The following is a 288,358-nucleotide window of genomic DNA, read 5'->3' as shown; positions in this document are numbered from 1 at the left end:
TCGTGTCTTCCCTACAGTGTATCCATTTCTGCTACGACTGCTGCCCATTTAAAACACAATTTTGGAACGGCAGACTGATTATCCACAACACATGGCACTCATCATTACTCCCGACATGTCAGATTTCAACGAGCTCGTAAACAGTTCCCCGCATGTTCTCTTTTAATCGTTACATTACTTGTTATGCCAGCTTGGGCATTAAACCGAACAATTGCAACTATGGGCGAGTAAAAATGGCAACCACAGTTTGAAGTAAAACATTCCAACGGTACTTACGACCATGACGTTTAGGGCGTAATAACCCTTCCTCGACATGAAGCTCGCCGTGTCAGCCGGGCTGAGTCCCTCTGGCTTCATAATGGCGATCAATGTGCCATCGACGCACGCTAGCACGCCTGAAATGGCGCCGCGTCGCGCAAACGCCGCCTTTGCCTCATCCTTGGCAGCCGGTGTCAATGGAAAGTCCACCAACTTTCGCCGGGCAGACACGGAAATCATGGCCTCCGTCACCTCGTGAATGGTGCTGCTCACGGCCGACTGTGCCATGCCTACGTGTTCCTCGCGACCAACGCTCCTCTGGAAGCTTCCGGTGCCGAAGAATCGCAGCGCGCACAACACTTTCCTTTCTGTGGAAAGGCCACTGGCTCGCTGGCATCCAATGATAGGGTCAAGCTCGTCGCACAAGCTACGCACTGTTCGTTTGGACAGACGAAAATACTGCCGGAACTCTTCTTCCGTCAACTCTTCAAATGCATCATCTACCTCGGGTCGTCGTCTCTGCGCGACTGCACCAGCCGCACAGGCGACACGAAAAGGCACGGCAGAGAAAAACGCCATGTTCTCCAACTGTTGGGAGCGCGGAATCGGATTGAACCGGATACGAAAGATGCTAACTGTCCTAAGCACTTACGTTCTAATCCAATCCAAGCCGTCTGGTAGCCGTTCTAATCCGTTCTATCGCTCCGGACGGACTCTCCGTCCGTTCCGTGGCGTTCGTCCGTTAGCAGACGACACGGAATGATTATGCGCAGCAAGACGTCACGGCTCACGTGACAATTGACGTCATGGCATTCGTCGCGGTTCAAATTGACCAATCGTGTGCGGCTTGATGGAACGGACCGCCTCCGTTCTATTTTGGAACGCGTACAAGATCGCGCCCTTATTTTGTTTAGGCTCTTGACGCGTTCTCACACTTGCGTTTGTGCATGCATCTGCTGTACCTCGACGAAAATTTCTATAGTGCGCCGTTGCCTGACACCGTGTACATTAGTTTAGTGTTTTTCTTATTGTCGGTAATACACCTGAAGCTCTAGCAAATTTTCGAGAGGTACATGCTGTCTTTAATATTTTCGGGAACCTCTCGTCAGCAGTGAATGTCACATCACTGCTATTAGTCTGCATCTTAAGTTACGCAATACCTGTTATTCTGTGGATTTCTTGCAACAGACTTCCCGACAATATGATCGGTAAGAGCAACGTTTGTCCTTGCAGGACAGCTTGTTTATATGCCAAAATGCTCTCCCGGGGCCACCATCTTCCAGTAGTATTTTCGCTCGCATCCGCGTGCGCAAGCCTATGAAACGTCTGGGCACTGCCAAGAGAAACTTCGTTCGAAATGTAACCAAACCGGGAGGGTCGAGTACGCAACGTTTGTAAACTCGAGCACAAGTTGATATTCTCGACATATTTGCACAGCGCAAACGGCAAGGACTGAAGAAAGAACACAACAGAGGTGCTGGCTTCAACTGATTTTTGTTTGCGAAATCCCCAGAACTATACACATGACCAAAAGTAATAAAAAAACAACTTTTGCATTAGGTCACGCATGAACGCCTATTGAATCACAGCCAGATACTTCATTTCGTTTTTGTTGAGTGCAATGGATGGCATGCTGATGCAAAGGTCACCCAGCCGCTGTATCTTTTCAGCCTCTATGATTTCCCTTGTAAGCTGATCTCAGGGTTTGGAAATAATGACGCAGTTTTCAAATTCACCACCCGATTTTTCCCCACACTATTCATGGCTGATCCCCCAGAGTGGGTTGCGACGTTCCACTAAGAAACAAAAACAAGAATTTCAGGTGCTTGTCACGGTCGAGTGAGCTGGACTTTCTCCATGTAAGGAAAGACGAAATCGGCGACATGCTGCTTCTGGCTATCTTTGCCGTCACAATCTCATACCAAAGAAAAAAAGTTCTCACCGTAACTTGCCGTAACCTCCACTTCTAGTCGCCAATAACGGGCCGCTTTCCGAATCATTCAACAACGACAACTTGCTCGCGCATCATTCAAGAAACTTTCGAGATGCCGCCACGGTTTATATTCGATTCCCCCCCCCCCCGGCTTTGGATAACATTAAACACGTATAATATAGAATATGTGGCACATAACAACCGACAAAGACCTAAGACTCAGATAGGTGTTTATTAGCATCCACCTTAGATGGTTTTTGGTCTATTAGAGGGTGCGAAATAGCGTCGCAATAGTTTCTCACTCACTCCTCTTCGGCGTATCGGGGTCCATACCCGCACACGGTCGCCGGGCTGGTACTCGACGAACCGTCGTCGGAGGTTATAGTGTCGGCTGTCAGTACGTTGCTGGTTCTTGATCCGTTAGGCGGGCGAGCTGTCGGGCTTCTTCGGCGCGCTGGAGATAGGTAGCGAAGTCAAGATTCTCCTCGTCAGTGACATGCGGCAGCATGGCGTCGAGCATCGTCGTGAGGTTCCTGCCGTAAGCCAACTTGAACGGCGTGATCTGTGTTGTTTCTTGCACCGCCGTGTTGTAAGCGAAGGTTACGTGCGGCAGGACGGCATCCCACGTCTTGTGCTCGACGTCGGCGTACATTGCTAGCATGTCGGCGAGGGTCTTGTACAGGCGCTCCGTGAGACCATTCGTCTGCGGGTGGTAGGCAGTTGTCCTCCTGTGGCTTGTCTGGCTGTATTTCAGAATGGCTTGGGTGAGCTCTGCTGTAAAAGCTGTTCCTCTGTCGGTGATGAGGACTTGTGGAGCACCATGTCGCGGCAGGATGTTCTCGACGAAAGATTTCGTCACTTCGGCTACGCTGCCTTTCGGTAGAGCTTTAGTTTCAGCGAAGCGGGTGAGATAGTCCGTCGCCACGACGATCCACTTATTTCCGGAAGTTGATATCGGAAACGGTCCGAGCAAGTCCATAACGATCTGCTGAAAAGGTCGGTAACGAGGCTTGATCGGCTGTAGAATCCCGCTTGCCTTGTCGTTGGTGTCTTGCGTCGCTGACAGTCTCGACATGTCTTGACGTAACGGGCGACATCAGCGGTTAGGCCAGGCCAGTAAAACCTTTCTTGTATCCTCGATTGCGTCCGGGAGAATCCGAGGTGCCCAGCAGTCGGATCGTCATGTAGGACGTGCAGTACTTCTGGACGCAGCGCCGACGGAACAACAAGAAGGTAGTTGGCGCGGACTGGTGAGAAGTTCTTCTTCAAGAGTAGGTTGTTTTGCAGCGTGAACGAAGACAATCCGCGCTTAAATGCACTAGGGACAACGTCAGTGTGCCCTTCCAAATAATCGACGAGGCCATTTAGCTCCCGGTCTGCTCGTTGCTCTTCAGCGAAGTCTTGCGCGCTTATTATTCCAAGGAAGGCGTCGTGATCCTCGTCATCTTGCGGCGGCGGGTCACTGGGGGCGCATGATAGGCAATAGGCATCTGAGTGTTTTCGTCCGGACTTGTAGATTACAGTGATATGGTATTCTTGTAGTCTGAGGCTCCACCGCGCCAGCCGTCCTGAGTGGTCCTTTAAGTTGGCTAGCCAACACAACGCGTGGTGGTCGCTGACCACTTTGAATGGCCTGCCATATACGTAGGGGCGGAATTTTGTTGTAGCCCAAATGATGGCGAGGCATTGCTTTTCAGTCGTAGAGTAACTGCTTTCCGCTTTTGACAGCGACCGGCTAGCATAAGTTATCACCCGTTCAAGTCCGTCTTACCTCTGTACTAGGACGGCACCGACGCCTAGCCTACTGGCGTCAGTGTGGATTTCAGTATCGGCGTCCTCGTCGAAGTGTGTAAGTACCGGCGGCGACTCCATGCGTCGTTTAAGTTCTTGAAATGCATCGGCCTGCGCCGTTTGCCACTTGAACTCGACATCACATTTGGTTAGAAGTGTTAGCGGCTCCGCGATGCGCGAAAAGTCCTTGACAAAGCGCCTGTAGTAGGCACACATGCCAAGGAATCTACGCACTGACTTCTTGTCGATGGGCTGCGGGAAATTGGCGATGTCAGCTGTCTTCTGCGGGTTGGGGCGGACTCCAGACTTGCTGACGACGTGGCCTGGAAACAGAAACTCGTCGTAAGCGAAGAAGCAGTTTTCCGGTTTCAAAGTAAGCCCTGATGACCTGATGGCCTCTAGTACTGTTGCAAGCCGCCTAAGGTGATCATCGAAATTTCCGGCGAAGACGACGACGTCATCCAAGTATACGAGACCGGTCTGCAACTTCAATCCTGCTAAAACCGTGTCCATCACGCGCTGGAACGTTGCAGGCGCCGAGCACCGTCCGAATGGCATAACCTTAATCTCGTAGAGGCCGTCTGGGGTGATGAAGGCGGTCTTTTCGCGATCTCTTTCGTCGACTTCTATTTGCCAATAGCCAGACTTGAGGTCAATAGACGAGAAGTATTTCGCGTTGCAGAGCCGATCCAATGCGTCGTCTATGTGGGAGGGGATATACGTCCTTCTTCGTGATCTTGTTCAGACGACGATAATCGACACAGAATCGTAGGGTTGCGTCCTTTTTCTTCACCAAGACTACAGGAGATGCCCACGGGCTTTTTGACGGCTGGATGATGTCGTCGCGCAGCATTTCGTCGACTTGGTGCCTTATAGCCTCACGTTCGCGCGTAAAAACTCGATAAGGGCTTTGGCGGAGTGGTCGAGCACACTCTTCGGTTATTATGCGATTGTTTGCGACTGGCATTTGTCGAATCCTTGATGACGTCGAAAAGCACTCTTTGTATCGTTGAAGTAAACTCCTTAGCTGTTGTTGCTTAATCATGGGGAGACTTGGATTTATGTCGAATTCTGGTTCGGGAACTACGGTCGTCGGGGTAGATGCTGCGGAATCTGAGAAGACAAACGCATTTCTGTTTTCTAGAATTTCCTCGATTTATGCGATGGTCGTGGCCTTGTTGATGTGCTTGAACTCATGGCTGAAGTTTGTCAGAAACACTTTCGTGTTTCCTCCGTGCAGCCTAGCGTACCTCTTTCGACGCAAATTTCGCGATCGAGCAGTGGACGTTGGTCGCCTTCGATGACGCCTTCTACATCACCAGGTGTTTCGGTTCCGACCGAAATAACAATGCTGGAGCGAGGGAGGATGCTCACTTGATCTTCGAGCACACTCCAGGCGCGGTGACTAGGAAGACTCTCCGGCGGTATGGCTTGATCTTCCGCCTGCGTTATTGACTTCGACTCCAGGTCGGTGATTGTGCCGTGTTGTTTCAGGAAGTCCATGCCGAGAATGACGTCTCGTGAACACAGTTGGAGGATAACGAAAGTGGCAGGGTAAGTCCGGTCGTGAATGGTAATTCATGCCGTGCACATTCCAGTCGGCGTTATGAGGTGTCCTCCAATGGTCCAAATTTGAGGGCCTTCCCATGTAGTTTTAACTTTCTTCAACTGGGTGGCGATGTGTCCACTCACTACGCAGTAATCAGCGCCTGTGTCGACTAAGGCGGTGACTGCGTGGCCATCGAGAAGCACGTCGAGGTCGGAGGTTGTTTGTCTTGCATTACAGTTCAGTCTTGGCGTCGGATCACGGCTACATTGCGTTGACCTGTGGCTGATATGTGATGTCGTCAGGTCGTCTTTCCTCGTCGTATTCTTTGCCTCCACACTTTGTCGGGACGGCGGCGTGTAGTCATGTCGTCGTGGTAGTTTCTTCGGCGTCTTCGTCGGCGCGGGGGATCTTCGTCAGTTGGACGAACAGCAACCGTACATCCATCGGTTGCTGCTTTTAGTTTTCCGGATATAGGCTCGCAGAGCGGCTCCGGGCACGGCCGGTGTATGGTCGGTGCTGCGGCGACAGGTAGCGGCCTGGTGACGGTGAACGGGACGGTCGTCGAGGGCTCCACTGAGTGGCGGCGAGGTAGTCGGCAATATCGCGAGGTCGTTCGCCAATCTGTGGTCGCGGCGCGTTAACGGCGAACACTCGGAGTCCCAGCTCCCGGTATGGGCATCGACGGTAGATGTGCCCGGCTTGTCCGCAGTGATAGGAAAGCGGACGGTGGTCGGGGGCGCTCCAAACATCAGCCTTCCTTGGAATGCTGCGTGGGGTGATGGGTTCGCGTACTGGCGGCGGGGGTGGTGGTGGACGACGGAACTGTGTCGTCACTGGGCCCTGCCGTGGGCGCGGTGGGGTTACGGGACGGCGGGATACAGTGGCGTATGTCATCGCTTCCGGCTCAGGCTGCAGTGATTTAGGGGCTACTCCGGGTCGTTGTTGGAGCTCCTCACGGAAGGCGCCGGTAATTGAAGCCACTTGAGGCTGTGATGAAGGGAACAGATTTTGTAGCTCCTGTCGCAATACAGCACGGATAACCTCGCGCAGGTCTTCGGTGGCCAGTGACTGAACTCAGGCCTAGTTTGTCGAGTTAGTGCGGCGGTTGAATTGCCGGTTCCGCATTTCCTGTGTCTTCTCGATGCTGGAGGCCTCGCGAAGAAACTCGTCGACGGTCTTCGGTGGGCTCCGTACCATTCCGGCGTAAAGTTCCTCCTTTACACCACGCGTCAGTAGGCGGACTTTCTTTTCCTCGGAGATTTCCGGGTCGACGTGGCGGAATAGGCGGCTCATTTCTTCTGTAAAAATCGCGGTGGTCTCATTAGGCAGCTGCACTCGGGTTTCTAGTAGTGCTTGGGCTCGTTCTCGACATACCACGCTTATGAATGTCTGCAGGAAGCCGCTTCGGAAAAGGTCCCAGGTCGTTAAGGTTGCTTCTGGGTTCTTGAACAACGTCCTCGCAGAGTCTTCCAATGCGAAGAAGACATGTCGCAGTTTGTGTTCGCTGTTCTCGCTGTTAAATGCACCGACCCTCTCATACGTCTCAAGCCAGGTTTCCGGGTCCTCGAATGTTGAACCGCGGGACGTCGGAGGCTCCCTGGGCTGCTGCAGGACGATGGGGGATGCTGGGGCTGCCATTGGGGTTGCCTTGGCCACAATGTTCTTGGTCTTCTCAGGTAAACGTCCGTGCTCCGGGGGCAGCTGTTGAAGACGGCGCCTTGCTCTATGGTCCGGGATTACGTTGGTGTTCTATTTGCGGTCCGGGCTTGGATCACAGCTTGTCGGGGCCGTCCGGTACATTAATAAAGAGCACCTCCACCATATGTCGTCTGGTGGTGGCGTTGGTGAACGCAGTAGCAATACTGTGAAAGACAAAACTAACTTTAATTGGGCGAACCTGTGCCCACAAAAACAGGCTACACATATAGCACAACGATAGCGGCGAACACGGTCGGCGATCGTCGAAAATCTGATAAGTGGGTCAAGCGCGTCGGCTTTTATGCATCAGTCGACGAATGTTCCACAGTAATAGCTGGGACCCGCGTGCCTTCCACAAAGTTCTACATTATTCACGTCGCACACACATGCAATCAGATTACACAAGTTTCGGTCACAGACAGCGGATAGAACCATCGATAACATTCCAGAAGCTTCCGATACATACAGGTGCGTACTGCGCTGTGCGATAACATTTGTTAGGCGGTGAAACGTGTCACCCGATAAAGACAAGTACACGTGTCAATACCAACTCCAGGAAGGCGGCACGTTTGGAATTTCTGATGAAGTTTTGTCCCTAAATAATAAGTTTGTAATAGTAGGCAAAAATATCTCTCATTTCGAAATATGTGCTTGTGTATGCACCTTTTTTTTATCCTATGTGAAAGCATGACTCGCTGCGAAATGGGTTTTACAACTTTTTTCGAAGATATTTAATTCGCTATTCGTTTTAGTAATCACTGCAGTTTTTGTTTTGTATGAAATAAACATTAATCCGTACCATTCAAACTATAATATATTGTCTTTTTTTAACATGCTTGTTATAGAGTGACAGCATCCGACGACATGGTGTCCGCCCGTCTTGAAAGAAAGTTGTTTATCACTCAAGGAATTTAGCACTAGCACTCAGGAAAAACATGTAAATCTCGGTGAATTTGAAAATGTCAACTTAGTAGACACCCTTGGTTGCGTTCCTCCTTCAACTTTCCTATGCTGAAACCTGAAACAGATCGCTTCTGCGATGCCTAAGTGTCATCTGCTACAATGGACATCGCAGCCTTAAAGAAAGGCATCGATTCCGGGAAGCTGGCGCTCATCTCGAAAGACGGTGGAAAAAAGTTTTTCTACTAGTTGACTCCGGAACACTAACGCCTGTAGCACACTCGCAGTGTAAGAACTGCAAAAGCTTCCTCACCTACGATTGTGCGAAGAGGGGTACATCCAATCTGAGCCGCCAAAAGTGTAAGGTGGCTACGGACTGCGCTGCCATAACGTCGTTTTTTTTTTTTCAACCGAAAAAACTCAGTGTAACTGCTAGCGTGAAGGAAACTATTGCTGCAGCTTGCGTTCGTTAGTGTGCGAAGGATATGAGGCCTTTCGACATTGTATGCGACGCAGGCTTCTTCAGCCTAGCCGACAAACTGATTGGTTTGTCGACTGACTGACGGCATGCGACAGATGTCCTTCCACATCCTACAACAATTTCTCGCAAGGTGGCTCAAGTGGCTGGTGCCGGAGAGAACATTAGAAAAGAGATCGTGTGCAGTTGTGCAAAGCTAGGATACGAGGAGGCAGTGGCTGAGGTCGACGAGCTGGACACGTATCTTCAATCTGATGGCTCCTCTGACGGTGATGGAATGGATGTGCTACAATGGTGGAACTCTGAGCAAGAAGTTGCCACGTATTGCTTTCCTCGAAAAAAAAGTTTTGTGCATTCCCGCAACAAGTGCAAGCAGTGAACAAAACTTTAGCTTGCTGGCTACGTCATGAACGAACGAAGAACATGTTTAAAATCCGATTCACCGGATAATCTTGTTTCTCCACAAGATCATGTAGTCATTGTTCCGTAATCGCTTTGCATATCTTACGAAAAACGCGTATGCTGGATCCTCTATTGTTAAATGTCCAATGTTGCTCCCTTTTTAAACCATATCTATATGGCTTAAATGATCTTTATTTTTCTTGCCTTTATCTTCATATAATTGCTCAGTATCTTGGGTTTTGTTGTTTGATCTTGAATTCAATCCATCCATGTGTGTGCACGTGTGTGTAAATATTTGCCATGTAAATATTTGCCATCAACAAGGTCATCGTTGCGAAAGACTCCAACTGAATCTTAATCAATGATTAAAGATTTAGGTAACAACTTTTTGTATACTTCAAACATCCTACATGAGGAAATATTTACGGCTATATTTTTTTTCTGATTGGGGAAGAGCAATCGTACTCTTCTGCGTGGCAATCGAAATTCACTTGCAAGCGCCTTCATGTGTTATATAATCGACATCGTGAATAAAATGATGGGAATTAAATTCAAGGAAATCATGTATTCTCTATACAGGAACAGCAAAACTCCATGTAATAGTAAGGTGTCAGTAGCAAGGAAATTAAATAACGAATGGCTCTGGCAGGAGGGACGTGTGCTCTGGCAAAATGATTCTATCGTATTGAGCCTCGAACTCTGGACCATTGGAGGCAGCGTTTGTGTTTTTACCCATGACTTCTCTAACCGTTACAAAACCAGGAGGGGCTCGAAGCACCCTGCACCCCCCCTCCCCCGTTTCCGGAGGCCCGGGTCACCTCGTATATGCGAAATACATTAGTGTTCCCAGTAGAGCGCACTTCGTACATGACGTAGCAATGCATGACGCTCAATGCCCTTTTCGGTCTCGGACAGGGTTTGAGCAGGTATTGAGCTGCACTCGGGCCGGGCTCGGACCTAGGGTAAAGGGGTGTCAGGCCGGTCGGGTAACGTAGATTATTTCCTGGCCCGGACCGGGCCCGGGTCTCGCCATAAAACTTTTGGTCGGGCTCGGGCGAGCAGCCCAACGTCAAAACGGGCCCGGGCCGGGCCCGGGCTGAAAAAATTGGTCCGTGCAGTGCAGTAGTCTGTCTTGACGGCTGTCCGGACACCCAAGAGAATGAGTGGCAGTGCTTTCATCCAGTTGCGCTCGTCTGCGAAAAAAACGCTCCACCATACCATTGCTAACAGGGTGGCAGACAGTCGTGCCTACCACCCGATGCGTGAAGCATGAAGAAAACGCGTGATGCTGGCAAAAAGTGCACATTTAATCTGCCTTCCACGGGCCGTCCTTATTATTGAACGTGCACCGAAACTAGCAACCCAGTGGTGCGAATAGGCGTGGGCAACTGTGTCAGCGCTGATGACCACCATAGGTACAGCCTCCACCCAGCGCATGAATCTGTCGTTGCATGTCAGCAAATACATATTTTCTTAGCAAGGTGGTAGCGGTTAACATCAAGGTGCACGGGGTCGAAGTGTGTGTCGAGAGGCGCTAACTGCGGAAAGGGGTTGCAGCATGGCGATGGACCTTGGCGCGCTGGCGGTACGTGCATGCTCTTGCCCAGCAGCAAACGTCCCCATTGATACCTGGCGAAAGGAACCTTGCTCTGAGAAACTTTTGCGTGCCTTTTACTACTGAATGGAATAGCTTGTGAATCGAGAGAAAGACAAGGCGACGTAGAACGGCGAGCACGAAGGAAAATTGGTTGCCTGTGGAGGTGTCGCAACAAATCTGATCCGCCGATAATGGAATTAGCGTCCATTGCAGCTTGAAAGCGGTTTTTTCGTTAGAGGCTTTTTAGCTCTTTGTCTTCAGCTTCAGCCGCCACCAGCGAATCGATGGTAGTTCCCTCAGGAGCGTTGACAGCATTTATGACACTTCGCGCAAGGGCGTCGGCCACGATATTGTTGCTTCCATTTACGTGGCGGATGTCTGTCGTGAACTCGGCGAAATATGCGCAAGTTGGCGAAGTTCCGGCATCGTGTACTTGCCACCGTACGAGCGCACAGAGCCAAGAGCGTAGGTCACAGTCTTATGGGTGGTTAAAATGAAAAACTCTATGCATTCCAGACAATGACGGAAATCGCACATGCACTATAATGCTAGCGCCGCAAGGAGCGGTAGCGGCACTAAGTAGGTGTAAGCTTCCTTCAAAAAAATACATTTGGGTACTACGTATCATTTCTGAGTTACTGCAACACGGCGCCGACAGGTGCGCCCAAAGCGTCCACCATTAAACACTGGAACGCCTGGTCGTAAGTACGCCAGCAGAGCTGCATTTGCCAAGGCCTGCCTGCTTTGGTGGAAAGCGTTCTTCACTTCCATGCCTCAAGGCAGGTCACTTGAGGAGCGTCCCGCTGTCGTCGGCAGTCTATGGCATGGCTGTATGATTTGAGCGCAGTTTGGCGCAAAACGGTGGTAGAAGTTTATCAATCCTAAATAGTGGCGTAGCTCACGCTTAGCGGTTGGCTATGGGAAGTAATGTATCGCCTGCACTTTACGTGGGTGAGGCCATACTCCGGAGTAGGAGCTTACATGGCCAAAAAATTATATCCTGGGCACTCCGATATCCTGGGCACTCCTGGGCACGCCGATGAACCTTTGGAATGTCTGACCTGCGTTGTGAAGGCCGTCGATGAACCTTTCGAATGTCTGACCTGCGTTGCGAAGACCGTCGATGAACCTTTGTATTGTCTGACCTGCGTTGAGAAGGCCGTCAATTAACCTTTAGAATGTCTGACCTGCGCTGCGAAGGCCGCCGACGAACCTTTGAAATGTCTGACCTGCGTTGGGAAGGCCGTCGATGAACCTTTAGAATGTCTGACCTGCGTTGCAAAGGCCGTCGATGAACCTTTGGAATGTCTGACCTGCGTTGCGAAGGCTAATGGCGTGTGCAGGAATTCGAAAAGCCCAAAAGGCGTAGCAATGGACGTGTATGGGAGGTCTTCTGGTGCCACAGGTATGTGGTGGTAAGCCCGCACGGGATGAGGTTTCGTAAAAATTGTGGCGCCATTCAGACCTGCCGGTATGTCGTATATATGTGCTACGGCTACCTGTTGGGCGTCGTAACAATGTTCAGCACTCGATAATCCTCGCACGGATGCCAGTCCCCCGTTGACGGCTTAGGAACAATGTAAAGGGGACGTGTCAAAGGACTGCAAGAACCTTAAGCGACACCCAAACCCCAACATATGGCCACATTCCTGCCGGAACATTAGTAGTTTTTCAGGCGATAGCTGGCGGCGCTTGAGTGCACCGCCGGTCACGTGGCATCTTTCGTTATTTTAAACGAATGCTTTATTTTTCAACAGACCTAACACAGAGCCTGCTAGAGGGGCAGAGGCTAAAGGCTTAAAATGCCTGACAAAGGCCTCTGACGCTTTACAGTTCGGCAAGCAGTTTTAGGCAAAGATAACAATCACGCTCTCATCACAAACAAATAAACAAAAAACACGGAAGAACACCCAGAATATAACCATTTTACATTTTTATAAGAACAGTATCTATGTCTATGCATATCTATATTACATACATATTAAACATTTATATATTAAACATACAGTTCACGTGCGTGTTCTTTTTATTATGAAACTGTGTTCTTACAACATACGACGATGTTTGTATACACACATATATATCGCACATCTTTGAATATTTAAACACACCAAGAAGAGAATTCAAATAGTAAGGGGATAAACAACCACAGCAAACATTATTGCTGAGAGTATTTTAATTTTGAAATTATTATTACATTTTTCTGTATCAATCATAATGTTTAAACACATAATGTTTAAGCACATAATGTTTTACTGGGGATCTGTTTTGGCGCTGGTGGGAATAATCGTTCAGTATCGAAGTGAAGCGAGCAGTGACAGCGGGTCTGAAAGCGTATGGCTGAGCGGCGAATGTCTTGAAGGCTTGTCTCTTACCCCACTGCGTGACGCAGGGTCTTGCATTTACCGGTTACGCATGTCAACGAAGACACCGTAGTGGCGCAGACAATCCACCCTGAGGATAGCGAATATCAGGTCGGCCACTATGAAAATCAAGCGACGTGTTCTCTGCAGGTCTAAACTGTTGTTTACCACTTCCAGTTAGTGGGCGAGGTAGGGACTACGCTCGACGAGGAAGCGGGTGACGCTGTCACAGTCTGTTAGGAAGAACACGGACGAGTGACGTTGTGGTCTGACAGGGGCACTGGTGTTCAACTGGTGCCCGAGAGTTCCCCAAGAGCTCGCAAGGTGGTAAACATTTGTGCGCGCCATTGCCGAATTTGCGGTGGTACAAAATAGCTTTTTGTGCTTGTTAGGCGGCTGTAGAGCATTCTGTCACATTTACCGTGACGTAGTATGGAGGGCGGCCACGGCGTTCGATAGGCACGATATTTCGTCCTTCATTTCTTGAAGCTGCTCGAATCGAGACGGTTGGCTTGTGACGGCTGCGATAGATGTGAGAGCTGGCACCATGAGCTTGTCGGCCAGGTCGGGCAGCTTGGATTGGTCTTTTTAATTTGAAGCAGAAATAAGCATCGTAGCTTTCGGGGAAATTATCTGTAGAAATATTTCTCGGAGCAATATACTATCGAGACCATCCGCCGTGTTGCCCAGTAGTTGCTGCGAATGATGCGCCAGCTGGCTGGGCGTGCAGTCACCGAGGTGTGATTCCTGGAGCAGCTGTTGCAGCTGTTGGTTCTCAGGGGGCGTGATCATGCGAATGAGCTTTGCAGTCAGCGTGGCGTAAGCGTTGTCTGCTGGTGGAGAAAACAGCAGGTTTCGTACTTCGCTACCGGTTGATGGGGGCAGACTGCTCACCACGTAGCGGTACTTCGTGAGGCCTGCCGTGATGCTCCTTGCAGCGAACTGTGATTATACCTGGATAAACCACAATTCAGGATCAACCGTGCTAAAGGGGAGTAGTTTAACGTCGACGACGCGGAGTGTCGGAAAGTCGGTGCCTTCGGATGTCTCCATAGCACTTGCTGCTATTCCCCAGCACCAATGTCGTGAGGGGCGCGAGTGCAGCCGGATCAAGGCATATGTAAAGTGGTAGCGAAGACTCCATAGAAGCCTACATGCGAAGAGAATGGCGGCTAGTTGCAACCGTCGCCATTTACCCATCGGGGGGAAAACTAACAGCAAGCAAAATATAAAAGAGTGACGTCAACATCTTATGGTGCTTGGTGCGAACGTTTGTATTTCTTTAGCGTCCGACATTTCGATCGCTGGGCTAGCAGTTACGTTTTTTAGCTGAGGTGAGCCAGCGACTCGCCTCAGCTGAAGCGCCGGCCTGTCATTAAACTATAGGAGTGGGGTATGTCCTAACGTGAACATAATTAGGCTGTTACTGACGGTAACTCTTTCTATAGGTTGCTTAAGAAAGTGAGCAAGTTGGATAAAAATAAATGACAGTGCTACACAGGGTTCGAAAGCAACTTCTGTTTTATTCGTCTGGGGTAATGCAATCAATTCACAAAAAAAACATCTTTCAATGAATGAAAAATACTATTGCCTGCACACACTCGTATTGTATAGCAACATATTCGAAACCCTTACACAGAATCATTCCCAATTCCGTGCGACACCATGTATTCATATTCAGCAGTAATCACACAAGAAATAATTGTCTCAGAAAACATCCGACTTACTAATTTTGCTGCCCGTCGGACATTCAGAACCTCTGTTACGGAAAGTGAACGAACATAGTGCGACGTTTCCTCGCGGAGCGTTCAGCATTTGTCGTCACGACGAGACACAGCGTGTCCTATGACGCAGCGCGCACATGCACGATAACAAAACACCTGCACTAACACCTTTCGCCAATGACTGCCGTGCGCTAGGTAACGCAAAACTTGAAGGGAAGTGCTCGCTATGTGCTCTTTGAACCAACACGCAAGCAAATAAACAAAACATGCATGAAGCCTCCGCATTCAAGTGAGCAACGCCATTCCGCACGATGTAATGGCTGGTTTGCACAGCGTTGCCAAGCCTTTCGGTAGCATCAGTGGTTGGTAGGGGTCAACAAGAACGAACTAATAAATTGCTAAGTAGAAACAATTAACATTAGTTGTTTTACTAGAAGAAAAATATTTGAAACGGTATATATGCTCCTCTGACAGTATCTCATTCAACATTTTTTAACATTTATTTTTTACATAGGTTTCCTAGTTTCATTGTTTGTCCTCCCTCACGTAGTCGCGTTTCAAACGTGCACCGCTAACTGATGTCTCTTGCCAGATATTTTGGAACGCTTTTCATTACAAAGTTTGCAACCCGTTTAGATGGGCAGCGGCTGGATAGGCCATACACAAGCGAGTAATGCTTCTCTGAGGAACAAAACAACAACTGACTTCAACTGACTTCACCTCGAGAGCTTGGTTTCGCATACTCGCACCATCCTTCCTTCCCTGCAAGTAATGCAATATCATTCGAGTGATGGTGAAGGATCGGAGAGGGTGTCTAGGCTGCTGCGGTGCGGCCATGAGGCCCCCACAACTTTCGGTAAAATTTTCGATTTTAGTGGAAAAAAATTCTAGATAAACACTGCCAGTATGCTTATTTTGCATTTATTTTTCTATCCTGCTCGCCCGTGGCCTCTGAGAGCGAAGGCCGTGGTTCGCGGGATGAGCCGTATGCACGAAGGAGTACGAGCGGAAGGATCATTGTAAAAATGCATAGGTACCCTCGAGATCGCGACGTATTTCCTGGTGCCAGTTTTCGCCAAGTCTCTTCTCTTACATGTTATTATTTTTCTGTGTTTTCATTTAGTTACAATTAGGTACTTATGTGCCACGTGTGAGAAAACTTTAACGTGTATGGGCTAATTACCAGTTTCTCAAATAACTACAGAATCCTTGTTTTTTTTTTAATATTTCATATATATATATTTTTATATTGCGGGCGCCTTGTGCAACGCACGAGATGCTCGCGATATCCTTGGTGAATGAAACAAGCCATCTCGTTTATATTTCAAGAAAGGAAGGGGCACGTTCTGCATTGTATGTGGCAAAGTTGAAAGAACGGGCTTTGATATACGATTCTTCCCGCCGTCCCAGAAGAACTATACTAGCCATCGAGATTGAATTTGGTGAAAATTGGGATACGGTATGGCGGCCACGTTATTCCTGTCATGTTTTTGTCTGCACAGAATACGTGAGTCGAATAGATTACATGACACGGCTGTTCCGGCGTCCAGTGCTTCTCTCAAGCGACATTTGCAATATGCGCAGTCATAATACAGATCTGTCAAGTCACGACACTACACACAGTAGACCTCTTCGCTTTTCTACACTGATTTTACACGCGTGAATGTCATAAACACTAACGTAGTATTGTTGTTCTACTTGTATAGTTTGTTATATTTATAGTTTACATTTGAATGTGCATCCCTACAATAATGCATTCTGCGCTGATGTAGTGATTGTAGAAAAGAAAATAAACAGTGAAAAATAGCCTTGTTCAAAAGTTCCCGAGCCCCAGCTTACATGGAAACATTTAATTTCGAACGAGTGGCGGAGCTCCGGAAGTGTCCCTTAAAATTGAGACGTGTAGATGACGGCATTCAATATATCCCGTTTCCTCTGCAGAAACTTCTGAAGCTTGATTTGTTCATTGAATCTAACGCGAACACTGCTACAGGGCATGAAGTCAACGTGTTCGCGTAGGCTGTGAATAAAAGACTGTAAGCGCTAAAGTAAAAGTGTTTGGGTGAATTACATAGTTGGCAAAGTATTCCTAACTTAAAAAAAAACATTACCTTGAAGCAAAGTGTATCCGTACGCACTTAAAAAAAATAAAAAGGTGCATTAGGTTGTAAACCCAACTGCATAAATACATTAGCTGTTTGCGATGCTTTTTCGGCGTACATGTAATCTATGCACTACCACTCTGGCTTTTCTGGAGGGATAGTAGTACTAAACACTTTTAACGTACGCTGTGAAAAAGACTAACTGCAGTAGCTCTCGTTTTACCCTATCGCAGTTTGTTTGAGTAGCTTGTTTACTCTGACAGCTTATTACAGTATCTGACTTAGGAGCTATTCATCTATGGCTGAGTAGGAAACAGTGCTCATTTTATGTTCACCAGTGCATTGTGTCAAAGTTATGTCAAAAAAGGCCACCCTCATATACGGGAAACCTTTACATAACTGACAGTGTTCTTTTACGTGTTTAAGTATGGATATACATAGTACTCTCGGTACCTTGAATTATCTCTCCTGTATGTAGGCACAGGTCCAATACTTTTAAATTGGACGTATCTGCACTCTCAATTAGTAATACGAGATTTTAGTGGCAATTATTTGACAAGCAGGGGCGAAGCTGAATCACGCTTACAAATTCCTTGAAGCGAACTTGTGCTGCTCTGATGCGAAGCGCACACAACGTAAAAGCACGAAGGCACACAAGATGCTGCTTATGTGGCCGTGCCTCTTCGCTCATCATTCACATAAACAGCATAGTGCAACTTGGTTGCCATGTTATAAGCAGACTAGCCTACCCACAAGTGTTTATCACAATTTCTGCCAAAGGCACTTCAAGTGCTGAAATGACAGAAAGATAACAGCCCAATCTATTAAAATACTATGAATGAATATACAAGCATACCTATTGAAAGGCTTGCACTGTTTATTGAACTTGGACTAAGTTATAGACCACCGTTATAGTGAACGGCAGGAAAAGCCTACCCACCAATCCAGCCACGATTAACTCAAGACAGTTGCAGGCAACCTGAAACGAAGGGCAGATAAAATCTAAATTCAGTTTCATGAGACAGGAAATTCGGCAACATATCAGTAAAGTGTTGCACAAATATATTAATAGTAATAAAATTGTCTTTCACAATTCCAACTAAGGAAAACGGTAAATATTATAAAGCGCAGAAACTGTATATGATGTTCTTTTTCGCACGATGAATGAATGGATTGCAAAAGACGCATACAATGGTCGTGCTTTTTCGCCTATGTATACAACAGTAGTATGCAGTAGTGGCCTGTGCACTATGGAGACACCATTGAGATGGCAGCAGTTATTACTCCTAATAGGAAAGGCAATTATTTTCCTCGAGAAAGAGTGAAACCGCGTGAAAGAAAATTCGACAGCTGCACTCAACATACATTGAACAACTATGACCCGTTCTCGTCTTCAGGCAGAACAGATGTTTGTTCCCAGCGTAGCGTTTAGGGAGCGTTACGCGAATGGGCAACCAGCAGCGTTCATGTCGGTTGTAAACCAGACGAACGTGAGAGTCAGTGCACTTTCAAACGTTTGATGAACAAATAGATTTCGCTTGCATTACTCTATGAAAAGCCCGTCATGCTTTACTTTATGCTAAGCGGTAAGTCAAATCAAGCAATGAAATCTGTGGTCCGAATAAAACGCCTCTATTGCTGCTAATTTTCTTCAAAATGTAGCTCTTCGCTAACGTTTCCTTCAAATCTCCCATGTAGGGTTCACGAAAATGTCAGGAGTTTCCCTCCAGCTCCTGTAAGGACTCAGGAACGTCAGCTGGATATTGGTGCGTCAGCCAGGGTATTACTTAGCCCATTGCTGAGATGGATTTCGATATGTTTGTTTGACGGTATCTTCTAAAACCATGACTTTCTGCAGAGTGCACTGCGTAATGAACTGGTTTACCAGTTGTGTCCTGAAAACTGAAGTGGTCATTTATCTCAGCAGTTCATGCTGCATGTAGAAGCGTCTCTTGTGCTGCGTGTGTTTATTGCCGCACCTAGTGCTGCTAGGACATATGCACCAAGTATCTCAATACGTTATTCTTGTGAAGCAAAAAAAGAATGTTTTATGTGTTACATAAATCTTGTGTATTCGTCCTAGACTCTTTACGGATGTGATTGAATTCCTATTGGTGTATCAGACCGTTCGCTTTATACGTATAATTGTGATTGCTAATGGTATTGAGAGCAAAAACTGACTAAACAAGATAGTCGTGGTTACTAAAGGTTTCATCTATCTATTCCAAACGCACCTAGCAACACTAAATATACACTTTTATTGGTCTATAACACGTTTCTGGGTTCTTATATGGTATACTTCTTAGCGGGTTCGAAAAATACATTATTGGCTAGAAACTGTATCGAGGGGCGGCAACTATGTTGTAATTTTTGGCTACTACCAGTTAGTAGCAGTGACCACCTTGAGCAGCTCCGAATGTTTTTATGTCATCAACCACTGAAGCTGTACTAAGGTGGCGAATACTGTGACAATGAAATAATAACTACAAGGACGTTTGTTCTAAGAGTGTAAAGCCTCTTGAATAGGAAAACTACGGAGCGTAATCAAAATCGCTATGGACACGCATTCTCGTTTCGTCACCGTCTATGCAATTTACATTTGCGGCTGGCTGCGTAAACCTTCGAGATAATAATAAATTTGCTTCCCTGGGCGTTTTCACGGAGCATGTGCAAGTTTCTACTAGGCATACTGAGCAAATAGTGCCTACAACCAGACAACGAGAAAACGACAACACCGGTAGGCCTGTTGCGGCGTACTCGTAGTTATGTTGAGTATGTCGATGTTCAACTAACTAGCCAAATTATCATTATTTCTCAATATATTTCATATTTATACGAATACACCTACGTGTAAAGAAAACACGTGAATAGTCAATCTTAACAGTGTCTTTCCAGTCGTACGTCATTGACCATTATTTCCTGGAAAAAGAACGAATGTAGCCTTCGTCCCCGTGGTATTACTTCATCAACGCCTCACAGTGTGCGTTTGCATGGACTGCTGGTTTAGTTTCAGGATAACTTTGGAACGGGTACTGCAGACATTGAAATATACAGGAGTCATCGTGCGATGAGCGCAGCAGCTACCGCCCACAAAAAGTATTCACTGTTTGTGAACTCTTTCATGACGTTGTAGTAGATAGACATAACAGAGCATTTGTTGCAAAAACCCCAAGGCAGGAGCATCTCAAATGCAGGACCCCCATACATAATAAATTTGCTATGCAGTCAATCGCTCGAAAAAATGGTTGGTTAATGTCACGGCCCCGGTTTGTTAAAGAAAAATATTCCTGTATTTTAGGCCCATTGGGGAGAAGAAAATGCGTGAAAAAATGTTGTGAGGAACATTTTCAAGATAGATAGAAGATAAAAAACCCATGCTCTCGCTATCATTACACATCTGGTACTGTGGCACAAAACGCACACTAAAATACCACGCTTAGGGCATTACGATACATTATCTGGTTCATGAAGGGTGCGCATATTAATGACAGGAACTCATTCCAGTGGTCATTGCAAAAATATAATGTGCTGAAGTTTCCGATTGCTTGCTTACTTTATTCATTTAACAAAAAACTAAACCATGCCGGTCCTTGTTTTCTACAAGCACTGTGTTCGAATATGCTCTCGTGCATGTTTATATTACATTCGCCCAGACTGTTCCTCTGTGAAAACCGTCACCTACACATTTACAAAACGGAGCAGCACCGACAAATTAGCGATGTTGACACGTGTAACTATTTATTCTTTTCTTGGAGACTGCATTTCACCCGGGAGCAACATAGGGTTATCGTTCAGCGCAATACTCCCCTGCATGATTGGAATTTACTGGAATGTTATTCATCTTTCCATGCATTGTCTTCTGTCATCGAAACTTGCGTAATCTGGTTGTACGAGCGGCGCGAATTGTGTAGTACTTTCTGGAAGACACGCGGGCACCAGTGATTATTCTGGAAACTTCGATGACTTACGTACAAAAGCCGGCACGCTTGAACATCAAATCGGATTTTTCACGATCGCCGCTGTTTTCGACGCTATCGTTGCGATTTGAGTTTAACTTGCTTTTACGGTCATAGGTCCGCCCAATAAAAGGCTAGTTAAGCGATATACACTTTTGCTGCTGCGGTTTTTTCACCGTCAGTGCTACGTTACATTAGGTGGAGGTGCTAGTGCCTTCATGTACCGAACGCCCCCACAATGCCGCAATCGAAGCCCGATGCGCGACGACAACACCAACATCGCCAAAGACCAGCGAGCTAGCCGTAGGTGACAAGGACTGCTACCGGAGTACGGACTTCTATCTGAAAAGACTAGAAAATACGCGACCACGACATTAGCTGCAATGGCAGCACCAGTGTGGCAGCACCACTGGAGACGTTATATTTAACAACTGGAAAAGCAACGACGAGCTGCGCCATGTCTTTTTCGCATTTGACAACGCCACGAGGACGTGGTATGAGACTTGAGAAACCACTTTAACAACATAGAACCTGTTCCGCAGCGGCTTCCTCCAGACATTCAGAAGCGTCGTGCGCAAAGAAGAAGCACAAGCTGTATTAGAAACACTAGTGTGTGCTTCCATATGAGGCCATCACAATCTTCACGGAAGAGATGTCCCGTCTTTTCCTGCACGCAGGTCCGGAAATGTCCGAGGAGAAGAAAGTCCGCTTCTTGATAAGGAGCGTCACGCAAGAACTTTCAGCCAGACTGATACGCAACCCGCTGAAGACCATGGCTAAGTTCTTGACAGAGGCATCGACGATTGAGAAAACAGTGGAAATGTGCACCAAGCAATACAACCACCAAGTACTCATGCTGCGGTGCCCCATTTATGCACTGGGCTCCCACGACCTCCAAGAATCTACCAGGGCCATTGTGCGAGAACTGCACAATATCATGCATTCGCCACAACCTCAGGTCGCTTTACTTACAGACATGGTCAAGGAACAACCACAGAGGTTAGTTGGAGTTCCTCAAGTGCAGCCGCAATCACCACAACCCCAGCCACAAGCGATGATATACGCCGCCGTCACCAGGCCTCTACTTGTCGGCGCAGCGCCGACCATACACCGTCCCAACCCGAGGCCGTTCTGTCAGCCCATATTCTGAAAAGTGAAAGCAGCAACCGATGAAGGTGCGGTTGCTGTTCGTCGAACAAACGAAGATGCTCCACCTACAACGAAGACGCTGAAAAAAGTATCTCGGCGACAGATCAACGAGACGCCGCCGTGCCGCGAAGCCTAGAAGCAAAGAATACAGCGGCAAAAAAAGACCTGACGACGCGACGTTTCAGCTACAGGTCAAGAGGACGCAGGCATGATCTGACACCCAGACTTAATTGGAACGCAAGACAAAGAACCACCGGCCTCGACGTTCTTCTAGACTACCACGCACTCACCGCCTTATTGGACAACGGAGCCAACTACTCCGTCATGATTGGCCTCATCAGCGCCGAGTTGAAGTTAAGACTGCACAGGAAGGCCCTAAAATTCGAACCACTGGAGGACACCTAATCTGCCCTGCAACAATTACCGTTCATGACCGGACCTGCCCTTATACCTTCGTTATCCTTCAACAGTGTTCACGAGACGTCATTGTCGGCATGGACTTCCTGAACATACACGGTGCAACTATTGACCTGAAGCGCAGTCTATGGGTGCTATAACGTAAAACTATTCCAAACTTTTGTATTCCAATTATGCAATCAGCCCTCCGCAATTGGTCAAAAACTTTTTTGGACCACTCCCACTTCTCCTGGCTATCAAGCGACGTCACGAAAAGCGCGATAGGCCCCCATCTGATATGACGTGTGCACACTGATTATGGATGCTTCGACCGAACAAAAGAAAATAGTTATTTCTGATTCGACGTCTTTAAGCCATTAACCCTCGGCTATTGGTCCAGAATTTTCGGGCTCCAGCCTTTTCACCTGCCTGTCACGCGACGTCACAAAACCACGAAAACTCGCCGCGTCAAAGTGACGTGTACGCGTTAAAGATGTATTAATATGCAGAACAAAACTGAATGTTCTTTGAATTGCCGCAGGCTGCCCCGTTCCGAAAGGAATATAATATGGCTGCCGGCGATCGCTCAGGCACTGGCAGCTCGCACCTGCTGGAGAGCATGGGTTTATTTGCGTGTAATAAAACTTTTTGCGTGGCCGTGTAAGGTTTTCGAGCACTTTCGGCACTTTTACGACCTCGTTCTGCCAACTATTCTTTGCTGAGGATCCGTTTTAGCGTCATTCTTAAGCTTCCGTCGCATGCCGTCGCGATTGTCAACGAGCCACCGCAAGCTAAGTAAGGGAAAACGGACCAATCGCAGACTCCGGCACCACCCTCCTCATCGGGTTATCAATTTTCAGTGCAGTGGCTCGGCCCTATCGAATCGATCACCACTCGAGCGTGCTCCTCGCCTCTCGTGTGCCAATTATATAAGACAAGCGGCTCAGTGCGGCAATGTTATTCGTTTTTCAAGCAAAGAAAAGTGACCTCCTATGAACGAGGAGAGCGTTTGATTGGTCTGTTCAGACAACCCTGCGGGTGACCACCCGATGCTTGCGTCGGCGGTTACGCAAATTTGACGTCAGCACGTTGGAATAAAACATATTGGAATAGTTTTATGTTATATGACCCTATAACGCTGTCCGAAGATGAAGCGATGCCGTCGAAGAGCTCTCGTAGTCCCACGCCTTGAGTGTGCTCGATGAGTAAGTGAGCATCCTACCTCTCTCCAGGATTGTAATCTCCGTCGGCACCGAACCGCAGACGTAGAATGCGCTATCGAGTGTAATCAACGTCTAGTGGTCAATCATAAAATTTGCGTCTCGAGAGGTATAGGTGGACTGGACGGAGAAAAAGCGAAAGTGATGCTGATGAATTTGAGCCAGGAGTTCAAGCCCATCAACAAATTCTTTATTTCTGCCTTGTACAGATAAGACAATGGAGCCGCAGAAAAGCTGTCAGAAACAGCTTGACAGAGCCGCAGCTCCCTTTCGCTTGGCAGCGGCTTCACAGCAAGGCTTTTTAAAATAAACGCAATTGCACTACAATAACAGTTATACAATAGTTATACAAGGCTCGACGATTGCATACATCGAGGAAATTGTGGAAACCAGCAAACAAGCGGCGATTTTTCACCCTCGCTATTACGTGACAAAAGACAGTTTTAGTTGGGCCACGTATACAGCGCGCGAGGTTATGCGTACATAGCGAAACGCGCGCCCTATGCGTTAATAGTTGGCAGGACGCAAAAGTTGAGAACTGCATTGCTGATTTGCACGCGCAGCAGCCGGTAGTGTGCTACTGAGCGCCACCATTGCCGCCTTCGGATATTCTGTAGCCAATATTGCCGCAGAGAGTTCTCCACATGTCCGTTACGAGCACACTCGTGAGGTACCCTTCCAAATGCCTCATCGCTAAAGCCCCTAGGCATTGCTCATCGCATCGCCATTAGAAGATCGCCAGCAACGACTTGCGCATGGGGGTACAGCGCGTGTCTCCCGTGCACGCGCACACGGCAGCGCCCGAGCCAATGAGATGCCACGGCGTGGCGCCTGGCCTTCGAGGCACGTGAAAAGTGTGTTTGGCGTGGAGCCGCGGTTGACTGTTGAATAGGCTCCTGTTAACTGTTCTTTTAAATTGTCCGAATGCTTAGTATTGGGTTTCCGGGCTATTAGACTTCCGGGTTTCCCGGAAGTCTATCGTAACCGCACTAATTACGGTGAACAAATGTTACGACACACAGTACCAAGTGTATTAGATTATTTTTTTCGCAAGGAAATTGATATAATGAGCATTTCGAAAACAGAATTCATAGATTTATTCCTTTAGTTGTTTAGAAATAGCGCTGATAAAAAGTAATTCCTTCATTTCTCTTTTTTTTTTCTTTCTCAAATGCTACAAATGTACTACCTATCCAGTACCTTTTATGGAAAGTTCTCAGGTCTGATCTGTATGCCTTGTGTACCTTTTGATTCTTCTGTTTGATTTTATAACTGCTGTTCTTTCAAATCTTTGGAGTATTTTCAATCATGCATACTTACACTACGTTTCGTACTTGTATATATTTTACGAAGATTGTCGTTCACCATTTTTTAGTGATGTATAAGATACCCAACAAACTTGTGTGTGTGTGTGTGCGTGTACGCTGATAATATCTGTATAATATCTGTACGTATCCGTATCTGTAATATCTGGATATAATGTGTAATATCTGTATAATATCTGTATATGTATATAATTATGTAAGCTGCTGTTGCCTATGTAAACAAGGGGGGTGTGAGCTTGTCAAGCTGCTGTTCAGCAGCTTTTCTTCCATCTCCCCATGTTTCGAACAAACATGAAATAAATCGTATTCGTATTCGTAAGTTCGCCCACAATAAACCAGTTCGTTTAGTGCGCTTCACTGAACAGCACTACAACATCAGCCGCCACAGAGGCAAACCACAAGCGAGAGCCATATCTTCGTCAAGAATAATATCGAAAAATGCCCTCTCGTGGACAGGCGAGAACGTCCCGCTAAGTCCGCAGAGCCCGCAGTGGACACTACGCAGCTTTTCAAAAATTGCGAGCGCACGCAAGAGACTGTACACGCTACTGCGTACTCCGCATGCGCACTGCGTCCTCCGCGGATTTCTGGCGTACGCAGAGTTGCTGCGAACGCCCAACTAAAACTTTCTAATATCTCTTGCCTTAAGCCTGTTCCACATGCAAGCGATTGAGCGAATGGAGCGAACAGCGGCGCGGCGCTGCGAAGCTTTTCGCGAGGTTTCGTTTCACATGCATTGCCGCCGCGCGTTTTCCGCCGCTGCGAATACCAATGTTGCTGGCAAAAAACGCGGGACTTTCAGCCAGTTTCGGTAGTTTGCGACTACCAATATAAGCGTTGCTTTGTCCCTGATTCTCAAATTTTTATTTTATATATGCATATCCTGTGCTTTAAGTATCTAAATCATGCTTACTTTTTATATTTTGTGTTGTTTTTGTAAAAAGATGCGCATATGCGGCGCACAATCTCGCGAGCGGCTCGGTATTCTGCGAGAATGGATGCTAGCGTGTGGACGGAGACTGAGATGGAGATGGATTTATGTGCGCCGCATGACGATTCCTACACGCATCTCCTTTTGCTCGAGGAGTACTGCCTTTTAAAAAAACGGAAAGCTTTGCTCGAACTCCGGGTTCCACGGCGTTGGTGGGTGAGACCCATCTGGGAGAATCGGAAGGAGGAATCCGAGTTCCACACCGCGGTGAGTTGTGTTTGCACAGAAATAGTTATCGTGTTGCTGGTACTTTACTCTGCAATATTTTCGTGCAGATGCCGCTGCTCATGAACGCTGACACGGAGTATTTTCAAAAGTACTATAAGATGTCGGCAGAAAAGTTTGAGGAGCTCCATGCCCTCGTTGAAGGGCCGCTTACGAAGCCCTTCGTTGTGCGGGAACCTATACCGTCACGCGCACGACTTGCAATGACTCTCAGGTAGGTCGACCCGCCGTGGTTGCTCAGTGGCTATGGTGTTGGGCTGCTGAGCACGAGGTCGCGGGATCGAATCCCGGCCACGGCGGTCGCATTTCGATGGGGGCGAAATGCGAAAACACCCGTGTACTTAGGTTAAGTGCACGTTAAAGAACCCCAGGTGGTCGAAATTTCCGGAGTCCTCCACTACGGCGTGCCGCATAATCAGAAAGTGGTTTTGGCACGTAAAACCCCATAATTTTTTTTGCAGGAGGTCGCCGCATTTCATTGATAAATCGGTGACCCGAGTACGCCAAGCTGACATTACTTCTGAGCTTCCTTCCAGGTACGTGGCATCGGGGATGCAAATTCAAGATATCGCCCTGGCATTCAGAGTGGGCATCTCAACAGCTGATATTATCATCCGCGAGACTTGCAAGGTGTTGTGGGAAATTCTTCAGCCCATTTGTCTCAAGGTATGTTGTTGACAGGAAGAGACCGTTTAGATTGAGGTGAAACGCTAGGCGCCCGCGTACTGTTCGATGGCAGTGCGCATTAAACCGGTCGAAATTAACCCCGAGCCCTTCACTACGGCGTCCCTCATACCCCATGTCGCTTTAGGATGTTAAACGACCCCATACACTACAGTGATCTTTTTCTCCCCATATGTGATGTAGGTAGCCTACATATTGTAAGAATACTACAGGGATAAATTCATATACATAATGATTGCTTATTAATCATCACTGCATATTCTAAGAGATTTGTTTAAGAGCAGTTTAGCAATGAGCATTGTGTGAATTAGACACTGTCCACTCTATGTGCACATTGTAAATGACAATTAGGAAGCGCAAATTGCAAGAGAGCAAAGGGAGAACTGCATATCATGAATGTCCATTGTAATATTTCCAATGGCACCTGTCCGTTTAAATACAAACTGAAGACAAAATAGGGAGCATGCGGATAGTGTTGAGAGTGTGAAGTCTCAAAAAGTATTGCATATGCTACAAGAGCTCAAGAGCAAGATCATGCAGTCTTCCCACCAACATGCACGTGGTTATATACTGTAATGATACCAGGATTATATGTGTGGTATGCACTCTTTGATTTGGAGTGTTTAGTGAATGATTCCTAAGCTTACATGCCTCCCCCCTTTCAAAAAGAAAGAATAAGCTGTATGTGATCTGTTGCTTGAGGCATTAAGATTTTATCGAAGTGTATATGTTGCTCTGCTTGTCAGTTTGTACTACAAATAAATAGAACGAACTAAAGACAGGGACGTTAAATAACTGCAGGATGGTACTTCTCTTTACATGCCGCTCTTTGGTTTGCACTGTTTGGCATCTTACACTAAAAATGCCTTTACGTCTCCAGAAGAGGGCTGTAGCGCCGAAAAACACAACAGACCGCAAGCGAGACGGGACAGGCGCATCCCATATGCGCCTGTCCCGTCTCGCTTGCGGTCTGTTGTGTTTTTCGGCGCTACAACCCTCTTCTGGAAACATGCACCAACTAGCCCCCCAGCAAGTATTACTCAGTTACCTTTATGTCTGCTTCGTTCCCACCACAGGTGCCAACTACTTCCGATTGGCAGAAGGTAGCCGAAGGATTTTTTGAAAAATTGAACTTCCCGAATTGTGTAGGCGCCGTGTATGGGAAACACGTGCAGATTCAGGCCCCACCAAATTCAGGCAGCCTATACTTCAACTATAAAGTAATGTACACATTGACCCGTTTTTGTTTGTAAATCACTATTTTCTCAATATTAACCATTCATCATTCCAGGGCACATACTCTATAGTACTTATGGCTATAGTTGACAGCAATCTGAAGTTTATCCTTGTAGCCGTTGGGGCCTATGGGCGGCAGAGCGATGGCGGAACACTCGGAGCCTCAAGGCTAGGGAAATTCTTGGAGCGTGGCCTCCTTGGTCTCCCGGCACCAAAATGCTTACCAGAGACTTCAACGGTGGCACCCCACGTTTTCGTAGGGGACGAAGCGTTCCAGCTTCGCCCCGACTTTCTTCGGCCTTACCCAGGTAGAGGCCTAGATGAAGGCAAACGAATATTCAACTATCGGCTCAGTCGTGCAAGGTTTGTTTCAGTGCTACATTGATTTACGGTGTGGGTGTCATCACTGGCCTAGCGGCAGAAATTGTTGACCTAATTTGATGTACCTCTCGAGATCACAAGTGCAATGTACTTGTATCAAAATTATTTTCATTTCAGGAGGTGTGTTGAAAACGCATTCGGGGTGATGGCCTCGAGATTTCGCATTTTTCGCCGAGTTATTAACTTGCTCCCCGAGAATGCAGATTATGTGGTAACGGCTGCATGTGTGCTGCACAATTTTCTGAGCGAAGATGCAGCTTACATGCCACCAAACTATGCGGACTCGGAAGACTGCTACGGTAACGTGACTGAAGGCCAGTGGCGGGAAGAAGACACCCAAGCCATGCTTGAATTGGCGCCTCCGGTGGGCCATAACTACAGTCGTAGTGCAGCTGCAACAAGGGAGATTTTCAAGGGCTATTTTAATAGCACGCAAGGAGCCGTGCCATGGCAGTGGGCATCAGCTGGACTGCGGCACTGAAGACAATGCTCTGTGCCACCTCTCTCTCTCTCTGTCTCTCTCTGTGTGTGTGTGTGTGTGTGTGCGTGTGTGTGTGTGTGTGTGTGTGTGTGTGTGTGTGTGCGTGCGTGTGTGTGTGTGTGTGTGTGTGTGTGTGTGTGTGTGTGTGTGTGTGTGTGTGTGTGTGTGTGTGTGTGTGTGTGTGTGTGTGTGTGCAGCAAGCAAGTTTGGCATGGGGAAATAAACATGGCATGGGAATAAACCCGAATACGCCTTATTCTTCTTCGTATGATGGGTGCACAAGAAGGCCCACTGGGTATTTCCCTTGACTGTAATGCTCACAAATGCTCAGCAGCTCCATCTTTAAATGCATCAGCATGTGTGAAGGAGTTGCTTCAACTTGTGGTCTAAGTGACAGCAAAAAATGGCTTGAAGCGTCCATCGGCCTGTGAGCAGCAATGGCATTCCGCACGGATTGCAGCTGCCTATCTGTCTCGTCCAGTTCGTTGCGCCTTTTTTGTCGTTTATTTACCCTTGATGACGGGACACCGCTTGTGCTGGGGGTTGCCGTCATAGACCCCGCTTCATGTGCATCTGCACAGCCTGGGGTTTGAAACAGTACTTCGAGGGTGTCCAAAGAGGCATCTGGATCCTTCTGACTGTTTCGCGCTGGGCTTCCGCATGTAGCTGCACCACTGTTGGGCGCCAAGTTCCCATTAGACGCTGAGTTGTCCGCGAGAATATCTGTGCGACCAATTGAGAGATCAGTTTGTCCAAGGTTGCAGTAGCTCCTGCGTAGAATGTGCACAAAGTGTCAACTCGTTTTCACATGCATATTACTTGTTGCTTACCGTCTCGTTTCAACGGCATCCCTGAGGAACTCTAGCTGCTGCATATATTGCCAAATTGATTTGCTAGCAGCTGCTGCTCCACTCTTCTTGGTGTCTGCTTCATCTTTTAATTTTCTTTCTAAAAGTAACTTTGAGATTTTTCCATCTTGTTTGGATTTCTTCTATAGTCACTGAAATGGGGACCAGTATACCACATGATGTTAATCAACAGAAGGGATAAATAATTTTGAGCTCATATAAAGGTCAAAGTTTTGCATGAACGGGCCTACTCGCAGTAGCTTTACCTCGGGCGCAACTCCGATGCGGCCTATTCAAATACGTCGAAAACACAAAAACACTTTTCTAAAATAACGACTGGGCCGATGTTAATGAAATTTGTTGCATTTGAGAGAGAAAGAAATTCTAGTGACTGTTGGTTGCGGAATTTCTATTTAGGGCCATAATTTTGTTGCAAGAATTTCCAAAAATTCGGAAGTTAGGAAAGAATAGAGGCACCAAGTTTACAAATTAATTACTCCATCAAGAGCAGATATCGCGATTCTGTAAACGGCATCTATTGGATCATTCAAAGCGGAGAAATTCGATATGCTAATTTATATCTTACGTGAATTCGTTACGATATGTACAAGGGTTCTGCAAAAATTGTATTTCCACATTACTAAATTTTTTGAGAATCATGTGTGACATATCAATATTGTCAGCGTTAGATGTACTATTAGATGCAATTCACATAATTTTGCCATCGTTTTTCATTGCTGAGTTACGGAGTCGTAAACTTGGTAGTTTCGTTTTCCGAAAATGTGCGCTTGTTGCCAATTTTTAATAAAAAAATGACCACTTAAATAAAAAATTCGAAACAAACAGTCTCTAGACCTTAAGTTTTTCTTTTAAATGCGTCAAACCTCGTCAAATTTGGTGCAGTGGTTGCCAAAAACGAATTGTTCTTTTACATATATTTAGATGGGAACACCTGAGCTAAAGCTTCCTCTTATCTAAAGGAATGACAGCTTTCTTTTTCTCGCGGTTGCATAATTAAAGAAAAGGCGTTTCGCTAGAGAAGCGAGAAAAAAATACTTTTAACACAAGCACTGTCATTCCATTCAAGAGTCTGCAAAATTAAAAAAAATATTTATCAACACTGACAATCTCGCAGTCCAATACAACAGCTTTTTTTTTTTTTTTTTTTTTTTTTTTGCTTACCGGTGTTAAAGTGTTTCAGTAAGGCGTCCCTTACTTCTTCCCAAAGGGGCTCTTTAGACGTCCTATTGCGGAAGTTGTTGTCTTTCACATTCCAGAGCAGTGGCCGTTTTGAAACTTCAGTGATAAGCAGTTCGTTGAAAAGCTCTCTTGGCATGTTGCCCGTACCACGTGTAGCAAGCATATAAACATCGTCCTATGCGCAGGCTTTACCGCACCAGTCCTCTTCTGGTCACGTGGCGAAGCGGGCCGTTCGGAAGCGGCGCTGCCGCTCTGCCGCCGCGATGAAATTCCAACTTGCCCGAACCTCGCCGCTCACGCCGCTAGTGCCGCCGCCGCTGCTCGAAACTGATTTCTGCGGCGCAGCGGCAGGATTCGCGAGCATTTTCGCTTGCATGTGAAACAGGCTTAAGAGCAAAGCTCTTAGGCGCCCGTTCCTGCGTCGAGCGTCGGCGTAGCTGAGCCAATGAGCATAAGCAAAAGATGAAATGGTAGACCCAGCGCAGCGGGAGATGAAAGAGTGCGCGAGAGGAGGAAGGTAGGGGAGGCGGCTGGAGGGAAAGCATGAGGCAACTGCGCAAGCACGGAGTTGCCGACGCTGAAGGCATCCGCAGCCACGTGGACGATCTCATCTACGCTTACGAGGGGGGAGGGGGGTGCAGGGTGGCGTGAGGTGCGGAGGACAGCGAGGACTATACGCCCGCCCGCGACGTAGTCTGCGGGCGAGCGGTAGTACGCGGACCAGCGTGTGTAACGAGGATCAGTGCTCCTGCAAGAGGCGATGGCGAGTGGCTGCGAGTACGGCTCGATATGACGCTCCCTTGGGTGTTGTCGCCGCTGGTGCTGGTGGTCCGACTTCCCCGCGACGAAGGGCCGCTCTCGCCGTTGGTGAAAAAGCGTAGTGCCGAGCAAGACGTGTTACACGGCTGCGATGGCTACGATATGGTGCCAAAGCAGCGCGCATCATCTGTAGAGAAACAAGTGCGCTACTCGCAGCATTCCCTTCCTAATATTTGTACATTAACAATACAAAATATTGTCACGCGAAATAAAAATACGCATAGAGCTGTGCGCAAATCTCGCATTAAGGAGTATCCTAATGTTCCGTGATTCTTTTTTTTTTATCATCACCTGATCCGCGACCTTCGTGCACGGCCATAGTTTCCTCACATAAGTCTTTCTACGAATTATGGAGATATACCAAACTGCTGAGTTGAGCTGAACGTGTAGTTTCTCATGATTTTCGCCGCGTTGTGTGTAGGTCGTTGGCTGTTTACTTATTCAAGCCAAGCTTGTATTGCCTCCGACGTGCCGCCGTCGGTGTTGGTGTCGCCGTACGAAAGAACCCAAGCCGCGCGACCTCGTCATGAGGGAGCGCGAAGCCGAGGTGTTACGAGAACGAAGAGCCGCGGATCCCGAGCTTCGCCTGCAGCCGTCTTCACGGCAGTGAAACGCAGGAAATTTTTTGCACATAAAAGAATGTTATAAATCTTACATGCATCTTATTGCGCTGAGGGCAACGGCGGTGATAAGTTTCCATCAGATTATGGTGAGCCAGTGCTTACACGGAGCACACAGAAAACAGCGACAGACAATACGTGTCACTATATTCTGTCTGCTTCGTGTAATCGCTGATCATGCGATAATCCGAACTAGGCAACACTAACCCGACAAAAGTTCAAACATGATTAAGTTCATCTGTCTGCGTAAACGCGAAACAGCCGACTCATTGAATAAAATGTCCCACGCGTGCATATTCCCTTGCCCTACTAAGTTCCACTCACAATTATGGACAATTCCCACAGGTGCTGCGCACAATCCCTTGAGCGGGTTTCCTGCCATCCATTCCTGCCAGAGAAGATCGCCGAACTGTTGTCCGTGAGTGAATCGAAGGCAGCCATGATGGTGCAGGAAGGTGTCGACAGCTTGGCAGACCTGAACAACTTCATGCGCCTCAGCGGAGTCGTCAGGGAACGAGTCGTGTGCCGCACAGCTCAAGGAGCTCGCCTTTACCTCGACACTCTCGACGACCAGTGCTGGCGCCGTATCAGACGCTACCTGACTCTCGACGACGTCAGGGAGCCCGCGTCTCCGTCTCAGAAGCTCTAGATGACCTGGAATCACCGTGTCACCAGCCAAGCAATTGGAAATATTCAAGCGAACGTATTTTTTGGCGTGTAAGTGCATGTATCAAAGTGAGAACATTTTATATTGTGCTAGTTAATTGAATGCGCAATACATGTGTCCAGCCAAGGTGCTTGTCGGTCCACAAAGGTTTTTAATAAATGATATCAAGAAGACAGATTGATGTACTATGACGGGGTGCGGTTACGCTACACTCACATAACAGAACCTACACTCTTAGGCAAAGTTACACCCCTTGGCTTGCCCCTTCTGCCACACAACAATAATCGTTATCGGCCTTGATGCGTTTCCTTTCTTTAACGCTGCGAGCCCGGAACTTTCCAGTAACGAACGGCAAGCGCGTTATCAGAAGGGGCACTCCAAAGGGTGTAAACTGTTCTATGCTGATAACGCGCGTGCCGTTCGTTACTGGAAAGTACCGGGCTCGCAGCGTTAAAGAAAGGAAACGCATCAAGGCAGATAACGATTATTGTTGTGTGGCAGAAGGGGCAAGCCAAAGGGTGTAACTTTGCCTAAGAGTGTACCTGACGTGGTAGCTAATTGGCTTTGGCGTCCTGTTGCCGGTGCCGCAGGTGCGATCGCAGCCACGAAAGGCACATTTTGATGTGTGCGAATTGCAAGAAGGCTCGTGTGCATAACTTTACACTCTAAGAACAGTTTACACGCTTTGGCGTGCCCCTTCTGCCACACAACGATAATCGTCATCTGCCTTGATGCGTTTCCTTTCTTTAACGCTGCGAGCCCGGAACTTTCCGGTAACGAACGGCACGCGCGTTATCAGTATGGGCTCTCCAAATGGCGTAAACTGTTCTATGCTGATAACGCGCGTGCCGTTCGTTACTGGAAAGTTCCGGGCCCGCAGCGTTAAAGAAAGGAAAAGCATCAAGGCAGATGACGATTATGGTTGTGTGGCAGAAGGGGCACGCCAAAGCGTGTAAACTGTTCTTAGAGTGTAGGCGCCGAGTAAAGAAGAGAGGTGCAGGAAATTATTCTACAGTCCCCCTTTACGGCTTATCTATATTTCATAGGGCGGGATTGGCCTGTAAAACACTAAAATTATTTATGGCCGCGTACGTTACTGGACACTAGAGTGGTATTATGGTCGCAGAGCCCGAGTTTTAGTTATGCAGGGCATTTATGTTTATAATAATAAGGTGGGTTCGAGAAGCAAATTTTAGAAGCAATTTACTCAGATTCAGTATGACCACAATATAGCCAAGTTCTTTTCCCACGGTAAGAAAGCCACTGGTCAATAAATCACAAGACCTTTCACAAAATATAGCAAAACAACTCTAAAATTGTACCAGAATTTCAAAATATGCCTTATCGTGGCCTACTGACTGCTTCCAATGCTTCAAAGAGGTTCCCCCTAATGTCAATAATTTGAAAAGTTGAAAAATCTTTTTTTCAGTTATTTACTAATATTGCTCCAGGTTTGATTTCCTCCACTGCCACGAAGCTTGGTTGGGAAAATTCTAATTTTATGTCAAATTCTTTTGTATTTGATAATCTTGGACGCAACATGCTATATCCGACGTGGTATATCATATCGTTTTTAAACCTAATCTAATGTATCATATTTAACGAATCCTAATCGCATTTATCTCTACAGCGACGTTGTTTACCGGACGGACGTGTATGAATGAGCCGTATGCGTTGTCTGATTGGGAGAGGCGGGGGCGGGGAAGTGTCTGGGCTGGTTACCGTCCATAAAGTGAACAAAAACAAGATGATGAACGATAGTACAGGCGAGAGCCAAGACAGGAAACGTGATTTCACCGCGCGTCGCACCTGCGCAGTGGAGAAGTGCACCCACGCAGACCACCGTTCCAGCCGGCTGCGTCTGCTGTTGGCTGCCCTCAATACAACGGCGCAACAGTTGTGGCGGGAAGACACGAGGATGTGCGCCGCGATAGCCACCATGATGCGCAACAATCTGATCGTGCATCGCAGAGATTGACCCTTGCAACAGTTGCAACTTCAACAAATATGGGAATAGTGGAAAACCACGCAGTTTGCGAACGGCCGAGGAACAAGCCGAGTACGAGGAGAGGCGTCGACAGCAGAGACGTGACTATAACTAAGCAAAACGAGCCCGTGCGAAATCGGAGAATGCGCTTAGTGAGGTTGCCTCCGCAGAACGTCAGCGAGAGAAGATGCGATAGTCTGATCGTCGGCGTCGAGAAAAAGCTGCCGAAAAGCGACGGTAGTTCAACTGATCCATGCAAAATAAGACAGTGATGCATATCTTGGGGAATGTGTCATGATACAGATACTACAGTATACACAAATGGCATCTTAAGACAAATCTACCTATCTACCGTACTCCTCGGTCCTGATTGGCAGGGCCTCACGTTTCGTCCTATACAAAACGGATAAACTCGGCACGAAAGGCGCTCTTGATTAGCGTTCTCGCAGCGCCACTCGGGCTGCGCACCGGGTCTCAAGGGCTCAGCAAGAGAGAGAGAGAAAACTTTATTAAAGTTCCTTGCTGGCATGAAGCGGGGAGGGGCGGGAGACTAGCCCCACTACAGCTGCCTTTCCTCAGGCGGCGGCCACACCTGCCAAAACGCAAGAGGTCACCGAAGAGCTAGGTTCAAAAAAGTAGGCGCAGCTGACTACTCGATCGAGCGAATGATTACGGCACAGGGCCGACTAACAGCTTTTTATTACGATGCCATTGTTTTGTTGCTGTTTATAATGCACGCTTATTTGGCACCATTACTCAATGCAGAAGAGTTTCTGAGCGCAATAATAGAGTGGTGATGCATACTACATGGATTCAAATTGCTTTCACGGCCGGAACATTCATCGCTGTTGTCGTCTCCGGTGGTGCATGTCAATTTTAGCGTGTTTCATCTATCCACACCGGCTTTGTGGCGTTAATGTTAGCTTTCATGAGATGTAAAGACCGCAAAAACTGTTTACCAACCTCGGAATTTATGGCAAGGCATTTACGCTTGGCAAAAAGCTAATAGTGTTAAGGCTGACACGACTTCGTCTACCAGCAAATATTTTCTGCGCAATCTCCATGCCGAAAGAAAAAAGAAAGGATAGAAAGTGACAGTGTTAATACTTGGTAAACACTTGGATCTGCAAAGAATTGCCTTCATGGCCAAACTAAAAATCCCAGGGGTGCTACAATGTAAAGCTATTACAAACTTTTCTATTCAAATTCTGCAATCAGCCCTCCACGATTGGTCAAAAATTTTCGGGCCACCCCCCTTCGCCTGTCTCTTTCGCGACGTCACGAAAACATGAAAATATCGTTTGACATGTGCACACTGATTATGCATTATTAGACCGAACCAAATAAAAACAATTATGTCTCATTCGTCGCCGTTTTCGCCCTAATACTCTGCCATTGCTCAAATGTTTTCTGATTGCGCGCACTTCGCCTGTCTGTCACGCGACATAACAAAACCACGAAAACTCATAGCGTCAAAGTGACGTGTATGCGTTAACGGGAGCCTCACCAGGTCTGGCCATTTTGAGCTCACAAGCGCAGAGCATAAATTGCGCGATACGAATCGTGCCTGCAAAGTATTACATCACTACGCGCCGCGGAAAGATTTGAAATTTCAATCCGAACGCCGTTTCCCTCTTCATTCGCGGCAACCGCGCTCCTAGCCGGACGGTGACGTAATCGTGCTCCTGCGCCTACGTCCGCAGTGCGACGTCACTCGTGGTGATACGTGACTTCGATAATTATTCAAGACAACATCTGTTATCTGTGCAATCTCTTGCTTGAAGTGGCGAATTGAAGTTTAGAGAAATATTAAAGCACACACGGAACGTCTGCGTGTGCTTAGTTGTACTTCGCACCGAAGCAAGACAGATGTGCTTCCGCTTCGTCTGCTTGTCCCCACGGTCGTGCGGTCACGTGCGCAGGCACCGAGACTATGCCATTTTCTACCGTGTTCTAGCGCGTCATCACGCTCAGTTATGCACTTGTTCTGCCTCAGTATTCGTGCAGCACTGAATTATACCGCTAACCATGTTTCTATGTGCCCAGCGCACAAAATCGTGCGCTGCGCGAACAAAACAGCTCACGCGCGACGCCGTCGGCCGATGTGCGTAGCGCCAAAAAAAAAAAAAAAAGAAGCATGGAGCAAAAAAAAGTATTGAAGGCTATGACGTATGCTCCACGCGATCCTTGAGGTCCGGTATGGGAGAACGCCGGGAAGGAATTTCGCTTGGGCAGGCTAGACGGGGCGAGTGGAGAGAGCGTCTTGCTTGGCTGCTGAAATCATGGCTTCGCGGCACTGAAATATTTCTATATCTGCTATTAATGAGCCGATTTGAAACATTTTTGCGACAGAACGCTCCCTAGAGGACATGTAACAAGTTCCAGCGTATAACCAAAACTTGCTATGGGGCCTGGTCATTAGGAGTTGCGGAATGGATTCCAATGGAAGGGAAGCGTAGCAGAGGGCGGCAGAAAGTTAGGTGGGCGGACGAGATGAAGAAGTTTGCAGGGACAACATGGCCACAATTAGTACATGACCGGGGTAGTTAGAGAAGTATGGGAGAGGCCTTTGCCCTGCAGTGGGCATAACCAGGCTGATGATGATGATGATGATGATGATGATGATGATGATGAGGGGCCTTTTAAAGACGTCTTAATGTGCTCAAAAGCACTACATTCTTTTCTGAATAGCCGGAAGCTGCGCTGTTCGAAAAGAAATAGAAGATGGCTGTCAACAGATTGCTCTGGCACTAGTTACTGGGAGCGGTTGCGGCATCTGAATTTATTTGCGTATAATAATGATTTTTTCAGGGCACTATAACGTTATCGAGCCCTTTCGGCACGTATGCGACATGCCTTTTCACTCTTAATTGCTGGGGATCAGTTCTGGCGGCATTTTTAACGTTCCATTCCACGCCGCCGCGATTTTGCACATGAGACCGCAAGCTAAGAGGAAGTGGATTACTCAGAAACGCTGCCACTTCCCACTTCATCCGGTTATCTACTTTCACTGTGCTGGCTCAGGCCCATTGAATCTCTCTCCGCTTGAGCGTGAACCTCGCCTCTTATCAACTAATTCGATAAGAAAATCTGCTCAATGAAGGCAATGCTAATCGCTTTGAAGTAACAAAAGGTTACTTTCTGTAAAAATGCAGCTCGTTTGATTGGGCTTTTCAAGAAACGCTGCGGGTTACCGCCCGATGCTTGCGTCGGGCGGTAACCCGACGATGCTTGCGGCGTTATGTAAGTTTGACGTCAGGAGATTGGAATAAAAACATATTGGAAATATTTTACGTTACAGGGCCGCAGGAGTGTATGAATCATGATGTCTGGGGAAAATCCTGTATTAGTTCGACTGTAGATGCTGATAAAAGCCACAATAGACGCATCTCGGACTTCCAACGTTGGCATCATTGCACTAGTGCACGATTTGAAAGTGTTTCGAATATCTCCTCGGTTTTTCTGTGCAATGGATAAATGTTCCCGCTCAATATTTGTTCACAACGATCTACATTTGGGCAAGTTGGTACTAGTTGAATATCTTGACGGGACAGCGCAACGACGAAGACATGGGAAAGAAAAAATACAGGACAGCACCCTTCAGTACTTCTTTCTTTTTTGTGCATTCGTCGTTCGCGCTGCGCCCCATCAACATTTTCGATATTTTCCTTCTATTGCTTAGTGACCTTCGCAGCCATTGCATTAACTCGTCTGATACGGAAACACAGGAGATAACCAAGGCAGTCAGGCAAGCCAGATGGCATTCTTAAACAAGGAAAAATTAACCTGGAAATGATTGTTTGGCTGGCACCTACTGAATAAATGCGTCGTTGGATAGAAGTCCCAGAGCGAACTCGAAGTAAACAGCCTTTCCACTCAAGAGGAAAATAGTAAGAGGTAAGCAATATATTTGCAGGATATTTAGAATAAATGTGCGAGGGCAAGTAAAAAATTAAGGAGACTTTTGCATTTTCTCGCACTAAGTATGGTAACACTGCTAGTATCCAGCGTTGAATTAATGTCGCCTGCAACCTTTCTATGGAACGTGTCACTCTTATTCTCGCTTTAGTCGTTAGAGTGCAGCAGACGGTAAAACATGGCAGCTACATTGTCGACCTGCACCAAGGAGGAAATGATGGCAGTGATTCGCTTTTTGTTTGCTGAAGCTTGTGTTAAACCTGCGGCAATTATTCATCGAATGCTAGCGCACTATAGTGACGCAGGTCTTTGCTTCGTTTATCACGAAGCAAGACCTGCGAATGGATAGAGCGTTTCAAATAGGGAAGAACTTCTTTATGTGACGAGGAAAGATCGGGCAGGCCATCGACGTCAACGACTGAGGATAATTTGAAGGTTTATGATGGTGCGGTGATGGAAAAGAGGCGAATCACAGGGGACAAAAATCACCAATACTTTACATATCAGTCATGTTTCAGAGGATTGCATCTTACACGACAGGCTAAATTTTTGGAAGATGTGTACAAGGTGGGTCCCGAAAGAATTGTCAGGGCAGCATAAGGCACAACGGTGGGACATCTCTCTGAAACATTTGACCCGTTATCGTCCCGAGGGCGATGCATTTTTACAGCAAATTGCTACTGTAGATAAAATTTGGGTACATCATCACGAACCGGAAAGTAAGGTTGCGAGCATGGTTTGGAAACACTCATCATCACCAGAAGCTAAGAAATTTAAGCGTCAACCATGAGCTGGTAAGATTATGCTAAGACTATTCTGGGACGTGGAACGTGCGGTAGGCGTTCGTTTCACTCCAAGAGGCCAGATTGTTAACAGCGAGAACTATTGTGGTGTGTTGCGAACTACACTGAAACCTGCAATCAGACATAAACATCGTGTAAAACTGCGAAAAGGTGTCATCTTGTAGTAAGATAACGCTCGGCCACATTGTGCCAAGCGGACGGCCAAAACAACAAAGGATTTGGGATTCGAATTGCTGAGACACCCGCCATATAGTCTAGACCTGACTCCAAGGAATTTTCACATCTTTGGGCCATTGAAGGAAGCGCTCAGTGAAAGATTTGCGACTGATGTAGAAGTCGTTGATGCAGTGCAAAATTTGTTACAGGTGTCACCAAAAAACTTTTTTTTTCCGACGGAATAAGAAAACTTGTGAAACATTGGGCAAAGTGCGTTGAAATGATTGGAGGGTCTGTATAAAACTGACGTGTTTCAGTTTTCCATCATTAGAATAAGTGTCTGTTATCCCAAAAGTTCCTTTACTTTTTGACTTCTCTTCGCAGCTGCTGACAAGATGGTAGACAGCGTGCGATGTTAAGAGCATCGTCTTCGAACTAATCTTCAAACGTCTTCTTCGTCAGCCAGTGACATGATCCGTGGCGGCTGAGACACCTACCTGGTTCTGGTTAGGAGGCAGTCGAATGATATCATTTAAGACGCGCGACGTGCACCACGTCCGAGCGAGCTATGGTGAGCCACGGTTGGGTCAAGAAGGGCGGTTTCGTACGTGACGTCAGTTATTTGACGCAAGACACAGTAAGGGCCAGTGTAGCGTGAAAGTAACTTCTCCAAGAGTTCAAGACGTCGCGGCGCTGATCAAAGGAGAACCAGGTTGCCCGGTGTGTAATGGACGTCACGATGGCGGGCTTCATATAAGCGCTGCTGATTGTCCTGCGACTGCACAAGTCGACGTCGGGCAATATGGCACGCTTCTTCTGCTGTCAGTATGGCTTCACGGACGTGCCCGGATGCGAAATTCACACTAGCAAGCAGAACAGTGTCGGAAGGTAGCGTAGGGTCGGGGCCGAACAAGAGGAAGAATGGAGAGAAGCGTGCGGTATCATGGTGAGACGAAGTAAAGGCAGAAGTAACGAACGGCAATGCGACGTCCTGGTCGTGATGGTCAGCGGGGACATACATGGACAGCGTGTCAGTAAGGGTTCGGTTGAGACGCTCGGTTAGGCCACTCGCTTGTGAATTGTAAGGAGCAGCAACTTTGGCTTAGTCGCGTACGAGTGTAGAATGTCTTTAACAACTTTAGAAAGAAAGTTGCGGCCGCGGTCGATGAGGAGAGGTCGAAGGGCACCATGGTGAAGGATGACGTTTTCTAGGAGAAAGCCGGAGACATCGGTCGCACAGCTTGTCGGAAGAGCGCGTGTAATTGCGTATCGGATGACGTAGTCTGTTGCTTCAGCAATCCACTTGTTTCCCAACGCAGACGTAGAAAAAGGGCCTAAAAGATCAACACCTACACGGTAGAATGGTTCTGATGGTACGTCAAGTGGTTGAAGGCGACCAGCAGGGAGTGTGGTAGGGTTTTTGCGTCGTTGACAGAGATCAGACGCAGCGATATAACGGAAAACGTCACGGTAAAAACGCGGCCAAAAGAACCGCCGACGAACGTGGTCATAAGTCCGTGACACGCCTAGGTGACCAGCAGTCGGTACATCATGACATCGGGTGAGAACAGTCTGACGCAGACGCGCAATGACAATGAACAGTCTGTCAGAGCCGTCGGGGCGCTTGAAGCTTCAACATGCGAAGGTAAAGATGTTATTCAGCACCAATATCGCGAAAAGCAGCCAGAGATAGAACGGCGACAATATGTCAAAGCAGTTTTTTTCTTGCATGGCTACCATTATCTGAGAAATATGGCAAGATCGAATAAAAATTTTTGTCTGAACGCTATCTACGTTTACGTTTCCAACTTTTGGGTTGTCTGATGGCTGCAGCACGGCCGCTGGACAAAAAAAAAGTGTGGCCTGCCACGTTAGGCAGGCTGCAATGGGAGGGAACGTGAACGGCTTGCTTTCTCGCTCGCTTCGCAGGGCTGAACGGCGCTAGCTGGCGGGCATAGGACGCACGGGCGACCTCGTTCCAAGCGCGTACCTGACGCATCTTTTATGCTGATCCCAGAAAACACGCCAGGGCTGGTGACACGGCGGCGGATCACATCCTTTTCATGCACGCGGCAGGCCGTGCATTTTTTTATTATCCAGTGGACGTGGCTACGCCTTTGAGGGGAATCTCGATAGTTTAATATGTTTGCTGTAGATTAAACCATCTAAAAGGGCTTAAACACATAAAAACCCTTTGACACTAGCACACATAATAAAACGTCTTTTTTTTCAATTAGAAGTGCTATTTAAGGTTATTTTCATTGGTGCTTGGTAGTTTTGATTGCGTATTGCTTAACACTACCACGCATACTCCAGGGATAAATAATTAATTTATAGACAGTTTGCCAGCAAAATGCACGTTGGGTGATGCGAACCAAAAATAAAATCGTGCACTTCCACTTTGTGAAGAACGATGACCAGCGAAACTGTTAACGTGCGCCCCTTAATGGCGAGCTGCACCTCCGCCGCGAGTCAGCCCGGCATTGCACTATGTTCGGAATCGGCCGACGTAAGAGGAGTGCTTAACAGCTGCTTCACCTCCGCCGTGGATTGGCGCGGAATTGCACTAACTTCGGTATCGGCCCACGTATGAAATATTGTTGGTCGATGTCCACGGGGACGATATCTGCCAGAACCTAGTCGTAAACAGGTCCGCTGAAAAAAATTCACATGGAAGACAGACGCTACATCCACTATGCCACGCAGCAGACGCGTTGCATGCATTCTGGTGTTGGTACCTAATGTTTGTCCCGAAACCAGTGTGATGTTTTCTTGCAACTCCTGTGCCTCCCAAGACCAGTAAACTTTTGAGAATACTACAGTTGATCGTGCGTGGCCAGAAAAGCTAAATAAGCTTTTCGCGAGCGACGGAAGCTTTATAACTTATCAGTAGGAGATGCAAAAGATTAGGATTCGTGACGCGCTTTATGTCACAGTAGCAAAGCAGCCTGGAGGCTTCAGTGTAGCTGGTGAATAAGGATGAGACATTCAAAGTGTCATGCAAAATTATACTTAATTTTACTGTTATTGATGACACAAATGAGATATTTCTAAAATAAGAGTTCTTGTGCGATCAAAGTGCTTTATTTGATAAGAAATGTTGCGTCAGAGCACACGTTCCTTTCTAGGAAATACGTTTTAACCTGTAACATGCCCTTAACACATATGTATCTGTAAGAACAGACTCCAACATATGCGAACACGCAAATCGGTGTAAAAAAACACTTCTTACAGTGCTGATATGTTACTGATGGCTCGTATGCGGCGCCTATATACACCCTAAATGGGGGAGGGGCTGTGATCAAAAAGCAGAACAAAATTTGTACGACTACATATTATATTACCCATGCAGCATTCCTTTTGGTGCGCATATCCTTGCTGCGACATTTCCCCATCAGGTAGGTGTCCTTGCCAACTAAGGAGCTCCACTGTACTGGCCTAGAACTGAGGTGCTCCGGGCTTCCCGGTGCTCTGGGCCTCTCGTTTTCACCAAGGCTTAGCGGAAATGCGCTTTTATTTATTTATTTACTGCACCCTCATGGCCCAGAAGGGCGTTACAGAGGGGGTGGGCACAATAATAGAAAAAATACAACACGTTATAACAATTATTAGTATTTAGGTTATAAACTCAAACACTTTATCAGTTATTGCAATCTTGAAAGATGATGCCGCTTGCACGCCCAGCTGAAGAAGCGATTCGTCTACTTCATCGCTCATTTTTAAACGACGTGCATCTCGAAGCTTGGGCCAGCTAAATTCCCGAGAAAGTTCAACCGCGCAAACATGGACTTTGAGATGTACACCGTAGCTATGAGCCGCAGTATGAAGAAAAAATCGATGCAGCCGATAGCGAGTTAGCTGACTTCATATAATCAGAGTTAGCAGCAATCTCTCTTCGTTTTTTACACGCCTATTTTCGCATCACAATACATGAATTCCCTAAGCAGACAATTGCTTACAGAATATTTTGAAACTATGGCCCCTGAACAAACAAAATCTGAACCACAAATTGAAAAAACATTGTCACGACAGACGCAGGCAAATGTGCAATACTGGAAATGTTAAAGACCATTCCGACTTTGGGCGCAACTCTGTTTTGTGGCACTAGTAATTACATGAATGAGTCCATGACTGCCTATGAATTTTCATGCGGACTTCTAAGTCGAGCATCAGGACCTCAGTATTCTTTAAGTTTTTCATTGCGCATTCTCGAGATCTAAAGTTCGTGGAAATACCGGTGCATAAAGACAGTATTTGATTCTGCACGCTTACGAACCTCTGTCAATGTGGGGAACAATTTATGGTGGTGGTCAGTACGACATGATATGTATGCAGGTTCGGAGAAAAGTTCACATTTTAATTTCGCCTTGTAGTAATAATGTTTGTGCAGCAGTGATAATCGTGCTAACTTCCTACGGGATGAGAGGAGAGGGAGGCTAAAAGTAGCATTCATAGTTGTTATGCTTAATGTCCGAGAATAGTTAGTAAGAATAAAACGTGCGCTACGATTTTGTATAGATTCTATTGTATTTGTAAAGTAATCTATGCCAGGGACCTAGACTGAACAGGCATATTCAAGTTTAGGACGTATTAGTGTTTTGCACACAAGTAGCTTTAAGATAGCGGGGGCCATGAGGAAATTGCGACGGAGGTAACCAAGCGTGCGGTTAGCATTGCTAGTAGTGTGGTTTATGTGTGTTTGCCGGGAAAAATTTGTTGTTATGTGGACGCCTAAGTATTTATACTAAGTGCCTTCTTCGAGTACAGAGTTGATGAAGGGATAATTGGAAAAGTTAGACGAAGCAGTATTGGAGAAAATCCTCATCAGTTTGCACTTTCGGCTGTTAAGTCGCATTTTCCAAGCGTAGCACCAGTTAGATACCTTGTCTAGATCAGATTGTAATTTTAGAGTGTAAAAATTAATGATATTATCCTGTAAATGACACATTCGTCTGCAAATAACCTTACGGAGGACGCTACACAGTTAAGGAAATCATAAATATAAGTGAGAAAAAGCAGCGGTCCGAAAACAGAACCTTGCTGAACCTCGTAACTTACAGAACAAAGCGAAGAGTCAAAATTGTTAGCAGAGACAAATTGTGTTTTATTGGCTGAGAAGTTTTCCATCCAGGAGATAATATTGCGGTCAATGCTCAATGTATTATATTTTAAACAAATTAATTGGTGAGAAACTAGCTCAGATGCTTGAGAAAAGTCTGAGATGGTGTCGATGTGAAATCCATTATCCAACGCTCCACAGATGTCATGAGTATATGAAGTAAGCTGAGTATCACAGGAAAACAATTTTTGGAACCCATGCTCACAAGCTGAAAAAAAAAGAATTTGTTTCTAGGAGGGTAATGAGAATAGAGTCTATTATATCCTCTGAAATTTTGCATGGCACACTTGTTAGAGAAATCGGCCTGTAATTTAAAGGTGAATGCACGTCGCCAGACTTAGGTAATGGAAGCACCTTGCCGACTTTAACATCCTTTGGTAATGAGCACAAGGGAATAGACTGCGAAAAGATGTTACACAAAATTACGGAAGAGTACACTTCGGTATTTTTCAAAAACTTCGAATTAATATAATCTTTTCCTGACGACGACGAAATATTTAATTTACGAATCAAGTTCATGACACCATCGTAATCAACTAACAAGGGCTCCATCTGAGGAAAATTCATCTTAACTTAAAGTGGATAAGTAAAGGGCAACAAGTTATTCAAAAATGATTTAGAAAACCCTTCATTGAATACAGAACAACATTCTTCGCGCGAAACAACAGCACCATCTACATCAGTTACATTCTTCTACAAAAGCTTCATGTTGTGTGTTCATTGGTGCATAGTCGGCTTTACTCTAGTCTCGAATTTATTTTTGTTTGCTATTGTAACGGTTGACGTTTTCTTTAAGCTGGAAATGAATAAAACAATGATCGCCAAGCACTGGCAAAATACTCAAAGAATTAACAAGATCGGGACCGGTAGACAAAACTAAGTCGAGGATGTTAGCACTGGTTGCTGTAGTTCGAGTGGGTAGAGTAATCAGCTGAGTAACACGGAAATCAAAACACAAATCGAGAAATGCATCACTGGATCAGTCGGATACAGTTGACACAGGATAGGGCCAGTTTATGTTGGCGAAATTGAAACGCCCCATTAAGAAAATTGGTGAGTGTGGAAGCCTTGTCACGATGGTATTAAGTAGGTCATGAAGTGCAGCGCAAAACGTAGAGGAAGCGCTCGGTGGCCTATAACATGCGCAAAAAATAACGTCGCGGTGGTTGATTCTAATGCCTTCGCAGACTGCTTCTAAACCGGAAGCAAGAGGAATATGAAAGGAATTGAGCATATCAGCCACTGGGATAAGCACGCCGCCACCTAATCTAGTACCACGGTCACACCGATAGATAAAGTAATGTTGTAGGCATTAGAATACCTTGTTGGATATTTTTGACGATAGCCAGGTCTCTGTTAAAGTAACAATGTCGGCTATGCATGCATCGATTAGGGAAGATATGTCGTTACGTTTATGTACAACACTACGCATGTTAGAAAAGAGCCGATAGTTATCAGATGCAAGGCGGCGTGTGTCCGAGTTTAGCTATGCAGGAGGTGTGTTATGCACAGAAGATGGAGCGACGGCTTGTAAAGGGTGCAATGATGATTCATCAGCCTCGATTCCGGACTCGAACTCACAGGCGCTGTTCGTAGATGGGTGATACATGTAAGCCAAGGATTGATTGTTGTATTCATATGGGAGGTTGTGGCTGGACTACTGTCCCAGGGTTGCCAATCCTGCTCTGGTGAGGGAGTGCGCGTTCCCGGTTCTGGTCACCGGGATCAGGCCTCACTCCAGGCCTGTTTATGCAATTTCATGAACACGAGGATTATTTTTTTAATCCGGTGGAAAATTGTGCAGCACCGGGATTTCAACCACGGTCCTCTTGCACGCGAGGTGTATGCTCTGCCTCTACGCCATCGCTACAGTGAAGAAGAAACTAGGAATACGCAAGAATCATTGTATGCGCTAAGAGACAAAGCCCGCAATATCATTACTAATATGGATAAGATAGTTCAAGTGGCTGAGGAGATCTATAGAGATTTCTTCAGTACCAGTGGCATCCACGACGATAATGGAAGAGGGAATAGTTCAGAGGAATTTGACATCCCACAAGTAACGGCGGAAAAAATGAAGAAAGCCTTGTAAGCTATGCAAAGGGGGACGGCGGCTGGGGAGGATCAGGTAGCAGCAGATTTGTTGAAGGATGGTGAGCAGATTGTTCTAGAAAAACTGGCCACCCTCTATACGCAATGCCTCATGACATCGATCATAACGGAATCTTGGAAGAACGCTAACAAGATCTATAAGAAAGGGGATGCAAAAGAATCGAAATAATATAGACCGATCAGCTTACTGTCCGTTGCGCACAAAGTATTTCCTAAGGTAATCGGAAATAGAATCAGGAACACCTTAGACTTCTGTCAACCGAAGGACCAGGTAGGATTTCGTAAAGGATACTCAACAATAGACCATATTCACACTATCAATCAAGTGATAGAAAAATGTGCGGAATATAACCAAGACTTATATATAGCTTTTATTGATTACGAGAAAGCCTTTGATTAAGTTGAAACCTCATTAGTCATGCAGGCATTACGGAATCAGGGTGTAGACGAGCCCTATGTAAAAATACTGAAAGATATCTATAGCGGCTTCACAGCCACCGTAGTCCTCCATTAAGAAAGCAATGAAATCCCGATAAAGAAGGGCGTCAGGTAGGGAGATACGATCTCTCCAATGCTATTCACAGGGTGTTTAGAGGAGGTATTCAGAGACCTGGATTGGGGAGAATTGGGAATAAGTGGTAATGGAGAATGCCATAGCAACTTGCGATTCGCTTATGATATTGCCTTGCTTAGTAACTCAGGGGATCAATTGTAATGCATGCTCACTGACCTGGACAGGCACAGTAGAAGGGTGGGTCTAAAAATTATTGTGCTGAAAACTAAAGTAATTTTTAACAGTCCCGGAAGAGAACAGCAGTTTATGATACGTAGCGATGCTCTGGAAGTGGTAAGGGAATACATCTACTTAGGACATGCAGTAGTCGCGGATCCGGTTCATGAGACTGAAATAATCAGGAGAATAAAAATGGGTTGGGGTGCGTTTGGCATGTATTCTCAGCTCATGAACCGCAGGTTGCCATTATCCCTCAAGAGAAAAGTATCACAGCTGTGTCTTACCTGTACTCAGCTACTGGGTAGAAGCCTGGAGGAGTACAAGAAGGGTTGTAGTTAAATTGAGGACGACGCAACGAGCTCTGGCGTTCTACAACGTAAAACAATTCCAAAATTTTCTATTCGAATTCTGCAATCAGCCCTCCGCGATTGGTCAAAAACTTTTTTGACCACGCCCCGCATTGAAGATGGCGACGAAGTTCGAAGGAGGTTTGTGGGCTTTTATGGGTCCGTCTTTTTCGAAGCTTCCGAGCCTTTTTTTCGAAGCTTCCGAGCGTCTGGTAGACCTAGCGCGGCATGGCAGCAATGCACGTTGAAGGGGAAGTGCTCCCGGCGGAGGACTTTACAGAAGACCTGGGATGGCGGACAGTGTCCAGCCGAAAATCTAGAACTACGACGAGGCATGGATTGGATGATGGCGGTTCGCCAAGTGAGACGCCTGAACGACGGGGCGCAGGTGAACGGCGCGGAGGCTCGGCAATCAAGAATCGCATTGTGAAGGCGTCGCGCATGCCACCGATGCCACAAGAACATCAAAATAGTCGTTCGCCCACGAGGTGGACTGAATTTGGAGAAAGTTAGCTCTACAGCGGTGGGCAAGGCAATCGTAGAGGCGGCAGGCCTCGGTATTGAGCAGATTAGGGAAGATGTTATTTGCCCGAACTTTATGCAAAATATCTTGCTGGCTAGTATGCCAGAAAGGAGCAACGCTGAACGATATGTGAGACTCAGGTCAATCAAAGTGGCAGACCAGGATGTTGAAGTCAGTGCGTACGAGACGGCCCCACACACTACGTGTAAGGGGGTCATTCGCAATGTAGACATTATGGATGGCCCCGCGACACTTGAGCGGAACATTGTTAACGATCGCAATCCGCTGGCTATGGCGGTCAAACGAATCAAAAACACAAGATCAGTCATCATTGTTTTCGACGGGTTAAAAGTGCCCAATTCCGTCAGATGTGGGCCAACTCTAATACGGTGCTTCCTGTATCGAAAGCAGTTGGATGTATGTTATGTGTGTGGCAAGCTTGGACATCGGGCGGATGTCTGCCCAGCGCCCGATTGTTTTGACTGCCGAGGATGCGGGGCTCGGAACCCTGAAGAGGATCACAACTGTGTGCCTTGTTGCAAGCTTTGTGGCGGACGACACCTGACCGCGGATAAACAATGCAGACAACGATACCAGCTTCCCTACGTCGTGCGTGTTCGACGACAGGAGAGAGCCGGGGCGGAGCTAACGGCGGAACAGGAGGCAGCCGAGATGGTGCAGCTGGATAGCGCCCGCCAACGCTCTAAGGGACGCTCGCGCTCTAGGAGCCGCTCCAGGTCGAGGCAGCGGCCATCTTCTGGGACTCCTACGACCAGGAACCGATTCGTTTCTATGGAGGCACAGGTGCGCTTTCCTGCAGCTGGTGGCGGCGGCAGCGCAGCTGGGAGCCAGACCACCTGGGCTGACAAGGTCAAGGGTGGCATCAGCGCCGGCCGAGTGCGCGAGCGGCGCCAGGAGCATGTGGATGGTAATAAGGATAGGGATAGGATTGCGCAATTGGAGAGAGAGAATCGTAGCTTAAAAGCAGCCATCAAAGAGACAGCTGAACTTAGGAACGACTTACTTTCAGGTAACAGCGATAGCTTAAGACAGGCTAGGAAACATGATGACTCGGTTGAGGTACCAAGGTCTGTGGAGGTCGCAGTACAGAACATCGCGGACGAAGAGACGCCTGCTCCGAAAAAGAGGGCCCTATCCTCGACCGTACGGATTCAGGGCAAAGTCGGTTCCGAGCTTAAAGCAATGATGGCGACATTGCAAGAAAGTGTAAATCAGATCATTAGTAGACTGGAGCGGATAGAAGAACGGGCAAATATCACGGATCAGAGATTAGGCAAAATTGAGATAAAATCTAAACGAGACAGTGGTCCCTGTTATGGAGCGGGAGTGCACTCGGCCGCTAGCCCAGCATTTTAAGCCGCCGAGTGGATTTGAGCTCAAAACTAGTTCACCAAATTTCCGTGGTCAAGATGGCTCTATTAAATCGTTCATTTAGTATTTGGCAGTGGAATTGTAGGGGGCTCAATCATAAGAAGGCGTCTCTGCAGCAGTTTGTTAGAACGCATGGTGTCAAGCCTCAAGTTATCATGTTACAGGAAACACTGACGTCTAACGTGACTTTAACAAATTTCAAAGCGGAAGTTAAGGATAATGAACAGGGCAGAGGACTCGCTACTCTCATTAATAGGAGGTTGGCGTATATTAGACATGATCTTCACATGGCAGATTGCAAGATTGAATATATTATGGTGGAAGTAATCTTAGGTCGTCAAAGGTCATGTCAGAGGAGCTTTTACCTGCTTAACCTGTACAGCAGCCCCCGGGACACGAAGCAGAGTTTCAAATCTCTCATGACCAAGGCAACCAATCTGGCTAAGGATGCACCGTTGCTTATTGGAGGGGACTTCAATGCACCATATCATGTGTGGAAGTATGTTTATAGCACTATTAAGGGGGAGAGACTATGGCAGCAGGCACTAGACTTGAATTTAACTCTGATTACAGACCCCTCGTATCCCACCAGATGTGGCATGTCGACATGTAGATTCGACACCTGATCTCACTTTTGTTCGGGGGGTGGTGGATTCGTCCTGGTCCAATTCTAATGTAGATTTTGGTAGTGATCATTACATACTTATGATTACTTTAGTAGTGGCTAATAAAAAGGAGCGCACATTCAGGGTGGTTGACTGGGATGCGTTTAGGAAACGAAGAGCGCAGAGAATCGAAGATGAGGGAAATGAGTTGACCTTGGAACAGTGGACTAGTCAGCTTAAAAGTGACGTTGAGGCGTCCACTAAAGAGGTTCAGACCGATATTGACACGGAACACATGGATAGTCGCCTGGCACGTTTGTTGGAAGCAAAGCAGTCGATGTTAGAGAGATGGAAGGGCCAGAGATTGAATAGAAGGCTTAGAAAGCGTATAGCAGTGGTTAATCAGGAAATTGAAGACCATTGTCGGGTACTGTGCAAGCAGCAATGGGATGAAGTGTGCAATTCTATTGATGGTCGCATTAAGAGGGGAGGCGCCTGGAGTTTGCTCAGACATTTACTAGATGAGACAAACACTAAGTCTAATCAGAGGACTGTGATAGGTAAGCTGGTCCATCAGGCGTGTCGGGACTCCACGGAGCAGGAGTTGCTGAAGGATTTGGCTGAGAGATACCTTCCGTTGGAGACCTGGCACGATACACCTGACGTGATTTGGGAATATAGTGGAGACGAAAATGCAGCTATGGACGCGGAATTTACTGAAAGTGATGTAAAGATGGCGCTGCAGAATCTTAATGGTCGATCTGCATCAGGGCCGGATGGCATTACGAATAAAATGCTACGGAATTTAGACGATGGGTCAATTGAGTTCCTTACGCGGCAGATCAATTGCCTATGGAAGGAAGGCTCTTTCCCGGAAGAGTGGAAACTTGCAACTACTGTTCTGATACCCAAACCGGGGAAAGCCATAGGGCTTGAAAATCTCAGACCCATTTCCCTGACGTCGTGTTTGGGGAAAGTCGCTGAGCATGCCATTTTAAATAGGCTAACGTGTTATGTTGAGGGCAATGGGGTCTTTCCGCACTCGATGATAGGCTTTCGGCCCGGCCTCTCGACTCAGGATGCCATGATCAGGATTAAGCATCAGATCCTTGACCGGCGGACAAGAGATACTAAGGCACTAATTGGAATTGATGTGGAAAAAGCTTTCGATAAAATCCGACATTCTTTCATTCTACGTGTGCTATCGGACTTGAATATGGGGCAGCGGCTTTTCCATTTTGTCAAGGCTTTCCTTACGGATAGAAGGACATGTCTCAGGTTTGGGGAGATAAAATCGGAAGTCTTTAAATTGGGTTGCTCTGGTACTCCGCAGGGATCCGTACTCTCGCCTATGTTATTCAATCTGGCGATGTCGAAGTTGGCTAAAAGACTGGACACTGTCCAGGATATTGGCTGTTCTATCTAAGACTGGACACTGTCCAGGATATTGGCTATTCTATCTACGCGGATGACATTACTATATGGAGTGTCGGTGGTAGTGATGGAGAGCTTGAGGCTAGGCTGCAGCAGGTGGTAACGCTTACGGAGGAGTATCTGGGTCTCATGGGGCTCAAGTGCTCCACTAAAAAGTCGGAGTTGTTGATCTTCAAATCTAAGAAGCTAGGTCGGAGGCCAAGGGGTTGGGTACCGGAAGTTGAGCCTTGCATTAGAATTCATACTAGGGAAGGGTCGGTGATACCCAAAGTTGAAGCAATCAGGGTCCTGGGTTTTGTACTTGAAGCGAACGGATCGAACATTAGAACCATTCAGCGTATTACCAAGAAGACGGAGGAGGCCATAAGACTTATAAGAAGGATCTCTAATAGGCATAGGGGTTTAGGAGAAGAAGGTGCGATGCGCTTAGTTCACGCATTTATTATGTGTCATTTCTCGTATGTGGCAGCTATGCTAAATTGGAATAGGGGGGAGAAAAATAAATTGGGAGCATTAATCAGAAAAGCCATCAAGGCTGCGCTTGGCCTGCCTATGACTACGTCAAACGATATGTTGTTACGACTGGGTTTGCATAATACTTTAGAAGAAATTGCTGAGGCTCAACGTACCGCACAGAGGCAACGGTTGCTAGGTACACCAGCGGGTAGGTATATTTTAGAGTCAATTGAAGAATCGGTGGCTGTGTCGCACGATAGGGCGCCCCTACACGAGTTGAACGTGAACCTTAGGGCAAATATCATGGTTCGTCCGTTTCCGCGGCATGTGCACCCCGTGCACAATGTAGGGAGGCGGGTCGCGAGAGCTAGGGCTTTGTTGCGAGAGGCAAGGGATCAGGAGGAACAGTCTCCGTTTGTTGACGCCGCATGGATTAATGGTAAAAATGCTTATTCGGTGGTGGTGGTAGATGGCAAAGGGAGCGTTAGAAATGCTGCTTCCATTTATACCAAAGATCCGGGGGTTGCTGAACAGGTGGCTATTGCGCTAGCACTAATTGATTCAAGAAGAGTTTTGGTGTTTAGCGACTCGCGATCTGCGATTACAGCCTTCTCGAGAGGACTTGTTGCGAAACCGGCTAACAGACTGCTACAGGGTAGGGATATCACTTCGCATACAGTTACTTGTTTCCCGGCGCACATAGGGACAGTGGAGGGAGCCCCGCGTAACCTCAACGAGGTGGCGCACAGGGAGGCACGAGGATTAGTGTGCCGTGTACTCCCTGAAGGGGCTGGATCTCCCGCTCCTGAGTACAGGGACCAACTGTTAACCTACAACGAAATCAGCAAGCACTATTACTTACGGCGCAGGGCATTCCTGCTGCCACATCCTAAATTAAATAGGCCGCAGGCGGTTATATTAAGGCTTCTGCAGACACGAACGTACCCTAACCCGGTCATCATGAATAAAATTAATCCGGACTGCGGGGTTTCAGTCTATTGTAGTAAGTGGGGGGGTTTGCTCGATTTACAGCACATGCTGTGGCGCTGCTTGGCGTTGGGGTTATGGTTCTCGAGGTGAACAGTGGTGGCAGCGGATGCTGCACAGTGAAGTGCTGGCGGACCAACTCGAGGCTGTCCAGAGGGCCCGTGTGATGGCAGAGGGGCTCGGCCTCTCTGTACCGACGTGGGAGCGGCCCGCATCAGTCCCAGACTGATCCCTCAGGACCTAAATAAAGTTCTTCATACCATACCATACCCCCCGCATTACCTGTCCTCCAAGCAGCGTCACGAAAACCGCGATAGCTCTCTATCTGATATGACGTGTACACACTGATTATGCATGATTTGGCCGAACAAAAGAAAAAATAGTTATTTCTGATTCGATGCCTTTCCGCCATTAGCTCTCAGATATTTGTCGTAAGTTTTCGGGTTGCACTCACTTCAACTGCCTGTCACGCGACGTCACAAAACCGCGAAAACTCACCGTGTCAATGTGACGTCTGCGCGTTAAAGATGCATTAATATGCCGAACAAAACTGAATTTTCTTCTGGATAGCCGCAGGATGCCCCGTTCCGAAAGGAATAAATGTTGACTTCCGCCGATTGCTCAGGCACAGGCTACTGGCACCTGCCGGAGAGCATGAGTTTATAATAAAACCTTTTCGTGGCCGTGTAACGTTTTTGAGAAGTTTGGGCACTTTTACAACCTCGTTCTGCCAACTCTTCCTTGCTGAGGATTCATTTTAGCGTCATTCTTAAGCTTCCGTTGCATGCCGCCGTGATTTTCGCAGCCACCGCAAGCTAAGTAAGGGAAAACAAACCAATCAAAGACGCCGGCACCACCGTTTTCATCCGGTTATCGATTTTAAGTGCAGTGGCTCGGCCCCAACGAATCCCTCTCCCCTTGAGCGTGCTCCTCGTCTCTTCTCAGACCATTAGATACGACAAGCCGCTCAACAAAAGTGACCTCCTATAAACGAGGGGAGCGTTTGATTGGTCTGTTCAGGCAACCCTGCGGGTCACCGCCGGTTGCTTGCGTCGGCGGTTACGCAAGTTTGACGTCAGGAGATTGGAATTAAAAATATATTGGAATAGTTTTACGTTATAGGGCCCATGGAAAGAAGAATGATGGGCGTAACGTCGAGGGATAAGAAGAGAGCAGATTGCGTGAGGGAACAAACGCGAGTTAATGACATCTTAGTTCAAATCAAGAAAAATAAATGGCCAGGGGCCGGGCATGTGATGAGGAGGGAAGAGAACCGATGGTCATGAAGGGTTAGGGACTGGATTCCGAGAGAAGGGAAGCGTAGTAGGGGGGCGGTAGAATGTTAGGTGTGCGGATGAGATTTAGAAGTTTGCAGGTACAACGTGGCCACAATTGCATATACAACATGGCCACATGACGGGGGTAGTTGGAGAAGTATGGGAGAGGTCTTTGCCCTACAGTGGTCGTAGCCAGTCTGATGATGATGATCTTGACATATAAGCCTTTTTTTGATTATTAATTTGTTTTGTCACACTGAAAATTGTTCACCGCTAGTTTTTCCAAACTCGATTAGTATTTTTGTGTGCTGTGCGGGTAGAAATGCGAAAATCTTCACTTACAGTGATAGCTGTCGCTTTTATTTGGGATTTTGAGGAAAATATTTCGCTTTTTGTTTTAAAATAGGTGAATTTTGTTGTTATCGGATGACATTTATTTGGCGAAAACCTTCCCATTCGGTGGGCACGAGATATGGCCTCATTCGACAGTACCGTTTTGAGCGTAGAAGAAATTACTTCCCGCACTTTCTTTTTTCAGAATCCGCCCACGTTTCTGTCCGGTCATCAGCATGGCCATCATATATTAAGTTATCGGGCCTTGACCGATCTTCAAATTCATCAAAACAACTGTAAATGCAGGCCGTCTCCCTACCCACAGCCTCAGGTAATGCTCGGGCAATTTCTACCTCGGTGCAGTTTTCAGGTGTTGCACATGCTTCTTAACCAGCTGTCAACTTGTAATTTATATCCGTCATTTGCTTTTCTAGATTCATCTGAATTTCCCTTACTGGATAAAGTTGTGAGAGCACCTCTGCATGGGTTTTGTCCATTTTAGCATTAAATGTCTTGATCAATGCAAGAAGCTCGTTAGAAGTTTTGCCAGGGTCCTCCATCGGAGGCCCGGGATTCGCTTTGACATCACCTCCAAAAAGCAAAAGCTTCATCACATACGCAAAGTCACAAACAATGATAAACATCGTGTTTAGGCATGGAAAGAGCAGCAAACTAGTATTGCTGGAGCGCTTACAATGCAAAGCAAGGCTGGGACTGACCTGCATCGAGAAGCAAAGAAAGATTTGGGACGTCCACATTGTAGCCACTGTTTTCTGGCCACTGAAGAAGAACGATGAGAGCGCGGTCTTTAAAGGCGGCTGATCCGATGATGTCAGGGACCATGGCGATGCTGAATCCATGGGAAGTGAGGTGACGTTCCGAGGATTTTCTTTCGATGTGGCCGGGCAACATTGTTCTGGCTGTAGCACAGGACTGCGGCGGGGCGAGCGGCACCAATGGTCTGATGACGCATCAAGCTGCGGGGGTGGCTCGCCGGTGGCTCACATCCATACCATCTGCATCGAGAAGCAAAGAAAGATTTGGGACGTCTGCATTGTAGCTGCTCGTTCCTGCCCACTATAACAGATATTACATTATACACTATTATACTGTTATAATATATTTATTATATTATGTTACATTATATGTTATAATATATATCTATATCATTACATTATTCCTAAAGAAAACCGCGTTGACAGGGTGTGGTCACGAAGACTAAAAATTCATCTCTGTTACAGCAAGCCGAATGAACATGTCGCTGAATTTGTCTTCATTCCAGGAAACAAAAAAACTTATGACCGATTTGGCGGTCTTCACCCGCAGTTTAATGAACACTGCTTTAAAGTGTGGGCGATGAATACACGTCCACAGTTCATCAAAAGTGCGCACGTATGAAGAGACACACCAGGCCCAAGAAGACAGGGCTAACACTGGTACTGAATTTCCAAATGTACCGATAACTGCATAAACCAGCACACCCATATTCTGACATTACTGCGTTGATATATAATGTAGCGTGTAGCCTGCAAGATGCACAAAGACAGCATGCCAACGTGCATCCGATTTTCTTATTGATATATTGCAAGACGCAGTTGCTTACCTATTTATCCCATGATATGAGTTAATGGCGTATGCATGCAGCTGATGTTTTTTTCTTTTGTGCGCTGTTCTACAGTTGGTAGGCAGAGCTCATCCTGTCACCATTGTGTTGACGTCATTTTCTGCACTGATTTGAAATGTGCATGCATGCCAACTAAGGAAGCTTGCAAACTTACTACGATTCTTTATGTAGTACCTAAGTATAATTTACTAGTCTTGATGGAAAAAGAACACACCCCAATGAATAATGCGCCCGTGAAGCAAGCAACAGCAATTCTCTTGGGTCACATGCTAAAGCAACAGCTAGAATCAACACTGCTGAGAAATACAGCATTACAGAAATGCAGAAGTTGCGACTAATCTTTTAGAGACATCCGTGGAGTTTCTACTTCGTAAACACTGCCTCAACACGGAGTTCATGGCTCCACAGCATTCCAGCGAGCTTAATGTTTCCCATAAATAGCAGAAAGAAAGAGAATCAGGGCTCAAATTCAGAACCTGCCTGAAGTCTGGCATTTAGACTGGCAGTACTTTCTAAAGTGAATGAATGAATGAATGAATGAATGAATGAATGAGTAAATCAATAAATAAGTAAAGAAATAAACGTAAAGCTCGTAATCTAGAACTGTTCATAAGAGGGCTATTCAGCCAGCCCCGTAGCTGGGCGTACTAATACTGAAGGCAACGATCTCGCGTTGAACGGCGAACAAATTGGGGCCGGAACCTACACACTCCCAAAAATGCGTGGGTTCAATTATTGAAATAATTTCATTCAAACACTTCCGAATAAATACGTTTCAACAGCAGAAATTAACACAATATTAGCGTTGTCGTCTTTTTCTGAAAGTGCGATTTGCCTCTCTTGAGCAGAGCAAAAAAGAGGAAAAGGCGCCAAGTGTATGCGGCGGGGCCTTGTGAATTGATAGTGCTGAGTCTCACCATGAAAAGTGGATTGTCGACTGGGTGAGCAGCTAGTCAAGCGTCACAGCGAAAAAGATTGTGAAGGGAACAAGAAAAAAGAGTTTAAAAGCCCATTTCCCAGAAGTGTTCGTGCCGCCATCCTAGCTTTAGGTCCACGTCCGATTCGCACTGGTCTTTTTTTTTTCCTATGACGGTTTGCGAGTGCCAGGCATTTGAGTTGTGTTCATCTAGAACTCATCGTGCGACAGGACAATCCCCACCGCCCTTTTCTGGCCCGTCCACCTAATGGCGCTCGATCTTGCCGATCTCTTTCGGTGACAACTTTTTTACCTCTTCCTCTTTGTAAGTGAGGCTGAGTGCCTTTTACTTCACGTCAATTGTCAAGTTTGGTATTGAAGGGCGTTACCCTATACTGTGTTTTCTACAGACTGCTTCGTAGGACGACGTTTCTTGTCACAGAAGTTCTTCCTTCTTAATTTTTACTACGCGTTTTTCTTTTATTTACTTCAGTTCACTAACACGAAAGCAGTTTTATAGAGACCTTCAAAAGTTGTGTCGCCAGCATTACTTTATCAATCTGTGTATAGCACGTTGCTGGGCAAGACGCCTTGAAGAGTGTGAAATAGGTGTCTGTACTATACGGGGCTAAGTAATTTATCTCTATATTTTTACATTCACCTTTACGATGCCAAGTCGTTTAGTACCCGCCATATTTGCCTTACAGTGACAGGTCGTATTCCAGCCACGTGATTCGCAGTCTGCAGTTACTGTGTTATGTCAGAATTTTCATGCGTAAGATAATATTATGCGATGATAGGCGTACACTTTATTTTATTAGTAGAAAAGCCGAAAGAACGGCAATTCTCCGTGGAGCAGAAGAATGAACCAAGCCGTGTCACGCTGCTAGCGAAGCTTTGCAATGTCGCGTATACATTGCTGGGTCGTAAGCTGTGCTAACTGGAAGAACTGCCCACCTGGAACAAATTTTTGAGTTGCCGGTGCGGCTGTGCTTCTGACACCAGCGGGTACGCTGGATTCGTAGCGTACGCAAGGTGTACGTGATGCCAAACATGCTTGCAAACTGCATGCTGTCACTAGTACGCTGTGACTTTGCTCTCCAAGCTGCTGAGGGATACATTAAGAGTGCGCGTAAAATCTCGCATACACGGAAGGAGCATGGGAGAAGTAAAATGCAATGAAAGAAAGCAAGCAAACACTACTAATAGACACAGCAGCGGTTATGTATAAACTGGCTCAATTTAACTTAAAACGTTGCCGCTACTTCTTAAAAATTAACCCCACACAAAATTTGTCCAGTGGACAACAAACGCAGGGTGTGCTTACGGTAAGCCGGATTAAGTCAGCGCAGTGTCTAGACGGCACTATGAAAGCAGCTGCCAATCAAATCAATACTTGTGTACCCTCTGCGATAGCTTTGTGGCTATGACGTTGCTAGAGGTGGCGGGTTGGATCCCGACCTCGGTAGCCACATTTCGTCCATGGCGAAATGTAAGAGTTCTTGTGTACTTACGTTTTGGTATACGTTAACCCATTCTAGGTGGTAAAAGTTAGTCCGGAGTCCCCTACTACCCTGTGCCTCCTAGTCATATTGTAGACTTTGTCGTATATTTGCGTAATTCAATTAATTGGCAAAATTTCTGCCGCGATTTCACTATTGCCCAGTGTGATGCAATGACAATGCCATACTTTTCCCTTGCTAAAAAAATCGCCCAGGGACAGCTCAAGCAAACGCTGTGTGCTCAGTGGTGTGCGTAGACAAACACAGCTGGTAGACGCAAGCTAAGATCTGACATCAACTCACCAGTCTAGATTAGCACTAAACGCTGAAGAATTTCAACATTCGCCGCAAGCGTCACCGCCAGTTATCATCGATCAATGAAAGCGCCACTGTAAGCTTCGCTTACATCGATTCTCACAGTGCGTGGGCTCCGCATTATTTTTGGCATTGCCTCATTTCTGATAGGGTACAGCTTAATAATCGTGGTTAATGGTTGGCCCTATAACTTTCGCAGAACTGGTTGTATTACATGCACTGAACGAGGCATGGTTCAATTGGACTGAAGTTGCATGTTGGGCTTGTTAGTATATCATGATGGTCGTTATGTGACATGTAACTGAACCCATGCAACCTAGCTCCAAACGTCAGGGAACGCTGCTAGCACGTTTACAACGTGCAAAATTGTACGAATACAGCTTGTTCGATGTCAATCGAGTATGACTGGTGCTCTTCTCCTCACATATGTTTCCGCAAGAACTTAATTATCTTCGCAGGAAGCGAAACACTTGTGTCGTCTTCTTTATTTCTTTTTTCTCGCTGAACGTGGAGAAAAGGGACTTGCGGTCCATGTATCCGTGCAGACCTAGGCAGTAACAGTTTTCCTGGTGATGTAGGCGAATATGAGCTTAGATGGGCTTAGAAGATGGTTTGGGCTAGATGGTTTTTTATTTTAGACTGTGTGATACAGCGCGAAGCGGGACAGGGGACACAGGAAAAAGCGAGGACAAGCACTTACTGCCAACGGAAATTTATTGCGCGATACAAGGTGTTACACTGGGGGTTCAAAATTAAGCTTTATGGTTTCCCTAAAATTCGGCACTGGGAGGGGTGCGAAGACCACTTGTGCAAATAAGTTATGGGGCCAGCTGCCAAAGTAACTAAAATAGAATAATTACCCTTTTATTGATTGCAGTAGGTGTGTCTGTTTGTATTGAAAAATTAGAGGCGGTCGTATTTATACACAGCATCAGTTAGAAGAATTATTCTATCGCGACTCTGGGGCCAGATATTTCACTCGAAATTTTAATTGTCGTTCGCGTGATTACCCATGCAAGAGAGTGAGGACCGACGCAAAGCTCCTCCCTGGTGTGACGCGGCTGTTGCGTGCGGCATTCAGTCTGACAACATGCGGAGGCATTGGCAAAGACGATAACTGTGCCCCTTCCCCTGTCGGCTGGCGAAATGAAAAAAATCAAAGAACCCGGAAGCGCTGTCGTAACATGCGACAGCGCCGTCTGTAACGCTGCCGGCAGGTACCATGCCGAGATAATAGAGTGTTTTAGTTGAGCGTCTTTACGGTACGTCCGCTCCGAGCTGCCCCGCTAAGCCACAGCGGAGCGGCGGGCGATTTTCACGTTTTAGTTATACGTTTAACGTAGCGGAGCGAACCTTTCGTAGTTGCAGCGCCCCCTGGCCAAATTCAGGGTAATGAAAGAAAATAAAAACACCTTATGATCACTCTTATACAGTAAAACGTATGTATGTATATATATAAACTATTTCTCCATGAAGTATCTAGACGTGCGCTTGTAATGCGCTACCGGTCCATTTTATCCAATGGAAAATAAAGCGCCGTCTTGGGGAACGCCACGTGTTAGCCAGCGCGCTTGCTTTTTGCATCCAATCCAATCCGTTCTGACGCCAACGCTAGCCAAAACGCTGCGCGACACGCTCCGCTCAGGCAGCTTCTAAGCGGACCGTGTTCCTCGCTCCGCTAGCCCGCTTACGGCTAAGCGGACGGCGCATGCGGATTCGCGCTTCCACTCCGCTTAACTCCTTAGCGGAGCGTAAACACGCTCAACTAAAGCTCTCTAATGGCGTGAACGGAGAAGCCGCAGGACAGTGCGCGTGTGGAATGGTGACTAAACGAGCGGGCATGGTCCTTGCTTGGGCTGTGCAAATAAAGTGACCGCTGATTTCCAAGTAGCGTAAGTTTTATTGAAATCAAGAGCAACAACTGCACGGCACACCCCGCTGTCATATCTTGATTTCGCCAGCCGAGAGAGGAAGGGGAACAGTTATCATCTTTGCCCACGCCTCCGCCCTGTCGTGAGACTAAAGGCCTCACGCAACAGCCGCTACACATGAAAGAGGAGTTTTGCGTCGGTCCTCACCCTCTTGCATGCGTAATCATGTGAAGGACAATTAAAATTTTAAGTCGGATATCTCAGAAAACAGAGACGTTAGAAAAATTCTTCCAACTGATATTGTGTAGAAATACGACTGCCTCTAACTTTCGTATACAAATATACACACTTACTGCAGTCAATAAAAAAGTTAATTATTCCCTTTTATTTTATCAGGCAGCTGAGAGCGATAAGTATCACATCACTTTTTGTCGCCCTTGCCCCAAAGCTTATTTGCGCAGGTGGTGTTCGCGTGCCTCCCAGTGGCTAATTTTAAGAAAACCATAAAGCTTAATTTTGAACACCCGGTATAGAAAAAACAGAAGGAAAACAACTCCATTTGCTCGACCTCAAGCTCATGTTTTCTAATGATCATGTTTGCTCGACATATGAACCCTGTGCGCACAAACCACTCCTGCCCTTCTCATCAGCACACAGTAAACTAGTAAAGAGGGCTATTGTTCACGCCTGCTTCCCTAATGCTTTCGACCGGTCCTGCCACCACAGACTAAATGGCAGCTTTCAAGCACAACTTACGCGCTTGAAATGTTTGGGCTATCCTGACGGATTACTCGTCACAGTAGCTTAGGCAATCAGCAGAAAAAGAAAACCTAACAGTAAAGCCATAGTCACCACAGAAAGAAGCCTAAGCGCGTACTGATTCCATACAAGCATAAAATCACCCATCGAGCTAAAAAAATCGGTGAGCGGGTTGGTGTACCGGTAGTGTTTTTTATCCCTCACAAGCTCTGTTCGACATCAAAGCACCTCTATCAAGAAACAAAAAGCCCAGTGTGCAGTCAAGCGCCGCAACTCCGCTGCTTCGCCGGCAGTCAAGTCCCTTGCTAATTTGAAAAAAACCGCCACTCTTTGAACTCTGCCACTGCCGCGCGACCTCCTCGCCTCCTCCTCGCCCCTTGCGCTTCCCCCCCCCCGCCCCCCACTTGGAGAACGGTCTTGTGTGCGCTTTTCTGCACGCCGATTGGCCTCCCTGCCGTTGCCTTCGGAAACGCGCGGATCTTGCGTTTTTTTAGGCTTTTTTGTTTTCATCCACGCCGTTTTTCTCCTCAGCTCGGCTGACTCGGCGCTTTAGCTCCGCGTAGCGAACGTTGCACGTAAAGTTCCTTGATAACTTGAAAGTACCGCCACTTTTTGAACTCTGCCGCCGCCGCGCGACCTGCTCGCCTCCTCCTCACCCCTTGCGTGTACCCCGCCCGCCGCGGCAACCAGTATTGCCCCCTCTTTCCGCACGACGATTGGTCTCCCTGCCGTTGCCCATGAAAACGCGCGGATCTTGCGTTTTGCTTCTGTTTTCCTTTTTCGTCCGCGCCATTTTTCTCCTCAGCTTGGCTGGCTCAGCACTTTTGATCGGTGGAGCAAACGTTGTACGCTGTTTCCTGCTCTCTGTGCTAGCGCTATGCCGTGCTGTTGCGCATATAACTGCAGCAAGAAGCCTGAAGATGGTTATGCAATATTTGTGATACCACATCAAAAAATGTAACGGCTTGCACAGGAAGCAGTGACTCCATAACATTGGCCGAAAGAACTTTGTTCCGACAAAGAACAATGTTGTTTGCGAGGTGAGGCGTCTTGCTTATTGCTCGTATCAAAGCACTCCCTAATGCTGCATTTTTTTAATTATCCCAGCCTGCTCACTAGCGTTTTTGCTGCGGCAGTGTATAAGTTGCATAAAAATGAAGATGTCCTCAGTATGCATAATATTCCGGTGGGACTCCATCACCTCGCACGTCGCCAACTCTTGTTATTCAGTCGGAAATGCAGCACTGTAGGTTGTTTCCCGCTGTGGAGAATTCTGAGCAATGATACAGTCAATGGAGGTGGATTAAGGTGGAGTACAGTAGGCTTTAAAAGACTTCTGCGTTCGCGTCCCTTGGGCGTTGCTTAAAGACACCTTGGATTTTTTTTTATTTGCTTTGAGCTGCACTTCCACGCATGCATGAGTGGGCGACAACTATTATTTGGTTTTCTCATGGAGACAGGAAATGCGCAGGATTTGTTCACATGATCGCGCACGCTTGCTGTCGATATCGACATTTAGGCGGAGGCCTGGATTCTTCGCTTTATTACGCTTTAATAGCGAATGTTTCAAAACACCTTTCTGCGGTTTTTTCTGTAGCGAAACGTTTTCTATTGATTCAACAGGAGCCGAAATCATTGCATCAATGCGCTTTGATTACGAAGGTTGAGCAATCAATCGTGATTGTGGTCATGAAGCAGTAATGCAAGAAATATTCTGTAGGCAATAATGTTTAGCACCGCAACGTATTTCATCCTGTTCCACCGTAATCCTCCTTCATCCACCTTAATCCGCCCTAATCCTCTTTAATGCACCTTTATCGACCTTCATTCTCCTTAACACACCTTATTCCTCCTTAATAACTTTATTCTATAATAATAGAATCACTAATCAATCATTAATTAACTTTCCTAGTGAGTAATATTCTCTTATACACGTCTGAACATGCTTTGGTTCGTTTCCGGAATACCTTGGTCACGTGATATTTCGAATACCTTACAACGCGACCTTGAAGCAGAGATCTAAGGCTTTGGCTTAATGAACCACACGAAGAGGGATGTGTCAAAAGCAATACTAGTTCAGACGCACAAATTAAAGCATTTCATCATGTGGCAGAAAAATTGTCCGCACTATCGATCTCGCCTCAAAGCTCCTTTTACATCAGTATGCCCCGTTAATACGGCGTTAGGAAAAAGCCAACCTCCACAGAAACGTTGCCTTGAGCATTATCGATGCAGTTAGCAGCATTTCACAAATTTTCAACACCACTGGGCCGTTCAATTGGTCCAAAATAACGCGCCTCCACAGAATGCTGCGGCCCGTCCGCGGGAGCCAAGGAGAAAAGGCGAGGATAATCAAGGAGAAAAGCGCCGCAGTGAGGAGAGTGTCGCTACTTTCAAATTATCTAGGGGTTTTAGGGGGCAGAGGTAATTGGTGCCATCTATCAGGAGGGCAGGAAAGCAACTCCGTTTTTTTTTGCACGGCCTCCAAGATAGGCGTGCGCCCACGTGCGTCGATCCAGGAGGCCGTGCCCTATCGCCGCTCCTCTCAACTCCTCTCCTCTTGCCCTCCCTAGCAACTCCCTCACATTCGACGGTCTCCGCGCGCGCCCACCGGCCCGGCGCCAGTTAAGCCCGCTGAATGAAGTTTCATGTTTCGTTTTCTGCAATTATTAGGAAGCGTGCGCTGCGGTGCGTTGATTGGCGTGGGCAGTTTCGTGGTCCTCGATAGCTGTGTGCTTGTGTTCCGCGTTGCTTCACCCGTTTCACGACTTGCACAACTCGTGCATTGTGCAGTAGTGCACGAATACCTCAAAGACAAGCCCTCCAAGGTTCTTCCGGGTGCCGACAGACAACATTTGAGCACGCAGAGCCAAGGGCATAAGAATACGCACGTACACGAACACGGCCCCGTGCATATGCGTGCTCCACGAGTCTCCGGACGTCGTTGCGCCTTGATTGTGCTACACTTCCCACTTACCGATAGAGAGCTGACAAATAGATGTTCCTACTCATTTTCACCTGGTCTATGACTTGTTTTTCGGTGCCAAGTCTTATTCTGCAGCTCGCCCAGCTTTCCATTCCACCCTCAGTGATTTCTCTGTGTGTCACCGTTCTACAAACGTACTAACAGCTGAAAAAATAATGTGCGTGTTTATGTATTGTTACGTCCAAGCTCGTGAAAGGGCCACGGGGATCAAGAAGAGAAGGGAAGAGGAGAACGAAGACTGTGCAGCGGCCATTTTCCCCGTGCTTGTAACTAATTGGGCAGTAACAATTGGGCCAGATGGGGCAGTGGTTGGGCGTTTCCGACATTGGCACTGTATGCAGCTGGCGACAGTATTATCTCAGTAATTGCCGGCGGAAAAACCGCGCGAACAACCTTCTGGTGTAGGCATGAAACGCTTTTTCTTCTGGATAGCATGAGCACTGCGAATGCCCTATATGCATATTTTTGCAGTTCGTGTTTCTTACACAAAGGAGTGCCCAGCACGTATGACTTAGTGCCTTAAGCTACGTACTTTCACTGTGAAGCATTGCATTCGTTGTTGTTGGCTTATTTCACCTGGTCTTTGATTGAAGAATAGCACTTTCTGCGAATGTTTTCTATGTGCTGCTCCAAAATCTGACTACCTTCTGCTCCCCCTTGCCACCGTTACTGAAGTTGTGGCCAAAGGCTCTATAATGTGATAATGAGCGTTCCCGTTTTAGTACAATGCTATTTTTGTTCTGCCATGTCTTTTTCATTTTTCTCTGTAGTAATGAACATGTCGCGCATTTCGTATACTTTTTTGCAGGTTTGTAAGCTCTTGTTTTTTCCTTGGTATGGCTGTCAATAAAACAATCTTAGTAGTTTATTATATTTTTGGGGTATTTAGCATGTCATTGTTTCTGCCATTACCAGTGAATCTACCCTTTCTGTAGTTGTCATGACTATGTCATACACGTCGTCCAGATTTGTGCAATATATCAGTGAGTATAACAAAAGCTCTCAGTGCGCATATCAAGCTCTTCTACATTTTGGTCTTTAGAGAATTATAGAAAAATCTTTTATATGTGTGCATGAAACAGCCTTCGCGTTTTCTTGAGTTTTATTGTTTTGTCTTTGTTTTGTTGTTTGACGGTCTGTGAAGTTTAGTGTTGTTTAGTAGTTATGCACGTGTCATGAATTTTTCACTTTTGTTAATTTCCTGAGGGTGTATCATGCCAAGTTATGCGAAAACATTCGTTTTCGGAAACGGAAGTCAACAAAACGAGGCCAAAGTTGTGTTGTGTTGAAAGTGGAATCTATATAAGTCCTGGCATATGCTGGCATACTGAAAGTGTGGACAAGACTGCGCGCGTGCTAATGCATAAAGAACCCACGGCGCACCACGCGCCAGTTCGCATACAATGCCTGGGGTAGCACGCGTGCGCGTTAGAAAAAAAAAATATACGCAAACCCGTGCCGTGGACAGGCAACAAGAAAGCAAAAGTGAAAGGGCGCGGGGCATGGGGAAGGGTGGAAAGGGCGGAGCGGGTTGTTATAATAAAAAAAAAAAGCAATACAGAGAACGCTAGGGTGAGGAGGTGCCCCACAGCTGCTGTTTCTGTTGACATGGCAACGTAAACAATCGTGCACGCCGCCATTTTGCCAAAGTATCGACCTCCTCCTGGTGCCATAACTTGGCGCTAGTGTCGGAAGAGCGTCTGCTTAAAAACAGCCAATTGCATGCATGCAGAGATTCATTCTTGGACCGCACCATTACGTGGATTGTGTGCAGGGGGTTGTGTACAGAATCCCCTTGAAATGTGGCGTATGATATGTAGGTCAGACAGACAGGTGTCTGAACGATCGTCTGCTTGAACATGCGACTAAAGTTAAGAATGGAGAGGAAAGTTACATGGCCCTGCATTGCAGCGCATACGGATGTACATCTCTATCTCGAATGACAAAAGTAATCTTCACACATACTGATGTTTGAACGCGCGTCATCGTTGAATCGGCTACCAGGGCCCATGAAGTATGCCCATCCTGGCCATCCCTGGCCATCCCTGGCCTTATCACCAAGGGAGATGGCATTCTTAGACAACGGCAGCGCGAACAGCGAGCGGTGATGGTATCATTGTAATGATTTTCATTCTTATTGTTTGTTTTTCACACATACATCTTGATGTCGTTTTCGGTCTGTTTTTCAATATGACACTTTGTATCGGACAATAAAATTTCAGTTGGCAGCAAGCGCTTGATTTCGTTTTTTTTCTTGGTCTCCCGTCCCGCCTCGCGCTGTACTACACAGTCTGAAGATGAGCCCATCGGAAGCAACACTTCGAAATGCGGCGTTCTGATGCGCCGCATTGTGATGAAAATGAAGCGCAAAATAGTGAATTAGGAGGAAGCTTTAGCTGTGGGCCTCCCATCTAAATACATGGGAAATAAGAAATTATTTTTATGGGGAACCACTGCAAGAAATTTAATGAAAAGAAAATGTCAAAATGCAGGGAGTGTTAGCAGCATATATTTTTTATTTATTTAGGCCGTCAATGTTTGAATAAAAAGCGCTGTGAAGAAAAAGTATTACGGAATACTGAACTATCGCGTGGAGAACTGTATAACTCAGCAGTTAATAAATATATAACAAATCTGTCAATTCCATCTGATAGTACACCTAAACGAGACGAAACTGATGCATTATGCGTGGCAGTCAAATAAATCACTTTTGCAAATCTTTTGTAAACAATATAACAAATCCGCATGAAATACTAATTGATATATGAAGTTGCTCTGCTTTAGCTGCCCTCACGGATGCAGTTTAGAGAACTTAGATATCTGTTATTGGTGCGCAGCTACAAATTTCCAAACTTCGTTGCTCAATTTTTTTCAAGTGAACAAGTTTTCGAAATTGAATTTTGGAAAATCTGGGCTTTAAATCGATATTCCGCTTACAATAGTCCCTAGAATCTTAATTCTCCCTCAAATGCGCGACATCTATTTAAAGTCTACCAAGTGTTTATCTCAGAAAAGCGCTTCTCCGTTTTAGACGCATTCGGATAGGGTGCATCACTGTTAGGCCCGAGCTCCTAAGTGAAAATTTTTGTACAAACTGTGTCTCATGGTTTTTCCCCACAGAATGTGTTTAATATAATAAGCATCACACGTGTGATCACACCCCTGTCCGAACCTGCCCATTTTCATTTCTGGGAAGGCGGGGTGGGTAATATGTAATATGTGCATTTCGTCTGCCCCAGAAAGGCGGTGGCCGCAGGTTTCAATTGCTACGATTGGGTGGATCCCTCATTTTCCCCTTAATTAATTACTTCTCTCCACCTTGCGGGTTTCCGCACAACTATTTCGTCCAACTCTTGCCTTTGCTTCGAGTTAGCTCAGATGGTAGAGCGGCTGTCCCGGAAAGGCGGTGGTCCCGGGTTCGAGTCGCGGACCAGGACGAATTTTTCTTAAATTGCGAAGCTTTTCTTTCGAGGAACCCGTGTGGGTTCCCTTTGTAGTAATTGATGCGATTGGGTGGATATCTCTTTGTCATTTAATTAAAGCGACCGTTCTGTGAGTTACAGCGCTACAACCCAGAATCGCGCACTTAGTACCGAGTAGACGGAGGCTCGCAAAAGCGTCGAGCGGAGCAAGAACAACAAACACGAGTGGTTCAGGCAAGACAACATTTCGCATCACGTCAAGATTGTCGTATGCCCTCAGCATCACCGACAAACAACATCAATGAACGCAAACAGCAGGCAAAGCTTTGCTTAGATCGATTCCCACCGTGCGTGTGACTAGCATATTTTCTGGTTATCCTTTTTCCACCTTGTCTATGTAGTGGTGAAAATAAGAGATTATGATAATGATTATGATGATAATGCTGACATACGCAATTGCCAAAGTAATCGTACTTGCTATGTGTCTTCCCAGCAATCACGACTAAAGCCGCCCACTGGCCCACCAATTTACGCTTTTGAATACCAGCATTCTTCTTTAGCGCTTCGCAGTGCACTGCCAGTTACTTCCCGCATTAAAATGCACTCTTGGTATAAGAAGCGTGATCCATCATTGTAGAACTAGGAAATGTTAGAACAGCTTGTGAAATAAATTTGGTTGTACGTCAGAGAGATGAAGATGAGCCGAGAGGACTTTCCAACATGGCCGTGTGGTTCTCCTAACGCATAAGAAGAGATCTAATTTTTCTTTAGCATAAATATGTGTATCACATTTTGAAAAGAAATCAGCGACTTAGGAAATAAAAAATAAAAAAAACAGAAATAATTATATCTTTCGTATAATTGGGGCAATATTTCATCACAGCGGTGTATCGCAATATTGTAGCTGGTCTTGCTCGTACTTTAGCACACTAGAAGAGAGGGTGTTAACCGAGGGTCCCGATTTTTATTATTAGTATTATTAGTGGGTTCGGTTCCCACCTGCGGCAAGTTGTTTTTTCATCCACTTTAATTTCCATTAATTTATCGTTTCTTTATTTCCTTTCTTAAACACAAGTAATTTCCCCTATGTTGTCCTTGGTGTCAGTGTTTGTTGGCTTCTCATGATATTTAGCACACTAGGTAATTTTTGTTCATTATTTCATTTTCCTAAAATTTAATATAAAGCCATTGGAATTTTAAAATGAAAAGTGCCAAGAATTCTAATCGTGAGCGCCCGGATAACGGCTCTGAATTTTGGTTCAAGGTCTGTTGAAGGTCGCTGACAACGGGAGCTTAAAATATTTCATGTTTAAAGCTTTACGAACATTCAGATTTGCTGTGCAAATATTATTCGTCTCTTCGGGCAGCCCCATCTGTAAACGTCGGATGACGCTTTCAAGTTGGTAAGAAACCTACTTTGAAGCTAAAGAAATAGAATTGCTACGTTACGAAAGAAATGCGGTTTATTTAAAAATATTCGGGGCGGGGGGGGGGGGGGGCTTAGACGGGGCAGGACGTCTTTCATCTTTTCCTCGTGTCCACCACTCACTTTCCAACACATGCGGCTACATTGCCCGCAATATCTCTCGTCCTAGACGAAGCCCGCCAGGCCAGTCAGTTTAGATCTCTGAGTGGAGGGCTTCAGACGAGCGACGTGTAAAACGTCACTATTGGTGGAGCGTCATCCATTTGCGGTGAGATGCGCCAGTCGATAGTTTACTTCACTGAGCTTGTCAGTAAGAACGTACGGGCCAGTATGGCTAATATTTTTAGTGCAAAGACACGCACGACACGAGAGAAGGCACACAGGACACAACGCAGTGTCTGGTGTGCCTTCTCTCGTGTGGTGCGTTTCTTTACGCTAAGAATGTTAAGACGCAATAGCAACTGTCTGTTTTGTTGAGCCAGTACAGTTGGCGAGAAGTTTCTGATACAAGCCATGTTAGCGTACCGGACGCCATAGCAAGACTAGATCCCCTGGAGAAAAATGGACATACCGGCGGCGCTTGTCGTACAGTGCTTTTCGCCCTTCTTGCGAAGCCAGAGTACGCATGCGGGCAAGGCGTCGAGCTTCAGCAGAACACAGTCTCTGCAATGGAGAGATCGTCGTGGGCGGAGAAAGAAAATCAGTTGTCCAGTATGTGACGCGGCGGACGAGCGTAGAAGACTAATAAAGTGCTGTAGCCAGTTGTTTTGTGCTTTGCAGTTTAAAGGTGTTTGTTATAGAGGGGAAATGTCAACCCAGTCATTATGGTCCGATGCGACGTACTTGGACATGTTCACCAGTGTGCGGTTGGTACGCTCGGTTAGCCCATTAGCTCGAAAGTGATACGGTGTCGAATGGCGAAATCTCGAAGCCCACAATCGAACAACATCTCCAGTAAGCAGGCGGAAGCGGTCGCTGATGATGACTCGAGAATGGCCCTGACGGAGGAGGATTGACTGCAGCACAAAAGTAAAACTTCGCTGGCGATGGTAGAAGAAAAAGTAAGAGCCTCACAGTGCCGCCTCAGATGGTCGACGTCTACGACGATCCAATGGTTTCCTTTCGATGAACGGGAAAATGACCCATGGGATCAATTCTAACTTTGTCGAAAAGAGAGCTAGGAGGCGCCAGTGGTTGCAGGAGTAAAACGAGTTCTTGGGCAAGTTGGTGACTTATTGCAGGCATAACAGCAGCGCCAAAAAACACACGCAAATGAAGGAACACTGAAAAACACGGAGCATCGCTGCACTCACAACTGAGTTTATTTCATGAAAAGAAGTTGAATATAAACGCCGTGTCGCGCATGCGCGTCCGGAGACAGACCGTGTGCCAGCACAACACCCCGCAAAGTACATCTTAACTTCTTGCTGAGGAAAGGTCACATTCCGAACTATATATATATATACAACACAATTGACGTATCACTAATGCAATCATTGCCCTCTCTCTTTATATGGAAGGCTTCCAGTAGCTCTTGTGCGGGGTGGTGTTCGCCCCTAGCTAATATATTTGCACTTTCAAAATGCGGCGAACTATTCCTGCAGGAATTTAGAGAACAGCGAAGAGGTACGCTTAGTACAGCACTGCAGTTCCTGCAAGAAGCCTCACCTGGTAGCTATGCTATCTGTGCCAGGGTTTTTGCTGCGCGTTTCTTTCTTGCGTCCGAATCACTGAAGCATTTCTTCAGCTCAACGACGATACGCTCTCATGTGGTTAATAATTATTTATGATTTTCAAACCACATTAGGGCAGTGTCCGTGAGTGCGAAGACAACGTCGGTTAGTTGGTCGGTAGTGTCCTAGTCGTTGGACTTGCTTACTCGTTGGTTATATCTAAGCCACTCGTACACATCTCCATCTGCTTTCTCGGCGAAAACCCGAGTTTCTACGCAGTTGCGCCATGCGCCAGGAGGCAATGATCCCGGAGTGGCAGGAAACGGACCGTGAGCGTCTTCGTCGTTGGACATCTCAGCAGACAAATGTGGTAGCCTGCAGAGGCGAAGACTCCACCGAAGAATAAATGGATCTGGGTCAGTCGTTGCTTCAATTTCCCAGTACCTCCACCAAAACCGTCATGTCACGAAAGAAATTGTGTTTATATAAAAGAATTCAATGCAAGCGTCATACGGGCCAAAACGTCCTTCTTTTTCTCGTCTCCTTCGCACACACTTGTTATTCCACTCATCGGGCGACAATTACCGTGATAATACAATAAAAGAATATATATTTTAATGTGTCGAAATATTAATCTGGTAAGGCCTTATGCCCATAAAAAGGGGATAGAAGCCCCCAATAACTACCGGGCAGAACATGTTGTGGTTGTGACAGCTCTTGTGCCGTATCACGCGAAGATGTTTTTCCTCGTTGATTCCGCAGTTATTTTCTTTCATGAATACTGTTTACATGTAACGCACGTGTTCGCACGAAGCCGGGATCTCTACGTTGCAGAATATCGTAATAGGAAAAAAAGCACACTTCGTTTCGAAGGTTCCAGAGGGGCTCAAAAATATTTTGGCCATGCAGCCAGGGACTTCTTTGCCGACTTGGAGATGAAATAATCGTTTGCAACCGTTCAATATTTATTTCTGGATCATCCGCTGTTTGACTATTTATTCAAGCACAGCAGCGAACCACTGCACGGCTACAGCTTTCGTGGTGTTGCCACAGCTTTCGCTCTCAGCCCTCTGCTCTAATTCCATCACGGAACATTTGGCCACGTTATCCCTTATTTGGGATTACGGCTGTCACTCGCACTACCATTATCGGCTTCGTTAAATCGATAATGTTGAGAAGTTTGTGAGTGGGTATCCTGCTGCCCATTCAATCATTGTTGCTGCCGGTCTCTTTTCGTACAAGCACGTGTAATGGAGAATTTTCGCGGGACTTCGTTTAGAAATTGTGTGTGTGTGTGTTTGTGCGTGTGTGTGTGTGTGTGTGCGTGTGTGTGTGTGTGTGCGTGTGTGCGTGTGTGCGTGCGTGTGTGTGTGTGTGTGCGCGTGCGTGTGTGTGCGTGTGCGTACGTGCGTGTGTGTGTGTGTGTTTGTGCGTGTGTGTGTGTGTGTGCGTGTGTGTGTGTGTGTGTGTGTGTGCGCGTGCGTGTGTGTGCGTGTGCGTACGTGCGTGTGTGTGTGTGTGTGTGTGCGTGTGTGTGTGTGTGTGTGTGCGTGTGTGTGTGTGTGTGTGCGTGTGTGTGTGTGCGCGTGTGTGCGTGTGTGTGTGTGTGTGTGTGTGCATGTGTGTGTGTGTGTGCGTGTGCGTACGTGTGTGTGTGTGTGTGTGTGTGTGTGTGTGTGTGTGTGTGTGTGTGTGTGTGTGTGTGTGTGTGTGTGTGTGTGTGTGTGTGTGTGTGTGTGTGTGTGTGTGTCGCACACAACTTGCGCTCTATGGCCAGAGCCTAAGTTGAATTGCCAGCGCTTTTTGCGAAACAGGAAATACTCGAAAAAGAAAGACGCTGCTTATGAACTAGATCAGTTGAAATAATGTAGTTCAAGAACAGCGTCCTTCCTGAATCATTTTCGTCTCCTTGTATTTCTTGTTTGTCTCGAAGCGCTGGAAACGCATGATATGTCAGAATTATAACTAGCTCAGCTCTCTACCATGACCAAAACATAGTTCGCCGCGAACCAGAACCATAAACGTTCACAAATAATACGCTACTTCCCATAAGCTTAAGTCCCCAAGTTGTGGTTGTGATATATGGAGCACGTATTTGGTAGAAGGCGTCGTAACGACTTTAATGCTAAACCGACTCAATGAGCCTCTTATGACAGCTCTACTATAGTATAATGCTTCCAAGGCGCTGTTTGCTAAGTATGAAGTCAAGTGAAGATGCCAGTTTAATGCGACAAGTGAGATCCTGGAAACCTGCCTTATGCATAGGGCAGATAATGGCTTTGTTGCAAAGCCTTCTGTTGTGCTTGGAAAAGGAACTATGGAAGCGTAAATATAGAGAATGGGCTTTCGCCTTCTTTCTTGCCAGGTGTACCATTTTCATACGTTCACTTAAGCGTCTTAAAAAGCGTGTGCTACCGGCTCTATGCAGATCATAGAATTCTTATACAGGGCCCGAGTGTGCCCTTAAACTTTGCAGGTTTGTCAGAGTACTACGTTGTTCCAGCTAGTGCATAGCTTAAGCCGAATGTATGGCGCTTTATGTAGGGGACAGCCGCTGTTCTAATTGACGTTAGAGGAAATAAATGGAGCTGGAAAGGCAAGGTAACGGGTTGGGAGGATAACCTGTGGACGATTAGGGTTGCAAAATAGGTGCCAAGGGAAGGGAAGCGCAGTGCAGGACCGCAGAAAACTGGGTGGGGTGATGCAAGCAGAAAGTTTGCAGGCGCAAGCTGTAATCAGTGTGCGCAGGACAGATGTAGTTGGAGACCGCAGGAACAGGCCTTCGTCCTGCAGAATACATGAAAATAGGCTAACGATGATGACGATGATGGTGCAAGTTTAAAACAAATGGAAGAAGTAACGAGAAAAAGAAAAACGCATCAACTAGTCCGACATGGTACTCTGATAAATTTCATTTCTTCTACGGTGTGCCCTTTGCAGTCTTCTCTTCCCAATATGCGAGCTTTGGAGCTTTGCCTGTGTCATCTTATTTCTTGCTTTGATATCTGAATAAAATATATTTAAATAGTAATTTGTTTATCAACACACACAAAAAATTGCTTACGCCTTTCATAAAATAAATACAATTAAAATTAGGTATAAATCTACGTTTTATATAAAGAAATTTAGAGTGCTCAGACAGATGGTTTGCTAGAGTGCTAGAGTATGTCGACGTGCATAGTTCAAATTTAGTAACAAGCATAACTATGTAATGCAGAAGGAAAGTTGCGTATATAAAAGGAATAAAATGACAAAACTTATCTAATCTACACAATTTTCGCTAACACCTGTGTATTAATTCTAAAATTTACAATAAGTACTTTGTAAAGTTGTTTTGCATATGTATCAAACCCCTTTCACCTAGCAAACCGCCCTCGTACCGCCGGATCGTTGTCCAGTTCCCCGTAATAGGTGAATGAACGTACTTCAGGAAGAGACTGGCATTGAGCAGAAATAAACAAATAAGGGAAGGGTCCTTACAGGTGGAGTTTGTTTTTGTTATGGGTTATTGCTGCTGCATTATTGTAATTATATTACACAATTTAAGATGCCTGTTCGCGATATTACTCCTGATTTTTGAACAATTGTTTTGGCATTTCTTAATGTATCAGCAATTATTTGTTATATTTTTAAATAGTTTTATTCTCACTGCGTCTGAGCAAATGTATGGGTGGAGGGACCTCAGTCAGGCAGAGTTCATCTGCTTTTAGTCCTTTGAACCCTGGCAATATATGTCGGAATAAACTCAAACAGAAAACTGATACGCAGTAAATGAGTTCAGAGCCGAAAGAAAAGCTGACCTTTGCTGTAATTTTTTAGGAGTAACAAGCTTGTATGGATTTAAAGTTGCCTGTGATGCAGGTGCATCGTCAGCGGTTGACGTAAACGTCATAGAGAAGCTGTCGTCAAATCGCTGACAGAAGATTTTCTGTCCACACAACGCTGACATTTTGCTAGTCTGTATAGTGTAGTTTCCCGTCTTCTCTTTCGTGTAGCTTGCTCGATAGTTTTAGGCTGTGCATATTTGAGACAGATATGCGCAAGTTTGACACTCGTCAGTTGATTCCGTAACACAAATAAGCGAACTGAGCTATTCTGATATTTTATAGCGTTAGAAGTTGTTCTCGTGTTTTAACATCTTTTTAAATAGAGCTCAACGAGAAATACGAGGAACAGAAGTGTGCTGTTCCGGCTTCCAAAAACTTTTATTTCAAAAGGAGCACTCGCATGTAAAAGTACAGAGAAAACCAGCTTTAGAAAAGAACTGCTTGTCATTGTATCGTGTCCCTTCTGCCATTTAAATCTAGATATATTGGAACGCTTTGCTGGAAAGTGCGTGTGCACATGACATGTGCGTGAGGAGCCCAGACAACATAGTTCAGTGACTTTGTAAGTTGTCCGAGACGATTGATTCCGTTGCTCGTGCTAATTCTTCGTATAAAAACAGCGTGACAACAAATAGTGCTGCCACGTTGAAAATGACGCAGGCATGCAGGCAGGCAGGCCATGAGCTTTATTTAGGTCATGAAGAGCGACTCCGAACGCCCGCCCACGAGGGAGAAGCCACTGCGGGCCGCTCCCACGTCGGGACGGGCAGGCTGTGCCTGACCGCCACCCGTAGCTGAGCGGCGAGGTTGGAGCTCTTGTGCGCCTCCTCCCGCTCTGCTTTCGTGGTGAGATGATCGTGGTCTCGTAACGAGGGACACCGCCAGAGCATCTGTCCTAAAGTGCAGAAGGGACCTCCGCAATCTGTATTTAAAAAATTTCTACTCTGGCTACGGAAACTATCCTAATACTTTTTTCTGCAAATCACAAACGCGTTGACGCAAACATTGTGAGAGCTTAGTGTGCGTAACAGAAATACAGCAAAAAAATTGTATACAGGGACGATTTCAGTGAAATGAATAACTGCACATCGCAAAGGACATCTACGGATGTGCGAATTATACACAAATTGTGAAATTAGTGAAAGAGGACATCTTACTGATGTACTAAAGCGCCAAACAGGCGACACAAGAAGAGACACGGACGAGCGCTCGTCCGTGTCTCTTCTTGTGTCGTCTGTTTGGCGCTTTAGTATACCAGTGACATGCACCAACTAGCCCAACAAAACGTTCTGCTGGAAAAGAGGACATGTTTTGGCGCTAGTTCGCAGTTGAAAGAGAAAATAAAACTTTATTCTGTCCTGATTTACAGAAATTTCTCTCGTACGACTGAAATTCCGCAGTATGAAACCGGTTTTTGTGGTTGCAACATACATTTCCGACGTTAGAAGTCCTGGTGTCGCAACATAAACATTCTCTTGAGTCGACTAAGAGTTCGTATATCGAAACAGAGACGTTCTATCGCGTCAAGGATAGTTCTGAAGTCGCAACAGAGATTTTCTGTCGCGACAACGGTTCTGACGTCTTAGTAGCAACGCTCTGTCGCGACAACTACGTCTGGACAGACACTTTTCTTGCTTTCCCTACGATATAACTGACGTCGTGACACAAGCGTTTTCTATCGCGACGCTCGTTGCCCTTTTAAAATTTTATTCCACTTTCACTTCGGTAGTGAAAACTGTGATTTCGTTTATCGGCACGCGGTCTCCCAAGGTGGTTTCTCCGAATCCGGCAATACTGATAGCATCGACATCGTTATTCACGTCGACGCAGCGAATGACTTTCATTTGTCAAAACTGTGTCATTACGACTCGACGCAAACAATCGTTTTACCGGACTCCTAAAAATTGGCCGTTTACAGAAATCATCGTATCTGCGCCGACGGCTACGCATCGAATATGTGATACAAAAACCAGTGCACTTACACGCTGACACATGAGTTTCAAGTATTGCATATGCTTTTGCCAAACGGACAAGTGTTTGGCTATTCCATAAAGCAGCGTCAAAACCTGTCTCGCTCGAGTGTCCGTATCCTTGCATCGGCGCTACCGCGAGAAATCGGTACACTGTCTAAATGAGTACTTATCCGCGAATGTATATATAGCTATTTTGTACTCAAAGCGCAAATTATTAGTGTGCCCAAAGTGCAAAGCGCCAGAGACAGCTGTACAAATTAGGAGTAACCATCCTTCCAGCGTCCCCGGTCACCACTTCCTGGTTCTGAATTCCTTAAATGAAATAGATATCGCCAAATAAGATAAATGTTCCAACACCTAACGGAGTTGTTTTGGATAGCGACATCATCTTAATGTTCAATAAAGGGGCCACTTCTTGTTGTAGAGTCGAATAGCACGTTCCCTATCAACGTACAAATGTAGAGTGCATGAACAGAGTTTCATACTGTTTACGTGGCCATATTGCACATGTAGAAGAACGTTTGGCGTGGTGCACTGGTTGGATGCTAGATTTCGGAGCGTTAGGTAATAAGTTCGAATCCCAACATGGATTTTCTTTAACATTTCACTTTATTACACTAACAAATTTATCTCGTAATAAATAATTTTTTGCCATCTTTTGCCATTTTTCTGTTTATTTATCGATGAAGCACTGCAGGAAATTGTTTAATTTAATTTATTCAAGCTACCCTCAGTGCCTAGTGCATTACAGTGAGAAGCGGTTTATCCATGTTATACAGAGTTAGATGAAGCAGCCTGAAAAGTTGAACGATGAGGATTGCTGGCGACCGAGACGGGGAGGTGGTTCCATTAGGATGTAGTTTTTCACCAGAAATTGAATGGGAGGAAAGAGTTGCAAACGGCGACTTCGCACTTGTACTCTGACGTTGTGGTCGACTCGTGGCGTTACATAAATATATAATATACGAAGATCACGTATAAATTCAAGAATAGTGGAATACATTTCATCGAAAATAGGTAACTGGACGAGTTTCTTTCTTAATGAAAAGCGCGGCAGGTTAAGGAAAGCTTTGACGGCTGATATACTAGCAATGCGGGAATAATTACATACAATAAAACGTGCGGGTCGGTTTTTGATAACTTCGAGTATGTTAGCTGTGTAGTAGATGGTTCCGAAATTAATGAAGCATACTGTAGTTTTGATGCTACAAGTTTACTGTACAATGTGAGTTCGAGGGAAGCGGGGGCGCGAGAAGACTTAAGACATAGAAAGTCAAGTGTTCGGTTAGCGGAATTAGTCACGTATTCGATGTTCGTCATGACAACTTATGCGAACCAATGCCAACTACTGGGAGCACCTAAATACTTGAATGACGTGGCAGAGGAAAGAATAGAGGGTTAATTTTGTAAGAAAATGTACAAACAGAACCATGGTGAGAAAATGTCATCATGTTGCATTTATTGACGTTTAGTTTCATTAACCATAGATTACACTAGAATGAGATGTTGTCAAGGTCTGATTGAGATCAGAGAGAAGCGCCTGGGATGGTAATTTCCCGAGAAAGAACACAGTCGTCAGCAAAAAGCAAGATATTAGATGTTAACTTTCTCGGCAGATCGCTAATAAAGAAGTTACAATATAGGTTGGTGAAACGGAGTTCTTGGCAGATACGATAGACACGAAATGTATATCGACTGCAAGGGTCCCAGAAAAGTGGAAGAATGCAAACATTATAGTAATCCATAAAAAGAGACACGTTAGAGAATTGAAAAATAATGGGCCTATCAGCTTACTCCCGGTATCATATAAAATACTCACCAAAATAACCTTCAATAGAATAATCGCAATACTGGACTTAAGTCAACCAAGGGAACAGGCTGGCTTCAGGAAGGGGTACTCTACAATGGATCACATACATGTCATTAATCAGGTTATCGAGATATCCGCGGCGTACAATAGGCCCCTCTATATGGCTTTCACACATTACGAAAAGGCATTTGATTCAGCAGAGAGACCAGTAGTCATATATGCATTGGCTAATCAACGAGTACAGAACGGTCACGTAAATACCTTGAAAATATCTTAATTCTACACAAGAAAAAGAGGAAGATAAATATAAAGAAAAAGGCCAGACAGGGAGACACGATCTTTTCAGTGCTATTCACTGCGTGCTTAGAAGAAGTATTGAAGCTGTTAAAGATCGACGGCGAATATGTCAGCAACCATCGGTTTGCCGATGACATTGTTCTATTGAGCAACAATGCAGACGAGTTAAATGATCGAGGACCTTAACATAGAGAGTGTAAGAGTGAGGTTGAAGATTAACATGCAGAAGACAAAGATAATGATAAATAGCCGGGCAAAGAAACAAGTGTTCAGGATCGCCAGTTGACCTCTGGAGTCTGTGAAGGAGTACGTTTGCCTAAGTCAATTATTTACAGGGAGCCCTGATCATGAGAAGTTAATTCACAGAAGAAAAAAAAAATGGGTTGGATCGCATACGGCAGACACTGGCAGCTCCTGACTAGAAGCTCATCATTATCATTGAAAAGGAAGGTGTAAAGCCAGTGCATTTTGCCAGTGCTGACATATGGGGCAGAGACTTGGAGACTGACAAAGAAGCTTGAGGAAAAGTTAAAGACCTCGCAAAGAGCGATGGAAGGAAGACTGCTAGGCATAACGTTAAGAGACAGAAAGAGAGTGGTTTGAATCAGAGAGCAAACGGGTATAGACGATATTCTAATTGAAATCTAGAGGCAAAAATGGAGCAGGGTTGGTCATATCATGGCGCCGGTTAGATAACCGTTGGACCACTAGGGTTACAGAATTTGTACCAAGAGAAGGAAAACGCAATCGAGGACGACAGAAGACTAGGTGAAATGATTAAATTAGGAAATTCGCGGGGGCTTGTTGTAATCGGCAGGCGCACGACAGGGGTAATTGGAGATCGCAGGGGGGTGCCTTTGTCCTGCAGTGGACATAAAACAGGCTGATGATGATGATGATGACGTACTGAGTTCGATTGCGGAGAAAGCATTCAATCCAGGTAATAAGTGGTACGAACGGGTGGATGTCTAACTTTTCCTTTGTTAACCGTGCTCATTGTCAAGATTCTTGCCTCATATTCCTTTCACTTTGCGTAAATTGGGTTTTAAGAAGCTCTCTAAATAATTGTTTCTAGTAACCTGGACTGTTTTCCGCCTTATACACTTCCCCCCCACTCCTAACACAGCCGTGTCTCAACTCTACGCTTATTTTTAGTAATTTTATCACACTTTGCTCAATCAAGCACACTATGCTAATACCGCTGCTAACATATCACATGACACCTGGCACACGGACCCAGTAAACCGCTTTCGCACTCATAGTACTATCTGCCGGCTCATTCTATTTCTACTGCAGCAGCAGACTCGGAGTACCTCCCCATCAGATTGCCACCATAACTGTGCACCGACATCTACAGAAAACAACAAACAAGACAGCCTTCGAGAGTAAACAATCACACAATTGCCATTTCATATTCATTATCTGTTTGACTCATGTATTTACTTGCCACACTTAGGCTATTTATGGTTGTTCAAGAGTTGTGTATTTATGAACTAAACTTTCGACTGTTCAAGTAGCTAACCTAATATGCGTACACCTACGTCTACTGCAAGGCCCCTATTAGGATGTTTAGAGTAGCAAATTCAACTTAAAGAAATAGTCTGACAAGTTGCACATATGTGACAAGAAAATTTACCGGAATTTCAGTGTTGAGCAAGTGAGGTTTTACGTTGCCGTGCTACACATGAGGACATCGCTCTGCTGTCATGGCTGCAGCATTTGGTCAGAGCGCTCACTTGCAATGGGTAAAAAAACGAAATCGAAAAAAAAAATGTTTTCCACAATAATTTCTTCCTTCTACAGATACGTGCCTGCCAGAAGTAAAAGCCATATCACTCACTGATATTACAGCTAGCCACGCTTTTTTTTTTTCAGGCACGCTAGAAAACCTATCAACCAACTAGGAATAGTTTTGAACAACTTGTAGAAAGAAACTCTATTTGACACGCACCGCTTTCCTGCTGCCATGTTCTGGCTCTGCATTATCCGGCAAATGTCAGCTTCCCATCATCCGTTTCAAAAGAACGAAAATAAAGGAAATAGACGCGCGGATTCATTTCTCTGCGCGGGTTACGTACGAGTCACGAAAACGTCACGATTGGGCCTTTGTTGACATTTCGTGGACCTCTGTTTCTTCATGCGTCATACTCAATGTCAGAATAGCGAAATCGCTCTGTGGAAACAGATCAGGAACAAAATATCGCGCGTCTGCTCTCGGTGAGTACATAATATGAAATCCCTCATGGGTTCTGAAAATAAAACGAGGCTTTGAGCACCGGGAGAGGCTATCTTGCTGGCCTTAAGTTAGTACTTTTCCGCGGCTTAGAGAAGTAATGTACCAGTGCTTTGCTGCAATATTAAGCATGCTCTTACTGTTCATCCCCTCGGAAATAGCCGGAGAAATTGGAAGTAATTCGATAGTTTCTAGTGAAAATACTGTGGAAACGGCTGGATCTAATATGAGAGAGATTAGCACTGATGGAATTGTAGAAAGTGACGGCACGACCTTCAATTTAACTATTCTTCACACCAATGATATTCACTCACGGATTCTTGAAAGCACGAAGCGTGGCGTGCAGTGCGACGACAAAGCACGGAACGAGAGCAAGTGCTTCGGTGGAGTAGCGAGAATTGCTGAATTGGTAAGTGAACAGTTCTTCGGTAATTGCAGTAAGAAAAAAATGTTCATTTTAATTGCAACTGTGGACATGAGAGCTGTCGTATAGTGAAATTTTGATATAAGGTTACCAAGTTGCAGAGAAGTAAATATAATCGTAAGCATTTTTTTTAATATAGCCGTGTCCAAACCCTTTCGCACATACTTTAGCAATTACCTTGTACACATAGTGCACCAGTATATATATTCTAAAGAACACAAGACCCCATATTTATGCTGTATAGCTTAGCATGTCGCTTCATCAGTGAAATCATAAGAAGACAACAAATACAGACACCAAGGACAACATAAGGGAAGTTAGTTATACCTAATAAGTTAATAAAAGAAACGATAAATTAATGGAAATCTAAGTGGATGAAAAAAAAAAAAAAACTTCCTGCAGGTGGGAACGATCCCATAACCTTCTCATTACGCGTGCGATGCTCTACCAATTGAGCTACCGCCGCGCCATTTCCCCATCCACTTTCTTCGGTATTTATGTGTCTTAGTGTAACGCTGGGAGTGTTAGCCAGTGCCGTCACTCACAGACCTTGGCGGCGGATGTGTAGCGTCCTTTCTGCTGCAGGCGTCTAGATAACAGGATCTTTTTTTTTAGCCAAAAGCAACCGGTCAATGCGCCCACACATGCTACCTGAAGGCGTCAATGTTGCCACATTCGATACCCTCGTTATGTAATAAACGAAAAGAAGGGGAATTACCTGAGGGGCCCGATTTTTATTAGTCATCCCATCAAAAGCCAACAAACACTGATACCAAGGACAACACAGGGGAAACAGAGTCCAGATCAAAACTTGATCGCCAGGTTGGAACTCGACTTGTCGATGGTGGAGATTGTAACGTTGCGCATCGATGACCTGTTGTTTCTTTATGTGCACTCGGGCAAGCTGACGGGGCTTCTTCCGCGCGTTGCACGAAATTTCGGCATCTTGGGCGAGATTGAGGTGATCGATGTTGTTGCATGGTAGCATTGCCATGTTGTTGTCGCATGGCAGCATTACTTCACGGCCGTAAACGAGGTAAAACGTCGTGAAGCGTGTTGTTTCTTGCGTAAGTCTTGCGCCTGGACTCACTTGGCAGAGGTGGCGCTTCACCGCTGGAAACAGATGTCTGCAGTGCCTGCTGTACTTCGTTGCGTACGACGCTGGCGAGGGAGCTGACTGGCGGTGGCGACGTACCGTGGTGCTTCTGCAGCTCGTCGCGAACCACTGAGCGAATCAGCTCGCAGAGCAAGGCGACGTCGCACCCGAAGCCTACCGGCGTATCCGGAGTGCAGGCGAAATTCATGTGTCGGTTGTACATGTTTGACCGTTGCTGAAGCGTCTTCTCCATTGCGATGGCTTCGGTGAGGAACTCCACGACAGTGTTGGGCGTATTCCGAACAAGACCGCCAAAGAGCTGTTCCTTTACGTCTCTCATCAGATGACGCATCTTCTTCTCTTCCGACATGCTCGGATCGGCACGCTGAAAGAGACGCGTCATGTCCTCCACGTACATCGTGGCGCTCTCGTTGGGCTTTTGGACGCGTGACTGAAGGGCTCGCTGCGCTTTTTATTTGTGATCGGGGCTGGAGTAAGTCTCCGGTAGCTTGCGCTGGAGCTCAGGCCCGGATAGCAGGGCACTTTCGCGGTTCATGAACCACTTGCGAGCACCATCCCGGAGGCTGAAGTAGATGTTTCTGAGTTTGGCGTTGTTGTCCCACTCGTTAAACGCAGCCGCGGGCTCGAACTCCGCCAGCCAGTCTTCCACGTCTTCAAATGTGATGCCACGAAAAGCCGTCGGCACTTGGGGGTTCAGCAGCGTTAGGCAAATCGGTGTCGCCCTTTCCGTAGAAGCCGCAGTGGTCGTAGTCATCACTTCTTCCTGGAGGTTTCCAAATTCTGGGGCGAGGCCTCGGGTTCGCCGGCTTGTGCGCTGAACTGGAGTCAACTCCAATTGTGCGAAGTTCTTCCTGCCCAGTGGGGTCAACTGCATAAGTTGGGTGTACCGAGCAAGCTCCACGAAATTGTCGCGTATAACCTGGTGAAGTATACACGTTGAATGGGGATCCAGGCGTTTGTACTTCACGAAACGTAACTGTTGACGCGCGATGCCGAGACGAACCTCGTTCTCTTCTTCTTCAGTACCCTTGCTGTGCCACACCATGTGGCACTATATGACTAATAAATATCGGGCTCCTCGATTAACCCGCTATCTTCTGGTTAATCTATGAAAACGTTTCAAAGAGGGCTCCCTATGACCAATTACTGACTTTCGCAGTGAGGTATTTGTGTCGGAAGAATTTGATAATAACAATGACTTCGTTTACCAAATTCTTGAAAATAAATTGTCGAAGTGCACAGAAATATAGCGCAGAATGGTCAGGTTAGACATACTTAAAACAACAGGGAAGTTATAAAATAAAAAAATAACATTTTCACACTTTACGAGGCAAGGCGGTCATGCTCAATGAAGTGTTGAATCTTTATTCACACTGAATTGCAAGGAATCTAAAGGAACCAGTAAGACCTTTCAGAAGAGTATATGCCACAATTTTATTCTACGACTGAATTCTAAATTACACAGAATGTACCGTCAAGGTTCATCACATTCGCCTCATCCATAATACAAACTGTCAAGACAATAGACGTAGAAAAGCAGATGAACCCGGACTCTTGCGGAATGAGCTCTCAGCGCGCCTAGACTCCCTACGCAACACAGACTCCCCCCCTTCCACATAGTTATTGTAACCTACTCTGGACAAGCAGGTTGCCGTAGCACTCGTGCATTGAAATTGGTGACCGCAAGAGCGCATGTTGCTACTCTGTGGAGGCGCGCAAGCACAGATGTCAAGATACGACTCAGGCGAGACGCGCAATGAGCGCGATCTCTAACTTGCCTTGTTAGGGTGGTTCCATTTATATCGGACGCCTGTCGACACCTCTTTTCCTGCACCGTGAATTTTGCATGAGCTTTTTATAAATAGCTATTGCGGCTTTCTCAAAAAACATGCGTTATTAACTCTACACAGTGTCCATATGTTTGTATTAGGTTTAAATGCTTCATTTGGCATCATATATTGGTTTTTATTGGAATAGGAATTATAAGGACAATCTACGCGCATTTCCGCCGTCGACAACCGGGTCCTCGTGATGATTCCTATAACGACACACTGCGTTCCTCGTCGTTGCGGTCGCTTTCGCTCGCTTCGCCAGCTGCATCGCACGTCTGATAACATATCGGAGGATTGAAAAGGAGAGCTCGCGTGCGCCGCAACCCCAGTTGAGGCGGCAGTAGGGACGGCGACAATTCTGATAAGCAGGAGGAGGCCTGGGATCGACATCGGAACGAGATAAAGAGGAAACGAATCGCCCAGGAAACAGACGAACAGCGCACCGAACTGGCTAAACGCCGCAACATAGCTAGACAAATAGACTAACCTGTACTTACAATCTAGAATAACCAAGGCTAATCATGCTATGCCTTAGCCTTCGCTACGTATAGCGTGGCATAGCCGAGCTAAGCCACTGCCAATTTTTACAGGAACATTTTATAAATAGCTATTGTGCCTTTCTCAAAAACTTGCGTTATTAACTCTACACAGTGTCCATACGTTTGTATTAAGTGTCAGTGCTTCTTTTAGCATCATATATTGGTTATTGTTGGAATAGCAATTATACGGACAATTTACGCGCATTTCCGCCGTCGCCAACCGGGTCCTCCCGATGATCGCTATAACGTCCAAGTGTGCTAATAGCGTGGCTGCACGTCGTACGCTTTATGTGTGAGGGAACTTGTGCGAGGGTGAGCCCTGGAGAATGGCTTGATCTCGCGCGCTCAAGGGAGAAAGGTGAGGAGGAAGCGCATAGTCTTCTACCAAGCGCAGGACACCGGGCTGGTGGCTGCTTATGGCGCAGCTGAGCGCAGCCGCACACGGCTGCGCGGGAAGTATCTTGAAAGCGATCTCCAATGAGTAGGTGCCGATGACTGATAGCTTCGTGTGCGCTGTGTTCTCGCCGCTTGGTTCGCAATAAAGCGAGCAGCAGCACGAAGCTCAATTCACTCGTTGCTGCTGCTGCCGCTCTCCTTACGCCAGCGGTTTGACAGCGAGTGTCCGTACTCATCGAGTTAGATGTGTTTATGTTTGCCTGTGCAGGCGTGACACAATGTTTGTGTCAAGATAATGTTTACGAGTTTATGTGGCCGACAAAAATTTCTATCCTTACTTCCTATAACTGTCTACTAATTTACTATCCAACTCGACACTTGGCCTTTCGGGTCCACGGTGACTTTTGGCGATGATGATGACTGTCCACGTTAATGCCTGTAGCATTGTAAGAATATACAGAAAAACGTATTGCCACCGTAAAAAGGAGTTATGTATGGGGCATATACTCTATCGCGAGTAATTTTTCTCGCTTCGATGATGATGATGATGGTGATGATATATTGGTATCCAAAGATGGCGGTGACAGGTCGTCACCTAGCTTGCTTGAGTTAAAGACGTATGCAAAAGGCCGTTTTCATTTTGGTTTGATTGTATATCTTTCCTTCACCTTGTCTATTTTCATTCTCTATTACACAGGCCTTTGTTACCTACTTCCTTCACTTATTCCTGCATTCTGCGTCTGCGCTTTTCAGGAATAGATACTCGTGCACTTTACGGTTCATATATTTAGATATATCCCTGCACCTGAGTTTTTGTTCAAAAGTAATTTTGCTCTGCGCTTCTTTGACTTCAAAATAGGAACAACCCATGTAACCCCGGATTACCTTATTTGTGCTTTTACAGTCTTGTCCCAAAACCAACTGCACAAGCTATATTTGGTTAACTACCAAGCCCCATTCGATACCGTATCGTAATCATAGAATGACATTTGTGAACGTTAGCGCTCGCACCTTTACACCTTTCCAGATTCCACGCACCACCTCATATTTATTGTAGTCCAAGATGGCCCTAGGTCACATTATTTTTGTATTCGGCTTCTTCTTTATTATGAGTATTTCTTGGTGGGTGCTTGACTGAATCTTTCTTTTATTTATATATGTGGCGAGGTACTTATATTGGCTGACTATAGATATGACTTGCTCTTGAATTCACACCACGTAATTCCTCTTCTCTTCATTAAAACGCAATTCCGGATTTCTCAGTACTAAACTAAAATTGGCCTAAAATTGACCTAAAATTGTCCCTGTGTTGCCGCAAATATCCACAACTGTCGTTAAATAGGTTGCATTGTGCGCGAGTATCACTTTGTCGCCAGCATACATCAATCCTCCTCACAACGAAAAGGACGCCACACACCAAGAAAGACAGGCATATATCAAAGCGTATATCAGTCCGGGGACCTCCTGTGGCACCGTTTGTCAATTATGCATGTGGAATGAATGAAACCCTAATTTGCTGTTTTCCAGTTGTCTTTCTATGCTCTTGAATTAAAGCGTGAACAACAATGGAGGCAGAGTCCTTGCTTCAGTCCTTAGAGAACTTCCACCACTGCATTACATTTTCGGCCTCCTCATCCAATGCGGACGCGGTTGTATATATATATATCTATATATATATCTGCCCCAGCAGCTCCATGAAATCTTCATCTAGGCATTTGTGTTTAACGATATCCTGTAGCAGTTCCCTGTCTCCATTGTAGTAGGCTCCCTTAATAACTAGAAAGGCTATTTGAAACTCTATTGCGAGCTTCTGAAATCTCCATGCATTCAATTCGTACAAAAGATATTTTCGTCTACGCGTCTGCCTAGTGTGAACTCATTTTGCATTTGCCCCGGCACATCATTTGACTCCACGCACTTCAACAGTTCTTCAACCATCTTCTGACTCCGTGCTGCCTCACTATGCTTGGTGAATGTGGGCATGCTATTCAGTCATTGCTGTTGCTTTCAGGCGATGTCGAAAGCGATCTGGGGCCTAGTATAGCTGACGTTTTCGCTGAGCTGCAGAGGCTGACAGTTGGACAAACACAAGAATCACTAAGGTACAAGGCCCAAAGAATCAACTTTTGTGCACCGATGCAACACTAACGGATTTAAATAAGTGAATGATAGAACTGGAGCAACACTACCAGGCACTCATCCCCATGCGAAGCGAATTAGAAGCTGTGTATGCTACTACCTCTGAAAGTGGTCACCTGGTATCCAGCCTAGAGAGCTGCACAGAGGATGCTGACAACCGTTCATGTAGAAACAACTTAATATTGTACGACATTCCTGACCCCAACCCTCCTGAAACATTTGCGCAATCGGAAAAACTATTTATTGATAAAATTCATGAGCACATGAGCATAAGAATTGATCCGAAAGAAATTGAGCATGCACACCGGTTGGGACGCTATTCAGCTGGCCGTAACCGCCGCATAATTGCAGAGTTTACATTCTATAAAAACAAAAGAATTGGTCTTTTCTAATGGCCGCAATTAAAGGGGAGTAACTGCAGTATTGACGAGGACATTTCACGTGCTGTTCGAAATGCCCACAAATATCTTGTTCTTTTCGGTAAAAGCAAGGCGACACCTTTCAAACTACGTTTCAAAAGACTTGTCACAGGATCCAAACCCTACGAATATGATGAATCATCTAATAGCGTAAAGGATATTCACTAGCAATCAAGGTGCAATAGAGGTTCGCTTAACCCTCGCGACATCACTACAACGAATAATCTTTCTTTATCTGTTATTTTCACTAACACCCGTAGTTTTTTTTCCCAAACGCGAAGACATACCAAGTCGCGTTTCTTCATAAAGCAGTAACTTACTTATTTCAACAGAAACGTGGGTAACATCGGAGATCAGTGGCTATAAGGTATTATACGGCTTGCCAAACTTCGACGTTCATTGGTGTGACCGCCAAGCAATGCGAGGAGGAGGGGTTCTTATAAGATTTGGCAAGCAATTACCCTGTACCCCTATCGTGCCTCCTACTGGCCTTGAGATAGCCTGGCTACTTATACGCTCTTTGCCACAGGCTGTCCTGCTGGGTGTGTGCTATCGACCACCTGTTAACAGCCCCGATTTCCCAGAAAAATTAAACAGCATTTTATGCCAGGTTACTGCCGCACATCCCAACGCTCAGATTATTTTATTCGGCGACTTCAACTTTCCTAGTATTGACTGACATGACCTATCTTCAGCAGCATGAACAAATGCTGAGGCTAGAGACTTCACCGATGTCTGTTTGAACTTTAATCTTTCACAGCTTGTTTCTGAACCGACACGTGTCTCGCTTGGCTGTGCAAACATCTTAAATCTTATACTAACTAATCACCCCGACAGCTTATCATCATTAACCTTCCTCCCTGCTATCAGCAACCACAAAGTTCTTCACGCTACCCTTTTCTTTCCCGCGCCACCACGTGCACCATATCGCAAAACTATCAGCCTATGCGATAAGGGAAACTACAAAGCCATTAATGACGAACTGACTGCCTTTCCACCAAACTTTCAATCTAGATTTTACGAGCGAACCACTCACACTAATTGGACGCTGTTTAAAAGTAAAGTTATTAAATTAGCAGACAAACATATACCGAAAATCACATTCCGTCGAAACCGTCGAACCCATGGTTCACTAACCATGTAAAGCGACTAGAAAATAAGAAAAAAAGGACTTTTTCGATCTGCAAGACTAAGTACGAATGCTACACATGGGAAAAGTATTATTCTGCCCATAAAAATGTGCTTATCTGCTCTTCATAGCGCCAACCATACCTTTTTGAACATCGACTTAACAAAAATACTCAGAGAAAACCACAAGAAATTTTGGGAAGTAATAAACCCCCCTCAAGCTCGCGCCATAAGTCTTGCTGACGATTCTGAAGACATCATGACTGATACCGACTGTGCCATTTCGTTCCACAATGCCTTCGACTAAGTTTTTACTAAAGATAGCAGTTCTCCTCTGCCATTAATGTCTAGTAACATAGTATCTGTAATGCCGGCCATCACGTTCTCTGTAGATGATATCTCCAATGTAATTGATAACCTCAAACTCTCTTCATCCACCGGTATCGATGATATTAACTCGAAACTGTTAAAATATGTTAAGTATATCTCAGCTACAATTTTGTGTCTCCTTTTTTCTCAGTCACTTTCAGCAGGCTGCATCCCTTATGACAGGAAAGTAGGAAAGGTCATTCCTATCGACAAGGGAGTCAACAGGAATAACCCACTAAATTATCGCACCATCTTCTTAACGAGTATTCCATGTAAGATAATGGAGCACGTCATTTACTCACTCATCATGGACCATTTAGACGCCAACCATTTCTTTCATCCTGCACAGCATGGATTTCGTAAGGCCTTTTCTTGCAACACCCAACTAACTCTTTTCGTTCACGACCTTCACTCGAACCTTGACTGTAATTAACAAACTGATGCTATCTTCCTAGACTATGAAAAAGCTTCTGAGAAAGTCCCTAACCGTCACTTAATGCATAAACTTTCCTTTTTGAATTTAGACATGGGTGTATTAAAATGGCTAGAAACGTTCCTGACTAACCGCGAGCAATTCATTACTGTCAAATACCAGTCCTCCGTCAAACTTCCGGTATCTTCAGGTGTCCCTCAGTGGTCTGTTCTTGGTCCACTTCTCTTTTTCATATACATCAATGACTTACCCCTTCATATAACTTGCGAAATTCGAATGTTCGCTGATGACGGCGTGATTGATCACACCATTAACAATGACACTGATGGACATAATTTGCAACAAAATCTCAACCATGCGCAGTCTTGGTGTGCCCGTTGGCTAATGACTCTTATTCCAAAAAATGTAAACATCTGCCATTTACTCGTAGTGGTACACCCTTCTTGCCTTCTTACACAATTGCCAACAATCGGATTGAAACAGTAAAATCATTCAAGTACTTAGGCGTCATGATTTCCTGTGATCTTAACTGGGACACGTACATCAACAGCATATTATCATCGGCGAACAAAACACTATATTCTATGAGGCGCCACTTGCGTCATGCACCTCAGGATGTCAGACTTGTGGCGTACAAATCACTTATCAAGCCTAAATTCGAATATGCGTCACCAATCTGGAACCCATATCAAGAATATCTCGTTAACGCACTTGAGTGCTTCCGAAATCGTGCAGTAAGATGCATTCATTCATCCTATTCGTATGACGTAAGCATATCATCCTTAAAAGAGAAATCTTAGTTACAGTCGCTCTCGCACCGCCATCAGATAGCCAGCGTTGGTCTTTTATATAAGTTTTGCTACAGTTCACTTAATCATGGGCCAGAGATCGTTCAACCCGCAAGAATATCAAAACGCGTTCGTCATCCACTCCAAATTTAAAACCACGCTCACAAACAACTACCTTCTCTGCTTCTTCTTTTTCTCGAACTGCAACTGATTGGAATGCCCTTCCCCACGGTGTTGTATATACAAATAATAAGGATGTGTTCATTGCTGAGGCAGCTCCGATTTTGTCAAATTAATTACATTTTCTCGTACAAATTCATCATCTACCGCGCGTTTCCGATTGCATGCAATGTATATATCTTTTTTTTCAAATGTTCCACGAGTTACTGAAGTGAATTGTCCATTGCCGCTGTTTCTTCTCTTCGGCCGAAATAACAGTTTTCTTTCTTCTTCTAATTCACAATTTGTCACGAGTATGTACCTGCTTATACAGGTTATCTACCACATTTCAAATGTTGTGTTTGTTATCACGTTGAATTGTTGTCGCAACATGTTTCCCACGCCTTATGTAACACCGCTGATAAAGGGGTCTTTAAGGAAATAAACTGACCTCACCTTACCTGACTTGGAGTACCGTTCTATATGTCACCGACGTTGATGTAATTGGTCTGTGCGAGGCCGTCTTATCCTGATTCCCTTTATCTTTGCAGATAAAGTTCATCTTCATGAGTGTAGGGCGCTTAGTGTTACATTCTTTACTAAAAGAGGTTCACCTTGCTTTCAAGCTATCCAACCGTAATCTTCTTCATTTTAATCGCTTGCTCAATGACATTAGTTAGGAGCACCTTGATCTTTGTACCGAGGTATTTGATTAGATATCTACTGATTTAATCGGCTCCTGGGACCCGTGTTATTAGGGACGTATTTTATAGCTTTTTTTCTTTTACAGTAAGAGCTTTGAACGTTAAATTTTCATCTCTTGGACATATTTGTTGTGTCTGGATGGGTTTGAGTCTGAACTACGTTTTGTTTCGCGACGAATTTATCATAAACAACTACTCGGATGTACCGGAGTGCCTGGTCTCTTTCGAATATGTTACCGTCATCATCCCTTTAACTGTTTGCGAATTTTTTGGCTGAGTTTCGAGTGCTTTTACATCATTTGAGAGTTTTTTTGGTACGCCTTTGTCGCTTTTGGGCAAGTTATGCATGCAACGTTTACTTGTGCATTTTTCTCTTACACGAGCTCAACTCGGCTCTTTTTTTTTTCTTCCCTTTAATCAGTAACTCTTCTGTTTCTTCTGTCCACATCCTGGCTTCTCGAGGATCCCTAGACGCACGCTTACCATCTTCTTTAGCTTGATTCTATATATATGCTGAAATTAAATCTCCAAACCAGGCGGATGCACAGTGTGAGACGTATACGTAGCTGTGTCACGGGAACGAAGGTGATTTATGATGCTTGCCGAGGGAAGCATGCTAATGAGTGGTGCACAGAAAGGTTCACCACGTATCAAACATTGCCATTCTTTCATTATAGTGCCACACTGACGTGGAGTGGCCCATACGAAGTTGGTAATTTAAGCAAAAATAAGTTAATAAGGAATCCACTACATATCAGTCCGCATTCGGAGAACAAATTGGTGCGCTTATGGGATCTTGGTGAGACGATATCACGTTCAGGTATTATGTAGAAATCACAGTGGGACGTGCTCATACTGAAATAATGTCCATAATGGTTCTGCGGAAACCCGCAAGGCGGAGCGAAGTAATTAATAAAGGGAGAATGAGACATCTACCTAAATGCTGCTAAGTGCTACGAAGGAAATTCATATGGGTTCCTCGAAAGAAAAGCCTCGCACTTTATAAAAGATTCGTCCTGGTCTGGGGTGAATTTTTCTTTAACTGCGAGCCTTTCCTTTCGAAGAAGCCGTAAGGATTTTCTTTGTAGCAACTGCTACAATCGGGTGGATGTCTAATTTTCCTATTATAGACAGTGCTCATTGTCAAACTTCTTGCCTCACATTTCTTTTCATTTTCCTAAATTGGATTTTTCAAGGCTCTGTGAATAATTGTTTATAGGAACGCGAAATATTTTTCGGCTACGTTTTTCGGAAATGTTTTTCGGCCCAGCCATATCTCAACTATGTGCCTTTATTAGTAGTTTTATCACACTTTGCTCAATCAAGCAGAGTATGTTAATACCGCTGCCTGCATACCACATGGCACTTGGCACACGGACCCAGTAACCGCCTTCGCACTCACAGTTCCATCTTCAGGCTCATTCTGTTTCTACTGCAGCAGCAGACTCGGAGTACCTCCCCATCAGATTGCCACCATAACTCTGCACCGATATCTACAGAAAACAACAAACAAGACAGCCTTTGAGAGTAAACATTAACGCAGTTGACTTTTCATATTCATTATCTGTTGACTCATGTTTTTACGTGTCACACTTAGGCTATTTAGGCTTGTTTATGAGTTTTGTATTAATGAGCTGAATTTTCGACTGTTAAAGTAGCTAAACCTAATATACGCACACCCACGTCCACTGTAAGGCCCCTATTACGACGTTAGGGGCAGCAAATTCAACTTAATTAAATATTCTGTCACGTTGCACGTATGTGACAACAGATATAACCTAAATTTAGTGTTTGGCATGTGAGAATTTACCTTGCCGTGCTGCGCAAGAGGACATCGCTCTGCTGCCATCGCTACGACATTTGTTCAGAGCGCTCAGTTGCAATGGGTAAAAAAAACGCAATCGAAAAAAAAATGTTTTCCGCAATATTTTCTTCATTGCACACATATAGGCTTGCCACCAGTATAAGCCATTTCACTCACTGATATTGCGACTAGCCACGCTTTTTTTTTGTTTTCAGTCACGTTATAAAACCTATCAACTAACTAGGAATAGTTTTGAACAACTTGTAGAACGAAACTGTATTTGACACGCACCGCTTTCCTGTTGCCATGTTCTAGCTCTACATTATCCGACAAATGTCAACTTCACATCATCCGTTTCAAAAGAACGAAAATAAAGCAAATAGAGGCGAGGATTCATTTCTCTCCGTGGGTGACGTATAGAGATGCGAAGTGCGGAAAAAGCTGGAAGGTTTCCGAAAAAAAAAACTGGTTTTTTCTTTCTGTTTTTTTTCGGCGCAATTGGAAAAATTGGCCAAAATTTCCGCGGGGATAACGTACGGACATAAAGCTTCGGCGACACCCAGCGTTGAACGTGAAACTGAAACGCTGAACGCGAAACCGAAATGTCGCACATAATACCTAAACACTGTTACGACTTTGCACCGCTGCCACCACTATTACGACTTTAAGGTGGTCCCGTAGCGCTCGTCACCCGTTTCGTGACAGAGCGTTGGTAGCGAAGACTCCGAGTCAGGCGTCGGTGAGAATAACGAAAGGGACTTTATACATTATATACACGTCATTATACAGGACAAGATCGGATCGGCACGGGGGCCGAGAGCTCACAGCAAACGCGACTGTTCCCGCACGGCGACGTCCGGCGAGACTGCAACGCCTGACACATCTCACTCCAATCGAGAGCGGCACTCCGGGCGGTGGCGTCGGGGCTTATAATGCCCCGAGAAACCATTGTCACTCAAACGGCCCAATACAAAGCCAGCACTCGACGGTCGTCCGAGAGGTCCAACCAGCGACCACGCTGGCCACCCGGTTCAAAGTTGCCGCGCGTGGTGACTTCCAGGCAAAAGGAAATACGGCGCCGGGCTGTCTGGCACTTTGTTGCACGTTTGGACATGTCGCTCGCCGACGCTTCTCCTCAGGACGCCGCTGCTTGACGGATCAGCATCTTGACTTTTCCAGAGAGAATCAGGGCGCTGAGCCTTTCGGCGCCGCCCCGGGTTTGTCCAAAGGGCGTTCGCAGGATAAATTCTGCATCTTGTAGATTTAGAATCCGGGCTGGTGGTAATGGCAAAACAACACCAAGCGGCGGCTGACCGCTCGCCATCGACATCACATAATGTCAGCTCCAGCGTCAGCGTAGCTTCGTCATTCGGGTGCGGTTTCTCATGTTTAGGTGCTTGTTATTGTTCAATTTTGACTTTCCTTCCAACACTTTTGCAACCTGTGGCGGAAGTCCGCATATAAAGCCGTGTGGAAGCAGATTCTGCAATGGTACGGCCAATTTCCGACGTGCGGATGCACTTCGCGGTCGGGGAGACCGTTCGCGGGAAACGGGGACCCGCTGTCTGTAAGTACTGCAACAGCAGCTACGCTTTTCCGAATGCGACTCGCCTTTCCAAGCACATTGCTAAGTACGTGAAATACCCAAGACAGGAAGTGACACCACGAAGCCACTCTCGCAGCCCTTGATGTAGCAGTCTCAGGTCGAGCGTACATAACGGCGCAGTAAGCAGCGCAGCCTCAGCGACTGGAAGGGTTACTCACTTCGTCGATACGATGACACTTCAAGCGCAGATGAACGCCGATAAAGCGTCTGCAAAGGCGATATATGCTTCCAACTCACTGTTTTCCTTCGTTACTGATGTCTATTGGCAGGCATAATCTAAAGCACTCAGACCATCTTACAAGCCCCGGGCCGGTGCAGCTTGGCTGGTCCACTGCTCGACGCTGAGTACGAGGCGGCTACCGTATCCGTGAATAATTCTATTGAAAAGGCTTGACACATCACCCTTCTCACTGACGGCTGAACTAACGTCGAAGGAGAGTCAGTTATAAACTTTGTACTCTGCAAACCATCACCATTGTTCTTCAAGTCGATCAACACCGGCAACAACAGGCATACTGCGGCCTATATGGCAGAATAAATCTGTGCTCTTATGGAATCGGTTGATAGCTCAAAGGTAAATGTTCTGGTAACCGACAATGCCAGCAATATGAAAGCGGCATGGGCTTTCGTTATTGTGCGATTTCCTGATGTTACAGCGACTGGTTGCGCCGCACACTCTCTGAACCTGTTGATGAATGATCTCCTTACTCTTGGCACAATCCACGATGTGCACAAGGAGGCGAAAGATATAATCAAATACGTGAAGAAAACCCACGTGGTGTTGGCCACATTCAAGGAAAGGCAGGAATCGAAGTACGGCAAAAGTGTGAGCTGCAGCCTGAAGCTTCCAAGCAAGACAAGATGGAGTGGTGTCTGTCTCTCCTTTGAAAGCCTCTTGAAAAGCAAGGAGGTCTTGCAGGAAATAGCTATAATGGAAAGCTTGAAGTTCGACACGACTCTTAAGCTGGTCGTTCTGGACGAAGAAGAGTTTTGGGTCACATTGAAATCATGCCATACTTTGCTGGAACCCATGACAAAGGCTATCAAAGCTCTAGAAAGTGACGGGGCCCGGTTGTCCGACGTCACAAATTTCTTTCACAATCTAGCGGAGGAGATTCACTTAAATTTGCAGCGCTCTGTTATTTCGCAGAGTGAACGGGATCTCGCTGAAAAAGTCTTAAATACACGCAAAGTGTTTACAGTTCATCCCGTGCACTGTGCAGCAAACCTACTTGACCGAAGATACAAGGGGAAAAATCTGACTGACAAAGAAGTCTTGTCTGCGTTTGACTGGATCTCGGAGTACAGTGCGCACATGAGCCTAGAAGTTGGAAAAGTGTACTCCGATGTGGCAGAATACAGCACCAATTCAGGCATATGGTCAAGATCAGGAATATGGGCTTCTGCTAACCACATGCCTCCTTCAACACGGTGGGAGGAAATCTGCACGAGTAAAAGAGTGATGCCTCTGGCTCGAAACATTTTACAGATTCCATCATCATCAGCTGCTTGTGAGCGGAACTGGTCCGACTTCGCCAACATTCATACTCTGCTTAGGAACGGGCTGCGTAATGAAAAGGTGCGAAAGCTCGTTTTTGTACACGCACATCTCAACATAATGAAGAATACTACAGATGAAGCCAGTGATACTGACTCTGAATAAGAGGTAGAACTTCATCGTTTTATCATCTTAATCAATGTTTCCATAGTCGAAGCCACGACGAAATAGCCACAGAAGATACACTTGAGTGTTCTTTGTTCCTTGTTTGAACTGCCGTAACAATTCTAGGAAGCCGCACCGATTCACAGAGAACTGAACGCGTTCGCGGTGATACGTCTCGTCTGCCTTCCATCTGTTAAACCCTGCATTCGTTTGTGAAAAGGCACAAAGCATTTCACTTCTGTTATTTACATAATGAGAGTTAAGGCTTTTGATATTTGGCAATAAACTACTGCCATATGCTAAAGAAAGGTTGTTATCTTCCATTTTTTCCAAAATTTCGCAGGAGGAACGTGAGAAAAACAGGTCTTTTTTCGATTGCTCGAAATTTCCGGAAATTTTGCATCTCTAGTTACGTGCGAGTCACGAAAACGTCATGACTGGGGCTTTGCTGACATTTCCCCGACCTCTGTCCCTTCATGCGTCGTACTGAATGTCAGAATAGAGAAATCGTTCTGTCGAAACAGATCAGGAAAGAAATATCGCGCGTCTGGTCTCGGTGAGTATATAATATCAAATATCCCTTGGGTTCTGAAAATAAAAGGGCGCTTTGAGCACCGGAGAGACTATCCTGCTGCCTTCAGTTAGTACATTTCCGTGCCTTAGAGAAGTAATGTACCAGTGCTTTGCTGCAATATTAAGCATGCTGTTACTATTCATCCCCTCGGGAAGAACCGGAGCAATTGGTAGAAATTCCTCAGTTTCTCCTGAAAATACTGTGGAAATGACTGGATCTAATATGGTAGACAATAGCACTGATGGAATATTAGAAAGTGACGGCACGACCTTCAATTTAACTATTCTTCACACCAATGATATTCACTCACGGATTCTTGAAAGCACGAAGCGTGGCGTGCAGTGCCACGACAAAGCACGGAACGAGAGCAAGTGCTTCGGTGGAGTAGCGAGAATTGCTAAATTGGTAAGTGAACACTTAAGTAAGTGCAGTAAAAAAACAATATTCATTTTAATTTCAACTGCAGGCATTAGAGCTGTCGTACAGTACAATTTCGACATCAAGATACCAAGTTGTAGAGAGGTAAATAAAATTGAAAGAATATTTGATAATATAGCCCTGCGCGATCCCCCTCACACGTACATTAGCAATTACCTCGTACACATAGTGCACAAATATTATTCCAAAGAACTCAAGACCAGATATTTATGCTATGTAGCCTAGCATGTCCCTTCATCAATGAAATCATAAGAAGCCAACAAACACTGACACGAAGGACCACATAAGGGAAATTAGTTGTACCTAATAATATAAATAAAGAAACGATAAATTAAAGGAAATCGAAGTGCATGAAAAAACACCTTGCCGCACGCGGGAACGATCTCACAACCATTATTACGCGAGCGATGCTCTACCAATTAAGCTACCGCGGCGGCGTATCCCCATCCCCTTTCTTGGGTATTTACGTGTTCTAGTAAAACGCTGGGAGTGTTATACCTTATCCATAGGCATTACACCTTATCCAGATTATCATAATTTATCCATAGGTTCAAGACATTGCAACCAATAGCCATAATTTTTTCAAAGGGAGCTTTAGAACCTCTTCGCTATGCTAAATTTCAAGCTACAGGCATCAACACTTAGCTCGGTTTCTTAGCTTTTATTATTATTATTATTATTATTATTATTGTTATTATTATTATTATTATTATTATTATTATTATTATTATTATTATTATTATTATTATTATTATTATTATTATTATTATATTTTATTTTCTTTCCTTTTTTTCCAGCCGGCGTGTCAGACGCCGTTGACACGCCGGCTAACACGCGGGCGTTGACACGTGCTTGACAGAGGGCCGGGTAATTGGTTTCGTGTACAGCGCTCCTTTATTCTCATTTCGAGACGCTGACACACCTTCGCTCGTTGCCACACCCACACGCCTTACGCACCCTCCCCTTTAGAAGAGACCAACTTATGTATACTGTGGCGAAGAAAGTATATGTCGCCTTGAAGAAGACAACTCGACTTGTCGAAGCATTGACTCCTGCTTTCACCTTGTTCTCGTTTTGCCCAGCAGCTCCATGAAATCTTCATCTAGGCATTCATGGTTAACGATATCCTGTAAGAGTTCCCTGTCTCCGTTGTCGTAGGCTTCCTTAATACCTAGAAAGGCTATTTAAAACTCTGTTCCGAGCTTCTGAAATCTCCATGCATTCAATTCGTACAAAACATATTCTCGTCTACGCGTCTGCCTAGTGTGAACCCATTTTGTATTTGCCCCGGCACATCATTTTTCTTCCCGCATTTCCACAGTTACAATCTGATGACTTGCATTACCATTCTATATGTCACAGACGTGGATGTAATTGGTCTGTGCGAGGTCGTCTTTTCCTGTTTCTATTTGCCTTTGTAGGTGAAGTTTATCTTCATCACTGTACGGCGTTTAATGTTACACTCTGTTAGACTTAGTGTTCCACTCTTTACTGAAACAGTTCATCTTGCTTTCAAGCCAACCAACGACAATTTTTTTCGTTTGAATGACTTGCTCTATGTCATTAGTCAACAGCACTTTGCTCTTTGTACCGAGGTGTCTGATCAGATATGTACCGATTTCATCGGCTCCTGCAGCCGTGTTATTAGGGAGATATTTTACAGCTTTTTTAACAGTAAGAACTTTCAACGGTAAATGTTCATCTCTTATTCATATCTTTTGCGTCTGGATGTCTTTGAGTCTGAACTACGTTTTCTTTCGCGACGAAGTTATCATAAACAACTTCTCGGATGTCCCGGAGTGCATCGACCCCTTCGAATATTTTACCGTCATCATTCCTTTCACTGTTTGCCAATTTTTGGTTGAGTTTCGAGTGCTTTTACATCATTTGAGTGTATTTTTGATACGCCTTTGTCGCTTTTGGGCACGTTATGCACGCAACGTTTACTTGCGCATTTTTCTCTTACACGAGCTCCACTCGGCTTTTTTTTTTCTTTCCCTCTAAGCAGTAACTCTTCTGTTTCTTCTGTCCACATTTTGCTTCTCGAGGATCGCTAGACGCATGCTTGCCATCTTCTATAGCTTGCTTCTATATATATGCTGAAATGAAGCCTCCAAACCAAGCGGATGCACAGTGTGGGACGTATACGTAGCTGTGTCACGGGAACGAAGGTGATTTATGATGCTTGCCAAGCGAATCATGCTAATGAGTGGTGCACAGAAAGGTTCGTCACGTATCAAACAACATTGCCATTCTTTCATTATAGTGTCACACTGACGTGGAGTGGCCCATACGAAGTTGGTAATTTAAGCAAAAATAAGTTAATAAAGAATCCGCTACATATCAGTCCGCATTCGGAGAACAAATTGGTGCGCTTAAGGGATCTTGGTGAGACGATATCACGTTCAGGTATTATGTAGAAATCACAGTGGGACGTGCTCATACTGAAATAATGTCCATAATGGTTCTGCGGAAACCCGAAAGGTGGAGCGAAGTAATTAATAAAGGCAAAATGAGACACCCACCCAAATGCAGCTAAGTGCTGCGAAGGAAAACCATACGGGTTCCTCGAAAGAAAAGCCTCGCAGTTGAACAAAAATTTGCTTTCGAGGAACCCGTATGGATTTTCTTCGTAGCACTCAGGGGCTACACGTGCCAGGAGAGTGGCCGCACCGCGACCCTCATAAGTGACAAATTAGTAACCATAGCGCATAAAGTAATCGAAGTCACCCAGATAGAACACGTGATCACGGAGGTGATTCCCAAAAAGAAAAGAAAGGCGAGAAGTACCTACATAGTAAACTTGTACAGTCCACCTAAACAGACAAAAGGAAACTTTATTAAACTTTTCGCGGAGGCCAAGAAATTGGCGGGATAAAACACTCTAATCATAGCGGGAGACTTACACGCTAAAAGGCCGCGCTGGGGCTATAAAAAAGGAAGACAAGAAGGGACGAGACGTCTGCATGGCGGCAGAAAACACCGGGTGCGAGCTGCTAACCGATGAAAACCAGCCGACTAGACAGGGAAACAGCGTCAGTCCAGACACGTGTCCCGACCTAACGTTTATCAGGGGCGCCAAGCAGGCAGAATGGGAAAACCTGCTCGAGAACCTTGGCAGCGACCACCACATAATAAGAGTCAGCACGGTGGCAGACAATGTCAAGAGGAAAATTGGTACGGCTCGGCTGACCGATTGGGACGCCTTTAGAGCACGCTATCTACAGCTAAAGGGTAACATTACCTCGCTAGAAGAGTGGAGCCAACAACTCAAGCAAATTCAGGAAATGTACACGCAAGAAGTGCACAGAACCGAACAAACACCGGAAGTAGACAAGCGGCTCCTCAGGGTCTGGGAGGCTAGACGCGGGCTCACCAAGAGATGGAAAAGACAAAAGCTAAACAAGAAGCTAAAGAAGAAGATAGCGGACATCACTAGGCAGACGGAGGAGTACGCAACGCAGCTGACCAGACAGGGATGGCAACAGTTTAGCAACTCGCTGAACGGGACCCTAAGTACGGCCAAAACGTGGCGCATCCTCAAGGACCTAATGGACCCTAGCAAGAACAAGTCCGAAAGCGGCAAGTCGATCCAGAGACTGGTCCACCAGTACGAAGGTTCCGAAGAGCAGCTCCTGAAAGAAGTCCGAGAAAAATGCTACGGGAAAGACCAAATTGAAGGTTACAAAGAAGATTACCTCGGTGAGGAAAACCCGAACATGGACCAACCCATCACGAGAGAGGAGGTCACCGAAGCCGTGAGAGCGGCCACCAAGAATACATCGGCGGGAGCGGACAAGATTCGAAACTCGCTCATAAGAATCCTAAGCGACGAGGCAATCGATCAGCTGACGTCGTACCAGAACACGCTCTGGCAAGAGGGCAAGGTACCGGAGGAATGGAAACACGCCGTCGTGGTCATGATACCCAAGCCGGGCAAGAAACTACAGATCGAGAATCTCAGACCGATCTGGCTCACGCCGTGCCTGGGAAAACTGTATGAGAGAATAGTCACCAGAAGGATCCAGCAGCACCTGGAGAAAGGGAGGTGGTACCCTGACAGCATGTATGGCTTCAGGGCCAACCTATCAACGCAGGACGTCCTCCTACAACTCAAAGAGGAGGTACTCGATATAATGCCCAAGGTGGGTGAAAACGTTGTGATGGCGCTCGACATCAAAGGCGCCTTCGACAACGTCAGCCACGCGGCCATAATGTAGGGCCTCAACAACACCAACTGCGGAAGGAAAGTACACGACTACGTCAAGGACTTCCTAACCGACAGAACGGCAACGGTAGGGCTGGGGGAGTTGAGAAGCAACACCTTCTCCACACCGTGTAAAGGCACACCCCAAGGCTCCGTGATATCGCCCGTGCTATTTAATGTGGCGATGATCGGCCTGGCAAAACGACTCGGCGAGATCCAGGGCATCCAACACGCGATGTACGCGGACGACGTCACGGTTTGGGTCACGCAAGGTTCACTAGGAGAAAAACAAGAGAAGCTACAAGAGGCTGCGCGCTGTGTCGAAAAGTACACCAGAGAGAGGGGACTCGTGTGCTCCACAGAAAAATCCGAACTACTCAGAGTAGGTAGACACCCCACCCAAGCAACACTGGAAGTAACGCTTGACGGTCAAAACATCCCGGAAAAAAACATGATCAGAATCCTGGGCATGTGGCTACAGGGCAGCAGAAAATGCAGCCACACCATCAGCCTGCTGAGAAAAGCGACGGAGCAGGTGGGCCGGATGATCAACAGGTTCTCCCAAAAAAGGTACGGCATGAAAGAGGACGACACACTCAAACTCGTCGGCAGCCTGGTCGTCAGCCGAGTCATCTACTCGCTACCGTACCTCGCGATGACCAAACGAGAGAGGGCACAGGCGGACACGCTACTCACCAAAGCATACAAGACGGCTCTCCATCTGCCAAAAAAACACGTCATACGAAAAACTGCTCCAACTGGGCATCAGCAACACTTTCAGCGAACTGGCGGAAGCCCTGCTCGAAACGCAAAAAGCCAGACTGAAGAGCACCCCTGCAGGGAGAGCGCTCCTGACTAGGCTGGGACGGGACACGAGCGGACACGTATATAGATACGCAGACGTGCCCGACTGCCCAAGAAAAACAATAAGCGTTAGGCCAGTACCTAAGAACATGGACCCCAACCTCCACGAGAGCAGAAGCCAGGCGCGAGCCGAATACGTGGAAAAGACGCTAGCGTTACTAGACAACACTGTATACACGGATGCTGCCACGTACTCGCGAGAAGGGAAGCGCACGGCCACGCCGGTGGTGGTGGACGGCGACGGGAATATGATCACATGTACGACGGCAAAGGGAGCCGGCACAGCGGAGGCCGAAGAAATTGCCGTGGCGCTGGCGGCAGTAGAAGGATATAGGACAGGCAGACCTCTAAACATCTTAACAGACTCGAAGGAAGCGTGCAGAAATTACACGAGAGGCAGGATTAGCAAAGCCACCCTCAGAATTCTTGGCGGAGCCAACTTCGCCGAGAGGAACGTTACGCACAAGTCAATCTGGATTCCGGCCCACGCATGCATAGAGGGTAACAAAAGGGCAGACAGCCTAGCTCGAGAGACCACGTTCCGAGCAGAGCAGTCGCACGCCCCGGAGTATCACCCACACGCTTGTGAAGGAGGATACACAGAAATCTTAAACTTATACAGAGGGACGAGAGCCAAATATCCCCCACCGCACAAAGCTCTAACGAAGGAGGAAGCAACGAGTTGGCGCAGATTGCAGACAAACGCCTTCCCAAATTTATACATCTTCAACAAAATGTACTCAACACAATACAGAGACACCTGCCCATGGTGCGGGGCGACACCCACACTATGTCACGTCACATGGGAATGTAAACACAATCAATCATTCCACCAACACAATAACCCGAGTGCGGAGCAATGGGAGAGTCGGCTTACCAGCTGCGAGCTCACGGCCCAAAGGGCCTTAGTGCAGCACGCTAGTGAGGTAGCTAGGCTCAGTGGAGCACTGGAATAGGGGCCCACCCTTGCCGGAAGAGGCTCCAAGTCGCCGGCGCCCAAGAAGACGACGGAGACCTCGAGACGCTAAATCTTTGAAAGAACCAAATAAAGCTTTTCTCTCTCTCTCTCTCTCGTAGCACTTAGCTGCTTTTGGGTGGATGTCTCATTTTCTCTTTATTAAAGATTGTCCATGTACGGCAAACAAGATGTTCGAGATTCTGAGAGATGTAAATAAAACAATATCACTAAAATATTATGATACATACAATTCACCATTCCAACAACAGTTCGTGTGCTTATGAAGCCCCTGTGAGTGACACGTGTACTGATTTCATCCTCGGACTGCATTCCACCCGCTAGCAATTTAAATTAATCCCTCCGCCTAGGACACGATTTGGAACTTACTCGAGCGCTATCGCTGACTCTGTCTGTTGTGTTTGTTGTTACTGAACCTTGTGTAATCAAATTGCGTGCGCGACGAGAATAGTGTGGTATTTTCTGGACGAGTTCTTCGCGGACTATTGCCTGCACGAACAGTGTTGTAGGGGAGTTGTTCGGTTCACTGCAGCGGGAAAAAAGGGATACAAGAGCTATGGTTTCAAGTTCTCGCCACACTATCCACGTCAGGTCATATGATAATGATCGTCACTGCACCCCTACCCTATCGTGACAGTAGGATGTCGCAGCTGTGTTCGGCAGAAGTTCGAATGGCGTCGCAATCCAGCGGCTCATGGCCTGCTCAAAGCCTTGGTCCTCTTTTGCGATGTCCTATACCGTTTCACAATTTTTGCATATGAACATGTTGTAAACATTGTCAGCCATCACCTCCAGTACAGTGCCCTACCTTGTCTGACTCAGCCATATTGCTGTCGGCATCATGCACAGAGCCAGCGCCTTGTGGATGCAAGACGCGCATGATTCTTTGGTAGTCTGGGCGCGGGTCGTTAGTTCTTTCTTAGCGGTGTTTGTCCCCCCGGTGGGACGGCCCCATTAGTCCCTCACCTTCTATTTGCACGTGTACTAGTCATTAAGCTATTCCTCGTGGTTCTCATACCACTCCTTCGCCGTACCTTGTCGGAAGAAGACCAAGTTAGCCAAAATAATCGTCGGATACCATTTGTTGTGGGAATTTACACGCTCATACGTGGCGATCCAATCTTCCACGTCGAGGTGGTCGGTAGCGCTGGACGTTCCTTCATCCCGCAGCTGAGCCAGCACAACCGTTGAGGTTGTCGTCGTTGATGCGGGTTGCGCCATGTCGGTTGCTGCTTCGTCCGTCACGTTGTCTAGCCCGAGGTGATGACCACAGCGAAGCTTCGTTGTTCCTTCTCGTGGGTACTCCGCACCGTACCTCCACCATTCCTGCATCCACGCCTCCTTCCTTACGTTGCAGAATTCACGCATAAAGATGTATTCACAATTTTTACAAGACAGACAACGATGATGATGATGAACCTCTGGCATGGCTCGCACGCACTAAGGAGGATCGGTTAATATTGGGCGGCAGCAGGTAGCTAAAGAAAAATTTCATTTGAAGACAATACACGCAAAATTCTGTAAACGGGATTGCTGTCGAGACCGATGCCACCTCTACACGTCAAATGTCTTCTTCTGACTTGCGCTACTCTTGTTTGCGCCAGTCAGAAGATGACGATTTGACGTGTAGAGGTGGAATCGGTCTGGAAAGCCATCCTGCTTATACGATTTTCTATATTGTATTGTAGACTGCATTGTATTGTAGGTACAATATTGTAGACTGGCGCCACTTTTGGTTGCGTCTGAAGTGAAGGCCCACAGAGCTGGCATTTGCCCGATTTAAAAAAAAAATATAACATGTTCTTCAAGTCCGTTGAAGAGCGACCGTAGGTCTTCACGATGAGATTCTTTAGCTAGCAAGCAGATTATTGTCTATGTAAGAGAATACAAACCGTAGTCCATGGACGACAACGCCAATAAATCATTAGATGTCTTCGCAGCGTCTTGAGGCCAAACGGAATTTGGAGAACTTCAAACAATCCAAAAGGTGTTGTAATAGCGGTTTTGATAATATTGTTATGGCGCCACCAAGAGTGGTGCCAGTCAAAAGGCGATCATCTAATTTGTAAAGGGTGTAATCACTCTCGACAGCCATCTTGTTTGTGCATCGTTGCCCCTCGTGTGAATATTGTAGATAAATCGTTTTATGGAATTTATATCCTTATATGTGACAAGTCAGACAGCCACTACCGCATATGCTGTCGACCGCCCTGAATATGATGCGCATGAGACCGACTCTTGCATCCTGGCCATATCTCATCGGCATGATTGCTGCACTGAACTACGGCGTGATGGTGATTACGTGTTCTCATCGACCGTCTCGTTTCTGGACATTCGGAGCCCACGCTGCGCATGTTCATACTCGGCGACGATGTTCTCTACCGTCGCAGCTTACGCCCTGAAGGACCGGAATTTTTACTCGTACCACGCCATCTCCGGCCATCAGTTCTTGAGCCGTTGCTTCACGCGCTTATTGAAGGCCACCTGCGCGTTTCGTGTACTTATGACCGCGTACGGTGCCGCTTGTTCACCAGGCCTGTACCACTCTGTGAACCGCTACGTTGCAGCCTGTACGCTCTGCCAGTGCCGTAAAATACCTGCTGTGATCACCACATCGATGTGTCCTCATAACCATTCTTTCGCGTCGGTCTTGATCTTCGCTGCCTTTTTCCGACCAAGAAATTTGACTATAAGTGGGTCCTTCTCGCGACTGAATATGTGACCCAGTACGCGATCACGCGTGATTTGCACACAAGCTGTGCAACTGAGGTGGCAGATTTGCTTTTACCTGACGCCATCCTCCACCACGGCACACCCCGGCAGCTTCTCACTGAACGCGGTTGAACCTTCATGTCCCGTGTAGTTGCAGACTGACGGAGCGCCTCAATTGCACGTTGGCAGAAATGTTGTCGATTCACGTTACTGACGTCACAGTGATTTACCTATAACATTTACCAATAATTTGTCCCGTCACGAAACCGGTTGCATTTGGCCCTTTCACCTTCTGTTCTGCCGCCATCCTTCTTCGCCCTTTGACGCGCTGATTCCTTCCTCGACGAGCCCAACCACAGAATATGCTCAAGCGGCCTCCGCCCTGGCTCGCACGGCACGCGAGATTGCCGCCTGCCGGCTCATTCAGTGCCAGGCCGCGCAGAAAATCTGGTAGTACAGCCGACATCGGGACGTTCCACTTCCTCATGGATCCGTTTTCCTCCTATGGACACCATGTCGCCGCCTCGGCTTGTCTGAAATGCTTCAGCTGCGCTACACAAGCACCTACACGATATTGCGTCAGCTTGGCGATGTCAACTACGAGATCGCTCCGCTGAACTCGCGTGTCCCCATGCACGTTGTGCATCTGTCCCGGCTGAAGCCTTACATTGCCGCGAGTTCACCTCCCTTATAGTTAGACGGGGTTATGTTTCGGCGCAACCAAGACTGGCGCGCGTCAGAAGACAATTTGACGTGTAGAGGTTGGAATTGCTCTCGATAGCCATCTTGTTTGTGCATCGTTCTCTCTCCCAAGAATCGGTGATCTCTCCCGTCCTTTTCATCCTGTGTATGATTGGTCTGTCCAGAAAGCTGGGCAACATTAAGGGCATTGACCATACCATATATGCTGATGATCTCACTGTATGGTGTGCTGGTGGCAGTGAAGGGCAGATACAGGACGCACTGACTGAATCGATAAAGACGGTGGAAGAATACCTGAGACCCACGGGACTCAGGTGTTTCCCACATAAATCGGTTTTGCTGCTTTATAGACGTGAAAAAGGGGGCAGACCTAACGGCTGGAAACCTCTATCGAAAGCAATATACACCTACTTACAGAAAATGGTGCCAATATACCCAGAGCCAACGTGATCAGGGTACTAGGCTGTTTCATTGATGCAAACTGTGGTAACCATACGGAGGTCAAGAAAATCACCCTTAAAACGGATAACGCGTGCAGGATGATCAGACGCCTGACAGGAAGACACACGGACATGAAAGAAGATAACCTCATCAGCTTAATCAACTCTTTCGTAATCTGTCATATTTCATACGCCACTGTCATATACAATTGGATGCAGGTTCAACTCAAGAAGCTTGACGCAGCGATCAAGAAGGTTGTTAAAAGCGCATTGGGGCTACCAATTCGAACCAGCACTGCAAGATTGCTCAAGTTAGGAATACACAGCATGACCATGGAGATCGCGGAGGCTGAAGAAACATCACAAATAGCGAGACTATCTGTAACCAGCACGGGAAGATCAATCCTGGAAAGATCATGATCAACTCCATTACGGATCCTGCACAATCACTAAGGTAATCAAGAATTCGCAGACAACATAATTGTCGCACCGCTGCGCAGGAATATGCATCGAAAACATATCATCAACAGGAGAGTTGCACGAGCGAGGGCGTTAATCAAGAAAATGGATAAACGGGGCAGAGGAGCCTGCTTTGTTGATTCGGCTGCGTACACGGATCGAACTAAGTTCGCGGCGGCGGTCGTGGATCATCAGGGCAATTGCACCAACTGCGCCACGGTCTGCACTAGCAAACCTGAAGTCGCTGAACAAGTTGCCATTGCATTGGCACTAACAGACGATAGATTCACAGAAATATATAGCGACTCGAAAACAGCTATTAGAGCTTTCAAGAGCGGAAAGATTGCCCCACAGGCTGCGAGAATAATTAACAAAAGGCAAACAAATGTTACACGTTACATTTATTGGTTCCCGGCGCACCAAGGTTTACTTGATGGGATTCCTGTCAATCCAAATGAATCGGCCAACAGCGTCGCCCGCGACCTTACAGACCGGGCCGCTTTTACATATGGTTTTGATTCTGCTGGATTGGAGAACTTACAGAGAGATATGCTCATTACATACAATGAAATTACAAAACATTACTACATGGGAAGGAGGGAGTTTCCACCCCCTCACTATAGGCTAAGCAGAGCACAAGCAGTTACACTTAGGCAATTACAAACAGAGTCTTATTATTCACCTGCACAAATAAAAGAATGGTATGACATTGGAGACATGAATATTATATGCAAAGCATGCAAGAAGGAGATATGTACGTTTGAATATTTGCTCTGGGAGTGTGGGTCGCTCGGCCCTGGCATTTCCCGGAATCGGTTTTTAGGAATGATCAGATCTCCAGATCATATCCCTCAAGTCCTGGCTGTCCAGTACGCCCGTGATAGGGCTAGGAGGCTTGACCTCCCGGTCTCAACATGGGAATAGCCAGGCAGGTGGCAACACCTTGTACAGGACAAGAATAATTTTCTTTCCTGCTCCTTCTCCTCCGTTGTCTCTGGTGTAAATATTGTAATTACAACTTTATACGTGACTTCTGCAACGTAGCAATTCCTTCTTTAGTAATAGGGATCTGATGATATGCCATTGCCATATAACTCTGGAAAAAGTTTTCGCTCCGTAGAGACCAGAAGTAAAGTCGTGGATGTCTTGCAGTGGGTATATATCAGGCATTGTTGCTCCCTTCAGGGAACAATAATTCTTGCATAGACGCCAATCTCCGATTGTCCTTGGTACCAGATGAAGTAGTGACGACCATACGCTGCATGATGGACGAGTCCTACCTATCTCCCGCATATGCTTGACCATGTGTTTGCCTATAGGTAACTTCTCTCGTACCAGGTGACGAGGCGATGCGTGACAGGGTGGGCCTCGAGTGATGATGTGATGTTCGACTTTATAGCATACCGGTTTAGTCAATTCAGGTGAAGCAGAAGGGGATGAAAATTCGCCATGTGGCGTAGGGCTCTTGAATTGCATGCCGAAGCGTTAACGCGAGCGGTGCTATGGTGGAAACGTTGCCAGCCACTTTTGGTCAAGTTGTGGAACCTAGTATCTCTTTCTTTGCCATGATGACTAGGAAGTCGTAGTTAACAAGAAAGTCACACCTAGTGTTGCGTTACTGACAACCAAAAATCCACTTGAATGGTGGATCCACCTGCATTTGACGGCTTTCAGTTGCGTGATTGGCCAACAGTTTCTGTATGTCCCACGGGCAGACAGCACGTGCGCTCACCTCTGTTCCTGTGTTGACGAGAGACTGGTCCGCTGATTGAGGCTTGAAGGAAGAATAGACGACAATACAATACGGCAGACAAGCGGGAGTCACTCGTCACCCTTAGTTGTTCGCGACGGCGTTTCCCGGTCAACAGCATGGTTGCGTGCAACGCCGGGCGCACTGTCCAAGGCGTTGGTGATACCAGCAAGGCGGCAATGACTCCGAAGAGTGTCTAGCTGTAGATGGACGGCGGAAGGGTCTTTGTGAATGATTAGCAGATTACCCGAAGCGTTGTCTGTCTCCAAAGTGCCTCACTGAGATGTCCGTTTGGTGGAGTTGCTTGCCACAAAATATGTGAGCCACTGAATGTCGGCGGGAATCTCAGCGATGTCATCTTGCATTGTCGAGGTAGGTTTTGGAGTGGAGAATTGGTTGGAGGGCAATGCCGCTGCAAGGGTGCAAGAAGTGTGCGCCTCCGAACTTGAAGCAGCTACGGATAGCTAGGAAAATGCCATTTCGCATACCTTGTCGCCGAAGGCAGCCAGACCGGACAGGTTCTGCTCCTATGCAGATGTGAAAACCATTTGAGCAATGGGTGGTAGGCGCTAGATAAACTGTTTGTTTAGTAGACTGTCGTCGAAACATGAGTCCAGAGTGTTCAGAAGTGCTTGTATCTGTCTTACGAGTTGTAATGGATGTCGATAACCAAGATCAGTTCAAACTAGGAGCACTTGCAGCCACTTCTATTCGTGAATCGTAGTGCGTACAAGGATGGCCTTCTTAAGCGTGCCGTACGGCGTGTGGCTTGGTGGCGCAGCTACCATGTCGCAAACTCGACGTCAAGGTCATTGGGTAGGGCGCGACGAGTAGGTAGCCGTACCTTGCTTGCTGTGATGCGACACTAGACACTTGAAAGTGTGAATCTCCTTGAATAAAATAAATGTTCCGATAGTCAGGGCCGAGCGCAGGTAGTCGTACAGCGAAGTGATTCTTTGACGGGGTCGGGAATTCGGTTGAATCGGTGCTTGGCAGTGGCCCGGTCGAAGCTTGTGGAACATAGTGCTCCACGGTCCGGAGTCACCGCTGAGGTAGAACAGGAAAAGAGTAGTTGCACGTTGAAAGGCAAGAACCAACAACCTTATTTTTCCAACGCCAAAGTTCTCGCATCGTCGCGTACTTCGTCATCGTCTGTGAGTCGGCACATCGACGCTGCGACACATTCATTGATAGATGCACAGATGCAAAGGTACAGAAATAGATCGATACATACATACATACATACATACATACATACATACATACATACATACATACATACATACATACATACATACATACATACATACATACATACATACATACATACATACATACATACACACATACATACATACGTACATACATAGCCGTCAGAAAGTGCGTAGAATACACTGAGACACTTCAGAAAAACATAACTTATAAGCACATCTCAATACCTCAATGAATTAGGGAGAAGGGAAGCTCCAACCAAAATTTATTTTGAAAACCCGACCTTTCGTTGCCGCACTGGCTCCTTCGTCAGCTGGGACATGGCGTAAGGCGTAGTAGTGAGTATATATGCGTTTTTGGCGCTTTAACAGGCGCGCTGTTACGTTTCGCCTACGACGCGCGGTATAGCCGGCGCGGATGCAACGGACGCCGGGGCTTCGTTCAAAGCGGCGGACATTTTGGCCCGTTCGGAGCTCCCGCAAAGCCTCCCCGCCAAGCGCGTCCAGGCGTGTTTCAGTGCCACGTGTCTTCGTGTGTGCGTGTGTGTGTGTGTGCCCACGCTTGTCAAAGCGCGGCAGCCGGGGAGAGAAGCTCCCCAAGTGTGAAGCGAGGAGGTCTGATCGGCGCCTGCTCGGCGGCTGAGTCACCACACTCGTCTCAACATGCCTCTCAGCTCGTCCGTGCTCCGCCGTCACGTGGTCTCATCCCGTGACCTTCCTTCTTGCCCGCGACGCCGAGAGTATAAGAGCGCTGCCCCCTGACGCCGAGAGAGGCTCCGATTTCTTCTGTCGAGTTACGTGCTCTCCCGTCTCTCACTTCGGTCGACCTGACCGCCCGCTCTTTTGCGATGTTAGAATAAACCAGTTGTTCTGTTACCAGTCGACTCATGCTTTGCCGGGACCTTCGGATGCTTCCAGTTGTGCCCCAGGCCGCCAGGCCAACGCTACCCTTGGGGCTTGCGACCCATTTGCAATAACGGGCGTCAGCACTGAGGTTCCAACAACTCGTGCCAGCGGTGCGATTGTAACAGCGCATGCAGGCGCGCAGACATGTTGCGTAGACCTTGAGCGTAAACATCGGGAAGGGTCCCTGACGAACGCTTGATGTTACTCGGTTTCTTCAAGATGTGCCCGGTTTCTAACAGGAGCCACCACCGTTGGTTTTCTCTCGACAATACGATAGCGCTTTGTGGCTAATCCAGTGAAAAAAAAATTGAGTTAGTTAAATATCCTTCCGTGATATGAATGCGAAAGCATAATGTCTTCTCTAATGAATTGGTTGCGCCCATTCTACGTAACGTCATAAGCAGTGACGTGTCCTTCACCCCTGCACCTTAATTAACCTTAATATATCTTGGTCTAATTTTTACCAACCTGATTTCAAATCAATTCACTTCATTGCACTTTTCTCCCCCTTGCTCAACTTTGTACCAATTTATTTCGCCTTCATCCATGTTGCTTCTTCTTAATTCACCGTAAAACTCCTGTTCCAACTTTATTTAGCTTACTTTACTGCGATTAATCGTGGGATTTCGCAGTAGGAGCATCAGCAGGGCCAGCTCCGGTAACGTGACGTCATCACTTGGCCACGTGCTTCTTTTACCATCAGATGATAACGTCGGACACTCGCGGGATTTCTCGCTTCCTTGGGCAAATAATGCTTTCGAATTCAAGAGCTCTCTGTGTTCTTCCACAGCACTGCGATCCCTCTTTATTTGGTGAATATTATTCTTGTATTGACAAATTATTTTCAGGAACTTTAGCTGACAAGCTAAAGTCTCGGTGACACTTCGAACGTATGGCATCAAACAAGGCGCCGTTGCGGTGGTGGTTTCCTAGCCGCCGTCTTCCTGTCATTCTCGTTCCGTCGGTGGAGGGCGCAGTGAATAAATGAGTTAGTGTAACCGTTCAATCCGAAGCTCAGGGAAAACTGTGCTCTTTTCTTCCTTCTGGCATTTCGGGGACAAGGAACAGGCGCACTGTGCACTCAGGCTCGACTCTACACTGCAAGGCCACACTCCCCTTTCTATTGATCACATCCTGCCGGTTATTCGAATTCTGTTTTCCGACCAGTTACTTGCGGTCGCTTTGCAATTTCACTACCACGCCAAAAGTGTTTGTTTGCTAGATGACCGATTGCTTTTGCGTGGTGAAATCATCCGAGATGGACAATTTGGTCGCGCATCTGAACTCCATTACAAAATCGGCCATACAGGTTACAGTGTTAACAGGAAAATCCTGGTTCTATTCCTTTTTTAGATGTCCTGGAGCAAAGAAAGAGACCAAGCGTCTCCTTTTCCGTATACAGAAAACCGACACATGCAGGACGATATCTCCACTTTAATTCTAATCGCCGTACTTGTCCCAAGTTTCCTGTAGTTCGAAGCGTTATCAAGAGAGCCGAAAGAATGTGCTCGCCTGCGCACCTTCAGAAGGAAGAAACACAGTAATCTGTGATTTTAAGGTGAACGGTTACACAAACGCATCTGTTCACTTCGCCCTCCGCCAACGGAACTAAAATCAAAGGAAGACATCGGCTTCCGCACCACTCAGGCAACGGCGTTGTCTCTCGATACCATAACTTCGAGGTATCAGCGAGACGATATAGAGCTTTAGCTTGTCCGGTATTCGGGTAGACGCAGGCGGACTGGGCGTTGGGGCGTAGGGGCGGAGGCGTAAATGTGGGCGGCTTTCATGGTGCAGCCACCTCGTGGCGGATAGCTGAAACATGCAAAAAGCTAATATTGCAGCGACCAAGTGTATTGCCTATCTCTGCGGGTGTAAATTTGCGGCAGTGTCGTAACCGTGCTTCTGCCGTATAAAGTACAACTGCGCTAAAACTGTCGCGCGCCGTCTGTTGTGGTGCGAGTGAAAGGGTGCGAAGCGAGCCGGCGATCGCGGCTTAATCTTCCGCGCGGAAGGGAGATGGATGGATGGATGGATGTTGGATGGATGTTATGAGCGTCCCCTTTGGAACGGGGCGATGGGTTGCGCCACCAAGCTCTTGCTGCTATACTATACAATACTTACTATACTGGGTATTATACTATACTATACTATATATCATCATCATCAGCCTGCTTACGCCCACTGCAGGGCAAAGGCCTCTCCCATACTTCTCCAACTACCCCGGTCATGTACTAATTGTGGCCATGTTGTCCCTGCAAACTTCTTAATCTCATCCGCCCACCTAACTTTCTGCCGCCCCCTGCTACGCTTCCCTTCCCTTGGAATCCAGTCCGTAAACCATAATGACCATCGGTTATCTTCCCTCCTCATTACAAGTCCTGCCCATGCCCATTTCTTTTTCTTGATTTCAACTACGATGTTATTAACTCGCGTTTGTTCCCTCACCCAATCTGCCCTTTTCTTATCCCTTAAAGTTACACCCATCATTCTTCTTTCCATAGCTCGTTGCGTCGTCCTCAATTTGAGTAGAACCCTTTTCGTAAGCCTCCAGGTTTCTGCGCCGAAAGTGAATACTGGTAAGACACAGCTGTTATATACTTTAATCGCGAGGGATAGTGGCAACCTGCTGTTCATGTTCTGAGAATGCCTGCCAAACGAACCCCAGCCCGTTCTTTTTCTTCTGATTATTTCAGCCTCATGATCCGGATCCGCGGTCACTACCTGCCCTAAGTAGATGTATTCCCTTACCACTTCCAGTGCCTCGCTACCTATTGTAAATTGCTGTTCTCTTCCGAGACTGCTAAACATTACTTTAGTTTTCTGCAGAATAATTTTTAGACCCACTCTTCTGCTTTGCTTCTCCAGGTTAGTGAGCATGCATTGCAATTGGTCCCCTGAGTTACTAAGCAAAGCAATAGCATCAGCGAATCGCAAATTACTAAAGTATCCTCCTTAACTTTTATCCAAAATTCTTCCCAACCCAGGTCTCTGAATACCTCCTGTAAACACGCTGTGAATAGCATTGGAGAGATCGTATCTCCCTGCCTGACGCCTTTCTTTATTGGGATTTTGTTGCTTTCTTTATGGAGGACTACGGTGGCTCTGGTGCCGCTATAGAAATTGTTTCCAGTATTTTTACATATGCCTCGTCTACACCCTGATTCCGTAGTGCCTCCATGATTGCTGAGGTTTCGGCGGAATCAAACGCTTTCTCGTAATGAATGAAAGCTATATATAAGGGTTGCTTATGTTCAGCACATTTCTCTATCACCTGATTGATAGTGTGAATGTGGTCTATTGTTGACTAGCCTTTACGGAACCCTGCTGGTTCTTTGGTTGACAGAAGTCTGAGGTGTTCCTGATTCTATTTGTGATTACCTTAAGAAATACTTTGTAGGCAACGGACAATAAGCTGATCGGTCTAGAATATTTCAAGTCTTTGGCGTCCCCTTCCTCATGGATTAGGATTATGTTAGCGTTCTTCCGAGATACCGGTACGCTAGAGGTCATGAGGCATTGTGTATACAAGGTGGCCAGTTTTTCTAGAACAATGTGCTCATCATCCTTCAACAAATCTGCTGTTACCCGATCCTTCCCAGCTGCCTTCCCCCTTGGCATAGCTACCAAAGCGTTCTTCACATTTTTCGGGGTTACTTGTGGGATTTCAAATTTCTCTAGACTATTCTCACTCACATTATCCTCGTGGGTGCTACTGGTACTGTATAAATCTCTATAGAACTCCTCAGCCACTTCAACTATCTCATCCATATTAGTAATATTATTGCGGGCTTTGTCTCTTAGCGCATACATCTAGTTCTTGCCTATTTCTAGTTTCGTCTTCACTGCTTTTAGGCTTGCTCCGTTCCTGAGAGCATGTTGAATTCTATCCTTATTATACTTCCTTATGTCAGCTGTCTTATGCTTGTTGGTTACCTTGGAAAGTTCTGCCAGTTCTATTCTAGCTGTAGGGTTAGATGCGTTCACACATTGGCGATTTTTGATAAGATCTTTCGACTCCTGCGATAGCTTACTGGTATCCTGTCTAACGGAGTTACCACCGACTTCTATTGCACACTCTTTAATGACGCCCATAAGATTGTCTTTCATTGCTTCATCACTAAGGTCCTCTTCCTGAGTTAATGCCGAATACCTGTTTTGTAACTTGATCTGTAATTGCTCTAGTTTGTCTCTTACCACTCAATCATTGATTGGCTTTTTATGTCCCAGTTTCTTCCGTTCCCTCCTCAAGTTTCGGCTAATTCAAGTTCTTACCATCCTGTGGTCACTGCAGCGCACCTTGCCGAGCACGTCCACATCTTGTATGAAGCCAGGGTTAGCGCAGAGTATGAAGTCTATTTCATTTCTGGTCTCGCCATTCGGGCTCCTCCACGTCCACTTTCGGCTATCCCGCTTTCGGAAGAAGGTGTTCATTATCCGCATATTATTCTGTTCTGCAAACTGTACCAATAACTCTCCGCTGCTATTCCTAGAGCCTATGCCATCTTCTCGCATTGAATTGTCTCCAGCCTGCTTCTTGCCCAACTTGGGATTGAAGTCGCCCATCAGTATAGAGTATTTTGTTTGGACTTTACCCATCGCCGATTCCACGTCTTCATAGAAGCTTTCGACTTCCTGGTCATCATTAGTGGATGTAGGGGCGTAGACCTGTACGACCTTCAATTTTTACCTCTTATTAAGTTTCACAACGAGACCTGCCACCCCTCTCGTTAATGCTATAGAATTCCTGTATATTACCAGCTATTACCAGCTATATCCTTATTAATCAGGAATCCGACTCCTAGTTCTCGTCTCTCCGCTAAGCCCCGGTAGCACAGGACGTGCCTGCTTTTTAGCACTGTATATGCTTCTTTTGTCCTCCTGACCTCACTGAGCCCTGTTATATCCCATTTACTACCCTCTAATTCCTCCAATAACACTGCTAGACTCACCTCACTAGATAAAGTTCTAACGTTAAACGTTGCCAGGTTCAGATTCCATTGGCGGCCTGTCCGCCGTTATATACTATATATACTATGTACTATATAAAGCGTAGTACACGCCACCTTCCATCGCACGCATGTAGCCGGGCGGACGAGAGGGAGGAAAAAGGGTGCGATGTTGTACTCTGGCAGCAACTGAACATTGCGCGGCCTAAGTCCAGGTGCGACAGCGGTTTGTACTTTTGTGCGTGCTGCGTTCTCGTCGCTGCTTTTGCGTTGAAGAGACACACAGTACGAACGTCACTTCGCTCACTGTTGCTGCTGCGCTCACTCACGCCAGCGTTTTGACAGCGAGTGTGCGCGGTCGTGGAGTATGATGTGTTCATTTTTGCCTATGCGCGCTGACTCCATGTTTCTTAGTTTAGATAGTGATCAAATGCGTGTAAGTTTATAGGGCAGACAATGCTATCCTTACTTCGTGTAACTGTCCACGCATTTGCTCCTGCAATCCATGGTTCGACTTTCTGGTTCAATTGCGACGTTCAATTTAAATTAATTACGTAGGGAGTGTTGTTGCTAACACTGCGATCAATCTCCATTTACCTGCAGAAGACTGTGTTTTGTACTGCAAAACTACCAATGGATATTATCAGGACATCTTGAATGACGTGCCGCATTCATTTTGCAGCTAGAGTAAAACCTGGAAAATGGAACTTAACTCACAGAAATTGTACCTGTTACCTGCAAAAACACATTATAGCCACTGGAACTCACCTACATTAATCACACGAGCAGTCTCACTTCGTGCATTGATTTCATGTATCCGGAAGTAACTTTTTAGTCTAACCTATTTTGGTACGAGTACGAGTACGAGTACGAGTATTCGGGGGCACCATAACTTACCTATTTAAGAAAGGCACGAAAGACAGCAACCAACGAATGGAAAGAAGCTACTTAGAAATCCTGCGTGATCTAGGCTCGCTCTAGAATGTACATCTGTCGTCTGAACACTCCAGTGCAAACTTGACGTATAAAAGCTAGGGGCTGTGCTCAGGAAAGCTCTGACATTTTATGGCGACAGCAATTTTATTTACACTCCGGGCAAACTGCCGCCGTCGTCGTCGGCATGATGTTTCGTATAATGTGCAAGTGCGATATTGTCGTGGCGGGGCACCGTGTCCTGTAGGGGCGAGCGAAAGCTTGCGACGATTGAGCCGAGAAAGGTGGTGGCTTGATGAGCCGTTGTCTTCTTGCGCTTGCAAGAGAGGAAGGCGGCGAATGTGCGCGCCGTGTTCTCACGCGCGCACATGGGCAGCGGGCAAGTGGCACACGCTAGGACGGGGGCGGAAATTGGCAGGTTAGCGTGCATTTCCTCTTCTACTATACCTGCGGTGGTTCAGCACAGCAGCGCGCGTCCTATTTAGGAGGCAGTCTGCGATGGTTTCGAAGGCCAGACGACCTGAGATGGCTGATGGCTTCGGGTGCACTGTGTCCTCGCGCGCCTAGTTCGAGTTGGAGCGTGACTGGGCACAAAGGGGCCGCTGCTACCATTCTTGATGACGCCACTGTCCTGACACCAAGTTTCCGCGGTCATGTAGTAAATGTGTTAATGTTTGCCTCGGCGCGCGTGACAACGTGCTCAGTATAGTTAGTAAGGAAATCCTTACCAAAGTTTATGCAGCTCATGAAATGACTCATCTTAATTCGTGTGACTGTCTAATGATATCGCACTCAATGCTTCGCCTATCGGGCGAAATTGACTTTTTATCAATATGATCGCGATTTTTCTCTTCTACACATGCTGGCCTGTTGTCACCTGAGCTGCTCGAACATATGACCACGTGAAAAAGAGATATATTGTATCACAAAAATCTACATGCTGTTGTTATTGTTCATTTATTTGTGATATTTGCAAGATACCCAGCGCGTTGAACATGAACAACTTATGATTTTAATACTTTTAAATCTCTCTTACATAGATTCAAATATTGTTCTTGCCGTTTACCATTAAAATGTGGAGTAACCTACCTACTTGTAGGCGGCAGTTGCCACATGAGCGTTTAGTAACCAAGCTGCCTCTACATGTGACATGTTGACTGTATATAGTTTTAGTGTACTAACCTACTCCTGTCATGTCGTAATCGGAGACAGGAGCGTTTACAAGTAAATAAAATAACAGGAAGATTTGCACGTTTCTCTTCCTGATCAACTGGTGTGTGATGTACTAAAATAGCCCTAGCTCAACAGGTTCTAATGCCACAATGACCTGGTACCTCCTGTGTAACATAAACTATTGACAACAACCTACTCAACTTGAATGCTTTTCCGTGCAGGTGAGGAGCCTGAAGAATGAAACCCAAAACCCCCTCTTCCTCAACGCAGGGGATTTCTTCCAAGGGACGCTATGGTACTCTATACTGAAATACAACATTGTGTCTGCTGTAATGGCAAACATGTCATATGACACTGTGGTAAGTACCTGTATTCAAAATACGCTGGCAATAAGGTCAAACTGAGATCAGGCCCACAGACCCCAGCAGCTGTGGAGCACCTGACCAAGCCGGCGGTCAGAACTGTAACGCACCAGAGGTTGCTAAGAGTCTCTGGATCCGGACAGGCCGCCAATGGAAACTGACCCTGGCAAACTATAACACCCGAACTCTGTCGAGTGAGGCTAGTGAGGCTTATCAGTACTATTTGAGGAACTATCTGGCATTGTTTGGGATATCATTGGCCTTAGTGAGAATAGAACTGGGGAATCGTATACAGTGCTGACTAACGGCCATGTCCTCTGCTATAGAGGTCTCCCAGATGAGAAGCAATACGGGATAGGACTCGTAATACGGGCCCAGCGGGAAACATTGATGAATTCTACAGCATTAATAAGAGGGTAGCACTAGTCGTAATCAAACTAAAAAAGAAGTATAGATTCAAGGTAGTACAAGCCTACGCTTCAACGTTCCGTCATGTTGACGATGCAGTAGATCAGTTTTATGAAGATGTTGAATTAGCGACGAGAAATGTACAAACTCAGTATACTGTATTAATGGGCGACTTCAATGCAAGGGAGGGGGAAAACAGGATGGTGAACAAGCGATTGGTAACTATGGCGTCGATTCTAGGAACGCTAGAGAAGACATGCTGGTGGAATTCGCAGAAAGAAAAAAATCTGCGAACAATGAACACCTTTTTCAGGAAGCGTAGGAACAGAAAGTGAACATGGAAAACCCCTAATTGTGAAACAAGAAATGAAATTCATTTCATAGTTTCTACCGATCACAGCATAGTAATAGGGAGGGTAAAGTGCAGTGATCATAGGTTAGTGAGCGCTACGATTCACCTCAATTTGAAGAGAGAGAGACAGTAAAATTTGTCAAGAAGAAACAGGTCAACCTAGCAGCAATAAGGGTAAAAGCAGATCAATTCAGCCTGGTACTCAGAAAAAAATATACAGCCTTAGAAAAGAGAGACAAAGATGGCATAGATCTAATGAATAAAAGTGTAACTTGGCTAGCTTCTGAGACAGCAAGTGAAGTGGGAGGCAAGGCACGAAGGCAACCAGTAGGCAAGCTCTCCCAAGTAACAAGGTACATAATAAAGAAACGACAAAGAATGAAAGTTCCCAACTGCAGAAAACTAAAGTTATGTTTAACAGTCTCGGAAGGGAACAGCGGTTTACAATAAGTAGCGAGGCATCCGGATGATGAGGCTGACATAATCAGAAAAATAAGGATGGGGTGGGGTGTGTTTGGCAGGCATTCTGAGGTCATGAACAGCAGGTTGCCATTATCCCTCAAGACAAAAGTGTCTTACCAGTACTCACGTACGGGGCAGAAACCTGGAGGCTTACGACAAGGGTTTTACTTAAATTGAGGACGACGCAACGAGCTATGGAAAGAAGAATGATAGGTTTAACGTTAAGGGATAAGAAAAGAGCAGATTGGGTGAGGGAACAAAGGCGAGTTAATGACCTCTTAGTTGAAATCATGAAAAAGAAATGGGCATGGGCCGGACATGTAATGAGGACGGAAGGTAATTGGTGGTCATTAAGGGTTACGGACTGGATTCCAAGGGAAGGGAAGCGTAGCAGCGGGCGGCAGAAAGTCAGGTGGGCAGATAGATTAGGAAGTTTGCAGGGACAACATGGCCACAATTAGTACATGAGCGGGGCAGTTGGAGAAGTATGGGAGAGGCCTTTGCCCTGCAGTGGGCGTAACCAAGCTGATGATGATCACGATGATCATGATGATGATGATGGCCTATGAAGAAAGGGGTCAGACAGGGAGACACAGCCTCTCCAATGCTATTCGCTGCGTGCTTGGAAGAAGTATTCAAGCTATTAAACTGGGAAGGCTTAGGAATAACGATGGACGGGGAATATCTCAGCAACCTTCGGTTTGCCACCGACATTGTTCTTTTCAGCAACATTGCAGATGAGTTACAAGAAATGATTGAAGACCTTAACATAGAGAGTGTAAGTGTTGGGTTGAATACTATGATGCAGAAGACAAAGATAATAACGAATAGCAGGGCAAGGGAACAAGAGTTCAGGATCGCCTGTCAGCCTCTAGTGTTTGTAAATGATTACGTTTACCTAGGTCAAATAATCACAGGTAATCCTGATGATGAGATGGAAATTCATAGAGGAATAAAAATGGGTTGGATCGCATACGGGAGGCATCGTCAACTCCTGACTGGAAGTTTACCAGTGTGGGGGTACCGGGCCGACGGCCAGGTGACGTAGAGTTGCAGGGGCAGGCCGAGGATTTCGCGAAATAAAGAACGTACCTGACCAGTATCATTGAAAAGGAAGGTTTACAATCAGTGCGTTTTACCGATGCTGATATATGGGGCAGATACTTCGAGACTGATAAAGAAGCTTGAGAACAAGTTAAGGACCGCGGAAAGAGCGATGGAACGAAGATTCCTAGGCATAACGTTAAGATACAGAAAGAGAACTGTTTGTATCAGAGAACAAACTCATCCATAAATATATCGCTATGCATATCAGCTAAAAAATAACGGCTATAGCCGATATTCTAATTGACAATAAGAGAAACAAATGAGCTGGGCAGGTTATGCAATGTGCTGGTTAGATAGCCGTTGGACCATTAGGATTACAGAATGGGTACCAAGAGAAGGGAAGCGCAGTCGAGGACGGCAGAAGACTAGGTGGGGCGATGAAATTAAGAAATTCGAGGGCGCTAGTTGGAATCAGTTGGCGCAGAACAGGGGTAAGAGGAGATCGCAGGGAGAGGCCTTCGTCCTGGCAGTGGACATAAGATAGGCTGATGACGGTGATGATAATGATGATGAGGTCAGGCTTTCGAGAGCATAACGTTATCTTCGGTATTGCGAAAAGACCAGTCTTTTAACTTCTCTATACTGAATATATGTCCAAAATACAGTGATTGAACATTTTATGTGTTCTCGGATAATTTATTAGTGAATGCGACTCCCGGCTTCCAGAAAATGAGGACTAACCGTAGTGGCGAACGAATGTTGCGGCCGCCGGAAGTATTTAAGGCAATCTAACGGCATCAACCGATAAAACTCTAGTTTCATGCAGATGTGCCTAATGTTTTGCGAGAGCCAATGGTGGGTTAAAATGTAAAAATTGGCATGACGTTTTCATGGAAGCAAAAGATCTGCACCCCCATAAAGAGTTGAATTGTTTTTAAGCCTGAAATGGCTTTCAGCGCTCGTGTTGAGTACCTCGAAGAGACCTTAAGTCAAAATCCGGAGCCGTTATTGGAACACTAAAAACGAGAATGGAATGAGTAAATCCGGGAAATGTTTTGCGAACAAACCGAGTTCACCTGGGCAACCAGTCAAAACTTATGTCACACTGATCTCGGGGCCGTGCGAATGTTGGGAGAGATATAGTCGGGAGACGCAGGCGGGCACAGCAAACACACTTTACTATTAACAACCCCAAAATAAAACACACTAAAAAATGGAATTCAAAACTCAACTGACAAAGATACAACTCCACACTGAATTGCTTATCCTAAATAATGTCCTTATCTTCACCTACGTGCGTCCTTGGCGCGTTTCGCGCGAAAGTCCCGCAACCTTGGCATATGACTGCACGCTAACAAAACAGAACGCTCTTACGAGGTTCAGTCGTGGTACGCATGTCCAAGTCCAATGTGCATCGGCTCTTGCTGCCAGTCGGTGCTCCCGCCGACTCCGCATGTTTTACTTCCTTGGTATCAGCCGGCCAGCTCCTCCGTCTCAAATGCCAGCATCCCGAACTATGGTGACGTGTAACACAGGCCTGCCTGGCTAGGCCTAACGCCAGGCTCCGCCGCTACCTCTCCGTGTGCCGACGCGAAGCCCCGGGGACTATCGTCCGTGCTGGTATGCCGAAGAAGGGGGATCCGATTCCTGCAGTGCCCGGCAGTGCCATGGGAGGCTGCAGCAAGTCCCGGGAGCCTAGCTCGAACATCGCCGAGATCGACGGCTACACCCTGGGTCGCCAGCGCCACGGGCCCGTCCGAACTTCCAGGACCCCCGTCACCAGTGCGAAGCTGGCGCTCCAACCTTCTTGGCCCAGAGGCGCGTCGATAATACCAACTTGGCGCCGCTTCTCCTCCGATTACACCTCGGGTCACGCGCCTCGAGGGCTCGTGCCGTTCGGACCAGTCGGCGCACATCGTCCTCTTCTTTTCTATTTGTGCCACATGCCTCTTACACATTACATTAGCCCCCTTTTCAGGAATTTTTTTTTTTCAAGAAACTGCCATCTGTTGGCATTCATGGTGGCGAATTTGATTCTCCCGCTGTGACTTTGGTACTTTCCCTCGCGTCGTCGTGGCTCACAACACATCTCCACACTGTCACGCACATTTCACCACATGCACAGTTCACAACGTTTACGAGTTCATTACCCTCACCACTGGACATATGTACACTTAATCGTCCGTGTTACACTCTTGACACTTCATCACTCCAACACGGTACTCATGAAAACCGCCCTGCTACTACTATAGCTCACACGGCACTATTTCTGTCCGCCCTGGCAGGTCTGCGAACACTTCCTCGAACTCATGAACCAACTCCCTTAGCATCTGTACTTGTATTGCCGCTAGGGCTTGTTTCAACCTAACCCTCTCTGCTCGTAAGGTCTTTTTGTCGATATCAGTGTCCACCTCATTGTGGTTCTTCTTTTCAGAAATCTCCATGCAAGCTCTACTCCTCTCCTTGTTCTTCCCCTTTCCTATCGCCTTTCTCTCTTCATGCTTTCTTACACCTCCCTTAACCACTGTCTTTTGGCATACATCACATGCCTTCACATACCACTTCACGTCACTCTGCTCCCCGATCGAAAAGAACTCTTCTGTGATCCTTTCTAAGGTATCCTTTACTCCTTTGTGACTTGCGGTTACACTTCCATGCCCCATCTTTAGTGCTGTATCCCTGAGTTCCTTCGGAACCATCAACTGTAATACTTCCCTACCTGAGCTAAACGTACACTTCCGGTACAATAGGTTATTCTTCATAAACTCCACTACTGTCCTACTCCTTTTCCTTCGCACCAGTTTTCCTATCATAAGTTCACACTTTCGTATTGATTCATCCTTGTTCTGAAGCTCTTTACATTCTGCAGCCGTTACATTTAATCCCTTAATGGTTGAAACCTGCATAGCGGTCGGGGGTTTGGTACTACTATTGCTTGCTCCTGTTTTTACTGCAGCTTCTACATATGTCTCTTTCATCTCCCCTTTTTGCGCTTCTGAGTGTTCTTTCTCTTCAACGTCCTTCCCTTTCCTCCTCCAACTTGGGTCTGGGTCATCTGCCTTCCTCACCCCAGGTACATTTCCCACAATCAAATCATAAAGAGGGTCCTCCACACATCTAACTGTGACTATACCGGCAAAAAAAGGGTGTCGATAATTGAATCCGAGCCTCTGGCAGATATTTCACGGACTTATCTACCAGAATTACTGGTTTAAGTACCCGGTCATGCTTTCTGATGGTACTAGACTCCTCCTCACTAAAACGGTATTGGTTCCCGTGTCTCTCAAGACTGTAGCTTTGCATCCTTGTACTTCGCCTTCTACTACAGGCATGTCCTGCTCTATCTGTCTGTCCTCTTTTGACCTCACGAAGCATGCCGTTTTACCCATGGCTCCAGCCCTGTATTCGTCTGCCTTATGACCTTTCTTTTGGCACAACTGGCAAACCACCAGTGTTTCGGGATGATTATCTCTCACTTGGCAGTTCATCACTACATGACCTAACAGGTTACATAGAAAACATCTCTGGGGTTCCCTTCGTCTACTGATTTGCCCCTGGTCCTTCATCTCTCCCTATGCTGTTGTATGCGCATCATTGTCGCTCCTTCCTAAATTTTTCAATCCCTGTGCCTATACGAACTGATCCGTTTGTTCTGCCATCTGTTCCAGAGTTTGTAGCTTTCTTTCCTTAAGGAATATCGCCAAATTGCTGCTACACCTGGCAAGAAACTGCTCACCCACGACCTTGTCGCGAACCCCTTCATAAGTTTTGTGGACAGCTCTATCCACCTCTCAAAATAATTTGTGAGGCGACACGCGAACTGCTTGCCTGTTTCTGAATCTTCAGGCTTACATGACCTAAACTTCTCTCGAAGCCCTTCTGCGGTGAACCTGAATCTTTGCAGTAAAGCTTTCTTTACCTTGTCGTAGTCTTGTGAATTCTCGGCTGGCATACGCCCGAAGACACTCTGAGCCTCGCCCACTAAACATAGACTCAAGGCGTTAGCCCACTCGCTCCTCTCCCAGCCTTGGCCAATTTCTATTCTTTCGAACCGATGCAAATACGCATCCAGGTCATCCCTCTGCTCATCGAAATGTGCCATCAATTTCCTAGGGGAAATATGTCGTGGCCTGGAAGAAGGTGAGCCGGATGACGCCAATCCGGGAGTACTCGTGCCCTCACGAGAGCCCGTGCACCTCTCTGCTAACCTTATCTTCAATTCTAAAATTTCTTTTTCCCGTTTGTGCTCTTCACACGTTCGTTTGAGTTACTCGCGCGCTCGTTCGTGTTCCTTCTCTTTTTCTTGTTGAGCACACTCGAAGAACTTCATCGTCATTTCCTTTGACAGGTTTAAATCTTTGGCTATCGCCGCGAAACGTTCCCGCTCCATCTCTAAACAAGCAAGATCAGTGACGGGGCCGAAATAGAATCCTCAAAATATCCTGGGACGGATCCCAGCAAGGATTCTATCCTGCCAGGCTCGCCATATTGTGTCACGTGGATGTTGGGGCCTTGCGAATGTTCGGAGAGATGGAGTCGGGAGACTCAGGTGGGCACAGCAAACAGACTTTAGTATAAACAACCCCAAAATAAAACACAGTAAAAATGGAATTCAAAACTAAACTGACAAAGATACAACTCCACACTCAATTGCTTATCCTAAATAATGTCCTTATCTTCACCTACGTGCGTCCTTGGCGCGTATAGCGCGAAAGTCCGGCAACCTTGGCATATGACTGCACGCTAACAAAACAGAACGCTCTTACGAGGTTCAGTCATGTTACGCATCTCCAAGTCCGATGTGCGTCGGCTCGTGCTCCTAGTCGGTGCTCCCGCCGACTCCGCAAGTTTTACTTCATTGGTATCGGCCGACGAGCTCCTCCGTTTCGGATACCAGCATCCCGAACTATGGTGACGTGTCACACAGGCCTGCCTGGCTAGGCCTAACACCGATCTCCGCCGCTACCTCTGCGTGTGCCAACGCGAAGCCCCGGGGACTAACGTCCGTGCTGGTCTGCCGAAGAAGGGCGATCCAATTCCTGGAGTGCCCGGCAGCGCCGTGGGAGGCTGCAGCAGGTCCCGGGAGCCTCGCTCAAACGTCGCCGAGGTTGACGGCTACACCCTGGGTCGCCAGAGCCACAGGCCCGTCCGAACCTTCAGGACTCTCGTCGCGAGTGCGAAGCTGGCGCTCCAACCTTCTTGGCCCAGAGCCACGTCGATAATTCCACCTTGGCGCCGCTTCTCCTCCGATCACACCTATGGTCACGCGCCTCGAGGGCTCGTGCCGTTCGGACCGACCAGCGCACTTCGTCCTCTTCTTTTCTTTTATGCGAAGCACATTACTAGAGCTCAACCCAGCTCCTCAGGCGCGGCGGTGTCGCCTTCAATACCACGTGACACCGTGACGTCAGGACAGAGGAGAAACGGGGCTGCAACTCGCGCCGTCGCTCGCGGCGTCGCCTTCAAGGCTGACCACGTGACACCGTGACGTCACGACAGAGGAGAAACGAGGCTCCAACTCGCGCCGTCGCTCGCGGCGTCGCGGCGGTATATAAGCAGCTGCGCTTGTTTCTAGGTGGCTTTGGCTCAACTCTGGCAAGAATGGCTGGGTGGGAATCGAACCAGGGTCTCCGGAGTGTGATACGTAGACGCTACCACTGAGCCACGAGTACGATGCTTCAAAGCGGTACAAGAGCGCCTCTAGTGAATGCGGTGTTGCCTTAGAAACGAGCTGTTTCTAAGGCTCAGGCGTGCGTCGCTTGCTCAGGCGCACATTTCGTTGCCGCGCCGAACGCTGCGTTGCTCGACGCTCACCGCGTCCAATGCGGGGCGCGTAGTCGCTGCGCCGTAGTCCATTGTCTTACACCCCTTGGCGGGTCGACGGGAACGCTATCGCGTTCCACTCTTGAAGGCGAAGCAGAGTAACGCATGAGTTGTTTCTTCGTCTAGCCGAACCAAATATAACCAAGCAACAGCAGTTCACCAGGCTAAGCAGTGGTTCAACAACTAAAATAAAGGCTAGTATGCTTCGCATCCTGGGCTTAACCTTAGCTAAGCCACAGCCATTTTTTTGTGCTACATGCCTCTTACAAATGACAACTTAAGAAAATGCACCATTTGATCCCGAACTTTTTGTAAAGGACTGCATTACATGCGCTAGTTACTGCCCAAACAAGTAACAAAGATATTGCACTCGAGTTCTTCATAATGCTTGTTCACACTATAACTCAAACTGTGTCTTCTAGTACGCTGAAATTTTATTCGTCATTTGCTATAGGGACGTTTACAAGGCAGATACACGGCACGATGCACTTGATTGACATCTTTTGGCGCGGAGACACGTTGTCTGTGCTCTTTCAACGCCAGCAGACTGTGAGTTCCGCGGCGCGACCGGCGCGCCGGAGATGGCTGTTTGGCTGAGACGACACTTGCAATGAGGTTCTGGCTGCGACAGGAAACATTTGCGTCCATGTGGATTAGTGCACTGTATGGCGTGGTGCGATGTGGTGTGGTAGACGTGCCGTTGCGGACATGTACTACACACATTTTAAGATAGTGACTACTATCATCTCCAACCAATCTGCTTTGCCGGTAGCAGTTCCATGCTTAAATCTACTCGATTACGGGAGAGCCAGCATTTTTTTTTATATTTCGCTGTAATTATTGCGTCTACCTAGGGAGCGACTGATCAAGGCAGGCAAGTCGTATCGCTGCCTTATATCATCATTTTTACGCTAATGCTCTTGATATATTTAAGATTCTGTAAAGGAATATAGCATTTCGCGTATTTTGTTTTTATGAAAGCGTGCCAGCCACCTTTGGGCACGTAAATTCCTTATGTGGAGTGTGAAATATTTGTGTTGGAGAACCATTCTATTGATGAACGTATATCTGCTATAATGAAGATGTAGTTGAGTGCCACCTACGGTGATTATTGTGTCCCAGCGTTACCAGTTGCCATTCGTAATTGTAGAAGCAAGGACAGCAATCACAATTAGAAAAAGTAATGCCAGAACAGTGACGTTGTATATTTCTGTTAAGTTAGCCTATAAGCTATAAGCTATTGAATTGAAGTTCTAAGCTATTGTATCCTACAAATAGCCTACAAGATGGTATGGCGATCTTATATATATATATATTCTTTGCAGCGTTGAGAAGGTTTAGACTTACGCCGGATATGCATTAACGCGTGGACCGCAAACATATAAGAACCAGCCGACAGGTATCAAGGTGACTTTACTTAAAAATTGCTTCGCGGATTTATTTGTGAGCGACAGGGCGATTTCTTATTTCAGTTTAGACATTTTATGAAACTGTTGCTTTCCATATGAGGCTATGAAGTATAAGGACGATATTGGATGGGAAGAGCTGTGCCAGACTGCTAGGCCGCGATATATTGCTGCTGCATAGCGATGGCTTTTCTTAAGACAACCAACGGTCGGTTTATGGGCAGCAGGCATTGGCCGCGAGCGTTAGCCATGCGGAAACCACTGGAGGGCTGCTTCCCAAGAGTGGAGCCATTACGGCAAGCAATGGTGATGCGGTGAGCTCTTTGTGCTTTCAGAGAGGAGACGTAACTGAGGAGGAACAGTATGCAATTGTAGTGCGAGACGCGCTGTTAGCACAGTGGGAAGGTTTCAGACGTCCTAACTCTATAGCTTTCTGGCTGCCGTTTATGTCGACGATGTAACTTGAGTGGCGGCGCTCTAAGAAGGCAAATAGTCCAAAGTAGTGACGATGGAAGGACAAATAAGGCAGTGCTTGACAAAGGCGTGAGTATACGACTTTTGGACGGGGCTCGCATGCATATGTCGGGAAGCACCGGGAAACACGGTTTAAGTAGTGAACTTTTTAAGGGGGTCCGCAGCTTGTTACACAAAGCCGGCCGCAGGCATCGCAAAAGCAGCGACATCGAAGACTATCAGGAATTATGCAAACTCAGCGCTGGTGCAGTTGAGGTCCAGCTTCAATGCTCAGCAGATACCCAGGATCGTTAGAGGAAAACGCTGAAACCATTCAGAAGACATCGCATCAGATGTGAGGGCTGACTCAAAGTGAGGATTGAAATGCTCGACGAGATCATTTGTCTGTGGATAATATACCACTATGCATAACCGAGTCATGCCAAGCAGATGTAATCACTTCGTAAAAAGTGATCACTGGAAGTATTCACGGTTTATTACGATAGCGGTAGGACAGCCGAAACGTGCCACCTATTCCGACAGAAATACTGCTGTTACGGTGGCCGTTCTTATGTACGGGTTGGTGACTGCTTCAAGTCACTGATTAACTCAATTGACTCAGGTTAATAAGTACCAGTAGCCTTAGTAGACTGCCGTGATGTCAACGTGAAACATGATGAAACGGTCCTATGCGCACTTTAGCGCGATCATTTTTAAGGCCCCTCTACAGCCATGTCACACCAACTTCATCGAACTCTTGATTTCACTGCAAACTCATTAACACGGACATGGCGCTCTTTGGCCATACTTGGCCCTTGCGCCATAAAACATCAAACATTCATTCATTCATGAAACGGTCATCGGGGAATAGAAACCTCTAGGATGGAGGGATATGTTAGCGGTTTGCTTCGGCTCACAGGCAAGCGTCACAAGTGCGGAGCCAGTCTCTTTTATCGGCATTAATGCGCGGCCGCACAAAGTGAGACGCAGTGAGACTTTGCGTGACATGAAAAACCGGATGTCCAAGGTTGAGCAAAACGTCAAACCGCTGCTGACTCGACGCACCGGCAACTAGGGTTTGCTGTACACCCGTAGAAATTTGACAAGCTATAGGATTACGTCATCATTTGCATATGCTGGAGCTAAAGAGAAGTATTGGAAGTGAAGAAGTCCGGTGTCCAATAAATGTAGCTCAGCAGTCGTCTTAACGTTGAGTAGAGACGGTTTGGTGGCTGAGGTTAGTGTGCCGGCAGGGATGTTGCTAGGTCCACTGACGTGCCGAGAAACAGTGGGAAATTGGGATACGAACGATCGATCACGCAATTCGCTAGGAATTCGTGGACTCCAAGCGAAGTGCATCACTGAGGGCGCGTTATGGTATACGGGAGAAGCTTGTGACCATTGTACATGACAAACTGCTTGCCCTCAAAAAGATGTCACAAATGATGCAGCGCAAGGTATATGCCCAGGATCTGGCCCGTATACGGTGTATTTCGTTTGGGTCGGTTTCAAGCGTTCCCAGAGAAATGCCGTTGCTGGAAAGGAGTCTGACTATTTACACCTGAATCACGCCCGCAGCTGTGGTCGAAGTCAAAGTCGCCAGTCCGAGGTGTGCGCCGGGTATTGGGTGCATTGAGGTGGTAACATTGGTCAGGGCATGCTTGATTGCGTTGAAGGGATCATAACAAAGAGACTGCCCAATATGGGTAGCCGTAGTGTCTTCGACCGTGATAAGCGGTCAGGTGGCGGGACGATGATAGCACAGCTCCGTGTAAAGGGGTGGTAGAAATTCATCACACCAAATAACCAGCATATCTTGCTGGAGAACGTGGGCCTCCGAAAAAAGATGATGGTTCGCACCTTTACTGAAAGGGGCCTTGTGCAGTGGCGTTCATGTGGTGACTGAGGAACTGGAGATCCTGTTTCCCGTAGGTACGTTTCGGCACGTCATAAATATAGGCGTATTGGGAGGGCTGCTCGAAATGCATGTGAATGTGCTGCGAGTGCTCTTGGGAAATAGAGCTGGCCGTCAGCAGGTCACCCCCGTAGGCGAAGGAAACCGAAGGACATGCGCGACGTAGTCGAAAAAGAATTGAAATGATTTTCCAGCCTGGCATAGGCATCCGTATGATCTCGTAGAAGCCGAACCTTGTTGCTATGGTAGGTTGCGGAATGTCCCTGTCTGCTACTGGTATTTGATGATAGGCCCCCACTAAGCTGAGCTTTGAAATGATGCGGGCTTCATGCGAGACTGTGGTAATGTTTGCAGTATTGCGTAATGGTTACCGGTTCGGAACAGTATTGGTTTTAAGGAACCAACAATTACCACAATGTTACCAGTCGCTATTTTGGTTGGGCACCATGTGCAGGGGGGATGCCGAGAGGCTGGAAGGTGTCTCAATAATCCCCAGCTCCAACATGCGTTGGAATTCGGCACCTGGCATCCTGAGCGTGTCCGGGGCCAGACTCCTGAACCGAGAAAACTCCGGAAGGCCCACGGTGGTTATTTAGTAGCTCTATTCTTTGTGCTTTTCTTTCCCTATACCGTGTGTTTTTAAGCGCAGTGGCTATATTTAAGCTTAACACTTCTATAGGGTGTTTCACAAAACATGACTCAAATTTAAGATAGGAAGCCCAACTTACATGCATGTGATCAACGGTCTATCGCTCTCAGTCATTTTGAATTATGGAAGTCCTTTTGAGGTGCAAGGAGATGCTGTATTAGTTAGCTTTAAGAATGCGAAAGTTTACACGTTCGTTTAATGCCTAAGTTTGACGTAGTAGTTCTGCGGCAACCCGGGTTTCCGCAGAACTTCTACGTCAAACACTTGCCTTTGCTTCATGTTGTCGACAAATTCGACTTCGCCCTGCCATCTGCTAGCCCCTTGGTTAGCTCAGATGGTAGAGCGGCTGCCCCGGAAAGGCGGTGGTCCCGGGTTCGAGTCCCGGACCAGGACGAGTTTTTCTTCCACTCTGAGGCTTTTCTTTCGAGGAACCCGTATAAGGTTCCTTTGTAGCAGCTGCTATGAACGGGTGGATGCCTGATTTTCCATTTATTAATGCCTAAGTTGTATTTCATATGATGTAAAGTGTTGCCAGCAACACGCAATGGAATTGTTTTCATCATAATATACTTTACTTGGTTGTTTTTTTCTTGCTCTGAAGAAAGTCGGCACTAAATGACAGAAATGAAGTTTGTAGGCCAACACAGCCGGCAGGACAATGTCATTTGCCGGCGACGAATATGGGTTGAAACGCACTGAAAAGTAGGGTGCTCTTTTTAAACGTTAATGTCCGCCTGGATCCCCCAGCATTTGCCATACATGATTGTGGTAACCTGTGAGCCACGTCAGTTCCAAAAAAAATGAAAATATTATTATAGAGACCCGCAGAGTATTGCTGGTGACCGGTTGAAATTAATTGATGCGCTTAGGTCTGGCGCTGCTCTGAAAGTTGGTATATTAAGGGTTCATGTTCTGGCTCGTCATCAACAGCTTACCTAGGTTTACGGCAAGACAATGCGAAAGCTTCTCCCAGGGATCATGAAGATTTTTTCGGCAACTACAATCAAAGGGCGTTTTCAAGCGAAGCTTTCTTTGCCTCTTCCTTCCCCTTTTCCACTGCGGCTATTGTCTTGCACGTAGCGTCGGGAGGTTGTTCAGAGCGATACACGGCAGAAGCGCGGCAGAGAGTAAAGGTGGTGCGAGAAACTCTTTATGGCCTTTGCAGTGCGTGGCGATGCTGCCCTCTGGAACTCCTTTGGCCTCGCCACAGTACACTGCTAACTACTGTAATTATCTGTGACCCCCCGGAAAAGTATTGCAGAAGCTAGGGCGTTTGACATTCCACTAACCTGCAATCGTCCAGAGGGTAAGTAGAATGGCAGAGAGGAAGGAGAGGAGGTAGAGAGAGGAGGCAAATAATTGCTAGTACCAATGCAGTCATTAAACAAGTCAATCACAGCTTTGCCCCTCTTCACTCGCAGACATCGGGTGAGGGCGGGAGAGGCAAAAGGTGGCCGTACGTAAAATCAGCCATTCGGAGCCCACCGCGGAAGCTGTGCGGCTATCGCGCTGCTGGGTCGCGCGTTGCACTACAACTGCGGCAGCAGCATTTCTAAAGACGAGAAATGCATAAGCGCATGTGTATTTACATTAGGGTGCACGTCAATGAACCCTAATGAGTGTGCGTAATCCGGAGATCCCCCTACGCCGTGCCTGATAATCCGATTGGGGTTTCTACACGTACGGTCGGCGTCACTCTTGTGTAGAGTGCGGCGAGGCCGGCTTCCGGGGCACTCGGGAGCCGGCCAGCGACGTTTGACGCTAGCTTCTGTGCACGTTTGGGCACAGCAACTGCGTTTAGACGTCGCTGGCTGGCTCCTGAGAGGCCCAGAGGCCGCCCTTCCCGCACTCTACACAAGAGTGAGGCCGACTGTACAACCCCGTAATTCAAATAAAATTTAACACTTGAGGCAACATGCGATCTGCCGTGTTAGATGATGACAATGCCAACCTTCTCGGAGTTTATGAACAATAGCACACAAGAACGGCTCAAGCAAACAAGTCTCCCTGCACATTCTGTCTACAACTCCGACAAACAGCAGTGGGACACGCAAAGTAACGTTTAAGATCAACTCCTCAATCTCGTATTGTATTAAAGGCTAAATAAATCAAACATTTGCCGTCGACTTGAGCACCAAATATCGTCAAGCAAAGCGAACACAACAGAAAGCTTCGCTTATGTCGATTTCTACAAGGCGTGGGATCTGCATAGTTTTATAATCTTTAATTTACATTTTTACTGTCTAGTGCCTTGGGAATCACGAATTTGACGACGGACCTGCAGGGTTGGTTCCTTTTTTATTAAAAATGCAAGAGGCGAATGTTACCGTGCTTGGAACTAACCTGGACACTACCGGTGAACCAACCTTCACACGAGAAAACCTCACGTTGCCGAAGTCCATAGTGTACAACATTTCCGGAACACAAGTAGCCTTACTAGGTGTTGTAACTACGGAGACCATGACTATTGCCAAACCGGGTAAGTGATTTAGATTAGTCGACATTCGTGCCTTATATCGTAGTCTGACGAGCCTTTCCAGAACAATATTGGAAATAGACAGGTTTCGTAGGTCTTTAATAACACACGCCTGTTATTTCCGTGTTATGATGTCAGCCAACTAGTCCGATTGGCGATTTCTCAGCCTCACAGACGACATATTGAGCTTCGTTAGTACCCATAGATGGGGCAAAGCAAGAACAATACGGCTCTGAAGTTTTTATAAGCATATAGTTTGTTCTATTATGTGGAAATTGCTGTTGTACTTGAAGGTTTCACCAATATTTGTCTTATTTTCACATACATGGTACTTAAGTAGCGTAGGCCCACAATATAAGCAATAATTACGAGACAAATATGGTGTTCGAAACGTCATGGTGGATACCATCAATAAACAATTTTAGCCGTGTTATTACAAATACAAACAAATGGCCCTTGTGGTTTTCCAAGCCATTTCTTGCTCGATTTCTGGTCGTGGCGGTCACGTTCCTGTGGAAGTCGAGTGCAGAAATACTCGCAAGGTGGAAGGCCATGCGTTCGAAATTCCTCTGGAGCAACCACACTGCCGCATTTTTTATAACTTGTGTGTCGCTTTGGGAGAGGAAATCCTCTAACTTTATTGATGGCGTTCCCTGCCTCAAATAAAAGTGCCCCGTGCATTCATCTCGTAACTGACCCGTGTCGATTCCGCTAGGCAACTGTTCACGACATTCGAGCCTTCGGAAAACACGTATACTTCAAAGCTGGTATGCGGCTAGAACACACTCTATCATGTAAGCATCGATGAGCGACGCACAGATATGCAATAATGACGTTATTGTAGCGCACAAAAATGCAACTCGGAGAACACTTCTAGGTAGCAGCCACACTTTATAAAATATAATTTGGAGTATAGACATAAATGGGGTCAACAAACATAAAAAACATAAACAAACATAAAGAAATGGTAAGCGTAATCCATTAAATCAGCTGCACTCCTAGAAAGTGGGCAGCGTTGGTTCCTGGTTGGTGAAATGACATCGTGGAATAGCCAGAGAGAGGTATATGCTAATTCGCCGTCAGGAATTGTAATCATAATGGAGAATCATGAAAAAAAATGAGCACTACCACTGAGTACTCGTGAACGACCATGAGCTATTTCGGCTTGAGTGTAGCTTCTGTCATATAATGCATTCGTCTTCCTTATTTCTTTGCCCCATCACGCCGGAAGAAATTTCGAGATTTGTTGTGAAGAAAGGCGAAGATTTAGTAGACAGCATCGCATGGCCTCGGTATAATTAGACAAGGCTGATAACCTTCGTGTGCTCCAGTGAACAGGGGTACAGCAGCCTCGGTATGGCTGCTAATCCCTAGCACTTTACCCCTCTGGTTGTTGCAAACTTCTCGCTGTGCACTAAAAAATTTAATAATCCATACTTAGTACCACTCTTGTGCGCATGGCGTTTGCGCGAAGATATCTAAGAGTGCCAATGCAGGGCCATTTTGCTCGTATGTGGTGGGGACTTTGAATTGACCAAGAGCCCGATCTGCGCCGCTTTTCGATATGGAATCTCTGCCATAAGACCCCCATGGACACACTACTGTATTATTTAAGGTGGAAAAAAATCTCTGGACCCGCCTAGCACATGGTACTAAATTCATTACTGAATTTTTTACAAACGCGAGAAATATAAGAATGCCCAGAAATGTCCTGAAGCGAAGTTTTATGAAATTAACAAGAAACTGAGCGATCTTCAAGAAATACTTAAAATAACCACAAACTCACTGTATAACTGGGACGTATGCGGGAAACAGTCAAGGTTCTTGCGGTATTAAATAGTATCCTCGATTTACAAACAGAAGAACTTGAGGAGAAGTCTCAGAGGGACAACTTCATATTCAACGGTATTCCTGATGCGAAAACAGCATGGCAGCAGACCAAATACTAATTACCCTTTGTACAAAAATTCATGATTGTCCCATTTCCACCCGGATTAATCCAGCACGTTTACCACTTGGGCACTACTTCAACTTATTAAGGGTAACATGGGTTAGGAAAGTGTACTAACTTGAAAGGAAAATAAACAATATTCTCTTGGTGCAGCCAGCTCAAGTCTAAAGATATAGTTTTTTATGGAGACTTGTGCCGCATCTGGTGTCCCTCACAAGGAATTGAACGATTTTGCAAAAGGTCTTCCACAATCACCGAAATTCAATCTGAGCTAGGAACCGCTGCGGGTGAACAACAAATGCATTACGTATTATGCGCAGACTGACGTTACTGAACAAACGAAGCCGCACAAATATAATAACAATCAAAATGGCATTTCTAACAACACCACATCTTTTCTTCTTACGAAGGAAAAAGAGGAGTAGTGTTCAACTGCCACATTCCTCGCCTTTACACTAACGCAAGAAGTGTTCTTGAAAAGTTTGAAGCATTACCTTCAGCGCTTGACGCATGATCTTCGCATTGAATTAATCGAAACCTCGCAGGTGTGTCGCCGTCAGCAGGCATTTGGTGTTTCTCGACACCACAACTCTGAGCGTGTAATGGTTGGACCCTCGCGCGCTTAACCGTGCGTGGCTGAGCCGTGTCTAGAGAAAAACGGAATCCTGAGGGTTGATGCCGGGTGTTTGGACCTTTAAGTAGCCTTGGTGGAGGCAACACGCCCCTTTAGCCGTAGTTCGAGTGGATGGAACGCCTAGCTTGACTCGCTTTTTCCTATCCCTCTCGATGCCCTTTACCTTTTTTCTTTCCCTTCTTATCTTTCCTGTCTCCTTCACTTCCATCTCATTTTCATCAATTTCCGGTGGCAAGACATAAGTTGGTGTTATATATGTGAACTTGGATACGTTATATTTCGTTATAGCACCGATGCACAGTTGGTGCATGCAAGTCTCTTTTCAGGAGGATTGTAGCGTCCCGTTGTTGGGCTCTGTGCTGGGTGACTGCCAACACTGCACAACAAACCCTATGGTCTCAATCTTTCTGGCCCCTTAACCTTTATGGTGACTGCCAACACAGCACAACAAACCCTATTCCCTCAACCTTTATGGCCTCGATTTCCTTTCTTGCACTGCCTCATTGTTTTCTCTCAAAAGGAGGAGGAACCAATGAAACATAGGTTTCCTCACCTATGTCAAAGATAAAAAGATAACTTTCAGAGATTTAGAGCCGTACAACGTAAAACTATTGCAATACGTTTTTATTCCAATCTCCTGACGTCAAATTTGCGTAACCGCCGACGCAAGCATCGGGCGGTCACCCGCGGGATTGTCTAAAGAAACCAGTCCAATGCTCCCCTCATTCTTAGGAGGTCACTTTTGTTTGCTTGAAAAGCGAATAACATTGCCTGCACTGACCGACTTGTCTTATCTAATTGACTCACAAGGGGAGAGGAGCATGCTCGAGTGGAAAGGGATTCCATGGGACCGAGTCACTACACTGAATATAGATAACCGGATGAAGAAGGTGGGGCCGACGTCTGCGATTGGCCCGCTTTCTTTTATTTAGCTTGCGCTAGCTCGTCGACAATCGCGGCGGCATGCAACGGAAGCGTAAGAATGACGCTATAACGGATCCTCAGCAAAAAATAGTTGGTAGAACGAGGTCGTAAACGTGCCGAAAGTTCTCGAAAACGTTACACGGGCACACAAAAAGATTCATTACACGCAAACAAACCCATGCTCTCCGGCAAGGGCGAGTAGGCAGTGCCGGATCGATGGGCGGCAGCCATCTTTTATTCCTTTCGGAGCGGGGCAGCCTGCGGCGATTCAGAATAAAATACAGTTTTGTGCGGCATATTAATGCATCTTTAACGCGTAGGTGCCACTTTGACGCGGTAAGTTTTTGCGGTTTTGTGACGTCGCGTGAGTGGTAGGTTAAGTGGGTGCAGCACGAAAACTTTTGACCAATAGCCGAGAGCTAATGGCAAAAAGGCGTTGAATCAGAAATAACTATTTTTGTTTTGTTCGGTCAAATTATGCATATTAAGTGTGTACACGTCATATCAGGTGGGGGCTTTCGCGGTTTTCGTGACGTCGCGTGACAGACAGGTGAAGGGGGGGTGGTCCAAAAAAGTTTTTGACCAATCGCGGTGTGCTGATTGCAGAATTGGAATAGAAAAGTTTGGAAGAGTTTTACGTTATGGCACCCTTGTTGTGATTCACTGTGAAAACAGCGACAAGATTTCAAGGACTCTCACAGCATTTCTCGTTAAGCAATATTTAACGTAGACTGTTGCAGGCCCACATTCTACATACTGATTATAAAGCCTGCATAGGAGCAGATTTGGCTCCTGTTTAAGAGGCAAGTAAGCAATCGGTGATTGTGTGCATACTATAGTGTGTGAATAATAGAATGGCTCTTAGCGCAGTCATTGCTTCTAGGCGACTTCCGAGTGTTTTACAAAAAGGAAAAAAAAAACCGCATACTAATAACGTCCTTGAAACCTTTCGCAAAACCTGCGCTTCGGTACCTAATAAGTAACTGCTTTGGCATAGTAAAAAGTATCACGGACTCCTCTGTCTTCGGATGAGAAGGGTATAATGATTTAGCATTTTCGGTATGTCATTGGATGGTCTACGAACAGACTCATTGAGTGAACGTTTTCGTGCTGCTCGAGAGTGCTGTTAAAAGGGAGCTCTTTGGCCTTCGCGCAACCTAGAGCTCCGAGTATTTTCTATCTCTAAATCGTTTTATAGTGGCCTTTTATTGCACATGATGTTTCATCGATGTCCGAAAACTTTAGTGCGTTGCAGGGGCGTTTTGGCAGCTCATAGGTTCCACACTATTTTTCTTGGCGAAGCCGTCTCTCCGGGCCAGTGGTGGCACATGTTTGTTCGAACAGTAGTACAAAAAACTGCACGAAATACACGAACATGCTCATATAATAAGAAGCCAACAAACAAAGACACCAAAAACAACATACGAGAAATTACTTGTACTTGGTATTATTGGAAATGAAAGTGGCTCAGAAAACAACTCGCCAAAGTTGGGTTACCAACCCCTGTATTCACAATACGCGTGCGATGCTCCTACCAACTCAGCTACCACGGCGCCGTTTTCCCATTCATTTTTCGGGGTATTTATGTTTTACTAATAGAACTAACCCTGGGAGTGTTAGCTAGCGCCACCATTCGCAAACCTGGTGGTGGATGTGGAACATCCTTGCCGCCGCAAGCGTCACCACTACGTGACCTATTTGGGTGACAGAAACTGGTCAATAAATCTACTCATGCTACCTCAAGGCATCAGTGTTGCCGGATTCCAGATCCTCGTAGTGTAAGGAACGAGAAGAAAGGAAACCAAGGAGCATGATTTTTATTATTTATGTCAAAGAAGCCAACAATTACACCAAGGACAACATAGGGAATATACCTCGTACTGAATAAACAAAATATTGAAATTGTAAATTAATCGAAATGAACAAACCTGGGTACTTTGTTTGTAGGCTTATGATATGAATAATAACAATCAGCCCTCTCAGTTCCCTTTCATCGCGTTTATCACATTACGCGTGCGTCGAATCCGGCAACATTGATGCCTTCAAGTAGCATGTATGGGTTTATTGACCAGTTGCCGTCACCCAAGAAGATCAAGTACTCGTAACGCCTGCTGCAGAAAGGATGTTCTACATCTGCCGCCAGATTTCTGAGTGGTGGCGCTGGCTAACACCCGCAGGGGTAGTTCTAGTGGAAAAACATGAATGCCCCAAAGAGTGGGCGGGAAAATGGCATCGCGGTAGCTCTTTCGGCAAGAGCATTGCACGCGTAATGCCTAGACGTGGGTTAGTATCCCACCTGTGGCCAGTTGCTTTTACATCCACTTTGATTTCTTAAGATGGGATCAATAAAAATGGAGCCCCTTGGCTCCCTTTCTTCGCGTTGACGACCTTACAGAGTAAGAAGAACACAGGATGTACGCTAGTTCCGACGCCGGAGCTACTGCGGGATGTCTGCGGAGCTATTACTATGTACTTGGCGTCGGAAAAAATATGTACGGGGTACACATTGTTTAGCGCGCACATATTTATGCAACTCGATATTTATGCGCAGATATTTATGCAATGGGCTGGCGTCTGGAGCAACGTGGAGCAGTGACGGCATGCGCAATTTCTCCGCTTCGGCTTTCCGACAATAGCACCAACACTGACGTTGTCGCCGAGACCCGCCTACTCTTCAGTGTCATGATCTTTTGTACAATTATGCATATTTTAGCCATCTTTGCATACAAGCGCCAACACCTCACTGCCAGCTGTTTTCAATTACCACTCACTACAACGAGTTCCCTTGAATTATCCGCAGGATCCTATCATATTGAAAGGTGAAGCAATGCTTGATTTCGTGTAAACTTTTTCAGTCAAGTCTGAAGCGTTTGTAGAGGAGTATTACGTCACCGTGTGCGCAGATTTAAATTCAAGATAAACCAATGATATAGAGCGCTACCATATGCAAAATATGATATCAACGAGCCCTTCTGTCGCAAATTATTTCGGTGTCACGTAGTTAAAATGGAGCTCAATATGCTGTTGGTGATTGTTAATGCTTGATATGGGTTACTTCCACGGATTGTAGCAGTGCAGCCTCACCTTTGTGCAGCGATGGCATGGGAATGCATATTTGGTTTAGCGTTAGGGTGACAAATATTCGCTGAATGATTCCGGCGCTTTGTCACACTTTAATTGCGTGTAGTGCACTTGAAATAGTAGTAAAAGACACAAGGTACTTAAATTTATATATATATACCGTTTGTTTTCAGGTGGCGTTCGGATACTGCCAGAAGCTGACAGCATTAACAATGAGACACACCGTCTTAAACAAAGTGGTGTGAACGTATTTATTTTAATTAGCCACGTTGGATTTGATGTCGACCAAATTCTTGCACAACAGTGCCCCGATCTCGATCTCATCGTTGGAGGCCATACTAACACATTCCTGTATACTGGTATGAACGGATTCTTTGATTTGTATTAGCCAATGAAATTCGGAACCCTATGTCGTAAATTGCTCTGGCTATCGCAGTCAGGAGTGTTGATCAATGTTTTGTCTATCGGCATCTCATATTACGTACCTGGGAGCACAGATTTGCATTCAGGCTAGTTCCTCCAAATGCTCGATTTTCAACAGCAACTCAGGAACTCTGAGAGATCTCTAGGTCGTTACCTATAAAACGTGAACCGTTTAACGCGTATCATGGCAGCATCTATAGCTTGCGCAGTTAAGTTACCGTCAGACATAATACCCCGTTCCCATCCTATTAGCAGAAAACAGTTTCACCAGCTGAGCTCTAGTGGCTGTCTCGTGTAGCCGCTGGCTAGGAAGCGGCTCATATAAGCAAGAGCAAGTCAGCTTTGCGACTCTATAATGAGCGACTGGTTTCGCAATGAGGCCTGGTCGAAATTTCTTTTTTGACATTTTTATAGCGCTACTTGTGTGAGACGTGCAGACCCTTCAGTTGGGGCTGATGTGCTCAAACGTGGAGGTATTTTATTGATTTTAACCTCTAAAATTACATATGCTAAGTTCAGTGCACGTTGTAACAATGCAAAGCTGATTCGCCACGCGTTACACAGTTAACGAAATCTTTCTTACGTGCCAAAAAAAAAAAAAAGGCAACGACAGTAGACCTCATCAAATTTTTCGGCTGGGGAACTCATATAGTGCGATAGCAGCGCTCTCCCACAATTAGCACCACCCTCTTCCTTTTCCTTGGCTGCCTTCCCCAAATAATTATGTTCACCCGCTAATTGGCAAAGGCGAAGAACACAGTGCCTCTAGAGCTACCTCATAGGGTTGGTACGGGGAGCGCGGAGAGGTCAAGGAATCATGTGTTAACTTGTAAAAGAATGTAATAACCGTAAAAATGTAATTAGCAATGTAGATACAAATGACATTAAATATCTAAAGTATTATTTATTCATAATCAAAAAATGTGATATTGGAAAAATGAAAGTTTGCATTACATAGAAAATTTCACCTTAGGCTCATTCTGATTTAGGAGTTTTCCTTCTATATGGGATGGTAAAGAATATTGTCGAATAAGTTACTTTCGCGCTCTAACACTCTCCATGTTTAAGTAGGGTAGTGTCTGACGCGCAAATACGCACCTTTGTGGAATCGTGTTAACTAACAAAATTTGTTGTTGGGCTTCTCCGTTCAAGTTAGTGAATATTGTTAAGCGCAGTTTCAGGACGGGACAAGAGAAAACACCGACGCACTTGTCCCTGCGTAGGTGTCTTCTTGTGTTGCTTTATTACCTCATGCTCGCAGCTGTTTGGACAAAGACTTATTCCATTATTTCTATGCGAGGATTCAACCATATAAGTTTTTGAAGATATTTGACTCATGCGCTCTTAGTGCATCACGTTTAGTTCCCCCTTCTCTGGTAAAGCACCCTTGTTGTCCGAGCAATAAATTTCGAAAAGACAATCAAATTATCACGACAAAACTATGAAGACAACGATGTTGGCGTGACTGAACGCTAGAACTGGCAAGAAGCCTGTTATTCAGCATGGTAGCTTGACCAGACTCAATCAGCTATTATTTCCCCACACCGCTGTAGCTGTTGTCGACAACAGAATAATCTTTACTGCTCACCTTCTCTACTTCTACCCAAGTTCTGTATCGAGGGATCTCACTAACAGAAGTTTTTCTCCCTTCGAGGAACGTACAACTTCCGATTTCGTCCCTGACGTCAATACTGCGGCCCTGCTTTCCACAACCGCGCCGATTGATGCATTCCTGTGAAAATTCGTCTCCCAACCTACGGCCTTTCGAAGTAAAAGCACTTCCCAGTGTTATGGCTCCTTATCTCTATATCTTCGACGTCTACAGTTGCCGTCTCGGATGAACAAATGTCATAGCGCACGGTATTGGCACTGGCGACGACAGCCCAATTCACCGACACCTTTACCGCGTGTCTCAGTCTGAATGCCAGGTCCTACAAAAATAGGCGAAGAAAATGCTTGTGAAAGACGTTATAGGGTCTTCCTTCAGCCTTTAGGCATTAAATGGCGTGCTTGTTGAAAAGGAGGACTATTTTGCGTAGGGTATCGCGATGCAAAATCATTCAGTTATATTGTGGAGGTACCGAGCTTTCGTTTTGATTATCGGGAAATTCCGCCGATACCTATATGGTAGGCCTCTCGCAGTTAGAGCAAATCATGTCCTATACTGGCTGTCAAGGCTATTAGATCCCACAGAGAGGCTCAGGCGTTCGGCATTACTACACGAGTGCACGTTCTCTGTAGCCTACAAATCTAGCAAGTTGCACGAGGATGTCGAGTGCTTATCCTGCCATCCCCGTGGATCCACGCAGGTTCACAAAGCTGAAGCTGAAGCTGACGCCTGTATTTAGGCCATCATGGATAAATAGCGCCATGACCCATCGTTAACCGTATTTTGCCCACCAATGCCGACCCGCCACTAAGCATATCCTTGCTTCAATAGGACATTTTTATCAACATACACCCTGATGGCATGGACCTTCTACTCGTAGTCTATCATAATAGGTGCACGGATGTCGTTAGACGGTATTATGACACCGCAACCTAAGGATATTTAGGCATATCCAGAACCCATTACCATGTACAATCACACTTGTAATGCAAAAGCGTGGCATTTAGGGCGAGTTGGTATGTCATGTCTTTTTTCGGCATGTAGCCCATCTCAGAAAGAGCAAAAAGGAAGGTGGAAGGGGTTATGAAGCGCTCACTCTGTTCTCCGTTCCTTTTTATTACCCCTTCCACCTTCCTTTTTGCTCTTTGTGAGCTGGGCTACAAGCCTAAAAAAGGACTTTAAGGCAATTTAACTTCCTTGCCGTCAGCAGCCGTTTTACGCCTATCTATCTACCTATCTATCTACATATTATTAAATTATGGGGTTTAACCTGCCAAAACCACTTTCTGATTATGAGGCGCGCCGTAGTGGAGGACTCCGGAAATTTCGACCACCTGGGGATCTTTAACGTGCACCTAAATCTAAGTACACGGGTGTTTTCGCATTTCGCCCCCATCGAAATGCGGCCGCCGTCGCCGGGATTCGATCCCGGGACCTCGTGCTCAGCAGCCCAACACCATAGCCACTGAGCAACCACGGCGGGTATCTACATATTATTGCTGCTAACATTGTGTCTACTTCAGACGCGTTCAGGATATCTACCTATCTATCCTCTTAGGCTACCCAGTTGTCCAAGTCATCGACCAGCATGGCCACTACGTGTGTGTTGAAGCTCATAATGCCATCGTGGTCGTTTAATCGTCGTCATTCCCGCGTTGTCATCCGGCTCTAGTAATGCTGTCGTCATCCCGCCATCATCGTCATACGGTTGTCATGCATTCATTGTCGCACCGCCAGCATGATGCAGTTGTGAGCGTTCCATTTTCGTCACTCCACTTTGTCATCCGAATTTCGCTATACCATCGTCGTGCCAATGTCGTCAGGCTTCGTGATGAAGTCATCTTCACGATATTGAGTTGATATAGCCGTGTTTAATCGATTGTCCTCGTGCCGTTATCAGGCCATTGTCGCCATTACGTCATCGTCATAGAGTATTCGCCATGCATTTGTTGTCACACCGCCGCCGTGATGCCATCGAAATCATTCTATCTTCGCCACAAGACTCTCCTCATGCCGTCGTTGTCACGCTATCGTCGTAACATAATCATCGTGTCATCGTCGTGATGCTGTCGTTTTACCGCCGACAACACTTCAGTATCATCATACCATTGTCGTCACGCCATCTTGGCCATAGCACCTTCATAGTTCCATCAATATTGTTCCTTCTTAATTCTGTCGTAACCACGCAGTCCTCATGCAATCCTAATTATACCACCGTCGTCATGTCATCGTCGTCGTTTTGTGAGACAGTTGCTGTCATGCATTACTTGTCATCTCACCGTCGTCATGCCGTCGTGGTCATGCCATCGTTGTCACACTCCGAATTCGTCATCCGCCTCTCGCCATGTCATCATCACCACACTCTCTATGTACCAGTACGTGTGTGCCGCTCTTCAGTGAGCGTGTTAAAAGAATCAAAGGGTTTTTAGTGCCAAAACCACTTTCTTATAATGAGACACGCCGTACTGGAGGACTCCTGAAATTTTGACCATTTGGGGATCTTTAACGTGCACCTAAATATAAGTACATGGGTGTTTTCGCCTCCATCAAAATGCCGCCGCCATGGCCGGGATTCGCTCCCGCGACTTCGTGCTCAGCAGCCCAACACCATAGCCACTGAGCAACCACTGTGGGTGAAAAGAACGTCTTTGACGCCAACTTGGCCAAATAGGTGTGTGCTACTCGGAATGTGCCCCTCTACCATGATGAAAAAATTAAATTTATTGAATGCAGAGCAGGATCGAGCCTACGTCATAATGGTTCCTCAAGAACAGCAACCCGACGTATTGTCAGGCTGCGCCACATATGCACTAGGTATTCGATGAAAGGCTTTCACGCCAACTCTTTAGCGAGTTGCGCCATAAATACATTGGGTATGGGCCGCTGTTTAATGAACGTCTCTCCAACTTGGGACACTGAATATGTGTCACTGAATATGTGTCACTGAATGTGCCGCAAGGCCGTAAAAAATTCTCAGCATTCGAAGGTACCGGCGCACACCATGTTTCTCGTTTCAGAAGATACATGTGGAATGCTGGGCGTCACGACAAAGTGGCGCAGCACGTTCAGAAAGAAGCACGAGGAAGGAGACCGGTTGCCGCATGACGCATTTCTCAGCGTTCGCACGCACATGTGCACCAGGCGTTTCGTAGAGCACCTACAGCCTTGGCGGTGGAGGCACTGGATGACGCCCAGTGTTCATATAGAAGCGCGAAAGAGTGCTGCTGCAGCACACGCCTCCTACATAAGTCGTTTCCACGTTGGTAATGCGTTGTCTCGCTAGATTGATTGAATGCTAATGAATTACCGTCATCAGAGATCATGGGACAGGTTCTGCCGCAAGTTTCGCACTTTCTGCCCATCTGAGTGCGGCTGCCGCAGCCTCTATGCCATGCAAAGTGGGACGATACCAGTTTGTGTCGCACAGACCCGAAGCAACGAAAGTCTCAGAATGACATTCCGAATGTTAAATGATGTTACATCTGAAATACGATATGTCGCAACATTTCTCCAATGTTATACGCACTACCATCGACATTCCTCAGCAAATGAGTCGTGACGTGATTTCTTTTTTGGTGGAGCCTTTATCGTTCTGTTCACCGCTATGTCGCGGTTTTTCACGTGTGCTGGTTTGGAAGAATTCCAGGACGCTGCCTGCTGATCAGCTTCAGCCAAATGATGTCCCTACTTGGCTGTTTTACCGCGCGGTGCTGCGTTTGATGGGCCCATTTCCTATGCCAACTACAGGAAGCAAGACAGTTGCGGTTGCTACGAGTTAAACCAAGCAATAGACAGTTACTCGAGTGCTGCCAACCAGTTGCACGACTCACGTTAAACGATTTCTCATCATGCTTAAGCAGAGCGCTCCTCGCCGGCTACTCACCGACTGTGGTCCCTACTTTTTGCATCGTGTTGTTGGCGACAATCTCCGTTCATGTGATAGTCATCAGATGTTTGCTGTTTCCTATCACTCACAGGCTAACGGCCTCACCAAACGTCTCAACCGTACATTGAGCGACATGTCCTCCATGTATATTTTCGTCGATCACAGTGATTGCAACACTGCTCTGCCTTTTCTCTCGATTCCACTACAGCTCATGACGTCATGAAACTACTGGCTACTTGATGACCGGGACACCGTTTTCCCCTTCGACACATTGCATGCAATCGATCCAGCGTCAAACATTTCTACGCTGATGGCATCATCACCCGTTATGCTATCGCACTCATAAAAGCCCGCGATAGGCTCACCTCACGGCAAGCTTCACAAATGTCGCTTTATGGTTATCGCTACTGGGAGGTCTACTTTCCTTCAGGCCCTTTCAAGACTACCATTTAGTCTACCATTTAGTCTACAACAAGACTACCATTTAGTCTTGTTAGCCTTTGTCGGAAGCTCCTGTCGCTCTGTGTCGGGGAATATCAAGTCCTCCGCCGAGTAACATCTGTCACATTTGAGATATCTCCATTGACAAGCGGATCATCTAATTTCAGACCAGGAAGTGACATCGTCCTCTTTCCCGTCTAGAGCTTTACAGCTTGGACACGCCGACACAATCACACCAACTACATTGACGGAACTTCATTTGCCGGGGTTTATGTAATGGCGGAGTGATGCAGACGACAATGATGTTAGCGTGACTGAACACTCGAGCCTTTCTTATTTGAGCTGTTGGGTGTTACCGGCTACTGCATCATAAGAAACATTTTTTTCGCTTCATCGTCTGCCCCAATGCGGCCGCCACTGCCGCGATTACACCAGCGAGCTCTAGCACACCAGCTAAACGTCACAGCCAATAATCATATTTTCAGTTACGTTCATTCAAAAGGACAGCTTCGATGCATCTACCTGTCCTAATTGTCGGGTGCGTGACACTTCAGATGGCTTTCTTATAAAAAAAGTTTACTTACACCGCTTCCATTTTCAGGTTAGGCGTTTGGTAAATTGATAACTGATGCACCTATGTAATAACCGTTGGTAGTTGTTCTAAAAGCTTGTTTTCAAGCTTCCAGAATCTTTTTGTAGGCGCCGGCTGGGTGGTTACAGCAATAAAGGCAAGATGTCTGCTACATTGATTCTCACGAGCGAAATGATACAGTTGCATTTATGCCATTTGACCGATAATTGTTTTTCTCGCAAATAGGAATGCTTCTATAAGAGTCAAATTTGTCGTTGGGAACCATGTAAGCTGTTACGTAAAATAAAAACATAGTTGGCGCAGTCGTTCAGACGTCGTTGCTGACATTCATGCCGCTGATATCTTGCAAGTTGTTTTCCTCCAACCACTCAATCTTGGTGTATCCTCTTTTGGGGATATGTGCCAATTATGAGGAAGATTTTTCTTATTGTCATAGATGACATTTTTAAGCAATCAACGGAGCGTTTGCGAGCATAGCAAAAGATAATTTCACACCAACACATTATCATCTGGTCATAAGCAATTTCTACGCGATGTGCATAATACTGTCACGTAGTAGTGACGGTAAAGAAATCACGGAAACTGCGAATGACGGAACTAGCATTTTATTGGACGAACTTGTGACTTCAAAAACAGGCTACACTCAAAAAACAGTGACAGCTGCGAACGCAGCCGGCGATCACCCGCCGTGGTTGCTCAGTGGCTATGGTCTTGGGCTGCTGAGCACGAGGTCGCAGGATGGAATCCCGGCCACAGCGGCCACACTTCGATGGGGGCGAAATGCGAAAACACCCGTGTGCTTAGATTTAGGTCCACGTTAAAGAACCCCAGGTGGTCAAAATTTCCAGAGTGCCTCATAATCAGAAAGTGGTTTTGGCACGTAAAATCCCATAATTTCATTTTCATTTATTAACCTTACTTACACTTATACCTCTCAGTACTTTATATAGCGAAAATCATAATTCTCATTAGTCACACGCACTCATAAGGCATTATTATACCTTCGTAGGACCTCATGCATACCTATGCATGCAGTGCATCTTGTCACGCGTTACAGACAGAAAAACGGACGGACGCGCGGACAAAGTTTGGAAGGAAGAAGCCTTGTAATGCTTACGCATTATTATAATCAGGAGAACCTAATAACTACCGGGTGTATGTTGACGCTTCCACGTTTCCAGTGCGCTTGCCTATACAACGCCGTTTGCTAGCAGCAGGCGTTGCGCTACAGGCTCCGCTTTTGCGTAGCAGTCATGTGAGGAGGCGGGAGAGCGGCCTCCAGCTATTTCTGGCAGGTGCTTGCCTATCGGCCATGCCTGGTAATTCTGGCCGCCAACAGATGACGCAACAAGCAGACTTGCTTCTCCTTGCCGCCACTTGTGGGCGCTCTAAGCAGCCTCCTCAGAGCACGGGCCATGCGATCGATGTACTCATGGCCGACGGCGATCGACCGAAGACAGCTTTTGTCACATGGCTATAGATGGCTTGTACGAATTGGACGTCATGGCGTTTGGATTTTGCAATGCGTCCCCAACTTTTGAGCACATGATCGATACCGTTCTGCGCAACTTGAAATGGCATACATGCTTGCGCTACCTTGGCGACGCCATTGCTTTCGCTTCGGACATTCCCCCGTACCTTCAACGCCTCCGGCACGTTTTGACGTGCTTGCGAAACGCCAGGTTACAAATAAATTTAAAGAAGTGCCGATTTGCAGTGCTGCAGCTGACCATAGACGGATACGTCGTATCCAAGGATGTAATTCTCCGCGATCCTGTGAAACTTCGGGCCGTCGCTGAATTCTCTAAACCTACATTCGTCGAATACCTGTGCAGTTTTCTAGGTCTGCGTTCCTACTTTAGACGCTTCATCCGAAACTTCGCCACCATCATATCGCTCCTGACAAAGCTGCTTGGAACCAGCGGGCCTCTGACTTCGTGGTCTTCAGGGTGCCACGAAGCGTTCGCAATCCTGCGCCGTTTACTGACGTCACCTACAATTTTGCGCCCGTACACAGGTGTACACTGAGGCCAGCGGTGTTGGCCTCGGCGTAGTCCTTGCACAGCGCAAACACGAGTTTCCTGAATACGTTGAGGCTTATGCACGGTGCACGCTTACGAAAGCCGATAGTAACTACACCGTGACGGGAAAAAAAGTTTGGTGATCATCTGGGCTAACAATAAGTTACGGCCATATTTGTAGGGCCGCTCATTTGACTTCGTCACGCACCGCAGCGCACTTTGTTGATTGTCTTTACTTAAGGACCCCTCACGCACCCTTACCCGTTGGGCACTTCGCCTACAGGACTAATCTACCGTAGCAGCCGCCAGCGCTCTGGCGCCGATGCCCTTTCGTGCTCTCCCTTGCCCGACGGCAATGTCGGCTGTTCCGTATCCGAACTTTCCATTTCTTCCACTGACCTTCGCACCATCGCTGCCGAACAGCGCAAGGACCACTGGATCACCTAGCAGTTAGACTTGTTCGCTGGTGCATCGGCGCAACTAACCACGTCGTCATCGTCAAGCTCACCATTTCACCTACCCCGACGACCTACTGAACCGACGCAATTACGTCGTCGGTCAGGCCGCCCTTGGAATATGAACCTGGCCACGTTTAACGCTAGAACGTTATCTAGTGAGGCGAGTCTAGCAGTGCTATTGGAGGAATTAGAGGGCAGTAAATGGGATATAATAGGGCTCAGTGAAGTTAGGAGGCCAAAAGAAGCATATAGAGTGCTAAATAGCGGGCACGTCCCGTGCTACCGGGCTTAGCGGAGAGACGAGAACTAGGAGTCGGATTCCTGATTAATAAGAACATAGCTGGTAACATACAGAAATTCTATAGCATTAACGAGAGGGTGACAGGTCTTGTTGTGAAACTTAATAAGAGGTACAAAATGAAGGTTGCACAGGTCTACGCCCCCACATCTAGTCATGATGACCAGGAAGTCGAAAGCTTCTATGAAGACGTGGAATCGGCGATGGGTAAAGTAAAGAAAATACAGTATACTGATGGGCGACTTCAATGCCAAGGTAGGCAAGAAGCAGGCTGCAGACAAGGCAGTGGGGGAATATGGCATAGGCACTAGGAATAGCATGGGGAGAGTTATTAGTAGAGTTTGCGGAACAGAATAATATGAGAATAATGAATACCTTCTTCCGCAAGCGGGGTAGCCGAAAGTGGACGTGGAGGAGCCCGAACGGCGAGACTAGAAATTAAATAGACCTCATACTCTGCGCTAACCCTGGCATCATACAAGATGTTGACGTGCTCGGCAAGGTGCGCTGCAGTGACCACAGGATGGTAAGAACTCGAATTAGCCTAGACCTGAGGAGGGAACGGAAGAAACTGGTACATAAGAAGCCGATTAATGAGCTAGCGGTAAGAGGGAAAATAGAGGAATTTCAGATCAAGCTACAGATCAGGTATTCGGCTTTAACTCAGGAAGAGGACCTAAGTGTTGAAGCAATGAACGACAATCTTGTGGGCATCATTAAGGAGTGTGCAATGGAAGTCGGTGGTAACTCCGTTAGGCAGGACACCAGTAAACTATCGCAGGAGACGAAAGATCTGATCAAGAAACGCCAACGTATGAAAGCCTCTAACGCTACAGCTAGAATAGAACTGGCAGAACTTTCGAAGTTAATCAACAAGCGTAAGACAGCTGACATAAGGAAGTATAATATGGATAGAATTGAATATGCCCTCAGGAACGGAGGAAGCCTAAAAACAGTGAAGAAGAAACTAGGAATTGGCAAGAATCAGATGTATGCCTTAAGAGACAAAGCCGGCAATATCATTACTGATATGGATGAAATAGTTCAAGTGGCTGAGGAGTTCTATAGAGATTTATACAGTACCAGTGGCACCCACGACGATAATGGAAGAGAAAATAGTCTAGAGGAATTCGAAATCCCACAGGTAACGCCGGAAGAAGTAAAGAAAGCCTTGGGAGATAGGCAAAGGGGGAAGGCAGCTGGGGAGGATCAGGTAACAGCAGATTTGTTGGAGGATGGTGGGCAGATTGTTCTAGAGAAGCTGGCCACCCTGTATACGCAATGCCTCATGACCTCGAGCGTACCGGAATCTTGGAAGAACGCTAACATTATCCTGATCCATAAGAAAGGGGACGCCAAAGACTTGAAAAATTATAGACCGATCAGCCTACTGTCAGTTGCCTACAAACTATTGACTAAGGTAATCGCAAATAGAATCAGGAACACCTTAGACTTCTGTCAAGCAAAGGACCAGGCAGGATTCCGTAAAGGCTACCTAACAATAGACCATATTCACACTATCAATCAGGTGACAGAAAAATGTGTGGAATATAACCAACCTTTATATATAGCTTTCATTGATTAGGAGAGAGCGTTTGATTCGGTCGAACCCTCAGCAGTCATGGAGGCCTTGCGGAATCAGGGTGTAGACGAGCCGTATGTAAAAATACTGAAAGATATCTATAGCGGCTCTACAGCCACCGTAGTCCTGCATAAAGAAAGCAACAAAATCCCAATAAGGAAAGGCGTCAGGCAGGGAGATACGATCTCTCCAATGCTATTCAGAACGTGTTTACAGGAGGTATTCAGAGACCTGGATTGGGAAGAATTGGGGATACGACTTAATGGAGAACACCTTAGTAACTTGCGATTCGCTGATGATATTGCCTTGCTTAATAACTCAGGGGAGCAACTGCAATGCATGCTCACTGACCTGGAGAGGCAAAGCAGAAGGGTGGCTCTAAAAATTTATCTGCAGAAAACTAAAGTAATGTTTAACAGTCTCGGAAGGGAACACCAGCTTACAATGGGTAGTGAGGCGCTGGAAGTGGTAAGGGAATACATTTACTTAGAACAGGTATTGACTGCGGATCCGGATCATGAGACTGGAATAATCAGAAGAATAAGAATGGGCTGGGGGGCGTTTGGCAGGCATTCTCAGATCATGAACAGCAGGTTGCCATTATCCCTCAAGAGAAAAGTTTATAACAGCCGTGTCTTACCAGTACTCACGTACGGGGCAGAAACCTGGAGGCTTACGAAAAGGGTTCTACTTAAATTGAGGACGACGCAATGAGCTATGGAAAGAACAATGATAGGTGTAACGTTAAGGGATAAGAAAAGAGCAGATTGGGTGAGGGAACAAACGCGAGTTAATGATATCTTAGTTGAAATCAAGAAAAAGAAATGGGCATGGGCAGGACACGTAATGAGGAGAGAAGATAACCGATGGTCATTAAGAGTTACGGAATGGATTCCAAGGGAAGGAAAGCGTAGCAGAGGGCGGCAGAAGGTTAGGAGGCGGATCAAATTAAGAAGTTTGCAGGGACAACATGGCCACAATTAGAACATGACCGGGGTAGTTGGAGAAGTATGGGAGAGGCCTTTGCCCTGCAGTGGGCATAACCAGGCTGATGATGATGATGATGATGATGATGATGATGATGATGATGATGATGGCCGCCAGTCATAGCTAGTTGTCCCCCGCAGTCTGCGTTCTGAAATATCTGTGTCATTGCACTCTGATCCACAGTGTACACACTCGGGAGTATGGAAAACATACGAGCGCGTTCGACAGCTGTGCTAGTAGGGCTGGTTGAACAGCTACGTTCAGAAGTTCGTTCGCTCGTGCCCGATTGTCAGCGCCGGAAATCTTCACCAGGCCTCTTGCCAGCCGGTCTGTAACTGTTATCTTGCCCTACCCGGCCGTTAGGGTGTGTCGGCATCAATTTGTAACAGGCACTTCCCCTGGCATCTGCTGGTAACCGCTTGGCCATTGTGGATGTTGACCACCGCATGCGATACGCCGAAACTGCCGCTCTCCCAATAGCCTCAAAGAACGCTTTAACCATGCGCTTGGCTACATGCTCGTAATGTACGTAGCGTTCGACCACAAAAACTGGGATGTCATTCTGCTTTTCGCAACCTACGCCTACAATACCGCCACTCAGAGCATCACTGGCTTTTCACCTTTTTTTCTTATTTTACGGTTGGCACACTCGCATACAATCAACAAAATCCTGCCCTAGAAGCTGGATGCATCTGAGTGTGCGCCTATTTCTGCCGCAGCCACGCATGCCAAAGGGTGTCGCGGCCTCATGCCGGCCTTTACTTCAAGTGACCAAGACCGCCGGAAGAGCGTTCGCGGTTTCACCACTTCTGCGCCGACGTACCTCCCCAGAGCGCTTGTGTGGCTCTCGATCTCTTCCACTGCACCTGGGCTCTCGTCGAAACTACTGCACAAGTGTGAAGGCCCCTACCGCGTCGTCGAACGCAAATATCCGGTCAATTACGTGATCGAGCCCATTGAACCGTTTTCGCACATGTGCGTCGTGGATGAGACAGTATCCACATCAACCGCCTCAAAACCTACTACGACGCACTCATAGTGACAAGCTGTTAGGTCATCGGGTGGCTTCCCTTTCGTTCCCGGAGGTAAATGTAGAGAATGATTGGAATGATATTGACACGTGTACTTGTTTATCGGGTGACCGCGTTGTCCTTGATTGCTCAAGGACATTCGATGACTCATGTATAAAAGCCGACGGGCTTGACCCGCTGATCAAATTTTCGACGATTGCCAACTGTGTTCACGCTATCGTTGTTCTTTGATTGTAGCGTGCTTTTGAATCACAGTTTCGGTGGTTTCTTCACCGTCACTACTACGTTTTATCTGGTGAAGGTGCTTTTGCGTTCATGTATTGGACCCCCCTGCAAAGCCGCGATCCCATCCCGAAATCCGAGGACAACACCAACGTCTCCACGGACCAAATAGTTAGCTGTAGGCAGCAATTACTGCTACCGAAATACGGACCTCTTCCCGGATGACCAGGGGGATCGAGCACAAGTCAGCTACCCCAATAGCTGCCCCAGCGCCCCTATTCTGCTGCAACAACCTCGGGACCCACCAATCGTCCATGGATCATCGTCTGAAGACCCAGAAACCTGGCTGGAGACCTATCATCGATGTGCAACTTTACCAACTTGGACTCGTACCATAAGCTGCGACATGTCTTTTTCGCAGTGGGAGACACCATTGGGACGTGGCTCGAGAATAGGGAAGCCATCTTAACGACGTGGAACCTGTTCCGAAGCGGCTTCCCTCAGACATTCAAAAGCGTCGTACGCAGAGAACGAGCCCAAGCTTTACTAGACACCCGACTGCAGCTACCTAAGGAGAACGTTGCCATCGTTATGGAAGAAATGAGCTCTTTGTTCCGCCATGCCGACCCGGAAATGCCCGAGTGGAAGAAAGTTCGCCTTCTCATCCATGGTGTGAAGAAAGAACATTTCGGTGGAACGATACGAAGCCCACCTAAGACCGTCGACGAGTTTCTTCAGGAGGCTACCGGCATCGAGAAGACACTGTAAATGTGGAACCAGCTATTCAACCTTCGCACGAACTCAACAAACTACGCCGGAGTTCCATTACTGACCACCGACGACCTGCACGCGACTATCAGAGCGGTCGTGCGGGAGGAGTTTCAGAAGCTGTTCGCTTCTTCGCAGACTCAAGTTGTTTCGATTGCCGACGTCGTACGTGAGGAGCTCCAACAATCACTCGGAGTAGCCCCTAAATCGCCACAGCCTCAGCCGTTAGCCATGACGTTCGCCCTTCGTGCCCACGGCAGAGCCCAGCAACGCCACAATTCCGTTGTTCACCTCCGTCGCAGCCAGCACGCGAACCCGTCGCCTCACGTAGCATCCCAAGGAAGGCTGACGTTTGGCGTGCCCTCGAACCCCGACCAGTCTGCTATCACTGCGAAGAAGCCGGGCACATCTACCAACGGTGCCGTTACCGCGCGATGGGACTGTGAGGATTCGCCATTAATGCACCGCACCCACAGCAAGGTGAACGCCAATGTGACATTGCTGACTATCTCGCTGCCACACAATGGAGCCCTCGACGACCACCCCGTTCACCATCACCTGGCCGCTACATGTCCCCTCAACGCTGACCATACACTGGCCAAGACCGAGGTCGACCTGCAAGCCCACATTGGGAAAACTAAATGCACCAAGCGATGGAGGTGCGGTTGCTGTTCGCCGAAATGACGAAGATGCTTCGCCACCGACGAAGACACCGAAGAGACTATTTGCACGGCATAACGACAGGCTGCCATCGCGAATGAAGCCTGGAAGCAAAGAGCTCACCGACCAAGGCAGCCTGTCGTTATGCCGTGCAAACAGTCTCTTCGGTGCCTTCGTCGGTGGCGAAGCATCTTCGTCATTTCGGCGAACAGCAACCGCACCTCCATCGCTTGGTGCATTTAGTTTTCCCAATGTGGGCTTGCAGGTCGACCTCGGTCTTGGCCAGTGTATGGTCAGCGTTGAGGGGACATGTAGCGGATGCCGCAACGTACCAGCCACACATCAACGGGATGCAGCCGCGACCCGACGCCGAGAGCAAACTACAACGCAAGACAAAGAACCACCGACCTTCACGTGCGTCTAGATGGCCACACATTCACTGCATTAATAGAGACAGGAGCCGATTACTCCGTCATAATTGGACCGTTCGCCTCCAAGTCGAAGAAAGTTAAGACTGTGTGCGAAGGCCCCCAATTTCTGACAGCTGGAAGACACCTAATAGCGCCAACTGGAATGTGCACGGCAAGAATTACGGTTCATGAACGCACCTACCCTGCTACCTTCGGTATCCTCCAACAGTGATCACGAGACGTCATTCTCGGCACGGACTTCACGAACGAAAACGGCGTAGTAATCAGCCTAAAGTCCAAGTCGATAACGCTATCAGAAGATCAAGCGATACCACCAGAGAGCTGTCGTAATCACCACGCTCGAAGATCAAGTGAGCAACCCTCTTCGCTCCAGCATTGTTATTTCCTTCGCTAGCGAAACACCCGCGGACGTTGAAGGCGTGATCGAGGGCAACCACCGTCTACTGCTTAACCGTGAAATTTGCGTCGCAAGGGGGATCGCTCGACTGCATGGAGGGAAAGCTAAAGTGAGGCTGACAAACTCCAGCCAGGGGTTCAAGCGCATGAACAAGGGCACGATGATCGCATATACCGAGGAAATTCTGGAAACCGGCAATGCGTTTGTCCTCTCGGATTCTGCCGCATCTACCCCGATGACCGTAGTTCCCTATCCAGGCTTCTACATAAACCCAAGTCTCCCCGTGATTAAGCAGCAACAGCTCAGAAGTCTGCTCCGACAATACAAAGACTAGTTACACGTAATCTAATGTAGCTGGTACATCAAACCATTTCACATATAATTAAAGCTCTGAAAAAGAAAAGCAGTTCAACAAAAAGTAAAAACAATAAAAGAAATTACAATAATGGAACAGTGCACAGGTCATGCCAAAAGCACTTCAAGATCAACAAACGTTTCAATTCATAGATTATCAGGGCAGCTGTTAAACGTTTTTGTCATTATATGTTAAGAAATTGCCGCCTCAACTGTTTTAACGTAGGCTTGGTATGAAATGTGTAGCTAGTTAGAAGTGAAGGGCGATTATATCTTAGTGAATGATGTTTATAATAATTTCCAAAGCGAGGAACATACCAGCTATCGGTACTTCTTGTCGAAACAATAGGTTCATGGTGTTCTAGTGATGCGGTTGCAGTTAAGAAGTCATGAAAGAGGCTGTTTGAAAAATAAAGCGCACGTAAAATTCGAAAGTAGTACAAAGTTGTCACGGGAACGATATTATAGGTCGCAAACAAAGGACTGGTGCAAGAGAGGTGCGGGTGATTTCCAATGTACCGTATGATTCTTTTTTGCATTATAAGAATTTTATCCTTGTTATTTTTTGTTGTGGTGCCCCAGAGAAGATGGCAGTAGTTTATGCGGGACGCTCACAATGCGTGACATAGGTTTAACTTCATTCGCGTTGGAAGAAATTTCGGCTGCGAGACCACCCCAGCGACTGTAGAAACATTTCTGCATATGCTTGGAACTTGCAAGTCTCAGGTGAGGTTCCTATTATACGTAACTCCAAGTATTTTATGTGAATCTACAATTTAATTATTCTTGTCTTCATAGGTTATGGCATGATTTAATTGAAATGTTTTATTTTTTGCTCTAAAAACGATTATCTTTGTTTTAGATGTACTAAGTTTCAGGCCGTTTGATTGTGTACACGAGAATAACTGCACAAGAAAATCTTCACATTGCTTCCCTTAATGTATCGGCCTCTGGACCTGTCATAAGCATGAAGCAATCGTTGGCGTGTATGATGAATTTCAATGATCTGTCGATGAGCACGATATCACTTATAGAAATATTAAACAAAAGAGGACCGAAGAGGCTTCCTTGTGGTACTCCATTTTGGACCTGTATAAAACTTGATTGGCGGCTTCCCAAGCATACCATCCGAGTTCGGTTGGTTAAGTACGACCTAATCAATTCAAGAGGTTTTCTACGAGTTCGTTGTAACTACCACAACGAAAATGTTTGTGTTAATTTTATTTAAAACAATTCAACGTAACTTCCAATAAAAAACTTAACTGCACCAATTCCGGTATGATCACATGCGCAACCCCTCCCCCCCCCCCCCCCCCCCGCCTCTGCCGCATTCACGATTCAGAAGAAGTGGCTGTAGCGCGGGAAAAGAAGTGGTCATAGTTTTCGACATACCACGTCCGGGTGAATTTCAGCACAAAGAGAAAAAGTGCACAATTGTAAAAAAACGAGCATTATAGCATTTGCGCTGAGTAGGTCTCTTGCTAAGGTGAGAGAGAGAGAATAAACATTTTTATTGGGTGAATGCAGCTTTGGAGAGGCGTCCTCATTCAAGAATGCCTTGAGCTCGGGCCGCATCCTGGGCCCTCGCAATCAGCCTTTGCCGATCCTCGAGGTCGGAGCTGGCCAAGGCTCTCTCCCAAAGCTCGTTAGTGGGGTAAGGGTTCGGAGGATTTAATGGTGCCGCTCTGCAACCCCCTACTATGTGCCTGAGGGACCCGGGCTCTGCTCAGAAGCGGCATTGCGGAGAGAATTGTGTAGGGTCTATGAGGTGATTTCTGGTTGGGTGGGGCAATGTATTAACCTGTAGAGCTTGGAGGAATCGCTTCTGCTGTGTAGGTAGTGACTTGTGTGGGGGTGCATATGTTCTGCGTGTTAGGTTGTAGTGTTGTGTGATGTCTTGGTACGAGAGTAGAGGGTGCATGCGCTCGGGTTCAGGTTCCTCGGCGTCGGCTCGGTGGCTCAGATCTCGAGCCACGTGGTTGGCGACCTCCTTGCCAGGAATGCCTTGATGAGCTGGTGCCCAGATGATCATGACTGATCTCGTTGGTGGCTTTTGATTGATGATGCGGAGCGTAGTGGTATGAATTCTGCCGCTAGCAATGTTGCGGCACGCCTGTTGGGAGTCGGTCACTATGACTTCAACCTCTGTTTGGGAGAGCGCGAGGGCTATGGCCGCTTTCTCGGCTTGAGGGGATCGTTTCGTCTGAGCGAAATGCTGCTCCGATGTTCTTTGTTGACGACTACGGTGGCTGTTGTGGCTGCGCGTCTGGAGTAAGAAGCCGCGTCCGTGTAGGCTGTAAAGGGAAAAGTCCTGTATCACTTGTGTATTGCCAGGGCGCGGGCCTCCCTTCGCTCTGCGTGGTGCACTTTGTGCATATTGCGAGGTAAAGGACGTACGGTGATGTTGCTCAGGATGGCATGGGGTAAGCTCACAGTCTGAGGCGGCGGATGGCTCAGAGGGGCAGAGAGCCCCAGGCGTAAGAGAATGGACTTCCCTGCTCCCGTAACCACCAGCCTTGTTCGCTGACTGGATAAATATGCCTCGATCAGCTCCTGGGCCGTGTTGTGCACACCTAGTCGTTCTGTGGATGTACTGATTGGCAGGCCCATCGCCTGCTTATATGCCTTTCTGATCATTCTGTTGATTTTCTTGAGTTCCGTCGCGTTGAGTAGTGCGTATGGAATAGCAAGATTGGGAATGGTTTTCCAGTCTTGATAAGGTGAAACATTTTAACGAGTTTATGTGGGTTATCTTATTATAGATGTATTATAACCTCAGTGAAGATACACTCGACATTCATCCTGACAGGCCTGTGAATTTATGACTTACCAATACACTTCCTTCCTAGATGGTCATACAGATCTTGTCAAGGCACTTTCACCTTTGACCACTCCAACGTTTGACGGTTCATTGCGACGTGCGACGATGCTGCCGTCATTCACCCACAGATTTCCATGCTGTTTCCCGGTGGCGTATGACAGCCCTGCCCAAGGCCAGTTTTGTCAACTTGCAATGGTAGTACTTGACCAAATATGAGTGTCTGCCAATGAATAGAGCAATGAATCAACGAATATTCTGAAATTTCCTTTTTCAAGTTTACTTTTCCGCGCCTTGTCTACCAAATTCTCGCTCTTTTCCGCCTCACAGACTCGACGGCTATATTTTACTTGATTTTTTGTTTTGTTAGCATCCTCGTGGCATACGTATACATCGCTGCTCGAAATCAATTGCTACTCGAAAGGAACTCATTCGTAACCTTTCCAAATGACCTAAATATATATGAACGATATTCTATAGGATCTTCCTTGACGCTCTCGATTTCGAGGATACTGCTCTACGTAAAGTGGTCTGATCTTAGTAGGTTATTTTGACATTGTACTATGTCTCTCTTGAATAAGCTACCTCGCCGCCGGAACATTTCATATATTTTCAGAAGTGCAGTGTTCCCTGTCTAGGTGGTATTAAAGGGACACTAAAGCGAAACAATAAATCTGTTTAGACTAATGAAGCATTGTTTGAGAACCCTGCAGGTAGTTATTTCAAAAAGATATTTTGATTATTAGATGAGAAAATGAAGGTCCAAGTATCAGTATTTGAATTTCGCGCCGAAACCCCAGCGCCAATACGTCAGCGTGACGTCAGGGATACCAAAGTATGTTTTCGCATTTGGGCCGCGTTCGCTGAATAAAGGTTCCCTAAACTTGCCATGTTTCATATTTGGTTCCTTTAGAACCCAATGTAGTCAATCTGTACCGCTATATATAATTTGTAGGCCCTAGAAGATGCCATCAAAATCCAAGACGTCACAGCCCCCAGGTGCGGGAACTTAAGTAGGCGTCGCCACCCGTATTTCGTTCTTGCGCTTTTTCTGGCTTACCAAACGTCTTATCGTTGTAAGAGTGGTGTTTTTGGTGTTGTAGAACGGTAATTTACTGATGCAGAAGAAATCATTTTTCACTTTAGTGTCCCTTTAAGCAAATTTCGAGCTTATTCACAACCACAATGACGTTGCCTCGCACCACACTTTCATCACCCTTCGGAGAGAAAGCTGACACCACGAAGCAGTTAATGTAGAAGGACTTCCGTATGCTTCTTGCATACGGGGCAGAGATACCTTCCACCTCAAAGTCGGATGTTGGTTTAAGAGAGACGGCTATACTTTGAAATTACTATAATAAGTTGTCTGCACATGTGTAGAAGACTTTGGGAAAATAAGTGATCTATTTTTTCTATTATGACTAGGAGGGCCTCCGCTGGAATTTTTTTATTTACTTGTTTATATGCAGTTACTTATTTTCACATGAAATGCTATAGCGGTATTTGAAGACATAACTATACAGTTATGTCTTCAAATAGGTTGTGTAACAACGCTTATTAGTGTGTACATGTAGAGTATACATATTTCGAACACAAGTTCCAAATGGGAGCCGTAGTGCTGTGAAGACACCACTGCAGCGGAACTAGCAAATGGGGTAGCTAGTACTTCTTATTATTTACCAGTTATTCAATAAGGATGCCACGCCTATAAGCAGCCTGCCAACTAGGCGGATGAATTTTTCCGCGGGTGTAGTAGCATTACATTAAGCGGCTTTAAACTCTGGTGTCGTCATAACTGTCGTTGTTATGGGGCGACACATACCACCGGCTTCCGATTATTTATTGTGTATAACCTCCTCAACAGGCCAGAAGTATCTTCCCATCCGGAATGTGAATTATCAAATTATGCGTACAGACCGACTTATATTTTTTACCCAAAGAATTCCAGGCATCAGTTGCATTTCACTGCGTTTAAAAATAACGAATTATTCGCTATTTGACCGAGTATTAGAGGGGTATTTCGCTAGAATGCTTTTATTGGATTGAGCTCGCATCTTTCGTCATTTAGCCACCCCTAGAGTCAAGTAATTATTCCCTTAAACTGCTGTTGTACAAAACATTAATACGTCCGAAACTAGAGTACGCCGCATCCATCTGGGACCCTCATCATGAAAACCTAATATATTCACTAGAAATGGTCCAAAATAACTCGGTTCGCTTCATTCTTTCCAACTATAACAGGACCGCTAGCATATCTTTAATGAAATCAAGCCTTAATCTACCATCCCTAGCCTCACGTCGCAAAGCGTTTCGTATCTGTCTGTTCCATAAGATGTTTCATCATCCACACCTGCGTAGCGAATTAATCCATCCCCCACGTCACCTATCATCTCGATTAGATCATGCCTACAAGGTCGGTGTCCCATTTTGTAGAACTAACGCTTTCTTCCAGTCATTTATACCTCGTACAGCAGCAGAGTGGAATCACCTTCCCGCACTGACAGCCACCATCAAAGATTACCAGCTTTTAAAGAACGCCTTAGCTAATATTGTATGAGTAGACACACTTGTTAACTTTTATTGCAATACTCCTATTCCTTGTATCACATTTCCTATTTTTTCTTGTTTTGTATGCCTGTAACCACTCCCCTCTCCAATGCCAATGGCCCTGAGGGTACATGAAATAAATAAATAAATAAACAAAAAGAAATACATGAACGCCTGCTTGTTTCCTCGTTGACCAGACCGCGGTTAATTTTCTTGTTACATACGTGCACTCCGGTTGACGAATGCGTTTATTATCCCGCTGCTTTGATGCTAAGAAATGCTACGTAAACTCATGAGCACAGTCATACACTAAAGGTCGGTTTTGCACTCACCGCATAAATTAATGTGAGATTGCCCTTGGCCCTAGCAAATTAGAAAGGATGATGAGAAGCATCGATTGCGACGGTATGTGCAAAGTGTATTTCAACGCGTACGCGTAGAGTGATAAGCGGCATTGTATTTTAACGACAACTCAGCATTCTGTCCCAGCGTCACCGTTGTGTTAATATTGCCTTTGTGTATATTTTGACCCACCGTGGTTGCTTAGTGGTTATGGTGTTGGGCTCCTAAGCATGAGGTCACGGGATCCATTTCCGACCATGGCGGCCGTATTTCGATGGGGGCGAAAACACCCGTGTACTTATATTTGGGTGCACGCTAAAAACCCAGGGTGGTTCAGATTTCCGGAGTCCCCAACTACGGCGTGCTTCATAATCATATCGTGGTTTGGGTACGGAAAACAACATAACTTTTTTTTTGTTCTTTGAAGGCACACCTACTGAAAAAGATAAACCAGAAGAAGCGTACCCGTACATATATAACCGCACCGGGGGTGGCCGCTGCCTTATTGTTCAAGATTATCGCTTTGGAAAATACCTCGGATTTCTTGAACTGGAAATTAACCGAACTTCTGGGAACATAACAAAATGGGCTGGTAACCCAATATTGCTTAATCAGAGTTATGCGGAAGGTAAGCTGTGCCTGAATGAAGCCTGCAAGACTGCCGCTGTGTAGTTATTAGCGTTCTGCTCACTTCGGGCTCTGTGGTCAACCATATGCCTTTTACAGCGAAGCTGGTGGGTTGTCTTCCACAACAATTTTCGTGTGGCTACGGAGTGCGGTATTGTGATTGTTATTAAACCGAAAGAAACAAAAGCAGCTAGCAAAGCAATTTGCATCAGAGTCTCAAATTCTTGCTTTCAAACGCGATTCTTAATCATTATGTAATCAAACCTTACTTACGTGTACCTCCTTTATAGATACGCAGTTTTCTTACGTTGTTTTTCCGACCAGTAATCCATAATTCTTTTTCTTGCCTGGAGTTTATTGACTCTATGACGATGGTCAGCTAAGAGTTAGTACGGCTGCAGTGGTGAAAGCATGCGCTGTCCTCCAGCAACGGAGCCTGCGTGATGGCTCCGTAGCGGCAGAATGATGAGGGCTTCGGTGAGAACGTGCAGGTGGCTTCGGTGATGAATCATCACTAAGAACAGTCAGCAAAGAGACTCCTAGTACATTTCTGACGAAAGCTGCGAGAACCAGGTCATACAATTTCACTGTTTGATATATGAGTTGTCGGATTGGCTTAAACCTGCAAAAGCTTTTCCTTTATCTCATTTCGCGTGTCTTCCATTCTGGTGCAATAAGTTATCAACTGAAATCATGAACAGGTTAAAGCACAGAAACATTTGTTTTTCACTCACAGTGTGCAAGGTCATGTGATGATCACTGCCAGGAGAGATAATTATTACAGAGACATGCAGGTATGCTCTAGTAAGTAAGGTGAAATTTGCTTCATTAAACAATACGTGCTTGGTTTTCTAACAAAAGAAAACTGTTTCCGAATAGCAATTCTTTGCACACTTACAATTTTCACAGTGCAACTTCTTAAATCACTCTTCATGCAGTCGAATACTCCAGGCATGCTAGACAAAGTCGCTGTGGCCATAGAAAAATAATCAGAACACATTAAAGCAACCTTAAAGGGACACTAAACGAAAATAATACGTTCAACTAGATTAACAGAGTATCGTCCGAGACGTCTATAATCGTATTCTTTGTGCCCTTGTATAACTTTGTCGCAAAGAGAATTGCAGCCCAAAGTCCTATTGCTGCGCAGCCATTTCAACCGCCTGTGGCATAATAGAGGAGTTGACGTAATCTTAACGTGTACTCCATGTATGCCCATGTATAACCTTTTTTTTTTTCAGAAATTCTTCATTCAGGTCTAAATTTCAAGCGTACTGCTTGGCGACTGCAGATAATCTCTTGTCGAATGCAGACGAGACGGCAAGAGTATTTGCGGCCTCGGTGGTGGTAAACAGAGAAAGTGGCGTGGCTTGCGGTGGCGGGAATTAAAAGCCGCCATTTGTGAATCACCCAAACTTGCGTCACATACGAGAGGTACCATAATCCTCAAGAGCTGGCGCCATTCTGATTTTTTTCTTCAATTCCCAGTTTAAAAAAGCTTTAATTTCATTACGAATGACAAATTCGCTGTTACAGAAGCCTAATCTTTCAGCCTAGCTCGACCTAAAATTTTTCATTTCTGTTCCTTTATATTGACATTCGAAACGTTCAACCAAACTGCTTTCGATTCATGTAGTAGGCCGTTCAGTGCATACTGTTTGTATTGCGCAGAAATCTTGAGAGAGCGTGCGAGAATACATTGATTCGAAATGGCAGCGTCGATTCATTATAATTATTCTATGGACATTGCATTGGATGATCCGTGTACGAAACTCGCGTGATCATGGCTTTCCTATGACATTAGGCGTAAGAGTGTCAGTCGAATAAGAATAGTAGTAAATACATGCTAGAGGATGACTGTCATCTCATGTACGAGGTAAAGTGGTGCTAATGTTGATACAAAGGCAAGTAAATTATGTCAGCAGGGCCGAACATTAGAGTGGCGTCCTATGTTAGTGCGATAAAGTATTGCTTAGGCTTCTGGAAAACATGTGTCAAGCGGCGGTTTTGCACCTACATAGGTGACTAAACGTATCTGAATGTGTTAAGCAGCTTCATATAAGGTAATCCCGCGTGAACCACAAATTTGAAAGCTTCGAAGATGAACCCATGAAATATACGTCATTATTTGAGTACTCTCCACATTTGATTGCACACCATTTATATCTTGCGTCGCAGACGTTTTAAAAATTGAGGCAGCAGTAAGAATATAGGGAAGCATGAAATCAGTAACATAAAATTACGACATAGGAGAGAACAAGATCTAGTACGCAATTAACGAAAAACACGGCAATGTCATTCGAGATTTCTTCAAGATAGCAAAGGCAGCAGAAGAATACTATATTGAACGGTACTGTACCCTGAACTGCCATGTAACCTTGCTTGGAACTATAATGATCAAGAGGCTACCGAAGCTCTAAGCTGAAAAATTCAAACGCCTTTGCACGACATGTCGCTGGAAAACATGGCGAAAATATAGAGGAACCGCCGATTTAACAAAGGTGGAGGAATACCGGATGCTAAAATCTTAGGATGCTGTATGTCAAATGCTTGAAACATAAAGTTTATAAAAAGCTTGAAAGAGTACCAAAATCGTGATATTTGATAAAAACGGACACATTAAGGAATTCAGAAAACATAGGCAGATTAGCTTGCCTTAGGTGCTTTAAAAATATTGATGAAATTATCTCCAATAGAATCAAGCCAATGTTTGACTTCAATCAACCCTAGAGCTATCGATGACGAGTGGGTTACCGAGTAGTATTGGCCTCGAGCTCCACCACTGGAAAAGCTGGCGCCACCGTCGGCGTGACATGCTTTAGGGATCACGCGAACATAGCGGCCACGTCGGCTGCTTCCGGAGCTCCGAAGCGAGCTGAAAACGAGTTTAAATTCCTTCGTACGCTGCGGTCCTCATTTAGTGGCGAGATTTTCCCGCTTCGAGTGTCTCCTTTACAACGCTTGAAAGCACTACAATAGGTGGTGGCTGCCATTGAAGGCGCTCAACATGGTAGGCTACTGCTCGTTGCCGCAATGCCGGACGTACGCAACGGAGCCCGGTGTCAGCCTTATTCACACGTACCCGCAGGACAGGCTGCGCGAAGCTTGGCTCGCGAAACATAAAACCGGCAATCAGTCATCGGCTACAACTCGGGTATGCAGAAAGCACAGACGCGAGGAAAATTTCTGCTATGGCGCCGGGTCTGCGATGTTTGGAAAACGCTCACTGAGACGCTCGCCCGAGTCCGTTGCCCGACTAATGTCATGACGGTTTGGTCTATGAACTTGTCGATGCTATGGATACTGGCAAGTTCATTGGAGTGGAAAGGGAGCGGTAAGAAGCACATTAAAAGAAAGCATGGCATATGGTCATGTTTGTGTTATGAATTAATGCACTGGATTCCAAAAAATAAGCAGCGGGAAATCACACGCTGAGATCGCCGATACACATACAGTGCGGCGCAACTCGAGAAATAATATTGAAATGTCCAAGAAGTTACAAGAAAAAAAAAGATTGAATCGTCGCGACGGCCCATCACAGTCCCCGTAGGCGTCGAAGTCTCTACTATGAACTTATTTTTGAACAGCTCTGATAGCGCCCACGCAACAATGGTAGCTTGTATAATGTCAAATGCTCATATTCTGTGGCCTAAAGCTCATTGCATGATGCGAAAACGCGCACGCGGCGAAAGCGAAACAGTGCGCGGACAAGCATGAATACGCGCAGTCGGTCGCTCGAATCTGTGCGATCGCTGCATTGAGGCTTCATTCTATTACGCTCCATTTAGTTATACAAACACTATAAGAACGTATTTCACATAGTTTGCTCTCAGCGTTTACCTACCTTTCACGCAAGAAGCCGGTTCGGGAGACTGCATCGCGGTGACCGCACGCAGTGGCGTTCACTGTACGTATTCGGTAAACAGATAGCGTCTGTGAACGATGCTGCGCTTTCAGTTCGCCCAAGATTATTATTTAGACAGTAAAAAACTTCTCTCGTCTTGAAAGTACTTACAGAAATGTCCAGGAGATCTCGCGCGTGGTGTTTTCAGTGAGCGCTGAGAGCAAAACCTATGAGGAGCGCGCCGCGTGATCCCTCATACTACGCCAACGCGGCGCTTCCGATAGATGGCGACTCCGTAACTCCTCGCCGCCAATAGCGAGGATAACATCTACAGATGACTTTCCCGAAAGAAATTGGAGCATAACTTTTGTTAGATTTCAAGTGTTGCCATACCTCATATGTGAGTGTTTTCGGTGCGACCAAACGCCAATATTAGTAAGAAAATTTTTTTTTTAAACTAGAAATATTTGTTAACAAGATGTGTCAGTTCTCCTACGCCACTCAGTGTTTTGAAACTTTCTCATATACCGTGTTCTCGCATAACGTGTAAAAGCTTTGTGATATAATTTTTCAGTAATACATTCCAGTAAGGACGCTTTACATGGTCGACAATATTACAAAATATATAAACCACAGAGAACAAGCCAGATTAATAAAGTTTGTTCAACAATGCTTTGGAAATCTGCGGAGTATAACCATTACGGAATATTTAGCGGAAACAAGGCAATCTCGACGAGGGAGATGAAGACACTTTGCTACTAACAACTGATGGTTTATAGCACATAACAAATGCATATTTACGATTGTACAACAGCAAGTAATAAAATGAAAAGAAAGGAATATAAATTATATTGCAGGGGCAACGTTTTCATTAGGATGCTCCTTCAAGGGCTGTGGTTCGGCACTGAAATTATAAAGCTCGCGCTCAAATTGTGCCCCTCAAATGCAGCTCCTAAATGACCATAGTATAAATTGTAACCTCGACGATAAGCATGGCCTGGTTTCAACCTGCGATTGGTTTAGCTATCGAGTCATGCCTCGATTCAACAATATTAGACTTCGAAGTTTTTTTCACCTGGATATCAATGAATTCGGTAGGATTGACGCCCTGGTGTTTGCTTTTGTTGGCATTCGCATAACAAGTTTTTAGGGTAGAGTCTTCCCATATTGGACGGTAAAGCTCGGTTTCGCGAATTGGTAATTAGCAATTCGCAATGGAAAAAAATATCTTTGGTGGATCGCATTTTCATCCGCCAGACACAACAGGTGAGGGGTTCAACGTCTATCAGGCTCCACTGAGATGCAAAAGCCCGACAAAATCTTTGTCGGCGGTCACCTCAATCGGCCGGAAATCAAGTTACTTTACCGAACAAATACAAATGTTATGAGATGTGTTTTGACATTTATTTTGCACACTTCATTGCATATTACGCATATGACCCATGTGCTAAAATCGGTCACGCGATTCCGCCTCCATACATTTTCTCATTCTGTTAGCTAGAACGCCCCGAACATTCTGTGCAGTGTATATGTATTGCCTGGTCTTCTTGACGATAACATTGTTTTAGGTGATGTTTCTAGTAAACATTTTTCGGTGACTTCAAGAGGGATATACAGGTAAAACAAATCTGATTATGATGCATTATTTGCTTATGCAAATACTAATTGACATTGTAAATACGGACAAGCAATGACTGAGGAACTCAGGACTGATCAACTATGGAGGTTTTCTTAAGACAGTTTTCTGCACGCTGTGAAGCGTACGACCAACCTAACATTTCATCAGCAAAGTGCATTTGCCAAAAGAATGAAATCCAAGGAGTAATTGCGTCAAAAAGAAAAAAAAATGTTTACTCGCACTTGACATAAACCATGCACTCTAAAGCGCGGGCTACATGGAGCGAATTGTCACGGCGAACTCGGCGCGGCGAACAGGGGCGCGGCGGCAAGACGTCGAAGATGCGCTGCATAGCAATACATGAGGCGCACAGCGCGCGGACGCCGCCGCGAGTTCGCCGTGTTGGCGCCAGTGTTATCAGACTTAGCATACGCGTTGTGGTAAATGATGAAACAAATATAAGCGCTTTTTAAGGTGGCATATACCGCTTTTATAACTGAAAAATACACCAACACTAGCGCAGACACCAACGTGGTTGCAGAAGACGAGAAAAGGCCCGCGCGCGATAGACCAGCATACCTAGCGACCGGAACTGGCGCTTCCCGATTGGCTGTCGTCCGCAGCGGCGCGCTCGACGCTTCCGGCGGCCCGACGAAAATATTTGGACAGGCAGGTCGGCGGCGGCCGTCAAATTTTTGGACACCGGGCGTCGGGCGTTCGCGGCCCAAGTATTCGCTCCATGTATTCCGGGCTGGTTTAAAAAGTGCTCAAGGTTTATCTATCCGCGAAAACACAACGGTTTTTCTAAAATAACTTCATTTTCCCAGATCTGGGCTAAATGTGCTCTACTATTTACAGAGTGAGTTGTAGCATTATAGGAAAAACACGGGGAATGCGGGAGGAGGAAATTCAAGACGATGAGCAAAACGAGAACAAGGTGAAAGCCGGAGGCAATGTTCAGACAAGTGGACTTGTCGTCTTTAAGGCGACGTATGCTTTCCTCGCCACAGTATATATAGGTGGGGTACGTTTAAAGGGCAGAGGGTGTAAGGCGCGTGGGTGCGGCAACGAGTGAAGGTGTGTTAGCGTGTCGAAATTGAGAATAAAGGAATGCTGTGCACAAGGCCAAGGCCAGGGCCACCCCCGCCCCCCGTCTGTCAAGCACGTATCAGCGCACGCGTGTCAACTGCGTCTGACACTACGGCTGAAAAAAAAAGGGAGGAAAGGAAAAGAAAAAAAGGGTGAAAAAGGATACGCCAAGAAACCAAACCAAGTGTTGTTGCCTATAGCTTGAAATTTAGCATAGAGAATAGGTTCTAAAGCTCCCTTTGCAACGTTTATGCCTATTGTTTGCAATGTCTTGAACTTATGGATAAGGCATGATTCTCTGTATTTTCTTTCTCGTTCAGAACGGAAATTTTACCGCAAGATGTAGAGGTTAAGTTCATCAAAGTTATGAGCTGGTTGGTTGAAATGCTCGGCGACGCCTTTGGGAAGATTTTTAGCTGTGTCCGCGCGATGTCCGTTTAATCTGACGTTCATTGATTGTCCTGTTTCACCGATATATTGTTTCTTACAGAAAGAACATTCAAGCATATAAATCACATCCGAACTTGTATAAGTGAAGCTAGATTTGACGTCATGTGTATAAATGTTCGCGGTGCTTTTCATTTTAATGTCACTTTGAAGGCGCCTGTAGGTTTTGCACCTGGGGCGACAACATGCTTTTATTACAGGGGAATGCTGTTGGCTGACTTTTGCGTGCACAAACATGTCTTTAGAGTTCTTGTTTCGGCGATAGGTAACCCTAGGTACATCCGGGAACACTTTTCTCAGAGACACGTTACTAGATAATATTGGGTGGTGTTTTCGTAGGTTGTGTTTATGTTTGGGAGTGCATTAGAATATTTTGTTATAAAGGACGGCGGTCTGTCAGATTCTAGTGCGAGCTGTTTCTTCGCCAGTTCCGACTGTCTCTCCAATCTTGACGTGGCATCATAAGCACTATCGAGAGGAACTTTGGGATAGTTCCTTTCTGCTAGCGTTGCTTTAAGGTCATTTAGGTGGTGGATATAATCGTGGTCTTCGCTGCAGATTCTTCTTATTCGTTTCGCTTGTCCGACAAAAATTCCTTGCTTGCAATGTCGCCGGTGATGACTGTTGTAGCCTAAATATTGCTGGCTATCCGTAGGTTTCCGGTAAAGTGTCGTTCTCAGTTTTCCGTTTTCTATGTCGACCGTCGTGTCCAGGAAGTTGATCCGACTAGGAGAGTGGTGAGCATGAAATTTATTACTCGTCTGAAAGCGATTGAAATGGTTAATTAAGTCGGTTAAGGTGCTTGCGCCATGTTCCCATATGATAGAAATGTCGTCAATGTAACCAAGATAGGTGTGGGGTTTTCGAGGGTAGGATTTCAACAGGTCTGCTTCCAGCTGTCAATAAAAATGTTCGCATACGTGGGAGCGAATGGCGTACCCATGCTAATGCCGAAAGTTTGCAGGTAGAGAATAGAATCGAATTCGAAATAGTTGAGCGTGAGAACTAACCTAGGGAGCGTTAAGTAAATTTCAGGAGCGTGCGCTTGTGGATTGATTGCGAGGGATCTAAAACGGCTTCAATACCGTCACTCATGGGAATGTTGGTGTAAAGGGCAGAAATATCCAAAGTGACTAGAATAGCGTGGCCGGAAAGGATTTGGTTTGCGTTGATGCCGTCGATAATTCGAAGGAAGTGCGGCGTGTCTTGAATGAAAGATGGGAGGGTGGTGGATATGTTTGACAGGTGGTGATTTAAGAATTTAGATAGTGACTCAGTAGGTGTGTTGTTATTAGACACAAAAGGCCGACCTGGGATTTCTGCTGTAAATATACCTTCGACCGGATCTTTATGTATTTTTGGAAGAAGAAAAAGCGGCCTGCTTTTTTGTTCTTGGGCATCATGAAGCGATATTCAGATTGCGTGATTAGTTCCCTGGACAGGAGCTCCGCGATTGTGTTTATCACGATACTGCTGTAACTTAAAGTTGGGTTACAGTCGAGTTTTGTGTAATGGGTGTGGTTGCTCAGTTGTTTAGAGGCCTCATTCTTGTACCTTTCTATAGGCCAGATTGCGATACTGCGGCCTTTGTCTGCTGGTTTTATTATAATATCATTCCTTTTCGCAAGTTCTTTAAGGATTTGGTGTTGAGCGGGGGTCAAGTTTTTGCGTTTTTGGCAATGCCGCGCTGACTCTAAGATTTCCTTTGATATCAGCTTTATGTATAAATCCAGATCAGGGCACAGTTGGGTTTCCGGTTTCCACGCGCTAGATGGTCTAAGAGAGTCTCGATTTTGTTTTCCTACATCTGGTCTATCGAAAAAGTACTCCTTGATGCGCATGCGTCGTGAAAACTCTGTTATATCTTTGTGGAGTTCGTATTCGTTTACTGCGTTGTTCTTGGGACAGAACGTTAGACCACGTTTCAGGAGATCAACTTCTTCGGCGCTTAGACCCTGGGATATGTCTACTACATTGCTGCAGTGCTCTGTATGCTCGCCTGTAGGACTGTTGGTGGAGCTACGTGCTGCAGGGGTTACACTAGTTTCTTTGGGTGGATCTGCAGCTCTAATATCTTTGCGCTGGTATAGATCTAGTAATTTTCCCCCTTTGGTTTGGTCGAATTGTTTAAGTTCTCGTCTTTCCGGTTAAGATAACTTTATGCTGTCGAGTTGATCAGCAATTATCATGAGCTGTTCCTGGCAGTGTTCTTCGAGAATGTCAATAAGGGAGATTGATGCATTTTCTAGGACAGCATTCCACTTTAATAATAGCCTGGAGAGTAAAGACCCGAGGGCGCATGTAACCTTAATTCTGAGACCTTTTGGGATTTTCTTCTGTTTAATGCAGTTAGTGTAAGTTTTTAGGTGAAATCTGTAAGTTGTTTGGCGACGAGTTTGTGGGATTGGAGGAAAGGGCGAGATTTGCTGTTGCGTGTGCTATCCCTAGTGCGTGGTAGTCATCTCTGTTTGGCTCGGGCATACCTCCCGGGCGAGAAATATTCAGGTGGTGTCTTTTTACGCTTAATTTTCTTGTCGAGGCCTGCACCGATGTCTGTATGTGTATCTGTATGCGTATGGGTTTGCTTATTAGTGTATGTAGCTGCTTGCGTGAAGGCTTCGCGGGTGGTTGTGGGCTTCCGTATGAGCAGGTGTTGTAAGGGTTGTGTTGTTTCCGCGTCCACCGTCTGTGTAGATGCTTCTTGAGCTCTAGCTTTGGTGGAACGTGCGTGCGAGTTGGCGTTGAAAATTGCAGGCGTCTGTTTCTGTGTTGAAGCTAACTGGGAGGCAGGATTTATTGGTGTTGTTGGTTGCGTCGATTTAAAAGAGTTGCTGAGCCTGTACTTGATGTTGTTAGCCATTACCTTGACGCCAAAAAAAATTGGGGTGTAGTCCGTCCTCAGTGAGCAGAATGTCGGGGTCGTGGTGTATTTCAGCCGGGTGAATGAAATCGACGTTTTCGTGTTGGTTTCCAATGTCAAGAAGAAAATCCTTGCGCTTACGTGTCCCTAGTGCGTGAGCTAGGAGTGTCGCTGATTGTTGATTAAGTGGCCTGTGTTTGCGATCCTGGGAAGTACTGTTGTCAGGGTGATTTCTCCGTTTGGTCTGTTGGTATTATCAGTATTGTGTTAACAGCTGATATCAAAGGAAATTCTAGAGTAAGCGGGGCATTGCCGGAAAGGCAAAAATTTGACCCCCGCTCAACACGAAATTCTCAAAGAACTTGCGAAAAGGAATGATATTATAATAAAACCAGCAGACAAAGGCGGCAGTATCGTAATCTGGCCTATAGAAAAGTACAAGAATGAGGCCTCTAAACAACTGAGCAACCACACCCATTACAGAAAACTCGACTGTAACCCAACTTCATATTGCAGCAATATTGTGATAAACACAATCGAGGAGATCCTGTCCAGCGAACTAATCACGCAATCTGAACATCGCTTCATGATGCCCATGAACAAAATAGCAGGCCGCTTCTTTCTTCTTCCTAAAATACATAAAGTTCCGCTCGAAGAAATATTTACAGCAGAAATCCCCAGGTCGGCATATTGTGTCTAATAACAACACACCTACTGAGTCACTATCTAAATTCTTAAATCACCACCTGTCAAACATCCACCACCCACCCATATTTCGTTCAGGACACGCCGCACTTCCTCCGAATTATCGACGGCGGCAAGGCCAACCAAATCGTTTCCGACCACGCTATTCTAGTCACTTTGGGTGTTTCTGCCCTTTACAGCAACATTCCCATGAGAGAAGGAATTAAAGCCGTTTCTAGATCCGTCGCAATCAATCCCCAAGCGCACGCTCCGGAAGTTTACTTATCGCTCCCTAGGTTAGTTCTCACGCTCAACTATTTCGAATTCGATTATATTCTCTACCTGCAAATTTTCGGCATTAGCATGGGTACGCCATTCGCTCCCACGTATGCGAACATGTTCATTGACAGCTGGAAGCAGACCTGTTGAAATCCTACCCTCGAAAACCCCACACCTATCTTGGTTACATTGACGACATATCTATAATATGGGAACGTGGCGCAAGCACCTTAACCGACTTAATTAGCCATTTCAATCGCTTTCAGACGAGTAATAAATTTAATGCTCACGACTCTCCTAGTCGGATCAACTTGCTGGACACGACGGTCTACATAGAAAACGAAAAACTGAGAACGACACTTTACCGGAAACCTACGATAGCCAGCAATATTTAGACTACAACAGTCATCACCGGCGACATTGCAAGCAAGGAATTTTTGTCGGACAAGCGAAACCTATAAGAAGAATCTGCAGCGAAGACCACGATTATATCCACCACCTAAATGACCTTAAAGCAACGCTAGCAGAAACGAACTATCCCAAAGTTCCTCTCGATAGAGCTTAGGATGCCACGTCAAGATTGGAGAGACAGTCGGAACTGGCGAAGAAAGAGCCCGCACTAGAATCTGACAGACCGCCGTCCTTGATAACAAAATATTGTAATGCACTCCCAAACATAAATACAACCTACGAAAACACCACCCAATATTATCTAGTAACGAGCGTACCTAGGGTTACCTATCGCCGAAACAAGAACTCTAAAGACATGTTTGTGCACGCAAAAGTCAGCCAACAGCATTCCCCCGTAATGAAAGCATGTTGTCGCCCCAGGTGCAAAACCTGCAGGCGCCTTCAAAGTGACATTAAAATTAAAAGGACCGGAAATAGTTATAGACATGAAGAGAAATCTAGGTTCCCTTGTGCAAGTTCAGATGTGATTTATATGCTTGAATGTTCCTTCTGTAAGAAACAATATAGCGGTGAAACAGGACAATCAATCAGATTAAACGGACATCGCGCGGACACAGGTAAAAAGCTTCCCAAAGCCGTCGCCGAGCATTTCAACCAACTAGGTCATAACTTTGATGAACTTAAACTCTGCATCTTAAAGTCAAATTTCCGTTCTGAACGAGAAAGAAAATACAGAGAATCATACCTTATGCATAAGTTCAAGACATTGCAACCAATAGGCATAAACGTTTCAAAGGGATATTTAGAACCTATTCTCTATGCTAAATTTCAAGCTATAGGCAACAACACTTAGTGTGGTTTCTTCGCGTATCCTTTTTTCTTTTTTTTTCTTTTCCTTTCCTCCCTTTTTTTTTCAGCCGGCGTGTCAGACGCCGTTGACACGCGTGCGTTAACACGTGGTTGACAGACGGGGGGGGGGGGGGGGGGGGGGGGGGGGGCTGGCTTTGGCCTTGAGCACAGCATTCGTTTGTTCTCAATTTCGACGCGCTAACACACGTTCCCTCGTTGCCGCACCCACCCTCCTTACACCTTCTACCCTTTAGAAGAGCCCCACCTATATATACTGTGGCGAGGAAAGCATACGTCGCCTTGAAGAAGACAAGTCCAGTTGTCGAAACATTGGCTCCGGCTTTCACCTTGTTCTCGTTTTGCTCATCTTCGTGTACGCTGCAGTGCAGGAGGATAATACCTGCAGTAGAGCTGATTTTACTCTCGTGCGTCTAATTAGAGCAGTTTCCCTGGCTTTCGTTGTACATAGGACCCTTAAGGGCGAAATGTTGATTTCTCACTATTCGACAATTTAGAATTAAAGACGAAAACAACAAACCTAGCGAAATGTGATATTATTAGGACGGAAACCTGGATACATGTAAATGAATTGGACATTCAAATATAAAAATAAATAAAATTGGGTTTTGTGCAGTAACAACTAATGACCACCGAATATGATACATAAAACACGCCCTCCCCCAATCCTTCCAAAATAATTTATTGGATTGTAACCAATATACGCAGTCATCAAGATTGCTCGGAAATGTGTCAACGTTAACTGCTACAATAGAGACGTGTTCACTGGGGGGAAGATGCTGTTAGAATGGTGTGAGATATTTCTGCAAATAGAAATACCTAATGCAACGCGAAAAAGTCCAGAATCACGTAAATGAAACTATACAGCTAACTCATTTATGCTGCACATCCATGACAGCAGCAAATATTTCTTGGCGGCACGGCCGCCTGAGGAGCCGTAAAATTTTGGCCACGAGTGTTGTCCGTAAATATATGTTACGCTGCAAAGCCGACAGCAGTTCTGTGGCGCAGCGCATAACAGACGTGCACATTGGCGGCCCTAAAGCAGCAACGCGTCGGAGCGAGTCCCTCGCGGGGCATTTCAGTGGCAGTTAGTCGTCGCCACCGGCTATACAAATATCAGCGGCAATATCTTTTGGAGAAAAAATAATTTTTGCTGTATAATGAAGCAGAAACGCCTCACGTTTTAGGTAGCAGCTCGAAGATGACGAGGACGACCCGTGCTACGATTGTAAAAGGCTCGGGCTCTTCACTGCTGCTCGACAAATTATCACTTTTTAATTCAGTAACCGTGGAGCTCAAACACTCGTGCACCGTGATTGACGCGACCAAGGCCTAAAGTAGAAGTCGATATCGCTATCCCAAGGTCAAGCGAAACTACCGGAGAGCGCTCGAAGTCGCAGTGCCTTGAGTGTGCTCTAAATCAAGTGAGCATCGCGCCTCACTGACGCATTGTCTTTTCTGTCGGCACCGGAACGCGAGCCGACATAGAAGGTGTCATGGAGGGTGACCAACGTCTATTGCTAGACCATGAAATTGGTGTCGCACGAGGGATCGCTCGACTGCACGGAGAGCAAACGGAAGTGATGCTCACCAACTTCAGCGAGAACACATCCACAGGGGCACGACGATCGCATACATCGAGGAAACCTTGGAAACCAGCAATGCGTCTGTGGGCTTATTTAACCCATAGCTGCCCCTGTCACTTGCGCATCGGTTCTCTGTCAGGGTGACCGGTGATCTTCAGCGGGACCGCAGAATATGAGGTGCTGATTGTCTGTCCTCCTATGAACGTGCAAACTCGCAATAAGTTGGAGGACAAGACAAAACTAAATAAGGTCATATTTTACCTTGCTGAAGTCGCCAACCTCGAGTGTAGGAGTCCTGAGTCTGGCACCTTCCGAGTTTCGAGTCTGGCAACTCCTCCAGCTCGCACCTCCGCTCATCTTAACTCTTTCTTCGTTTAAACAACGAAAGACTGGAATCACCTACCTGCTGAAGCGGTGCACCACTCCAGTCATTCATCGTTCAAGGCATTCATTGAAAATATGATCTAAATATGCCCACCCCTCATGTGAAACCCCATATGGGGTATTTGAGGTAACAATAAATAAATAAATAAATAAATAATAAAACTTGAGTCGCGCATCTACCCGGACGACTATAGTTAACGAACGATAGTACGGGATAAATCCAAGTCTACCCATGAGTAAGCAGGAAAAGCTCAAACACTTTCTTCAACGATACAAAGACTACTTTTCGACGTCATCGACGATTCGACCAACACTCGTTGCAAAGTATAGCATAATAAACGAAAAGTGCGTTCGACAACTTCCCCAGAGCCCTCACCGAGTTTCGACGCGAGAACGTGAAGCGATAGGGCAACAACTTGATTAAATGCTCCTTGACATCACCCAGCCAGCGAAGAGCCCGTGGGCATTTCCCGTATTCTTGGTAAAGAATAAGGTCGGAACCGTACGTTTCTGCGTCTATTATCGTCGACTGAACAAGATCACGAAGGACGTGTACCCCCCTCCCAAGGATAGATGGCGCATTGGATGGGCTCTGCAAAGCTAAATGCTTCTCGATGATGGATCTGAAGACTCGCTACTGGCAAATAGAGGTCGACGAGAGGGATCGGGTAAAGGCCGCCTTCATGCTCCAGATAGCTTCGATGAGTTAAAGGTCACGCTATTCGGACTCTGCTCGGCGCCTGCGACGCTGCAGAGCGTGATTTAAGTGGCAGAACTGTCTCGTCTAATTAGATGATATTATCATCTTCCCGGGGAATTTGGAAGAACATCTTAGGCGCCTTGGGACAGTACTAGAGGTCATCAAGTCAACAGGGCTCACTTTGAAGCCGGAAAAGTGTCACTTTGTTTACGACGAGTTTCTGTTCTTGGGCCACATCATCAGCAAATCTGGAGCCCGCCCTGATCTGCAGAAGACATGTGCCATCGCCAACTTCCCACAGCCCACCGACAAGAAGAGAGCGCGCAGATTTCTTGGCTTCTGTACTTATTACAGACGCTTCGTCAAGAACTTTTCGCGCATCGCCGAGCCATTACCGTCTCTCACGAGATCAGAAGTCGACTTGAGGTGGCAAGCGCCGAAAGCCAAAGCCTTCCAAGAGCTTTAACAGCACCTGCTGTCACTACCAGTGCTTGCCCACTTCACCGAAGGTGTGTACACCTAAATCCAAAGCGACGCAATTAGCCTAGGCCTCGGCGCCGTCCTATTTCAAAGCAAAGACGGGTTTGAAAGGGTCATTGCTTAAGCTAGCCGGTCGTTGTCGAAAGCGGAAACCAATTATTCCACGATAGAAAGCGAATGCCTGGCCATCAATTGGGCTACCACGAAATTCCACCCTTTAAAGTCGTAAGCGACAACCATGCAATGTGTTGACTGGCATGTTTAAGGACCCTTCAGGACGCCTCGTATGATCGTGTCCCAAACCCAGAAATTTGACATATTATTGTCTACAAATCCGGAGGGAGGCACTCTGATGCCGACTGCCTATGATGCGCCCCCATTGACCCGACGCCGCAAGGTGAGAAGAATGACGGCACCTTCCTAGGAACAATCAAATCAAATCAAGTTTATTTCAACATACAACTGATGCTGAGGACCGTGGACAAAAAGCCAGCAAGGCTTGACGTGGTCCATGGCCCCGTTTTACAGGCAGCAACAAATGCAACAAAGGATTAGCACGGTTAAATACAATAATAAGTGGAAAAATAGGATTTCTACACTAATAACCGCGAAACATTAATCATGATAACTATGAGCAAGTATAAGAAAAAAAACACAAAAAGAGTAAAGCTTACGTGATGAGTAATTCTCATAAATACGGCTAGTCATGAAATGCATCACAACATACACAATAGATGATAAAACAAATGCCGCACAATGTACATCGCTATTACGACACTATATATAAAAATATTTCATACAGTAACATATACAGAAGGATTAGATACGCACAATACAAAAAAATGTTTATACAAGAATTGAACCTGTTCAAAGAACATTCGTACGTCTATGTACATATTCGCATCTAGATATATGTTTATCCAGCACAGAAATAAACATTACTTTATGTTTGCCTTGTTTAAATGGTAGGGTAGTCGAAAACGTAACATTTGATAAGTATAATTTGTTCTAGGCCTTGGTAGTTCCCCTGTTTTAGAACTCCTTGTACTAACCACCTTATGTTTTGCTATTAAGTTGGAAATACGTTTTAGGGTGTCCTTGTTTCTTTTAATACTAGTCATATAATTTCGTAGTAACATATTTTCATAAATGTTAGGCATTGACAGCAAATTGAGCTTTTCAAATAGAGGACTAGTATGTGTTAAGTAAGGGACATCGAGTATACAACGTACAGCTTTTTTCTGTATTCTATGCAGTACATTGATATTAGACAGCGTTGTAGTGCCCCAGACGAGATGGAAATAGTTTATATGTGGTAATAACAGTGATTTGTACAAAAGAAGTTTAATACTTTCTGGAAGAAAAAAACGCAACTTGAATAGTATTCCAGTCACTCGACAGAGCTTACCAATTATCATTTCCACGTGAGCATTCCACGACAAATGTTGCTCAAATATAACTCCAAGACACTTAATAGAAGGGACAATTGGCAAAACGGAGTGGTTAAGCTGTAAAACGGTACTAGTGTCAATATTTCGATTTTTCGGCCTAAAAAGTACAGCCTTTGTTTTATTAACATTTATTGTTAACGAGTTCGCGATACTCCAAGATGATAATTTTGACAGCACCTCGTTGGCTTTAGTTATGAGACCTTCAGCATTTTTTTTGGTTACAAGAATTGTAATGTCGTCTGCATATGCAATAAATTTTACGTCTTTGTCGATAGTCACTAGATCATTAATATAGATGCAAAAAAACAAGGGGCCCAAAATGCTGCCCTGTGGTACTCCTGCGATAAGTGGTTTCAATTCGGACGCGTAACTGTTTATAACTACGTGTTGCATGCGGTGTTGGAGATATGATTTTATTCACTTCAAAAAAACGCCTCGGAAACCATAATAGTTAAATTTTTTTTAGTAGGGTAGCATGATTAATGCAGTCGAACGCCTTTGAGTAGTCGACAAAAATACCCAATGTACATAGCTGACGTTCGAAAGAATCTAATATAATTTCCTTTTGTGTTAGAAGGGCAGTTTCAGTAGATTGACCTCTCGTAAATCCGAATCACATGTTTGTTATTAATTTATGCTTAGTTGTAAAGGACGTAATGCGGCTGTGAATTAATTTTTCGAGAGGTTTTGAAAAAATTGGCAAGACGGATATTGGTGGATAGTTAGTTAAATCGTTTTTATCGCCACCCTTGTGTAACACTATAAGCGCGGTAGCCTTCCCTGAACTGCAACGAGCAGAGCCGGAGAAAAAAGCCTCGTGAAGTATTTAGCAGGCAACATCGGTGTTGTCCCTAGGGCATTTAGGGGAGTATTGCCTTTGCTTTCCCCGCAAGACGACGTCCTCTTAAAGAACTTCCCACCAGTCCGCGGCAATTATCTTCTTGTTGTTCGCTTAGCACTGCGTCCAGAAGTATTGCAACTGCTATATGGCGATGCCACTGCTGGGCACTTAGGATTCTCCCAGACGCTGTCGCGGATAGAGGAGAGCTATTACTCGCCGCGCCTCACCGCCGACGTCGGCCATTACGTCAAGACCTGCCGAGACGCTGAACGGCGCAATACACCACGGAGAAGGCCAGCAAGATTACTACACCCCACTGAGCCTCATTGCCGATGGTTTCAGCAGATCGGTATGGATTTGTTGTGACCTTTTCCGACGTCAGCATCTGAAAATAGGTAGATTGTCGTAGCTACCGACTACTTTACCCACTACAGCGAAACTAAAGCTCTGCCTATAGGCAGTGCAGCAGAAACAGCCAAAATTTTCGACGATAACATCCTGCTGCGCCATTGTCCCGTAGAAGTCCTGATCACCGACAAAGGAACAGCTTTCACTGCATAGCTGACTGAAGCCATTTTGCAATTGAGCCAGACAATCCACAGGAAGACCACCACCTACCGCCCGCAGAAGAATGGTCCTTAGGAGAGGTTGAACAAGACTTTGACCGATATACTTGCTATGTACGTCTACGCCAAGCACAAGACGTGGGGTGCCATCCTGTCGTACGTAACCTTCGATTACAACACGATGGTGAAAGAAACAACAAAAATCACGCTGTTCAAGCTGCTTTGCGGCAGGAACCCTACGACGACTATCGACGCCATGCTACTGCACTTCCCGACGAAGAGAATCTCGACGTGGCCCCCAATTTCCAGCGCGTCCAAAAAGTCCGACAGCTCGCCCGCCTGTGTATCACGCACCAGCAGAGGGCAGACAGCTGAGACTACAATCTTCGATGACGTTATATCGAGTACCAGCCCGGCGACCGCCTTTGGGTTGGGACCCCAACACGCCGACGACGACTTAGAATCTCTTACGCCGCTATTTCGGACCCTACATAATCAGCCGAGGTATTGGTGCACTGGACAATGAAGTCGTGCCAGACGGCATTTGGCAGTCACAGCGGCGCCGCTCACGACCTGAAATAGTCCATTTTGTGCAACTGAAGCCGTTCTACCAGCGCAAATGATCTTTAGGAGATCGCATGGCTGAAGTTTGGACTTGTTGCTTTGAACTTAGTTTCTATGTTGTTTTGTTACTTTTATACAGCGAAAGTGTTAAAGTCTACTTTTCCCAGGATCGCGTCCGTGAGTTAACGCGAAACTATCAACCGGGTTGGCTCCAGCGGCGTCTTCTTCCACAGCTGGCTCGTTCGCGCCCCTCGGCACTACCGCGCGAACGCTCTCGTGCCAGCGCTCTCGCGTTTGTCGTCGTCATTATATGACAACAAATGATTTAATTGATTATTTAAATAATAATTATAAGAATAATTAGCACAACGACGTAAACAATTTAACAGCGAAGCTATTAAGGGCTAGTTTCCCCAAGATCGTGTGCATGCGTCGATTCCGATGCTAGTGCAGTGTCGGGGCGAACCGCGACGGAGCTGCAGTGTGCCATTCAGGGGTCCACCTTCGCTGGTCATCTTTTTCACAGAGTGGAAGTGCACTGAATTTCTTGAATAATAAAGTGTGCTTTTGTTTTTCGCTCTCCAGCTAGCTATCTTTGTACCATAGGGACGACGCTTTTTGTGAGGGGGCGTTGACATGGGTACTTTATCGTTCTTGGGCGACCGCCTATCTCCGGCTAACAAATGTTAAATGCTATCGCTCAGCGCAAAGCGCGCCTACATCATTGGAACTTACTGGAATGTTATCGAAGGTTCTGTCCGTTGTCATCGAAGCTTGGGTATTCTTATTGTATGCGCGAAGCGAATTCTGTAGTACTTTCTGGGACGTACGCGGGCACCAGCAATTACTCTTGAAACGGCGATGGCTCTATAAACGTCGATGGGCTTCACCAGCAGATCAAATTTTCGACGATCACCGGCTGTTTTCGCTGTTATAATCGTGCTTTGAGTGTAGCCTGTTCTTCTGTACCCAGGTTCACCCAATTAAGTGTTAGTTTTGCCATTTACAGTTTTTTCTACTGTGTTCTTTGCGTCACTACCACGTGGCCATATTTTGGCGTTGACTGTACTGGTTTGTCCAGCGGTACGGTTGATCAGGCGGCACCTGTCAGAACCTGTCAACCACCTGTCAACCAGAATTTTCCACAAAAAAAAAAAATACCACTGAAACTTTTTTCCACTGAAGGCGATATTCTAGCAATAGCTTTCAATCTACGTTTATGTCGGTCATTTTTCATCGCCAATGTATACGGTCATTCAGTGGTTCACGGCCTGCAGCCTCTAGATAGTGTAGTTTCTATTACCCAAAATGATGTCATATTGCGAGTGATTTCAGCTCCTATCATATGACAAGGCACTTAAAGATATCCGCGCAGTACTCCACTGTAGCGTTGGTGTCACGACAATTAACTCGTATGTGAAAATTCAGGTCATCCTACTTTTGTTAGAGATTTAGCTACGTCTCTAGATTTCACTTTCTCGGCTTCATATCTTTGCGCATCCTCTTGATCCACTGTTGACTATGACACAAATAGTGACCAGATTCCGGAGATTTTTTACATTATGTGCCCGGATACATTCTTAGTGTCTCATGCGCGAACATATATAAATTACAGTAAATTCCAAAGTAATTGGCGATCATCATCGGCTACCCTATCTGAAGCGAATTCTAAGCATTAAGCAGTTGTTCACTCATGGAGGACTCCCGTAGAAAATCTGAATTTCAGGTTCACTCAGTTCATGGTAAATTCTCTTCGCGCTGGTGGAATGATTACTGCTCGCGGGGTTATGAAAGAAGAAAATGCGCCTGGAAGAAATTGTCACATAACCAATGGCCGAAAAATTGGTCAGACCTTAAAATTGTTGCGGCTACATTTAAACGTGCTGTATCAAAATCAAAGATAAAATGTTGCTGAAACTAAAGCTCTACCAAAAGGCAGCGCAGCCGAAGTGGCGAAATTTTTCGTCGAGAACATCCTGCTGCGACATGGTGCCCCAGAAGTCCTCATCACCGACAGAGGAACGTTTTTTACAGCAGAGCTCGTCCAAGCCATTCTGCAGTACAGCCAGACAAGCCACAGGAGGACAACTGCCTACCATCCGCAGACGAATGGTCTCACGGAACGCCTGAACAAGACCCTCGCCGACATGCTAGCAATGTACGTCGACGTCGAGCACAAGGCGTGGGACGCGGTCCTGCCGTATGTAACCTTCGCTTACAACACGGCAGTGCAAGAAACAACACAGATCACGCCGTTTAAGCTTGTTTACGGCAGGAACCCGACGACGACGCTCGACGCCATGCTGCCCCACGTCACTGACGAAGAGAATGTTGACGTCGCTAGCTATCTCCAGCGCGCCGAAGAAGCCCGACAGCTCGCCCGCCTATCTATGGATGAATGGCCATATGTCTTACAGAAAATTCCGACTGCAGCGCCATGCCCTGATGAAGTCACTTCGGCGATGTTAAAAATTTCATATAAAGGGTCACAAGACAATCTAGCAAACATAATAAAGTATTCTGTCAGAAGAGCTTCGATTCCACCAGAATGGATTATTGTAAAGAATATACCGTTACCGAAAAAACTGGGAGAGGAATACACTACCGACAACATTAGACTAATTGCCCTTTCAGCAAACTTTGTAAAGTTGATATAAAGAGCCTCACATGCACGCGTTATGAATAGTATTATTATGAGAACGTTTCTTAGTCCATGTCAAATGGGATTCAGGCCTGGGTGCTCCTTGTGGCAGGCGCATATTGATCTGGAAAGTGGTATACAACTTGCACGGCGCCAAGGTCAGTATGCGGCATTCGTTACACTTGATATATTGGTAAGCCGGCTGCACGAAGTTCCCCAAATATTTCCAAACATAGCTTACATAATTTTTAAGTGGCAGGGAGTTTTATTGCTTCCAAAACGGCTTCTCATTGAGCAGACATACACAGGCAAAAGAAGGTCCGTAGGGGTCAGTGCAATCTCCGGTTTTATTTATTACTGTACTAAACTCCATTCCATCGCAAGAGAGCATGTACACTTATGTGTATAACATCTCATTCTTCTCATCGGCAATGAATATTCAAACACTTTACCAAAACTTGCAACAGTATCTATGTTTTCGAGACGCTTGGCTAAATTCCATTCATCTGGCTCTATATGTGAACAATTGCTCCCTGCTCGTATTTCCTCTGAGGGCCCAGTATATATATCTCTGTCGTACCAGCTCGATTTCATTTCACAAGTAGAGCATTTTAAGTATCTTGGCATTTACATGCCATCTCTTTTTCATGAGGTGCGCACATATGTTATATTGCAGCTGAGGGCGTTCAAGCGGTGGGTTTGTTGCGTAGACTAAGCAACAATCGATCAGGGATGCGCCGAGCCACCTTGTTATCAATATACCGTATATATGTGCACGCTGTCTTGGAATTCGGATGAATTCGGGCGCCTGCCTATAAGATTCGCCCCATTTTTTTAGAAAAGCAGGCATTGAGACTTTGTTTAGGGCTGCCTAAATTTGTAGCACATAATATTTTGTGTCTAGAAGCAAGAATTCCTTATCCTGTAACCCGGTTTCATGTGCTCGCGGTACAAACATTTAGAGAGCGTATGAATCACCAATAAGACGTTACCAAACGGTGTTCATTTCTCAGCCTAGTATATTTTTCGATACACGTTGGCCTTGATTTCATACTCCTCAATAAATTTTGTACAAACTATTCTCGATGCATTGAACGTTAGGATCGGGTTTGCGACGGGGAAAGTTCTGTTAACACAAAATTTGACGATATTTTTCCATGTCACGGAAAACGCCTAGCTTAACGAATGTTAAGTGATATTTTACAGCATTAGTTCGTAAAATTACAGAGAAATGTAGTCATTGTGACTGTTGTAATGCAAAACCAAGAAAACGTGGTATTGGTAAATTCAGCCCCATCCTCGATTGATCCTTTTTCCTGCGGCCTCCAGAGTTTGTACAAAATACTATTATTATTTCTTGCAGAATTTGTTGCAGAAGTACTGGCACTTCGTATTTAAGCCCAACAATAGATTATGTAGTCATTGTTGTTGGTTCTTTGTCCTTGTCTATTTCACACACAGCACCTAATCAATCTTACGTTTTGCCTGTGCATAAATCCTTAGTACCACAGCGCTTTCCTAATATCCATTTAATCTGGGTACCTGGGAATACAGGCCTAGCTCTAAATTAAACGGCGGAATAATTGGCGAAGGTGTCGACAGCCCCCTAACCCAGCCAATCAAATTCTTTGTTCGTCAGCCTTGCTCACAGCTGCAAGATCTCGGAAGCAAGTGATGATGCAAGAATTCTGTGTAGCATCTGTAACAAGTTCCTCGGATTTTAAACACTTATTGTACCCGCGCAAAATTGGACTATGCCGATAGATAAAAATTAAAGTAACCATTAGTAGGCTTCGTTGTCGCACACCTTCTTAAACTTTTTATTTATACAGTGCTGGGTTGGCACTCCCACCAATTTGTGATGCATGTAGGGAAGATGAGACCATATAACATTTTTTTTTAAATTCATTGTCGGCAATACATTAGGTTAATAAAGCGAACACTAGAAACCCCACTCCGCCTGTTTCGATTACATTTATTTGCTGAATATGTGCTTTATTCGGGCGCTGCTACACTTGGGCCAGCGATGAAAAGGTTAGCGCTACCATCCAAGATTTTCATTTAGGATCAACGAGATTTAAAGTCTGAATACGCATATTTAGCCTCCTTTTCTGTCCCTGAAATTTAACTTGAATTATTTTGCTATATTGTTATGGTAGATTTTTCTGCATAAAAATATGCAGGCGCTACAAGCTCTATCATTCAACTATACCTTAATTATTATAACACTTTCACATATTTTACACTTCGGTATAGCTCACCCGATTCTTGGCCGATCTCGAAGAATGGGTACATGCCAGTAGATCAGAAGGACGTGCAAATACATCTACTGCAAGGAAACTCGAGCTGCTCGCTGCTGGTACACTAATTATCACCTTTAAATAAATCTCGCTACAGCTGAAATAATGCGATGCGTCAATTATACAACGGTGAATATTGATGGCCGTTGTCAAACGTTTACGATGAATGAACGTTGCCACACAAGTTGAGCTGCCGTGCGTGGCTGCTGTCTGAATACCTAATAGGCCGTGCTCAAGTGTATCACAGCCGCCGACGCCGCGTATATCAGCGTATTACTTCCTTCTTTGTGGCAAATTATCGCAAGGGTAAACGATAACAAAACCTGGCAGCTTGTGAGCGTCGGCGGTTCGTTCCGAAGCGGCGTCCGCTGCAGCATCGTGACGAAGCGAACAATTCTCGCGAGCGATCAGCGGCGGTCACGCCAGAGCGCAACCGTGTCGGACGAACATGGTGACTCGAAGAATTAGAAAAACATGCAATAAATACCAACATGCGTCGTGTGCTACTCAATGATAAGCCGATCATGCGTACCTTTATCATAAGCCACGTGCCAAATGAAACAATGAAGCCATAGTTTCTCGGTTTCTCGAAAATATTAATCTCGTAATGCTGCCTCCAAACATCGAAGGTACGGCTCACCAAAACCTCGGTAGATTTTTTCGAGAAACTGTAAGGATCCAGGAGCACCATCTTCTTTGTATCCAATTTTCGTGGACCCATAGTTACTCGAAAACGCGTGAAGAGACATCGTAAGTCATAACTGCCACGACTTCAGCGTACCTGAGTGGTGAAGTCGCAGGAAAATATTTATGCTGGTGTGGCAAGACCTCGCCGATTTCCTTACGCGTTCGCGCGACGGAGCGGAGGCTTAAAATGAGAGGCAGGCTGAGACCTAAAATTTGACGAGGCTGAGCGAAGCTTGCCAAGGAGAGCAAGCGTGCAACTTCCTCCCGCACCACCGCTTTCATTTCTGCAAGCAGCGCTTACTGGTCAGAGATGGTAGCCAAACCAGTAACGTATTCGTCGCACGATGAAGGGCGACGTGTCCATGTCGGCCACGCACTGAGGATTCTCTGCAAGAAGCATGTTGAAAGCATCGTCCTTTATCCGCTTCATGACGTGTCGAATTTTGTTTCACACTGACATCATCGCGTTGACTGTCTTACGCAAGTCGAGAACATCCTTAATGTAGCTGGAAAATGATTCACCCAGCTGCTTTGCACGTTCGTGCATACGCGATCTCGCACGCAGCTTGCGCACAGCCGAGGGACCAAACACAGCCATTAAAGAAGTCTTGAATGAGCGCTACATCGGAAAATCGGACTTGTAGTTGTTGTACCTGAGACTGGCCACAGCCGCGAAATATGAGAGCATGTTGCTCAGTTTCGCGGTGCCGTTCCATTTGTTGTGGGTGCTTACACTCTTATAAGTCGTCAGCCAGTCGTCGACGTTGCTGTCTTCAGCGCCGTTGAAAGTGGCATTGTTCATGTGGCGAAGCACACCAGAGCACATGATGGATGGCGGAGGCACTTACTGGGATGGAATAGGAGGGGTCCGCTGGGATGCGTCTTCAGTTACGGTTTAGCGTAGGGTACGGGATCCAAGTTCAAGGATGGATGTTGTAGGCCGAAGAATCCTCCACCACTTCTGAAGGCGTTTATTAGTCACCGGCGTTTGGGACCGACCGTTAGAGCAGGGCACGGACTCTTAGCATGAGCGGCATTCCTCGATAAGTGCACTGGAGAGAGTGACCCGCTGGAAAGCGGGGATGAGGATGGCCCACTACAGCGTTCCTCTTCTTCGCTAAAGTATTATGTCTTCTTATCTAAAAAGGATCATTCATGTTAATTACATCTGCAATAAGGCGGTACAAATTTTGGGTTGCTTGCAATGGTGTTTTTCGAAATAACCTTATAAACCAAAGGAGCACATTTAGCTCGTGCGCTGTGCCAATGTGCCTGTGTTTGTTGGGTCTCTTACACAACCGTACTCAAAGATCAATTGGAACACACCCAAAATAGGGGCGCTCTTACTATACTGAATAAGTAAAGCAGGAAGATTACCGTGACAGAATGTATACGTAAGCTGCAGTGAACAAATATTAGGCATTAAGAAAAATCCTGACACCCTAATTACTCCACTAAATTAATCATCGCAATGTTGGCGTATAAAGGGAGGAATATCATAATGAAGTATCATATATATTCATTTATCTGCGGAAGGTGCTTTACGCAAACAAGGAGGAGTAAAACTGACAAGGAATGACGAGAGATTCCGGCCTCTTCTTTCCTGGCTACTGTTCCCAATTTCTTCGTTAGTCTAAGGTTCAGAGCGCAAGAAGATTGAACGTGCACCAACTAGCTCGATTCATCGCTGCACATATGTCTCAAAAACAAGACCACGCGTCAAAAAATAAGTTTTCTTCTAGGGGTGATGTATCTTTTTATTAATTCTATCTACGCACGATGAGACGGTGGAATATCTTGCCTCCCATGTTATTTGCTATTTACGACACCATGTTTTCGATCACCCTTTATAGGCTTAATCTTTGCTTTGTTTGTAATTCCTTGTGATGTCACCCTACTGTATTGCCTGTACAGGCGATGCAGGCACATGAAATGATACGTGATTATTTCGTGAAATATTTAAGCAAATCATTATTTTAATATATATTAAAATAAATGTTCAAATGTGTAATAAAATGACTTGTCCAAGTGAGCTACCGCCGAAGCAACACGGTTTGTTTCTTACAAAAGACAAATAAACCATCGACACAACATTTTTGCTTTTAATTTTTAACTAGAATACACCTATGTTCACCGTAGTCATCTGGTCGAAGTTGTTACCAGCAAATTTGACATGTACAAATTTTCAAAGGAGACCAGATTGCCTTTCTCCAACCCTTCTTACATTTTGACAAAGCTTCTTGCCGTTATATCGCGCCTACTTGCGCTAAACGTCTGCAACATGATATAGTACTTGCAGAGAACATGGATGCCTGTAGACATGCCTGTTTTGTGAAACGGCAGTAACGTGCAATGGCTCAATTCTTTATCGCATGGTTAAACTCACCGCGTGGAACTCTGTCTGAAACCCGTAGACCTAATGCTTTACTATGTTTAGAAAAAATTACGGTGTGCAGATTATGAAATATATACATTTCCCCCAAATGTTTAAACACCGCATTGTAGTAGTGTTTGCAAAGTTTGTGCTATGGCGTCCTCCACGAATTTCTTGTAAGTTCGAATAGCTTTTCGTTATTTTTTGTGTTTTGTATTTCAGCTTCGCGGTGCATGATACTGCATGCCTTGTTTATATTTAACGCAATTATGATATTGCTTTCATGTTTTCCGCTCCCTTCTGTGCCCGGCAAGCTTATCGTGAGCAAGACAAGAATTGATTTTGTTCTTTTTTTTCCCCACTGTTTGCCTTTATCTGCTAGATATGCCAGAATTGCGATGACTATTATATGCCTGTGTTGAGCTGAACCCATTTCCACAGTTTATTGGGATATTACGAATTTTTCCTCTTGGTGCTATATGTTGGTGACGCGTCAAGCAGTAATCTAGACTGGCTGTTTTCTCATGAACTCCAGTTCTTTATGTAAAAAACTGAAATAAATATTTTAGTTTATTGATTCATTCGCTGAACTTGCTTGGTCCCATGTCAGAAAATATTTGTATCGTGAAGATCCAATCAATACATGTTTTTAAATACATGATTCTTTATTAGCTCGCAAAATTCTTTATTGGCATTCTGTAGGTAATGAATAATTGGTCATATTCCCCGCAAATAGGAAACCTTATGGGGTTGCAAAAAGCGAAATATGCAAGAGCTTCGTTTAAAGATTTCGCAGCGTAAACATTGCCTGTCCGACCTTCATTATGCTTCCGAAATGGAAGAGATATCGGCCACATTGTTCCAGGTGACGCCCCACACAAAAAAGAAAGCATTATGTGTTGCTTCTCCCTCAGTGTAAACCTGGGAAGGAGCTGAAAAGGGTGCTAGTTTGGGCTAGCTGGTTTTCCATGAAATAACAAAAAGGGTGCCTGAAGAACTAAAAAAATGAAACTTAATAGGGTGATTGATGGTCTGGGCTAGATACTTTTCCAAAGGGTTTGTCGTCGTTTATCTGTGTCCCTTGTCCCGCTTCGCGCTGCACCATACAGCCTCTTGAAAGGAGCGGGCGAGTATCATTAAAGATACACAAACTCAAAAAAAAAAAAAAAATAAACGAAGACAATAATGCTGCTTGCAGTGCCGTGCAAAAGACAAGATATTGAGCTTAATTTTCCTGCGAATAAATCTTTGAAAGCCGGCATACCTTGATCACGTATGGGATGTGAAATGGGGATGGAATACTGATTTATTGCTGTTATTTCGTCTTATGTTATTTTAGGCAGGGCTTTGCACATTTACCCAAGGAATGGCAGGCGCCTTAGTGATGCCTTAATGTAATCTTAGTTTTGGTATGACATTATGTTTTCCTTCCTTATAGAGAAAGAGCCGCAAGGGCGAGAATTCTTGTGGTCTTACAAGAGTTCTTACTCTTGTTGGTATTCGACAGGCCGGTAGGACTATTTTTGTTAAGGTTAACCTAAGCTATATTCTGCCGATATATACTGACATACAATTTGCGTGCACTTTGGATACATAGATTATTCATATGAACCTAGATATATATCTGACTAACCTAAATGCGAAGAAAAGCAATACACACCCCTAAATTTAACCAGAAACCTTCCACAATAAATACAGATAAGGCAACATTAGGACTAGCTGGAAAGTTTATGATTATACGAGATTAGTCGAGACAGCGAGGAAAAGATAGTGTAATAAATACAATTTTACGGTCGTCAATATTTAATACAGACGCATGTGCTAGATATTATTCCTGACCCAGCAAGCTGTAGGGTGTGACTAGTTTTATAAAGTTTGAAAAAGTTGAACGTGGTGAATATTTTTTTTTCTTTCGCTATTTCTATTTCTCCACAGAAAAGAGCTTACATGTATGATAAAAAATGGGATGGCTGTTCAATATACCTACTCGGGCGACAACTTCCCTCTCCTGCTTGTAAATGATTGTACCGCACCAAGATACTTGCGGTTACCATAATAAATTGCGCTGTATGGATGGTTGTGTGCTTTATCTTACTCAGGTTTCTGCTGCTTCATAATAATGTAGAGGTATACACTAGAAAATGTTTTTACCTAACAAATGGTAGGGTGAGCTAAGGAAGGGCTATATAATGAGAAATTATATTTTTCGCGATATTAACCTGCCATTTTTTTCTGCAACAGACGAACACATGCTTCAGAGCCTGGAGCCCTACAAACAAATAGTTGACGACGCTGTCAAAGAGGTCGTTGGTTCGACTAAGGTACTGCTGGAAGCAAACGAAAAACTTTGCCGTTATAAGGAGTGTAATGCAGTCAACCTTATGGCTGATGCTTTCTTTGACTACTATACAAATAGAGACACTGTGGTGCATAATGCATGGTCCATTGTTAACGCGGCTGTCCTGAACGGAGGAATTGCAAGAGATTCAATTGACCTGAAACGTGAGTAAGACCTTTAAATATATATTTATACTTTTACCTAGCAACTGTAGACATGTGTAGAAAATAAACCACAATGCAATAGGCTGTAATATATTATCGAGGTGAGCAACAAAAAAACTGCTAATAAATATATCCGCGTCGTTTTGTAAATTTTGCCAATAGCTATGTACTACCACCTCTACGGATCAATGGTTCTAATTAGATCAGAAAATAAATATTCAGTTCTGATTTAGAGCTAGATGAGAGGCAAATGGCTTCAGCTCTCAGATACTTGATCTAAACAACTTTCGCCACATTCAAAATTGTTTTTCAAGAGCTCGTTCGACCGTCATCTTTCTTCGTAGTGACGCGAATGGCATTATCATTGTTCTATATATATATATATATATATATATATATATATATATATATATATATATATATATATATATATATATATATATATATATATATATATATATATATATATGTGTGTGTGTGTGTGTGTGTGTGTGTGTGTGTGTGTGTGTACGCTCTTCTAAGCTTTCCTCATCCTCTTTCTACCTCTACCAAATCACAGCTTGCCGCACTTTATACCCATACATTATTTTTTAAACATTGACACTTTAGCATCAGCATCTGAGCATTAGCAACACTGCTTTTGTTGCTGTTTTTCTGTTGTTTCTCACAGCATTTTCCCAATTGTACATAAATGTTCAATATAAAATAACTCCCGTTTCAATGTTAACCAACCACTCTGTATTAGTGTTTATTTTATGCGCTGAATGTGTTGCGCTCTCGAATGGGAGCACAAAGGGCGCAGACTCCTTGTCATGCATCCACTTGCCTTTTGGTCTGCGCCCTAGGCAACTGTACCATACGTACACTGAATAAACTCTTTGACTCTAACTCTAACACAAAATAAAGGAGCCAAAGGCCATGCTTCTTGCAGCATTCGGTAGACTTTCTCCTAGATTACAGTGGGCAGTTCAACCAGTAAGTTACATGTGCTGCATTGGTTGGCGCCACTACAAATTTATCCACGTGGTTGGCATTATATGTCCGCCTAACATATTTATTGTAAGCTCCGATTCCTTAACTACGCATTAGGTCATGTCGCTCTGCGGAAAAAAGATATTGACACTTGTCCTTATTTATCTTTCCCTGGTGACGAATTTTTCACCGGCTAATGAAGGTTAAACGTTATCGCTCAGCGCAGGCCTGGCCTACATCAGATGTCACGTTGCAATGACGAAAAAGAAAACAGTCGCAAAACTGTGTAAGGTGAAACTAATGTTTTATTGGGCCAACCTGTACCCACAAAAGCAACTTACACTCAAAGCACAACGATAGCGGCGAACTCTGTCGGCGATTCTCAAACTGTGATCTCTTAGGCTTTTTCGGTTAAGATCCTGAAAAATTGGTTGCACTTGATGCATGGCATTGCTGAACTGGAGAATGCCATCTGCGAACCGAAGGATGATGAGATATTCGGCATTGATTCTAATTCCTAAGCTTTGTCAGTCTATAGCATGTCTAACCGCTAAATAGTGTGGTGTATATCTGTGGCGAAGTAGACTAGACCACGGGTCGTCCAGTCTGCTTCGTTGTTTTTGTGTGCGCGTGCATTAGGCCCGCGCTGCCAACATGAAACTGAGCATTAGAAACTAAGTAGCCGCCTCACCATATTGCCTGGTGTATGTCAGATGCTCAGAAATCTAAGCAATACAACGGTAGAGAAGGGTATCAAGGTAGTAAACAACCAGAGGCTTACAAACAAGCGTATCGTTAAAGCCACCGTTTTGATAAGGAGACTTGATTTCGTCAGGGATCCAGCAGTAGCATTTCTTATTTATACAAAAATACTGCAGGCCAATGCTTGGCCCAACCAGGAGTGAAATCATACATTCTTATACGCTAGAAAGTAGAAAAACGTGCCATTTGAACAGCACACAGATACAAAACAAGCACAAAGACAAAAACGATACAGAAATACGATACATAAAACACAATTTTAGAGGTAAATAGATGTTATAGCGCCGCAGTAAAATCTTGTGAGGAAAAACAGATGGCGGTAATCCACTCTTGCACTTTTCTAGGGAAAAAGCAGGATTTAAAACTGTTAGTTCTGGCAAAAATTGGAGCAAGCTAACGCCCATGAACATCTCGAGTCTTTCTCACTGGAAGAAGCTTAATGCACTCTGGAAGCCGGAGCTTATTTTTTTCCTGATAAGCGCTCACAAAAATGTCAATAGAGTGTTCTTTCTGCGGGTTTCTAGTGTTGTAATGTGGCGTAACTGCATTAACTTTGACGGAGAGTCTTCTCTTCTATATTTGCCGAATATAAACATAACAGCTTTTCTATTTTTTTTCAAGCTGAGCATCTTCAGCAGAGTTGCTGCCTTCGCGAAGAGACATCCCTTCGAATCGGGATTTCCGTTGATGTAATTGATACGTTCGCATAGCCAACCCGGTATGATATGGCAGTATGCTAAAAGTACAAGCACATACTTTTATAAACGAGCAGATGTTCATAGACAGCAGATTTGAACATCTGAGGATTACTAATGGACTCGACCGAAGCAGGAAGGCGATTCGAGCCTTTGATTGCTTTCAAAAGCTGACTGAGAGTATAGATTGATTTGAAATTTCGCGCCTCGTTCTTTTAATGATAAACGCGGAATGACAAATGGCGGGGAGTTGTAAGATATATTTAGCACGCACGCAATAAGAGGAACTAGGGCACCTGGCATTAGGGTGCGTTAGCTCAGTTGTTAACTTTGTGGGATACACGCTGGCTAAACTAGACTCATTTGAGAGGAATAGTCCAGCGGAATGGTTCTGGACTGAATTAATCATGACATTGGCGAAATAATCCCCTAATTGTGTTTGTCTGATGCATATTCGAGCTTTGAACGTACAAGTGGTTTATAGAGCAGTATAGTTCGATGAAGCGGGAATGGCATGGCAGTTAAGGTTGAGGTTCTGACGAAACTTAGCCGGGTTGAAGAGTCATGGAGAAAGCAAGCAACCGACGCCGACCAAGGTAATCTTTTTTGTGCCTGCCATTGACTAGTTATGAGTCACTTCATATACAAGCAATGGCACGCACATTTAATTGTAAAGACGGGAATCTTAATCCGATCTACGCCCGCACCTTACGTCACGAACTTAACTAAATATAACCTAGTTACCATGTTGATTTGCCCTTCATTATGACGAAGGCTCCCGTGTGGGAGCCCAAACATCAGTTACGAACTTCACCGTGGTCGGCGTAAGTTTCCTGTTTTTGCCGCAGCACGGGAGTTACTGCAACAAAAGACGAGCGTACTAATTTATAACATTCTGGACGTTGTTTAGTTAGTTACGTAAACTCATAGGCACGCACAAAATTAATTAAAATTAAAGCTCTGAAATAATGTCGATGTTGGCCAGTGACTTGTCAGGCATCCCCACGGCTTCAGAGGCAAAATATTGTATTTCGTCGGCAAACGCAATCGAAGTGCCGCGGAAAAGGTGGCGATGCTCGTTGCTGAAGTTGGTGACAAGCAAGTGAGAACGGGCAAAACTAAGCTGTAGCACACTCCTAGCCGCACAAGTACCTTGCGTCAGTAGATGGAATAAGTTGCTTTCTGCGACCACTTCGCCTGCGCGCATTCCACCGCACATAACTTCGACTAGGACACGGGCTCGTGGAGGAAGCGTAACACTTTCGGCGGAAACACGATGGGCGTAGTCACGTCGGTTGTCGTCGTATCCGTCGATTGCTCGGTCGGCTGAGAAGGTGACTACATTTCCCTGTATGTCAACAACAGCGCCGTATTCTTGTAGAAAGTCAACCCCGAGAATGACGTCACGGGAGCCTTCGCGCAGGACAAGGCAGCTCGCCACAAATGTCGATCCTCGAATCCGACGTCTAGCTGTGCAGGTTGCCAGTGGAGTAGCGACGTGACCACCAGCCATCCGAATCTGCGAACCATGCCAAGGGGTAATTACTTTCTTCAGAAGCGTCGCTTTCTTCCCGCTCCAGATAGAAACGCCCGCAACGGTATCCACTAAAGCGCTAACCGCGTAACCATCAATCATCACCGGTATGTCGAGCGAAAGCCAGTCATTCTGTTCAGCTGCAGTTGTCGTCGAATCGAGGCCCGTCCTTGTCCTGGTCGATCGGAGGTCCTCAGCGCGTTCACTCCCAGCGGGCTCGCCCCCAAATATCGCTGTAGTTGGTCTTCCCGGCGGCGACTTGGCGATCTTGCGCTCGAATATCACTGGAGTGGTGGGGAAAATCGCCTTGGGGATGGCGAGCGTGCCTGCCGCCCGGTTGGCGGTGGCGTACACTGTTGAGGCAGATGATCTTCAATATCCTGTGGTTATTGGCCTGGTCTAGGTGGCAGCGACTTGGGGGAAAAGCCCCGCAACCCGAGACGTCGGTATAGGCACTGACGCTACAAATGATTTGCCTCACCGCTGTCGAAGCATAGATGACGGCAGTCTCGTGTGCGCCAAACTTCCGACTTCCGAGGGGTCACGCGTCGATCATCGGCGTAATGCACTGGCTGCTCCGGCTGAAGCACAGAAGGAGGGCCGGCAAGGGGAAACGCTGGAGGAGTGTATTATTCTGCCATGTAGTGTACCGGCTGGGCTGGTGAAAGTGCAAGCGCGTTAGCGGCGTGAACAAACAACGGGGATGATGAAGCAGGGAGTCTGAGGGCTTTCGCGTAGGTCGCACGCCGGTGCTCTTTCGGTGCAGGCGCGGTGTCAACAAGTTGAAAGGTGGACCGCAGCGCTTGGTGTACTTCATTTTATACAACACTCGCGATGGAGCTCACCGTAGCCTGTAACGCACCCTAAACCTTCCGCGTTTCTTCGCGCACAACGGTGCGGATGAGTTCTAAGAGGTTGTCGTCATTGCCTCCAGTGGCCGTAAAAAATCGGAATGAGAAGTCGCGTTCACTTGCCGCTCGCGGTAGTTCGATCGCTGCTGAAGCATCTTCTCCATATTAGCAGCATCAGATAACAGATAGCTGCATCAGGGCTCCGCGCAAGACCAGCCAAGAGCGACTTCTTCTCTGCTCGCATCAGGTGACGCAACTTCTTGTCAGCGGTCATTCCTGGGTCTGCTCGTCTGAACAGTCGTGTCATGTCTTCGAAGAAGGTCATGTCTTCGTACGCGGGCATGTATCGCACGTTCTGCTTGTTCGAAGCGACCAGCACTGGTGTAGGCGTCTAGGAGCTGACGGCGGAACTCAGGCTTCGACGTCAGTTGCTCCTCATGGTTTTGAAACCACGTATACGCGCCATCCTTCAGGCAAAAATAAAACTTTCTAAGTTTAGTCGCGTCGTCCGCTTCGTTGTACTAGGCCACGCGCTCAAAATCAGCCATCCAATCTCCGACGTCTTCGAACACGTTGCAATGGAATAACTTTGAAACCCGTGGGTTCTGAAGGGTCCACCTGGTCGTCATCGTGCTACCCATACCGTTTGAGGTGGTTGCAATTGTTGTGTTGTCTTCCGGAGGTAGTCCCCTGATCCTACGGCTGGCCAGATGGACGGGAGCCTCAATTGGTATTGCGCTGGTGGTTCCGCTTCCAGCAGGGTTTTGCGGTATGAGTTTGAAATACCCAGCACCTCCACCACTTCGTCACGTGTATTCAAAGAGGACTCGCGACGTTTAATGCAGGCAGCGGGCTCACGAAAAACACGGTGGTGGGAACTGGCTATCGAGAGGGCGGGGGTAACACGCGCGCTTCCTCCTTCTTGTTCTACTTGCCTCTTCTTATGCGCTATGCCCACTACTGCAGATGGCAATATAGTGGTTTTGCCACGTAATATTCCAGTATTTAATTATATTTTGTCACATTGCAATGCAAAGACTGCGGATGCTGGCCCGTTCTGAGTGGCACAGCCTTTCTAAGAGAGTGTGCAAACCAGGTAACACGCAAAAGGTATGAAGCATTCAATACAGCAAAACTAACACAGCTCGAAATCGTTTGTTTGATAGGAGATAAAATTGTACATGGGTGTCTGGCTGCACACCTGAGCTGTGGCACTTTATCAAACCACATAAATTGACGTTGTCGAGACACTTGTCTTGTACAGTTGTCGGACTTTTGTGTTTTTGTGTTGCGTGAGCAACACGCAATGAACGTTCGTTGACTGTGAGCGCTTTGTCGTTTGTGTATTTGCCTGTCCCATCATTCGTGGTTTTCAGGCTTGCATATGTAGCAGCCAGTCCAGTCCACACTGGACTTCAGAATGCCAGAGTCAATTGATCAAATCCAGAACATATATTAGCCAACAAATTCATATAGTGTGCGCCAGCACTGCTGTACTAACTAGACACATACTGACTTTTGTGGAACGTTAGTTCATCATGGGCACACATCAACACTTTAGCAGTGCTACTAATTACATGACCACCTATTCTATTTGTTATAGCTGTAACGCAGGCGCCGTTTCCTTCCCGGTGCACATCATCGCCCTCTATACTTTCAGATCCTTCTCACTCGTCAATCGTGCTCCTGCATCACCCTGTGCGCATTCGCTGCCCATGACCACAATAAAGGCCCACGAAAGGCCTTTATACAGATGCCATGTAGTAGTAGTCGCGACGGTCATGGTCAGCCGAGTGCCTGTTGAAATTCATCTGGCCAGCCACATGCCGCCTTCTTCTTCTTGGCCCGTCTTGAATGCCCCACATTCTATTGAGGGGCAAGCCAAAAACGCTCATAAGAATAAGCCCATAAGACTATCAGATTTTCCTCCGTGCAGACGAAGCCCACCGGGCAAGTCAAACAGGCTGACCATAAATAAAAGGCATTAAACGGGTGACATTTCTGTCTTCAGTCTTTGCTTACCGTCGGCCATTTCATACGAGACGGGATATGCGGTAGGTCAATTCGCTTATGCGATCGGTAACAAGATACGTTCCAGTGTTGTGGACTATCAGTTTTAAACATAATCTAAGTTTTCTTGCCAGTGTCCACAGCAACCCTATAATAACACGGTCCCGTGTACTTGTTTATCCTTATCGGGTGACGGTGTTTTTCTGTCTAAGCAATGTTATTGCTCAGTGCATGACGCGCGTGCATGTTTTGGAAGCTTCTCCAATGTTATCGATGGTTCTATCACTGTCTGTTTTCACCGAATCTTGTGTAGTCTGAGTGAATGTATTTGTGACGTGATTATGAAGTACTTTCTGGAAGACAAGCGGGCACGAGCGTTTGTTTGATACATTCGAGGACTCATGTATAAAAGCCGACGCGCTTAACCCGCTTATCTGATTTCGACGATCGCCGACTGTGTTCGCTGCTATCCTTGTGCTTTGAGCGTAACTTGTTTTTATGGGCATAGGTTCGCCAAATAAGTACATCGTTTCGTCATTCGTAATTTGTCTACTGTGTTCTTGATCGTCATTACAACGTGACAATATCACATGCCGGCGTCGGCGGTCGTAGCGTGCCTTTGAGCGGTCTTCTGAAATTACAGTGAGCAAAGAAGCAAGTCGTTGGGCCTGCTCAGCAAGAGAGACGGTTTTGGATATGCAAATTTTATTGTGGCTGGAAAATAGGGAGATATTACCTAGTTGATAACAAGGTCTACGGGCGTAAAGAAGAAAGAAGGCATTGTATACTGTAGCTTCGTGCTATCCATTATTAAATGCGCACGTAACGAAAGATAGCACCCTATCCAAGCTCTTATGGTCCGACGCAACATACATGAACAACCTGTTTGTAAGAGTCCGGCTGGTGCATTCCGTAAAGTCGTTGTTTTGTGGATGATGCGGATGGAATTTTGAAAACATGAACTAAGTAGAGAACGCATCTCTTTGACCATGTCTGAATTGAACTGACGCCCCTGATCCCTGAAGACGACTCTGAGAGGTCTTCGTCTGAGAATGACGAAACGAAATAGCGAAGGGCGCACTTCGGTTGCAGCAGCCGATATTATAGAAGCTGTCCCCCACTAGCGTGTAAACTTATCCGCATGCAAGGCAATCCAACAATTCTCACTAGATGTGCGCGGGAAAGAATAGAGAAGGCCGATGCCGACTCACTTAAGTGGACCCTGAAACGATTTTGACGATTTTCTACAAACGTACTCAGTCGTTAGAGTAGGTCCTTCTGGTCATTAATTGACGCATCCAAGCGCTCCGCGTAAAGCGTGTTATTTGTTATAAGGTTTTAAAAAATGTAAATCGCTGCCGATCGCAGCACACTGTTAGGCTGAATCGTCAGCCGCCCTACCCATATGACGTAAATCACCCATATGACGTTATCTGGGTGAGCCATCCAATTGGCTGCCCAGGGCGCGTCATCAATAATTTTCCACCTTCATGGTGAACAAATGATGTTCGTAATAGTCGGAATGTTATTTAATTTGTTTCTATAAAGAAGAAGTAACAGTAAGAGAATGCACAAGAACAATTTTTCACTACACTTAAGCACTTCTGGCACACATAAAGCGTCGTCTGTTTGTGGTACAACATGCTCCATTTTGACGAGAGCTCCGCGGTCAGAGTCGGTCTGAGTCTCTTCGTTAGCACTATGATTCGACTTTGTTTGCATTGTGCATTGCAAACGTTGGAACTGGCAATATGTCAAGCTGTGACATCGTGTCTTTCTGCATGGCAGCAGACGAGCAGACTGGCTGCAGCGCATAGGACTGCCGCTATCCGATCGGCGCCAGGATTTGCGCGTGTGCAGCCTTAAATTTACACCGGAAGATTACTGGCGCAATAGCGTTTCGCGAGTCCTATATTAGGGTAAACGCAAGCGCAAGGGGTAAGGGCCTGGCTGTGTCCCCTTGCGTGTCCTTCACGGGATTAGCAGAAGCGCAAATGGGAAGGGTCTGCATAGTGCGTCACCTTGTGGCACGGACCTCAACTGCGCACAGTAGCGGTAACAAAATGTATTATGCTTTGCTGCTGGTGTAACGTTTTTGCAGGAGTGTAATCGTTAACACGTTGTTTTTGTAACTGTTTAAAATGTTTTACACTTTTACACGTTAACTCTGCGCCAACGGGTGGCTGGACCGTGCAGACCGATGAGGCAGATCACGTACGTCTACGCTAAAGTTCCTTCATCAGCTTGAGTTTATGCCTCCACCATTCCGTCGAAACGCCCGGCTAGGCTGTGGTTACCGGAATACAAGACACGTTCAGCGCTGTGACAGAATGCTCGCAACGCACACTCCTTCGATAGCTCTCGCTTGGGGTCGACTGTCAAGCAGCTGGCGGAGACTTTGGATATGCTTCGCGCTCTCGCCCCTAGAGAACCGCAAGTCGACGACACGACGTGTCATCATGACGCAGAACCAGTGAAGGCGGAGCTTAGCCCCATTCACTCGGTGAACGAGTTGAGGGGAAAATGCATCTCTATGGAGGAGGGTAACTTGCAATCGTCCGTAACTTTCTTAATATGAGACGTTTCACACAAGTTGTGTTGCGAATGATTAACTTTAGCTGTACCCTACGCGTCTACAAAATTTGTCGGAACTGTTTCAGGGGCCCTTTAAAAGGAGTGCTAGAGGGTTTCACTGGACGTAGTGGACCAGGAGCAGCGCTCGTCTGACTCTTATGACGTTGACCTTCGCTGCAGTTCTACTGTTCGTCTGACGTATTTTAGTTCAGTAGAAACTTTCTTGAATGCGGTATAATATTCACGCAGATCCAAAAGGACCAGGTGTTGAATCGTCATGCATATCGCGCAAGATGGAAACGCGGAGACTAGGCGGGACCCCGCGGAGATATTGTAGGCTTGTGGCAGAATTGTTTTTATACAGTACCCCATCACCAACACAGAAACGAGTGACCAGTGCTCATTTCCGCGGAGTAGGGAGCAATGGCTCTAATGTTATGTCTTTTTGTACCTCGATCACGAAGGTATTGATATCAAGAAATACTTGCTCAAATAGCGTGAAACAGCGATCGGAGTTGTGCGCGTAAAAGTCTGTCGTTGGAAGTTGCATGCACTGGAGGTAGTCCACATCGGCGTGTCGTTGGCCGGTTTTGTAAGAAAAGGTAAAGTCATACTCCTGTAAACAAAATGTCCAACGCGCAAAGCGACGTGGTGGATCACACAGATTAACCACCCAGAAAACAGAATGGCGGTCTGTCACTATGGTGGTGTGGCGACCACAAGCTATTACCTGAAGCGCTCTACTGCAAAGATCACTGCAAGATGTTCTTTCTCTGTGGAGGTGTGGTTGCACTCGGATTTTCTCAAGAAGTGACTCGCAGAGGCAAGCACGTGTTCCTTGGCATTGGGTTGACTAAATACAGTGCCAACGCCGATACCTCTAGAGTCCGCATTAGCGTCTGTGGGAGTCGCAGGGTCGAAATGTCGGAGAATGGGATGGGACGTCAGAAAAACTTCAGCTAACAAAAACAGGCTTCACATTCAGGGATCCATTCAATAGAAGTGCCCTTTCGAAGGAAGCAGGTCAGCGAACACACAATGTTCGCAAATGCACGAACAAACCCGCGGAGGTATGAGCAAAGCACAAGAAACAGCACAGCTCCTTTACTGAGCGAGGTAGTTTGAAGGCTTCGACAGCAGCAGGCTTCGTTGCACTGGGTCATACGCAGTCCTTATTCAATAGATGGTCCAAAACCAGTGTTTGGCGCTCTCCAATGTGGGATTTCTTCGAGTTGAGCGTCGAACACGCTCTGCCCAAGCAGTCTAGCACCACACCGAGACATGCGTTGTGCTCACTGAATGGGCATTCGAAAATCACTACATCGTCTAAACAGCACAAGCACACTTCCCGCTTCAAACTACGCAGAATTCTGTCCATAAGGTACTGGAAAGGTACAGACGCGTTACACAGTCCGAACGCATCACACAGAAGTAAAAAAGTCAGTCGGTTGTTGCAAATTTAATTTCCTCCTTGTCTCCCTTGTGCATAGGAATCTGCTAGTGCCCCGACCTCAGGCCAACAGAGTAAAATTAACATCTTGATGAAAGGCAGTAGATAGCATCATCAAAACGTAGAAGATGGCACACGTCTTTATAGGAGAGTCCTCAGGTAGTGGTAGTCAACTCCAAATCGACGTCTATCATCTTTCTTCTTATCGAGCAAGAGTGGTGCGGCCCACGGACTACATGATACTTAAATTACATTCTTATTTAATATTTCGCGGACTTAGTCATTGATCACCTTGAGCTCCAAATGTGAGACTCCATACCACTTCTATAGCAAAGGCCGTGATGATCCAATATCTATGCGATGAGCTATACCATAAGCAGGAAGCGATGGCGACCCTCTTGACAGCAAAATTAGTTCTTGTTCATACGCCATAACAAGTCCAATTGGTGAATGTAATTTGTAGTGCATATCCAAGATTCTACATGAATTAGATCACTACAGCGCTTGCACCTAAAGTGTATTTAGCCATTCGTCACATTATAGAATAAGTTGAAATAATATGCTGGCTGAGAACTTCTGTCGAGTGATATCGTGGGGAAAGCACCATTGTGTGATTACGCAAAGGTGTAAATCTATTCTACAAAGTGACTGTCAACAACGCTTAGCATCAGTAAAACTTCTAAACCCCCGGAACTTCACAATGGCTTCATCACACTCCTGTTTGTTCTTTTCAGCAAATCTAACTCTAGGTGATGTACTCGGTGCCATGCCGTATGACAGTGATCTGGTCATCATGAACATGACCGGTGCTGACCTCTTGAATATGTTTGAGTTCGGAGTCACCAATTTTACCTGGCTACCAGATTTGAATGGCCGGTTTCTGCAAGGCGCAGGTAAATTTTCCTCCAATGACATATCTCTTCCACTATATCTTATACCAGAAGTTTACAATACATCAACCCAACAGCCACTAGATATTGCCCAATTCTATTTCTTCTAAGTAATTCTATTTATTGTTAGGTAGTGCTTTACCTAAAAAAGAACGGCAGACGTAGAGAAGAAAAGCATAACAAGACTACGACGATAACTGCACGAAACAATTTAATAGGTTCCGTGATTTCACTCTATTGCATTGCAAAATTGCGACGAAGAATTGTATGGGAAGTCCAGTAGTTGAAATAGCAACTAGCTTCGATTGCTCACATGCGAAAAACAGGGGAACGATAGAGAACAGTAAGGTATTGAGTAATAAAGGCTTGTTAAATCGTGTTGTTCGTGAGTGAAGAGGCCTCGCGTCAAAGCAAGCTCGATGCCTATTTGCATTTTGATGGTCGTTGAACGAGTGTGAATGCCAAAGCACTTTAGAATACGATTATCTTTGTTGTCTTCGCTGGACATGACACAATGTGTTATAATGCATTAACTGGCTTATCAGTTACACATATTTATGAGAACGTCAAAAAGCTGCCACAATTGTCTATCACCCTTTAGTCATTGCCCGGTACCATAGAAGTAATTTTGCCCCAGTTGGCTTGAAAGTGATGGCAACTATTAGGGAATAATTTCATACGCGCACTCTCACACGAGATGGCCGTCCAAAATGACATCAGATTTGCCATGATGTCAATACTATGAAGCTCCGGTTCGAACATCAATGTAGCCAGACTCATTTGCACGCCGTGAACTAGAGAAGAAGGTAATCATTGATACATGTTCTGTAACTCTAATGACCCACCGGTTATCTACCCTGCGCATTGCATGAACTGCCTAGCTCCAGTTTACGCGCAAGCGTAACTATCCAGCTCGTCAAATCAGCGGGAGATGTGTGAGGGTGCGAAGCAAGCCAACGAGGAACGCGCCTGGAGGTGAAGAAAACCGCGCGCCGGAGAAAGTACATAGGAGCGCGAGCGCACGGTAAAGTAATGCCTCCCAGAGGATATTGTGGGTAACGTTGAGCGAATACGGAAAGGAGAAACGAGGCGAAGCATCGCGGAGGACGAAGGTAGGCAGCGTAAGCAGAGGCGCGCGTGGTTTACCTCCTATTGAAAGCGATCTCCTTCGGGAGCACAGTCTAGGAGGGCCAGAAGGCTCGTCGCTTTGCGTGCGCTGTGTTCTCTCCCCCCAGTTTGCGTAGACGTGACGCACAGCCCAAGATCACTTGGCTCACTGCTGCTGTGGCGATTTCTTACTCCAGCGTTTTGACAGCCAGTGCGAAGTGTTTATGTTTGCCGGCGCGATAACAACATGCTAGTGAATTTCGTTAGTCAGCGAATGTTTACAAGGGGGCGTTCTACTCCGGCGGCTGCTGCGTTCTGCGCACCATATGATTTGCGATGCAGAGACAGTGTAGGCGTTTAGGCGTACCCAAGGCTGATAGCACCCTGTACGCTATAGCATCCGCATGCTTGCGCGTCACCCGCATTCACGAAGTGAAACGTCACTGTATTTTTTTTTTTTTTTTTGCGAATGTCAACTAGAACATGGGTTTTCCCCGTTTGTTCTCGCATCCACAACACTCAATTTCTGCCTCTTAACATTATGCCTAACGTTTTTCCATGCGTCGCTCTTTGCGCGATCCCAAACTTCTTCTCGAGCTTCGTTGTTAACCTCTAATTTTCTGCCTGGTCAGTTATAATCGATACAATGCAACGATTGTAAACTTTTCCTTTCCGTGACAACCGTAAGCTCCTAGTCACGATTCGGTAATGCCTTCCCTATGCACTCCAAGCCATTTTTGTTCTATACATTTTTTCCTCGTGATCCTAGTGCCGTCAGAGTAGTGGAACTAGTAAATCTAATCCTGGTGGAGTTGCAGAATAGGTAGCACGGTAAGGGAGAGGGTGTCGAGTGCGGCAGGAAAGTAGGTGGGGCGATGAAATTAGGAAGCTTGCAGGCGCAAGATGGAATGAGCTGGCGCGGTACAGGCGTAATTAGAGATCGCTGAGTGAAGCCTTCGTCCTGCAGTGGCTGTATAAATAGGCTGCTGGTGCTACTGCTGACGACGATACACGTGCTAAAGTGATTCTGAAATGCTTACATTCCAAGACTTCAAGTGGACGAAACAATATACTAGGGCAAAGATACAGCGCTACTAAAAAAAAATATTGGGTTTTACGTGCCAAAACCACTTTATGATTATGACGCACACCGTAGTGGGGGCTCCGGATATTTCGACCACCTGGTTTTTTAACTTGCACCTATGTCTAAGTACACGGGTGTTTTCGGCCTCATCGAAATGCGGCCGCCGTGGCCGGGATTCGATCCCGTGACCTCGTGCTTAGCAGCCCAACACCATAGCCACTAAGCAACCACGGCGGGTCAGCGCTATCCACATCCTAGACTTAACGTTTATTCCATGTGAAGCCTTGCACTGCAAGCATAGTTAGAGGTGACCCACCAACTAGCCCGAGCTTTTAGACTGTTTTTTGAAAAATGTTTGCCATAATTCGGTAGGTCAGACTCATACAAGTCTCTAATTGATACACTAGCATTTCATCTGTATGACTTAACAAATAACACTGCTAGCATGAACGATCTGTGGCTTTTACTTAAATGCAGTATATTCGGTGGTGTGCAAAAGTTTCTACCAAATATTGCGAGGAAGACTACGCGTCGGAATCCCTGGATTACTCGGAAGACGTTGTGCCAGCAACGCAAGCTTAAACGGCTTAAAAATCGCGCAAAATTGAAAACGTGTTGAAATTCCGGAAGGGTCATTGAGCAAGCGTCAAATCATTTATAACAAATGATCGTAAATGATAAACAAAATTACTTTAATGTACAGCTGCCTACTTTTATGAAAACGTCTCGAGAGAGACTCTGGATGACGATGACTCAATATTCGTCCCTTTCCGATATGTTCATAACAGACAGTTCATAATCATATGAACTATGAACTAAATATGTTCATAGTACAGACGATGACCAGGTTGTACATTCTGCTTTTAATAATCATTTCAGCAGTGTATTGTCAAAGCATGATGGTTGTCTGCCTTCTTTTCACATGGATTTGACTTCTATTCCTAATATTGTTATTTGTGAGTATGATATATGTAACTTAAGGTTAAAAATTGATGTAAACAAATGCCCCGGCCGAGATGGAATACCAAATGCCTTGTTAAAACGGTATGCCAAATGGTGCGCGAAATACATGGAAATTTTGTTTAGTGAGTTTCTTCAGGATGGCATGCATCGAGATTGCCGGAAAACAGCAATAATCAAGCCCTTACATCAATCTGGAGACAAGAACTGCCTAGAAAAGTATCGACCAATTTCTCTGACTTCGACGACATGCACTGGGGCGCGGCGAGGTAGGAGGGGCGTACTTCTCCAGTGGCTGCTGCTTACGGTGTGGCCGTGTGCGCGCCTTATTTGAAAGCGATCTGCGACGTGACAGAAGTGCGCACCCGCGCGGGCCTCATGTCCAAAGCGATTTGCGATGTTTGCAGCGTGCGCGTAGTGCCGGTGGCTTCGAAGGTGTGCGCTGCGCTTTCGACGTTTCGTGCGCGTTGAAGTGAGATGCACGAAGGTGAATTCGCTCATTGTTGCTGCCGCACTTACCGAGCGTTTTCAGGGCCTGTTTCCGCGGTCATTGGGTGAGACGTGTTCACGTTTGTGCGCGCGTGACACCGTGCTTGTTAATTTACTTAATGCCAATGTTTACAACTTTATACGGCAAATAAATTTGCTACTCTTACTTAGTATAGCTGTCCATTAATTTGCTATCGCAATTGATGCTTCGCCTTTCGGACAAAGCTTCTACTTTCCTATATTCATTTAATGCACCGATTCTATCAAGCAGTTCCAAAAATTTGGCACTTTATGAACGTTTTTGAGCCAATAATTCATAACCTAAACTTCTAACTCGTGGTGCATGTTGTATAGGTCAAACAGGCATGAATATGTATGCGAGCGCTGCAACAACGTACGCAATCGAGAAGCAGGCTTCCTGGCACTACAATGTCATTCTTGATACCACACCCTACAATTATAGCTCAAGACAGTTGCCAGAGAACATTGTTATGACCGCTCTAGCAAAGTTGTTGACGCAGGCACGACTGCAGCATCAGTCGCCCTATCCGACAAAGAATTGAACTTTTTTCAGTAAGTGCGACCGTATTTGCAAGTGACGATGAATGTTTGGCTCTTGTGTGATTCTGTGATTTTCTTGTTTTGTCTACGGTTTTCAGCTTATTGATCCAGGCACACAAGTTTGCCCTTTGCAAATCAACCCCACCTCTTGACATTGAAAATTGTCCTCGTCATCGAGGTTGTCCAGTTGGGTGCTTTCGCACTTTTGCTCTGTCTACTACGGCGCAAATATACAAATACCGTACAGTGCGCGTGACACAAACTTCGAAGGAGTGAGATGGAGAGAGAGGGAAAGAGAGAGAGGAAGCTCTTTGTTGAAATACAGATAACTCTAGCAGCGTATCAGCAGGCGCCCACATGCTACTCTGCATAGGGAAGGGCACCGAGAACAAAGGAAGCCTATAACGGAACACGGCATGTCTAGATTTGGCACCGAGGAAGCATTTATTAGCAGTAATTTCATTGGTTTATAAGGCTGCAACAGATGAAACTTAATTTCACCGAGAAAAGCTTTTTTTCAAGTACTGACTTTTTGCTGAACGTAATAGAATCTCTAATTGTTGATGAAACTTTGGTAGTCCTCAGCAGACGTTTTTCTTTAGATTGCAAGACGTCACAGTAAGCTAGCACAGGACTTGACGGTCTGGTTGGTTGACCAACCTCATTTGGTTGGTCGGCGTGGTGGTTATTTGGCTTAGGAAGACTTCGGTTATGCCACAATGAAGCTTTTTTGTATCCTTGAAGCAAAATTACCCAATATAGCTCAATATTTATTGGGAATATCTCTATGCGGGGGATATAGTAGTTGTTTAGTGAGTGCGATCCGTCGTTATGTGGGGGTTACCAACATGTAAAAGGAATAAATTTTTTATTATTTGTTGTTGTGTTGCTGTTAGTGTTATCGCTTCTATATATTGTCCCGTCAGCGAACTTTACGCTCAATTTCGTGTCAGCACTAAGTTTGTCGTTGTGTTTTCTTCTTTCTTCATCTTTTGACTCTACCTATAAACCAAGGAACACAGACTGGGGGACCTATAACACAAAACTATTCCAATATGTTTTTATTACAAACTCCTGGCTTGAAATTTGCGTAACTGCCGGCGCAAGCATCGAGCGGTGACCTGTAGCGTTGTCGCAACAGCCCAATCAAACGCTCCCTTAGTTTATAGGAGGTCACTTTTGTTTGCTTTAAAAACGCATAACTTTGCCTACTTTGAGTGGTTGTTCGATTGGTATTCACTGCCAGGAGGCGAGGAGCACGCTCAAGCGTTGAGGGTACGGACGGGGCCGAGCCAGTGCACTGAAAGTAGATTACTAGATGAGCAGGGTAGTGCCGGCGTGTGCGATTGACCCGCTTCCCTTAGCTAGCCTGCGGCAGCTAGTCTAAAATTGCGGCGGCGTGCAACGGAATGCTAAGAATGCCGCTATAACGGATCCTCAGCAAGGAATAGTTGGCAGAGCGAGGTCGTAAACGTGCTGAAAGTGCTCGAAAACGTAACACGGCCATGCAAGAAGTGTAATAATACGCAAACAAATCTGTGCTCCCTGGCAGGTACGAGTAGCCACTGCCTGAGCGATCGGCGGCATCCACCTTTTATTTCTTTTGGTACGGGGCAACGTGCGGCTATTCAGAAAACAATTTCAGTTTTGTGTGGCGTATTAATGTATCCTTAATGCGTACACGTCACTTTGACGCGGTGAGCTTTCGCGGTTTTGTGACGTCGCGCGAAAGGCAGGTGTAGTGGGTGCAGCCCGAAAACTTTTGACCAATAGCCGAGGGCTAATTGGGAAAAGGCGTGGAATGAGAAATATCTCTTTTTCTTTTGTTCGATCCAATCATGCATAATCAGTCTGTGCACGTCATATCAGATAGGGAGCTATCGCATTTTCCGTGAGGTCGCGTGGCAGAAAGGCGTAGGGGGGGTGGTCCAAAAAAGTTTTTTGACCAATCGCGGAGGGCTGATTGCAGAGATGGAATTGAAAAGTTTGGAGTAGTTTTACGTTATAGCACCCAGGCCCACAATTACTTCTTAGTCAATGATCTCAAACGCACATCAGAAAATATGTGGAACATATTCCCCGATGCATAGGTTTATGCACCACGATAAACAACTTCCTTGTTTTATCCACAACTGGGCAACAAAAGAAGTCTCAGGCTACAGCGCAACACGGGGACTAGTCTTCATCGGAGCAACAACTGCTTTCATTGACCGCCTTTGTGGAAATAAGCAGGTCGCTTTACCATTCGGCGCAAGGGGCATGAGCGGATACAGGTACGCAAAATGAGGGTGAATGAGTTACAACATTCACAAGAAGGATTCAGCAATTCTAACCTCTACCTAGCCTTTTAATTTGCATATAGTCATCCCGTGCTATTGACCATACATACGGGTGAAAGGAAAATGCGTTGGTTGTAAGGATTACACATCTTTAAAGAAGATAGGGAGCTAACTCGCCAATGTTTAAACAGAGGTGCATGCTCTGTAAGAACATTTCCCGATGCTTGCTACGTCTAGGTGCGGATGTCAAGTATTATATTCCTATAATGGGCGACGGCTGTACGTGTACTCTGGAAGCGCATCATTGCATATAGCCACGCCAAATTATACTAGATAAAACTATGTCGTTTGGTAAAGATGTGACTTCGATAACCATAAATCACCGCTGCTCAGCGATGTATTGCTTTCAACACAACAGAAGATGCTGCATCAACAAAAACACCGGCTTGCTGTGTTTTCCGCCAGGCCCTTCAAAAAGGCCCTGCTATAACGCAATACGTCAATCTGATACCGCATTTTCCATGTTTTTCATCAGCGAGTACTACCAAAAACATATTGCAATGGTTTCTCGAAGCATCGAATAATAGGCGCGTTATTTCTGGAATTAGCCGGACATTGATTTTGCAGCCTGGAGGCTAGAGGTAATCAAGCAGCCCTTCGCGTATCAAGAATATTTGTAACTATAGCTGCGACATATATACTGAGCAATTTCCGGAGCGTTAACAGCTTTTATTTCTTGTTAGCAGTGTTAGACGTCATTTAATATCTTTTTTAATCGCCGACCATATTTCATACTGCGCTTCAATCTCACGTAATAATTTATGTGAATAATGTGGTAATAAGAATTAGTGATATTAAAGTAAAAAATATTGGCCGATGATTAGGCTTCTTGCTAATGCAATCTTTGAGCGCGGCTGCTGCCTTACTTCAACAACCTGCAATAGCATGCAGAACACGCGTTTCGGATTCGGCAGCACATACCGTGATCCGCCGCTATCGAGCCGGTGTTCCAGCGACGCTCCATCGCGCCATATTATAGTGTTTCCAGCTGCTCCAGCCCCCGAGAATTATCTTACGGTGCATTTGGACAGGACCGTGCACGCTTGTGCGAGACGAACAGGAAGTGGTAGAACGGTCTACTGGAGCTGTCGCCTTGTACCTGCCTTCGCGTTTGCCACTTACTTTTTCCGATGTAAATTGTTCCACATATGTTTTTTGCGTGCGGCATCATCCTATATATATATATACATATATATATATATATATACATCTCCTTAGGCACAGGACATGTGACAGGGGTCGTCCGGCTTCGGAGTTCTAGGATATATATATATATATATATATATATATATATATATATATATATATATATATATATATATATATCCTGGAACACCGAAGCCAGAAGACCCCTGCCACATCTCCTATGCCTGAGGAGACTAGTCCTACCGAGCCACCCATGGCACCGCCTCCAGTCGTCTGTCCTGGTGCGCCATGCCAACAGGATCCTCCTATATTCAATGACACTGACGATCATGACGTAGAGGACTGACTGTCATCGTACAACCAAGTGAGTGCCCACAACAAATGGTCTGAAGCCAACAAGCTTAGTTACGTACCATTCTGCCTTTCCGGGGTCGCCCATATTTATTTCCGCAACCATGAGGCTGACTTTTCCACCTGGACAGCATTCCGAATGGCACTTCGAAAAGTCTTCGCTCGCTTTGCTGTGCGCAAACTTCGGGCTGAACAACACCTTCGCTTTCGTGCCCAACAAAAGGGGCGGAACTTTTACCAGCTACATGAAGATGTAGTTGACATTTGCCGGAGTATAAACCCAGATATTACCGAAGATGACAAGGTCAAGAACATCCTGAAAGGCATAGAAGATGACGCCTTCCAAATGCTCTTGGCAAAGAACCCTCAGACGGTCAACGACCTCATAACGCTTTGCCAGAGCTATGAAGAGCTGCGCAAACTACGGCTTTCTACGCGCCGAGCTCTGTCTCCGAACGTCACGCTTTCAGCTTTGAGTGATGCTGTCAGTTCTACTCTTGCAGTTCAGCAATTTTTGACCAAATCAAGCAATTTCTACGAGAAGTGGCACGCCAACTCTCTCTTCTGCCAGTCAGTCCAGCCTCAGAGTCGCCCTTGTCTCCCAATCTCCGTCAGGTGATACAAGAACAAGTCGTTAATGCAGTACCACTTGCTCATCAGCCGCCTCCTAAGCCTGTTCCACTTACGTACGCTGCCGTTGTCGCGAATCCAAGGCCTCCGTGTGCAGGTATTCAATCCAGACTTACCAGCGCCATTCCCTCACCTTCGCAAGCAGCTGAAACATATGTGGCCTCCGCCACTGCCCATTGTCTGGCGTCTTCAAAGACCCGTGAAAAGGCGCCGCAAGGCATCTCCTTCCAGGAAATCCCCCTGCTTCAGTCGAACCGTGAAGGCGTTGGCGATTTCACTAACAATAGCTGATCGCGTTTAGTCATCCGGCGCCGGCGGGTTGTTGACGAGGCACCTTGCGGCCCCTAAGAAACGAGTCACCGCAGCAGGTGTTGAAGGCTTCCATGTTGTCTTCGAGGAAGCTCGCCAAGCTCGCAGCTGCAGCTGGCTGCAAAAACTAGCATGTTGCCACCTCGGCAGGCCATTCCTAACGGCTCCTCCATGGCCCGGAAAATCTCGACAGGCCAGTGCTGACAACCGCTGGGCAGGAAGACAACGGCTGGCGAGCAAGAAGATGCCTTTGCTCTCTGCAATCCCTGCCCACTTGGAATGCCTTAAACCATCTCACAACAACTGGCACAGAAGAGTCGATCCCGGCCACACAATACCAGTCGTCGTGCAAACGCCCGGAATCAGCTGTTAACCCACCAGGCTTCCTATCTAAATTTCAATGCAAGCCACTCAACTGGGAACCCCAAATTTTGCCCCAAACTTTTGTGCCGCCAAAAGGAGCGTTCCCGTTCCCCTTGACCGCTACCAAACCCGACCGTCGCGCAGCACAAGAGTAAAGGTTTACGCAGAATTAAACTGAAGGCTCTCAACCACCAATACCCAAACATAACTTAAGCAGCCTAGCTTCTCGAACAGTCTGTTCTTACCCTATCACAGTGGCGTATTTATCTCATGTACGGTTGCCACTGAACCGTCTGTCGAACTCCACAGGTACGTAATCACAATCGCGCTAGTTTTGTGGTCTCTATTCAGAACGTGTACTTGCTTCGTACGCAAACCTGCCACCACGATCACTCACGTGTCTTTCTCTAGTCCACACAGGACACGTTCCTTAAACGAACAATTAAACTTGCGTAACTTAAGCACTCTGCAAAACCTTTAAAAAAATGCGTCTTCTAACAACTAGTTCCACGCTCGCGCACTAGACAAGTCAGAAAACGGGTGCTCTCAACACGCACGAGCAACCCAGTAATAAACATTCTGCTTCCTTCTGTCCGCACAGGACACGCGCTAAAAGAACTACGAACGTTGCTCAGTGCAAATCACGCACTAACTGAAAATCTACGCGCTTAACCTTAAAAAAAAACACTTATAAAAAAAGAAGGTTTACTGATACACGCGCGCGTTACCATAGGCCTCTTCATTGATAACCTTGACCTTCAGGTTACTCACACATACATAAAAAAGAAAGCCTATCTACTCATTAACTAACAACTCGCGTGACTAAATGTTTACATAAAACGCATCTTTCAAATCTCGGAGCTTCTCCAACAAAACACAAAGCTCATACTTTACATACTGAAAGAAATTCTAGTCTTAAATAGCGGAACTTTTTCAACATGTTCAATAATAAAACAAAACAAGACGTTTTACTTCTACGGAAGCTCTCTTGGCCTTCCGTTACAAACGCTTACGTCTGACCCATACTTTTGTGCCGTACACGAAGTGGTCGCGGTTCGAAAGCTATTCTGGCTACCCAGGAACAACAAAAGGGCTGACACACTATAAGCTCCTTCAAGACATTATAGTCTCCAGCCAATTTGCGTCCTGGCGCCACGCTTTCATCACGAACTCGACTGACCGCGTCGCAACTCCTTATCACCTCGTCTCGTCCTGCCAGTGTGTGTGTGTGTAGTGATTATAAGGGTGAAGGGAAGAGAGAAGTGCAGTGCCGTAACTGTCTCTCAAAGGAGGACACCTCAACAGCACTGCACAGGGTAGGGGAAGTGGGAAGGAAAAGATTAAGAGAGAATGAAAGAGAGCGGAGAAAAAAAAAAGAAAAAAAAAGGGCAAGAGGGTTGAAAAAGAAGAAGCAATGCGGGGCTTATAGCCGCGCTCTCAGTTGAGTTTCGACAAAAAAGTCGAGAAGGGCTGCAAACGCTCTCTTGGCGATGGAGGCGTGGGCTGCGGGAAATAGTAGTTCTGTCTCCGTGTTGCAGGGTAGACCCACACGACGATAGGATGTACAGAGCGCGGTGCGCTCAGCGTCGAACGATGGGCATCGCAGCAGGAGATGTGCGAGAGTCTCATCCTCGCCGCATTCCGCACATGCGGGGCTGCCAGTTCCGCGCAGTCTGTGCGCTCGCGCGGCGGTTCTCGTCCTGCCACCTTGCGCTCCTTTGCACTACACGCTGAACTTCGAAAAGAACGACGGACCTACAAGGAACATAACTGCCCCGTGCCCTTTGCCCACGTCCGTGCAGAACATGCTTCTCGGTCTCTTTTTGACCAGGGCTCGAACGTGCTTGATGCGCCAACGTCGTCAATGACGACCGCACCTTTCTTTTCATTGCGCCCTGCCTTTTTGCGCCTGTCGCCGTCTTTGGCTGCGCTACCTTATTTACTGCTTTCTTATCCCTACGGCGCTTCTTTCTGCGGCGCTTTCTCTTTAACTCCCTCTCATGTCGCCTTCTCGCGCCTCGTACTGGCCGGTACACATTTCGTCAGCCCGGATCGGTCTTCTACCCGCACAGTCTGAATGATTCCTAACTAAATCATCGCTCTCGTGGCTACCTAGACTGGCGGAGAGCTGCACCGATCCCTGAACAATGCAGTTGTCTTCTCTTGAGCTAGGTAGCTTGCAATCCTGAGAACTACCCTCAACTGCACCGTCCAGCTCGCACTTCACTTCGGCACGCAGATCTGACTCGACATGGGTGCTCGCGTCTGTCGGGTCAGCAGTACTCTCTACTTCGCTAGCAACCTGGTTAACCTTACATGCGACGCACACGCGCGGTAACTGTGCCAATTTGTTCTCAGCTGGCCTAGCTGTCTCTACAGTCCTCTGTTGGCACATCACCTAGTCGCTCTCACTCTGGCCTTTAACGTCCTCTGCTGCCACTAACGCATCATTAACTGTTAGCACTTTCAGTTCACTTGTGAACGTGCTGCTAATCTCGCAGGCGCTGCTACTTCTGTCGGCTTTCGTCCAAAATCTGCTGTCGATTTCCTTCCACTTTCGCTGCGTCCAGCCTACAGATTTCTCAAGCCGCTGTTGACTTTGCTGGATTAACTGCTCAAAACATTCAATTTCTTCGTTCAATGCAGCAACGTACTGCCTCGTTACTTCTATTAGGTCTTTCTCCTGCGAAATGATTTTCAGTTTCTGCCTAGCTCTTTCCAGTTCTTGCCTAAGTTTTTCCTGTTCTTGCCTAATTGCTTCCTGTTCCCGTTTTTTACTTGCAATTCGTTTGCCCATTGGTTCGATGAATTTCAAATCACTGTTAGTTTCTAGAATGGTTTTACGAATCTCTGATTCCGTCAAGTCCTCCTCTACGTCTACCTCGATCTCTTCACACAACCACAACAGGTCAGCTGTCGTCAAACACATTAGAACCATGGTCGCTACTTTAAGCTTTGGCTCTGCTGTCACACAATACTTGCTGCGATACCCACGTAAATCAGAATACAAGTAAATGATCCCAGCAAATCAAATCAACACACACAGAGAAATTGAAGGCTGGTAAATCTTACAGCAAAAACCATACGCTTACCCATTGAAGCCGCACCATATCACAAGTCCTTCTCCGCCGTATCCAGACAGTTGCAAGAGGTGGTCAATCTCTAGTAGTCTCCAACTTGATCATGATACCGGTCGGTCTCCATGTGCCAAAGTCCGTGAGCTGCCGTTGCCGCCTCCGAGTCGTAGGCCAATAGACCTCAGACTCTGCCCAGGCGGCGCTGCGGAAAAACCCGTCACCAGCGCCCCCATCGGAGCCTTGGCGCGAACTGAGTAGTGCAAGGAGAGCTGTCCGCAAGCGAAGGTGCATAGGCCACAATGGACCTTTCTCTTTCGTTTGTGTTGAGGCACGGTTTCCTCAAAATCAAGGACCTGGAAAGCTTCTTCCGCCCATTTACGCTTCGGAAAGGAAGCTCAGCAGGGCGAAGTACGTGTACAATATAAAGTAAAGTCTCAATTGTTATTTCGGCGTGCTGCGACTCGCAAGTACAGAGAGCATCAGGTTTGTCTATAGGCATATCAGCATAAAAATCTAAGCATTTCAAATCGGTCCATATTGAATATGTCTTAAACACAAGACTCAAGTATCTCCTACATTTTTATGTATTTTATCGTAATGTTTTGTCTCGCAATTATTTACAGAGAGTAAATCCTTTCATAGCCTTTTCCAGGGCAGCAAACAGAAAACGTTTTCCAAGGCAGCAAACAGCGTGCGATCATAACGAAGGAAGCTTTCAACAGTGCCTACGCGCTGCATCTTTCTTTCTCGCAGGAGCTACAGCATCGCTCGTACCTTAATTTGAACTTTTCGCAGACGCTTCGAGCAACAAACGTGCACAAATAAATGTAAATAAACGCGACATTTTTTTCTTTACACACGTGCGTTACTTCGCAATTACTCGTCCAGTGCTCCTACAGCAACTTTATTGCTCACATTTGAAAAACGCAGTCGAGCAGGCTCAGCACGTTGCGAAGCGTGCTTGTTGTATCGGCGCAGGACATACAAAATACCGAAAGTAGAAATGAGCTCGCGATACAACGATGCTCTCGAACAGGATTTTGAATTCCTAAACGAACCAAAATGTTTGGTTAAGCTGACCTGCCAAATCTCTCTGTTCCACTTGTTGAGTCAAGCGGAAGGCGGACGTCTGTTAAAAGGTGGAGATATCGATAGCACATACGCAGGCTGGTTCGCAACGTTATTTTTTCTGTTACCAACGAAGTGGCGGCTGCAAATTCTTGACTTTTCACTTGGTTACCACGGTCCTCCGTCAGGGCTACGCAACACAATTACAGAAGAACAAAATTGTCGCACTTTCTCATGCGAGCCGCTGTGTTGTGGGGAATGCAAGTAATCCGATTACCCAACAGGTTGAACGGCCCGTATCCAGCGCTCTCGCCTTTCCCCTTCATACGATCGCGATGGAAATCGGTAAAACTGAACGTTGTTATTCCGTCCTTCACGTTCATGGCAATTTACAACACAACAGTAGCGTCGATTGCGGCGTTTCTTCGTAGCACGCGGAGCTATCGCGGTTGCCGTCGTTTCCGCCATCAGTCTGAAAAGTGAGCCAGCAAGCGCTTTATGGCAGTTCGGCGGCGCGTCCGACTAACGTAGAAATTCATAGCTCTCTGTCTGGGTGTTAAATGCGCAAAACACTCGCAATATGGACCAAAATCTAGTTAAATCGTTGTTTCGCAGTCGCTAGCTGCATAGGCAACTCAGCAAGGGAGTCGGGCTTCGCACTACTCAATTACTGCGTCTTCGCACCGGCAGGTGGCGCTACGCGTCTTGCAAAACTCCAGAGTCTGACGTCCATCTACGAGCTGTAGGCCGATCTAGGAGCCGTAAGCCGATCCCACCGCTGTCAACCAGATGTAGGAGTTCGCGGACGTAGTTGAAGGGGAGGACCTTGACTGTTCATCGGGACTTATGCGAGCAGGATTTATTTGCAGTATTTACATTTCAAACAAGAGATACATTTACACAGTCTAGCGTGACTCCCAAATGGAGCCCGCAAGACGAAGCATACAGCAAACGAGCGCACAGCTCACGAGTACATTGACGAGCACGAGCCCGAGCACGAGCCTAGCAGCCGAAAAAAAGCCGTTTTTAAACAATTCGTTTTCCCTAGGCCCCTAGGTGAGGCAAAACGTTCGACGCCATCGTAAACAAACCGCCTCTCTGCAGGACGGTTTACACACACACGTGCGCACTTTCACTGTACTCAGAGCTGACCTTTGCAACGCGGCCGTCGTGTTGTCCATTGTCCTGCGTCCCCGTAGCCAGGTGGTCACGCCAGAACTCAGCCCGTGCCTCTAACTTCCAGAGCGGACCTCGCACAGTGGCCTCCGCCACTGCCCATTGTCTGGCGTCTTCAAAGGCCCGTGAAAAGGCACCGCAAGGTATCTCCTTCCAGGAAATCCCCCTGCTTCAGTGGAACCGTGAAGGCGTTGGCGATTTCACTAGCCATAGCCGATCGCCTTTAGTCATGCGGCGCTGAGGGGTTGTTGACGCGGCACCTCGCGGCCCCTACGAAACGAGTCACCGCGGCAGGTGTTGAAGGCTTCCATGGTATCTTCGGGGAACCTCGCCACGCTGGCAGCTGCAGCTAGCTGCGAAAACTTGCATGTGGCCACCTCGACAGGCCATTCCTAACAGTGTTCGTCACCGCCGACAACGAGATTCCTCCATACTCTGCCGCACTTGTGCCCGTTTCCTGCGTTGCATTTGCCGACTCCACAATTTTTTTCACGCCATCTAAGCTTGTTGCTCGCCGTCATCCTTTCTTGCTTCCTATTGCCCTTCATGTCATTCGACAAGGTTCCAGCGCACTCTATTTGTCGAACCTGTTTCCTTGTCTTGCTAGCCTGTTCCACGATGAGTGTCTTGATTATGCCGACGAAATCGAACCAAGCTTCCTTTACGATGTGCCTGACGACCCGGCTTCTGCTCCGGTTGATGTTCTGGCCCTTCAAGTTTCTCCTCCTACGCCGCCGTGCGACCCAACATTTTACCAGTGTTGTGATCCCAATCTCACTCCAGCGCAGCACGCCCAGATCTTCCATCTCCTGGACCGCTTTCGCACGTCATTCGACCTACAACGATCTCGCTGAGGCCGTACTTCCACTGTTGTCCATCACATCGACACCGGCAACCATGCGCCTTTACGCCACAGGCCGTATCGTGTATCCGCCACAGAGCGTAGCGTCATCGCTGAGCAAGTTGGAGACATGCTCCAACGCGGAGTCATACAACATTCGCACAGTCCTTGGGTGTCTCCTGTAGTGCTGGTAAAAAAAGAAAGATGGCACAATTCGCTTTTGCGTGGACTACCGGTGACTCAATAAGATCACCCGCAAGGACATTTATCCGCTACCCCGTATTGACGACGCGCTAGACTGCCTCCTAGGTCCCGAATTCTACTCAACTTTAGACTTACGATCCGGGTACTGGCAAGTGCCAGCGACGGAGTCAGGCCGTCCAAAAACGGCCTTCATCACACCTGAGCTTCATTCGGTTAGCATCATACTTTCGCCGTTTCATACGCAATTTTGCCACCATAATAGCACCTTTAACGCAGTTTCTTCGTGGTGGCCACAACCTTTCAAGCTGGTCACCAGATTGCGATGCCACATTCACAAAGCTGCATCGTATCTTGACGTCACCACCAATCCTCCGCCATTTCGACCCAAGTGCTCCAACTGAAACACACACGGATGCCAGTGGCGTTGGCCTTGGTGCCATTCTAGCTCAGAGAAAGGCTGGCTTCGATGCGTACGTCGTTGCCTTCAACAGTCGTGCGCTCACTCAACCTGAATCTAACTATTCAGTAACAGAAAAAGAATGCCTTTCTATAATTTGGGCCATACGCAAATTCGGTCCGTATCTATATGGCCGCCCATTTGACGTTATAACTGGTCACCATTCGCTGTGCTGGCTGTCGTCCTTAAAAGAATCATCTGGTCGTTTTGCTCGATGGGCCCTTCTACTGCAGGAGTACGGCATTCGCGTGCTGTACCGTTCTGGCTGGAAACACTCGGATTCGAATGGCTTGTCTCGGTCTCCACTAACAGACTAGGTTAGCTCCCCGAAGGCATCATTGTCGGAGTCTTCCCTTGCGGCCACGGACATTCTTCTGGAGCAAAAGAAAGACCCATGGATTGTGTCCATGCTGCGTTTCTTGTCCACCCCATCGACACGCACTACCAATCGCGCATTACGTCGTCAAGCACATCACTTCTCCATTCGCGACGGGCTCTTGTACCGTCGTAACTACCTCCCGGACGGCCACAAATGGTTGCTTGTCATCCCTCTGCACGTGCGTTCGGATATTTGTGCAGCATACCACGACGATTCCCAGTGGGCGCATGCAGCTGTACTAAAGACATACGTGCGTCTACGCCTTCGTTGCTACTGGCGGGGCATGTATCAATTCATCCGTCATTATGTCCGCTCCTGCCTCGTTTGCCAACGCCGCAAAGATCCATCTCGTCGCGCAACCGCCCCATTGCAGCCGTTGCCTTGTCCAGCACGTGCTTTTGATAGAGTAGGCATCGACATTTATGGACCTCTGCCAACCAAATCAGAGGGCAACCGCTGGGTAATCGTGGCCATCGACCATCTAGCATGCTATGCGCAAACTTTTCCTTTGTCCCACGCTTCTGCACGTGACGTCGCCTGGCTTTTCCTGCGCCACATCATCCTTCGCCACGGAGCTGCCAGGGATTTACTCAGTGATAGAGGCCGCGTCTTCCTCTCCGACGTCATCGAGGCTCTCCTCAAAGAATGCCGCATCATTCATCGCACCATTACTGCGTATCATCCGCAGACTAATTGCCTGACCAAGCGCTTTAATCGCACTCTTGGCGACATGCTGGCCATGTACGTTGCATCCGACTAAACCAAATGGGACCATGTTCTACCTTTTCTGACCTAAGCTTACAACATCGGCACGTAGACTGCCACGGGATTTTCGCCCTTCTTTCTCCTGTACGGACGCGAACTCTTTTCCACAATGAATACTATCCATTCATACGGGCTCGACACCAGGGAAACAACTACCCTATCCGAAGCTGCTGCATACGAAGAAGAGTGTCGCAAGCTTTCTCGTATATTTACGTCAGAAGACCAGCAACGCTAGAAGCACCATCGTGAAACTTCCAATGCTCCGGTATTCTATGCTCTTGGCTCACTAGTGTGGCTTTGGGTTCCAGTCTCTACCCCTGGAATGTCACCGGAGTTCGCGTCGCAGTACTAGGACCCATACGGCGTGGTCAACCAAACGTCTCCAGTCAACTATATCGTGGAACCCCTCGAGCTACCTTTGGAGCACGCGAAATTCTGCATGTCCAGCGTCTCAAGCCCTATTATCATCCGTATGTGTTGCCCTACCCGTAGGTCACCGGGACGGATTCCTTTTCCGCGGGGGAGATAACTGTACTGTAGAATAAGGATCAAATGCCTCCTGTTCTTGCACATTTTGACCAGGATGCCCCTACAGCACTTCACACTGATGCGAGCAATATTGGTGTGGGTGCCGTACTGGTGCAGTGGCAAGATAGCTCCGAAAAAAGTAATAGCCTACGCTAGTCGAACACTGTCTCGTACGGAGGAAAACTACTCGACTACTGAGAACGAATGCCTCGCCGTTGTAAGTGCGGTTACCAAATTTCGCCCCTATTTGCACGGCCGTTCATTCAAGGTTGTCAGCCATCATCATTCTCTTTCTTGGCTGACTAATTTGAAAGACCCATTTGGCCGTCTGGTGCACTGGAGTCAGGCTTCAGACGTTCGACCTTACCATAATTTAGACAAATAAGAAAACAGGCGCACCGACGCCGGCTGCCACTCGCGGTCACCGGTGGAGTCCGCAGGTACTGATGACGTGAAAGTGGACGCTCTATTTTTGGGCGTCGTCAACGCCGTCACCATTTCACAGGAGCAGCACCACGACCCAGAGCGGCTCCCACTCATTAATTTCTTGGAAGGCCGAAGCCGTTCCGCGACTCTTTATTTTTTTTATTTAGGAATACTGCAGGCCTTTGAAGGTCCAGACAGGAGGGGAAGGAAGTCACGTGCAATATGACCTGCAACACGGGTGCCCGAAGTTGCAGCGGTGGCGTAGAGGTAGAACACCCGCCTCGCGTGCAAGAGGTCCGTGGTTCGAATCCCGGTGCCGCGCAGTTTTCCACCGGATTAAAAAAAAAAAAAAAAAAAAAAAAATCCGCGTGTTGATAAAATTGCACAAACAGGCCTGGAGTGTGGCCTGATGCCGGTGACCAGAACCGGTAACACACTCCCTCACCAGAGCAGGATTGGCCACCCTGGTGCAGTACTTGGCCACAACCTCCTATATGAACACAACAATCAAACCCCGGCCCTCAGTCCCCAGCAGCTGCGAAGCAACTGACCACGGCGGCGGTCAGACCTGCGACGCTGCAGAGGGTGCTAAGAATCCCTGGCTCCGGACAGGCCGCCATTGGAATATGAACCTGGCAACGTTTAACGCAAGAACATTATCTAGTGAGGCGAGTCTAGCAGTGCTATTGGAAGAATTAGAGGGCAGTAAATGGGATATAATAGGGCTCAGTGAAGTTAGGAGGCCAAAAGAAGCATATACAGTGTTAAGAGGCGACGTCCTGTGCTACCGGGGCTTAGCGGAGAGACGAGAACTAGGAGTCGGATTCCTGATTAATAAGAATATAGCTGGTAACATACAGGAATTCTATAGCATTAACGAGAGGGTGGCATGTCTTGTTGTGAAACTTAATAAGAGGTACAAAATGAAGGTTGTACAGGTCTACGCCCCTACATCCAGTCATGATGACCAGGAAGTCGAAAGCTTCTACGAAGACGTGGAATCGGCGATGGGTAGAGTGAAAACAAAATACACTATACTGATGGGCGATTTCAATGCCAAGGTAGGCAAGAAGCATGCTGGAGACAAGGCAGTGGGGGAATATGGCATAGGCACTAGGAATAGCAGGGGGGAGGTATTAGTAGAGTTTGCAGAACAGAATAATATGAGGATAATGAATACCTTCTTCCGCAAGCGGAATAACCGAAAGTGGACATGGAGGAGCCCGAACGGCGAGACTAGAAATGAAATAGATTTCATACTCTGCGCTAACCCTGGCATCATACAAGATGTGGACGTGCTCGGTAAGGTGCGCTGCAGTGACCACAGGATGGTAAGAACTCGAATTAGCCTAGACCTGAGGAGGGAACGGAGGAAACTGGTACATAAGAAGCCGATCAATGAGTTAGCGCTAAGAGGGAAAACAGAGGAATTCCAGATCAAGCTACAGAACAGGTATTCGGCTTTAAGCCACGAAGAGGATCTTAGTGTTGAAGCAATGAACGACAATCTTGTGGGCATCATTAAGGAGTGTGCAATAGAAGTCGGTGGTAACTCCGTTAGACAGGATACCAGTAAGCTATCGCAGGAGACGAAAGATCTGATCAAGAAACGCCAATGTATGAAAGCCTCTAACCCTACAGCTAGAATAGAACTGGCAGAACTTTCGAAGTTAATCAACAAGCGTAAGACAGCTGACATAAGGAAGTATAACATGGATAGAATTGAACAAGCTCTCAGGAACGGAGGAAGCCTAAAAGCAGTGAAGAAGAAACTAGGAATTGGCAAGAATCAGATGTATGCGCTAAGAGACAAAGCCGGCAATATCATTACTAATATGGATGAGATAGTTCAAGTGGCTGAGGATTTCTATAGAGATTTATACAGTACGAGTGGCACCCACGATGATAATGGAAGAGAGAATAATCTAGAGGAATTCGATATCCCAGAAGTAACGCCGGAAGAAGTAAAGAAAGCCTTGGGAGCTATGCAAAGGGGGAAGGCAGCTGGGGAGGATCAGGTAACAGCAGATTTGCTGAAGGATGGTGGGCAGATTGTTCTAGAAAAACTGGCCAGCCTCTATACGCAATGCCTCAAGACCTCGAGCGTACCGGAATCTTGGAAGAACGCTAACATAATCCTAATCCATAAGAAAGGCGACGCCAAAGACTTGAAAAATTATAGACCGATCAGCTTACTGTCCGTTGCCTACAAAGTATTTACTAAGGTAATTGCAAATAGAATCCGGAACACCTTAGACTTCCGTCAACCAAAGGACCAGGCAGGATTCCGTAAAGGCTACTCAACAATAGATCATATTCACACTATCAATCAGGTGATAGAGAAATGTGCGGAATATAACCAACCATTATATATAGCTTTCATTGATTACGAGAAAGCGTTTGATTCAGTCGAAACCTCAGCAGTCATGGAGGCATTGCGGAATCAGGGTGTAGACGAGCCGTATGTAAAAATACTGAAAGATATCTATAGCGGCTCCACAGCCACTGTACTCCTCCATAAAGAAAGCAACAAAATCCCAATAAAGAAAGGCGTCAGGCAGGGAGATACGATCTCTCCAATGCTATTCACAGCGTGTTTACAGGAGGTATTCAGAGACCTGGATTGGGAAGAATTGGGGATAAGAGTAAATGGAGAATACCTTAGTAACTTGCGCTTCGCTGATGATATTGCCTTGCTTAGTAACTCAGGGGACCAACTGCAATGCATGCTCACTGATCTGGAGAGGCAGAGCAGAAGGGTGGGACTAAAAATGAATCTGCAGAAAACTAAAGTAATGTTTAACAGTCTCGGAAGGGAACAGCAGTTTACGATAGGTAGCGAGGCACTGGAAGTGGTAAGAGAATACATCTACTTAGGACAGGTAGTGACTGCTGATCCAGATCATGAGAGTGAAATAATCAGAAGAATAAGAATGGGCTGGGGTGCGTTTGGCAGGCATTCGCAGATCATGAACAGCAGGTTGCCATTATCCCTCAAGAGAAAAGTGTATAACAGCTGTGTCTTACCAGTACTCACGTACGGGGCAGAAACCTGGAGGCTTACGAAAAGGGTTCTACTTAAATTGAGGACGACGCAACGAGCTATGGAAAGAAAAATGATAGGTGTAACGTTAAGGGATAAGAAAAGAGCAGATTGGGTGAGGGAACAAACGCGCGTTAATGACATCTTAGTTGAAATCAAGAAAAAGAAATGGGCATGGGCAGGACATGTAATGAGGAGGGAAGATAACCGATGGTCATTAAGGGTTACGGACTGGATTCCGAGGGAAGGGAAGCGTAGCAGGGGGCGACAGAAAGTTAGGTGGGCAGATGAGATTAGGAAGTTTGGAGGGTCAACATGGCCACAATTAGTACATGACCGGGGTAGTTGGAGAAGTATGGGAGAGGCCTTTGCCCTGCAGTGGGCGTAATCAGGCTGATGATGATGATGATGATGATGACGTGTGCCCGGTGTTGAAGGGGCTCCAAGACTGTGCTGCTGCGCAAGCACAGGTGAAAGTTCCAGACCTAAACACAGCGTCAATTTATTAAACCGCTATTTCGGATGTCAGAGCCGCCGCGCCGCCTTGGGGCGCCTTCGACCACGAACAAGGGCGTTGCAAGTCATATTGCACGCGACTGTACATACAAAAAAGAAAACACCATAGATTGACGAAGGAGTGGAAAAAACTCCAGAAAAAGTGCAATAGAAAGTTGGAATGCATGATGAGTAAAGCGTCTAAATAATGCATAGGGAGTGCCAAATACAAATTGAAACATTGGTTTACTAGCGCAATTTCGAAGCACTGCAAATGCAATAGAGAAAAAGAGGAGTCTATAATTCAAAAATAATACAACGTGTTAATCATAAATATTGCATAAGGATTCAAATTGAAAAAATATTTCGTAACAACAAGCACTAATTTTAGATAGTAATAGACGCTATTGAGTCAGTGCTGAGAAGTTTGGTATAAGGTAGGCTGTTCAATTTCGTTACTGTGCGAGGCGAAAAGGAATACATAAAGACGTTGGTTCTACCATTATAAGGCAATAATGACGCAGCGTGGCGAGGTCTTGTTCAGTGGGCAGTAAGGAGTGTTTTATAAGGTTCGGGAGAAAGAGATAGTTTATAGTTACTCAGTGAGAAATTTAAGCCTGTGATTTTTTCATCTTAGTTGCAAAGGCTTAATATTTTGTTCAGCCATTAACTAACTTGGGGAATCACTTGAGCGATATTTAGAGAAGATGAACCTTACTGCTTTAAGTTGTATCATTTCTAGCGCATCGATGTTAGTTTTAGTATAGGGATACCATACAATAGCTGCGTACTCCAGTTTGGGACGGAGAAGAGAGGTGTAGGCGATAGCACAGGTTTCAGAAGGAGCGCGTTTTAATGTATGCCTGAGGTATCAAAGCTTTTTGCAAAGATGAGACACGTGCGAGTCCTAACGATGGTTACTAGCTATTGTAACACCTAGGTACTTATATTCATTCACCTCCTTAAGAAGATCGGATGCTAGGCTATACGTAAACTACAATTTATTGCTTTTTCTAGTGATCCTCATAAATACTGTTTTATCAATGTTAAGCTGCATATTCCAGCGTACCCAACAAGCTAGTATATCTTGAAGGTTAGAGTTTACAGTAACTTGATCTTGTTGGCACGTGATTTCATTAAAGAGGAGACAGTCATCAGCCAATAGTTTTATTTGTACGGGCTGAGTAACACTGTCTACAATGTCGGTAATGTATGTGTTAAATAATAATGGTCCAAAGACAACCCTGGGGAACACCAGAAGTGACAGGAAGGATACAGGAAGAACAATTCTCAACTACTACGAATTGCGTACGGCTGGAAAGATAAGCGCGAATCCCATTTATGAGATGTCAAGGAATGTTGAGATGTTCAAGTTTTTTTATTAGCTTTGCGTGCGATAGAAGATAAAATGCTTTCCTGAAGTCCAAAAATACGATGTCTGTTTGCCCTGATTTGTCGACCGTGCTAGCGAGACTGTGAATTACAGTAGTCAATTGGGTTACAGTGGAGAGGCCTTTTCTAAAACCATGCTGCATGGGAGATAGAATGTCTCTATGATCGAGAAAATTATTGATTTCAGAAGCAATAATGTGTTCTAAATGTTTGCAACAAGATAAGCTTAGTGATATGGCGCGGTGATTTGTCACTAGTGATGGATCGCCTATCTTTAGTGTCAGTATAATACGAGCGGAAAGCCAGTCGTTAGGAAGCACCGCCGATAAAATGGATGCACAAAGGATAAGAACAAGAAAGCGATATAGCACTTCGGCGTACCTTTGAAGAAACATGTTTGGTTGGTTATCAGGCCCTGGAGACAATTTTGTTTTTATATTCAGAAGCATAGAAAAGACGGCTGAGAAAGAAGTAAAACTAAGGTCATCATTGTTTGCTGCGCCATTCATGAGGTGAAACGTGCGAGTTTGAAAAGACACTGTTAAAGTAAGCATTGAAGTGATCAGCGATATCTGGTTCAGCAACGGCAGGATTGCCGTCATGCATATTATAGCCAACTGATTGACTGTTTCACTGAGATAGCCCCAAAGCTTGCAAGGAGCAGTTCTGATGAAGTTAGGCAGGGTTAACTGGAAATAGCGATATTTAGCAGCACTGACAGCCTCCTTCAATTTTGCTTGGTAGGGTCCTACTATGTCACGAGAAATACCCTGTCGTCTTAGTCGCTTGACCTTTCTCTTTATGTGCGTTATGTCACGCGTGATCCAGGGAGTGGCTCTAGATGTTTTCTTGGTTTTATTTGGAATAAAGTGGTCGATACAGTGCACACAAATATTCTTAAATTCATCCCAAAGTTGAAGAGTGTGATGTCCCCCAAAACCGCTTAGACGAAAGTCAAGATAATCCAGTATGCTCTCATCCCTGGCGCATGGAAAATCTTTTACAGTAATAGTTTTACAATGAGTAGATCAAAGAGGATAAAGGTAGCAAGAAAAAGCAACAAGTTCATGATAAGAAATGCCATGTTCAACAGAGCCCAAATAATTACCTAAAGTCCGGCTAATAAACACAAGGTCAATATTGAGGCAGAAGCAGCGCTAATTCATGTTGGCTCATTAAGCACTTCCTGCAAGTTGTGCATCAAGATGATGTTATGCAAGCGCTCATTATTTATATTAACATCAGCGCTAGAAGTTCCGTGAATTCCGTCAACTAACGGAAGATTAAAATCGCCTATTAGAAAAAGTTCGTCGTGTACAAGAGACGCCATGCGATGCCACAGTTCAGTGAGAAACTGCGGAGGGGAATCGGGAGCTCGATAAACAGCAAAATCAAAACAGACATTATGGCATAAAATTTTTCAAGAGATATTTCAAGATTAGCAGCTTGACGTAGGAGAACTGCCGAGATATTCTGTCTTACCAAAATAACACCACCACCTCTAGTAGGTCTATCCCGACGGAAAACATGGTAATGATAGGGAATGACATCCGCATCGTCTATTTCGTCATGCAGCCATGTTTCTGGGATGATGAGAATGCGTGGGTTATGCGCAAGAATAATCATGTCAAGCTGATCACTCTTGTTGATAACACTGCGTACATTGATATTTAAAATTCAGAATTCTTGAGGGGGAGGAAGTCAGTCCTTTTTTGGAGTACTGCGATAGTTATACATTTTAATGCTGGTGTTCGTGGCATCGTTCCGTTTAGCTTATTGTTGATCCCCAGTTTCGCGTCTATCAAATTAACTTTTTTGCCTTATTTGTTCTCAGGCTTCGCGATATCCCAAAGCAGTTAACCTTTTCTGAGGGTTTCATGTGAATAATAATTTTGCAGAGAAATTCTGGTCCTTTTTAGCTTGTGGGAATTTTTTTAAGATTGCAAATGCTTCATCGAAGTGCTAAAAGAACATAATAACGGGTCTTTGCTTACCGGTCTTCTCTAAACAATGGATTCTTCCAATCGAGTTGCAATTTACGTTTAGCATATGAGAAAATATTTCAGTCACAATTTTTTGCTTAAGCTCGGTTTCTGTTTCCGCGGCTTCTCCCGAAGACCTAAAATTATCAAATTGGAACGCCTACTCCTATCTTCCAATTCCACTATATTGGTTTCTAGAAATTTAATGGTTTGTTCGAGTTCATCTGCACGAGCGACACGTTCTTCTAAAACAGCGAAACGATTGCCCCAATCAGTAAAAAGTTTTTCCATATTCTTCTACTGCGTTGTAAGCATCGCCATATCTTCAACCAACTTGGTTTGTCCTGTCAGTATTTCTTGCAGCAATTTTTCAATGTCGCGGCCTGGATTTGTCTCAACGTCACCGCACAGCAAAAGTAAACACATACAGTAAATTTCGTCAGCAATACTAACACAACGCCGGGGGCACGGCAAGACCAAAAGACAGCGGCAATCCCTCTTAAATGGGGCAGAGTAGTAAGTAAGATGGATAAAGCAGAGGAAAGGCTTGTGAGGCCACATGCCCGCAGTTGGTCCGCCGTGCCAACTGAAATCGTGCAGCTGCAGTCGTCTTTTTGTACAGCAGCCCACAGGTGTCACATGATGTGTAGGTGGCGCTAGGGTTGGAGTGCCCGAGACCAAAGCTGGCGTGACGTGGAAGAAAAGCGTTTCGTGATAAGAAATCGTGATGCCAGGAGACTGCCGTCGTTGTGTCTCTGGAACGGCGTTCTCCATAAAAAGAACTTTTTTGCCACTGGCAGCACGTACCTGCTTGACGTACCGGCATTACATCGAAAAGAAATACTAAAAGCACGCCACGATGAAACAACCGCAGATTATCTCGGCCGCACGAGAACATTGTCCCGACTCCTATGCAAGTACTACTGGCCGAAGCTACCTGCTGCAGTAAAACATCACGTGTTAACGTTTCCCCACTGCCAAAGCAGCAAAGCTCTCCCCGGCAAGCCCGCAGGTCTCTTACATCCGGTTGAAGCATCAGGCCAGCCATTTCCCCAAGTTGGAATGGATTTCCTGGGCCCATTTCCAACTTCTACAGCTTGCAGTAGATGGATCATTGTTGTCACCGATTACCTGACGCATTATGCCGAGGCAAAAGCTACACAGCGGGGCACAGTAGCCGAGGCAGCCCATTTATTTCATCGAAAACGTCGTCCTTAGGCACGGCGCCCCGGAAGTAGCCATCACAGATAGGAAAACTGCCTTAACTGCCGAATCCCTTGACTCGGTTCTCAGACTCAGTGGTGCAAGCCTTCGGAAAACAACCGCATATACTTCCCCAGACGAACGCACTAACCGAGCGTCTTAATAAAGACCCTCGCCGACATGCTATGCATGTATGCTGACGTAAAACATAAGAACTGGGACAGGATTTGGCCTTACCTAACCTTCGCCTACAATACCACTCTACAAAAAACTACTGAAATGACACCGTTCAGCTTGGTCTACGGTCGCGAAGCCACGACGACGCTGGATGCCATGCTGCCGCGCGAGTTGGACGACATACCTACCGACGTTGCCGAATTTACTCAGGGCGCCGAAGAAGCCAGACCACTTGTCCGCATCCGTATCAGCATTCACAAAGACCAAGATGCCAAACGACACGATCTTCGACGCAGGTCCTTCTTCTACAGTCGCGGTGACAAAGTATGGGCTTGTATACCCATACGTCATCGTGGACTTTCTGAAAAACTCTTAGGACAGTACTTAAGGCTGTATAGAGTGACCCGCCGCGTGAGCGACGTAACTTACGAGGTCGTTCCTGACAGTGAGAATAGCTCCCGTCGTAGCAAGCGTGTACCCGAAGTGATACATGTGTCTAACTAACTATTACGTTTTGTTTTTGTTTTCTTATTTGTGTTTGTTACTCTGTGCGGTTATACACCGTCCTCTTACGCTTAAATTGCGCGTCGGCACGATGGTGCCTTCGGAGGGACGCAGATGCCGCCCCTGGACTCCGATAAAGAAGAGGAGAAAGCGAGTATGCGTGAGCGTTTTGGTCAAGGGCAGTGAAGAAGAAGAAGTCGCAGGTGCACTCGGTATTGAAAAGGCCACCTGACGTTGTGCCCTTCGAATAGTCAGTGCTCTACGACCCCTGTTTTTCACGTTGCGACAATAGGCACACAAGGCGAAGGGTTTCGCGCGAGACCCCCCCCCCCCCCCCCCCACCGAAGCTTAACATTCAAAAAAGAAAAAAAAAAGAACGTTGTGGCATATATCTATACTGACGTTTCGGCCGGAGGACCAGCCTTCGTCGGAGTGAATCCAAGTCTAGTCGCGTCACAGTTATACATCTAGACACCAGACACTTATCACTCTCTCCGACACGAACATGCGCATAATGAAGCCCTCGTCAAATAAAATGCAAAGCTAGTCATTATGCAAGAACTGTAAAAGTAGTCAGGCAGTTCTAGGAAAGACAGCAGGTAGGCAACGTCACTACATCTAATCACATAATCATGCTGTGCTAAAGAAGCGCAAGCTGCAGACGAGTAAAAGATGAAGGCTAGAGTTAAATTATGCACTGGCAGCAGAAAGCAGCATTACAAAACGCAAACACGCATAGATTTACCGAAGCACACGTGGACGAAAATCCGAAAATCACGCATTAGAAAACCAATGATTTCTATTATCTGGAAATTGCAGTAGCCACGCCCGTAGCATCAGTCATAATGCGAGCCGTGCAGTTTATGCCATAGGCATACGTGCCAGCCACCAGGAACAAATTTAAACTTTCGCAACATAGAGAATCCTCGTAGAAAAGGCAACCGTGACCACGTACACAAGTAAGGAGATACACGGAAACAAGTGAATCTAAATTAGTGATGCAGGTTAGTTTTAGGATGTTTTCGTTAATATCCCAAGAAATAGGGCTGAACTTGTCTATCAAGTAAGATTCGCGGACAAAGCGATCGTGGTGGGAAGAAAAGCATGATTCCAGCATGGTCACTCTAATGCCCTCGAAAGAGTGTCAAGTTGTACACAGGTGTTTTGAGAGAGGATGGTGTGCGAAATGCTTTGCGTGAGAACGATGATAATTAAATCGGATTCGAAACGGCGTTTCTGTTTCACCAATATATTGTAGGTGGCACGTATGACACTCAAGCAAATAAACTGCGTTGGACGTGTCACAGTCGAAGCTACCTTTGATGCGGAGCGCGAAGTTTGAAGCCTAGCTTTTCGCTCTTATTGTAGTTGGCATATGCGGCCATACTTTACAGCGTGGCTTGCTGTATGAACTACAGCCTGCAGGAACGCGGGCACCAATTTTAGAAGTGGTTATCAAATCGCGAATGTTTTTTTAGTGTAGGTACATTACTCGCGGTGCCTCTGGAAAAATTGTTCTGTCTTTCACTTTTGTCTAGAACTGTACTGTACTCTCCACTGTACTCTGACGAAGACTGGTCCACCAGCCGGAAACCTTAAGTAAATACGCCTTCCAAAAGGTTCTTCGTCTCTTTCCTGCATATGTTATGTCTGGTCCTGCGTGCTGAACTTTGATGAAGCCCCCCCTATATATATATATATATATATATATACGCAGAAAAGAGACGAACTTTTAGGAAGACCAATTTACTAAACGTTTTCGGCTGGTGGACCAGCCTTCGTCAGAGTACAGTACTCTCACGAAGGCTGGTCCACCAGCCGAAACCGTTCAGTAAATAAGTCTTCCTAAAAGTTCGTCGTCTCTTGCCTGCGTATATATATATGCGTCCTACACAATATCGAAATTTAGGGTGCTTCTTGCAATTGCGTTTTCTTAGCTGTCTCAGTAAGCATAGATATAAAAGGTGACATTGTTAAACACATGACCGTCGAAAACCGTACATTATGCATCTATTACATTCGTTTTCTCTTTGTTGCTTAGGTATTCGTGTGGTTTACAACTTCAGTATGCCTAGCGGGTGCCGCATTGTGTCGTTGAGGGTACTTTGTGCCAACTGCAGCGTACCAATATACCAGGAAGTTATGGAAAATGAGACGTACAGTATTGTGACGACAACTTTTATAGCAAACGGAGGCGATGGTTTCAAATTTGGCCAATCGGTTAAATGGAAGACTGAAGGTAAGATCACATTTGGTATCATCTGCCGAAATAATTATTTTATGCCGCCATACTGCACTCATTAGTGGAAGTTATAAAAAACATTGCTGACTAGTGAAAATTTACATTTCAGGAGTGAGCGCAACGGACGCATTACTGGCTTATATAAAAAAGTCCTCACCTTTGAAAACCCCAGAAGAGGGTCGCATCATCACTCTGAACCTGCCATCCAAGCCCGAAAATACAACGGCCTCATCCATTACTGAGGTGTCATCTACTACGGAGTTATCGTCTACTGTAAACACATATGCAGAAAGTTTCGTGATGGGTCGAAATGAATGGAGGTCGATGAGAAGAAATTACCTTTGGTGATGGGCACCAAGTTTATGGAACGCAATTCTGCATTTGCTAATAAAGACATGATACATGTGAGCCCATGTCTTCTGTTTCTTCTTTGTAGAAGTTAAAAAATGCGAGAAAATCGGCAGAAGCACTCTCACGATGACTGTGATTAGGATTGAAACGAGGTAGCAAAAGGCTACTGCAGCTCTGAAGACTCCGTTAGTAGGAGGCGTGTATGCAGCCGGATTCATCTCTCGCGCTTCCCACTGAATACATTGCGTCATTCAGCGGTGGCGCCGCGAAATTCGCGCGTGGAGCTTGTGTGAATGCACATTGAGAAAGGTTTCTCTGGATATACATGAGGCGAGATTGAGTTCGCCTAAGAAGCGTCAAATTTCATATTCTTTTGCCAGCGAGAGCGGGACATACTATGCGAGACATAGTTACTGAAGTTGGCGTCGAAGAGGGTCACTGAACCCAACCAAGCGTCAAAGGGGTTCGCTCTAGAAAGGCACACACATACCGACCGAAATGAGTGATCCAAGTGGTTATAAAAGAACTTAATTGAAAAGAGGCGCAAACCTTAAGGGACTGTGAGGAGCGGACTGCAAAAATTACATGGCGCGGCAGCAGCACGACGAAGAAAAAAAAGAAGCTTGTTTGGATCGGATCTCCGGGTATTGGCTAAGTGTCGGGCGGATTTAATCCAGTTTTGTATGTGCCAATATTGTTTTAGATGAAGTTAATTGTTTGATACGCAGGTAGTGGCCCAAGTGCCGAAAAATTATCCAGGGGAAGGCGTGGAGCCATCTCCGCCTTGGTCTGCCTCCCTACTAACTGACCTTAAATGCCTCTTGAAGCTTTATTTTGTATTAGGGGTGTGCGGCATTCCTGTGGCGCTAGTACCTTAGAATGCAGGAGCCATCCGACTCAAACCCGAAGGCCGTGCAGGTGGAACTTCAGGCGGCCACGTATGGCTACTTTCACATCACTGATTTACGACAACTTGGCAGAGGTGGCAATGTTTGCCGCTAGCCAGACCAGACGTGTGTGTATGACCTACTTAAGTGCTCATCATTTCGATCGATGGAAGTGAGCGCCTTCATCCCCTTGCGTCTTGGCTACACTAAAGGAACAGTTCGTGAAGGGACTGCAATTGAAGTCCCGCAGAGGCTCTAGAAAAGCTCTATGCGGGTGGGGTAATTGCCGTTTGCTGGTGCGACAGAATGGTGGACAATTCGCGTCTCCCTACCGAGTGACTGATTGCAGCGTTCACATGTACATGTTGCCCTACTCAGATGAAAATCTGGCTTCGCTTCTTGAGAGTAGAACCGCTTTCCTCGCGTCCATTACAATGTCGCAATTGTTGGCGCTATGGCCATAGCACAGGTGGTTGTAAATTCAGTCATCGTGGTAGCCCCTCCGGCAGGAGCCATTCCGCTAGTGACTGCTCGGCTCAATCGGACTCGTGCTTCCCCTTCAATGGAGCCCACAAGGCTGATTGCTCAAACTGTCCTGCTAGAAGCAAAGAAGTTCAAGTACTGGAAGTTATGGACAAAACGCGTTGCTCACGCCGAGAGGTCTTTGCGGCGGTAAAGCAGAGAGCCTATGGTATGCGAACTTGTCAGAGGTAATCGCACAAGCTATTGAAAAGTCTGTCGCTAAAATTACGGAGCGTATTGCAGAAAGCTTCACGGAATGTTTTACTAGATCTCAGGAAGATGGGGAAATTGCATCCGCAACTCACATAAAGCAAGCTAGGCCTGTTCCAGGTTCCTCAAGCAAGGTTACTACTATCCAGACAACTGATTATTAGGACACCTTAAACAGAGGAATTGACGTTAGGGCACATAAAATGAGGTGTTCCCCCGGGAGGCTACCACTTCACACTCGGTTAACAAATCTACGAAAATCCTCCCTTAAGTCAACCCGAAATGTAATATTTTGGTACTTTTATCACCGGAAGGTAGATGAGGGTGCTGCAGTGGAACTGCAGATCAATATTTGCTGCTTCTACTGATTCAAACGTTATATATTCTCATATTTCTCCAGATGTAATTTTGCTGCTAGAAACTGGTTATCGCCTGAAAAATCATTTGTTTCCGATATTTTAGGTCCTTTCACCAAGATCCCCCTTCTAGAGGTGGGGGCTCGTTAATTATGGTCTCAAGTAAATTTTGCCGGAGTGCAAATATGTTCCAGCTGATGTCTCCAAAATGTGAAGTCGTAGAAATAAAAATTATTATCCCTGGCAGTAGGTCTTTCTCGTGGTAAATATAGTCTTTCCTTCGGGTGTGTAGGATACACGCCTTCTAGACTCAGTTTTGGCTCAGATAGTATTGGCTGGTAGCTTCAATCTACATCATGTATCATGGGGATCCAGATCCGATCACTGTGGAAAGCGTCTATGTGACTGGAAACAAATAAAAACTTTTCGTGTCAGAATTCGGGTTCAGTTCCATTTCTTCGTAGAGTTTACAGCTGTGCTGCATCTTACATTTTTGGGTCCAGGTCTTTCCATATCCGCAAGGGAAATAGTGGATCTCGAGAAAAAGTGATCATTTCCCAGTGATGGCTGAAGTGATAGGACCGCAGTCCACCTTGCAGGCCCGAATCCCCTCTTTTGTGAATTCGTCATCATCAGCAGCAGAAGTCTATTTTATGTCCTCTTCAGGACGAAGGCCTCTCCCAGCGATCTTCAATTGCTCCAGTCCTGCGCCAATTAGTTCTACCTAGCGCCTGCGACTTTCTTAATTTCATCACCCCATCTAGTGTTCTGCCATCCTCGACTTCGCTTCCCTTCTCTTGTCACCCATTCTGTAACCCTAATGGTTCGCCGGTTATCTTACGTACGCATTACATGACCTGCCCAGCTTCATTTCTTTCCCTTATTGCCAATTAGAATATCGGCTATGCCTGTTTGCTCTCTGGTCCACACCCCTATCTTCCTGTCTTTTACTGTTATGACTAGCATTCTTCGTTCCATCCATTTTTGCATGATCCTTAACTTGTTTTCGAGCTTCTTTGCCAGTCTCCAATCTTCTGCCCGTTACGTCAGCACCGGCAGAATGCATTGTTTGTACACCTTCCTATTTAATTATAATGGTATGCTTCCAGTCAGGATCTGACAATGTCTGCCAAATGCGCTCCAACACATTTTTATTCTTCGGTAAATTTCCTTCGCATGATTACTGTGCCCTGTGAGTAATAGATCTAGGTAAACCTACTCCTTCACAGACTCTAGAGGCTGAGTGGCGATCCTAAACTCTTATTTCCTTGCCCGGCTATTGATCATTATCTTTCTCTTCTGCATATTAGTCTTCAACATCACTCGTATACTCTCTCTGTTAAGGCCCTCACTAATTTGTTGTAACTCGTCCCCCGTGTTGCTGAACCATACCATACAATAAAATGCTTGACGACTACTTTCAGATCAACTTAAACTTATTCATTGAATGCTCATGACAATAGCTCAATCTTGGATATTTCGCGCAAGAAGTTAGAGTTTCACTTAAAGACATGCAAAGACACTGCTTATACAAGTTGCTGGACGATTGCTCGCGGGACAAGTAACGTAATGTTGCACGGAAACACCTCATGCATAACCAGTCGCCGAAAAACTGGAGCTACTATAAATTCTTTGCCGAAACATATACAAGAACGGTATCTAAGGCAAAATATCATTTCAATATCCGCCATTTCAAATTTGTTTCGAAATCAATTAATAAGCATGCATTATTTCGATTTTTCAGGTCCCAAAAAATGATTCCGCGCACGTTGAACTTGTAGTCAATCATTTTAACCACCGGTAAAAAAGGTGATGATCTGGATGTGATTGAGAGAGGGTTGAAGAGCAGATTCGCTACTCCTGTTCCTTCCCCTCCTGAGGGACAGGACACATTAGAAGATTTCGAAGAGATTTCTATGTCAGAATTGTCCCAAGCTGTATCATGTTTACCAGCTGGCGTCCCAGGTACCGATGGACTCACTACTAAGATGAATAAACTTCTTTTTGACGTCGCTCTTAACGACTTGTTAGATACCGCAAATTACTCTATATATTATGCATAAATCTATCTTGCGTGGAGAATCGCGAAAGTGATTTCACTGCTGAAAGACCAAACCTGTGGGTATGTTCCAGACAATCTTTAGCCTATATCTCTAGCATCAAATTTTCTAATATAAATATAAAAATTATTAAGCGCATTTATGATTAGGTTTGTGACCACAAGAGAGTTACTAAGCCCCTTCCAAACTGTATTTAGACCAGGGATGGCAATTTGTTTTGCACACGTCGACCTAGAGAGCCGAATTCAGTAGGCTCATTATCAAAAACAATGTGCACCTCTAGTTAAACTAGACATTTCTAAAGCAAAAGACACTGTGGAATACCCTATAATAACAAAGAGAATGCAGGATTTTGGATTACCGGAATACCTCGAAACGTGGACTGCTGAGTTCTTGCAGGACAGTAGTTTTGCTGTACACAAAATGTAATTTCATTGGGTAAATTCAGAAAACAGCGTTGAATTCTCCAAGGCGCAGTTTTATCGCCTCTGTTGTTTAACATCTTACTCAGCCCCATTCCTTATCATCAGAATGCAAGCACGTACATTTACGCTGATGATATAACGTTTCTCGCTTCGGCAAGTGACATTCAGTCACTGTACGAATGCTTGCAGGAATATTTACGCAAGCTTAAAGCATGGCTGGACAATATCGGCTTGTGCCTTAATGTAAATAGGACTGTTGTTCTTGTCCTTCCTCTACAAGGCTCAGTTATTATATCTCATTCATACTGTCATTCCACTGTTCCACAAGAGGAAAAAGTGAAGTACCTCGGAATTATTTATGGTGGAAATCTTAACTAGCGTCATCATATTGAAGATATAACTTCAAAAGCTTCCCGTGCAATTGGGATTTTAAGAAGAATAAGCGATAATCGATGGGGCATACGCTGAGACACACTCACAATGATTTACCGCATGTATATCCGACGTATATTAGGATTTCGCTGTGTGCTATTCTCCGGCCCTTCTGCTTATGAGCTACGTCCAGTAGTTTAGTTGGAACTGGAAGCGATTCGCTGATGCCTGGGGCTACTAAAGTTTGTAGCAAACGCTAGACTATATTGTCTTCGTCCATCAAAGTCCGGCCTAAATAAGCCTGCTGTAAACTATGCTTGAAACAATAAGTTAGTGATCTTTATGCTCTTTCAGATATGAAAAGCATGTTTGAATAATGAATGTAAGTCTACCGCAACAGTATCTTTTTATCTTTGAAGTAACAATTTCTGATGTTTGTGAGTTGAAGAAAGCAAGAAGCGATAAGAAGGCTGCGTAGCACTTTATTGGGCGGCAGCATGAGTGCAGCTGTCTGGCTGCACTCATGCAGGTGCGCGCTTTTTGTAGAGCCCCTGCTGACGTCACTTGGAGCGCCACTTATCACGCCGGTAACAAAACTGCGGCGGCTCCATATCACTTCCTCCACCGCAATTTGGAGAGTTAGGATGGCTGGTATCGGTCAGGTGGCTTCCTAACTCGTTGAGGGTACCGCTTCATACGGCTGTTTCCACTACAAGGGCTGGATAACAGATTTCGGCCTGCTCCTCCACCGCAAATGGGGAGGTCGTCGTCGCAGCAGAGACTCGTAGCAAGTGGACCTTGTCTCGCCTCCACGTACAGGGTTCGTTGGGTGTCTGCACCTTTACCTTGTATGACAGTGACCCTGCCCGCTGCAAGATGGTTGCGTTGAGCCATCTAGGTCCGCTCCTGAAATTGCGCAACAAAACTTCATCGTTCACTTGAAATACAGTATGATCGCTACTTCGCCTCATCATTTGCTGGAACTTACTTGTGCTGAAAGTGTGCGACAAAGCGGGCTTCAGTGCGTCCAAACGAGCACGGAGTTGACAACCAAGAAAAAGATAAGACGGTGTCTTGAGTGCCGTCGCATGCCGCGTGTTCCGACACAACATCAAGAATTTAGACAATGTTTCTTGAAGACTTTGAAGAAATATTCATGCTTTCAAACAGCTTATTTTCACAATTTATACACTTCGTCACAACAAAAATATACCAGTTCCTTGTTTTCAGCCTGCTATGATGTTTTGACTCAGAAAGATATATTCAATTTGTTCTGTGAAGCACGCAATAATTGCGGTGGCACATTATGTTATTGCACAACATTGGATACAGTAGCCAACCATTATTAAACTCAGAAGAAATTAATAGCACAATCCATATTATCAGGCACATAGCATATAATTGCACTTTCTCAAATCATGCCTTTTTTTAATTGCAGAAAAGCTACTGCGCTGGAATAATATACTACTTCATACGTAGAAAGCACGATTTCATACTACCATAATAGTGAATCATTAGAATGTTTATTATAGTGTCCATGAACAGCTAGAGAGCCTTCGTACTATTGCACTTAACGAGCAATACGTGAGACAAAATGTACAGATAACATGAACGTCATAGACAAAAAAAGCGTGATGAGAAACAAACAGGGGAAAACGAAAACGAAAAGGAGCAACAGGGAGTTAATCATACATGATTATCTACAGATACACAACACACATACATCATACAACACACACATCATATGTATACTGTTGCGGTATACCGCAACCGTATACCTATGATTATGTGCATATGCATATTATGAATGCATATGATCAAGATGCTTCAGGGAATGTATAATGTTGTGGACCACCTTAAACAGGAACAAAAGTGTGAAAAATTCAGTCTTGAATCTAGAGGTTCGAAGTGAGGTATACTTGAGAAGGCTCAACTCTGGTCGCCAGAATGGCAAAAGTGGTGCTTGAAGATAGATATCAATTTATTCTGGGCGCGTTCACCGAGGTCAGAATTAGATTTCGACGTTGCACCCCCTCCTACAGAGGCATACTCGAGTAGTGGAAGGCACACATCATAATTTTAGAAACACAACAGGCGAGTGAAAATCATGCAATATACGGCATGCAATTCCAAGAGCGTGTAGGGCACTTGGTGTACTTGTCTATGTGAAGAGAAGCTTAGCATTTTGTCGAAGTACACACCAAGATATCATTTCATCAATCCTAAAGAGTGGAGCATCCTAGGGGTGTCTGGAACTTTCACATGGTGTGTTTTCTGCATATAACTTAATGCCATAGTATTGGAAGCATTTAAAAGTACCTATTGTTTCTGCGCCAGTTTGAGAGTGAGAACTTGCCTTCTTGAGGTCGATGCAGTGGTGAACACTGCTGACCGCCTGAAATAGTTTAAATCGCCGGCACACAAAGCCATGCTGTTCATTTATTAAAATGCTCTTACCACTAACAGAAAACAAGGAATCCAATACCGATTCAAACACTTTTGACGCACTGCAGAGGATAGATATAGACCACCATTTATTAACTGTACATGTAGCACCCGATTTGTGCACGGGCAATGTCCATGCAATCTTCCGAGTGCTAGAAAACTATTGAAGATGCTTGTTAAAACAGGGAACACGTATACTTCCATACGACTTAACACTTTCAGATGCCACTTTATGCCGATGACTGAAAACTTGCTTTGAACACGTCTCTTGCATCTTCAGAATCATGGAAAGTGTACAGCTGCAGAAAAGATTAAGAATTTTCAATTGTTTAGCTTGTTTTGTCAAGTTTACATAATTTGGACTCTATGCGAAGACTCACTACAGGAACATCAAATATGAGAACATATACTATTTAGTGCTTTGAAAAGCTTGAAAAGCACTTATGTAGCCACTAGAAAATTATGCCTGGTGACCGTGCTTGGCCCCTGAAAAAATCCAGCTCGTGATGGACGTGATTTTAGCAGGATTGAAATGGCATACCTCTCTTGTTTGCTTGGATAACGTCGTCGTCTTCGCCTGAAATTTTGACGATTTACTTAGGTGACTTGCGACAGTACTAGAGGTCATCAAGTCTTCAGAGCTCACTCTCGAGCCAGAAAAGTGCCGCTTCGCTTACCATGAGCTTCTGTTCGTAGGCCACGTCATCAGTAAATATGAAATCTCGACCCACAGAAGACAGCTACCATCGCGAAGTTCGCGCAGCTCATAGACAAGAAGGCAGTGCGTAGATTCCTTGGCATGTGTGCCTACTGTAGGCGCTTTGTCAAAGACTTTTCGCGCAAGACTGAGCCGCTGACACATCTAACCAAATGTGATGTTGAGCTGAAGTAGGAAACGCCACAGGCCGACGAATTTGAAGAATTGAAACGACGCATGCAGTCGCCGCCGGTGCTTGCGCTCTTCGACAAGGACGCCGATACCGACATCCACACTGACGCCAATAGCCTAGCCCTCAGTGCCATCCTAGTCCAGAGGAAAGACGGACTTGAACGGGTGATAGCATAGGCTAGTCGGCCGCTGTCCAAAGCGGAAGGCAATTATTCTACGACTGAAAAGGAATGCCTCGCATCATTGGGCTACAGCAAAATTCCGCCCTTACCTATAATGCAGGCATTCAAAGGCGTCAGCAATCATGACGCGTTGTGTTGGCTAGATAATTTAAAGGACCCTTCAGGACGGCTGGGGCGGTGGAGTCTCCGACTGCAAGAATATGACATCACTGTGATCTACAACTCCGGACGAAAACACTCTGTGAGCGTCTGGATGAACAGATTGAAAGTTCAGGTAGCGGCCAGTGTGTGTGTGTTTACGGTATACGCTGAACGAGAGCCGTCCATCGCGTCTGGTAACAAGTACATCTAAAAAAGGGAGCCTGCTGTCGACCTCTGTCGAGAGAAACGTTTCCCGGCGTGGTCTATAAGATACCCTGCGCAGATTGAGATTACGCACACATCGTTGAATCGGGCAACTTGAAACAGAGACTGAGGCAGCATGAGAAAGATGTGATGCCCTTGCCGAGCACACGGATCCAACGGGCCACAAGTTTGACTGGGATCGCTCGAGAATTATCGGCCAAGAATGGTAATTGAAATGGAAAAACTTTATTTCTCTAGATCTCAGAGAGATTGGCGGTGGGCCGGTGTCTTCATGTCAAGAAACCTGAAATCGCGGCTGTATCTGGAATCGCTGGAGATACAAAAAATACGTCACGTGCTCAATCGAAATGAGGGAACCCTTCCCCCATCATACACGCGCTGCCTACGCCACGTTCTGAAGTATATACAAGCTTTCATGAGCCTTCCGTCATCCCATTGTGAACAAGGCTTCCGTAGCGAAGCCGAAACGTCTTTTAGATTTATTCATTTTTTAGCACTTCTGTTGTCGGTGTCCTTCGTTTTATTACTTCACAGCTGGTACGTTACCGTATATGACGACCATCGAAATTGTAGCAGCATACTTGAGATCTTCACGCAGGGTGTGAAAAAGTTGCTAAAAATATAAAACGCCTCATATCCTTCTCATTTTTAAAATGCCGGTGGCTACAAGTGCCCGCGTATTAAGTCATACACACATAAAGTAACCGCGAACGTGATGGGTAGAACCACAGACGTAATTGCGGCATTGATTCCCTAGTGCACGCATTATATCTAATGCGTTGGTTTCTCTAGTGCTTGAAGCGGGATGTATTCTGTATTTTCATAATCCTTTACTTTCTGATTACTGCTCTTCAAGTAAAAAAGCAAAACTGACAAATTTCCGAAGCTTTGTTCGAATACAATAAAGTTCGCCTAAGATGAGAGGGGCTCACAAACACCAGCGCTCTCACTCGGGCTTGTACGGGATAGTTGCATGGCGAAGACCATAATTCCTGCAGAACGGGCACGTTACCGTTTATTACGACGATGAAAATTGTAGCAGCATCCTTGAGATCTTCACGCAGTGTGTGAAAAAGTTGCTAAAAATATAAGACGCCTCATCTCCTTCTCATTGGCAAAATGCCGGTGGCTAAAAGTGCCCGCGTATTAAGCCATACACATATAAAATAACCAACAATGCGATCACCAGAACCATAGAAGTAATTGCGGTATTGATTCCATAGCGCAGGCTTCAGGTAAAGGGCGTTGGTTCCTATAATACTTGAAGCGGGATGAATTCTGTATTTTCATATTCCCTTACTCTCTTATTACTGCTCTTGAAGTAAAAAAAAACAAAACTGACAAATTCCCGAAGCTTTGGTGGGCTACAATAAAGATCGCCTAGTATGAGACTGGCTAACCAATATCAGCGCTCTTAGTCTGGCTTGTACGAGGTGGTTGCATGGAGAAGATCATAATTCATGCCGAACAGGTACGTTGCTGTATATTACGACGATCCAAATTGTAGCAGCATCCTTGAGATTTTCACGCAGGGTGTGAAAAAGTTGCTTAAAATACAAAACGCTTATCTTCTTCTTTTTTAAAATGCCGTTGGCTAAAAGTGCCCGAGGAGTAAGTCATACACATATAACATAACCAAGAATGTGATCGCCAGAACCATAGAAGTAATGGCGGCATTGATTCCATAGCGCACGCTTTATGTAAAGTGCGTTGGTTTCTCTAATACTTGAAGCGGGATGTATTCTGTATTTTTGTAATCCCTTACTTTCTGATTACTGCTCTTCATGTAAAAAAAACAAAACTGACAAAGTTCCGGAGCTTTGGTCGGCTACAATAAAGTTCGCCTTGTATGAAAGAGTACTCATCCCACACCTTCCAACATCCATCGCGCCTTCTTCTGCTCCTTAAAATTATAAATAAATTCCGCAAGGGATGCACGGCAACAGACAGTAATGTGTCATTGTTGCTACTGTTGTAATCGCACCGCTGGCACGAGTTGTTGCAAACTCAGCGCTGACGCCCGTTATTGCAAACGGGTCGCAAGCCCCAAGGGTAGCGTTGGCCTGGCGGCCTGGGGCACTGGAAGCATCCGAAGGTCCCGGCAAAGCATGAGTCGACTGGTAACAGAACAACTGGTTTATTCTAACATCGCAAAAGAGCGGGCGGTCAGGTCGACCGAAGTGAGAGACGGGAGAGCACGTAACTCGACAGAAGAAATCGGAGCCTCTCTCTCGGCGTCCGGGGGCAGCTGCTCTTATAGTCTCGGAGTTGAGGGCGAGAAGGAACGCCTCGTCACTGGCGCACGTGACGGCGCCACGGACACGCTGAGAGACAGGTTGAGACGAGTGTAGTGACGCATCGCCAGGCCGGCGCCGTGGTCAGACCTCCTCGCTTCACTCTTGGGGAGCTCCTCTCCCCGGCTGCCGCGCTTTGACAAGCGTGGGCACACACACACACACGCACACACGAAGACACGTGGCACTGAAACACGCCTGGACGCGCTTGGCGGGGAGGCGTATCGGCGGCGCTGAACGGGCCAAAATGTCCGCCGCTTTGAACGAAGCCCCGGCGTCCGTTGCATCCGCGCCGGCTATACCGCGCGTCGTAGGCGAAACGTAACAGACCGCCCCGCCGGGGGAAGGAGATCCCGATGGTCAGGGGACTGCATCCGCTGTCCGGAGGGATGTCGCTCGATGATGCACATAACCGAAGTCGGGCGTCCGTCGGCGTTTCTTGAGCGCAGCGCACGGAGAAGGCCTCGTTCTCTCGTTCAGGTTCACACAGGACACTGCAATGTGACTTCGGGAGAGTTGACATTTTTGTTCTCGTTCCCGGCAAGCGTTAGAACTACGCCGAAAGTCAACCGCTCAGTCAGCAAGCACGGCACAACCCTCACTAAGCCCTGCCAGGCTCTTTCCCCTTTTATACTACTGCCTAGTTCCTTACAGTAGTTTAGCAGCACTCAGAACGCGTCCATAAATCGGAAAATTGCACTAGAAAGCACATCATCACTTTGAAACACTACACAAAAGCAATATGTTAAAAATCCTGCCTCAGGAAGAAAAACATCAGTAACAAACAATTTTGAGGCTGATTCCCACGTTAGGGGCTTCGACTTAAGCCATCGGCGTTACCGTTGAGACTCCCCTTTTTGTAACGCACCTCAAAGGAATATTGTTGCAAAGCGAGGCTCCAGCGCAGGAGGCGGCCATTTTTGGGAGAGATGGTCTGCAGCCATTGGAGAGGGCAGTGATCCGTCTCAATGATAAACCTCGAGCCGGCTAGGTAGCATGACAATTTCTGAACGGCCCACACGATACACGCACACTCTTTCTCGGTGGCGCTGTACGCCTGCTCACGACTGGTCAGCTTACGACTAGCATACAGGACGGGGTGTTCTACTTCTCCATTTTCCCGTTGGCACAGTACAACGCCCATGCCTCGCTCACTAGCATCACACTGAACAACGAACCCTTTTGTGTAGTCGGGCGATCGTAGCACAGGCTGGCTTGTTAGGGCGCTCTTTAGGGCGCTAAAAGCTCTTTCCTTCGTCTCATCCCAGACGACTGTTTGCGGCTCTGTCTTTCTTAGAGCATCCGTCAAGGGAGCCGCGATATCAGAGTACCTGGGGATGTACCTCTGATAGTAGCCGGCGACACCTAAGAACGACCGAATATCGGTCTTCGTGCGCGGTTGCGGGAAGTCTCGCACAGCGGCCACCTTTATTTCAGAGGGGCGGCGACGACCCCGACCAATCACGTGACCGAGGTAGACAACCTCGGCCTGTGCTAACTGGCACTTGGGAGTCTTGACTGTCAAGCCCGCATCGCGCAGGCGGGTTAGCACTGCCCGCAAGTGGGCCATATGCTCAGGCCAGGATGCGGAGAATATCGCTACGTCGTCTAGATACGGTAAAGCGAATTCTTGCTGTCCCCGCAACACTTTATCCATGAGGCTTGAAAACAGTATGGCGCGTTCTTCAAACCAAAACTCAAAACTTTAGGACGGAATGTCCCCATTGGTGAAATGAACGCCGCAACCCGCCGTGGTTGCTCAGTGGCTATGGTGTTGGGCTGCTGAGCACGAGGTCGCGGGATCGAATCCCGGCCACGGCGGCCGCATTTCGATGGGGGCGAAATGCGAAAACACCCGTGTGCTTAGATTTAGGTGCACGTTAAAGAACCCCAGGTGGTCTAAATTTCCGGAGTCCTCCACTACGGCGTGCCTCATAATCAGAAAGTGGTTTTGGCACGTAAAACCCCAAATATTATTATTAAATGAACGCCGCATACCTACTAGCCTCTTCTGTAAGTGGAACCTGCCAATAACCCCTGACAAGATCTAGGGTGGAAATAAACTGAGCGCTACTCACTCTCTCAAGGCGCTCCTCGATGTTAGGGATCGGATAAATTTGATCCTTAGTGATGGAATTAAGCCTGCGGTAGTCGACGCAAGGACGAGGTTCCTTGCCCGGTACCTCAACTAATATCAAAGGGGAGGTATAATCACTCTCACCCGCCTCAATAACACCGAGCTGTAGCATTTTCTTTACCTCAGCCTCCATAATATCGCTCTGGCGGGGTGACACCCGGTACGCCTTGGATCGTACTGGCTCTGGGGAGGTAAGTTCTATGTCATGAGTAAGGACAGAAGTCCTACCAGGCCTCTCAGAGAACAGACCTTGAAACTCTTGTAAGAGCTGGTGTAGTTCGGTTTTCTGCTCAGGCGACAGCGATGCTTTACTGATTAAGTCACTAATGACTTGTTCGTTGTCTTTCCTGTTCGTTACTGAGCCTAGTCCCGGAAGCTCGACCGGTAGCTCTTCGGGAGCGTTTACCATCATACATACTACTGCTTCCCGTTGCTTATAGGGTTTGAGCAGATTACAGTGGTAAACTTGCTGTGCTTTCCGTTTTCCTGGCAGACTGACCACGTAGTTAACGTCCGACAGTTTTTGAACAATCCGTGCTGGGCCCTCCCACTGCACGTCGAGTTTGTTTTTTAGCGATGTGCGCAATATCATGACCTCATCGCCCACCTCAAAACGACGGGCCCTGGCTGTCCGATCATAATAAACCTTGGCCCTCTGCTGGGCCTTTGCCATTGCTTCACCTGACAACTCCTGTGCCCTTCTTAAGCGTTCGAGGAGCTTAAGCACGTACTCCACCACGACTGGGTCGTCGCCCCTGCCTTCCCACGATTCTCGAAGCATGCGAAGCGGAGATCGCAGCGAGCGACCGTACACCAGCTCAGCTGGCGAAAACCCCGTAGCCGCATGCGGCGCGGTCCGTAATGCAAACATCACCCCAGGCAGACACAGCTCCCAGTCAGTTTGATGTTCAAAACACAATGCTCTCAACACGCGCTTCATGACGGAGTGGAGCTTCTCAACGGAATTCGACTGGGGTGGTGCACTGAGCTGTGTAACAGCTTTACCCCGCACCTTTCGAGAAAGGCTGTCGTCAAAGCGCTCGTAAACACCGTGCCCTGATCTGACTGGATTTCCGCAGGAAAACCAACTCGCGCAAATATGGACAGTAGTGCATTGACTATCTCAACTGAGCTTAGTTCTTTAAGTGGCACTGCTTCAGGGAACTTTGTCGCTGGGCAGATCACAGTCAAAATGTGTCTGTACCCCGTGGCTGTTACCGGCAGAGGTCCCACTGTATCAATAACGAGCCGTCTAAAAGGCTCCGTAATGATAGGTACCAACTTCAACGGCGCCCTCGATTTGTCCCCTGGTTTGCCCACCCGCTGACAGGTGTCACATGTCTTCACAAAGTGGTCTGCGTCCCGAAAACACCCTGGCCAATAGTACTCTTGCAAGAGACGGTCCTTAGTTTTCTTAACTCCTAGGTGTCCGGACCACGAACCCCCATGCGACAAGCGCAACAGATCCTGACGATAGCGTTGAGGCACGATCAGCTGATCGAACTCCACTCCTCTGCGGTCTAGATACTTTCGGTACAGGACCCCACCTCTTTCCACAAAGCGAGCATTTTTCTTGGCGACACCTTCCTTGACAATGCAGCGTATGTTTTCTAGGCTGCCATCCTTCTTTTGCTCGGCTATCAAAGCCGACCGGCTGACTTTTAGCAACCTATTAAGTCCATCTGACGTAGGCGCGATGAGCAAATCTGCAGATAGCTCTTCTAACTTTCCCGCATCGGGATTTTCCTCTCCAGTATCTGGTGCCTTTAACGCTACAGGCTCAATTTTATTCAGTTCGGGCGTGCTCTGAATACCAGCTTGCTGCGCTTCTGACTCTTTCTCATTGGTCGACAACGTCGGCCCCGCAACTACTGCCTTTGCAGCGAGCTCCCGAACCTTCGATCTGGTTAAGGCCTGAACGCTAGCCTCACCAAACAAAAGCCCCTTCTCGCGCAGGAGGTGATCGGACCTGTTCGAAAATAGGTACGGGTACTGGGGGGGGGCAGCATAGATGACACTGCCGCCTCCGTCTCAAGCGCTCCGAAAGGTCCTTCAATCAGCACTTTTGCTACGGGCAGACACACGCTGTGAGCTTCCACGGCTTGCTTGATCCATGCGCACTCGCCCGTGAACATATCGGGTTCTACGTAAGAGGGGTGAACTACATCCATTGTAGCTGCGGAATCGCGAAGCACTCGGCACTCTTTCCCGTTCACGAGGAGGTCTCGCATGTAAGGCTCGAGAAGCTTCATGTTCTCGTCAGTGCTGCATAAAGACAAAAACACGACTTTTGTTTTAGTTTCTGGACACTGCGCCGAAAAGTGACCCGGCTTCTGGCACGTATAACAAACGCGCGCTTGCCTCGTCTCGAACCGCTTTCTGCGTTCGGCTTCGGTTGCCGCCGTCTCCTTACTTTCGGTCGGACTGCTTTCGCATCCGCACTACGTGTGTCCCCCTTTGCTCTCATGGGCGTGAACTTTGGCCTCTCAAACTTGGAGCCAAATTCACCCTTTTGACCGTCCTTAGCTCCGCGAGCCCGACGCGTCACAAACTCCTCGGCTAGCTCAGCGGCTCGAGCCACCGTACTAACGTCTGGCCTATCCAAGACCCAGTACCGCACGTTCTCAGGTAACCGACTATAAAACTGTTCTAGCCCGAAACACTGCAGAACTTTCTCGTGGTCACCAAACGCTTTCTCTTCTTTGAGCCACTCCTGCATGTTTGACATAAGCCTGTAGGCAAACTCTGTATATGACTCACTTTTGCCTTTCTCATTTTCCCGAAACTTCCGACGGAACGCCTCCGCGGACAGCCTGTACTTTTTTAGCAGACTCGATTTCACTTGGTCGAAATCCTCTGCCTCCTCTCTCTTCAAGCGAGCGACTACGTCGGCCGCCTCGCCGGGTAACAAAGTGAGCAAGCGCTGTGGCCACGTTTCCCGAGAGAACCCCTGCTTCTCGCACGTTCGCTCAAAGTTAACCAGGAACAAACCAATGTCCTCTCCAAGCTTGAACGGCCGCATCAGGTCAGTCATTTTGAACGATACTCGTTCTCCTGCACCGTGTGCCTGACTTCCATTACGAGCGCGTTCCATCTCTACCTCGAGACGCTTCATTTCCAAAGCGTGTTGACGGTCGCGCTCTTCTTTTTCTTTTTGTTCTTTTCGTTCGCGCTCCTGTTTCTGTTCTTTAAGTTCGCGCTCCTGTTTCTCTTTTTGCTCTTGAAGTTCGCGCTCCTGTCTCTCTTTCTGTTCTTTAAGTTCGCGCTCCTGTCTTTTTGCCCGCTCCTCAATGGTCTCAAGGCATTCCGACAGCTCGTCATCCTGAGCTTCTAACTCGAGAATAGCCCTTAGCAGTTCTGGTTTTCTGAGTTTGTCTGAGACATCCAGACCCAACTCTCTTGCAAGCTCCAGCAATATCGGTTTGCGCAACGACTTCAAATCCATGGCTGCTCTGAATGCTGCTTTCTCTACTGCCTACTATTGTCTTGCCGCAAACTAACCCGGCAGCAACGACAACCACAATTACCAGCTCTGTTTCTGACACTAACAAAAGCCTGGCAAAACTCAGTAGAAGAAAGTCCCGCACTCACCAAACCTCGCAGCCAAGAATTCAGCGCAGTCGTTCCGCTGCAGGCAACCAGTCATCACACAGGGCTCGTTGCACTGCTCCCGGATGGTCGTTGTGCTGCTCAGCATACAGTCAACTGCATCTCTTCGCTGCTGGCCTCCGTTGTCGCGATCTCACCGCTGGCAACCAGCTGTTGGGAATCTCACCGATGCCACCGGTTGTTGCAATCGCACCGCTGGCACGAGTTGTTGCAAACTCAGCGCTGACGCCCGTTATTGCAAACGGGTCGCAAGCCCCAAGGGTAGCGTTGGCCTGGCGGCCTGGGGCACTGGAAGCATCCGAAGGTCCCGGCAAAGCATGAGTCGACTGGTAACAGAACAACTGGTTTATTCTAACATCGCAAAAGAGCGGGCGGTCAGGTCGACCGAAGTGAGAGACGGGAGAGCACGTAACTCGACAGAAGAAATCGGAGCCTCTCTCTCGGCGTCCGGGGGCAGCTGCTCTTATAGTCTCGGAGTTGAGGGCGAGAAGGAACGCCTCGTCACTGGCGCACGTGACGGCGCCACGGACACGCTGAGAGACAGGTTGAGACGAGTGTAGTGACGCATCGCCAGGCCGGCGCCGTGGTCAGACCTCCTCGCTTCACTCTTGGGGAGCTCCTCTCCCCGGCTGCCGCGCTTTGACAAGCGTGGGCACACACACACACACGCACACACGAAGACACGTGGCACTGAAACACGCCTGGACGCGCTTGGCGGGGAGGCGTATCGGCGGCGCTGAACGGGCCAAAATGTCCGCCGCTTTGAACGAAGCCCCGGCGTCCGTTGCATCCGCGCAGGCTATACCGCGCGTCGTAGGCGAAACGTAACACTACACACTGTTTTAGCGTGTGTCTTGGACCTTAATTTGCTAGGAGGAGCTCGTTGGTTATGCTTTCTGCCACCTTGAGGAAAAATAGTCATGAATTATGGTCTAAAACCCGGGTGCTGTGCAGACGACGCGAATATGGGATGTACACAGTCTCAATCCTTACCATCAAGCCTCTTTTGCATCTCCTTCTGGCTCTGGAAATACTAAATAAATTGTACGATGGGATGCGCAGCTACCGGACTGTAATGTAGAATTGTTGCTACGCACTCTTATAGTCTGGCTGTGATATGACGACGTTTGCAGTTCGCAGGGAAGAGCTCGTGGGCTATGCTGTTTCCCACCTTGAAGAAAGACGATCATGAAGAAGGGTCAGAAACAAGGCCACTGTGCAGATAACGTGAAAAACTATTGCACACAGTCTCATCCAGCACCTTGAAACCTCTATCGCATCTCCTTCTGCCCGTTTAAATAATAAATAAATTGTTTTAGGATGCACGGCAATTAGGTGGTAGTGGGTATTGCTGCTACACGCTGTTTTAGCGTGTGTTTTGGACTGCCGTTAGCTAACTTAAGCCATGGTGCAGCGGTAACGTAGAGGTAGAACATCCGCCTCGCGTGGAAGAGCACCGTGGTTCGAATCACGGTGCCGCGCAATTTTTCACCAGATTAATGTTGGCGTGTTGATAAAATTGCAAAATACAGACGTGGAGTGTAGCCTGATCCTGGTGACCAGAACCGGTAACACACTCCCTCACCAGAGCAAGATTGGCCACCCTGGTGCAGTACTTGTCCACAACTTCCTATATGAATACAACAATTAAACCCCGGCCGTTAGTCCCCAGCGGCTGCGAAGCAACTGACCACGGCGGCGGTCAGACCTGCAACGCAGCAGAGGGTGCTAAACATCCCTGGCTCCGGACAGGCCGCCATTGAAGTCTGAACCTTGCAACGTTTAACGCTAAAACGTTATCTAGTGATGTCAGTCTAGTGATGTCCCTCCTCCTAACTTCACAGGGCTCAGTGAAGTTAGGAGGAAGAAAGAAGCATATACAGTGCTAAAAAGCGGGCACGTCCTGTGCTACCGGGGCTTAGCGGAGAGACAAGAACCAAGAGCCGGATTCCTGATTGATAAGAACATACTTGGCGACATACAGGAACTCTATAGCATTAGCGAGAGGGTGGCAGGTCTTGTTGTGAAGCTTAATAACAGGTACAAATTGAAGGTCGTACAGGTCTACCCCCCTACATCCAGTCATGACGACTAGGAAGTCCAAAGCTTCTATGAAGACATGGAATCGGCGATGGGTAAACACAAAACAAAGTAAACTATACTGACCCAGGCATCATAAAAGATGTGGACGTGCTCGGCAAGGGGCGCTTCAGTGACCATAGGATGGTAAGAACTCGAATTAGACTAGACTTAAGGAGGGACTGGAAGAAACTGGTACATAAGAAGCCGATCAATGAGTTAGCGGTAAGAGCGAAAATAGAGGAATTCCAGATCAAGTTACAGAACAGGTATTCGGCCTTAACTCAGGAAGACGACCTTAGTGTTGAAGATATGAACGACAATCTTATGGGCATCATTAAGGAGTGTGCAATAGAAGTCGGTGGTAACTCCATTAGACAGGATGCCAGTAAGCTGTCGCAGCAGACGAAAGATCTGATTAAGAAACGCCAATGTATGAAAGCCTCTGACCCTACAGCTAGAATAGAACTGGCAGAACTCTCTAAGTTAATCAACAAGCGTGAGACAGCTGACATAAGGAAGTATAATATGGATAGAATTGAACATGCTCTCAGGAATGGATGAAGCCTAAAAGCAGTGAGGAGGAAACTAGGAATTGGCAAGAATCAGGTGGGTGTGTTAGGAGACAAAACCGGCAATATCATTACTAATATGAATGAGGTAGTTGAAGTGGCTGAGGAGTTCTATGGAGATTTATACAGTACGAGTGACACCCACCACGATAATGGAAGAGAGAATCGTCTAGAAGAATTTCAAATCCCACAAGTAACGCCGGAAGAAGTAAAGAAAGCCTTGGGAGCTATGCAGAGAGGAAGGCAGCTGGGGAGGATCAGGTAACAGCAGATTTGTAGAAGGATGGTGGGCAGATTGTTCTAGAGAAACTGGCCACCCTGTATAAGCAATGCCTCATGACCTCGAGCATACCGGAATCTTGGAAGAACGCTAACATATTGCTAATCCATTAGAAAGGGGATGCCAAAAACTAGAAAAATTATAGACCGATCAGCTTACAGTCCGTTGGCTATAAGCTATTTACTAAGGTAATCGCAAATACAATCAGGAACACCATAGACTTCTGTCAAGCAAAGGACCAGGCAGGATTCCGTAAAGGCTGCTCTACAATAGACCACATTCACACTATCAATCAGGTGACAGAGAAATGTGCGGAGTATAACCAACCCTTATATATAGCTTTCATTGATTACGAGAAAGCGTTTGATTCTGTCGAAACCTCAGCAATCATGGAGGCATTACGGAATCAGGGTGTAGACGAGCCGTATGTAAAAACACTGAAAGATATCTATAGCGGTTCCAGAGCCACAGTAATCCTCCATAAAAAAGCAACAAAATTCCAATAAAGAAAGGCGTCAGGCAGGGAGATACGATCTCTCCAATGCTATTCACAACGTGTTTACAGGAGGTATTCAGAGACCTGGATTGGGAAGAATTGCGGATGCGACTTAATGGAGAACACCTTAGTACCTTGCGATTCGCTGATGATATTGCCTTGCTTAATAACTCAGGGGAGCAACTGCAATGACCTGGAGAGGCAAAGCAGAAGCGTGGCTCTAAAAATTAATCTGCAGAAAACTAAAGTAATGTTTAACAGTCTCGGAAGAGAACAGCAGTTTACGATAGGTAACGAGGCACTGGAAGTGGTAAGGGAATACATCTACTTAGGACAGGTAGTGACTGCAGATACGGATCATGCGACTGAAATAATCAGAACAATAAGAATGGGCTCGGGTGCGTTTTGCAGGTATTCTCAGATCATGAACAGCAGGTTGCCATTATCCCTTAAGAGAAAAGTGTATAACAGCTGTGTCTTACCAGTACTCACCTACGGGGCAGAAACGTGGAGGCTTACGAAAAGGGTTCTAGTTAAATTGAGAACGACGCAACGAGCTATGGAAAGAAGAATGATAGGTGTAACGTTAAGGGATAAGAAAAGAGCAGAGTGGGTGAGGGAACAAACTCGAGTTCGTGACATCTTGGTTAAAATAAAAAAAAAGAAATGGGCATGGGCAGGGCATGTAATGAGGAGCGAAGAAAACCGATGGTCATTAAGGGTCACGGGCTGGATTCCAAGGGAAGGGAAGCGTAGCAGGGGGCGGCAGAAAGATAGATGGGCGGATGAGATTAAGAATTTTTCAGGGACAACATGGCCAGAAGTAGTACATGACCAGGGTAGTTGCAGAAGTATGGGAGAGGCTTTGTCCTGCAGTGGGCGTAACCAGGCTACTGATGATGATAGCTAGCACGAGCTCCTTGGCTATGGTTTCTCCCACCTTGAGGAAAGACGAAAGCGAAGAAGGGTTTTAAATGCGGGTGCTGTGTAGATAACGCGAATACATGATGTACACAGTGTCTTCGCAGTCCTTGAAACCTTTATTGCATCTCCTGCTGCCCCTACAAATGTTTCTCAACGCTCTTTTAGTCTGTGGCTTGCACCACAGTCAGCTAGCAAGGGCTCATGGGCTATCTTTTCTCGCACCTTGAGGAAAGATGGTCAAAAGGAATGGTAAGAAACCCGACCCCTGTGGAGGTAATGCGAATATATGTTGCACACATTCTTAGCCCTCAATTTCAAGCCTCCATGGCATCTCTTTCTGCCCTTTCACATAATAAATAAATCTTACTAAGGGATGCACGACTACCAGGTGGTACTGTATTATTGTTGCTACACGCTCTTTTAGGCGGCATCTCGGACCGCAGTCAGCTAGCAAGAGTTTGTTGACTATGGTATCTCCCGCCGTGAGGAACGATATTCCTGAAAAATTGTCTGAAACACAGGCTTTGCCTAGATAACGCGAATACTCGTTGCACATAGTCTTATCCAACGCTTTCAAGCCTCCCTTGCAGCTCCTTCTGGTCTTCTATACAATAAATATTAAGTTTTAAGCGATGCATGGCCTCCAGGCAGCAACGTGTCGGTGTTCTTGCATGTTGTTTTAGAATGTGTTTTTGACCGCAGTAGGCTAGCTAGAGGCTCTGGGCTATGGTTTGTCCTGCCTTGAGGTAAGATGTACAGATAACGCAAATACAGGTTGCACACAGACTCAAGGCTCTGTCGCTGCTCCTCCTGCCCTTTCAAATATTCAACAAATTATACTAAGCGACGCGCGACACCAGGTGTCGCTGTTGCTACGCGCTCTCTTAGCCTGTTATGCAGCCGTCGTTAGACATATAGGTTATATCATTGTCATCAGTAGCTGGTAAAATCATTTCAGGCATTCTTGGTCATCAATCAGCATTCTAAGTTGTTTTTAATCAATTGTTGTCATTACAAAGTGTCGTTAGACATACTGGTCATTTCGTAGTCATTAGTAGTCATTACTGGTCACTACTAAGAATTTTTATTGATTTCTGATCAATTGTGGTCGTTACAAGCCATGGTTCGACATATTGCTCATTTAGGAGCTATTAGTAGTCATTACTAGTCTTTAGTAGTCATTATTGACCTCTCCCAATCTCTATTTTAGCGTTATGATTGCCTAACAGTGGCACTCAATCATTTTTCACTCTTTAATCTCTATTTATTCTGTCTTTATATGGCGTGATGACGCTTCGGTGGACACACCGGCGGTGAGATCTGCTGACACAAAGTTTACCATGAACCTAGAAAGGCTACCGCCTTAAAAGAGGCATCATTCGGCCGTCGTCGAGTTCTTGGTCATCTCCTGTTGTGTTGGTCCGGAAGAAAGACGGCTATGTACAATTTTGCTACGATTAGCGAGAACTTAGTAAGTTCACACGCAAGGACGTGTTTCCGATGTCTAGAATCGACGATGCCATTGATTCCCTCCTGGGCGCTGAATATTTCTCAAGTCTGGGCCTCCGATCTGGGTATGGGCAAATATATATACACAAGCCGCAGAAGGACAAGACAGCCTTCGCAACCCCAGACTGATTTGATCATGTGTTCAGATGTTGCAAGAGGATTACATAAACTGAAGGGCATGCACACTCAGTTTTACGTGGCCTTAAGTGAAAGACCCGTTTGTGTTATTTAGACGACATTGTTATTTTTTCTACAAGCATTCGTCAACGCCTTCAGCGTTTGGACTCAGTTTTCAAATGCATTTTTGCAAATTTTCAAATGACTCAACACAAAAAATGTCATTTCGCCAGCAAGGCCATCAAAATCTTGGGTCACCTCACTTGTGAAGATGACGTTCGACCAGATCTTCATAAGGTTGCTGCCACGATTCAGGTCTCTCACCCCAAAAATAAAAAAACTATTTGGATGTGTCCTGGGCCTGCCATCATACTTCCGCCGCTTCGTCAGTCATTTTGCTGCCATGGCGTCCCCACTACACAAGATGCTGAAATCGGGCACCTACTCCCACTTGGACAGACGACTGCGCACTTTCATTTCAAGCCCTCTAGCAAGCCCGTACCCTGCCACTTCGATGAGAACGCACAAACTTGTTTACACATCGACGCTAGGGGCCTTTAGATTAGTGCTGTCCATATACTTATGAACGCCATTTCACTGTCATGACCGGCGATCACCTCTTATTCTACCTGTCCTCATTGAAAAACTTGTCTGAACGTCTTGGTCGCTGGGTGCTCCGATTGCAAGGGTACGATTTTTACGTTGCGTTTAGGTCTGTGAAGAAACAACAGGATATATCGCTCTGTCTCCCTGACCCCTGCCACTATTGTCGCGTGGTAGTGACGTTAAAGAACACCGTAGCAAGATTGTGAAAGACAGAACTAGCTTTTATTGGACGAACGTGTGTGCACAAAACAGGCTACACTTAAAGCACAACGAGAGCGGTGAACACAGTCGGCGACCGTCGAAAACCTGATCAGCGGATCAAGCGCGTCGGCTTTTATAGATCAGTCTTCGAATGTTCCAGAGTAATCGTTGGGACCCGCATGCCTTCCACAAAGTTCTACGCCATTCCCGTGGCGCATAAATGCAATCAGGTTACACAAGGTTCGGCGACAACAGACAGCGGATAGAAGCATCGATAACATTCTAGAAACTTCCGATACATTTAGACTCGTCCTTCGCTGAGCGATAACATTTCGTGGACTGTAAAAGCGCTCACCCGTAAAAGATAAACGAATTCACGTGTTACTATCATTTTCGAGCACGTCTCTCCACTGCTCGCTAGCGGTTACTCACACACTGTTTTCCAATCGTGGCACTCAATTCGCCTCGGCTTCACCGCATTATCCACCGATTGAGCTGAACTTCTGCACCGAATGCCAGATCACGTCGACTACTGCAACTTTATAAACTCGAAGACCATGTACTGCACCGCTACATTAACAACCCCGACGGTCACTGCTGGTTACCCATTTCACGACGTTTGCTGCGCCCACAAGTCCTTGAAGCTGATCACGATAACCCGCCTGCGAGCTATTTGGGCTTCTACAAAACACACAACCGCGTTAGGAGCCGTTTTTTGGGCCAGGTATGTCTACCTTTGCGGCGCGGTACATCGCTTCTTGCGTTCAGTGCCAATGGCGGAACCGACCAAGTTTGCCTCTTGCTTGCCTCTTACATCCCATTCTATTTCCGAAAACACCTTTTGCCATCACTGAGGTAGACCTCGTCGGACCTCTGCCCGGAACGCCAGCAGGTCTTCAATGCAACGTGACACCTGTCGACCATTTTTACACGGTACGCAGAGACCGTTCCTCCATACCCTAGTTCCGCCTCAGACGTTGCCACGTTCTTTATGAACGCCGTTGTGCTGCGTCATGGTTACCATCGTGTACTGTTGAGTGATCGCGGCAATACATTCATGTCAACATCGATCGAAGAAGAACTCATAGCTAATGGCACACATCATAAGGTGACTTCCGCATAGCACGCTCAAACAAATGACCTAACAGAGGGATTTCACCGCATACTAGCGGATCATATCAATACATATCGGGCCAAACCAAGACAACTGGGACAGTATTTTATATTTGTAACGTTCGCTCACAACACCCCTATCCACTACCGTGTATCCACTACCTTTCTACTTCGTTTGTGGCCGTTCGCCGACATTAAGCATCGACGGCACTTTTTGAAATGCCCCAACCGATACCTCGATCAGTATAAACGAACAGTTGGTCTCGAGACTTGTCGAATGTCGCTGACGTACTCACATCAACAAAAAAGGGGTCTACTAGAACGGAAGCAACATTACGACATCTCTCGTCGAGACTTCTTCTTTCGTCCTGTCGAGGAACTGCTCCTTTGGACGCCCGTTCGTACACCCCATATATGTGAGAAATTTGGTTCACTCTTCCTTGAACCCTACATTATTACTGAACAAACATTCCTATTGAACTATCCTGTTTCCATCGTTGAGATTTCGTCGGATCGTCGTTACCGTGGTACGAGATCACGTTTCGCACCTCAAACAATTCGTTCGGCGTTTCCTTCCTGGCTAAGTTGCGTCCTGGCTCGCGTCGTCAGTTCCCCTTGCGCCCGTTCGCGAAATGCGCAGTTTCTGCCAGAGCACAATGCCGCCCTCATCCCTGCCATCCCGCTGCGGCCTTTCCCGCGACGGAAGACGGCGCCTTTGCTCTCCGCTTTCTTCCTTCGCCCGCGCTAGATTGAGCCCTAATTGTCAGCTTCCCTCGCGTTCTTTCACTCGCACATGCAGCTCACGACACGCGCCGACGGTGTTATCGCCCTTGGACTTTATACGGAACATCATGGCGACGCCGACGGTGATGGAAAAGTGCAGCTGCAGTGTCCACATAGGCGGTATCGTAATGAAGCACGCGGTCATCGACAATTACTCGAGGTTGCATACCCGGCCGTCTGGTTACACGTGTAAGACACGGGTGCACGGTGCTGTACCGGCCGCCATGACAATGTCCTATTAACGCCAAATAGACATGTGTGACGCCCTGGCGGCGGGAAGCTAACGCACGAGGTGGAAATTTGAACAAAGGAGCGATGAAGACTCCTATCTCGAAGCCGGCAGCCCATAAATGGCGCTGCGTTGCTTCGCAGACCACCGGCAGCGCGTTCTAGGCAAGGCTGCTCACCTGGGTGCATGTCTTTCATTCTCAATTTTGTATACATCTCCACAAACTTTGGAATATAAACAAACAGCGCGACACAAGACGAGCGAGTAAAGAGCTCAGCACAGAGCGCTTTCTCCCGTGCTCCTTACTCACTCGTGCAGTGCTGCGCTGTTTATTTTATTGCAATGATGAACCAACCAGCCTCCTTGAACACACTGTCTTCATAATCTTTCCTCCTCGCAATACTTCTCTATCTGCCTTGAATCGCTACACATGCCTGGAACAAAAGGGTCGCATCAATTTCTTCCCTGTTCTTTTTTTTTTTTCCACCAATGCTCTAAAGAGCTCTCGCTTATCTCAGCTGCTGACCGACTGATGCTTCCATACACTTTAAATCGAAGCGCTTCTGCAAGGGGCACGTTACCTCCACGTCTCACTCGGGGAATCCCTTCGTATTAAATTAGGGTATTCTGAGTGGTCTCTCGCTTTTTGCTGCACCATGCGCATGCTTCATCTTGTTGCGAATATTTGCTCCGGAATGTTTTTGTCCTTAGGCAACCAGCTCGCGCCTCAAATAGTAATACACTGCCTTTTGCGATATCGTACAGATTTTCCCTTTTAATTTCTTTCTTGCCATTCTTGTAATTCTCCGTGGTCTCTTGTTTCCGCTCTTTGCATCCAATACGCTGTATCTGTTTCTCTCACTTTCTTTCTATTGACTTCTCTTTGTCTATTTACTTACGATTACCTTGTACTTCATTGCCAACATTTTTTACCTCGTCCTACATTCGGTCTCCACGCTGTTCAGGTACAGATATCTGTGCACTTCAAATGCCCATTTGTTTTGACCGATGTTCCTGAGTCTTCCCCCAATACTAGTTTTGCTCTGCACGCTTCTGATTTAAAATAGACCCAACTCGTGTCACCCTGCTCTGTGTTATTTATGGTTGAAGCGTGGGCTCCCGAAAGCAACTTGCCTACCGATCTTTCGTTGGCTTCCAACCCCGACAAGATATCCGATTTGAAGCACAGAACAGCATTTTCGAACGTTACTGCTGGCACCATTACTGCTTTCGATATTACAAGTGCCCCCTCGTACTTACTCTGGCCACATAGGGCTGTTTTTTTTAAATATTACTGCTTTGCGCTTCCCCGTTATTTTCACATTATCTTGGCGGATGCTTGTGTAAGTCTTCGTTTATGTATACGCGGCTGTAATATGTTGCTTGAGTATACGTACTATTTGCTGTTTAATGGACGCCTCGTAATTACGCGTCTTCTAATTAAAATCACCATTCCCGTTTTGTCTGTGCTAAAATTGAGGCCTAGATTTGTCGCTGCGTTGCCACAGATATTCTCAAGTCTCTGTAAATATTGTCACGTGGTAGTGACGTTAAAGAACACAGTCGCAGTACTGTGAAAGACAAAACTAGCTTTTATTGGGCGAACCTGTGCCCACAAAACAGGCTACACTTTAAGCACAACGATAGCGGCGAACACAGTCGGCGATCGTCGAAAATCTGATCAGCGGGTCAAGCGCGTCGGCTTTTATAGAGCAGTCGTCGAATGTTCCAGACTAATCGTTTGGACCCGCGTGCCTTCCACAAAGTTCTACACCATTCGCGTTACGCGATGAAATTAGATAACACAAGGTGCGGCGACAACCGACAGCCGGGTAGAAGCATCGATAACTTTCCAGCAACGTCGGATACATGCAGGCGCGTCCGTCGCTGTGCGATTACAGTTGGTAAGCGGTGAAACGTGGTCGCCCGATAAAGATAAGTACACGTGTCAATACCCCCCTCTTAAAAAGCATCGTCCCGATGCTACAAATATAAGAGAGCGAAACACAAAAGGACACTTATTAAACATAATTAACAAAACAACGAAAAGAAATCAAGTCCAAAGGTCAGTTACGCGAAGTCCCAAAGTTCGTCAACGCTGGTGGTACGGCTTGAGTCGCACAACGTGGACAATTTCAGGTGTGAGCGGCGCCGCTGTGACAGCGAAATGCCGTCTGGCACGACCTCATAGTCCAGTGCGCCAATACGTCGGATGATCTTGTACGGTCCGAAATAGCGACGCAAGAGCTTCTCGCTCAGTCCTCGTCGGCGTATAGGGGTCCAAACCCAAACACGGTCACCGGGCTGGTACTCGACAAAGCGCCGTCGGAGGTTTTAGTGTCGGCTGTCGGTACGCTGCTTGGTCTTGATCCGTAGGCGGGCGAGCTGTCGGGCTTCTTCGGCGCGCTGGAGATAGCTAGCGACGTCAAGATTTTCCTCGTCAGTGACGTGCGGCAGCATGGCGTCGAGCGTCGTCGTCGGATTCCTGCCGTAGACCACCTTGAACGGCGTGATCTGTGTAGTTTCTTGCACCGCCGTGTTGTACGCAAAGGTTACGTACGGCAGGACCGCGTCCCACGTCTTGTGTTCGACGTCGACGTACATTGCTAGCATGTCGGCGAGGGTCTTGTTTAGGCGCTCCGTGAGACCATTCGTCTGCGGATGGTAGGCAGTTGTCCTCCTGTGGCTTGTCTGGCTGTACTGCAGAATGGCTTGGGTGAGCTCTGCTGTAAAAGCCGTTCCTCTGTCGGTGATGAGGACTTCTGGGGCACCATGTCGCAGCAGGATGTTTGCGACGAAAAATTTCGCCACTTCGGCTGCGCTGCCTTTTGGTAGAGCTTTAGTTTCAGCAAAGCGGGTGAGATAGTCCGTCGCCACGACGATCCACTTATTCCCGGATGTTGACATCGGAAACGGCCCCAACAAATCCATCCCAATCTGCTGGAATGGTCGGCGAGGAGGTTCGATCGGCTGTAGTAATCTTGCTGGCCTTGTCGGTGGTGTCTTGCGTCGTTGACAATCTCGGCATGTCTTGACGTAACGGGCGACGTCGGCGATCAGACGCGGCCAGTAATACCTTTCCTGTATTCTCGACAGCGTCCGGGAGAATCCAAGGTGCCCAGCGGTTGGATCGTCGTGTAGGGCGTGCAGTATCTCTGGACGCAGCGCTGACGGTACAACAAGAAGGTAGCTGGCGCGGACTGGTGAGAAGTTCTTCTTCACGAGTAGACTGTTTTGAAGCGTGAAGGAAGATAATCCGCGCTTAAATGCCCTGGGGACAACGTCGGTGCGCCCTTCCAAATAATCGACGAGGCCTTTAAGCTCCTGGTCCGCTCGTTGTTGTTCGGCGAAGTCTTCCGCGCTTATTATTCCAAGGAAGGCGTCGTCATCCTCGTCATCTTGCGGCGGCGGGTCAATGGGGGCGCGTGATAGGCAATCGGCGTCTGAGTGTTTTCGTCCGGACTTGTATGTTACAGTGATGTCGTATTCTTGTAGTCTGAGGCTCCACCGTGCCAGCCGTCCTGAGGGATCCTTTAAATTCGCTAGCCAACACAAGGCGTGATGGTCGCTGACGACTTTGAATGGCCTGCCATATAGGTAAGGGCGAAATTTCGCTGTAGCCCAAACGATGGCGAGGCATTCCTTTTCGGTTGTAGAATAATTGCCTTCCGCTTTTGACAACGACCGGCTAGCGTAAGCTATCACGTGTTCATGTCCATCTTTTCTCTGGACTAGGACGGCACCGAGGCCTAGGCTACTGGCGTCAGTGTGGATTTCGGTATCGGCGTGCTCGTCGAAGTGCGCAAGTACGGGCGGCGACTGCATGCGTCGTTTGAGTTCTTGAAATGCGTCGGCCTGCGGCGTTTCCCACTTGAACTCGACGTCACATCTAGTTAGCTGCGTCAGCGGCTCTGCGATGCGTGAAAAGTTCTTGACAAATCGCCTGTAGTAGGCACACATGCCAAGAAATCTACGCACTGCCTTCTTGTCGATGGGCCGTGGGAACTTTGCTATGGCAGCTGTCTTCTGCGGGTCGGGGCGGACTCCAGATTTGCTGATGACGTGGCCTAAAAATAGAAGCTCCTCGTAAGCAAAGCGGCACTTTTCCGGCTTCAGAGTAAGTCCTGATGACCTGATGGCCTCTAGTACTGTTTCAAGCCGCCTAAGGTGAACGTCGAAATTTCCGGCGAAGACGACGACGTCATCCAAGTATACGAGACAGGTCTGCCACTTCAATCCTGCTAAAACCGTGTCCATCACGCGCTGGAACGTTGCTGGCGCCGAGCACAGTCCGAATGGCATAACCTTGAACTCGTACAGGCCGTCTGGGGTGATGAAGGCGGTCTTTTCGCGATCTCTTTCGTCGACTTCTATTTGCCAATAGCCAGACTTGAGGTCCCTCGACGAGAAGTATTTAGCGTTGCAGAGCCGATCCAATGCGTCGTCTATCCGTGGGAGGGGGTATACGTCCTTCTTCGTGATCTTGTTCAGACGACGATAATCGACGCAAAAACGTAGGGTTCCGTCCTTTTTCTTCACCAGGACAACCGGGGATGCCCACGGGCTTTTCGACGGCTGGATGATGTCGTCGCGCAGCATTTCGTCGACTTGTTCTCTTATAGCTTCACGTTCTCGCGGCGAAACTCGGTAAGGGCTCTGACGGAGTGGTGGAGCGCACTCCTCGGTGATTATGCGATGCTTGGCGACTGGTGTTTGTCGAATCCTCGATGACGTCGAAAAGCAGCCTTTGTATTGTCGGAGCAGACTTCTGAGCATCTGTTGCTTAATCATAGGCAGATTTGGATTAATGTCGTAGTCTGGTTCGGGAACCATGGTCGTCGGGGTAGACGCGGCGGAATCCGAGAGGACAAACGCATTACTTGTTTCCAGAATTTCCTCGATGTACGCGATCGTCGTGCCCTTGTTGATGTGCTTGAACTCCTGGCTGAAGTTTGTCAGCAACACTTCAGTTTTCCCTCCATGCAGTCTTGCGACGCAAATTTCACGGTCTAGCTGTAGACGTTGGTCGCCTTCGATGACGCCTTCTACGTCAGCGGGTGTTTCGGTGCTGACCGAAATAACAATGCTGGAGCGAGGCGGGATGCTCACTTGATCTTCGAGCACACTCAGGGCGTGGTGACTACGAGGGCTCTCTGGCGGCATTGCTTTATCTTCCGACAGCGTTATTGACTTCGACTTCAGGTTGATGATTGCGCCGTGTTGGTCCAGGAAGTCTATACCGAGAATGACGTCTCGTGAACACTGTTGGAGGATAACGAAGGTGGCAGGGTAAGTCCGGTCATGAATGGTTATTCTTGCCGTGCAGATTCCAGTCGGCGTGATGAGGTGTCCTCCAGCGGTGCTAATTTGAGGGCCTTCCCATGCAGTCTTAACCTTCTTCAACTGGGCGGCGATGTGTCCACTCATGACGGAGTAATCAGCCCCTGTGTCCACTAAGGCGGTAACTGCGTGGCCGTCGAGAAGCACGTCGAGGTCGGTGGTTCTTTGTCTGGCGTTGCAGTTGGGTCTTGGCGTCGGATCACGGCTGCGTCGTGTTGAACTGAAGCTTGAACGTCGCGTCGTCAAGTCGTCTTTCGTCGGTGTAGTCTTGGCTTCCTGACTTCGTCGGGGCGGCGGCGTGTCGTCATTAGGTCGTCGAGATGGTTGCTTCGTCGTCTTCGTCGGCGGCGGAGGATCTTCGTCAGTTCGACGAACAGCAACCGCACCTCCATCGGTTGCTGCTTTTAGTTTTCCGGATATGGGCTCGCAGAGCGGCCCCGGGCTGGGCCGGTGTATGGTCGGCGCTGCGGCGACAGGTAGCGGCCTGGTGACGGCGAACGGGACGGTCGTCGAGGGTTCCACTGAGTGGCGGCGAGGTAGTCGGCGATATCGCGAGGTCGTTCGCCAATCTGTGGTCGCGGCGCGTTAACGGCGAACCCTCGGAGTCCCATCTCCCGGTATGGGCATCGGCGGTAGATGTGCCCGGCTTCTCCGCAGTGATAGCAAAGCGGGCGGTGGTCGGGGGCGCGCCAAACGTCAGTCTTCCTCGCGTAGGTGCGCTGGGCGACGGGTGGGCGTGCTGGCGGTGGCGGCGGTGGACGACGGATTTGCGGCGTTACAGGGCCCTGGCGTTGTCGCGGAGGGGGACCTTGACGGCGGGCGACGGCGGCGTATGTCATCGCTTGCGGCTGAGGCTGCGGCGATTCAGGGTCTACTCCGAGTTGCTGTTGGAGCTCTTCACGTACGACGTCGGCAATCGAAGCCACTTGAGGCTGTGATGACGGGAACAGCCTCTGTAGCTCCTCCCGCACGACCGCTCGGATAGTCTCACGCAGGTCGTCGGTGGCCAGTGACTGAACTCCGGCGTAGCTTGTTGAATTCGTGTGGCGGTTGAATTGCCGGTTCCGCATTTCCAGTGTCTTCTCGATGCTAGTGGCCTCGCGAAGAAACTCGTCGACAGTCTTCGGTGGGCTTCGTACCATACCGGCGAAAAGTTCCTCCTTTACACCACGCATCAGGAGCCGGACTTTCTTTTCCTCCGACATCTCCGGGTCGGCGTGGCGGAATAGGCGGCTCATTTCTTCTGTAAAAATCGCGGTCGTCTCATTAGGCAGCTGCACTCGGGTTTCCAGCAGCGCTTGGGCTCGCTCTCGGCGTACGACGCTTGTGAAGGTCTGCAGGAAACCGCCTCGGAAAAGGTCCCACGTCGTCAAGGTGGCCTCTCGATTCTCGAACCACGTCCTGGCGGCGTCCTCCAAGGCGAAATAGACATGACGCAGCTTGTCGTCGCCGTTCCAGATGTTAAATGCGGCGACCCTCTCATACGTCTCGAGCCAGGTTTCCGGGTCCTCGAATGTACTGAAATGTCGGCTTCCAGCACAATGTAATCCGCATGCATCAGTCTGGGTGCTTTCTATTCCATCATCTGCCTCTTACGCATGAAGGATAAATAAAACAATCATTCAATGTTTTTGCAGTCGTTTTTATATGCCCTTAAGATAAAGCGTGAACAATAATGGAGACAGAGGACATCCTTGCTTCAGGCCTTGGTGAATTTCCACCACTCACGCCATTTCACGCAGTTTGTACTCGGTTATCTCTAGATATATATACCTCAGCAGCTCCATGAAATTGTCATCTATGCCTTCGTGCTCGAACATATCCAATAACATTTCGCTGTATAGGTTGTCGTAGGTTCCTTAGTTATCTGGAAATAGTATCCTTCAAGGTCGGTTTTCTGAAATGTCTATTCAATTAGTTTTTAAAACATATCCTGTAAGCGTCTGCCTGGTCTGAACCAAGCAGCCTATTTTTCCACCCACTTCGACAGTTCTAATTTTATGGATTGCATTGTCATTCTATATCTCACCGAGGTTACCGGAACTGTTCTGTATGAGCTTGTTTTACCCTGATCCCTGTTCCCTTAGTAGATGAGGTTAATCTTACTTTCACCCCATCCAACCAAAATTTTCTTCTTTCGAATCACTTCCTCAATGGAATTAGTCAGCTTAGCCTTAGTTTTAGGACCAAGGTTTTTAATGAACTATACAGTAATTTCATCGGGTCCTGCGGCGGTGTTATTAGGTACATTTCCTTCTGATTTTTAAGCAAGAGCTTTCTGTGCTGAATTTACGAGTCTAAACTACCGCTTTGTCTCGTTCCGAGGTTATTTATTTATTTATTTATTTATTTATTTATTTATTTATTTATTTATTTCATAATATTGTGAGCCTTTCTCAGGCTCTGACAGGAATGGAAGGAAGAATAGGTAGAACAACAGGTTTGGTGTTCAAGAACCTCAATGAATAGACACACAGCTTACATCAATAATCGAATAAAAAGTGTGCAGAGCTCTAGAATCATTCAATACATGACAGGTAATCAAGAAATCTATGGCTAGAAACAGATTTACAAAAGGGACTGCTCTTCAAAGTAATATTCAACATTCGCAACAAAAGCATCAAGTGGCACATCATCCATAATATGGTGGGGCAGGTTATTTTATAGTTCTATGGATCGAGAAAAAAATGAAAATTTAGGTAAGTCACATCTAGCAGCAAATGGTCGTTTGCACATGGCGTGGTTGATTCTTTCGGAGTGGTGGTGAGGTGGCTTTAGGTAAGCATCTTTAGTTATACTGATGCAATCATGATAAGAGGAAAATAAATTTCATACATGCAGTCAGTCGTCGGCATTCTAACGTCGATATGCTAGCCCTATTACGGAGAAGTGTCACGCTATCGTAGCAGGAGTAACGGGAATAAATAAAATGAAGTGCTAGGCTTCGAATTCTTTCAAATTTCGTTTTCAGGTAAGACAGATGGGGGTTTCAAACTATGGCGCAGTGCTCAAGAATGGGTCTTACTAGAGTCTTATCGCGTTTAGTTTTACATGCGGGGGTTCGGCTGACAATTTTCGTCAGATGAATTGAAGTTTTCGGTATGCTTTTGTACATGTGTTATCTATGTGGGATTCCCAACTCAATTTTTTAGTAAATGTTACCACCAAGTATTTTACTTCATTATTACGCGTCACAGCAGGTGCTGATAAAAGGTAAGTAAAATAGATGGACGTTTTTTTTTCTTGTTATAATGACAGATGACGTTTTGCTGACATTTATTTGAATATCTCAAGTTTTACACCAAGAATCAATGTTAGTCAACGTTAAGTGCATATTATTTTCGTCATCTTGTGAACGAACTGTAGTGTACTCAACGCAGTCATCTGCAAACAATCTCAGTACAACATTTGGAGTGACACAGCGAAAAGTGTCATTTATATAGATTTAAAAAAGTGTCGGTCCTAATACTGATTCCTGTGCAACACCAGTGCAGGCGTCTAGGCTATTGCATTTGCTATTCTTTATTTCTACGTATTGAGTACGGCCAGAGAGGTGAGCTGCAATTCAAGAAACTATGTATGAATTAATACGAATAATATTAAGGTTCTCAATTACCTTCCGATGTAGGCCAGAATCAAAGGCCATTTGCAAACCAAAGTTAATAGCAGCCACCAATTCATGTGTAATTTCAAGTAATTGCGTAATTTTGATAGCCCCTTCCTAAAGCCGTGCTGGTTTGCATATAAAAGTCTGTTCCTTTCCAGGTAGGTTATGTCTGCTTTGTTAAATATATGCTCAATTTTCCAGCAAGAGCTGGTTAGAGATATAGGCATATGTATGCTTACTAAAAGCCTATTCTCATTTTTTTTTAACACCGGGACCACTTTCGCACAAAGTTAGTCGGTAGGTACGGATGATGTTTCTATGGATAAGGCAAAAATTTTTGGAGAAGAGGGAGACAGTTGTTGCGCATATTGCTTTAGAAAAGCATTGGGTAATCCATCAGGCCCAGGCGATTTCTTTCCATCAAGCTGTAGCAGTAAGTTAAGAATGCCGCATTCAATTATGACAAGATCAGGCAGGCGGGAATGGTATTCCGCCTCACGGAATTCTGAGGCAGAAGCACGCGTGAACATAGGCTGGAAATAGTGATTAAAGGCGTTCGCGATACAGTTTGGGTCATCTGTAACGGCTCCATCTGCTACCATTTGGTCGATCGAAGGCCCCAGTTTTGTCAGGCAGTGCCACAACTCTCTTCGCTCGTGCGTCATAAATTTTTCACCATATTTGTGAAGAAATTGCTTCTTGCTGAAGGAATTTTTGCTATGAGCATTTGCCAAAGCTCATTTATAGCATCGACGTTGGCCTTAATAACGTCTTTGCTATTACCACAAAGCACTGTCTACTTCCAAAGTGTTACCGTCTTCATCCCTTACAGCCATCTGTAACTTTTTATTCAGAGCTCCGACTGCTCTTACATGCTTCCGCAATATTTTAAGGGGCGACATTGTCTCTTTTCTGAATGTTATGCATCCAACGTTCGCTTTTGCATTTAATTTTCTTTTGCACGAGCTAACATCCCACCCTTCTCTTTTGTATATTTTTTCCATCTAATGAGCAACTCTTCCTTGTATAATCTCAGCTCTTTGGCTTCCCGATTTCTTGACGCCTGCTTACGTTCTTCCATGGGTTTCTTTATTTCCTTGTTCCACCCCTTAAGTAGTTCCCGCTTTTTAAACCGACAATTTTTCACCATGTCTGCCTTATCGCTTGCTCCGAAATTTCTGCCAGTTCTTTATATTCCGACACTGCTTTAGGAACGCCTTTATTTTCTTCTCTATATTTTCTGCGACCGGAGCGACTTGCTTTTAATTCATTTTTTTAGAAATTGTGCTGCTATTGGTTCCTATTTTGCGTTAGTATATATTTGCCCAATTTTAAGGCTAAACATTTATGATCGCTACCGAGGCATTTTTTTCCATGTTCGTCTATCTTCCCTTGGTCTATTCAATCGCAGACAGTTTGAGCCTAAGGCGTACCCAACACATGACAGCCTGTTGCCGCATTACCACATCACCTGCCCAAGACGCTCATTATCCTGTTTACTATAAAGTTCTGTTGATCGCACAAATCCAGAACTGTAGAACCATTGTAATCCGTACGTGCATCTAAATCCTTCATGTTTGCACTCGCATCTACTAAAACCACCTCGCCGATCTTTTAACGCGTCAGTATCACTGCTATTGCAATTAATATATAACTCCTTTACCTGCTTTCACTCCGTGTTCATTGGTAAGCTGCTCCAAGCCACGTCTTCTTCCTTTCGCATATGCCGCTAATTCATAAATGTTTCTTACATGTCTTTTTTTTACCCTTTGGCACTTCATACCTCGTGTAATTATCATGCCCAGGACTCCGCTTTTCCTTGACCAAGTCATTATGCTGGACACCTCCCATACAAAATTGTAAATACCAGGCGGCTGTTCCAAGTCTCGTAGACGGGTTTCGGTCAATGTATACAGGCTAATAGCTTCGTCGTTTAGCTGCGTGTCATTTTGCAGCCTTCTTTTTCTGCTTTCCACCGTGCTGCAATTTATGTAACTAAAGCTGACGTCTCTATATTTATCCCTTGTGCATCTTAACTCTTTGTGGTCGAATTCTGCTCTAGAATAAGTCGTCGCTGATAGGCTAACTCGTCCAGTTCGCGACCAGAGGAGCACTAGGGATCCTTGAGCATGTTTTCCATCCTTATGACTGCAATCGCAAGACCACTTCTCTGTGACGCCTGCGACATCATAAGGCGGACACGCGCAATATGACGCGAAGCGTTCTGCCTTGCTAATGGATCTTGCGCGTACACTCAGATGGTTTTTGTAGAGCAGCTGGTAGTAAAGTATTCATGGGGAATTTCAGTTCACGGCCAAAAACAAGGCAAAATGGTGAACAACCTACAGTATTGTGACATGAGAAATTGTAGGCGAAAGTAACAAAGAGTAGTGTAGCATTCCAGTCGTGGTGGTCGAGGGAAATAATACATGGAGGGCATGTGGGTTATAGTGCGATCCAGTCGTTCAGTGATACTGTTTGTCTGCGAGTAATAGACGGTGGTGACCTTGTGCTTTGTGGAATTCGAGCCGAGGAGATCATCGACGACACAGGACAAGACATAAGGACTGCAATTGGTGAGTAGCTGACGAGGAGATCCGTGATGCAGAATAACATCGTAGAGAAGTAAATCCGCAATACCTCTAGCACATCTGTTTGGAAGTGCTCATGTAATAGCGTAACGCGCGGCATAGTCTGTTGCGAGAGTGACCCATTTGTTCGCTGATGCTTATATAGGGAAAGGGGCGAGCAGATCGAGGCCGACGCGCAAGAACGGGTCTTCTGGGATATCTGTAGGCCGAACAAGGCCGGGGGAAAGCATCGGTGGCCTCTTGCGTCGTTGGTACAGTTCGCCCTGCCAAAACACCTTTGTAGGAGCGATAAAGCGTAGGCCAAAAGAAACGACGCCGCAAGTGATCATAAGTGAGCGTTACACCAAGATGGCCTGCTCTGCGTTCGTTGTGAAGCTGCTGTAGGACTGAAGAACTTATGTCAGAGGGCACCACCAGCAAGTGTTCAGGGCCTCTGGGGAATACATTCTTGCGGTACAAATGTAAGGTAAACATCTGGAGTGACTCGTCAGAGGCCCCGGAAATGAGACAGTTGATGATGAACGTAACGGCGAGATAGAAAGAATACAGGCATCGATGTCAAGGTTGGTGCTATCGGGTTGATCAACGAGGTATCGGTACAGACAGTCCGCCTCCTGACGTAATTGGCCAGATTTCTGGAGGACGGAAAACGAGTACTTTTGTAAGCGCAAAGGCCAGCGCCCAAAACGGCCTGTACGATCTTTCAGCCAGGAAAACCAGTAAACTAGTAACTGGTAAAGCTAAAAAGGCTAAGCTCACCACATCAGCCATTGGATTTTGGCGAAAGAATGATTCCCCGTTTTTCGTGAATGATCACCTCACGCCAGAGAACAAGCGACTTTTCGCGCAAGCTCTCGAATTCAAGAAGACTAAAGGATGGCGATTACTCTGGACAGAAAACTGCGCAATCAAAGCTAGAAAGACTGAGAATAGCCGCGTTCATCGCATCTCGGGCGTAAGCGATCTGGCTATCTTTACATAATCAGTGCGCCTGCACTCCCGTTTTTCCGAAGTAACTCCCCACCATGCATAGAGGCATGTTTTCATGTGATCAGGTGAAAACGTTGTTACACGACAAATCGCCCAAATTTTCGTTCATTCACTGCAATATTCGAAGTCTGCGCAAACACCATGATGACCTTTTGAACTTCCTTACTATACTCAACCATACTTTTTCGTTAATATGCCTGTCTGAAACATGGCTAACACCGGTAGATGGCAATCTATTTGGTCTGCCAGGATATACCAATGAATATAGTTACCGTGGGGTTCAGCGAAGTGGCGGATCTGCCATTTTTGTGAATTCGTCGATTTCGTACACTCATAGTCATGATCTTTCGTTCTGCAATTTGTTGTGCGAGTCAGTCTGGCCGGAGTTCGACCGGAATGTCCTGTCCCTCAATAACCGGAATACTATCCTGGCGTCCGTTTATCGTTCCCCGTCATGGTCATATCCGTACTTTTGTTCGCAGCTAGAAGAAATAATCAGCGTCTTAACCAATGAAAATAAGAACATCATCATTTGTGGTGACATTAACATCAACATACTTAATCCCAACTGTCAGTCATGCTCTGATTATACCAACTGCTTATTTAGCTACGGTTTCTCTTCCTTAATCGATGTTCCAACCTGGTGCGACACTTCTGGTTCTTGCACATTGATAGATCATATATTTTCCTCATCATCTTCTGATTATACCACTGGAGTAATAGATTATTCCATTACTGACCACTATCATCTGTTCTTCTTTCTGGGTGTCGCAAAACGTACGCAGTGTCGCCAATATTCCAAAAATTCTTTCAATGAAACGTTATTTATACAGAAGGTACAAGGCACTTGTTGGGAGAGTGTTTTTCAGGAGAACTGTCCTGACAGGGCGTACTCGATATTTTTATCAACAATAACAAACTATATCAATGAGTGCACAACTCATGTGTCCTTTCAGCAAAGATTCTCGTCTCCCAGAAATCCATGGATTACAAATGCGTTGCTGCGCTCTATAACAAAAAAGAATAATCTTCACAAAAAGGTGAGACTGCAGCCGTTCAACACAGCTTTGCGAACTAAATTTAAGAATTATAGCAATATCCTTTCTGGTATCCTTAAACGCGCAAAACGGGACTATTATGAAAGACGGATAATTCAGAACGGAATGAATACCAGGCGTAATTGGGAGCTTATTAAAGAATTTCTTAATATTACAGAGTCTAACACGGGCATTAAAAAATAATTTACGACAACGAGGAATGCACAACCGAGGCTGACATATCAAATGCTTTTAGTGATCATTTTGCCACTTGCCAGAACACGCTATCTCCTAGTGTTTTACGCCATCTCCCACGTTGCCCTCAGTCATTTTTCCTTCGACCGGTTTCTTCCGAAGAAGATTTAAAGCTAATTTCTTCTCTTAATGTTACTGGACCTGGGCTAGATTCTATTCAGCCTTCTAGAATAAAACTGGTTGCGGCAGACATATCATTTGTTTTTGCAGATATCGTTAACAAATTTTTTAGCACAGGCATATTTCCTGATTTGATGAAACATGGTAAAGTAATCCCTGTGTTGAAAAAGGGTTCCCGTGAAAACATTAATAACTACCGCCCAATTTGCTTTTTGCCGTTTTTTAGTAGGGTAATTGAAAAACTTATTTACATTCGTCTAATGCACTATCTCAATAAATTTAATCTTCTTTCTCCGTTCCAATTTGGTTTTAGGCAGAATTATTCGACGGAATCGGCATTAATTAACTTCACGGATAACATTAAACGCTTTATTGATGAAGGGTTTGTTGCAGGAGCCATATTCATTGATCTGACAAAAGCCTTTGACACTCTAGATCATTCTATTCTTCTGTATAAGCTCGAATCTTTCGGTATTACTGGCCCACCTTTAAATCTTATTCGTAGCTACTTGTCTAACAGGCCTCAAGTAGTGTATCTTAATGGCCAATTCTCTTCTACTAAAGTAATTAACTGTGGCGTTCCCCAAGGCTCTATACTAGGCCCATTGTTGTTCTTATTATTTATAAATGATCTACCTAATGTACTTACCGATTGTAACTGCTTCTTATATGCTGATGACACGACCATCTACTCATCACAAAAATTGCTTACCGCACTTCAAGACACACTTAACACTGATCTTAACAATGTGTATTCCTGGTGCACTGATAATAAACTTCAAATCAATCCTTTAAAAACAACCTTTGTACTATTTCATAATCCACAAATGCCGATTTCTTCTCCAATAACTGTCTCGTTAGATACTTATGTTAGACCAACATCTGATGCTGCTAAATTTCTGGGTATTACTCTCGACAAACACCTTAAGTTTAATAGCCATGCCAACTCGCTAATAAAAAAGGTTTCATTTGGCATCCGCATTATCATTAAAAGACGCGCATTCTTCCACCCTCATATTATTAGATCGTTGTATCATGCTTATATTAACAGTCATTTATCATACTGTTTATCTTCATGGGGTAATACATATGCCATTCATCTCAAACCACTTCAACGTCTTCAAAATCAGGCAATAAAATTAATTACCTTTAGCTCATTCCGCTGCCATTCTTTGCATATCTATCAACGTCTTAACGTTTTACCCATTCAACAGCTGTTCTATCATAAGTTGTCACTCATTACATTTCGTCTCTTTCATCGTGAAATAACCTTAGAAAGTCTTCCTTTTGAAAACCTCATGAACAAAAATAATACTAGGTTTTCAGTACGCTATAACCTTCTATTACCGAAAATCAGATCTAACTGTGGTAAATGTACACTTCGTTTCTATGGTATTTCACTTTGGAATCGCATCCCTGTCTATATTAAGTCACCTCTTTCATTGCAGTTTTTTAAACACAATATGTAAAGAATACTGTTAGCAGAACCATCTTTTCATTTGTCATAAATATATTTTCATATTTATTCAATTTTGTTTACACTATTTCTGTTATTGTATCGTTAGGCTTCATATTTCTGTAAAACGCTTTGTATTTTTCTTTGTTCGTAATATGCAGAAGAGCCAAATTTTTGTTACAGATTACTAGATATTCCTGCTTATGATTAGTTATTGTGATATTACTGTGTAACGCTGTTTTTAATATATATCTAATTGTCTTCTATGTATTTGCACTTGTACCCTACGAATTGTATTTCTTGACGCGTTTTTTTTTCTTTTGTTTTGTTTGTTTCTTCGCCCTCTACTTGCTGCTCTAATACTCTTATGCACCCACTAATGATAGGAGGTCCCCCTGGCAGTTTCTAACTCTGGGACCTCCTGATGCTGTATATGATATGTAAGCCCGTTTCTTGTACATGCAATAACAATAAACTTGAACTTGAACTTGAACTCGAACTTGAACTAATAGTGGTCATTCACTACTGTAAATGCATGGCCAAACAGGCACAGCAGAAATTTGAAGAGAGCCCACACAAGCGCAAGGCATTCACGCTCTGTAATTGAGCAATTACGTTTTGGGGCAGAGAGAGGGCGGCTGGCGTACGCTGTGAAGCAGTCACGACCATGCTGGCGCTGGACAAGGACGGCTCCGATTCTGTATCCACTAGCGTCCGTCTAAACTTCCGTAGGAGCAGATAGGTCGAAGGTTGCCAACAGAGAAGTCGTCAGAAGGAGGATAAGCGCAGAAAAGGGATGAGCTTCCGAATGGCCCCATAAGAAAGCTTTTCTTTCTTGAGAAGGTCGGTGAATAGACGGGCGATGTTAGCGAATGTTTTGACAAAGAGACGGAAGTAAAAACATAAGCCCAAAAGGAGCGAACGCCTTTGGTTGAGAAAGGTACAGGGACATGTTTCACGGGGCGATTTTGTCTGGGTCAGGTTGAATTCCTACACCGCTACCAAGGTGACCAAGCACTTATTTTGCGGTGACCAAAGTCGAACATGAATGAGTTTAGCTAAAGACCGGTACTGCGCAACACTTCGAGAATAACCGGCAGGCTTTGAATATGGCTGTAAAACACATTGAAAAGACAATAACGTCATCTAGCTTTAAGCAGGTCGACCATTTGAAGCCTAGATGGAGCGAAGCCATCATGCGCTGAACTGTGGCTGGCGCATTGCCTAGGCCGAAGGGCATAGCCCTAAACTGGTATAGCCCGGCATGTGTTACAAATGCGTTCTTTTAGCGGTACATAAGGTCAATGGCAATCTGACAATAGCCACATCGCAAGTCGATGGACGAAAAATAACTCGTTTCATGGCGACAGTCGAGGGCATCATCTATGCGTGGAAACAGATATACGCACTTCTTAGTGATCTTCTTCGGGTGTCTGTAATCGACATAGGAAGGCCAGGTGCCGTCTTTCTTCTTGCCGGGCCTAATTAGAGATGCCGATTGGCTACTTGAAGGCTCTATAATACCTTCTTGCGCCATCTTGTTGGCTTCTTTTTGTATAATCATTCGTTCAGCGGCAGAAATGGAATATTGCCACGGCCTCGACACAGCTGACAGCCACTCGGTGCGATTCGGTGCCACATGCTAGGCATGCTGGGTGGCTCCGAGAAGAAGAGAACGACGAGGGTGCCAGGACAGCGACATATATAAAAAGATCTTTAGCGTCGACCGAAGTCTTTTGTGGCTTTGTCTGTGACAAACTGGTGGAGGTGCTGGGTACACGTCTATGTACTCTGACCCCCAGGAACAGAGCGCGGACAACCTACGCAAAAGCCGACGGCTCCGGACTGCCTCCGGAATACGGCCTCCAAGATCTGCCGAGGATGTCCACCACAACTGCAAGCCAGACACAGGAGACGTACGGTACGGGACAGCCTCCTGCGTCGCTGGTTCTCCACACCCCACGCTGGCCGCGGCCGTTCCATGGTGAGCCTTTTGAGGACGTGGAAGACTGGCTCGACGAATTCGATCGTGTGGCTGACGTCAATTATTGGGACGAGCAGAAAAAGTTAAGGAACGTGTACTTCGCCCTAGAGGACTCTGCCCGAACATGGTTCGCTAACCACGAGCCATCCATCACCACCTGGCAAGAATTTCAAAGGCAGATACGCGACACGTACAGCAGCCCCGCAAGAAAAGAGCGAGCAGAGCAAGACCTTCAGAATAGGGTTCAAAGGCCGAACGAAAGCGTAGCCATGTTCGTAGAAGACATGACGCGGCTTTTCAAGCGTGCTGACCCTGGCATGACAGAAGCGAAGAAAGTACGCCTACTGATGCGTGCAGTTAAAGAGCAGCTGTTTGCTGGACTGATGCGAAGGCCTCCAGCTACAGTAGCTGAGTTCGTCAGTGAGGCGACAACAATGGAGCGAGCCCTTCAACAACGCTCCTCGGTCTACGATCGCCAAATCAACCTGGGATCAGCATCTTCTGTCTCGTTACCCTATGACACCGATGCGCTTCGAGAGCTTGTGCGTAGTGTCGTGCGTGAGGAGCTCGACCGGCTACAGGGAGTGCGATTTCAACCGACCGTAACATCCCTCACAGATATCGTCCGCGAAGAAGTTCGCCAGGCAGCACAGCCATTCGTGCAAACCAGACCTGAAGCCGCCCCCGTACTGACTTATGCGCAAGCAGTGAGGCTACCTGCGCAACCCGGGAACCATCGTAACCCGCCTTCTTCTGAAGAACCGCTGTGTCACTTCCAGGGCCAAGGTTCACGTACAAATATGTACGGGTCCACGAGCCCCCGAATCAATACGCGAAAGTCAGACGTGTGGCGCACACCTGACTACCAGCCACTCTGCTTCCACTGTGGCGAAGCGGGCCACGTGTACCGTGCCTGCTACTACCGAAGAATTGGACTCCAGGGCTATCACCCCGGCGCTCGTCGCCCACGTGAGGGAGAGCGCCCGAGAGAAATCCAGCAATATCTGGCCAGTCAACCTTCGTCGCCGTACGCGCAGTTCCCACCGGTTGAACAGTCCCTGCCAACGACCCGATCTCCGTCTCCGCAGAGGCGCCAGTCACGATCACCACCTCCTCGACGATCGGCGTCACCTAGCCGCTACACTACGTTCTCCGCTTCCGTGGGCAATCGGCCCACGAGCCCAAGTCGGGGAAACTGAGAACAGCGACCTCCGGAGGTGGGGCCGCTGTCCAACGCACTTCGAAAGATCCTCCACTGCGACACCCCGACGACGACGATAACGACGACGACAACGACGACTGCGCACCTTCGACACCTTTCTTCGAAAACCCTGAACCTGTTTCAGCCGACATACTCGTTTCTGTAGATAACCACCCGGTCACCGCTCTTGTCGATACTGGCGCCGATTATTCTGTCATGAGCGGACAACTGGTTACGGCACTTCGCAAGGTGACGACACCGTGGCCAGGACCTAAGCTCCGTACAGCCGGCGGTCATGTTCTCACGCCGATCGGCAAATGCACTGCGAGGGTACAAATTCGCGAGGTCACATTTGTTGGCTCATTTATTATACTGGAAGAGTGCTCTAGGCAGGTCATACTCGGCATGGACTTTCTTCGGGAGTACGGCGCAATCATAAACCTTCGCGAGTTGCTTGTCACATTTTCCAGCGAACACGCAACTCATTCGGACGACTACCACCCACAGTCCACGGTGTTACGCGTTTCGGGTGACTGTGCTACTTTACCACCCCGGAGTACTGCGTTCATCACCGTAGAAACAGACGATGATCCTCCCCATCTCGGAATCGCTGAAGGCAATCTGTCAGTCTTGTTGGCTCGACAGGTTTGCGTAGCCCGCGGCATCTTGCAGCTGTCGTCACGGACTGCTCAGATTTTAGTGACCAATTTCAGTCGTGAATACCAGCACTTCGCCCCACGAACTGCCATCGCCTATTTGGAGCCAGTCAGTGATTTTCCCGCTTGTTTAACTGTAGGGCAAAATGATGGAGATTCTAACTGTGACGTACCAGCCAACAGCAATATTGATGTGAATTCTAAATTATCAGGTGAACAACAGGCTAGCATTCGAAGCCTTTTACAGTCTTTTGCGGACTGTTTCGCTTCAACATCGAAGGTCAACCAAACGCCTACTGCGAAACACAGAATTATTACAAATCCCAATGAAAGACCCGTGCGCCAACGTGCCTACCGTGTTTCTCGTAAAGAGCAAGACGCCATCCGGAATCAAGTCAAACAAATGCTTACCGACGATATCATACAGCCCTCCACCAGTCCATGGGCGTCACCTGTGGTTCTGGTGAAAAAGAAAGACGGCACACTGCGTTTTTGCGTTGACTATCGCAAGCTTAATAACGTTACGAAGAAGGACGTTTATCTACGTCCCTCTTAACAGCATCCCCGTGGCAATCTCCAGTGCCTCAATGTTCCGCATCGAGACGATGCTTCTAGGGAGGGGGTAATGCCACGGCCTCGACACAGCTGACAGCCACTCGGTGCGATTCGGTGCCACATGCTAGGCATGTTGGGTGGCTCCGAGAAGAAGAGAACGACGAGGGTGCCAGGACAGCGACATATATAAAAAGATCTTTAGCGTCGACCGAAGTCTTTTGTGGCTTTGTCTGTGACAATATGGACGATGATGAATAGGGTTTGCGTCGCCCGTGTTGATTCGATGCATGACAACATTAGTCTGGCCAAGTGGGCGGTTGTCGAAGTCAAAAACATGTCGCTACGTGTCTCACAAACGGCAAAGCTCATCAGCGTGCGCAGGTGAAAGTTATGCGGCTATCATTTTGTACAAGTCACAGGTAGGGAAGCTGATAAATCGTGCTACGTACGTAGGAATTGAAAGGGCGTCAGATGTTAGCGTGATCGGACAGTTTTTTAGGGTTGACAACGCTGCAAGTGCAATTCCGGAAGGTAGAAGACGGGTGGATAAGCAAAATGTTGAGCGCAGGCAGATAAGCTTCATTGTTCGCCATTTCGACGGCCATGTTTGCTATGGTCACACTGTGTGTCAAGACTACGTCAATAGGGGATGCAACGTAAACCCCGTCAACGACAGAACAAGAAGGCTTCAAGAGAGCATAAGTAGTGGCTTCGGGCGGTAATTGCATGAACTATAGAGAAAACAGTTGCGTAGGCCTAGTAGAAAGAGCATGGGGAACAAAAGTGTATTCGAGTAAAAGACACCGATGCGCCATAGTCGACGAGGGCTGAAATCATGGAGAAAAAGTCAAATGCCCAAGATCACGTCGTGTGGGCATTGCGCAAGCACAAGCAACAGCACTTGTCCGATGGCCAGATATGTATAGTGATGGTAGCTGTGCTTCCGTCGGCGACTCTTACCATGCGTTGTACGGCAGGTGTCTTGAATTTCTGTAGCTTCTTACGAATACTAGAGCTTATCACCGATATTTTGCACCGGTATCGATAAGGGCCGTCACAGTAACATGGTCGACTCGGACTACGAGCAAATTAGAGCGGGTCGGCACAGTCAGACGAGGATTTTGTAACCGGGTCAAGAATAGAGCGACAGCTCCGGGCGCAGTACTGGTTAGTTTTCCAGTGCGTAGCGTCCAGGGTTGGCAGGCATCGGGAATCGGCGGGCTTGCGGGGAGCGGCATCGGCGGTGTCGTGGTGATGGTGACCTGCTATAGACATTGGCGCAGATATCGACATCGGACGCGTCCGTCGGTAGAGAGCGCGAAGATCTTAGACGGGAGCAGCCATCAAGACGACGGTTCTGGGGGCTCCAGCCAGTCGGCAACGCCTGCTGGCTAGAGCAGTGTCGCACAACATGCCCAAATCAAGAGCACACGAAACATGTCCGGCGATCATCCGGCGTCTTCCACTCACCGGAATTGCAATATTGCAGATGGCTGGTTCCTCTGTGCCACTGGTGAAACTGGTGGCGTGATTGGTGTCACTGGTAGAATGCGCAAGGTGCAGAAAGTCATCGTCATCTTCAGCCTGGTTACGCGCACTGCAGGGCAAAGGCCTCTCCCATACTTCTCCAACTACGCCGGTGATGTACTAATGGTGGCCATGTCATCCCTGCAAATTTCTTACTCATCCGCCCACCTAACTTCCTGGCGCCCCCTGCCACGCTTCCCTTCACTTGGAATCCACTCCGTAACTCTTAATAACAATCGGTTATCTTGCCACCTCACTACATGTCCTGCCCATACCCATTTATTTTTCTTGATATCAACTAAAATGCCATTACCTCGCGTTTACTCCCTCATCCAATCTGCTGTTTTCTTATCCCTTAACGTTACACTCATCATTCTTCTTTCCATAGCTCGATGCGTCGTCCTCAATTTAAGTAGAACCCTTTTTTGTAAGCCTCCAGGTTTCTGCCCCGTAGGTGAGTACTGGTAAGAGACAGCTATTATACACATTTCTCGTGAGGGATAATGACAACCTGCTGTTCATGATCTGAGAATGCCTGCCAAACGCACCCCAGCCCATTCTTATTCTTCTGATTATTTCCGTCTCATAATCCGGATCCGCAGTCACTACCTGCCCTAAGTAGATGTATTCCCTTACCATTTCCAGTGCTTAGCTATCTATTGTAAATTGCTGCTTTCTTCAGAGACTGTTAAACATTACTTTAGCTTTCTGCAGATAATTTTTAGACCCACTCTTCTGCTTTGCCTCTCCAGGTCAGTGAGCATGCATAGCAATTGATCCCCTGAGTTACTAAGCAAGGCAATACCATCAGCGAATCGCAAGTTACTAAGGTATTCTCAAATAATTCTTATCTCCAATTCTTCCCAATACAGGTATCTGAATACCTCCTGTAAACACACTGTGAATAGCATTGGAGCGATCGTATCTCCCTGCTTGCCGCCTTTCTTTATTGGGATTTTGTTGCTTTCTTTATGGAGGACTACGGTGGCTGTGGAGCCGCTATAGATATCTTTCAGTATTTTTACATACGGCTCGTCTACACCCTGATTCCGTAATGCTTCCATGACTGCTGAGTTTTCGACCGAATCAAACGCTTTCTCGTAATCAATGAAAGCTATATATAAGGGTTGGTTATATTCCGCACATTTCTCTATCACCTGATTGATAGTGTGAATATGGTCTATTGTTGAGTTGCTTTTACGGAATCCTGCCTGGTCCTTTGCTTGACGGAAGTCTATGGTGCTCCTGATTATACTTGCGATTACTTTAGTAAATAGTTTGTAGGCAACGGACACTAAGCTAATCGGTCTATAATTTTTTAAGTCTTTGGCGCCCCCTTTCTAATGGATTAAGATTATGTTAGCGTTCTTTCAAGATTCCGGTACGCTCGAGGCCATGAGGCATTGCGTATACAGGGCGGCCAGTTTCTCTAGAACAATCTACCCAACATCCTTCAACAAATCTGCAGTTACCTGATCCTCCCCAGCTGCCTTCCCCCTTTGCATAGCTCCCAAGGCTTTCTTTACTTCTTCCGGCGTTACCTGTGGGATTTCGAGTTCCTCTAGACTATTCTCTCTTCCATTATCGTCGTGGGTGCCACTGGTACTGTATAAATCTCCATAGAACTCCTCAGCGACTTGAACTATCTCATCCATATTAGTAATGATATTGCCAGCTTCGTCTCTTAACGCATACATCTGCTTCTTGCCTATTCCTAGTTTCTTCTTCACTGCTTTTAGGCTTCCTCAGTTCCTGAGAGCATGTTCAATTCTATCCATATTATACTTCCTTATGTCAGCTGTCTTACGCTTGTTGATTAACTTAGAAAGTTCTGCCAGTTTTATTCTAGCTGTAGGGTTATTGGCGTTCATACATTGGCGTCTGTTGATCAGATCATTCGTCTCCTGCGATAGCTTACTGGTATCCTGTCTAACGGAGTTACCACCGACTTCTATTGCACACTCCTTAATGGCGCGCATAAGATTGTCTTTCATTGCTTCAACACAAAGTCACTGCAGCGCACGTTGCCGAACAGGTCCACATCTTGTATGATGCCAGGGTTAGCAAAGGTATAAAGTCTATTTCATTTCTACTCTCATCATTCGGGCTCCTCCACGTGCGCTCTCGGCTATCCCAATCGCGAAAGAAGGTATTCGTTGTCCGCATATTATTCTGTTCCGCAAAGTCTACTAATAGCTTTCTCCTGTTATTCCTAGTGCCTATGCCATATTCTCCCACTGACTTGCAGACTGTGAAGGATCCCAAATTTCGAACTCCTGTGGAAGCACGGCTTGAATTACAATAACCATATGCTGTTTGGCAGTCAAAATGTCGGGCTCAAGAGGCACTGGTGACATTGCTACGATTTCACAACAAACGATACGTGTCAGAGTGTCTGAACCAGGTGATTGTGAAGTCGGTGGTGCTTCGTTGCATGATGATGATGCAGCAGTATTGGGAAGCCTGGTTAATTGCAGGGCGATACGGTAGGATCTTGCTTGTAGCATCCATGGTAGCACAGTTCCTCAATACCAGTCGGTTAAATGCGTCATCGGCGTTACCTTTGAGTATGTGCCCGATCTTGTCCGCTTCAGACATGTTACCCTCTACTTCACGGCGACACGCTAGAATATCTTGAATATAAGAAATGTATGATTCAGTAGATGACTGTTCGGAAGAGTCAAGCTCTTTCTTAGCCGCTAGCTCACGACTAAAGGCCTTGCCGAACAAGTCATTTAGTTTTGATTTCCATAGCCCCCAGCTCAACAGATCGTGCTCATGCGTCTCGTACTAGACACGCGGAGTTCCTTTAAGATAAAATACCACATTTGCGCAAACCCATCGTCCCAGCTGTTAAGTTTGCTGAACGTTCATACGATGACATTCAATGCTCGACGTCCACGTCATCTGTGCCGCAGATGTACCGGCACCATTTAGAAGCCATGGCAGTTTATTTATTTATTTATGTTACCCTCAGGGTACAGAGTCTATTTCAGAGGGGAAGGGCAATTCAGAAGAACAAAACAAAGAACACAGCATGTTTCACACAATATACAACAATAGAGGAAAAAAGGATTTAAAATCCTAACAATTCTGTTACAACTTTATAAGACAGTTGATGAACAATAATATTAGGCAGAGAACCAAAAGTGTGCACTAAAATCGGATATTGGACAATGCACAAGAGCGGTAATTATGTAATCAGCGTTTTCAGGACATACTTAAATTGAATAGTGTCAGTAATGATTGTCAATGATGCGGGTAGGAAATTCGATTCTTCACAGGTGATATGAAAATATGATTGTGCACAGGTTAGGGTGTTGCGAAGGCGGACTGACACTTTTGCAGGTGATTTCAGCGATGAGAAATGAACGGTGCTGGTTCTACCCATCGGGAGCGAGGATTATACTTACGGTAGAAAATCTTATAGCGCCGACAACTGCAGGTGTGCTTTCGGTGGGTAGCTAGTGGGAGGAGACTTAAATACCTTTTTGATTTGGTTCATGCTAGCCGAACGATGATAGAGATTAATTTGCATAACGAAGTCAAACGGAAAAGCCTTCGAGGCATGCGCAACAAGGCTATAATAAATATATCAGTGACGATGTGGTGGTAAACGCGACACAAATGCGTTAGCAACACGTCGCTCCTTTTTGAGGACGCGGATCGACGATTTAAACCACGTTCACGAAATTTCAATGTGTTCTGAGCTCCCCCGACACACGTACTTGTGTCTGTTCAAGAAGCGAAGGGCAACTATTTTTACAGTCATATATATGTATATATATATATAAATGGTGTGTGAAATCCATGTTGATGACTATTGTAAGGAGTAAGTCACACAATGTTCTTTTTTTGTATTCTGCTTAATTGCATAATTACGCAAGATTAATTACCCAACTTCTGAAGCAACAGAGCTAGGCATAAAATTCCAAGTGGGAAGTGGTAGAGCCCATTAAAAAATGCCGGATTAAACCGTTTCTAACTCTATCTATCTATCTCTAGGTATTTCTATCTATCTCTTAGGTATTACTGCATTTCCACTGACTTCGCATGCCCGTGAAATGCAAAAGAACACCGCGTGACCTGCCCTCTTACGCGTCGTGATTCCAGTGGTCCCAAACATTTCTCATACAAACGAACGCAGCATCTACCAGGCCGTGCTGCCGCTTAAAATGCGATAGAGCAGTGACGCAGGCATTGGCTGTGCCATTTACGCCACCGATGAGCTTCTCTCGGCTGTTCACGGTAGCGATAGCAGGTGCAGCGGCCGCGCACCCGGCAAAATGCTATGTTCGTTTGTACGCGGATCGTTTGGAAGCGCTGAAATCACGGCGCGCGAGCGGACATGTCACGTAGTATTTTTTCTGTATCTCGCAGGCATCTGCAATAGGCAGAAAACCACTAATGCCTGTTGCATAGAAAGTTGGCAACTCCTTGATCAGACGCTTCAAAACGATAGCCTTAAGGGCCCCATGTCGAAGAAAATGCGCCGTCGTCGCCCAGCGTCGGACGTCGTGTTGGGAAATATATTCTTGAACCAGCAATACCCAGGCTACCCAGGCCCTCCATGTTGCGCAATGACGTTACTGAACTAATTGAATTTCTAAAGCTAGACTCATAGAAAAATCGTAAAGTACGACTTAACACAACGTACAGACATGATAGCGTAAGATTATAATTTGAGCATATGAAAAAATTTAATTCAGTTACCCAAAACTCAAACAAGCCCCTCTTCCAGCGTTTCTACCATTTATAGACCGACAACGGCGTCCGCCATTTGTGCGCACCGGCGCGTGAATACCTCGGAGGCCACGGAGAGGCGCGCCCGTTTCCTTGAAACACTTCAAGATGGCGCTCGCCTCCGCCGCATCGCGGCCCATGCAAGAGGCCGCGTTTCTACCAGAAAGCCCGCCTTCGAACCATGAGCGTTTCCCATTAACAATACGGTTACATACGCTGCAGTTGCCGGGAAGCGTGAGAAGAAGTCGGGGATCTTTGACTACTATCGCGTTCAACTCTTGAATGCGAAGTTTAAGCCTTCTCCAATTTTTTCACAGCATTCTACAGCTTTCTAATTGTAATTGTTTACCTAACTTCGTTGCTTCCAAGGTTGTTAATTAAAAGTAAGAAGTAAAGAGCTACCTTTTAAGTTATTCCCTTACTGGAATATGCTGACGTGGTCTGGGATCTGCGCACTAAAACGAATGTTAAAGGTATTGAGGAGGTTCAGAAAAAGGCACTGCGATTCATACACCACGCATACGGAATAGAGGTATCGATATCTGATCTCAGCCACTCCGGTCTTCCCACCTTGAAATCTAATCGAAAATGTGCACCATTTCGGTATGTTATTTCCGATCATTATTAATCACATCAAAATAGAATTCCTATTTACATACAGTATAACGGAACACGACAGACTCGGCACACACATGCTAAAACAATTTTAATGTTTCAGTGTAGAGCCAATACATACAAGCTGTCCTTTCCAAGAACGATAGCCGACTAGAACAAGTTACCGTATGATGTGACCACCTTATCGTAAACTGATGCATTTATTCAGCAATCGCTTCTAGCCAATAAGCTTATTGTGCTCGGTTTTCACTGGAGTGCTTTTGTTGCTTTATTTTTGCATTTGAATGTAATGCGCTTGCGTCTTGTATTGTTTCTTCCTGTTTTGCTTCACAGTAACGTTACTGTGTGCCTATATTGTAGTTGTAGTGTTGTAGTTGTCACTGTTGTTTTCTTGAGGGATCATTAACGTGATATGCAGTTGCCGTACGATGCGTCACTCCACTCAGCTGCAGAATATCTGGAATGCACTGTGCGGTGAAAGCCGTACCCCGGTCTGTAATGACGACAGCGGGAGCACCAGGTCGAAGGACAATATTTTGACAAAGAAGTTGGCTACATCTGAAGCAGTAGCTGGCTGAACGCCTTGTGTTTCGCAGTATCGAGTGAGGTAATCGCTGGCGACAAAGATCCAGCGGTTATCAGTCGACCGCTTCGGAACGGGCCAAGTACATCCATACCGACTTGTTCAAAAGGTGGGCAAGGAGGTCGTACAGGCTGGAGTAGACCGGCTGGATTCATTAGTGGAACTTCGCGGCGTTGGCAATCTCGACAAATTCTGACGTACTGCTTCACGGTTTTTGTTAGTGTTCGCCAGTAGTACTTCTGCTTCATCATTGCCAGAGTACGCGTGAAACCAAGATGCCCGGACGTTGGTTCGTCGCGGCATGCACGTAGAACGTCCTCACAGAGAGAAGCGGGAACAACGAGCAGAAAAGCGGCTTCCCTAGGATGAATGTTCCGCTTGTAAAGGATGTCGCCACGTAGGCAGAAAGAGGACAAGTGACGCGCGAACTGCCGTGGGGGTTGTTGGCGGCTTCCTTCAACATGTTCAATCAAGGGCTGGAGCTCAGAATTTTGGCACTGCTGTTGAGCTAGGTTTGAAGACGAAAGAGTACAAAGAAAACCACAGTCGTCGTCAGTATCTAGTGGTACAGGTTTGACGGGGGCGAGGGAGAGACAATGGACGTCCGTGTGTATTTGGCCAGACTTATAGAAGATTGTCGCGCCAAATTCGTGCAACCGAAGGCTTCAACTTGCGAGAGGGCCTGAAGGATCCTTGAGATTCGCCAGCGAGCAGAGAGAATGGTGGTGACTGACGGCGCGGACGGGGCGTCCGTAGAAGCATGGCCAGAGCTTCTGGATAGCCCACACTACTGCCAGACATTCTTTTTCA

The 288,358-nt window shown here is 46.3% G+C and overlaps 2 protein-coding genes across 4 annotated transcripts; both read left to right on the top strand.

Annotated features, from left to right (window-relative positions):
• Window positions 1-27,882: 27,882 nt before the first annotated feature.
• Window positions 27,883-29,076, top strand: LOC126526651 (uncharacterized). The gene is made up of 2 exons (XM_050174519.3): window positions 27,883-28,340; window positions 28,476-29,076. The coding sequence occupies exons 1-2, from the start codon at window positions 28,054-28,056 to the stop codon at window positions 28,837-28,839; spliced, it is 651 nt and encodes a 216-aa protein (XP_050030476.1). The 5' UTR covers window positions 27,883-28,053; the 3' UTR covers window positions 28,840-29,076.
• A 52,731-nt stretch (window positions 29,077-81,807) lies between these two features.
• LOC126526649 (protein 5NUC-like) lies at window positions 81,808-234,682 on the top strand. Of its 3 annotated transcripts, none has more exons than XM_050174515.3 (9): window positions 81,808-82,218; window positions 119,845-119,982; window positions 134,748-134,979; window positions 141,740-141,925; window positions 163,861-164,061; window positions 192,978-193,238; window positions 204,821-204,979; window positions 234,074-234,271; window positions 234,384-234,682. In XM_050174515.3, the coding sequence occupies exons 1-9, from the start codon at window positions 81,910-81,912 to the stop codon at window positions 234,620-234,622; spliced, it is 1,923 nt and encodes a 640-aa protein (XP_050030472.1). In that variant the 5' UTR covers window positions 81,808-81,909; the 3' UTR covers window positions 234,623-234,682. The 3 variants fall into 3 exon arrangements, with proteins under 3 accessions (XP_050030472.1, XP_054924304.1, XP_054924305.1); XM_055068329.1 differs by lacking the exon at window positions 81,808-82,218 and adding an exon at window positions 97,952-98,308; XM_055068330.1 differs by lacking the exons at window positions 81,808-82,218; window positions 163,861-164,061 and adding an exon at window positions 97,952-98,308.
• Window positions 234,683-288,358: the final 53,676 nt, after the last annotated feature.

This window comes from Dermacentor andersoni, chromosome 8, assembly GCF_023375885.2.
Source record: "Dermacentor andersoni chromosome 8, qqDerAnde1_hic_scaffold, whole genome shotgun sequence".
Taxonomy (NCBI): Eukaryota; Metazoa; Arthropoda; class Arachnida; order Ixodida; family Ixodidae; genus Dermacentor; species Dermacentor andersoni.
This window is presented reverse-complemented; position numbering and strand designations above follow the sequence as displayed.

Coding starts and splice junctions, on each gene's coding strand:
- LOC126526651 (XM_050174519.3), top strand. CDS start 28,054: ATGGCTATAGTTGACAGCAATCTGAAGTTTATCCTTGTAGCCGTTGGG. Junction 28,341..28,475: donor TATCGGCTCAGTCGTGCAAG/GTTTGTTTCAGT, acceptor TTTTCATTTCAG/GAGGTGTGTTGAAAACGCAT.
- LOC126526649 (XM_050174515.3), top strand. CDS start 81,910: ATGTACCAGTGCTTTGCTGCAATATTAAGCATGCTCTTACTGTTCATC. Junction 164,062..192,977: donor TAATCAGAGTTATGCGGAAG/GTAAGCTGTGCC, acceptor TTTCTGCAACAG/ACGAACACATGCTTCAGAGC. Junction 204,980..234,073: donor CCGGTTTCTGCAAGGCGCAG/GTAAATTTTCCT, acceptor TTTGTTGCTTAG/GTATTCGTGTGGTTTACAAC.